At 39.4% G+C, this 266,453-nt stretch overlaps 3 protein-coding genes and 1 long non-coding RNA gene across 4 annotated transcripts; 2 read left to right on the top strand and 2 right to left on the bottom strand.

The window, feature by feature from the left end:
• Window positions 1–30,364: 30,364 nt before the first annotated feature.
• On the bottom strand, window positions 30,365–31,357 carry GPR6 (G protein-coupled receptor 6). The gene has a single exon (XM_032214815.1). The coding sequence runs from the start codon at window positions 31,346–31,348 to the stop codon at window positions 30,365–30,367; it is 984 nt and encodes a 327-aa protein (XP_032070706.1). The 5' UTR covers window positions 31,349–31,357.
• Window positions 31,358–93,342: 61,985 nt separating this feature from the next.
• LOC116507296 lies at window positions 93,343–99,960 on the top strand. The gene is made up of 2 exons (XR_004255182.1): window positions 93,343–93,419; window positions 99,116–99,960. It is a non-coding gene; the product is annotated as an uncharacterized LOC116507296 (long non-coding RNA).
• Window positions 99,961–108,847: 8,887 nt separating this feature from the next.
• FIG4 (FIG4 phosphoinositide 5-phosphatase) lies at window positions 108,848–198,861 on the bottom strand. The gene is made up of 23 exons (XM_032215332.1): window positions 198,536–198,861; window positions 194,676–194,774; window positions 192,534–192,657; window positions 177,469–177,625; window positions 173,436–173,486; window positions 170,731–170,879; window positions 168,831–168,959; window positions 165,907–166,007; window positions 164,486–164,648; window positions 161,401–161,498; window positions 148,213–148,346; window positions 146,618–146,734; window positions 136,552–136,597; window positions 135,876–136,024; window positions 134,689–134,855; window positions 133,411–133,549; window positions 129,705–129,763; window positions 127,919–128,066; window positions 127,203–127,286; window positions 122,634–122,832; window positions 115,136–115,218; window positions 113,613–113,699; window positions 108,848–111,449 (listed from the first exon to the last, which is right to left on the bottom strand). Exons 1-23 carry the CDS (start codon window positions 198,596–198,598, stop codon window positions 111,272–111,274), a joined length of 2,724 nt encoding a protein of 907 aa, XP_032071223.1. The 5' UTR covers window positions 198,599–198,861; the 3' UTR covers window positions 108,848–111,271.
• Window positions 198,862–199,574: 713 nt separating this feature from the next.
• On the top strand, window positions 199,575–264,824 carry AK9 (adenylate kinase 9). The gene is made up of 41 exons (XM_032215294.1): window positions 199,575–199,666; window positions 200,414–200,538; window positions 202,796–202,859; window positions 208,427–208,479; window positions 208,977–209,073; window positions 210,349–210,461; window positions 210,936–211,124; window positions 211,983–212,102; window positions 215,909–215,983; window positions 216,352–216,450; window positions 217,317–217,456; window positions 217,535–217,715; window positions 218,724–218,868; window positions 220,602–220,721; window positions 223,527–223,631; window positions 224,644–224,795; window positions 227,017–227,173; window positions 227,734–227,848; window positions 229,504–229,559; window positions 230,535–230,630; window positions 231,543–231,611; window positions 232,079–232,156; window positions 232,833–233,039; window positions 237,726–237,862; window positions 238,743–238,955; window positions 241,068–241,343; window positions 242,611–242,732; window positions 244,446–244,669; window positions 245,122–245,180; window positions 248,794–248,997; window positions 249,631–249,849; window positions 251,512–251,725; window positions 252,586–252,787; window positions 253,799–253,945; window positions 255,073–255,293; window positions 257,114–257,310; window positions 258,719–258,888; window positions 261,478–261,576; window positions 261,665–261,767; window positions 263,141–263,255; window positions 264,247–264,824. Exons 2-41 carry the CDS (start codon window positions 200,419–200,421, stop codon window positions 264,444–264,446), a joined length of 5,673 nt encoding a protein of 1,890 aa, XP_032071185.1. The 5' UTR covers window positions 199,575–199,666; window positions 200,414–200,418; the 3' UTR covers window positions 264,447–264,824.
• Window positions 264,825–266,453: the final 1,629 nt, after the last annotated feature.

The following is a 266,453-nucleotide window of genomic DNA, read 5'->3' as shown; positions in this document are numbered from 1 at the left end:
AACTGATCACGTTACCTTTATATAACCTTAGGAGAACAACGTATTAATTAACAGAAGATCTTCCAGTTTGTTAAGTCCTATATTTTTCAGTGTCTAAGATGCACTTTTGCCCCCCACCGAAAGTGAGTGGAAATGTCTGTGCAGCTTATAAAGTGATTGTTGCTGAAGCCCTGCCCACCTGCTGGCCCTCACCTTTTGGCCTCTGCCTCCCAGCAATTTGCCTCCTTGCAGCAAACAGCAAACAGCCTGGTCAGCTTCAGCACAGTCTGATTTAATACCAGCAGCTGATTGGCAGTTGGATCTACGTCCTGGAATACCACCTATTAGCTGTTCCAGACTGTGGGAATCACCACTGCCCATCGCTGCCATTGCTACCCATTGCCACTGTTGCCTATCTCCGCCTCCATGTACCCCATTTTCGGCCTCCACGTGCCCAATTTTTTGCCTCTACGCACCCCATTTTCAGCCTGTTCTATGCGGCAGGGATAGCGATCCCCAGCAGTGGTAGCGATCCCTGGCAGAGATAGATTTTTTTTCTTGTTTTCATCCCCCAAAGTTAGGTGAGTCTTATAATCCAAAAATATGGTAAGTGTCTACAGATGCTATTCATTGTGCAACTGTCTCATTTAGTGATCATTCACAGTTATGATGATGGTGATGATGATGATGCAAATGTAACTTTGCAACCTGTCCTCAAATTTATGAAATTTGCATGTCTGTAAAGCTAAGAAAACTGAAGTAAGATCATAAGCACACTTGTAGTTTCACTTAGTAACCATATCACTTAATGACTATGTTGCTGGTCCCAAGTGTGGCCACTAAATGAGGACCACCTGTATTGACATTGGCCAAACACAATATTTTGGAAAATGAAGACCCCAGCCTGAAAAGAATGTGCAAATTTATTCGAGAAAAGAATAATCTTCATTCCTTGCTCAGTTTTCTACTGACTACAACCTGGTTTGTTTTGATGAAACTACGATTTGTATGCTGTCATCAAATATGAAGCCACAAGACTCGAGCAAGGAGGAGAAAAGAAGGACGACGAGGATGCAGATGAGGATGATGAGGATGACGAAGACGATGTGATGATGACGTTCTCCCTCTCTGGGTCTGAAATACTCAATCAAATCGTTGGCCTATATGTAAAAAAAAAAAAAGAGGCACGACTTCAGCCATTGGTGGGATTCAAAAAAAAAATACATGGTCTGTGGGCAATGACTTGCTGGGCATGGCTTATGGGTGTGGCAAGGGAAAGATACTGCAAAACCCCCATTCCCTCCCGATCAGCTGGGACTCAGGAGGCAGAGAATAGATGGGGTGGGGCCAGTCAGAGGTGGTATTTACCGGTTCACTGAACTACTCAAAATTTCTGCTACCAGTTCCCCTGAACTGGTCAGAACATGCTGAATACCACCTCTGGCTTCAACCCTATGTTTTCTGTCACCATTTTGACTTGTACATTTAAATGACACCCCCCTCTTTTTTTTTTTACTGTAGGAGTAAAATCTTGCTGTGACCTGCTCACTTCCACTTCCTTTGGGATCTTCTCATCTAATGTCAAAGAAGCTAACCCAAAGAAAGAAGTATTGACCTCAGCCAATAATTTAATGCACCACTCTCATTTTTCCAGGCTTAAGCTCCAAATAATTCGTTGATTTCTCACAATATGTGTACACCTCTCCATCCCAAGACTGCCAATCAGTAAAAAAAGAAAGAAAAAGCAAAAGAAAATACACCATGCTTTAAATTGAATTCGAGATTGCCATTAGTCATCTTCACACACTTCCTAACGGCAGTGAGTTACAGTAAATTAGCTTGTTCCAAGCATTCTTTTAAGCAGGGTTGGCAATCTGCAGCCCTCAGGCCACACACAGCCCTTGATCTAATTTCATGCTGCTTCTGTCCTAAATTCAAAGGCCCTTTGCAAACCAGCAATTCAGATCTCTAGCAAAAGTGATCTACGTTTTTTTCCACAAATTAGCCTGCAGTGTGAGGATAAAAGAGTCAGAAGGGCTCTGAATAGAGGTCAGAAAGGGAGAAAACATTCACCTTCTCTTGACTTTGATCATACAGCATCCTTTTTGAATAGAATAGAATAGAATTCTGTATTGGCCAAGTGTGATTGGACACACAAGGAATTTGTCTTTGGTACATACGCTCTCAGTGTATATGAAATAATCCTGTGGATTATTCCTGTGGGAATACTGTCCAACACAGGAAAGAAAAGGTTTTATCCCACCCACTGTCACAAAGGGAAAGTTTTATTGTATTGTATTGTATTGTATTTGGTTTATTTGTATGCCGCCCTTCTCCAGGAGGGACTCAGGGCGGCGAACAACTCAGGGGGGAAAGGGAACATAAACACAATACACATAATTAAAATACACGAAAATCACACAGCCATATCAGTCGAGAGGGGAGGGGAACTCATCAACCCCAGGCCTGCCGGCACAGCCAGGTTTTGACGGCTTTCCGGAAGGCCTGGAGAGAGGTGAGGGTCCGGATCTCCGCGAGGAAATTCCCCCCCCCCGATTTTCTTCATACAACAAACAAGAAATCCTAGGAAGAACATAAAAAATGAAAACCTTGCACCCCATATAAAAGGCTAGGATTCATCTAGTGTTACAAACATGATACCTATCCCCCCCCCGCCCTACCCTTAGAAAAAAGTAAAGAAAAAATTAGCAATGGTGGAATTCAAATAATTTAACAACCAGTTCTCTGCCCTAGTGACCAGCTGGGTAGGTGTTGCTCAGACATCATGTGACCATGTGGGCGTGGCCAACTCAACATCACTCAGGTTGATGGGCGCTTCACCTTAGCTGTTACAATGTAATAAGGGTTAACCAGAGAGGCAATTTCTGTAAGCAGAGCAATAAAGATTAGGCTAGAAACAACACCAGAATGTTTCCTTCCTAGCTTCCTTACAGGATTAGCCCTGTAAAGTGAAGAAGAACAAAATAAGATTTCTTCCAACAACCGGTTCCCTCCCTCCCTCCCTCCGTGTGTGTGTGTGTGTGTGTGTGTTGCAAATGAGCCATAGAGATAGGTTTACATATTACAGTAAAACATTATCTTATCTGTTTGATTTCAGCTTAATTTGTGATTTAAGCCATAGTGGGAACACCACTGCTATGGTTTATTCAACAAACCATAGTGAACAAGACCTACATTATTATAGTGCTCCCAACTTGTTTGGTGCCAGGGACCAATTCAATGGAGAGAGGTTTTTCCATGGACTGTGTGAGAGTGTGTGTGTGCGTGTGGGTAGTTTTTGCATGCTTCCTGCATCCCGCGCAGATGTGACTTTTGCATGGCCAGATTGTTGATGGTCCACAGCAGTGGTGGGACTCAAATAATTTAAGAACTGGTTCTCTACCCTAATGATTTCTTCCAATGACCAATTCACCCAACTGCTCAGAAAGTTAACAACCGGTTCTCCCAAAGTGGTGCAAACTGCCTGAATCCCACCACTGGTCCACAGCCTGGGGTGGGGGTGGGGGTTGGGACCCCTGCATTATAATACAGGGAGAGTGACTGAGAAAGCATGGGTAGGTCCCTAGAAAGAGTTCCTAAGGAGATTAGGGTGTTGTCGAGAAAAAAATTAAATAAGTGGGGAAACAGGATTAAAATACACAGCAGGATAAAAGCGAATGTCATTGGAACACTTGGAGTACCGGAGTGGAATGCTGGGAGTGAATATAAACTGGTAGATATATTGTGATTAGACATTGGGGAGTGGAAGCACAGTATAGAAAGATATTAGGACAGATTAAGGGACCGGGAACAGAAAAGCTGTGAAGAACAAGCGATTACCTTTTTCATTGCGAAGAGGGACAGCATGGAACAGAACTGATCTGTTCTTAATCTTAATGCCCAAGCAATACGTGGGAAAACACATGCAGTCAGCAAGCAGACTAAATTATCTAGACATTCATCATGAAAGAATGCCATTCTGTAAAGTGGTTTATTAAAGGCAAATGGTTATCTTTTTATTTCCAAAAAGTATTTAAGTGTTTGCCAGGATTTCAAACTTTCTTCTGAGCCTGAGTGATGGTTTACCAGTTACCTGCCAAATAGAATTTTAAACAGCTAATGAGAAATTTTTTATAACTTTTCTAATGTGTATGTGCTCTAATAATCCTTTCTCTTCCATAAACCGATGTTACTTCATGTGGAGCAAGAAAAACTGTCTTCATTCTGCTGAGATTAAAAAAAATATCTGGTTGATCAAACTGCCGGAATCATTTGCAGAACATATGCATCATTCCATAGACAAAAAAAGAGTAATTGTACTTGTTAAACTGATCAGACACAGCTGACTTTTCACCTTTTTCTCAACTATCATGACTTCAACCTTTTAACATATTTCCTTCCCCGTTCTCTGTTACTCTTTTTTTACTCCACTATTCTATCTTACTTCTTTGTTCTATTTCTTTACCTGATCTCATGCAGTATTTTCCTATCTCTCTTCTGTGTCTTTTTCTGTTTACTGAGCTGTCATCAGGGGTCAGCTGCTACAGGTTCACCCAGGTTCAGGAGAACCCATAGCTAATGTTATGGCTGGTTTGGAGAACCTCCAAATCCCACCCTTGGCTGCTCCCGCCCACCATGCCCCGCCCCTGCTACCCCACCATGCTCCCCCCAGGGTCTCCATGCGGCCGGTTTTGGATGCGAGGTAAGTGAAGGGCCCATGTGGAGGCTCGGGGGAAAAACTGGCTTCTCGGAAGTCCTCCAAAGCCTGGGGGAGGCCATTTCTGCCCTCCTAGAGGCTCGAGGAAAGCTTCTGGAACCTGCAGAAGGCAAAAATGCCCCCCCCCCACTGTGGGGCAGAAGGCTGACTAGGCATGCCCACCATGGCCACGCCCACCCAGCAACCGAGCAGAGAACCCGTTGCTGAAATTTTTGAAGCCCATCCCTGGTTGTCACCCACAACAACCATCATTGATGAAGTAAAGAAGTTAACTTGATGCTGTGTAGTTATCTTTCCTGGATATTGATCTGCTTGCACTTTGAGATATAACTCTATTAGTTACATTTTGGTTCCATTGAAAAACATCATAGGCTAATAGCACTAGAGGGCTATTTAGGCTGTACACATTCAAATGGTAGAATTCTCCAAGAATTGGACAAATTGAACTGAATATATTTCTTCAGTTCAATCTGTCCAATTCTCAGAGACTGACTGGACACGTCCCTGCAGATTTCTTGGCAAGATTTTTCAGGAGAGGTTTGCCATTGCCTCCTTCCTAGGGCTGAGAGAAAGTGACTGGCCTAAGGTCACCCAGATGGCTTTGTGTCCAAAGCAGGACTAGAACTCACAGTCTCTTAATTTCAAACATGATGCTTTAACTACTACACCAAACTGGCTCAAACTATAACTAGCCAGAGCCATGGAAATTGAACATTGTGTTGCATAAGATTTTTTTTTAAAGAGTAGATGTAATTGGATAAAGCTTTATAACTGGATGCTTAATGTTGTTATTTTTTTCTTGGAACAGCTGATTTCATGATACATCAAATTTATTTCTAGATTTTTCTTAGCTTCAAGAACATTTAATATTTGACATTTAATCCAGCGTGTCAAAAGTCCTATTGGATATTACAAATAGCTCCATATTTCCTTCGACTGTAGTCAGAATATTTTGCCCTGGATTTTACAATTTACAATCAAGCATAAACTGAAAGTGTTAGATACACAAAAATTGTTCTTTCTGGTCAGCCTGATTAACAGATACTAATTTAATTTTCTTACTTCTCAGATCCTATGAAGAAAGACCTGGGAGGAAATGGGATAGAGCATTAAATTGTAAGCACATTCAGTTTTTGTTCCACACTAAATAACATTAACTAAACGTGACATAGTATGTCAGCCCACAGGTATGAACCTTACATTATATGTTTCCTTCAGATGTCAAGTATTACTACTGTGTTTCCCCGAAAATAAGACAGGGTTTTTTATTTTTTGCTCCATGAAATATGGCCTTGGGCTTATTACAGGGGCGGGGCTTATTATTTTATGGGGGAGGTGAGAAGTGAGGTGCGCCTTTTACCTTTCCACCTCCGTCGTGTTCCTCGCCATTGTGTCCAGGAAAGCTGCTGGTAAAAAAACCCCCTTCTTGCGAGTTCAATCAAACTTCTTGAAGTCGCAAGAAGGGTTGTCTTTTTTTACCAGGGGCTTCCCTGGACACAATGGCGAGGAATGTGATGGGCCTGGAAAGGTAAGAAGCGCGCCTTGCGGCCCAATACCACCCACCTCGCCCCAATGGTAAAGGCAGCTTGCCTAGTTCCCTTCCCCACCATCCTTTAGCGAGGGGTGGCAGGTGGGGGGGAGAAGTGAGGCAGTTCCGTTGCGTTCCTCGCCCTTTCGTCCAGTTCAACTCGTGAGGTTTTTTTACGTTGCTTCACTGGACAAAAGGGTGAAGAACGCAGCAGAACTGTCAGTCTCTAGTAGCGCTAGGACGTGCATCTCGCTTCTCCCTCCCTCACACCTGCCACCCCTCGCTAAAGGGATGGTGGGGAAGAGAACCAGGCAGGCTGCCTTTACCATTGGGTCGAGGTGGGTGGTGTTGGGCCACGAGGTGTGTATCTTACCTTTCCAGGTCCATTGCATTCCTCGCCCTTTTGTCCAGTTTTTTACAAGGGGATTCACTGGACGAAAGGGCAAGGAATGCAATGGACCTGGAAAGGTAAGAGGCGCACCTCACCTCTCCCCCCCCCACCTGCCACCCCTCGCTAAAGGGACGGCGGGGAAGGGAACCAGGCAGGCTGCTTTTACTATTGGGGTGGGGTGGGCAGTGTTTTTTTGTGCGAGAAGGAACAGGCAGGAGGGGGTAATCGCATTACTGGCCTGCTGCTCTTTTTGCGGCTGGCTCTTTTTGCGTGGGAGGGAAGGACGGGAGGTGGAAGCACTTTGCTTCCCCTTCCACTGTTTTTGCGGCAGGCCCTCTTTTTGCCCCACAAACTGTACTGGTAGATGGTACAGTGGTAATGGCGGTTGCGCATGCACTTAAATAGTTGGGGGTGGGCTTATTTTCAGGGGAGGGGTTATTATGGTGCATGCTCTGAAAAGCCTGATTGGGCTTATTAGCAAGGCATGTCTTATTTTCGGGAAAACACGGTAGTTACAATTAAAACTCTGACAAATATTAATCATTTTAAATATGTTCACACATGTTATCAGAACAGAACCTACAAGTGTATTCATGTAGGATTTCATATGCATTTCCTTTTACTTCCAGCTCCTTTCCTGCATGATTCACTTTGAATATTTGCTGCAGTATATAATCAACATGAAACATGACAATTATATTTCAAAACAAGCAAAAAAAAAAAAAAGGTTGCGAGCTTATTAGAAAAGAAGCTAGTTTCAATTCTTGGAAGTTGATGAATGTACTGTCCAGGATTATTCAATGTTTCCTTAAAAAGAGGCAATTCTAGGAGCAAGTAAAAGTAAGGTATCATCTGAGGATAAGTTTCCTGGGAAAATGTTAAGTTTCAGTCATTAAAATACTTTACTATTACTTAAGCTATTATTATGGTTGGTTGCATAGTCAGCCAGTTGTTTAGACTGGATTTGACATTTTTATTCACCTATCAAATCTTTCTTAAGGACCTGTTGTGCGATAGTGTCAAAGGTATTATTATTATTATTATTATTATTATTATTATTATTATTATTATTATTGGTTATCAAAAATTATAATATTATAATGAGCAATATATACAGTATATAAAGCAGGGGTGGGTTTCTCGCCCCGTTCCAACCGGTTCGGTTGGAACGCGGCCGGCGGTGTCCTCGTGCACATGCGCAGTGCACGCATGCGTACTAGCGTCTGTGCGATGCTCCAGCTGCTCCTGGAGGATCACGCAGGCGCTGCATGCGTCCTGCGCATGCATGGAAGCGCAGAACTCATCAAAACCGGGTAAGAAACGCGGGCGGGCGGGTGGACCTTTGGCGTTCCCGGAAGTTACTTACTTCCAGGTTCGCCGACCAACCAGTTCGTGGGGACCGCCGCGAACCACCTGAAACCCACCCCTGATATAAAGCCTGCAGATCAATTCCGGGCAGTACGGTCTCATACGGGCGTACTGGTAGTAGCTGGGAGCAGCAGCCACTGTACTGGTACGGTGGCTTGTTTGGTCCACCCACCCTCCTGCATTCCATAGTTGTTTATAACAGGACCAGCAAATTGCATACGCGTGTACAGCGTGCAGCGCCTGTGTGACCACCACTGAGCAGCTGGGTGTTGCAGGATAGTGGTGCGTGCAGTGTACCAGATGTGACGGGATAGGAACCCACCACTGCTGCAGATACTTCCCTCAGTATCATCCAGGTCTTTGTCTCAACTGATTTTATTTTGTAATTTTCAGTTTCTTTTAATTAAAAATAAATTAAATGGGAAGCAAGCATGTTGCAAAACAAAGCATATAATAGGTATTTTCGAGACTGCTGCTGGGCTATGCTCTTAGGTTTTTGTTAGTATGGTAGAAAATAAAATAACAGAGAAATGTGCCCTACTCTTCAGAAGTAAAAAGCAGAAATAAGCTAATAGCATCTTCCGGAAGTCAAAGAGATAATAGGGAGGGCTTTTGGTAAATGCCATTTTTGTGTGTATCTTGCCTGGTCCTTTGCAGTATCCCCTCTGCGAGAATGTCCATTACAATGCTTTCACATCCCAAATATAACAATCAGCCCAAAAGCTTTTTGGACCCCTGATGGAGAAGAAAGGCATAATAACACACACTTTTATCTTTGAATTTTTTAAAAAAAAACCTATTGACAGATCCGGGGAGGGGGGAGAATGCTTAAAGTTACAGGGAGGATTTGAGTCCAGGCAAGTTGAGAGAGAAAGGCATTTGAATATAAAAGAGGTTTTTAAATTCAGAATTACAATCGTATAAGGCAGTGTTTCTCAACCTTGGCAACTTGAAGATGTCCGGACTTCAACTCCCAGAATTCCCCAGCCAGCATTCGAGACCAATGGGCAGCCAGTGCAGCTCGCGGAGGATAGGTGTAATGTGGGTGTACCTTGGCACACCCAGTATCGCTCGTGCGGCTGCATTCTGGACTAGTTGCAGTCTCCTAACACTTTTCAGGGGCAGCCTGAAAAGCAGTTTGACACTCATATGTCTTAATTGTTGCAGAGTTAAGCAACAGCTACAACCCCCATCCCCCCACTGAAATAATGCTTACATCACATTCACATAATAACTCTTCTGTCAGACTTGCAAGCCATCTTTTCTTTTTGGGTTTCAGGCCTGCCACACTTTCTACCAGGGATGTGCAGTCATGGGAGGCATGGGAGGCAAAGCCTCACCACTGTCATCATGAAAAGAAAAAAAATGTAAAAGGAAAAAGGCAAAAGCTGAGATCAGGCTGAGCTAGTTGCTGCCAGAGTCACCATGGATGACTCTGCTTAGTGCTTAACTGTTTAAAAAAGCCTCTAAAAAAGCGCCCTCTACAGGAGGCGGCAGGAGAATGACGTACCTCATCTAGTCTGACTTTATGATCACTCGAGCAGAGTTAAGCAAGGGTTAAAAGCCGAAAAATTCCTGACGTAGATGAGGCACGTCGTTCTCCTGCCTCCTCCTGTAGAGGGTGCTTTTTTAGAGGCTTTTTTAAACAGTTAAGCAGAGTCATCCACGCTGACTCTGGCAGCAACTAGCTCAGCCTGACCTCAGTTCTTGCCTTTTTCCTTTTACATTTTTTTTTCATGATGACAGGCAAGAGCAGAGTTGAAATCCTCTCTGAAACAGCTGGAAAAGCTATGTGTGGGTCGGAGGGAGGGGGAGGAATTCAAACTTTATCCTCCTGGTACAACTTTGTGTGTGTGTGTGTGTGTGTGTTTGAGAGAGGGGGGAGGGAGGGAGAGAGGGAGGAAGGGGGGGAAGGGAGAAGAAAAAGAAAAAGAAAGAAGGAAACTTGTTTAGCAAAGGAGAAAAACAAATGCTGTCACTTTAAATCGGAAGTGAGCATGCCTGGCTGTGGAATTCTGGGAGTTGAAGTCCACAAGTCTAAAAAAATTGCTGCCTCACCAGCCATAAACCTCGCCACACATCACTGCTTTCTATTGTGGGAAAATGGGAGTGGGGAATTATACGGAGTTGGGTGATGTGTAGCCATAATTACATTCTTCTTAGAAAGTCAAGGGCACTTTTGTCTCTGCACCTGACCGGATGTGGATGGAAGCAATCTGTCTTCGTGGCAGTGAAAGATTGTGATGGACCTGTGGGTGTTGTGGCAGGATCTTGAACTTTCAACTGGGTGGGAAAACCTGGAAGCTTTCAGTTTCGGGTTTTCCCAGATGTTCCAACCTGACAGCTCTAATAAAGTGGAACTTTGAGGAAACCCAAGCCTTGGAGTTTTATTTCATTGGGGGTGTTTTTTGGAACCCTCAAACCCTATGTTGGAAACGATGAGATTCAAATGTATTTAATTTAGAATGGACTGTACACTTGCATTTCAATATATAATTTCAGAAGGTCAGTACATCCAAAACATAAATATGTTTATTTCCTGGATGTTTCCCTTAGTAGTTTTGCACATGAGTGAGATTAACAACATAAGCTTTAACAGCGCATCCTCCTTCTGTGGGCCCTTTGGTTTTATCCCCAGGCAAAACTCCTGCTGTATATGGATTGAATAAGGTCTGGATAAAGGCTCTGGTATTTAACCTATTGGTATAGCTCATCTAATAAAAAGCTTGGCTTTGGAGTGCTGTCAATTTATTCATTTACTTATATATTTGTGAACATTTTATGACATAAATTGATGCAGAGCAGATGTAGACATTTGCCAGCTTCATCCATTTAAGTCTGAAAGCCTTGCTTTATTGATGTGTGTGTAGGGCACTGCAATTTAGAGGTTTCTCTTTCTTTGCACGACACTCTACCAATCATTAGAATCACTTTGGGTGCCAGCAACATGCACATCACAGGCTGGAAGGATCGCTCCTGCAGTGACAATTTTGAATCTTCCCAATTTCCAAAGGAGAAGATAAATACTGTCACTTTTCTCCTCTTCCTCCTCCTCTTCCTGATCTTCCTCCTGCTACTCTTCCTCCTTCTCCTCCACTTCCTCCTCTTTCTGCTCTTCCTTCTCCTCCTTTGTTATTTACACACAATCCACCAAATAGAACTGCCTGGATTTGTATTTTTTTTTATTGGAGAATTTTATTCTTCTCAAGGTCTTAGAATGGTTACAATTATTATTATTAAATCAGCATAATTATCAAGGTACAGCCACCGAAGAGACTCAGCAACTAGACTTGACCCTCTTCCTTCTCCTTTTCCATATGGATGCAAAGGGGGGAGCAGGGGGTGGGGGGAAAGGAGGAATACTGATTGGTGTTCTAGAGATATTGTATTTGGTTTTTTGAATCCTCTCTAGGATATCAACTCACTGCTGGAAGTGAGTTGATTCCACCAATTGCCCAGTACTTACTTCATAGCTCATTTCTGTCTGGAATAAAATATAATATGCTTCCAGTTAGTGAAATAAGTTGGCATGCATTGTTAGATGTATTGTAAGATCTTTAATAAAAACATTTAGAAAGCATTTTCATCCCCCCCCCCCCAAATATCTGTACAAATAGATTATTGCCATTCAATTTTTAAAAAGCCTACAATTAAGCAACAAAGTATTTTCAGAATTATTACAATAACAATTATTATCAGTGGTGGGATTCAAATAATTGAACAACCGGTTCTCTGTCCTAATGACCAGCTGGGTAGGCGGGACTTGGTGGTCATGTGTCTGGGTGGGCGTGGCCAACTCAATGTCACTCACGTCGATGGGCGCTTCGCCTTAGCTGTTACAATGTCATAAGGGTTAACCGGAGAGGCAGTTTCTGTAAGCAGGGCAATAAAGATTAGGCTAGAAACAGCACCAGAATATTTCCTTCCCTGCCTTCCTTACAGGATTAGCCCTGTGAAATGGGGGGAAAAAGATTTCTTCCAACAAACGGTTCTCCGAACTGGTTAGAAAGTTAACAACCGGTTCTCCCGAATATGTGCGAACTGGCTGAATCCCACCACTGGCTGTTATATACAGTTGTATATAAAGTTATTATGCTAAATTGTTTTTCTGTAATTGTTGGATATAGTCAAACCGAAATTAAGTCTGGTAAAGTCCAAGTGATTTAAAAGGGTAAAAATTGTGCTGAATTTTGATGACAAATGAAAATGAGCATTTCAGAAGCTTCAGAACCTACAGCAAAGCATGATGAAGCCTACATGGGGCCCCTAAGTTTTGCCCTGCTCAGAGTCCAGTGGAAAAGGTAAGAAACATTGAAATCTAAGAGAAATAAATGTAAACTGCCTGTGGACTGGATTGTGGCCACATTCCTATTCTAATTTCAAAATAATTGTCCTGACCTAGGCTTCCTTAAAAACCTTGAAGCAAAGTCTTGGTCCTGGCAAAACCTCTTTTATTTACATGACTGTGAATTCTTTTCATTCACAGTCAGCAAGGCTTGGCAAACAGTCTTTCGGGGGAATATTTATCAACATGAACCTTATCTTGCTCGGAGAGCTGCTAGATAATTAGTTTTAGGGTAAGAATCAAATGCAAGGCAAGGCAACACTTGACACAGAGTCTCTTATAGTCACAAACAGAATTTCTACTTTCAAAATGGAACAAATTGTTTCCTGCAAAAGCCCACTCCCTGTTCGCTGCTGCTTTGTTTCCTATGGGAGGGGCCAATCACCTCCAAGGTGTGGCTTTACTCCCAAGTTGACCTTGCTTTCTTAGTTGTTCTTGTCTTCTGGCAGCTCTGCACATGCACACAACTGGGAACAGGCTCCAGCTGTTCCTCTGCCTCGCTGATGTGTAGCTCCCTCTCTGCCTCCAATGCAGAGCCCTCATCTGAGCTTTCTTCAGCCCCCAGGACTGGCCCATGTTCCTCCCCAACCTCTTCACTGTCCGATTCTGCTGCCAGCTGTGCTGGCTGCCAGTAGGCCACAACAATAATAAACTTTTTCTTTAAACAGTTAAGGAACAAGCAAATAGTTTTACAATTTCTTCTTTTTCCTTCTGGAATAGTGAGACTCAAATATGTTTAGTTGGTTTATACACTTGAATTTCAACTCTACTGTTCTCCCAGCATCTTCGCCCATGGTATTAAATTAATGTTTCAAAATGATGGAGTTTGAAAATAGTTTTGGAAAGATACATTTTCTGTAATATTATTGAATGAAGATTAATTGATTTTAAATTCATTACTAGATGAATGAATATGTAAAAATCCTCACAGGTCATCAGACATAGGAAGTGTTATTATTTATTAGTAATACCATTCTTGGATTTATATGTACATACCCAGACATGCACGCACACACCTGATACAATTAAAAAATATCTCTTTTTATCACCTATAATCCCTTAATCTGGGGTAAAGTCGGAGCGACTGAATGGAACTGAGCATTTATTGGCCAGATGCCCTTCCTGATGCCATGTGGAATTTGCAGCAGATATTTTTTCTTTGTGCCCTAGGAGAAAAATTTCTGCTGCTACCTGGCATTGAACTCTTAACCTTCTGAGTGGGAAGAGAGTGTCTTTACCACTAGGTCACCACACCACTCACATAGACATGATACAATGGACCTAGAGAACATAATCAAGGTCTGAGTATGTAAAACAGGGGTGTCAAACTCAAGGTACATGGACCGCACCAGCCCACAGAGTGCTTAGATCTGGCTCTCTGGGCCACCCTGGAAACAGCGAAGGACCGGACCACAGTGCCTCTACAACTTGGTGGCAGCTGGTAGTGTGTTAGAGGAAGCCGTGGTAGGTGGAAACAAAGCTTTGGAGGGCTGCACACGGCTGTCCCAAGCTTCGATTTTGCTGGCAGCATGCTGGAGGAGGCTGTGGCCATCAAAAATGGAGCTTTGGAGGGCTGCGTGCAGCTGTCCCGAGCTCCATTTTTACTGGCATAATGCAGGAGGAGGCTGTGGTTCCTGGAAATGGAGCTTGAGAAGACCACACACAGCCGTCCTGAGCTCTGTTTTTGCTAGCAGAGTGCTGGAGGAGACCATGGCAGTGGCCCTCCCGAGCTTCATTTTCACTGGCAGAGTGCTAGCAAAATAAACTACTAGCAAAAGTGACATTTGATCACAAGACAAAGAGGCATCAAGAAATGCCTTTTGCATTTGATCATCCAAGAAGGGACAGGAAGGGAGGAAAGGAAGGAGGAGAGAAAAAGAAAAGAAGGAAAGATGGAAAGAGAGCAAGTAAGGAAAAGGAAGGAAAGAGGGGAAGGAAGAACGGAAAATGAAGAGGGAAGAAAAATATCAAAGAAAAAGGCAGGCAGGCAGGAAGGAAGGAGATTATAATGACCAAGTCCTGCACTTGGCCACCAGCAGCTCGGCTGCCATTTCTCCATCCCCTTGTCTCCTCCTCCTGACCTCTCCTGGTGGTCCACCATCCAATCGCTGAGAATGCTTTGGTTACAAAGCCAGGTCTCCTTGCGTGGGGAGGGAGTGGTCCACACACTTTGCGCTCCCACCCACACCATGAACAACTTGGCCAAGGAGACTGAGCCCAGCAGCAGCAGTCTCGAAGAGGAGGTAAGTGCAGCCGGACACCTCCTTGGAGAAGCGGAACTGGGCTGGGCTATGGGGTCCCAGTGCCCTGGGAGCTTGCCCTCCACTGACTAATGCTCTGGACAGCCTACACTGCTGTCCAGGGGTCCTCCGCATGGCCTGCGAGGGATGGTGAACCCCCTCTGGAAGACAAGGGTTTGGCCCTCTCCGCTGGAGACAATCCCCCTGGCACACCCGGGACACCACAGGCACCTCTGACATGAGTGACATCAAGCTGGCCTCTCCAGCCACGCCCACCGTAGCCATGCCCACCCGGCCCCCTGCCGTCAAACACAACCTTGATGCATCCCTCAATGAAATCGAGTCTGACACTCCTAATCTAAAAGGAATACTGTAGAACAGTGGCTAATTCACATCAGGAATCATTTATAAAGAATCAATATTAACTTTATAGTCAGGTTATGCTAATTTAACCTCTGTATTTAAATCATGAAAATGATTAAGCCTAAATTTATCTGTAAAATAAATTCTGCTTCAATTATTTCATACTGAGCGTTCTTGCCATGTAAGCAATCATTACATGCTTCTGAATTTTAAATAGCTCCCCAAACAGGGTGAAGAGAGTTTAAAAATGACATATATACAATTACACAGTGCACATCATTTCTTCCTGAAAACGCTTTCAGCATTTGCATATAACCCAAGGCTTTTCTAATCTGGAAAAGCAGAAATGTTGTTGCTGGTAATAATGGTATTCTGCTCAGGTATCCCTGCAGATCAGAATTGTGCCTGATGAAAAGCCACCTTTTTACTGCAACTAGACTGACGTCAATTCTAGTCTAAGAGTTAACCAGAATAAAACTGATCTATCCTCTATTTAGGATGATTTCTTCCCAGAAATCATTAGAAGCAGAGAGTGATTTCTTGCAATTGTCTCTATACCAGATCATTTACATTATTATTCATTTGACTGTTAGAAGCATTCAGAGACCTGGGTTGCTATGATCTCAAGGGGAGCTTCTGTTAAAAATTAACAATAGTTTACACATTTTTTTGAGAACAGCAATGGCTATTTTACTTATACATTGTTCAGAAATGGGTTAAAGCTGAACAGTGTTGATGCTGGAAACCATGGAGTATTCTGCTCAAGATATGTAACCCCACCTTGTTCTTCTCTCTGTGTCCTCTCATGTTCCCCAGTCTGTTCTGAGAGAGAGCACTTCATTCTTTAGAGCAGGGGTGTCAAACTGAAGGCCCGCGGGCCACATCCGGCCCACATGGTGCTTAGATCTGGCCTGTGAGCCACCCTGGAAATAGCAAAGGACCGGCCCGCAGTGCCTCAGCCCGGCCCAGGCCAACAAGGCACTGATCAACAACCTGATGGCAGCTGTTTTATTGGCAGCAAAGTGCTGGAGGAGGCCATTACAGCTGGAAAGAAGGAAGGAAGGAAGGAAGGAAGGAAGGAAGGAAGGAAGGAAGGAAGGAAGGAAGGAAGGAAGGAAGGAGGGGGGAGGAAGGAAGGAGATTATAATGAGAGGGGGGTCCTGCCCAGGGGTGGGTTTCAGCCAGTGTGCACCGGTACGGGTGTACCAGTTGGTGAAATTTAGCGTGCCTTCCTGTACCTGATCTTCCGGAGGCTCCGTACTGGAATGCTCCCTCCCCTGGCCTGCCCCTCCCTGCTTGCTCACCCCACCTGCCCAGTCACTGCTTGCTCGTTCGCCCCACCCATACAAACCATGCTTGTCCCACCCATCCACTTCTTTTGTCCGCCCAGCTGAGGCTCTGAGGCTGCAGGCAGCCAGGGAGGTGGGGGGGAATGCTGCCCTTCTGCCTGCCCCCTCCAAAAGCAACCGGGCAGGCCCTGGCATGGTCAGAAGCCCACGCACCACTGCCATGTGACCTCTCTGGGGGCGCAACACCTGCCTGGATGCGGCTGCAGCCAGCAACAGGACGCCAACATGACTGGAGGAGGAATTCTGGGAGTTGAAGTCCACAAGTCTTAAAGCTGCCAAGTTTGAACACCACTGGGTTTTTTTTGTAAAGGGTTAGGGGTGCAAAGGTCTTGTAACTTGACAGCTTTAAGACTTGCATGCTTCAAATGCCAGAGTTCCTGAACCAACATTTTGGTTGCTAAGCAAGAGCATTGTTAAATGAGTTTCACCACATTTCACAAATTGGCCATGCCCACCCGGTCACATGGCTGGCAAGCCCACCAGTCACATGACCACTGAGTCACTCTCAAAAAACAGGCCACATCTACAGAATAGGTTCTAAAAATTTTTGAAACCCACCACTGGTCCGGCCTTAGCATTTGGCCACCAGCAGCCCTGCTGTACTTTCGCCATCTCCTTGTCTCCTCCTTCTGACCTCTCCTGATGGTCTTCCATCCTATCACTGAGGATGCTTTTGTTACAAAGCCAGATCTCCTTGCGTGGGAGGGAGTGGGCCTCCCTTTGATCCACACACTTTGCCCTCCTGCATACACCATGAGCAACCTAGCCAAGGAGAGTGAGCACAGCAGCAGCTGCCTTGAGGAGGACGTAAGCACAGCTAGACACCCCCTTGGGGAAACAGGGCTGGGTTGGGCTGTGGGGTCCCAGTGCTCTGGGAGCTTGCTCTCCACTGGCTAGTGCTCTAGAGAGTCTATGCTACTATCCAGGCTTCCTCCACATGGCCTCAGAGGGATGACAAGGCTCCTCTAGAGGACAAAGCTTTGGCCCTGTCCCTGATCTCGCCTTCCTCTGCTGGAGACAAGGGATTGCCCCAGCCCCACCTAGGCCACCACAGGCACCTCTGACATGAGTGACATTGAGCTGGCCATTTGAGGTCAAAATTCTGAATTTTGCCTAATGCAATATTTACCCTGAAGGAGCAAGCACTTGTATTAAAACATAGAGAATTGCTTGTATGACTTGTTATGCCAGTATCTGACTTGCTGAGTAAACATTACATATAAAATTAGTAAGGGAATACTCCCCACTGGTTGAGGTCATTAATCACATTCTCCAACAGGACGTTATGGCAGGGTTCTGGACATGCGCATTCACATCCCAGTACAGAAATATGAGACTTTTACTCTGGCCAAAAGTATGCATGGCATTCCCCCCCCCTCCTTAAGTTGATAGTAGTCATGGAAACACTTTAGACCTTGACATCCGGCTTCCCTCACTTCCTGAAAGCGACTTGTGTAAAACAAAGCAGTTTGAGTACAGGTGTATAATTTAGGGATGTGTCCCTCCCCCAGGCTTGCTTGGATTTTCTGCATGGAATTTTGCTATAAGGCAATCAGCCTGGATATTTCTACTTTTCACCCAAGATGCCTCTGATAAGGGGTAGCCCTTCCACTTGATTAAGTATTGGAGTTGTCTCCTGTGCCACCTTGAATCAAGGATACGCTGAACTTTATAATGGGTTTGGCCTCCTATGACCATAGGGCCCGGGGGCTCCTGGGGTAGTGGTCTCAGAATGGATCCAATCACGGGTATTAAGAAGCTGCTATGAAATGCTGGGTGTATCTTCCCCAACAATCGAGGCAGTTTCAATTGCACTCTGACTGGGTTGATGATTTTTACTGTGGGGAATGGTCCCATAAATGTCGGCCCCAGTTTCTTGCTAGGCAGTTTTAATCTCAAATATTTTGTGGAGAGGTAAACCTCTCCCACCCGGAATGGCTGTTGCGGAGCTCAGTGTTTGTCTGCCTGTTTCTTATAGGTTTGTGCCGCTTTAGTCAGTGCCTTTTTAACATTTTCCCAGGTCGCTTTCAGCATCGACATCCAGTCAACCAAGCTGACTGAGGAGGGGGGATCCCTTGGATACTCAGGCATTGGGACAAAGTCCACACTGCTCACTATTTTGAATGGCATGAGTTCTGTGCTACTGTGAACAGCATTATTGTCACCCCCTCAGCAAAAGATAAAAGGTCTGCCCAATTGGACTGCTGATAGTTCATGTAGCATCTCAGGTACTGTTACACCATGGCGTTCAGTCTCTCTGCTGCCCCATTGGTGCTCGGATGAAAAGCTGAACTAAGACCCTGAGATGATCCAATGGACCATCTAAGTCCCTCCAGAACTTAGCCGTGAACTGGACCCCTCTGTCTGAGATAATTCTTTGAGGTACTCCATGCAGTCGGTAGATACGCTTCATGAACAGTTTAGCCAGCTTGTGAGCCGAGGGCAGTCCACTACAGAGTATGAAGTGTGCCTGTTTGGAGAACAGGTCTATTACAGTCCAAATCATCGTGTTTCCCCCACTTTTTGGTAACTCTACTATAAAGTCCATTGCAATCTCCTCCCACGGCCTCGTTGGCTCTGCTACTATTTGCAGTAATCCAGGAGGTTTTCCTGGTCGTCTCTTCATTGTGGCACAGATGGTACAACTTTTCACGTAACTATTTACATCTTTCTTCATGCCAGGCCACCAGAATTGCCTCCGGGCTAAGTGTAAAGTCTTTAGGAACCCAAAGTGGCCTGCTGGTTTGGCATCATGACTCCTCTGGAGAATTAGGGTATGTAAGGATTCTGGGACGTAGAGTTTTGTCCCCTTCCATGCAAGGTCATCTCTCTTTGTCAAGTCTCGTGGTTAGGTCGCTTGCATGTTGGTCTTGCCAATCACGGCATTGCTGTCTGGTGGTCACTTGGACAGCGGTTTGGGTAGAGGGAATGATGGCGTCCACCACGTGCTCCTGTTCGCATTTGTACTGAGGCATGCGGGAGAGGGAGTCAGCTAGAAAGTCGTCCCCCCCCCGGAATATGCTTTAAAACAAAATCAAAATGGTTGAAGTATTGAGCCCATCGGACTTGTTTGGGTGATAGCTTTCATGGGGTCCTAAGCACCTCTAGATTTTTGTAGTTGGTCCAGACTTCAAATGGTTTCTGACCCCCTTCCAACAGGTGTCTCCAGGTTAGCAGTGCCCATCCCACTGCGAAAGCCTCCTTTTCCCACGCAGCCCATCGTCTCTCTGTGTCTGTGAGCGTGCAAGAGGTGTAGGTGCAGGGTTGTACGTTTCCTTGGTTGTTTCTTTAGAGTAGCACTGCTCCCATTGCCATGTCACTGGCATCTGTCTGGATCACCAAAGGTTGCTCAGGGTCAGGATGCTTCAGCACCGGTTCCTTTGCAAACATTTCTTTTAGTGTTTCGAACGCCTCTTGGCAGGTTAGGTCCCACTGTAGGGGTTGTCCCAGATGGGATTTTGTTCCTGGGCTCCCTGTCTTCAGGAGATCTGTTAGGGGTTTGGCAATTTTCGCAAAGGAGGGGATGAATTGCCTGTAGAAATTCACAAAACCTAGGAAACTTTGTAGTTGTCTGCGAGTGCGAGGGGGTTGCCAGCCTAAGACAGCTTGCACTTTGGCTGGGTTCATCTCTATTCCCTCATTTGACACTCAGTAACCCAGGTAGACTCACCGTGCATGGTGGAATTCACATTTTGATACCTTGATGTACAGGTTGGCTGCCAGAAGTTTTTCCAGCACTTGGTGGACCAAGGGTAGGTTGTCATTCATGGTTTCAGTGTAGATAAGGATGTCATCTAGGTAGACGAGGACCCCTGGGGTGGGCTGCTACGAGAACCCATAGCTAATGTTATGGCCAGTTCAGAGAACCTCCAAATCCCAAACCTGGCTGGCCCTGCCCACCTCTCCCCTCCCAGGAGTCTCCACATGGCCCGTTTTGGATGTGAGGTAAGTGCAGGGCCCATGCAGAAGCTTGGGGAGGGGGGAAAACAGGCCTTCCAGAAGTTCCAGAAGGCTGGAAATGGGCCTGTTTCCGGCCTCTGGAGGGCCACCAGAGCCCCCAGGAGGCAGTTTTTGCCCTGCCAGAGGCTTGAGGAAAGCCTCCGGAGCCTGGAGGTGAAAATGCCCCCCCTGCCAGAGGTGGGTTCCTACCTATTCGGTCCGGTTTGGCCGAATAGGTAGTAACTCTGGTGGACACATTACTGTACTGGTTCTATGATCAGCGGCGCCATCTTGATTTTCTGTTCTGCACATGCACAGAACAATCTTCATTTTAAAAATGTAATTTTTATTCGTTTTTTAAAATGTTGTGCGCATGTGCAGATTGGTTTAAATGAAAATGCTCATAGCACGCATCTGACATGCATGAGAACGAAGCGAGATATTTTTACTACTGAACCGGTAGTAATTGCAGCAAGAACCCACCCCTGGCCCCCACCATGGTGCTGCAGGCTGATTAGGCCATGACCACCATGGCCACGCCCACCCAGCAACCGGGCAGAGAACCCGTTGCTGAAATTTTTAAAGCCAACCCTTGCATTCATGAAATGTAAATAGATTTAAATATCTGACTCTAGTAAAGCAAAGAAAGTAAAAAATGAAGAACAACCCCCTGATGGTGTTTGCTGTGACATGAGGACTAAGGGAATGTAGTAGAGTTGTGTAGGTAGTGTGGAGGACATTGATGTTATTATAACTACACTGGTTCATTCAACAGCATGCCCCTCATTGCTGCACCAGATCCTCATGAGAAGGAAGGCTGGTAGAATTTCCAGGGCTACTGAGGGCTTTACAATAGTATTGACCTCATTTTTATCTTATCTATAATTTCTAGTGCTCTGTTTTTCTCCAATGCGGAATCCATGTTGGATATGGTGGCTTACTTGGTAATACACAGATAATCCTTGATTTATGTAATTGAGCCCAGAATTATGGAGACAAGTTATTGTAGTCATAAAGCAAGACATCATGGGACCATATTCAAAGTTACAACCATTTTTTACGATGGCCATTAAGTGAAAGCCATAGGTGTTAAGTGAATGTTGTGGTTGTTAAGTAAATCCATTTTCCCCCAATGGATTTTATTTTTGTCAGAAACCGAAAGTGAATGGAAACCATAAAAAAACATTGTAAATTGCAGTCACATGACTGCGGGGTGCTATAAATGGTCATAGAGGTGAACCTGTTGTCAAGCACCCAAAATACAGTCACATGATCACAAGTATGTTTGTGTGTGGGCATTGTAACTCCAAAACTGGGTTGTAAATAGCTCTGGGAAAGTCTCCTGCAACTTCAAATGGTCATTTACTGGTTGTAAATCCAGGACTATCTGTAGTAATATACAGTACCTCCAATCCATGGGTCTAATCTACCAGTTCGGACCGGTTCAGGTGAACCAGTAGCTCCAACAATCAGCTGGGAGCGATCAGTTGGGCCCACCACCCACCCGCCCACCTGTGTAATTTTCCTACCTTTATGTTTTCAGTTGATTCGTGCAGCAAAGCAGATTGTGTTACTCCTTCGAAGAAACCCGGAAGATTGGAACAAACTGCGCACTTCCATGCGGCAAATCACACAATCACCGAACCAGTTGTTAAAGTCCCAGCTGGGACTTAATTTTAGATGAGAGGGCAGACCTGGCATGTATTACTGAAACCTGGCTGGGCCCAGAGGGAGGAGTCCCCCTTGTAGAACTGTGCCCAGAAGGATTTCAGGTGCTACATCAGCCGAGAGCCCAGGGAAGGGGTGGGGGTGTGGCCGCTGTTATCCGAGAGTCGTTAGTTCCTCGTAGGGTCCCTGCTCCGGAGATTGTCGGGTGTGAGTCTTTGCTGTTAAAGTTGGACCTCAAGGGTCAAGTGGGTCTGCTGTTAACGTACCTGCCTCCCAACAGCGTTGCAGCAGCCCTCCCCTCGCTCCTCGAGTCGGTAGCCGAGCTGGCAGTTGAGTTCCCTAGGCTGATGGTCCTGGGGGACTTTAATTTGCCGTCGCTCGGTGAAAACTCGGAGGGGGCGCAGGAGTTCATGGCTTCCATGACAGCCATGGGCTTGACCCAAGTAATTCGAGGCCCAACCCATTCGGCGGGACACATGCTTGACCTTGTATTTCTCTCGGAGCAGTGGATTTGTGATCTTGGTCTGAGGGGGAACGACATCATACCCCTGTCGTGGTCAGACCACTGCCTACTGAGGCTCGACTTTCGGAGACCAAACCCCCACTGTAGGGAGGAGGAACCGACCAGGTGGTTCCGCCCCAGGCGTCTTATGGAACCGTCAAGGTTCCAGACAGAGCTTGGGGCTATTCCTGACACTTTCGCCCACAGTCCGGTGGAGACTCTGGTTGCTGCGTGGCACTCGGCAGCATCGGAGACCCTCGACCGGATTGCGCCACTGCGGCCCCTCCGAGGCGGCGGATCCCGGAGACCTCCTTGGTTCACCGAGGAACTCCGGGAGATGAAGCGCCGGAGGAGATGCCTAGAGCACCGTTGGAGGTCCGATAAGTCCGAAGCGAACCGAGCAATGGTAACCACCTGCACCAAGGAATACACCAGGGCACTTAGGGCTGCAAAAAGATCCCATATAGCCACCTTGGTTGCGTCCGCTGAGTCCCGCCCGGCCGCCCTGTTTAGGATAACCCGCTCCCTACTGAACAAAAGGGAAGCGGGGGAACCCTTGCAGGGCAGAGCCGAAGAGTATGCCCAATTCTTAGCGGACAAAATTGCTCGGTTTCGGTCGGACTTGGACTCCACCCCTGCAGCTCCAGCCGAGGCACAGGAGGATCAATTTGAACAACTCTGGGTTGAGTTTCAAGACGTTACCCCCGGGGATGTGGACAAGGCCATGAGGGCTGTAAGTACCTCCACCTGTGTACTGGATCCGTGTCCCTCATGGTTAGTTACTAACTGCAGTGAGGTGACACGAGGCTGGATCCAGGCGGTTGTCACCGCCTCACTTCGGGAGGGGAACTTCCCCGCCGCACTGAAAGCGGCGGTGGTGAGACCCCTCCTGAAGAAGCCATCTTTGGATCCAGCTATCCTTAATAATTATCGTCCAGTCTCCAACCTCCCCTTTCTGGGGAAGGTTGTTGAGAAGGTGGTGGCCTTCCAGCTCCAGCGGTCCTTGGAGGAAGCAAACTATCTAGACCCCTTCCAGTCAGGCTTCAGACCCGGTTACAGCACAGAAACCGCTTTGGTCGCATTGACCGATGATCTCTGGAGGGCCAGAGATGGAGGACATTCCTCCATCCTGGTTCTCCTCGACCTCTCAGCGGCTTTCGATACCATCGACCATGGTATCCTTCTGCGACGACTGCGGGAGGTGGGAGTGGGAGGCGCCGTGTTGCGGTGGTTCTCCTCCTACCTCTCGGACAGGTCGCAGTCGGTGTTAGTGGGGGGGCAGAGATCGTCCCCTAGGCCCCTAACTTATGGGGTGCCTCAGGGCTCGGTCTTATCCCCCCTACTATTCAACATCTACATGAAACCGCTGGGTGAGATCATTCGCAGGCACGGGATTAGATACCATCAATATGTGGACGATACTCAACTGTATCTGTCCGCCCCGTGCCAACTCAATGAAGCGGCAGACGTGATGAACCGCGGCCTCGAAGCTGTTATGGACTGGATGAGGGTTAACAAGCTCGTGCTCAACCCAGAAAAGACCGAGTGGCTGTTGTGTTTCCCTCCCAGAGATTCGACCAATATTCCATCACTCAGGCTGGGGGGTCAAATTCTACACCCCTCAGAGAGGGTTCGCAACTTGGGAGTCCTCCTGGACTCACAGCTATCGTTTGACCACCATTTAATGGCTGTGACCAGGGGGGCATTCGCCCAGGTTCGCCTGGTGCGCCAGTTGCGACCCTACCTGAATCGGGAGGCTCTCACAACAGTCACCCGGGCCCTTGTGACCTCTAGGCTGGAATACTGCAACGTGCTCTACATGGGGCTGCCCTTGAAGAGCATCCGGCGACTTCAGCTAGTACAGAATGCGGCCGCGCGAGTGATTGTGGGTGCACCTCGGTTCACCCGCATAACACCTATCCTCCGCGAGCTGCGCTGGCTACCTGTCGATCTCCGGATGCGCTTCAAGGTGCTATTAGTCACCCATAAAGCCCTACATGGCAGTGGATCTGGATACTTGAGAGACCGCCTTCTGCCAATTACATCCCTGCGACCAATAAGATCACATAGATTAGGCCTCCTCCGTATACCATCGGCCAGCCAGTGTCGGCTGGCAACTACAAGGAGGAGGGCCTTCTCAGTAGTAGCCCCGACCCTTTGGAACGAGCTCCCCGTAGAGATTCGCACCCTCGCCACCGTCCAGGCCTTCCGCACAGCCTTGAAGAACTGGCTCGCCCGTCAGGCCTGGGGACAAGGATAATTCCCCTCCCGAATGATGAATGTATGTTGTTTATTATTTTATTATATGTCTTATCTTAATGTCTGTATCTCCCCTTCCCCTATTTTATGTGAGCCGCCCTGAGTCCCCTCAGGGAAAAGGGCGGCCTACAAATATTAATAAATCTCTAAATCTCTAAATCTCTAAACTGGCAGGATACCACCATTGCTCCAATCTCAGAATAATATTTTGCACTTAAGAAACTTTTTAAATATTTGGTCTGTCATGTTTCCAGAAAGTTTACAATGTAATGAAAAATAGTATATGAAAAACAGATACTAAGAAGTAAAACTACAGCTTTTTCTTTATTTATGTGTAATTTGTTCATCGAATCACAGAGTTGGAATGGTCCTTAAAAGTTATCTAGTTCTAGCTCCTATTTGATCCATTTGTTGCTCCCTAAATGTTGATACAATCAAGCAATCATAGATTGGATAGGTCCTTGGAAGTCTTCTACTCAACCATATCCTCAAGGCAGGAATCCTCTGACTACCCCAGACAAATGGTTTGTTCAAACTTTGTTTGAAAACCTTCAGGGATGGAGCACCCTCAGCTTCAGGAGGCAGGCTGTTCCACTGCTTAATAACCCTCATGGTCAGTAAATTTGTCTTCCATGTGACTGCCTTTCATGTATTTGAAGACTGCTATCATGTCTCTTCTTCACTTTCTCTTCTTTGGCCAAACCTATCCAATTGCTTAACTGTTCTTCATGGGGTTTAACTTCCAAATCCTTCACCATCTTTATTGCCCCTTTCTGGTGTTTTTCATAGCACTCCAGGTATGGTCAGATCAGTGTAGCTAGAGTGGAACTATCACTTCCCATGATGTTGCCATTTTATCTGTCTTGGTGGAACCCAAGATTGCATTAGCTCTTTTGGCAACTGCAACTTACTACTGGTTAATGTTTTATCAGTGATCTGTCTATCAGGACACCAGATCTGTCTCACAAGTAATACCATCTCCCTTGTATCTGAGCTTCTGTTTTTTTTCCTACCTAAGTACAGAATCTACATTTCTCCAATTGAGCTGCAACACTGGTCTACAAGGAGAAAAGTAGCTTAATGTTATCAGAATTAGGTCACTAATAAAGGAAAATTAAGTCCTCAATTTTAATTGGCTCCAGTTTCCAAGATATAGCTCAGGTCAAAATTGCATCAAATAGTTCAAAATTAAGAATGGGATGCACGATTATGCTCCATAACTTCTCTGAAAAATGCGATATAGCAATGAGAATGGTGCCACACCAATCATTATAAATTTATCTTTTTATTGATACCAATAACATAAATTTCCATTCATTTATTGGTTTTTCATATAACATTTTCATGTTTTTTGCATGAAAAACTGACAAACTAACATCAGATTAAATGACAAGGTTCCATCTAAATTTGGTATCTAAACTGCACTTTTTGGCTTTGGTCTTGTGAACTGCAGTAGGATCATCCCTGGGGAGATTCCAGCAATAATTAGCATGGATGGACTCCATTTCCCTTGGTATCTTTTCTTCATGCCCGCGATATCCTGGTGGAATCTCTCCCCATGCTCATCACTCATTGCCTCACAGTTCAAAGGGAAATAGCCTAAATGCAAGTATGAAAAGGGAATTTTCAGTGACATGTTTGCACCAAGTGTTGTTCTGACTCAGTTCCCAAACACGACAAACCCTCTGTAGTTGAATCAATGATTCCTTTATTAGGAGCCCCAGCAGCCCCACTCTCTCAACAGTTGTCTGCCACACCTATTCATCTCTGCCCCCTGCCGTTTATCCCCAGAGCTAGGGTGGGGCTTCGCTAGCACAGGTGGCTCTTCCGTCCCAAGCATAAATCTCCACTGCTCTCTTCTCCTCTGCCTTCTGCACATCCACACATCAGGCACTGGACCCAACTGTTCCTCCTGTTCCTCATTGGCCAACTCCAGACCGGGGGCTGTGTACTCTCCATCTGAGGGCTGACCAATGGCCCAAGCTCTGCTTCCGTCTCTATCTCTATCTCTGACAGCTCCATTCTCTCTTCCCTCTTGGAGCTCTTAAGTTGCCTTGATGCTGGCCAACTCCCACGCAGCCTCCTCATCTGATTTGGCTGTTGGAGAGCCACTACAAATGCATTATCATGGCACGACAAAACCACGGTCCACTAAAGCGCGCCTGATTAAAGCGTGTCGCTGACATCATCAGCAGCGCGACAACAACGACTGTGGAGAAAAAAGGGCGCTTTAAAAAGCGCTTTTAAAGCAAGCCGATTCATGTAAAGGTAAGGGTTAGGTTTAGGTTTAGGGTTAGGGTTAGGTTAAGCATTAGGGTTAGGTTTAGGGTTAGGTTAAGGGTTAGCGTTAGGTTTAGCGTTAGGTTAAGGGTTAGGTTTAGGGTTAGGTTTAGGGTTAGGTTAAGGGTTAGGTTTAGGGTTAGATTTAGGGTTAGGTTTGGGGGGGTTAGGTTTAGGTTTACGCGTTAATTTTAGCTTTACCGCTCACAGCGTGCTTTTTTCGTTGCGCTGTGATGACGTCAGGTTTCGTCGAGCGCGCTTTAGTTGACCGCGGTTTTGTGGTGGAACCATGCATTATAGGGCCTAAGCAAGTTTTCCACATGTTTTTCATAGTCATCTGCCTTAGTGTTCTCAAAGTGAAGATAAATTTATACACATCCATGTGATACTATTTTCATTGTTCCACTATACTTTGTCGAGGCATCATGATCATTAGACACCCCCTCCCTTATAGGCAGATATATTCGCCTGTGTATAAATCTTTATTGTGAAATATGTCAAAAACTTTAGCCAACCTGCACCTTTATCACCTGTTTTCTAAGTCATCTAATCAAAAAATGTAGAATTAACACATTTTATTTTGGAGATTGATAATTTCCCAAAATCTGTAGACTAGTGCAATTTGTTAGATAGGGTCTGATGTTCACATCTATCAAAATCCTTCTGAATCTTGAGCCTGTCTTCTTAATAAATCCTTCATCCGCTACTTTGTGTCATTTGTAAATTTGTTGAGCATCCCTGGTATCCCCTCAGCTAAGTCATCTGTGGAAATGTTGAAGAGCTCTGGATCCAGGGCAGAACAGGAGATAAACGGTAACCAAAGACATTATATATGGTGGTGGATACAGTGGTTAGAATGCAGTATTGCAGGCTATTTCTGCTGACTGCTGATTGCCAGCAGTTTGGCAGTTCGATCCATACTGGTTCAAGGTTGATTCAGCCTTCCATCCTTCCAAGGTCAGTAAAATGAGGACCCAGATTGTTGGGGGTAATATGCTGACTCTGTAAACCATTTAGAGAGTGCTGCAAAGCACTATGAAGAGGTATATAAGTAAGGTCTATAAGTCTAAGTGCTATTATATATCCATCATAAGCAGCCATAATTATGAAATTACCAACATTTTGCAGAAGAGGCTACAAAAGTTCTCATCAGAAGGAAGTTGGAATTGTGACTATTAGTGCAACTGATAGGCCTGTGATAAGGCTATATGATGTGGTGGTTTCTTTAAATGAAACTGTTTTCCCAGCTTCTATATCACTTCACATGCTAGACTTTATTATTGAAACATTTCATAGCAAGCTACCAAGGGCAGAGAATAGAACTGCAATCAAGCAATGAGAAATATTTTGGAGGCTTAGATGTCTGCCGTGCTTCTTTGTTTCCTGTTTTACAGACCTAGATTTATAATCAGATAATCCTCAAAGCTTCTGAATTTTACGTTCTTTATTGTCAAACAGTAAAGTACAACTGCAGCTAGTAAACATTATTCACATTCCATTACTACTAAACTCAAGCTCCCTGTAATAGTCCTTCATACCAAGCTAGAAAACTCCAGAGGACTCATTTTTCTGTGTTAGTTGGTTTAGTACTGCTGACAAATTTTGTTCATTTGTTCAGCAGTTACAGGTGGGGAGGTTACATGAGCCACAGAGACCTTTCAGTAAGACAGAGTGCTCCATTATCCCTTCAAAAATGACAAGGGTATGCTATAATATATACACCATACATGCACATGCATGCACATTACAAGGCTATTACTTGTTACTTAATGAAACTCTGATCGTTCAAACTGTAGTTCAAGGTACAGAAAATCTAAGTATGAAAACTCATCTCATCTTTGTATGCAGATTGAAATGGGGCATTTAATGTTTGTGTCCATGTACTGTTAGCAATAGCATTACAGTTATCAGGCAGGAATTATATTCTGTTTCATTTTTTCTGTTATTGTATCATAATGTCAATAGAGTTAGCTCTAGCTTGCGCCTTCCTTCCTTCCTTCCTTCCTTCCTTCCTTCCTTCCTTCCTTCCTTCCTTTCCCCTTCCTTCCTTCCCCCTTGTTTAGAATATGCTATTGCAGAATGCAAATATTAGCCAGTGTGATTACAATTCTAGATTTTAGAAAACATCTAAGATTGGGAAGGGGCTGGGGGAAATATTATATAGCAATTAGCCTTAATACATGCTGCAGTGTTCAACTGCAAAATTGATTCTACAGCAATTAGCCTTAATTTATGTTGCAATATTGGAATACAAAACTGATAAATGATCATTTGACTTGCAGTTGCAGAATAAACTGCCCAGTCTGAAGTATGTTGCAAGAGTTAAAATGTTATATTCAGAGAATCATAAAGTTTGAAAGGTACCTTAAATGTCTGCTAGTTCAGCCCTTTTTCTGGGGCAGGAAACTGTCCAGCCTTTGCTTGAACACTTCCAGTTATTGCACATTCACAACTCCAGGAGGCAGCCTGCTCCCTGCATGAAGCTCTCACGGCCAGGAAATTCCTTCTTTTGAATTTGGGTCTCCTTCTGTGATGCTTCCACACAGTATTTCTTGTCTTACCCCCAGGAGCTATGAAGACTAAATTGACACATTTCTTCTTGTGACAGGCTTTCAAGTATTTGAGGATTGGTATTTTATCTCTCCTTACCCTTCTAGGAAATTATGTTTATTATGAATTATATTTTATATAAACAAAGGTTAAAGCTGAGAATTTCTAGCAAGCAAAGTTAACGAGTATTCTAAAGCTTGCTTTGCTGGTGATTTTTTTTTTAATGGAAAATAAATTATGACTTATCAGAAAGTAAACAAACAAAACAGTTTTATTTTGTTTCCCTGTTTTATAATATGATTTCTCTTTGTGAAGAATTTATGCGAAGGTACCCAATGAATGTTTCTTATAAATAAAGGTGAGGTAGTGTGAAAACATTGATCGTGGTTTTAAAACCATTAAAACAGTTCAACACAGAAGAAAAAATGTAATGAATTTGTTTATTTGTGTACAAAATGTCATAATTTATCAATACTGTGCAGCAAAATATATTATCACTCACATCCCAAACCAGACAATATTTCACTTATTTTCATTCTCTCTTTGCCCTTTGAAAATGGCAATACTGTTTTGGCAGTTCAGCAGCTAAAAATAAAGTGCTATAATTATGCAGTCTTGGAATGCCTTCACTTCACAAATACAATGTACAATCTTGTATACATCCATGGGTTTTTGTTTGTTTGTTTGTTTTTTTAGTTTAGTTTCACATAATCAGAAACTCCAGACCTGTCACATTCTCAAGAATACACATACATAAAGTGCTACTGTTTAAACATGTCCCCCCAAAACAATTTCACAACATGGAGCTGGTTCATACCAGGCACTGTAATTCACAAAAAGTTGAAAACTGTCACTTTGTGCAAACCTACACAGAGGGAGAAGTCACTTAAACATCACTGGGGGATCTTGAACGAAAGGACACTTTGGATTGAAAGCAGCCACAGAAGAGAACCCACATGGATCTCTGAATCTCTTGGTTTCTGTAGGCATAAATTATGGGGTTGATCATGGAGTTGTAGGTAGCAGGTAAAAGTGTGGCATAAGTATACACCGCAGGGTAGTTTGAATCTCCAATGACACAGTAGATAGCAAAAGGTAGCCAACTGGCTCCAAAGGTCCCAAGGATGATAGCAAGTGTAGAGACCCCCTTTTTGGTTGCAACATAGTGAGATGCGGTTAAGAAGTGCTGTTGGAGTGCAATTTGATGTGCATGCCTGCAAACTATTTTGCAGATTTTGATGTAGAGGTGGAGCATAAGGGTAAAAATGAAAAAGAAGGAGGCAGACAACAAAGTCACATTGCTTTTGGTCAAAGGTCTGACAATACTGCAGGATGAATAATCTTCCATACAATTCCAGCCTAGGACAGGCAATAGTCCTAAGCAGAGTGAAACCCCCCAGGTGATGATTAGCATCATATGAATACAAAAAACAGTCTTCTCTGAGTAATAAGTCAGTGCATTGTATAGAGAAAGATAACGATCGACTGTGATAGCTAATAAGCTACTCACAGAAGCAGTGAAAGAGGCAACTAGGAAACCAACGGTAATAAGGCTGATGGTTTCTGACTGGATCACATATTGGAATACAAAATTAAGGATCAGGCCAACTCCAGCCAGGAGGTCTGCCGTGGCCAAACTCCCGATCAGCACAAACATTGGAGTTCTCAGATTGGGAGTGTAGAATATAATGGCCACCACGATGGCATTTTCGCAGGCAATGATGGTTCCAGAGATGCAGAGCATAATATCCCAAGGATTGAGGATAAAGATGGGGAGCTTGGAGGAAAATTCCAGCGAAGAATTGCCACCGTTGCTCTGAATCCAAGGTGCCGGAGCCCCAGTCTCATTCAAGGGGACGCTTTCGTTCATTTCTGCCACCGCCGGCAAAAGCCACCTGTGCAAGGAGAAAAGACGAGAAAGATGAAGAAAAAAAGGGGGGGAGCGGTTAAAATCAGGCAAAGTCCGTTTCCCTGCAGCCTCTGAAAATAAATAAGAAGTGAAAGAGGAGGGAGAGAGAGAGAGAGAGAGAGAGAGAGAAAGAGAGAGAGAGAGAGAGAGTATGAGGAAGAAAGAGTGAAATCCAGCAGGAAGATGAAGATAGTGTATGAAGAAGGGAGAATTTTTTCTAAGTCTAATCGGAGCAGAAGGAAGAAACAAATGAATGGAAGCCGGTTCGCATCGGTTACAGAGCCCAGCTTGCAGAAGGCGCGGAGTGCTGTCCGTGGTGCTGAACCCCGAGTTTTCTTTCCCCATCTTCCTCTTGACAGCAGAGCTGTCGGGCGCCTTCCAAACCTAAGATCCCAGTCCTTTAAAAAAAAAAAAGCCTCTATTTGCTACCAGGAGCAGCGCGCCGAACCCTTTCTTCTCCTTACGGCTACAATTCTCCCACCTTACACGCCCCCGAACCGGCAGACTGGCTTTCTTACTCGAATTCGATCTCAAAGCCGACGACTGCTTCTCATGGGTCTCGCTGCTTTCGCTGCTGACCGCTGCAAATCTGCTCCCGTCGCGTGGCTGCAAACCCCGGCGGTCTCCGCTTTGCCTTTGGCGGGCAGGAGCCGAGGAGGCGGAGAATTGGCTGCCGCTGCTGTTCACCCGCCGTAGCTCAAGAGTGAGGGAGAAAGAGCGGGAGCCTTGAGACCGCGCTGAGTCTGACGTAAATGAGAGAGAGCGGGGCGAGAGGGCAGGGCGAAACTCCCCGCGCGCTCACATGGAGCTCTGGCCTCGGAGCGCCAGCCCAGCGAGGGGGGGGGCGGAGAAAGGGGAAAAAACTTCCCCAGACGGTGGCATAAAACTAGGGAAAGGGAAAGAGCTGCCAAGCTCCCGGGAGGGGAGGAGAAACAAAAAGAGGGAGGGGGCATACAGTAACTGGGAGAAAGAGAAGAGTGGGGAGGATGTATGGAGGAAACCCGAACCTAGCGGAGGAAAGTGCTGTGGTGTGGAAGTGAGCCATCGTAAACCTGGGGGAGAGGGGACGGGGGAATGGGGAGAAGGGTATCCCGTAAGGAGTGCTCAGCGTTGAGGGCAGAGCAAAGGGACTGACGAGAAAGGGCCCCCAGACAGAATTATATGGACCCTTTGATGCCGACCATAACTACTTTCTGAAGATTAGAGATTCCCCGAAGCCTGAGCCGTTTGAGGGAAAGTAGGGTGATCCACGATTAGTATAAAGTGAATACCACTGGCAGCTCATCTTCCAGCTCCTTCATAGTCTCTATTTCCTGTGCTGTGTTGCACTTCTTTGCCATTTTAAAAGCGATCCTTGCATACAAGTAGCTCAATAGGTGGCAGCATGTAGCCAACCTTGTTTTTATCAAGGAAGCTAAGCAGGATAAAATGTGGGTTTTAATTTAGATGGGAAACCAACCGAGATTCCCAGAGTGTAGGTTAGATTGGAAATGGGAAAACACATCCTGGGATTTTCGTGCGCACCGAACCGTCAGTATGCCGGCAGCAACCCACCCCTGACCAGTGCGTATAGTCAAGTCTATGGTTTTCCCAGTTGCAATGTATGGCTATGAAAGTTGGACCATAAGGAAGGCTGAGTGCCAAAAAACTGAGGCCTTTGAACTATGGTGCTGGAGAAGACTCCTGGAAGTCCCTTGGATTGCAAGGCGATTAAACCGGTCAGTCCTAGAGGAGATCATCCCTGACTGCTCTTTAGAGGCCAGATCCTGAAGATGAAACTCAAATACTTTGGCCACCTAATGAGAAGGAGAAGAGCCTAACGCTGGGAAAGATTGAGGGCAAAAGAAGAAGGGGATGGCAGAGAATGAGGTGGCTGGATGGAATCACTGAAGCAGTCAGCATGAGCTTAAATGGGCTCCGGGGGATGGTAGAGGATAGGAAGGCCTGGAGGAACGTTGTCAAATGGGATCGTGATGGGTCGGACACGACTTTACAACTAACAACAACAACAAATAAGTACCACTTTCATGGGAAGGCAACACCTTCTGTGCACCTTGATGTATAGTTATGCTGGCCATATGGCCATGGAAATGTCTCATTGCAGATATTACATACACACTGGCTCCCTCAGCTAACAAAAAGAGAGGTGAGCACACTGCCCCCTAAAGTTGGACATGAATAGGACACTTCACCTTTATAACCTGTAACCTTGTTGGATTTAGGGTTCTTCTGCATTCTTTTGGTGAGAAGCCCAGTAATTATAATAGTTGTGAATGCAAATAAAAGATTCTTTGTTGCATCTGTCCCCAAACACTTTGTTTCTTTACTTAAGTGGGCATTTTTTCACAACAGTTCCTTCAGTAGCAGAATTTTAAAAGGCCAAAACCGTATATTTTAATAATATACATGCTGCTGTTTATTAGTATTTTATTGCTGAAGTTCTGGAAAGAGTGCTTTATAGTTTATGCATTCATTTAATATTGTTTTCTTAATGTTAGAGCTTCATTAATATGCTGCTGCATTTTTAATATCTGTATTTTGCTCATTGCCCTTTGGTCAAAGGTGCAAAAAATACTTTATAAATATTTAAACGAATGGGCATGAAACTGCTCTCAAACAACCCACTGCTATGCCCTGTGTTAACCCCAACAGATTTTTATGGAACTGATTTTCAAATAACTTTACAAATGTCAAAATAAATAACCATACTTAAATTGTGGTCCTATCTCAGAATCATCCATTGCGGTCATAAGCAGTTCTCTTATATTTTTATGACATTTATATTCAATATATGTTCCCATCCCAAAGAAAATTTAGGCTTTGTTAAAACAAAGGTGACAATTAAAGTACCTTCTCACATTCATCTGAGAACATAAAAAAGCTACTTTACAAGAATTTAATCTGGTGAGCCCCCACAAGCTCCAAAGTACCTTTGTCCTTTTGCATCCAAGCACTGCACAGCCCTAATGAGTTCTGTTGGTGGAACTGAGAATGCAAATGACCAGCTGTCTTCAAGGAGTATAAATCCTTCCATTCCCCACCATCCAGTCAGAGTTGAAGAAGCTTCTTGGATGAGAAATGAAATGTCTTCAAAGAAAAACCAGAAAGTCCATTTGCCTCTTGAAAAAGCACCTTTGGGTCAACCATGACCTGGATGGGTGAGAATCTCTATAGATGTTGGTAGGACATCTTTTTTTCTAAACCAATCTGATGATATTTTCAGTCCCTAAACCTTTGGAAACCTTTTGAAAACAGCTTATTAGATATTGATCACTCACAACACTCACCATTCTTCAGAAGAAGGCCAGTGTGCCTTCCAGTCAAATAATGGGGTAGTTCAAAACTTGGTCTCTAGTCAGTTTCACCTTCAGGGTTCTCTAGTTGCATTTGTTTTCCCAGCAAAGGGGGGGGGGGACCACAATGCCTGAAAAAAGGTAAAGGCTTCCCTGTCCAGTCATGTCCAGCTCTAGGGCTCATCTCTGTTGGCTGAGGGAACCAGTGTTATCCAAAGACAATTTCTGTGGCCATGTGGCCAGCATGGCTATTTGCCAAAGGCACACAAAATGCTATTATTTCCCACCAAAATGGTACCTATTAATCTACTCGCATTTCCATGCTTTCCAATTGCTAGGTGGGCAGAAGCTGGAGCAAGGAATTGGAGCTTACCTGATTGTGAGGTACTCAAGTCCCAAATCCAGGCTGTTCAACTAAAAGCTCAGCATCTTTAACCGTACCCCTATACAATACCTGCACCTTAACCAAAATGTTTTTATAGCTTGATGTAAAACACTGAAAGCCTTACATGGCTTGATGTAAAGCTTTGACTTTAGCAGGGTGGGAAAATAGCCAAGAAGTTGGGGGTGGGGAGGAGGCAAGAGAGTTTTCACTAATCGGAATCAATTAACTTTTACCAATAATGCTGAAAGTTAGCTTCACAATATTTCTTCCTGCACCATAGCTGAGCCATCATAGGAGCATGGAGTTGGTAGGAACCATTTAGGTCATTAAGATCAACCCTATGTTGACTGCAGGAATGTTAATGGACTCATCCGAAGAAGTATCACAACTCAGGACAACAGAACCAATTCCAAATGATAAAATGTTATGTGTGAAGGAGCCATGTCTTAATCACAGTTCATAGTGTTTTAGAAGATGCAGAGATAATTTGCATTAATGTGCAATCAATCAATCAATCAATCAATCCATACATGTTAAATATTGCAAATTGTTAAGCATTGTACACATAGTTTTATACACAAAATATCTTAATATACCTACCCACAAAAATCATATAAGGTATATGTGGCACTGGAAATGCTACTGTGTCATACAAAGTTAAGAGATAATTTTCTTTAGCTAAAAGCAAAATAGACTATTTTAACATTTGATTCCTGGCAAATGTTTCTTAAACAACATTAGGCCCATGAAGGCTGATGGCTACTTGCTAAATAAAATACTCACTCATTCAGGTTAAAGGATAAGATTAAACCATTTTAAATTTCAAGGTAGCCGTGAAGTGGAAATGAAGTAAAAATAGAAATACTGTATAGTTTTTTACAGTTGACTGAGAAGGTGGCATTATAAGGGCTTCAGTGATGTTTTCTTTGAGGGAAACTGATACCAGTTGTATTAATGCACTGCCATGTAAATCTAAAGGAATAAACAAATGCATGTTCATGCTTTCTTGATAAGTGTAAATAGAAAGTTTTCCCTCATACAATAATTTTTGAAATGGGTGAGAAAAGGGCACATTCCACTAAAAAGAAGCAGAATCTGATGGAAGGGAAACTTCACTTCTGCATCACTGTATCATCTGCTGTTCCATTGCAGATATTACATACAAGTATATATTTGTGGTGGGTTGCTAACCGGTTTACTACTGTTTTGCTGATGCTCCTGTGCATGCTCGCGCATGCACAGAAGTGTCCGGGCGGGGAAGAGAGCTGATGTAGAGACGGCACGATGTGTGATCTTGATGCTCTGAGATCACAATCGAATTTCTGCCACTGGATGGTCCATTCCGACCTAAACTGTCCCGCAGAGATGGTGATTGAGAAGGGCACCTCCTGCTGATCTCAGGGACACCGCTAAGTCCCTGAAAGATCCAGGAATAGGCTTTTTTTCCGGCGACAGAAATGCAGCTAATGAAGCTGCTGAAGTTGGGACAGCTACGGAATGGGAAGAAAGCAGAAAGAGAAAGTGTGTTGAATTGCTGAGGAAATTTTATTATTAGAGGAAGAGACTACCCAAGAAAAAAAAATTAAGTTAAGTTAAGATTGAAGACAAAAGACTGTAGGCGGTAAGATTGATCTGCATTGAACTTAGTATGTTATCCAGTTTCTAATTTATTTTTTTTCACAGATGGAACTTTTGCAGGGGCTTCCTATTTTTTAAACTGAATGGATTAATTACTTCTTCTTTTTTGGTTCCACCACAAAACCATGATGCCCTTATCCGTGCCGACATAAGCGCGGAGGCAAATCCTCGGCGTCTGAAGTGCTAAGAAAAAAACGACCCTACCGCCGCGACAACAGCGCGGTGACAGAAGGGCGTTCTACATGCTTCGTTCTTTGCCTCCAAAGGTAGCCCTCCTCCTCCAGTTGACAGCGGCAGCGGGCACGGGGCAAAGCGGGCTGCCCAGCAGCAGCAGCCCGCGGGAAGGGTCCAGCTCAGCCACGGGGGGCAGCAGGAAGCTCGAGCGGGGCTGCCGATGCTGGCGGTGGAGGAGGACGCGGCAGCGGCGGCGGCTGAGGCTCTCCCGGGGCCGGCGAAGCGGGCTTGCCCGGCGGAGGCAGGCCGCCCTCTTCTTCCTCAACAACATCTCCTTGGATGGGCGGCCTCCGCCGGCAGCGCCTCCCCCGGAGGAAGAGGCAGGGCGGGCGGCGGCGGTGGCTGAGGCTCTCCCGGGGCCGGTGAAGCGGGCTTGCCTGGCAGTGGCCGCCGCCCGTCCAAGGAGATGTTGTTGAGGAAGAAAAGGGCGGCCTGCCTCCGCTGGGCAAGCCCGCTTCGCCGGCCCTGGGAGAGCCTCAGCCGCCGCCGCTGCTGTGTCCTTTTCCGCCACCGGCATCGGCGGCCCCACTCAGCCCCCCCGCAGGCTTCCTGCTGCCCCCCGCGGCTGTGCTGGACCCTTCCCTCCCGCTTTGCCCCGTGCCCACTGCCGCTGTCAGCTGGAGGAGGAGGGCTACCTTTGGAAGCAAAGAACGAAGCATGTAGAATGCCCTTCTGTCACCGCGCTATTGTCGCGGCGGTGATGACGCGCGGTGATGACATCGCGGCTTTAGCGACACGATTTAATCTCCGCTATTTTGCGTAGTGCGGTTTTGTCGTGCCATGTCTTTTTTCACTTTTGCTTATATCTATGGATTCAAATTCTCCTTTTTTATAATGCTTGATTTGATTGATTGGTTTGTTTTTGATTTCCATTTAAGGGTTTTTTCTTTCTTAAGCTTGGAATATAAAGAAGAAAATAAGAAGGATTATAAAGAGGGTTGTAACAACAGGAGGAAAAGCAGTTACACTGCCACTTAGAGGCTGGAGGCTGGATACATTGGTTTTTCTTCTTTCTCTTTGATCACTTGAGATTCAAGGTTCTTTCAGCTTGTTTACTGACAGTGATAGTAGGAAGAGCACAAATTGTTTATACAGGTGCCTTTTGGAAGTTCTATCACTAGCTATTGGAGGGAAGACAACATTTTGACTTGAAATATAATAAATGAACCTGTTTGAAGTTTATTAAAATAGCCTTGAACCCTATAGTGGCAGAATCTACAAAATTGAAAGAATGGCCAAGCAGGAAAAAGAAACTGTAAGATTGCAAATGATTATGTTTGAAATTCAAAATCTATTAGTTGTGACAGAGAAATAAATAATTGATAATGATGACAATGTATTCATTTGTATTGATTTGATAGGGGAAAATTTGGTATAAATTTTAAATGGGGAAAAAGTGGGGAAAGTAAGTTAAACTTAGTCAAAATATTTTTAAATAAATGACTAATAATGATAATAATGTAATAATTTGTATTGACATGATAAAAGGTAAATTGGATATAAATTGTAAACAATAATGAAGAAAAGAGGTTTAAAATTTTGTTATTAAACATAATTAATTTTTATTTTGAATGTGTTATAAAGATATAGTGTGGCTGGATGATATTGAAAATAGATAAGAGAATGCCATTATGTGGTTTTATTTTAACTTTTGGAATGTTTGCTATAAAGGGACATTAAAACAACTATAGTCATATGAAGGATGAGGTATGATGATAGCAATATATATAAATATATTTGATGTAAAATATATAACGATATGAATCATAGGTGATGACTGTGGAAAGGATGCACAAAAGTTCTTTGTAACCAATTGACACACTTTCTACAATTTGTAATGGAAGATGATTTTAAGGTGTTTGTGTTTATTCAAAAAAATAAATATATATATATTAAAAAAAAGAAAGTAACTAGAACATTAATGCTACAAATGGCAAGAGATATAAGACCGTACTATTGCTGGAGGGATACAGGTTGATGCAATGTATAATAAAAATTAATCTAAATTTAGTTTACTAGTAGTATGTATAAAATGAAGCAACAACAGCCATAATTAAATAATGATTAATAATGATAACAATACATATAGATATATTAGTTTGATAATATGAAATTTTATATAAACAACATATGGAGATTATGAGAGGAGGTTTAAAAGCTTTATCTAGAATATGTTATAAAGATGTATTGTGATTGGATGACTTTAGAATGATTTAATGGAATGTTATCATATAATCCTATTCTAGATTTTGAATATTATATATAAAAGGACGTAAAAACAATTATAGTCAAATTAAGGTTGAGATATAATAATCGTGATATACATGAATATAGGTGAATTTAAAATATGCAATTTGATATGAAAAGCAGCTGGTGACTATGGAAGAGATGGATGGAAATACTGTAACCAACTGACACACTTTCTACAATTTGTAATGGAAGATGGGTTTTTTTAATGTTTGTTTGTCCTTGTTTAAAAACAAATAAAAATTGTTTAAAAAAAAGAAGTGTACAGGCAGGTGGGCAGAGCCTCCCACTGCTGACTTGTACTTTATTGCTCTGATTTTTTAAAATATTATTTCCAATTTATTTAGACATTTTTATGTATTTTCATTCAAGCTCTCTAAATACTATGTCATAACTGATCAGTGACAGTAACAAAAATGTTCTGTTTCATTCTTGTACAATTATATTTTTTTTCCTGATTTGTTGAGCAGCTAATGATAATGACAGGGTGCTGGAGAGTTTTGAGATAGAAAGAACCAACCTAAAAGACATACTCCTATACCACTTGACATTTTAATATTTTATTCCTTTCTCAGCTTCCAAATGACCATGCTGCACTTACTTTATTTATATTAATAAATATCTGTACTCAAGGTTCATGTTAATACAAATGCAAGTCTTCTGGGGAGAGAGGGAGAGGGAGGGAGGGAGGGAGAGAAAGAGAGAGAGAGATTGAGAGAGAGAGAGAGACCATTACAGAGTATTTCAGGGGAAGATTTCATACCATCAAAAATAGTATCTATATCTTGAATTTCTTTTTCTCCATAAGATACAGGTATGTATATATGTATGTATGTATATATATACACACACACACATATGTATACATATCTACTGTATATATATACAGCATATACAGTGTGTGTACATACAAACACAGAATGTGATATATTTTTCTCTTTTAATTGTCAACATTCTGTAAGAGATAGATACGCATACTGTGATGCTATCATGACACAAAGAAGAATTGAGGTTGAATTTTCAGTGAAATCCTTGTATAATCTGAAACCAACAGATCCACTCTGAAACTGTTTGTTCTGCTATTTCTAGTTGTGATAATAGAAAACCCCATCTTTCTTTCATTATAACATTTTATAGGTGTCATAGATGTCCTCACAAGTATACACAGTTCTTTTTCTTTTCAACTTTCTTGAGTTGTTTAATAACTTGCTGTTTTAATACACATTTTCTTTGAATCATCTTTACATTAGTAGCTAGTTTTTTTTACTTTTGAAAAAGTTCAGAATATGGTTCTTTGCCTTCTCTATTATGACTCTTGCCCTATAGAACATTCTCCCTCCTCGTCTTTCCTTAGGGGCTGGGGTGGGATGTTAGGTGAGCACAATAAAATGTACCTGGGTTGTGAATTTATTATGGTGTCTCATCTACTATTATGTAAGCAAGATGAGCAACCATATACGTTCTACCAAGAAATAAATTTATTAAGGACCAAAGGTTATACATCTCAGAACCTGCAAATACATTATGATTGGTTAATATACAGGTTCACCCCAACCTATCAGTCTTTCCCCCCCAAAAAGTGAGAGTAGAAGTTCATTAACAGAAAGCAGATGAAAAATTGAGTTTCCACTATTCCAGCAGCCTCTAATTAAAGTTAGAAATTATTAAAAAGCTTTAATGACACTGAAAGTTAAAGCAAAGAGCCAAGTGATTTAAGGTTTCTGTTTTTGTAGAAATAGATAAATGAAGTAGATAGGCTCATGCATTTGAGCTAGGCTTTTTACTTCTATTTTCTATGTTTGAACGAACCTTTCATAAGTCTTTCAGGCTATATTCATGAAGTATATAGTTTCTTTGGAATCACCTTGGGGATCTATAATATTTCTGAAGTGTCTCATTATGATATTGTATTTGGGGCAGTTTATAGTAGACAAGCACCATCTTTGTTCAAAGTACTGTTGTTTCTTTTTGATTTTTCTTTTTTAACCACTTAGCTTGTTTGACTGTCACCTGTAATTTATCTTCTTCTACACCAAATGTTTGCACTTAAGAACTTAAAATTGAAAAGGTGGCTTATATTTTCTTTTTTTAAAGGTTGACTTTGTTTTTCTTATGTGAGATTGGTTTATCAAAGGACTGAATCCCTTAGTCATAACACTTCTGCTCTGTATAATCAGGAGGTACCACTATCAAATTGTTTCCATTTTTGTATTTTGACTTTTTATCATCAGAAAGGCAACAGAGGTATGAAGCCTTATATATGACCCAGACCTCATTCACCTCATTGCTATGTGTGAACCAGTTCTAGCATCTCAGTGTGACAGCATCCACACAGGTTTAAGTCTTGGTTGCACAACTCAGCATCAGGCAGATTAGACACAAACACAATTTCTTGAATCTGGTCCCAATATCTGACGGGAAATAAATGTATCTGTGGGAACCTGATGCTCAAATAGACTTGACACTTTCTTCCTACAATGGCAATAAGGACAGAGTATACCCCTAGAACTAAAAGTCAAAGAGCTCAGTGAAAAGTGACTGAGATTAAACATAAAGAAGATCAAACTAATGACAACAGAGAGAACAATCAGTAGAACTGTCAAAGAAGAAATCAAAATGGTGGACAGCTTCTGCTTTGTATGATCAACTATGAACAGTAAAGGAACAAGCAGTCAAGAAATATGCTGCAGATCCACTTGGTAGAGTAGCCATGAATGCCTTTGAAAATGTTCAGGAAGGTGAAAAGAAAGAGGAAAGGACAACTAGCAGCAAGATGGAAAGACTCGGTTACTGTGGTCATGAGGGCACTGTTGGGAGACTTGAAATAACAAGTTATGGTTAGATCATGAATTAAATCTATCTGACTGTTTCCTAGAAACTTGGAAAGAAACCTGTCTTTTTTCCTAATATGCTATTCCCTGCCCAAATTCCACCAGGAGGCTTTCCCAGTACTGGAGAAACTCACCCTCAAACACTCCAGTTGCAAATTAATGTTAAAATATTTGTCATACTATTACCCTATTGTGTAATTGTGTTTAATGGTCTTTTATATTTAGTTTACCCAGTAGAAGCTCAATTTAAAAGCCATTGTGTCAGCATTCCAAATATCATCCAAAATTAAATCAGAGTTCAAGGCAGAACTTTCCTCAAACTCCCAAGGTCATTCTTCGTCTCTTCCAAGGTCATTCTTTGTCTCTGCACCTCGGCACCTGACCGGAAGTGGACGGGTGGAATTGCCAGTGTGGCAGTGGAAGATTGGACCATGTGATGGACTTGTGGGTGTGGGGGCAAGATCATGAACTTTCAACTGGGTGGGAAACCCAGGAAGCTTTCAGATTCGGTTTTCCATAGATGTGCCAACATCTCTCTCTTAACAAATTGGAAGTTTGAGGAAAGTTCTGCCTTGAATTCTGATTTAATTTTGGATGATATTTGGAACACTGACAGATAGTTTCAATTAAAATCCACTTAAAAACGTTTCAACTCTGTGTATTAAATTTATTTACATACTATTTAATTGATGTTTCTCTCACTTACAGGATTATAATGCTTCATTTCCTCAGTTCCCACAATTAGTGATCTAAACTGAATAAAACATCATTCTCAAAGTTTTTATTTTATTTTATTTCAGCAGTGAAAAAAACCAATTAACTAAGTCAAAGAAGTCTTTACCAATGTAGAATAGAACCAGGTATACTGGCACTATGCTCTAGAACAGGGGTCCCCAAACTTGGCAACTTTAAGACTTGTGGACTTCACTCCCAGAATTCTCCAGCCAGAATGCTGGCTGGAGAATTCTAGGAGTTGAAGTTCACAAGTCTTAAAGTTGCCAAGTTTGAAGACCTCTGCTCTAGAATAGTGGTACTTAATCTTCTATTGCCATGGAGCCGTCTGATAATCTGCTGAAACCTGTGGACATTTTTTCACAAAAATGTATTTACATGCATAAAATAAATACATTGAAATGAAGTGTATTACAAAGGAAATCAATTGTGCGCAAACAAAATTAAAAATATATTAAAAAGAACAAATATGTAATATAGTAATATGTGCTTCTTTATTAATTTGTTAAATCAGTAACAAGATAATAAATGAATTTAAAAGATAGACAAGTTAAAGTTTTTTGAATATGTTCAACATATAATCAATTTCAATTTTTTATTATGGTGGTTACTGGTGTTGAAAATAATCTTGATTAAGAGTTATTTTTTTCTCATTCTCATTCTTGGACTCCAAAGGGTGAGCAGCACTGTTCCCTCTAAGGTGCACGGCTGCGCGGCCGCGCACGTGGCAAGAAACCCCCGCGCAGAGGTTTCTAACTGCCGCGCAGAGGTTTCTATCAAAGCAAACGTGGGGAAGTCCTTTGCAGGCGGCTAGAACTGGCCGCCCGCAAAGGACTTCCCCAGACTGGGAGAGATATTAAAAAAAAACGGCAGTCCTTCTAGCTCGCTTTGTTGCTTGATTTGCTGCAGCCCTGGGGAGCCATGGAAAGGGCGAGTCAGAGGCAGCCCAGCACCTGGCGTCCCCCCCCCCGCCTCGGCAGCACCGAGATGGCTCTCCTGGACGCCTGACCTGCCGGTATCTCCCCCCTCCCGCTTTCCGCCTTCCGGAAGCCCATCGCTTCGGGCGCTTCAGGCTCTTTCCTTTCCTCCCATCCCTTGCCCTGCTTTCTGCTCGAACGGAATATCTGCTGCTGCCTCCTCCTCCCCCAACAGCACTGCCGGATTTGCCGCCAAACGCTGTGGCTGAGGTGAAGCCGCCAAAGCTCCCGCCAGCACCCCTGCTTAGGTGAGGTGTTCCGAGCGGAGGGGGAGGCAGGCACCGCCGCCGCTGCCATGGGCGGGGGCGCCTGCGGGAGCTTTGGCGGCTTCACCTCGACTGCAGCGCTGGGCAGCAAATGTGGTGGTCCTCTTGGAGGAGGAGGGGGAGGCGGCAGGAGTTATTCTGGTGGGGGGGAGGCTCGTCGGCATCTTCAGCGGCAGCCCTGCCCCCTGTGAAAAAACCCGAAGATGGAGCAGATCCACGCAGATGACGTCGCCGCCACATGACTGGAGGAGGAATTCTGGGAGTTGAAGTCCACAGTCTTAAGCTGTCAGGTTTGAAGATCCCTGTGTTTTTTTTCCCTAAAGGGTTATGGGTGCAAGGATCTTGTAACTTGACAGCTTTAAGACTTGCATGCTTCACTGCCAGAGTTTCTGAGCCAATATGACTGGAGGAGGAATTCTGGGAGTTGAAGTCCATAAGTCTTACAGCTGTCAGGTTTGAAGACCCCAGAGGTTTTTTTTCTAAAGGGTTAGGGGTGCGAGGGTGTTGTAACAATAGCTTTAAGATTTGTGTGCTTCAAAAGCTAGACTTTCTAAGCCAACATTTTGGTTGCTAAGCAGGACCGTTGTTAAGTGATACTGATATTATATAACACTTTTAATTAAGCGGGTACCTTGAATAAACATAACTTTGAGTTTCAAATAATACTGATTTTGTTGTTGTCTTATGTGACATCTGTTTAAAAAATTCAGGTGCTCAGGCATGAAAATGTACCGCTCAAACACTATACTTTTCCGCTCACACTGAAAAAAAATTAGAGGGAACATTGGTGAGCAGACCTTAGATTAAGATCTCCTGATTTAGAAAATCTGTGTTACTCAACTACATTCACCCAATGATTAGAGAAGGACTAATAGCATCAACAAAATATATGTAAAAAGTAATAGCCTTAATTAAAAAATACCATCAATAAAACATATATGCAATGGTTTTCAAGAGATCTGTATTTCATGATTTATCATTTATCACATTAAAATTATTGAGTACAAAACTTAGATCCTGAAATAGTTTTTCTAATGATATTCATGGGTGACCTTTTAGTGCAACAAAGAAGATGAGTAAGATGTTTTCTTTCCAATTACTTTTTCTGCCTCCAGAAATGGCTTGGATTCAATCCAATGGGCCATTGCTAACATAATTCCTAAGAGCTTTTTCAAGAAAAAAAATTCAGCTGATGTCAATCACATGAAAAAAAAAACCACATGTAATATGTTTTGATAGGCACTAAAACCTGGCTGTAAAAAGTTAATACATGATCAAAATTAGGATCAAGTAGAGATAGGATCAAGTTGTAGAAAGAACTAATAGAGGTTAGAGATGAGCAGTTGTTGCAAGTGAAAAAAATTAGATTGCTTGTGGCCAAGGGAAAAAATTGGAATTGGGCTTTCGGAGAAGGAAGGGGATTTGCTCCAAGTTGTAGAGACTAAAAAAATTGTCATGAGTTTAAAAAAGTGAGCTGTGGATTTGGGATGAGAGGGAGACAGACAGACAGACAGACAGGCAGACAGACAGTCCAGACAGATGGAAGAGAATGGAGAAGTTTAGCTTTGTATCATACAGTAGCTAAGGGAAAGATGAGACTACTTAAAAGTTGGGCACCCTTTATGGATAACGATGAAAGACTACTCTTGAATATGCAAGAATTAATAGGAAGAAGAGAATAACAGAGTTGGAAGGGACCATGGAGGACTTCTAGTCCAATCCCCTGCTGCAGGAAACTCTATACCAAGGGTGTTGAATTGGTGGCCCGTGGGCTGGATGCATCATGCACAGGCCAACCCACCCCAGGTCCACAAATGGGAAAAACATCGTGAAACATCACATGATGCAACCTGACTCAGCAAGTTTGACATTTCAATAGGCAAAGTTATTATTCCCCAGCACTACCTCCACACAAGATTCTACTTCTTACAGAAGATGAGGAGCTTAGCGATGCAAAGGAATAAGAAGTATTTGGTTGGCAATGCTCAATCAAGTCTGGAGAGAATATCTGCTTGCTTTGCCAGTAAAGAAAAGGCCCCATGAATTGACTGGGGGTGGGGAAAACCCCAAGATTTAAAGAGGCAAAGGAAGAAGTGGATTGGATCAGATGGACCAGGATGGAGAAGATTTAACATTCAAAAAAGGAATCAAGCAGAGAGCGGGAAAATTGCTACATGACCCAGCTGTTCTGCTGAGCATTTTGCAAGAGAGGGAGGGAGGAAAGATTTAATATATGATGGCCCTTTGAAACACATGCATCTCTAAGGCATCTATTCAATCTGTTACGTGTTAAGTGTGAGAGAGAATGGAAGGACTGATAATTTCTCAGCAAGCCCTCTCTGAAGGACTCCCGCTGAGTTTAATAGCTTAGTTTGTTTATAGTTATTGTTGTATCTGAGTGATCCTGTTTATATATGTATGGTTGTTGCTTCTTTTATGCAAATAAACTGTTCTTGTTTATTCATAACATTGGGATTGTTTGATGGAGGGAGTAAAGAAACTGCCTCCCCACTCCACAAGTCCTCCCACACCATACTTATTTAAAGTGAAGCAGGAGCCACTTTCTCCAAGCCAGGACAGTTTCTGTAATAAAATAGTACCTATGTACATTATAAAAAGTGTGAAGAATATTACTCCATGCTTTTATGATATTTGACTTAGCAACAATTAACTACAGTAACCAATATGAAAAAGATATTAGACAAAATGTTGTCTATATGAAGATCCATAAAGAGGACCTTTATAATACTTGCAGTATTACTTGTTATTCTTATTTAGCCAGATACTTGGGATAAGGTAAAGGTTCCCCTGCACATGTGTGCTAGTCATTCTCAACTCTAGAGGGCAGTGCTCATCTCCGTTTCTAAGCCGAAGAGCCAGCACTGTCTGAAGATGTCTCTGTGGTCATGTGGCTGGCATAACTGAATGCCGAAGGCGCACGGAACACTATTACCTTCCCACCAAAGGTGGTCCCTATTTTTCTTCTTGCATTTTTAGATGCTTTCAAACTGCTAAGTTGGCAGAAGCTGGGACAAGTAACGGGCTCACTCCATTACGCGGCACTAGGAATTTGAACTGCTGAACTGCTGATCTGATCCACAAGCTCAGCATCTTAGCCACTGAGCCACAGCCTTCTCATACTTGGGCTACATAGAAACAAATATTGAGAAATTGATTATGCCAAATCCAAAAATGCCATGGACTTTCTAGAAGTCTGGCACTCTGACAAATCAGCCATCAATAGTCACATAGACATTAACAACATCTCTAGACTATGCAAAAGAGACCATCAACCAGCCCCAAAGAGAAAAAGACCCCATCACCTCTGCACCAGTAATCAACACTCAGATCAGCATAGATTAACTCCAAGGTCAACTTCAGACCAACAATCAAGTAAGCAATATCCCAATCAAGAAACTGCCAAAGAGCCATCAGTAAACAGCCCAACCAAAGAATCTCTAAGACCCACCCACACAGACAGGCAAGACACAAGAATATAAACTGACAGCAAACAGCACTCCTTACTACTGTAACACTGATGATGTTGCCTAGTTAGGGTAATGAAAACAAAGCAAGCTTAGAGAGCACCAAGGACCCTTCATCTCAACCCTAAGCTACAAATATTCTCCTTTATTAGAAACAAATATATGTTATAACAAATAAATGCAACTTTATTTTTTTCTTTCTGAAGTAAACATATCAGTCTCTTTTATAAACACCCCTGCCTCCTTACCCAACTCAAAGTCTAGGTGGCTGTGCCAGAAGAATCAAACTCAATGCCCATTGAGCACAGTATCTCATTCTATCTAATCATTCAACAGACAACAGTTCCTATCAACAGAATTAGTTAAAGATTGTATGATAAAATGGGCTCAAAATATTGAAGAACCAATAATGTTGGATACATGGGAAAGAATCTGGGTAAGAAATGTGAAATTTACACAAGCTCAAAATCTGAGAGAAAATTTTTACAAGATGTTCTATAGATGGCATTTAGATCCTAAAAAGTTGGCTTCTATGTACAGCCTAAATGTTGGAGGTGTGGTTCTCTCGATGCTACATATTATCATATATGGTGGACCTGCCAAAAGGTTAAGGCATTCTGGATAAAAATATGATGGGTTATGCAAAATATTTTTAAAAGAAGGATAAAGTTTATTCCTCAGTTATTTTTACTAGGTATATGTACTGACTTTACAGTGGTAGAGACTAACTTGATTCTGCACCTAATAACTGCAGCAAGACAGTTGGTGGCGCAATACTGGAAGAAGGAAGACTTGCCTACAATCGAAGAATGGACATTGAAAGTCACAAACTTAGCTGAGATGGCTAAAATATCGGCATATCTTAAAGATCACTCAAATGAGAGATATAAACAAGACTGGAAAAAATGGATTGACTATATACAAAATAAATACGGGACCAAGAAATTCCAGTTAGCCTATGCTTAAGATCAGAAATGATTTAAACTGTTTAAAGTTAGTTCAGTAAGAAGAAGCTAAGGTCAATGTAGAATGTCATTAATTTCTTTATTTCTTTTTTCTCAATAGATTTTAGACTGTGTTAGTTAAAAATCCATACCGTGTACGGGTTCTGGGAAGTCGGGGGGGGGGGAGGAGGAGGGGGGGTGGGGGGGTGGAGGGAGGGAGGGGCATACAAAAAAATTGTACTTCAATGTTTTAATGATTGACGAATGATGAAATATTTGTGTTTTTTAAAAGAAATAAAAAGTATTCTGAAGAAAAAAAACAGTTCCTATCACCCTGTGTAATGTTTAAGCAGGTTTCACTAGTCCCAGCTTTGTGTCCGTTTCAAACCCCTGATGCTTGAGTGACAGCACCTCATCCAGTTTTCATGGAAACCACCACTGTCCCCATTTATTTGGCACTTTAAGAACCACTTCATATTTTCAGAACCATTTTTATTGAATCTTGGAAATATTCATTCTGCTATATCTGCACACTGCAGAAGGTGAAAATTGTTAGAAGAAAACTTTCTGTTTCTATGACCTGCTTTGTATTCTGTCTTTCACATTTTTTCCATAATCTCTTTCATACTTTTATGTGACTAGATGGCATAGGAAACTAGATGGCAGACAAAAGATGGCATACCTTGAAACCAAACAGCTGAAAATCAGAATATGATACAATTCTTTAGTGACAATCAATATGCTAACACTGGAACTGATATGCTAACACAAACAGAGAACTAACTGTGTGTTCCTCCTTTTCCCAAACATATACAGGACCTTTTCTGCTCAGTGTGCTATGAGAAGCAGCCATGTACAGTGGGATGCCTTCTACTAACTCAATTACAACATAAATCATAGGGCAAGGTTGATTTTTTAAGAAATGCTTCCTTCAGTGAAGGTTCAAGTGAAGCACCCCTTCACTTTAAAGTTGCTTCATGAATTCATGAAATCTGCTTGCTTCCAACAGTGAAGTTAAGTGTGCTGCTTAACTTTCCTCCGACCGCAAACACAATAGCTGACTTTCAATTAGTTTAGTGCATTTGTCCATTGAGGTGGCTATTTTGTAATGTGGTATCAATGGGAGGGAAAGGGATGCAGTGGCTCAGTGGCTAAGATGCTGAGCTTGTCAATCAGAAAGGTTGGCAGTTTGGTGGTTTGAATCCCTAGCGCCATGTAACAGAGTGAGCTCCCGTTACTTGTCCCAGCTTCTGCCAACCTAGCAGTTCGAAAGAATGTAAAAATGCAAGTAGAAAAATAGGACCCACCTTTGGTGGGAAGGTAACAGTGTTCCGTGTGCCTTCAGCATTTAGTCATGCTGGCCACATGACCACAGAGACATCGGACAGCGCTGGCTCTTCGGCTTTGAAACAGACATGAACACTGGCCCCTAGAGTAGGGAATGACTAGCACATATGTGTGAAGGGAACCTTTACCTTTACCTATCAATGGGAGAGACAAGCTGTCACCTATGTCCCAAGCTTTTGTTTCATCCTTATTCATCTTGGCCTTTAATGTCAGTTGAGCCACTGTGCAACACGCATGCACAGGTTTATATCCCTCCTGCCATATTTTGCTTTAAAAATGTTGAAATCATGTGGTCATATTGTGAAGTCTGATTTGTGTGTTTTGGCTTATGTTGTATGGGGATGGTGAAGGTTCTAATCAAAGATCATGGACGAAGGCTATCTTAGCTAGCTACTGAAACCAGTCCATCCAACAATTGCTCTCATGCCAAAGTTATGTTAGTGATGACATTTATACTTCAGCAGCTGTAGCAAAAAGAAAAACCCCTGACTTGATTTGGAGGCATAGTAATTGAACAAACTATTGCAGCCAAATTTGAAATGAATTCGTTGAACAAACTTGCCCTCCTTACCCCATGGGACTCAGCAGCTGGGCCCAGCATATTTTCACTGAGCATCTGAAACACAGAACTGCCACATTGCTCATGCAAGTAGGCAACATTTCCATGACAACTCCTCCTCCTCCTCCAGCTATCGTAAAGCACAGATGAGGGTTCATCATATAGAATAGTACTTTTTTAAACAATTAAAATGGGATGAAGGTAAAAGTCCTGGGAAAGCAAGTTACAGTAAGTTACATGGAATATTGTCAGAGCCAGATGATCTCTTGGCTTTGGAATGTATTTTCATTTGCCTTCTATCTGGGGTTCTTTTTCCCTGCCTTTTCTGGGCGCATTAGAGAGTTCATTAGTTAAAGTAAGTCATTTGTTTGATCTCATATGTTCTAGCAAGGGAGCTGGAGTAATGAGTTTTGCTTCATCCTTAGGATTTAAATGATTGTAACCAGTGGGATAGAAAAGTTATGCCTGTCTCTTGAGCAGGTGTATTAGCAATCTTGCTTCCCTCCCACATATTTGCTTCTACCTCCAAATTCAGAAATTAATTTTTCTTACTTGCTGAATCACTTGTTTTAACTGCTCCTGCTTTTGCTTTGTGATATCCCGTAAAGGAGTTTTATGTGGGCAGAATGCGGTGGAGTTGAGGGTACTGGCTGAACAATCCTACTCTGGAGAGATAACTTTATGGACTTCATCATCTAAACCATAAGTCCTCTCCTGTCACAACTTTATTTCTTTCTAAGCATGATCTGCAATATTTTGAATCACTACCATTAGCTAAAATGCAAATAGGCTTGCTATCTTTTTGCTCCTCTTTGTACAAATAATTCCAGCTCAGATTCAGGTATTAGCATTATAAAGGTTGGTCTGAGAGAGAATAACACACTCAGTTGGTCCTCCTGAACCTGGTTTCCTCCATCTTCATCCCACATCTTGACAACTACATGTTCGTTCTGTAGAATCCAGATATGCTTCGATTAAATAGAAATAAATGAAAGGGGACCTGCAAACAGAAACATCGGCAAAGGCTCAAAAACTCAGGGTGTTGATTGCAACTGTGTGATTAATACCCCATTGCTTTCTCCTTCAAGGAAAGACATGCATTGGCCACCATCTTGAGCTTTCAGAATGCTCCTGCCTGAGCAGGAGGCAAATTGTTGCAGCATAGAGTAGTCTCTGTTCAGCTATCAACCACTCAACTCCATTTCCTCTCCTTTCCTCCAATTTTCAATTATCCATCATTTCTATGGCTACTCACAACGCACAGTCGTTAGGTATCTCATGTTTCTGCACGTGTCAGGGATCTCCCAAACTTGCCATTAAATTTCTCTTAGGTATCACAGTTGTGTTTAGCCACATAAGAAGGAACCTGTGGACAAATTTTGCTCAGTTAGGGTAGCCAATAGTGAGGTTCTGAAAATTATTTATTCAGATATAAACAGCACAGGTTCTTCACCCCTGATTTAAAGCAACCGGGGCCACAATATAAGGTAATATAAAAAATTGTTGTAGTTTAGACAGCTTGGATAGTAATATCTTTTCTTCATTTTACAAAATCCCCATTTTGGAGCAGGATAAGCAAAACACAATCCTTTAACTCAGTGTTTATCAACCTTGGCAACTTGAAGATGTCCAGACTTCAACTCCCAGAATTCCCCAGCCAGCATTCGCTGGCTGGGGAATTCTGGGAGTTGAAGTCCGGACATCTTCAAGTTGCCAAGGTTGAGAAACATTGCTTTAACTACATATCTCCCAGGACCTATTTATTCCCCTCAAAGCCCAAGACTGAACGAATGCAGCAGCAAATCACTGAAAAGCAGTGATCCCATTTCGAGAGCTTGTTTCATTGAAAGTGAAAATAAACAGGAGTGTGAGCCGCTAGTAAACTTAATATATAGTATCTCTGAACTGTACCCAGTGCAGGATGTAGGTAAAGAAAAATGCCAAATCCTACCTGGCCCCTGTAGTGATATTACTATGCCACTCCATCAAACACTATGGCTCTCGGAAAGTAGGAAGATAATACCACCATCCTCATTCTCATCGCTATAGGTCCCACCACAAATGCGCGAACAACAAAAGCGCGCCTGACTAAACCGCGGTGACAAAACCGCGCCGACAAAATGTCTTGCGCAACGAATGAGCGACGAATGAGTCCTGAAGCGCGCCGACAACAGCGCGCCGACAGAAGCGCGCTATAACCTAATCCTAAACCTAACCCTAAACCTAACCCTAACCCTAGCCCTAAACCTAACCTTAAACCTAACCCTAAACCTAACCCTAAACCTTACCTTAACTTAAATCACGCTTCTGTCGTCGCGCTGTTGTCGTCGCGCTGTTGTCGTCGCGCTTTTGACATTGTGGTTTTAGCGCCGCGGTTTTGTCGGCGCGCTTATGACGTTCGTGCTTTTGTCGGGTCACGATCGCTATAATCCTCAGCCACAAAAAGTTTGCCTTCTTTATTTTAGAGGATCGTTAGTTGAAGCAAGTAAGTCATGTTTGCATCCCAGACAATTCCTATCTCTCATCCTGGTTTTTCGGAGCTCAGTGTTCCAGCACTGCCTTTTAAGTGCCAAGCAGTACCGGCAATAACAATAACAATTATTCTTTGTGATTCTCTAAGGGGCACAGGAGACAGTGATTTCACTAGTTCGTGGACAGAAACTTGGCCAAACAGAGTACTAAGCAGACTTTTAGCATGGGTGTTATTGATTCAGTCATTTGAAAACAATTCAGAAAATTCCTTTGGGATGGAGTTGATCTGAGCCACCTTTCTTTTCAGCACCTTTTGCTTTACATAAGTAATGAAAAGGTGGAGAAAGGGGCCCTCAAGTCCTTTTCATTTACTTCTCAGCTTAAGGGACAGTTGTCTTAATTAGAGAAAATGAATTAAAATACATGGCTCCCTTGACAATTGTACCATTATGCTACTAATATGCTTTTTGATCAAGAGTTGCTCCATTATGGGCATTTGAATATATATCAAAAGAGTGGCGTAGTGGTTAGAATGCAGTACTGCAGCCTACTTCTGCTGACTGTGGCTGCCTGAAATTTGACAGATTGAATCTCACCAGGTTTAAGATTGACTCAGCCTTCCATCTTTCTGAGGTGGCTAAAATGAGGACCCAGATTGTTGGGGGCAATATGCTGGCTCTGTAAACCACTTAGAGAGGTTTGTAAAGCACTGTGAAGTGGTATATAAGTCTAAGTGCTATTGCTAAAAACAAGTTTTCCTCCATGAGTCGATTTTGATAAAAGGGGAGTGCTGAGCTAACACTAGAAATTGCATATAAACTGCCATGATTGTGTGCTTCTAAAGAAGATGCTATAAAGAAGAACAATTCTTGATCAGTTGCTCTGCCTGTGTATAAACCTCCACAAAGCTGGCTCAGCCTTGCACAGTTCCCACTGTTTTCTTTCTTTTTTTTTCTCTTTAAACAACCCCTGAGACTTTCAGGCAGAAATTCAGCATACAGAGCTTGCCCCATGTTTATCAATGAAATGCTCCATCTTCCTTTTATCCAGTGGTGTTAAACGGTATTTTAAGAGTTTCATTTGATGGTTAGAAGATCTGTGGCTCACAAGCCTCTAGAATTCACCCTGAGTTTAGAATATTATTTCCACTGATTCAAAAGCAGACATGAGAGCAAGAAAAGGAAGGGAAGAGTCCGCATTTCTTTTAATAACTCATTGGCAAATCAAAATGATATATTTTGATCTAGTTCTTTGCCGGCATCTCTTAATGCAATTTATATCTCTCTAATTCCTAGATCAGATAATGATCATTAACTTTGTGCAAATTATAGGTCTGTTCCACTTATAAATGTAGTTGTTAAAATGTTATTTAGCATTCTTGCTAATTGACTGCAAAAGATCCTAATTAGTAGTAAAATACTCTGCATTTTTTAATCTGAGCCAGAGGAACACAACTTTGACCTTTGGATGGCATGCTAAAAGATGTACTTCCCAAATTATTTGACTCAATTTGATCAAATTGGATCATTCCCATTAAGCAGAATTTATTTGTTGTAGCCAAGGGACTAAGAATTTCAGATTCTTCAGTCAATTGTTGCTGATATACTTAAAATGCACTTCTGCTCTGTGTTTTGTATTGTGATTGCTGACTTTTGGGGGAAAATAAGTACATATTAATTTTGTTCTAGGTGGTTCATTGATTTTTATTTTTCAGAAGCTTGTGTTCTTTTGAGTTCAATCCCAAGAATTTGGAAGCTAATAGGGGGACAGCGGAAATGAATAGTGTGCCTTTATAGTTACAGAACAACTGATATTACAATGCTAAAGAATACCCATTCTTCCTCCGTTACACAACTCACTGTTGTTATTCTGGAAAAATTGTGTTTGATCACCATTGTGATCAAGCTGCGAGGTCTGTTTAGAAATACAGCCCTCATCGGCACATATTAAATTCCTTTATATTTCTGTTAAATGAACAAACCAAACTGCTAATATTGCATAATACTGCATGAACATACAGTATGCATTTGTAGGACAATTTCCTTGTTTAATTTAAGCAATTGTGGGCTATTTTCCCTTATTTTCTTTCCTCACTGTCATAAATTCTAGTGCTTTCTATGCACAATCCTAAGATAACTCTAATTTGTAGGAGCAACAATTAATTTATTTTAATTTCTTTTTTTCCTCATTATACACTGAATCACTATACAACAGTGTCTTTATACAGTTCCAAAGAAACTCTTGTCTATTATTATTATTATTGGTGATGGTGCTATTGTTATTATTGTTATTATTATTATATACTTTATTCATTAAACATGAAACTTAGCCAACTGAACATTCAAAAATGCATCACAAATACCATTGACTAGGTATCCTAGGTATCAACCAAGTACCTTCTTAAAATATATGCTGTTCCTAGTAGCACAGTTTTTTGCAGTTCCGCTGGTGTTATTGCAGGAAGCTGCAATTTGTTGATGTATCTTGTAAAGTTCTTGGACATGGTGCCAAGTGCCCCGATGACAATGGGTATCACTGTTACATGCTTCATCCATAGTCGTGTGATTTCAAAGGCCAAGTCGTGATATTTCATTATTTTTTCTAGTTCTTTTTCTTCGACTCTGGCATCTCCGGGAACAGCGATATCAATAAACTGTATACTTCGGCCCTCTACAACTGTGATATCTGACATGTTGTGCTCCAAATGATGAACTGTTTGTATTCAAAAGTCACACAAGATCTTCACCTTCTCATTTTTGATAACTTTTTCGACTTTATGTTCCCATGACTTTCTGGATTCTTTTATTTTATTATATATTATTGTTATTGTTGTTTTTGGTGGTGTTGTTGTTATTGTTGTTATTATATGCACAATAATGTGAAATCAAAACTGCCAGTTCTTTAGCTGATGTTGGCCTCCTTATGTATTGAATTCTTCCCAAGAAGCTAGGATATCTCAGTGTATCTGCATAGTATATCACTGGATCCAAGCCATGTGACCTTTTGCAACTAACTGATGAAAATTTTGTCAAGGCCCAGATTTTTTAAGTGCCATTCAAGTTTTTCTTTGTATGGCACTCAGTTAGCTTGAAACCACTGGGACCACCACAACTGATTTATGCCAATCATCCTTCAATTTTGTTTTTCAGATCTTGATACTTGGTGGTCTTCTCCAATTCTCTGCCTTCTGTTCTATTATCCCCTAGTGCTGCTTATTGTATGTATTTAGTTATCCCTTGTGAATATTTACAAAAAATTTCAAAAGCATGCTATGTGCAAATCCCCAAACAGGGTATGTGAAAAGGAGCTATAGAATCATTAAAAACAGACTGAGTGATGACCTAGAAAAACTGGTTACTGGTCAGAGTCACAGTGACAAACAGCCTGGGCTTCTGCTCTGTCACTGCTATTTGATTGCTACTGTCAACAAAAACATCTGATTATAACGAGAAAGAGAGATGGAGTCATTTCTTTCATCACTCCAATGAATGTAAAAACAGGAACAAAAATTAAAGAGACGCTTTAGAGGTAAAAGGCAATTTGGATTCTTCCTGAGTAGCAGAGCTGTAGCAATTCTTTGAAGACTATTCCATTGTAGGAAGTTATCAACCAGCCCTCTCCCAGAAAAATGAAATATCCTAGGAAATATTGAAAAGGCAGAATATTTCTCTGGATGTGAAAAGAAAGAAACATGTTTTAAAAGACAGAATAGCTGCCTGTAGCTTCCTGCCCATCCCCACTTTGTCAATGGGCCATTAAGAAGGCCATGCTAGTCCCTTTAGATAATAAAGACTTCTCCACTGGGAGAAGGGGAGGATTAAGGAACTTTACTCAACTGACCACATGGCATCTGAGAACTCAACCAAACCTGGATTCAAAACACAGCCCAGAGAGTTGCCCCTGCATGGCCCCATGAGAGTCTGACAACCAATCAGAATACATTTCTTACACAGGAACAGGAAACAGAGAGGTGGGACTGAACAGGTTATAAAAAGCCTAGCAAGCCCCTTCCTCAGCCCTTCTCTTCTTCTCCACCAACATTGAAGCATGTGATCACCTTTTCTCTTCAGGACTCAAGCCATGTGGTCCTGTCCACCAATAAACCATCTTTCCAAGCAGCCTCCACGTCTCCAGTGTCTTTTTCCCCACTTGGAGCCGAACCCAGAAGGACATTTCTTTCATCACCATGAAAGTATTATTATAAATGGATACGTAAGTGGGTGGATGGATAGTGAAAGGAAGAAAGAGAGATCCCAGAAAACAAAACAATACCTGTTTTTCTTCTTTTTTAAATACCCAATGTTTAATATGAATATTCATATGATACATCCTAGATCCATGATGGCAAACTTATGGCAGAGGTGGCACATAGAACCCTCTCTGTGGACACCCATGATGTCACCAGTTGCTCTTCTGGCTTCTGGTGTGCATCTCAGCTTGTTCTCGAAGGTGCCAGAACACCAGGAAACAGCCCAAAAATTGGCCAAAAAACAGTTTTATGGGTCTTTTTCCGAGCTGTTTTCAGGCTGTTTTTTGGACCATTTTGGGCCTGAAAATGGCCCGAAAAACAGTCTGTAACGCCCACAAAATACCCTAAAAACGCTCCGAAAAATGCTCTGAAAATGGCCTGCAAAACTGCCTGAAAACAGGCATGCATGCGCCAACCAACTGGTCTTCAGGTTTCTAGTGCATGCATGCGCACGGACACATGTTTTGGTTTGGGCACTCAGAGCCGAAAAGGTTCTCCATCACTGTCCTAGATGGATTATCTGTATTTTCTATAGAATTAGATTTTCTGATTTGATTGGAAATATCTGCTGCCTCACTTAATGACGACAGTCAAGATTTGTGCTGGGGTCAATAAGACCATGGTAGGAAATCCCTACCGATACTTATTAGTAAAGATTATTATGATATTTTAAATATAGTACTGTCACAATGATTACATTTTTCAAGATTGGCAAATGGCACAGGTTTTCTATTGTCTGATATAAAGTATTGAATTCCTTATATGACTAAGTCATTCATTATGCTTCCAGATGAAAACTCCTAAGAGATTAATGCAGGAATCAGCCTGCATTCAGCCAAGCAAGTAAATGGTTAAGGCACCACTGTTTCTTATGAGCGAGGCAGATTTTAAAAAAAACCTATGAGAAATTGGAGGGATGAATTTAGCAACCAGGCAATTTGTCATTGAATAGGATAAAAGAAAAGAAGAGGTGAATGACAAATGGTAATACTGTATGTACAGAAAAGAGGGAGAGGGCGAAAGAGAACGAGAGAGAGAATCTATTAGGTCTTATTGTAAATATTTCTCAGACTAGGCGCTGTAGGAAAACAGAAAAGTTTGTGCTTGCTTAGTTAGGGTTAAGCCTCATAATGGACACAGCACAGCAGCACACAGCATAATCTGGCACATAGCATAGTAGAGATAAGAAATTACTTAGTGCGTATTTTTCTCAAATATAAAACACATGCTTCTCTTATCATGGCTTCACTTGTATCCAGAGAGGGGGCTGCTTGACAGCTGCCTTATAACCAATAATCTATTTGCAATTTCAGTCTCTTTCTTTCTATAAAGTAGATGCCGCCTGCATTTTGTGGTGGGAGGGAGGTCTTTCTCCTTAGGAGCATCACTAATGTCTCCTTATTGTGACTGACCCAATTCTGCAGATCCTTACAGCTGAATTATTTTGGTGACAGAGTATTGAGGTCCTGGGTTTGGCTTAGACAAATGGACCGGGTCATCATTGTAAAAATAGCTGAGAAGGAGCTGTGGTCTACTTATGAGTTTCTCTCCAACAGCATTGGGGGAGAGATTGCTTCAGTTGTTTAAAGAGAAACAGCTTACATCCTAAGATAACTGGTCATGCAAAATTATTTTAAATAAAGTTTTAGTTCATTTAAACTAAATAAACTAAATTTATGTAGGTAAATAGGAAGCAGGAGTATAAAGTATATTCACCACCTTGAGGTCTACAAAGAAAGGTGGAATAGAAACCTAATAATAACATAATACCAACAATGACTCTTTGCTATATATATTTGCTATTTATAGTGTGTATATTCCAGCATAACTCTGGATCGCCTCGAGCACTTTCAACCAAACTTAGTACACAAATGACTTACTAATTTGATGAGACAAATACAGTGGGAGTAAGACATCTCTGACACCCCTTGGTGTGTGTGTGTGTTCTGTTAAGATGCAGCCTGTTGTGCCTTTAAATGGCTTCTACTGTACTGCCATAAAATAGCTTCTACTGTACAGCGCAGTGGAGTTGCCATGGTAACAACTTCACAGTACTCCACAAGAGGGGTCCCTCTGGTAAGGGGGAAAATCCAACATTAGAAATTATATTTGGTCTGGGACATTTTCCCCTATAAACAAATACCCAGACAATGCTGGGTTATTTGCTAATCACTGTATATTTGTGATGGGTAAGCATCTTTCCTTCCAGTAGTTCTACAGCTGCTGGTCCTAGTTGCTGAGCTAATAGTCCCGAGTCCTGTAGCCCATTTCTCACTAGATGTCCAGGAATTCCAACATCTAGTGTGGTCCTTGTTGACTAGGGAGACAACAGAGTCAGTATGGCTTTCTGTAAGTTATGTCTCACTGTATTTTTATGAGAGAGACACTCTTTGTCTGTCTCCTCTGATGGCGACCAGTCCAGTATGGTTGAACATTTGGCATAGCTCCAGTGGTGGGTTTCAAATTTTTTTAGAACCTCTTCTGTAAGTGTGGCCTGCTTTGTGGGAGTGGCTTGCTGGCTATGTGACCATGTGGGAGTGGCTTGCTGGCCATTGACTGGGTGTGAGTGGCTTGCCAGCCATGTGACTGGGTGGACGACGTGGCCAACTTGTAAAATGTGGTGAAACTCACTTAACAATGCTCTTGCTTAGCAACCAAAATGTTGGCTCAGAAACTGGCATTTGAAGCATTCAAGTCTTAAAGCTGTCAAGTTACAAGACCCTTGCACCCCTAAGCCTTTAGAAAAAAAAACCCAAGGGGTATTCAAACTTGACAGCTTTAAGACTTGTGGACTTCAACTCCCAGAATTCCTCCTCTCGCTCTTCATCTTGATGATGTGCGGTCGGGCGGGGGAAGGGAGGGAGCTGGAACCGGTTCTAAATGGCACTGTAGATTTGTGGAACCTCTTCTATAGAAGAGGTTTGAACCCTACATAGCTCTCATCTTTCTCAGAGCACACACACACAACCACATCAAGGTAGTGCCACATAATACTAGTAATAGGTACCTTGGGTCCCAAAACAACTGGAGCACCACTTGAACATCATCAGCACTGACAAATTCACCATCAGTCAATTGCAAAGGCAGTTTTATTTGAATAGCTTACATCCTGTGGTGATATCTATAACACTCTCAAACATCTGCCTATACCAGATCCTTGGGAAAAACTGGCTAGATGAACAAACAATGCCAAATCCAGTCTGAATATCTGGCTGAATATCCATCAACCATCAATAATAACATGATTATTGTTAATAATAATAATCAACTGATCTTCAAAATAAATGAGAAGCAAATTTTAATGCCCCTCCCCATTCAGCCATTAAAGTTAATGTTACTTTAAAGCAGTGGTGTATTTTTCCCTATGTTCATGGAAAAGTCTGAAGGGCTTTTAAAAGGATCAAAGTATTACTTCTAAATCACTTTGGAAGTATGCTTACCTCTGAGATCTTGGCCACTAGATCAGGGCTGTCAAACTCCTGGCGCATGGGCTGGATGTGTCACATGCTGGCCACATCCATGCCTGGTTTAGCAAAGGGGGGGAGTCCCGATATGTCACGTGATTACTCTGTGGTGTCGTGAGTTTGATATCCCTGCACTAGATGACCAGTATCCTTACCTTGCAATATATGTTAACTCTTAATACCATGAAACCACACTTACAAAACTAATGCAATAATACAATAGCAGAGTTGGAAGGGACTTTGGAGGTCTTCTAGTCCAACCCTCTGCCTAGGCAGAAAACCCTATACAGTTCCAGATAAATGGCTATCCAACATCTTCTTAAAGACTTCCAATGTTGGGGCATTCACAACTTCTGGAGGCAAGCTGTTCCACTGATTAATTGTTCTAACTGTCAGGAAATTTCTCCTCAGTTCTATGTTGCTTCTCTCCTTGATTAGTTTCCACCCATTGCTTCTTGTTCTACCCTCAGGTGCCTTGGAGAATAGTTTGACTCCCTCTTCCTTGTGGCAACCCCTGAGATATTGGAAAACTGCTATCATGTCTCCCCTAGTCCTTCTTTTCTTTAAACTAGACATTCCTGCAACCTTTCTTCATATTTTAGTCTCCAGTCCCCTAATCATCTTTGTTGCTCTTCTCTGCACTCTTTCCAGAGTCTCCACATCTTTTCTACATCATGGCGACCAAAACTGAATGCAGTATTCCAAGTGTGGCCTTACCAAGGCATTATAAAGTGGTATTAACACTTCACATGGTCTTGATTCTATCCCTCTGTTTATGTAGCCTAGAACTGTGTTGGCTTTTTTGGCAGCTTCTGCAAACAGCTGGCTCATATTTAACTGGTTGCTCACTAGGACTCCAAGATCCCTCTCACAGTTACTGTCAAGCCGGCCTTCCTCGGCAACCAAGAATGAGACCACTTACCGTATTTTCACCCATATAACCCGCGAAAAGTCATTTAAACCGCTTTGAGTCCAGTCGTCGCAGCAGTTCCAGCTCGGGGTTAAAAAAAAAGGCGGAGAAACCAGCCTCGGACGTCGACGATTACAAATGTTGATCATTAAGCTCGTCTCTGTGGAGTTTCCACTGCTCCACAAATCGGGTTACCGTAATAAGAGGGTCGCCTGACAAGCACCCTTTCCTTATGCCTTCCCACCCCTCAATCTATTCCATTTGCCAAAAGCTGGAGAGAAATTGCTGTATGCGTAAAAACGCACCGGTGCGAAATCCGCCCAGCAGAACGCAGAGCGGGAGGGACCGAGAGGGATCCCCTTTTGCCAATAGCTCCATAAACAGAGGGGGAAATGTGTAAAGGGCCCTGATGGGGAGGAGGGGGAAAGGTCCAGCATATAATTTTTCCCTTTTGAGCTGCCAACCTGAGCAGTTAAGGAGTTTTACTTCTCTGTGGGAAGTAGGAAGAATGAGGCAAAAAGCTTGACAATTGGAAAGGGCCAGGAATGAAAACGAAGGGAGAAGAAAAACCAACCAACCCCCCCAAAAGAGAAACCTACGCTTCCAAAGGGGCAACGTCTCTTCCCCTCGCTCTTTGCCCAACCTTGTTGAGGAGGCTTTTAAGGCGCCTCCGCCCTCTTCAACTCCCCCCGCTCCCTCATACACACACACACATCACCTCTCCTTAAAAAAAAAAAAGAAGAAACCCTGGGTCCTAAACCAAAATTATGCAGCTGGAACAGAGTTGAGGCATGTGAAGCTGAAGCAGCAGACACGTTTGGGGGCGGGGGGGAAAGAAAGGCAAAGCGGGACACCCTCGACAATTCTAAAGCATTCTTTATTGGTCAAAATATTCAATAACTAGAGTTAACAGGGCACCTCTTCAGCTGACTTCTTTGGGGAAAAGGAATGCTTTAGAATTGTCGAGGGTGTCCCGCTTTGCCTTCCTTCCCCCCCCCGCCCCCAAACGTGTCTGCTGCTTCAGCTAACCCTCCCTTCCCTTTGGCAGCCGCTCGGCAGAACGGGGAGATTTCTGACATTTTGCGGGCAAGCGGGGGGAAAGGCAGTCTCCTCACCTTAGTGGCCATGGTGGGCTTTTGGCGGCGTGTCTCCCCGCCTCGGGAGGGAGCAACTAGGAAGAAGCAGGAAGCAAATGCCAGCCAGCATCCCTGCCTTCTTCCTCCGAGAGCCGCTTCTTTGCCAGCCTCTCAGCTGATCGGTGCCAGGCAGCCCCCGTGACACATGGACCCTTTGCTGCCGCGCGGGGCGAGCGCTGCCGGGGAGAGATCCGGGGGAGAGGAGGGAAAAGGCGTCCCGAGCAGAAGTTTCCCTTCTCCTCCCCCTCCCGCTGACTTCTCCCCAGCAGCGCTCCTCTCCAGCCGTAGCAACCCTGGTGGCTCCCAGGGAGACTGAAAGGGGCGCAGCGGTCTCCCACCCACCGAGGAAGGAAGAGGAGCCGGCCCTGGGCTGTTGGGAGAAGTGCCCTAACCCTCCCTTCCCTTTGGCAGCCGCTCGGCAGCCCGGATTCTGCCCAGTTCAGCAGCTCCTCGCCTTCTCTGGCTTGGAAGTCCGGCAGGAAGGGAAGTGGAGGCGGCGGGAGAGCTTTTCCTCCCACGGAGTTCAATAAAGTAGATGGAAAGGAGGGAGGAAGGGTCCCTCCCTCTTACTTTCCACCCATTGAGATGAACCAGAACCCTTCTTGAACCAGAGCCGCTTGCTTTGATATACTGTCCATCTATCCGTCCATCCATCCACCCTTCCTAAATAACACCGAAACCTTTTACAAGAAAATCCGCTCAAATCCTCTTACAAATATCTGGGGATATGGATTTTTTCTTCTTTGGGGAGAAACGGCAGGAAGGGAGAATCGAAACGAACCTTTAAGCTCCATAAACCTCAGAAACGTTTCCTACGATGAAGGAGCCGGATTCTCCCTTCCTGCCGTTTGTTCTTTGCCAGGGAATTCAACGCTTTGCCTGCAAGGATCATGGGAGAAAAGGGGGATTTTACGGGGAGAGAAAACCGCCCTAAGTCCTAAGAATCCAAACTCCGAGATCAGCTCCGTTCTTCTGGAGGGGAGTGGAAGGAAATATTTTTCCCCAAAGAAGTCAGCTGAAGAGGTGCCCTGTTAACTCTAGTTATTGAATATTTTGACCAATAAAGAATGCTTTAGAATTGTCGAGGGTGTCCCGCTTTGCCTTCCTCCCCCCCCGCCCCCAAACGTGTCTGCTGCTTCAGCTTCACATGCCTCAACTCTGTTCCAGCTGCATAATTTTGGTTTAGGACCCAGGGTTTCTTCTTTTTTTTTTTTAAGGAGAGGTGATGTGTGTGTGTGTATGAGGGAGCGGGGGGAGTTGAAGAGGGCGGAGGCGCCTTAAAAGCCTCCTCAACAAGGTTGGGCAAAGAGCGAGGGGAAGAGACGTTGCCCCTTTGGAAGCGTAGGTTTCTCTTTTGGGGGGGTTGGTTGGTTTTTCTTCTCTCTTCGTTTTCATTCCTGGCCCTTTCCAATTGTCAAGCTTTTTGCCTCATTCTTCCTACTTCCCACGGAGAAGTAAAACTCCTTAACTGCTCAGGTTGGCAGCTCAAAAGGGAAAAATTATATGCTGGACCTTTCCCCCTCCTCCCCATCAGGGCCCTTTACACATTTCCCCCTCTGTTTATGGAGCTATTGGCAAAAGGGGATCCCTCTCGGTCCCTCCCGCTCTGCGTTCTGCTGGGCGGATTTCGCACCGGTGCGTTTTTACGCATACAGCAATTTCTCTCCAGCTTTTGGCAAATGGAATAGATTGAGGGGTGGGAAGGCATAAGGAAAGGGTGCTTGTCAGGCGACCCTCTTATTACGGTAACCCGATTTGTGGAGCAGTGGAAACTCCACAGAGACGAGCTTAATGATCAACATTTGTAATCGTTGACGTCCGAGGCTGGTTTCTCCGCCTTTTTTTTTTTAACCCCGAGCTGGAACTGCTGCGACGACTGGACTCGAAGCGGTTTAAATGACTTTTCGAGGGAGATTTCCTTCCTGCGGGGCTGACTTGCTGCTCTTTGTATCTTTTGCTGCTATTTGGCACGAGGGAGCGGAGACGCGGTTCGGATCAAAGGGGCATCGCCTGTGGGCGGAACTGCACAGCCCGAACAGTCAGCTGAAGAGGTGATCAGAAGGAAGAAGGAGAGCCCAACCGTGCCAATCTCCCCCCCTCCAAAAAAGACCCCAAAAGACAATTGCTCACCCTTCTCCATACCAACCGGAGCCCAACGCCTCACCCTCCGCTTCTTCACCTCTCAACCACCCCTCTCTCGCCCCGAAAACCCCCCTACCTGCCCACGCCTGCTAAACGAGAGCGCTCCGCCCTTCGCTAGCAAGGCAGATGGGCAGCGCGCGTGCCTGTGTGTTTTGTGTGTGTGTGTGCGTGTGTGCTTGTGTGTGTGTGTGTGTTTGAACGAGCATGTGTATTACAGCTCGGGGGGGGAGGACGACAAGAAGAAGTCCTGCGGAAGTCAAGAACGGCACCCCCCCTCTCTCTTTCATTTTTTCTTTCCCGTTTTCTTGCACTTGAACCTTTAAGCTCCATAAACCTCAGAAACGTTTCCTACGATAAAGGAGCCAGATTCTCCCTTCCTGCCGTTTGTTCTTTGCCAGGGAATTCAACGCTTTGCCTGCAAGGATCGTGGGAGAAAAGGGGGATTTTAGGGGGAGAGAAAACCGCCCTAAGTCCTAAGAATCCAAACTCCGAGATCAGCTCCGTTCTTCTGGAGGGGAGTGGAAGGAAATATTTTTCCCCAAAGAAGAAAAAATCCATATCCCCAGATATTTGTAAGAGGATTTGAGCGGATTTTCTCAATGGGCGGAAAGTAAGAGGGAGGGACCCTTCCTCCCTCCCTTCCATCTACTTTATTGAACTCCATGGGAGGAAAAGCTCTCCTAGCCCCGCTCTGAAGTGAAGGAGTATAAACTATGCCATAAGGAAGTATCTTTAATGTCATCGTCACCCAGCTGACTGTACCCCAGTCCTCCTTCTGGGGGTCGCGGGCTTGTGCCTCGTTTCACACGCTTCGCTTTTGGCTGGCCACGTTGGAAACATGGAGGGGTCAATGGGCTGTGGGGTCTCACGTTCCTTCCCCCCCCCATCTCAGCAGTTTCCTTCTCCTCCGTTCCTCCAACCCTTTCCCAGCTCGCACAGGCTTTCGTCTCACGTTCCTTCCCCCCCATCTCAGCAGTTTCCTTCTCCTCCGTTCCTCCAACCTTTCCGCAGCTCGCACAGGCTTTCGTCTCACGTTCCTTCCCCTGATCTCAGCAGTTTCCCTTCTCCCTTACTCGTTGCGGGTTATATGAGTGGGCGGGGTATACGGAAAATATTTTACACGATCTTGAAAACCTGCGGGTTATTCGCGTGGGCGGGTTATTTGCGTGGGCGGGTTATATGGGTGAAAATACGGTAATTCCATTTTGCAGAATTAAGAGTACTTTTACTGGTTATGAAAAGATAGCAGCTAAGCACAGTGAGATCTGAAGAAAAGCGTGCAAAATCATACATATCAATATGTGACCAACCCCCTCACCCTGGTAACCCTCATCCCACTGTCCAATCTGCAAATCCCTTAGGTGTCATGTGAGTTCCATCTTCAAGGAGCATCACCAGGTTGGTATGCAGGACGGTTGGCCTTGACCAACACCAAACATTAGTCTCCAGCATGCGCAGTAGACGGTGAGACCAAAACTCCCTTTTCACAATCTTTCCTGTACTTAAACTTCCCCTCCCAAATACCAGGCCCCCCTCCCCGTTTCAATGGCAGCTGAAAGCAAATAGTGAAACAGAGGTTGACAGTTACTACTACTGAGCAAGGTACCACCTATACTGTACCTGTGCATTTCATTTTTCTTGCCTAAATGTAGAACCTTACTCTTTTCACCATTGAATTTCATTTTATTAGATAGTGCCCAATGTTCAAGTTTGTCAAGATCCTTCTTCTAAGTAGGATCTACAACTAGATGTTGCATTGTCCAAGATCCAATCAGTGTACCATCCATAGCATGCCAGTTGTCCTCTAAGATGCTCTATTTAATTTCCTCTGTGGTCGGGGTATTGTCACTCAGCGCTGCCCAACCATTAAGCTTGGTTGGTTCTTAGTAAGCCTGGTTTCCCCCCCCCCCACAAGGGATGGTAAATATTTTGTGTCATTTCTTAAGTTTATTTGTATTTTTCTTTCATTCAAGTTAGCAGTGTCATTTTCACTCTGCTGTCAAAGTCTGGGTTCACCTCATAAACAGGGGAATAACAAGAAGCTTTGTATTTGTAACCAATTTCATTGTATTTATTTTGTACAATGACAATAAAGATTATATTTATACTTATTGTAACTTGAGGTGACTCTCCTGCCTTCAGGCACAGGACTTTTCCTCCTGCTACTATTTTCTTCTGAATGGAGATGTCAGATGTTCAAGGATGCTGATAAATATCTAAGGTCAGAGAGCATCCTACCATGTAAGGAGAAAGCCACTGGCATTGTTCATCGGTTATCATATTTGTCTCCACCCACACTTACACCATGCGGTTCTTAGCCCCTTCTTCGATTTATTCATTCAATAAAGTAAGATATAAGATTTAAAGCTGCACAAATGAAAGCTACTTATGAACATGGCTGCCATTCGTTTAAATGACAGAAAGTGTTTTTTCCCCCCAGTGAGGAATAATTGCAATGGTAGAAATGAATGAATGCCATTTGCAACCCACAATTCTTGTGCAGGCAAACAGAGAAGCAAGAGATGGTTTTGACAACAAATCAAACAATGTGTGGGAGATCAGCTGGACCAGATCTGACATTCGTTGATAGAATGCAATTGCCTGAGTGATGGTGTTAATCAATAGGTGGGCCATCAGCTGCAAATTGACCATCCCTATGAAATGACAGTATGCAGCACACTAAAAGCAAACCCCAAGATCCTTTTTACCCAGCATAAAATAAATTTTATTCACTGAATTGTTAGTGACTGGGTATTTTTGATGAATCATTGTTAGCAAGATGTATTCAAAGGACACATTCCTCAAAATGAGCCAATGTTATCACCCAGTAAACCGATCATTGGTCACCAAGGAAACAAGCCTTAGGTGCAAGTTTGCAAGCTCTGTGGGAGTTTCTAATATTAGAAGCTGAATACTAGTTAGTTTACAAGCTGAACAAAGCAAGATTCATCTGAGCCTGCTTTAAAACTGCTTGCTGCACAAAGGGTAGAATCTTTTTGCCTTTATTGAGCTCTGAACAAATTGAAAAGCAAACCTTTTTGTTTGAGAGGTTCTAAATAAAACAAGCATCTTTGAGCATTGTGACTAGAAAATCTGCAAAGACATGTTTCTACAGCAACAAGGGGAATTCATTTTATTATACTGGTATTGTATGTGATGTGCATTCAGTTGCAAACTTCAGACGAGAATACACATTTGCAAGCATGATATTCTTAACCAGAGGTGGTATTCACTTACTTTCCCTACCAGTTTGCAAATGTGAGGGTGTGCTTGAAAACGTGCCTAAATAGGTCCATGCATGTGCTTGTCCTTCTGCGCATGCGCTTTGATAGTGTGTGTAGCTTGCACGCATGCACGCAGCGTGAAACCGTGCCTAAATAGGACAGTATAGAGCCGGGGCGGGTGGGCGGGCTCTCTGGCAATTTTCACTACTGGTTCAGGTGAAGCGGTCCAAAACGGCTGAATACCACCTCTCCTCTTAACTTTGTGGCAAACTCTGCTTGCTTCTCAAAGGATGATTTCTCTCCTTTGAAATAACTAAGTCAAAAGAACATGATTACAGGTTGGGCAAAGAACAGGATATTAATTTCCTAGATGCATTCAGTAAATAAAAAAAAAGTCTGTATCAGAATCTGCTACTGGTGAAACAATATTTTTACAAAATATTTGCAAAAGAATCTTTCCAATTTCCAGAATTGAATTTTGATCTCAGTTTTGGAATTTGGAATAAAAACTAAGAATAAATGTTTAAAATAAGGTACTGTCTTTAAATTTATGAGTAACATCAATATACAGTCATCTGATTCTGATATTTACAATCTCATATAGACTATTACTAATTCAATATGGCAAAATATCAGCATTTCTTGCACATTAAATGTCAAACATGGTTTATTGACTAGACTTTACATACTAGATTTCATCAGATATTGCTTCCACCTGCAAGTTCTTTGCTCTGTTATCAAAGGTAATAAACCTACTCCAAACAAGCCAAGATTCAACCAATACTGACATTCTATTTCCGTAATACTATCTTACTTGGAAACATTATGCTTATGATTTGGATATATTATAGTTGTATAAATCAATGCCCATTAATATGAAGTTCACTCATGTAATATTGGGACTCACCAGCAATCCTGACTTAGTCGTATGAGTAACTGGTGCTAGTGCTACTGGCTTCTTCTTTGGCTGTGAAATGCTGATAAGATTCAAAGAGTATCAGAATGATCAAAACAATGTTTACATAATTAACTTTTCTTTGCCCACATCAGCCAGCCAAATGTCCATCTCATTCCACAAGTTAATCCTTCACTAGTAGTTCCTTTTCATTAAGTAGGATTTTCAAAACAGTTACATATACACTTCAGCCACATCATCTAATCCCCATTTAACCAGCTTGGGAAAGTAGCTTGTGGATACCATACTGTATATTTTGCTATAACGTCCCTAAAATCTATTTTTTTAAGTTTCTTTCACTTTATTTCATCATCTGTGCACCACACTTGATTTTAAAGTAAAGGTTACCATCCTACCATGCTGCTTAATAGCAGCCATATTGTAAACTACTGAATATTTCAAAAATAAAAAGTGACCCCCTGGAAATGTTCATTGAGAAAGGATGAGAAGCCCCTCTTCCTAGGAGGAATGCATAAAACTTGAAAGAAGACAAAGCCCAATGGTATCTTCAGTACAGGTGAGTTCAGCAGGCATCTCTTCAGCAGGTCAAGAACTTCTAATGAAGAGAGCATTGTGGTTTATGTTTGGTGGCTCTTTCTGAGTAAAAACCTGTGAAGAAGTTATCTATCCGAGTTAAATTGAATAGAGTGAGCTACAATTAGTCTGTTCAGGCGTGTATTTCACAAATCCATGTTGACTTCTGGTAATTGCAGTACCGCATTGTTTTCAGGATACTTGAAGATTTGCTTTAACATAAACATAAACTAACATCCCTGGTCAAAACGACTGGTCATAGTTTGCTTCTTTTTCCACCTTTTTGTAGATATGGTCAATATTTGCCCTCCTCCAGTCATTCGGCACTTTAATAGTTCTCCAGCAATTCTCATATATAATGCAAGAAGGTTTGGCCAGACCATCAGCAAGTTCCTTCAGTATCTTAGCTGCAACTCATTTGCTCCTTCAAAGTTATGAGGGTAATAATTGGATAAAATCCACCAGTAGCCATTGACAGCCTTATTTTCTACATTGTGTCTAATTTTCTTTGGAAGGCCAAATTCTACCACAGCTGGTAATGGCAAATTCCATAATTTAACCAGGTGCTGTTTTTTGCTTGCTTGTTGTGATTGTTTTAGAGAACAAGGGCCTTTTATCTGTCGGTGTCTCAAATCTCCCCCCACAGCAATAATTTCCCTCATAGTTTTCTCTGGACTGTAAATAATTATATACATTTTTGTCTTGCCTGTCCTCCATTCGCTTTTTATTTCCTAAGCCAAAAAGAGTTGTACACTTTCTTCTACAGGTAGTCCTCGATTTACAACAGTCCACTTAGTGACCATTCAAAGTTACAATTGATTTGATTTTATTGATTTGATTGATTTGGCTTGTATGCTGCCCTATTCCCGGAAGACTCAGGGCGGCTAACAATCAGAAGGGGAGGGGGTACAAATTTAAAATACAACAACAGTCATAACCATGGAGGGGGCTGGATAGTTCAACAGCCCCAGGCCTGCCGGAACAGCCAGGTCTTAATTACTTTGCGGAAGGCCGGAAGGGTGGTAAGGGTCCGGATCTCAACGGGGAGATCGTTCCAGAGGGCCGGAGCAGCCACAGAGAAGGCCCTCCCCCGAGGAGTTGCCAGCAGATGGAATTCGGAGGAGGCATAGTCTGTGGGATCTAATAGGTCTTTGGGAGGTGAATGGCAGGAGGCGGTCTCTCAATGGCACGGAAAAAGTGACTTATGACCATTTGTCACACTTATGACCATTGCAACATGCCCGTGGTCACATGATCAAAATTCAGATGCTTGGCAATGGTCTCACGTTTATGATGGTTGCAGTGTCCCAGGGTCATGTGATCCCCTTTTGTGACCTTCTGACAAACAAGGTCAATGGGAAAGCCAAATTCACTTGACAATCGTGTTACTAATTTAAAAAGGGCAGTGATTCACTTAACACCTGTGGTAAGAAAAATCGTAAAATGGGGCAAAATTCACTTAACAAATGTCTCACTTAGCCACAGAAATTTTGGGCTCAATGGGGCAGAAACTTTGGGCTCTATCTGTACTGAATGCAAAGGCTGGGAATTTAGCACCAAGGACAGCTCAGCCACTGAGCCACTTGGATGTGGCTGAAGGGATATTTTCTTTCTTTCTTTCTTTTCTCCCAGGAGAAAAGGGAAAATTAAATATGTGCTTTTATCACACTTTCATTTCAGTCAATAAATCTTTGGAAACTTTTGTACTGTTTTAAAGATTTTTGAACTTGGTTAACATGAGACACAAGGAGATAAAATCTATAAACCGTCAGAAAGTAGCATATCAAAAGATCCATTTTCAATTATTTTAATACTCTTTTAATGATTTTCAATTCTTTTAATTGCAAATCTCCAGGATATATTGGCTGAAAAAATGTCTGAGCTGCTTATTGCTTATTTTCCTTCAAAAGGCAGAGCCTGCTTAACAAAATGTATTGTACCCTTATCTTTTCTTTCATTTTTCCACTATAAAGAAATATGTTGCAAAGAAACTCCTAATACAATTTTACTCTTGTGTCTGTTCAGGCTAGTGTCAGGAAAATGTCAGAAAAAAATTTCTAGTTGAGGCCTGATGAATTTTATTTAGATCAACAGAATGTTCTGATTCTCAGTTATTTAATGATAGTAACACAACCCAAAAGACTTTTGTCCTCAACCCAGATTGAGAATGACAACCTCAGAGAGGATTTTCACATGGCAAAATTTAAGAATTCAAGTTTTGATACGGGTCACTACTCCCTGACAAGAAACTTCCTATATACCATCTTGCCTAAATTATTTTTGTCACCTGCTAAAGTACATCCTTAGATATGTTTACCCCTGCATTAGATCATTATTGTCATCTGGAAAAATATTTTTCTATATATGATTTTAAATCCTTGCTTATTTATTGGAAGCATTAGAGAATCTGTAAATTTGTGAGAGAATAGAAATTGAAGGCCATTATAAGACCTGGAAATTGGACAGAACCTGCTCTCCAGAGATATCCACTTTTTTGTCAGATGACAAAACTGCATTCCACTTTGAGATATTGATAAAGTGGTGGAAATCTGCAAGAAAAAATGGACAAAACCTCTTCAAAGACATATCTTTACAAACACTGTAATATATTTGGATTCCTGGCGAATCTTTGCAACTGATCACACAACCAAAATGGAACATGTTGTAGTTGTTCTGAAAATTATCTAGATTTCAATTTTGATTAATCTCTCAGGTAATATCACTTAATTATGAAACCTCTTGCATACAGTTTCTCTTTTTTCTAAGTCGGATGCATGGAAAGCATCTCCAAGAAGACATTCATAATTTACATTAATAATAGTAACTGGACAAAGAGTAAAAGGCAGGTTCAAGGATGCAGAATCAAGCTGCTAAGAGTTTTGCATATCAGTTCTGTCACATTGAAATGTATCCATTGAGAACTAGCAGAGATACCAAAGCATTCATGCAGTATATAACTCACCACAACCTGATCTATTGAGTTTGGCATCAGCTGAGCTTCCACAAAAATCATGAAAAGCAGCGTACGGCAGAATGCAGCAGCAATGTTACGGAATCTTGAGATAATGAAGACTTGTTACCAAGTCTTCATTTCTGCTTAGATCAAATTTGAGACATTGACCGAGGCACAGACTACCAGAAAAAGGTGGACATTATTTATCTTGGCAATTGTCTAAAAGACATTAGGAGGACCATGGCAAACCCCACTGTCAGAAAAGTAGGAACTGTTTGTCAGCACTCCTCCATTAGATAATTAGGAAAGGAAACCCACGAGACTCCATTGATAGAAATCAAGTGTACTTTTACTAATTATAAATGATCAGAAGCGTAGCAAAGCGAAGACTGATTATTTAGGCGCGAAATCAAATGATATATAGAATAACCCATTCCCCACCCCTTGGCATCCCAATTACAGTCCAATCATAATTCTCCCAAGTGTCAGGTGTGAGATAACTTCGAAAGGCCTCACCAAGATGGAATGTCGGTGCCGTTGGCCTTGGTGGGAAACCTCCTCCGCATGCACAGTAAGACAGGCAGCAGAACTCCAGAATCATCCTCCAGCACAATTAGTAATCCCCTCCCAAATACCATGCCCCCCTCCCCGTTTCAATGGCAGCCGAAGCAGCAGCAAAGCAGAGGCTGACATCCGGCCATCCTCCGGAAAAAGGCGGTCAGGCCTGGAAAATGACAAAACACAAACAGACGAACAACAAAAAACAGAAAAAGAAAAAGGGGGGGGAGAGAAAGTCAGGAAGGTGAGTCAACTAGGGCTTGTCAGGATAAGCAGAATAGAACTGGCGGAGCAGTTGGGGGGCCCGGAGATGGGACTTGTCCACCCACTCGGCATGAGACGGAGGAAAATGCTTCCAAGCCACCAGGTACTGAAGTCGATTCCGCCTTCACCGAGAGTCCAATATTTCCCGGACCTCGAAATGCTGTTCACCATCAATCAATAGGGGGGCAGGTGGCGGATCCACTGGCGGACGTAAAGATGAAAAACGAACAGGTTTAATGAGATTAATGTGGAAAACAGGATAGACACGGTGGAGGTGCTTGGGTAGCTGTAAGCGAACTGAAACAGGATGATGACCTTGATAATGGGAAACGGGCCCACATACTTAGGCCTCAACTTTTTTGACTTTTGCGTAGTTTGAAGGAACTTCGTGGATAGATAAACTTGGTCACCCACCTTGTACTGATAAGGTTGAGCACGTTTCTTATCAGCCTGTTTCTTATGCGCGCAATGCGCAGCATCCAAAGTACGAAGTGCCAAAGGCCAAATATTCTGCAACCGCTCACTCCACTCGGAGATGGATGAAACCCGTGGCTGCTCAAGAGGAACTTCAGGAATAGGAACAAAGTCCTGGCCAAACACAACTCGAAAAGGGGTGAATCCAGTGCTGCTATGTACAGAATTATTATAGGCCACTTCCGCATGCGGCAACAAGTCCACCCAATCATCTTGCTGGTAATTGATGAAACAACGTAAATATTGCTCTAGATCAGAATTAGTCCTCTCGCAAGCCCCATTAGTCTGAGGGTGGTGGGCGGAGCTTAGACCCTGGGCGGAGCCAATGCGCTTTAGAAACTCTTTCCAGAAGACGGAAGTGAATTGCATGCCCCTATCAGAAATAATGCGATCAGGCACACCATGCAAACGGTAAACGTGAGAAATGAAAAGTTTAGCGAGTGCCTTCGCAGAAGGAATCTTAGGGCAAGGTATAAAATGAACTTGCTTGGAAAACAAATCAGTAACCACCCATATGACAGTGTGCCCCTGGCTCTCAAGAAGTTCAACAATGAAGTCAATAGAAATCTCCTTCCAGGGGGCGACAGGGCGAGCTACAGTCTGGAGCAAACCCTGTGGTTTTCCCAGCGGGCGTTTAGCGGCCACACAAACAGGGCAGCTGGCAACATAAAGTTCAATGTCCTTCTTCAAAGAGGGCCACCAAAACTGCCGTTTCACCAGATGCAGCGTCTTTACAAATTCAAAGTGCCCCGCCAACTTGGAATCATGAGCCTGTTGGAGAACAACGAGACGAAGAGAGGCAGGGACGTAAAGTTTCGCTCCAATCCATGGCAAATTGTCTCTCATTGTGCATTCAGCTTGATGCTGCTGGAACCAATCATCCTGAGGAAGGGCCTTCTTGAGATCGGAAAGAAAATCTTGAGACACGTCTACCTTAGAGCGTGTCTGTTGCCTAGTAACAACAGGAGCAGCAAGGCTGGACGTGGGAACCACGGGCTGGATAATGCTGAGCTTAGAGCAGTTGTATTGAGGGAGTCTGGATAAAGCATCAGCCATGAAATTCTTCCCTCCCGGGATGTACTTAAGTGTGAAATTAAAACGATTGAAATGCTGAGCCCAGCGCATTTGCTTAGGGGAGAGCCGCCTGGGAGTCCTCAAAGCTTCCAAGCTCTTATGGTCAGTCCACACCTCAAACGGGTGCTTAGCGCCCTCCAGGAAATGGCGTCATGTGGCCAAAGCCCAACGTACAGCAAATGCTTCTTTCTCCCAGATCGCCCAACATCTCTCTGTGTCCATGAGTTTACGGGAGGTATAGGCACAAGGCTGTAAATTACCTTGGTCGTTAGTCTGAAGCAAGACTGCCCCCACCGCCACGTCGCTGGCATCAGCTTGAACGACAAAGGGCTTGTCCATCTCCGGATGCTTCAGAACTGGCTCCTCGGCAAAAAGTCGTTTCAACTTTTCAAAAGCAGCTTGACACTCCATGGTCCAATTCAACGGCTTGCTAGGTTTAGGTTTCGGCCCACCTTTGGACTTCAACAAATTAGTGATGGGAAGTGCAATTTTGGCAAAAGAAGGGATGAACTGACGATAGAAATTGGCAAAACCTAAAAATTTCTGTAATTGTCTACGTGTACGGGGCGCCTCCCACTCAGTGACCGCCTTGACCTTAGCAGGGTCCATCTCCACACCTGCAGGGGAGATACGATACCCAAGGTAGTCTATCTTCTCCTGGTGAAATTCACATTTGGATAACTTGGCATAAAGTTCCGCGGCTCGGAGTTTCTTTAGGACAGTGCGGACCAACTTGACGTGTTCTTCATATGTTTGTGTGTAAATAAGGATATCATCTAAATATACGATAACGCCTTTGTAAAGGTGGTCATGCAAAATCTCATTAATTAATTGCATGAAAACTGCAGGCGCCCCCTGCAGGCCAAAGGGCATTACACGGAACTGGAAGCAACCCAGGGGGCAGTTGAAAGCAGTCTTCCACTCCTCCTCCTCCTTTATTCGGACCCTATAGTATGCCTCCCGTAAGTCCAGTTTAGTAAAAATGCGACCTTTTCCCAGTTGGGCCAGCATGTCCTTCATCAGAGGCAAAGGGTAGAGATTATGAGAAGAGATTCAATTAAGGTCCTTAAAGTTAACACACAAACAAAGAGAGCCATCTTTTTTCTCCCTGAATAGTACAGGGGCTGCTACCTTGGGTCTGGCAGGTTCAATGAAACCCCTTTGCAAGTTCTTGTCAATAAACTTCCTCATTTCCTCCATCTCTCTGGGTGACATAGAATATATTTGGGGTTTTGGAAGCGGCACTCCAGGCAAAATTTCGATGGAGCAATCAGTGGGTCTTTGGGGTGGAAGTTTATCTGAAGATTTTTCACTAAAAAACCCCTTTAGGTCCCAATACTCTTTCGGAATCTTTTCTTCCCCCTCAATTCTTTCCTGGCCCCTGGTGGCCAATGCGGGGCTGGAGCCAGCAGGCTCAGGGGTGTCGGCATCCCCGTCTGGGACTGTGCTGGTCCGAATACGCAGCCACCCCTCTCTCCAGTTAATGCGAGGGTTCCATTTACGAAGCCAGGGGAGTCCCAAAATAAGGGGTCTGTCCATCCCAGGTGCCACAATAAAAGAGATCAATTCTACATGGGTGCCCATTTTCATCTCAAGAGATTCAGTGTAGAAATGGGCTGGCCCCCCTGCAATGGATCCATCGATTTGGCAAAAAACAATAGGGGTTTTCAAAGTCATCAATTTCAAGCCCAGTTTCTCAACCATTGCTGGATTAATCATACATCTAGAACAGCCCAAATCGAGGAGAGCAGAAAACCACTCTGCCTCCCCAGCAGGTGGCACCCTTAACTCAATTGGGATCAACATGGGGCCTTTATTTGAACTAGTCGTTCAAATAAAGAGTCAGGAACAACTAGCACATATTTGAATGAGGTGAGCCATCGTCATCGGAGTCATCAGAGGAGCTGGTGGTCACGTCCGCTTCCTCCTCCACCTCCGGCTGGAAATGCTGGGGGGTATTTTCAGCAGCGAACGCAGCCTCCTTTTTCTTCCCCGGGGCCATTGCTTGCCTTCCCTTTCCTCTTGGCAGGGGGTAGGGCAGTTGGAGGAAGTTTAATGCGGCAATCCATGGCTCGATGGCCTCCTTTCCTACAACGGAGGCACATGAAAGGCTGGGCCTTGCTGGCGCAGTTTCCCTTCCCTTCACCCCTGATGCGGAATGGGGCCCTTTGAGCTGGGGGGGATCTCTCTGCTTTTTCCTCTTTCACACATTGAAGTCTAATCAAGTCTAGCTCAACATCTGCTGTATTTTCATAGCAAGCAACAACTCGCTTAGGAAGGTGTCTGCTAACGCATTGTTGGTAAATGTCCTCATTTAATCCCAATGCAAACTGATCCAGGAGCGCCTCTCCAGAGCAACCCCTCATATACGATGAAAGCTGTTGAAACTCCTGAACATATTCAGCCACTGGCTTGTTTCCCTGTTTTAGGGCCATAAAATTCACCTTCCCTCATTTCTCAATCAGCGGGTCATCGAACCTCCTCTTAAGTGCAGCCATAAAGTCATCAAAATTCCTCAGGAGAGGGGAATTACATTGGTGTAAGCTCACCATCCAAACGGCCACTTTTTCTTCCAAAGAAAGTGAAACTATTCGCACCTTCATCTCATCTGATTCTAAAACTGGGCCATATTTTTCCATGTAGTTGCAAATCTGAATGACGAAAAGACCCAACCTTTTCGTATCACCATTATATTTTACTGGTAAGGGAGGGACTTTTGCCATTCTGCATCTTCTGGGGGACCCCCCTACTCTGGCAGTAGCCCTGGCTGGGGGGAGGCTGTTTCTGGGTTTGCTTGCTCCCCTCGGCCTCTTCACCCTCCCTAAATTTATGCATGGAGTACCTTTGTTCAAATTCTTCCGTTTGCTCCATTTCCATCGCTCTCCCTCAGGTCTTTCGCTCGAACATAGCTTCTTCCCAGTCCGCTGGTTTTTTCTTTTGGTTTCTTCCGGTAACTCCTGCATCCAAATTCTCAGAATCCTCTTTTTGCACCACACCCAAAGTCCATTGGGGCCGAACCGCAGGCTCCTCTACCCTTAGGCCAGATAGCCTTTCAGGTAAAGTTGGTTCTGCAGTTTCTCTTTCAATCTCCTCATCATCGCTCGCTTGCATTGACATTCTCTCTCTTCCTTCTTTTGAGTACACTCCCCATGGTAGGTTGAAAACTCCTGGTGGGGTGTGAGTGAGTCTTCGCTTACTGTCAGCACTCCTCCATTAGACAATTAGGAAAGGAAACCCATGAGACTCCATTGATAGAAATCAAGTGTACTTTTACTAATTATAAATGATCAGAAGCGTAGCAAAGTGAAGACTGATTATTTAGGCGCGAAAGCAAATGATATATAGAATAATCCATTCCCCACCCCTTGGCATCCCAATTACAGTCCAATCATAATTCTCCCAAGTGTCAGGTGTGAGATAACTTCGAAAGGCATCACCAAGATGGAATGTCGGTGCCGTTGGCCTTGGCAGGAAACCTCCTCCGCATGCACAGTAAGACAGGCAGCAGAACTCCAGAATCATCCTCCAGCACAATTAGTAATCCCCTCCCAAATACCCTGCCCCCCCTCCCCGTTTCAATGGCAGCCGAAGCAGCAGCAAAGCAGAGGCTGACACTGTTGCTGCTACTGTGCCATCAAGTTGATTTAGACTCTTAAGGATCAAATAAGGTTTTTTCCCATCTATCTGTCCCTATGATAGACTTTTGGGTCTTCCAACAGTGCATTCATTGCTCCTGTAATTGAGTCCATCCACTTTGAGGCTGGCTAATCTGTTCTCTTTCCTTCTACACTTCCTATCATCAGAGTGTTTCCCAGAGAGCTGGGTCTTTGCATAAGACTTGAACTATCTGAGCCAGGATAATTTGAGCCTGCTCACATGTGTCTCAAGTGAGAACTTTATGTTAAGTAGTTTGTGGTCCATTTGTTTGTTTTCTTGGCTATTCTTAGAAGACTTCCCCAACATCAATAGCTCAATACTCTTCCTATCCTGCTTCTTCAAAATCCAATTTTCACAGGGAATGTCATTGCTTGCACTATTCTGATCTTTGTAGGTGCAGATACACTCCATTGGGACTAGCTAAGCTTTATTTTACTGACTGCCAATTCCGCAATCCTTCCTAATATTAATACCAATCTAATCTAGTAGCTAGGATACTTATGAAGTTGAAGATGATGATAACATTATGTTTGTTATTTGATTTTTATGCTGCTGCTAACAATAACAATACTGAATTGGCAAGTTCCAGTAAATTGAATCTATGTCTAAAAATGCAAAGCATGAGTTGATTGAAACAATATTGCCAAAAAGGGAAGCTTGAAGCAGACTGAGGGATATCTTCATAATTTTTAAATTGAGTTGTCGTTATTAAGCCAGGTACAAATGAAGCAATAATGTTTGGCAATCTGTTTTCTCTGAACGATGCGTTGATGATTCCTAATGTCATTGCGTGCAGCCGATTTTGATTGCCTTTCATTCACACAGTTTAAATGATATGCCTTGGAACATCTGTTTGGAGAAACGGATTGAAAATAAACAGAGCGATAACTATCTTCTGAGGTTTCTTTCACTGCACTTGAAATGAATGCAGATGGGCATTTTTTTAAAAATGCCAGAGATGAATAGAATAATTGAGATAAACCATGTTGGTATAGGAGTGGGACAGAGGATCTTAGGCATAGCTGCTGGATTTAAAAGCAAACTGATAGCACTTACTTCATTGCATTTTGATGTTTCCCATTTCTGTTAAAAGACCTCTTGAGTAGAATGCAGATAAATTTAATACCTAAACAACCTCAGAGACTCTCTGATACTGTGGTAGTCAGCCAAATTTCCCCAATAGCTTTTATTTCCCCCCAAAACAAACATGTCAAAAATTAAGGAAACCTGACCTTTTTTAACTTGTAAAATTTTTCCCACATATATGGAAAGTAATTTCACCAGTAATAGCTGCCAAGGCTGGTATAGCATCAAGTATTTCTTATTAGTGATTACTGGCTTTAGGTCTTGGTTGGAGTTGAGTATGGGGAAGGGTTGTAGTAAGAGGAAAGAGCCAAAAAAAACCCTTGTCTGAATGAACTCTGTTTCAGTCATTTCTGGATTCAGGCAATAGTATAGATGTACATGATAGATGCACATGAATGTAGTTGTGATTGACAGGATTTATATTCAGAATGGAAATGTCCCCAGATCAGCATCTGTTCTGTAGGCAGCCTGCACAATCTTGAGAGTGGGCTACAAATGCCAAGATGGGCAACTGGCCACTTCCCATGGATTTCAGAAACTTCTGCTTTGACTGATGAATATATTTGCAGCAGAATAAGAGGTAGGATTTCTACTCTATTTTTTATGAAAAGATATCTAGGTTTTTTTTCACCAAATAATTTGCCTTTAAAATAAGAGATGCTCTGAATTTCTTGTAGAGAGAATTTTTGCTTGAGCTTGATCTTCTTTTCCTTTATTATAGGCAGGGTCAAGTGAAACATCAGGATAGCCTTCTTTTTCCACAAATACAGCCATTTCCTCCTGATATATTTTTTAAAAAATCTCCTCCAAGACAAAAGAGATTCAGCCTGTAATGGCACTCCTCTCTGCACTTTTATTTTTACAGCTTCTCGAGTCAGTCACTTACTAGAGAAGTTCTCAGCCCTCCTTTCACATTAGTATCTCTTGAAGTCGAAAAGCACAATTGGTGCCAAAGGACTCTCTGTTTCTACAGATCCCAGAAATAACTACAAGGCCACTTGTAACTGTTTGTTCTGTGGATGAAGTGATCTGTAGTAATGTTCCTGTCAGGAACGTGCCAAGAAAGGGGGCTTTATGTCAAATAGGTAACCCACAAAGTTCTTGCATATAAATCTCCCTCTTTCTCATTCCCTCCCTCCCTCTCTCCCTCCCTCCCCCCCCCCCCGTTGTCTCTCTCTTTCTCACATACACATCAGTATTTCTTAATAGCTTTTTTGACTTTGATTTTGATCAAATATAGCCAAAAGATTCCTAAGAGCCATTTGGTACAGTGATTCAAAAACTGACTCTGAGTCCCATTCCACCCCTCAATTCTATCTAGATTGAATGGCTCTGGATTACTTGGTGATTTTTATTCTTTCATCTTAGATAGGATTGTACTTCCCTATTGAAGAGTAGTGCACAATCTGGGGGTCTTCACAGCTTCTGCTCAAAGAGTAGGTGGCAGCAGTGGCCAAGAAGGTATTTGCATGGCTTCATCTTGTGTGCCAGTTGTGTCATTTCCTGGGAATGGGAAGCCCTTCAGGCAGTCACTCATGCTCTAGTCACTTCACAGCTGAACTATTTCAATGCCCTCTACACGGAGTCGCCCTTGAAGATCACTTGGAAGCTTCAATGGTCTGGAATGTAGTGATACAGGTAATGGTGGGCATGCCTCAGTATGTCCATGCTGTGTCTCTGTTTTGCCAGCTGCATCTGGTGCAATTATGCATCCAAGTGTAATTCAAGGTGCTTGTTATGACCTATAAACCTCTACGTGACATGGGATCAAGCAATCTGAGGGGCTGCCAATCTCCCATGTTTTCTGCCAGTATGAGCTGTCAGCATTGTCATGCTCTGAATCACTTTGATTAAACAATGGCATTCATTGGGCCCCAGGAAACATAACTTCTCTATTGTGGCATCTGCCTTCTGTAATAATGTCTCCCTGGGACTGTATGATTGGGGGAGAAGAGAAGATGGAACCACCAGCATTGGCTATGTAGCTCAGAAAAAAAGCATTCTTCCCCCATCAAAGGCTTTCCACACAGCTTCAGTGTTTCCTCTGTGAAGAGAGACAGCTGGAGATGTCACCATTATTATTTTTTATCTAAGCACAGACAGCATAATTGAAGCCAATTGTCAGGTGCTCCTTCATTTAATAATCAAGAAAGAAACCACTCAACTCCATGCTTTAGAATTAAGTGTACTTTTACTAATTACAAACGATGAGTAGCAAAGCAAAGCTGAGTCTGAATAAAAAGGCGCGAAAGCAATAGATATCATGTATAATTCAATCCCCTCCCCTTGGCACCCCATTTCATAGTCCAATAATAATTCACCCAACCGTCAGGTGGGAGATGTCTTCAAAAAGCATCATCAGGCTGGAATGCTGGACAGTTGGCCTTGGCGGGAAACTCCCTTCTTCCACATGCGCAGATAGATGGTCAGGACAGCTCCTAATAACAATCCTCTAGTACATAATGATTCCCCTCCCAAATACCATGCCCCCCTCTCTGTTTCAATGGCAGCCGAAAAGCAGAAGCGAAGCAGAGGCTGACACCACCAAAGCATTAACTTTTACAAAAAGAAGCAGTCCTGGGAAAAATTGTCAGTATTATTCATTTTTTTTAAAAAAAATGTTTATTACAAATTTTAACAACAATAGTAAAAAGCAAATGCAGTTAAACCCAGAAATAAGGTTAAACTAAAGAAACAAGCATCATTAGGTATACAGGAAAAAAGAAAAGAAAAAGAAATGCAAAGAAGTAGCTTATGATCTTTATCATAAGTACAAACCGAATAATTTACTACCCCCATAATATTAAATGCAAGTATCTCTTATTAACCATATCTTACCCACATGTAGATCCATAAATCATTAACATTTAACTGGTAGTGTCAGCAAAATATTTTTATAATCTCTAATGTCCTTAGAAAGAAATAATTTCTGAAAGTGATTAGAAAGGAAATGAGAAAGCTCAGTGTCCTTTAAAAGGCTTGGTTAAAATTGTGATTGCTCCCTTCGACTCATAGCCTAAAACCAATGTGGAAAACCAATGTCCTATAATCTCACTAGATGTAGCATCTACAGTACAAATGGGTAATCTCCCATCCTCTCCTTATCCAGAGAGGTTTCGTGGGACCAGTCTACTAGACAATCCTTTGATCTTAGCTGCAGAAGTCATTTCTACTCATTCAGAAACATTTTAATTTACCATTACTCACCCAGAAGATCAGAGTGAAAAATTGTCAATATTTTTTTTCAGAATGATTTTTATCTGTGCAGGAACCAAAAAAGGGAAAAAAGTAACCCACGCTCCAATGAATAAGCAGTTTTTAATATTAGTCGTTGCTTTTTCTGCATACCTCTCTCGGTTTGTAGACACCTACAGGGACTTTAGCCCAAAGCAGGAAATGAACCATGCGATTCCAGTGCCATAGGTTACAAAAAAGGTAACTTTTAAACTTTCTTATTTCTCCTATACCTTTAGTTTTCTGTCTTAGAAAATTCGTTGCACTCAATTTGTTAAAAAAAATTGTAATTCTGCTGAATTGATAATTATTTTCTTATGGCTGGAGAAGCTGTAAGGCACATTCCACACAGAACTGAAGCAGTGGTGGGTTTCAAAAATTGTTCGAACCTACTCTGTGGGTGTGGCCTCCTTTGTGGGAGTGGTTTGCCACCCATGTGACCCGATGGGAGTGGCTTTCCGCCCATGTGACCGGATATGAAGTTGCCGACGACACTTGTCAGAACCACCTTAAATTACCTCGCACACAGCACTGGCATGCATAAGAATAGGATGTAAACTTGTTTTTTAAAAGGCATCTTTGGTTTGCGTTAAAACAACTTCAACACACGCAATGTTCTGATTGCACCACAAACGCAGTAGTCATCCTTACCTTTCACAGAGGCACTGAGTTTTATAAATATGAGCATGACAGTGTAGAATAATCATATCCAAGGACCAGTGGTGGGTTTCAAAAAAGTTTGGAACCTCTTCTGTAGGTGTGGCCTGCTTTCTGGGCCCACTGGTGGAACCTCTTCTAACCGGTTCGGTAGATTTGACGAACCGGTTCTACCGAATAGGTGCGAACTGGTAGGAACCCACCTCTGAACTGAAGTTACCTACAATTCCTTACAATGTTTAATGATTTTCCATGCAGGAGAAAAAAAATTATCTCAGAACATACCAGATACCCATAAAAAACAATATTTGGAACAGTTATTTTGGTTTTCTCAGAGGGGTTTTCTAGCTATCTTATCAAGGCTGAAAGGATTCCAGGATTGAACTTGGAAACTTCTGACACTATACTATATCACAGGTGAGGGATTCCTCCAGAAACAAAAAAAAAGTAATATTTTATGTAAACTGTTACCAAGTAACATGGTTTTCCCACAGTTGGAGACCTATGGTATAGCACTTAGGGTGGCAATAATAATTAAAAATGAATTAATTTTCCCTCATGGTTACATTCTAGTGATACTCCTGAGTTTTTTGGAGTTCAGGGAATGGAAGATCCTTCAATGTGGCCATCTCTCTTGTTGCTTGGATACTGCACTGATTCACTTTCATAGATGTTTGAAAACAGAGGCTGACAAGTCAAAGATTGGCTCAATACTAAGGTGGAAATTTCAAAAGCCCTGCCAGCACTGTGCAGATTAAACCAAGTGCAAGAACAAAGATTTAAAAAGTGGCAGGAGGTGTCATTTGGAAATAGACACTTTTTCAGGGGTGTGAGGAAAATGTTGCACTATTACTTCTGAGAACAAGGTGACAGATCTGAGAAGCACAGACAAACTCAAAAAAGGACAGGAGGAGAGAGACGGTGAAAGCGAACACTGGTTGTGCACGGCTTCAGAACAAAGGGAGTCTATTTCTTCTCTTGTTGTGCGTTTTGCAGCATGTAAGCTAGCATCAGTCGGCCTATTAGCAGCCCCATTTTCCATGGAAAATTAGTGTGAAAGCTGCCAGACTGACTATGATCTTGGAAAGTGGAAAGTGAAAATAATGAACCCAAACGAGATGTTTCAGGTATGGGGAAATATGGATTCTACAATACATTTCATGCATTACAGAGAAGAGGGTGAACAAAAACCAGAGAAGAGAGTGAACAAAAACCTGAAGGGCTATCAGCTAATACAACACACTGGACTTACCGGTATACTTTGTGCTAAGTCATAATCATGGTTATTGATTAAGCCACAATTGATGGGGTTAATTAAACCACAAACTAACTCACAAACCACAGCATTTGCTTGTAACATTGCACTAAGTCAAAAACAAATATTACATGAAGGCTGGCTGGCTTTTACTTTCGCTTTTAAGATATTTTTTCTGCATGTAAATAATACTTATTTCCAGTCTTTTCATCATTCAGAATCCAAGACTTTATGTAGAAATGACTGAATGAAATTAAGGGAATAAATTATTATTAGGAAATCAATGGAAGAAATTAATTTCTATCTTTTTCCTCCACATAATGAGGGTTGGGGAGTCATGGGTACTGAATACTGAGGACAGAGAGAAGAGGATGGGAAAGTTTTTTTGATGGACATCCTTAGTAATAAAGATATTCTCCATGGATATGGGACCACATACCGTTGTTTTTTAAGAGTATGTTCCATGCTAAGCAAACAAACTGCCAATACTGTATTGATAGTTTTACACACTGACATTTGTGTTCCAAGAAGAAGATCCATTTCTAAATTCCCTTTCCCTGAAATTCATAATAAGACCTACATGATACATCATGGCAGTCATAATAGATGTGTTAACTGAAATCTTACCAACTACTAGACTGTAAACTGTCCCTGATTTCTTCAGGTTGCATTCAATCTTAAATATACAGATTGGATCCAGCCTGTAATAGTCTTTACTTGCTTGAAAATATCCAGTCACTCTCTGCCTGCCATTTTCAATGCTATCCTGCAAGACATTATCTACTCTACTGGAAAGGAGACAGTGTTGGGTTTCAATTTTTTTTAGAACCTATTCTGTAGGTGTTGCCTGTTTTGTGGGAGTGGCTTGGTCATCGTGTGACCAGGTGGGAGTGGCTTGGCAGTCATGTGACCAGGTGGGAGTGGCCAACTTGGAAAATGTGGTGAAACTCACTTAACGATGCTCTTGCTTAGCAACCAAAATTTTGGCCTCAATTGTTGTCATACGTTTCCTTCCTTCCTTCCTTCCTTCCTTCCTTCCCTTTATTTCTTTCTTTCTCTTTCCTTCTTTCTTTCTCTTGCTTTCTCTCTCTTTCTCTTTCTATCTTTGTCTCTTTCTCTTTTTTCTCTCATTCTACCTCCTCCCTCCCTCCCTCCCTCCCTCCCTCTCTCTCTCTCTCTCTCTCTTTCTAAATCACTCTATGGTTTGATGAAAGCAGTCACAAGTTTAGGGTGAATTAAGTCTTTCTCCAAAACTTAAGCCAGGATTCCAACAAAAACCTCTAGGTCAGCATCAAACTCAGGTTTTGACTTTTATCCAGAGTCCACCCCACCAGTTTCAAAAGTTCGGAACAGACCAGGTCTTTCCAGCCGTCTCTCAACAGAGGGGGAGGAATAAGACACCACCTATGTCTAGTCTACAATGCATCCCTTGTAGCAGTTCCAAGAAGATTCCACAATTTGATCTAGGAGATCCTGAGGACATAGATCAACCCCCAATGGCTTCAACAGCTCTCAGAGAGAGAGAGAGTGAACAACCAGATAACTGCAAAAAAATAATAATACAATCCTTCCATTCCCCTCCCGTCCTCCCCCCCAAAATCTTTCCCCCACTATTCAGCCTCAACCAGTATCTCTCCTTCCTCCCCACCTCACTCACTCACACACACACACACACCGCCATCACAACTGATGAAGCTTCTTGGATGAGAAGTGAAACATTTTGTTCTTCTTCTTCCTCAAGGAAAAAACAATCCAGTTGCCTTTTGGAAAAAGCACCTTTGAGACATAAAGGTTCCCCTCACGTATGTGCTAGTCATTCCTGCCTCATTCTTTTCTCCTAAAAGGGTCCTGGACTGGGCAAACACAACTGGATGGGAAAGACCACCTGATGTAAGGATGTTTAAGGGGAAAAAGGGCCGAACTGGCAGTGCCAGAGGTAGAGATGGCTGGGAAAGGGAGCACTGGAGAGGAGCTGTCACAGGGCGAAGAGCTTCCCGCTACAGGCACAGTCTACCTGCAGCCGTGAATGCCTGCAAGCAGCAGCTTCAGGCACCTGCTCATGGCTGACAGTTCCGTTTGGGAGCGGAGGTGGTGGCAGCGGCAGAGGGTGCAGCGTGGGATGCGCCGGAGCCCAGGCACTTTCGGGAGCTTCGCAGGACCAGGAACTGGCTGGAAAACAAGCTGGCCACTGCTTCTGAGTGTTGCATCTTTGCTCCGCAAGTGGCAGATGTGCCTGTTGTGAGGCCATCCCATGCTCCAGCCTGGCCGGGAAGATAGGCACCCTTCACACCTGCCAAGACCCCTCAAGATGTGCCCCCTCAGTCGCTCCAGCGGCCAGTCAGGCCAGAGCAACCCTCCGCCTGCCTGCCCACCCATCGAGTGGTGGCTGGGTGGGCACCGGGCAAGCCCTGCTACCCCGGCCTAGTGGCGCCCGTGCCCACCGCTCACCTTGAAGACAACATCATGGAACTCATTGGCTACCCCATCCTGCGCCGCGCCCATGCCCCTGCCCAGCCTGCCTGCTGAGGAGGAGGCGTTGCTGGGTGGTGGGCAGGGTGGAGCAGGGCGTGGCGCTGCCGCCCTTGCCCTTGAGGCTCTTCTTGCGGAACATGCTGGCTGGTGCTGCCCCCGGTCGCTGGCTCCTCTCTGCGCAGCCCAGCTCTCAGCACTGCCAGCATCCTGTCCTCAGCAGCGCGGTCCATCCCCGCCCCCCAAAAAAGACCGAGCATGCAGCAACTTGCACAGTAAAGGCAATTAAGAACTTCTCAAACTCTCGAGAAGATTTTATTTATTGTGCAAAGGCTTGCTTTAAGGCTGCAGGCTCTGAGGCTGCAGGGACCCAGGGATTTGGGGGGGGGATGCTGCCCAACTGCCCCCTCCCAAAGCAATCTCACAGGTTTTCAAGACCATTTGGAGAGGCGGTTTGTTTTAAAGAAAACCCCCCAAAAGCCGTAAGATCTGGAGAGATGGGCGGTTGGTCTTTTTGGGGGGCAATCCCCAGAACCAGGCTGTCCAGTACCCTGAAGAGGTCCGTGTGGGGCTCTGGCGGCTGCAAAGCATGGCATGAGGGGCAGAAGGGCAAAAGTCCCCAACCCAGCGGGGCAATGTAGCTGCAGCAGTAGCAGCACGGCTTCTTGAAGCAGCACGCCGCCCTGATCAACCTACCTTATGGCACCCTCTGCAGCCCGCTCTGCGTGGAGTCGAGTTAGCGGCAAGCAGCACTCACTAGGGTTTCCCCCTTCCTCCACCCAGTTCTCCACCTCCTCCTTTGCTTCGGCTCCCCGCTGGATTCAGGGGCTTCTGCCCCTCGTGCCACACTTTGCAAGCATGGTGCAGACAGGTGGGAAGAGAGATAGAGAGAGAGATCAAGTGGCGACCAGGGGGCGGGGGGATCAAGCAGGGGGGCAGGCCAGGGGAGGGAGCATTCCAGTATGGGGCCTCTGGAACAATGGGTATGGGAAGGCATGCTAAATTTCACCATCCGGTACGACTGTACCGGTCCGTACTGGTTGAAACCCACCCCTGAAAGGGGGAAACTGAGGTTGAAGGAGAGAAAATAGGTTATGTTTAATTGAATGAATGTATGGCTGAGGCCAGATTCTAATCTAGGGTGTTTCAGTTCTAGCTCAATCCCTATAGCTGTCTTGGATGCACTGTATCTGTGGAGCAATGTCACATATAGGAAAACATTATTGTAATAACAGATATTGAGGAATATGATTGTGATGGTATTCAATTGCACAGTTTGTTTAAGAATGGCCATCACCTGCAACAAGAATAGATAGGTAGGTAGGTAGGTAGGTAGGTAGGTAGGTAGGAAGGTAGGAAGGAAGGAAGGAAGGAAGGAAGGAAGGAAGGAAAGAGGCAGGCAGGCAGGCAGGCAAGAAGGCAGATAATAGTGTTACTGTGGGTATGATTGAATCTATAGATTGAAACATATACCTTAGAAGCTTTAGACATATCAGTATAATTTTAAAAAATAACCAGGTACTATTTCCTTTTCCAAAGTAATAAACTTTTGCTTCTTCCAGTCCCTGACAAGCATATCTGCAGAAGACAAGTGCATCCTTTAAGATGTACATTAGGAGCCCACTGTAAGTGGTTTAGTTTTGCAGACTCAAAAGACAGGTTGTTAATAGCAGCAGCAGGAAGAAGAAGCTCCAATAGAATTGAAAGAGAATGCAGATACATTTTTAAAAAAAGCAGATTTAGCCATGCTTCTCATTGCTATTCTAGCTGTCTTTGAAATGTACAACAGATCTGTTGGTTTTTGGATCACATTCAAGTGAATAATTTACTGTGGTTATTAATCTTTAATAATTTCACATTATGCCTTGTGCCTTCAGCCTGCATTTGTACAATTGTTTTCAACAGTGGCTTCTACAGTATTTGCTAAATGAATTCCTGCTGTCAGTATTTTGGCTGCCTGCATTTCTAGGAAATAGCTGCTGAACTTCCCATCAGCCTATGTTGTTGTAGGATACCAGCTGAGCCAAGAAATTAATCTATTCTAATTATTAAGTATTAATTAATCTAAATACACCAGCATTTCACTCTCTTGCAGCCTACAATGGAACATACTTATAAGTTAGTGATACCCTTGCCCCTTACAAGATTAATGCTGAGAGTTGTTTTATGGTTTCTTAGCTCTCCCTCCTCTTATTTTGCATTTGATTTGAAGGTGCTCACTGCATAATACAATCAGTTTAGCTTTACCAAAGCATGGCATATTTTAATCATGAACCATACATACTGAACTTTCAATTGTGTTAGTGTCTTACAATCTTCTGTCCTTTATCCTACATCAGGGATGTGGGTGTCCCCCCCTGCCAATGTAATTTATAATTAGACAGAAGGGGGAATTATGAAAAAAATAAACATGTCAACCTATTAATTTAATAGTAATTAATTCTGAACAAATTTGGCTGTGACATCTCCAGTCTGCCACTCAAAAACCAACCATAGTCTTCAACCAGAACAAACAAACAAACAGAAAACCAACAATGTGCATTCTGGTTTCATGGGATTTTGCAAGTAAGAGAAGGCAGATGCTTAAAAAGAGCATGCACAGAATAAGATTAAGGTTGTGTGATGCTTATTTATCCTACTGGGAGAAAGTGCTGTGCAATAAAGCAGATTTTCAGTTTCCCTGCTGTAATAGATCCATTCCTGATGGGTGTTTAGGGAAAGAATTGCAGCACTCTGGTAGAGCACATGGTGTTGCAGGCAGATGGGCTTAGAGGAAGTTCTTAGATCTTTTTTTAATAAAGATTTATTAATTTTCTACTGGGTTATTTTGTTTGCTTAACAATACAAATTCTTAGATCTTCTATCATCCTTTTCTTCATTATCAGCTGACATAGAAGTGGCATTCAGTATAGTTCAAGATGCAAATTCTGTGGATTGTAGAGCCTGCCCAGAATAGATGGGGTTAAAAACATTGCCTCTTGTCTTTCTCCTCCCCATCCCAATTTCTTTGGGAGTTGAACGTCTGCAAAGTATTGAGTGTTAGAAGTTGCTTGTTTCTTTTATTGGCAATACTGGGCTAAATGTATAAATTGACTGATCCGATCAAAAATAATTTCCTTTGTGACTAAAACATTGCCCAATAATAATCTGCATTTGCCCTTGATCTAAAAGTTTCAGAAATAACTTTGTCATTGCAATTACAGCTACAAAGATCTCTGGATTGAAAAATATGAAGGCCAGACTTTCACTAGTCCCAGAGAACACCCATATTTATCCTTAGCAGTTTAAACACATGTTGAGGCAAAGGCTGGACATTTGTAGGATGGAACCTAAAGGTAGGAATCTTAATGTTGCCACTGCCCTCTCCGTCCCAGGAGGGAGGGCAGCCAGGAGTTCTCTGGGAGTAACCAAAGCAAGTTGTCCTGCCTCCCTCCTGTAGTATTTATATTGTCAAGTCCATATTTCCAAGGGATAGAAATGTTATGGTCCAACATCCTCTTTTTAACACTGGTTTTGAAACAAATGACAAACTCACATTTCAGTGATTTTGTTGTTGTTAGTTGCGAAGTCGTTTCTGACCCATCATGGCCCCATGGGCAACACTCCTCCAGGCCTTCATGTCCTCTACCATCCCCCAGAGCCCATTTAAGCTTACGCTGACTGCTTCAATGACTCCATCCAGCCACCTCATTCTCTCTCGTCTCTTCTTCTTTTGCCCTCAATCTTTCCCAGCATTAGGCTCTTCTCCAGTGAGTCCTTCCTTCTCATTAGGTGGCCAAAGTATTTGAGTTTCCTCTTCAGGATCTCCAGAGATTTACTTGGCAGTAAATTGAAGGCTGCTGCTGCTGCTGATCTTGATGCTGATGAGGATGATAGCTGACTATTGTAGTTCTACTGCTGACACATTTTAAGCTGTGAAATCTGAGAACAATGCTATATTTTAAAAATCAAATGGATTAAACATAGGAAAGGGAAAAGTTCCTTTTAATTTTAGATGGCCAAATGCCCAAAACAATTACAAGTGGGTAAAATAAGGACTAGGTTGCTGCCAAAAAAAAATCACAATCAGTGGCTTAATCATTAATCTGCGATAAAATGCTACAGGGATCCTGGGCATAGATCCACCATGAGCAGAAGGACCCAAAGTTTATGATGGAACAAAGTATACAAGAACCGAGTTTACATTTCACAAGTTCAGCAAACTTCATTAGAACAGTTATGAGAGGCAATTACCAGACACAACGAAGCAAACCCAGCTCCAGGAAAAGAAAGCATCAAACATGACAGTGCATTCTAGTTATGGATTTCTGATACTCTGATTTAGTGGTTACCTAGATAAATTCTCCTTGTATCAGATTTCCTAGAAAAAGACCTAGTGGTCCATGAAGTCTGCCCTTTGAGGTTTTTTCTTGTTGTTTTTATTTTATTTTTAGTTTGTTTATTATTTTTAATTACTATTATTTATTTATTTTTAATTTTTCTTGGATGATGAGCATGTGATTATCCCAAGCATGTTTAAACTCAGTTACTGATGGTTGACCCATTACCTCTGCTGGAAGTTGGTTCCAGGTTTCCACTACTCCTTTCTGGGAAATAATATTTTCTACTTCCACTTTTCATCTGGAGTCTTAGGGGCAGTGGTAAAATTCATCAGGTTCTAACAGGTTCTGGAGAACTGGTAGTGGATATTTTGAGTAGTTTGGAGAACCGGCAAATACCACCTCTGGCTGGCCCCAGAGTGGGGTGGAAATGGAGATTTTGCAGTATCCTTCCCCTGGAGTGGGGAGGGATTGGGGAATGTGCAGTATCCTTCCCCTGGAGTGGGGAGGGAATGGAGAATTTGCAGTATCCTTCCCCTGGAGTGAGGTGGGAATGGAGATTTTGCAGTATCCTTCCCCTGGAGTGAGGTGGAAATGGAGATTTTGCAGTAGCCTTCCCCTGGAGTGGGGAGGGAATGGAGAATTTGCAGTATCCTTCCCGCGGAGTGAGGTGGAAATTGAGATTTTGCAGTATCCTTCCCCTGGAGTGAGGAGGGAATGGAGAATTTGCAGTATCCTTTCCCTGGAGTGAGGTAAGAATGGAGAATTTGCAGTATCCTTCTCCTGGAGTGGGGAGGGAATGGGGAATTTGCAGTATCCTTTCCCTGGAGTGAGGAAGGAATGGGGAATTTGCAGTATCCTTCCCCTGCCATGCCGACCAAGCCATGCCCACAGAACTGGTAATAAAAAAACATTGAATTTCACCACTGCTTAGGAGCAATTTAACTTTTCTCCCTTTTCCTCTTGGATCCCAATTCAGGACTCACACCCTTATTTCCATCTTTCAGAGAAACCAGCACAGGTCTTTACTACAGATCCAGGCAGTTTACACTCTTGTCGACCTGTATACTGCAATCTGCCTTCCAAGCATTATCCCCACAAGGTCAGTGCACCATGGGTCTTTAGTCAACCTTTATAGTGATCTTCTGCCTGTCGAGGCTGCTCCGCTTCCTTGCTTGAATACAGCAGATTCTGCAGGGAATGAGTGCTAGCCATTCACCACAATCTGAGAACAGGATAGACTTGAAACTGTAAACAAAACCTCAGAGAATCTCTGTGGAGTAAAGGCATTTGTAAGTCTTGTGGAAAAGGCAAGGACCAAAGCCAAAGACCAATTAATTGACTTTCTTGGAAGGAAGATTTCATTCCAGGATAAATCTCATTTCTCAAATGTTGCTTCTGGAGGGACTAATGGAACTGCTGGGACAGATATGAAATTTCAGCGGTTATATAAAAATGACATGTCGCTGCTGGCTGGCAATTTATTCTTCTTGTTGATCTCCTCAAGCTTGACTTTTGAATTAGTTTTGGACAATTGTTAGAGCCTGTCTGCTGCTACAACTTGCTCAGCTCTTTCAATCAGCAAGTGAAGCTTTCCGGACTGGTTCCTGGACAGCGTCTTGCTCTTAGGGTTGGACAGAATCCAGGAGAAAAATGGAGCACTGGGTTTTTAAAAATGTCACATTATGGATCTGTCAAGGAAAAGGTGTCCACCAGAATACTCAGGATTTAATTGGGTTGCATTTCATGTTTCTTGCCTTAGATGGAGCAGACTGCTGGTATTTAGCTCATGGACAGAAAACAAATTTTTGGCTGGATGAACTTTGTTAGTTTTGGAAGGCCTAAGAGCCTCTGACAGTAATATCAACAGTCTTGTCCTCTTGTAGGGGGCTAATATTTGACTAGCAGGCTTTTTCCCAAAGGCAAAAATGGTACAGTAAGAGTACTGAAAGGATCATCTTTTGCATCAGTATTGATGCTGTGTATCTGAGGGCTCCCGAGGCCTCAGGTAAGATTTTTTTTTTCTTTACAACTTGCTGCATGTTTGTTTAATCTTCTATTCTGATAGAATAGTTGAAGAAACTCTTTTCATTTTATCTCAGTAGCAACTCTCTGAGGCAGGCTGGCTTGAGACAGGGCAAGTGACCTCAAGTCACCCAGTGAATTTCCAAGCAGCAGCCAACCAGCCAGACATGAATCTGCCTGAAGCCTGGGAGATACTGATGACTATTAAGGCTCTCTGCTATTTCAAATAGAGATGTTTCCAGCTCTATCTTGAGATTTATTTGTTAAATTTGTTTGCTGCCCATCTTGCCTTGGGGCGACTCTGGGCAGCTTACAACATTGAAAGCTATAAAAGCATAACACATAACTATTTCTAAAAATAAGAAAATGGCATTATAATCAGGAAAAGATTACAGTTGGAAGACGAGGAGCGAGAGAGCGGGATCCATCAACAGCCTCTAGTGTGACACTCTCCCACTGGGGCCCCAAGCTAGCTGGCAGAGCCAGGTCTTCAGGTCTTTGTGGAAGGTAAGATGGAAGGGAGTAGATCTCACTTTGGGGGTAAGATGTTCCAAAGGGGAGAAGCCACAGCAAAAAAAGGCTGTCTTCCTAAACCCTGCCAGCTGGAATTCCTTGGCTGAAAGGGTCCGTGACATGCCTTTTCTGTCAGCCCAAGTGGAGCGGGTCAGTCCCAGATGCCCCAGTTGAGACCTGGGGTGAAGTTTACATGTCTGAATTGTGCTCTATCACCGAGCGATTGCCTCTTTTTAACTGGAGCCCAAATTTCATATTGGTACGTATTCCTGTGAATTACACAGGCCAAGATTGGATTGGTCCTGAAACTCTGAAGAGGAACAATTGAGTGAAATTGATTTCGGTTGCTGTATTTTTCTAGTGATTGGACAAATAAATGAAAGGCAGACTTTGCAGCAGATTGCCTGTTCCAGGGTGTGAATTAGTGTTTCCATTGCCAGAAGAAGGTTAAAAAAAGATAGATATTTTTTTTGTATGCTCTGAAAAGATGTCTTGTTAAACAATTACTCATGCAACAGCCTTGCCAGCAGGGCAGCACAGGTAATGAAAAACTCACAGCAATGTGATCCTGCCAACATCTGCAGCCTCTTCCTTCCTTCATTTAAAAACCCAGGAAAACTTCCTAAAGGGTCCTGGTCCTACCAGAGTGTGGCCTCCATATGCCAAGCAGAGTGTTCTGCAGCCCTTGAGCCATTAGGCTGTCTTTCATATAAGGAGATGTCACAAAACCAGCAAAATTCTTCTCTGTAGCTGCTCCGACCCTCTGGAACGAACTCCCCGTGGAGATTCGTACCCTCACCACCCCCCAGGCCTTCCGCATAGCCCTTAAAACCTGGCTGTTCCGACAGGCCTGGGGCTAAAGATTCGCTGCCCCTATCTCGAATGGTATGATTGTTGTGCTTTTAACTATGTATAGTTTTGTGTTCTTGTTAAACTGTTTGTATCCCCCCTTCCCTTTTTGAGTTGTGAGCCGCCCTGAGTCCCCTTAGGGAAAAGGGCAGCATACAAATGAAATAAAACTCTAAACTCTAAACTCTAAAATAGTTTAGGAACACCTGGCCTTACTTATGAGTAAAAGCATCAATCCATCCACACAAGGATTGTAAAGTTCTTGGGACTGAAAGGTAAACAGGTGCTTCTATGACTCTTTAAAGCAGCTGCAACTTTTCTTAAGATCACACGACTGTCCTCTGTAAGGAATTGCAAAAGGACATCCCTTTGTATCTGTCAACCGTCCCATTAGCAAGTACAGCAAAAGAAACTCCTGGGACATTTTTTTGTTTGTTACCATGAGTAAAACTTTACTGATAGATCCATACAGGCACAGAAGAAGCAAAGCCAGTTCTCAGGTTTTGGCATGAAGGGCAGCATAGTAAAAACAACAACACCTTTTCCCTACTCTGGGCCACCCACTGTCCACCAACCTAGGTTAAGCATTTTATTTTGGGAAAACAGTCTACACATCTTTCAAAAGGCTTCAGTCCCTGACCTTATGAGATTTTCTCAGGCTGCAAACCCTCATGTAAATTCATTTTCTCCCCTCCCACTTTCCCACACATTCCAATCATACCCATGCCCCTCTCTCTTAGCTTGTCAAGCGGGAAGAAGCACCTTGTGAGTCAACCTTGACAGTATCTCTGCATATTCTAAAGCAGGGCTGTCAAACTCTCAGCTTGCGGACTGGATGCATCACGTGCTGGCCATGACCATGCCCAGTTTAGCAAAACAGGGGGAAAGAGCCGAGGTGGCGCAGTGGGTAGAGTGCAGTACTGCAGGCCACTTCAGCTGACTGCTAGTTCAGCAGTTCAGCAGTTCAAATCTCACTGGCTCAGGGTTGACTCAGCCTTCCATCCTTCCGAGGTGGGTAAAATGAGGACCCAGATTGTGAGGGGGGGCAATATGCTGACTCTGTAAACCGCTTAGAGAGGCCTGAAAGGCCTATGAAGCGGTATATAAGTCTAACTGCTATTGCTATTGCTAAGTCCCAATACGTCACATGACACCACTGTGACAATGCGAGTTTGATGCCCCTGTTCAAAAGCATCCTTCAGATCTAATATGCTGCCCTGACCTAGATCTTATCCCCATCATCCTAATCAGTTTTACACCAACGAAAGGTTGCCCCCTATGCTGCATTAACCCTGAACAAGCCACATATGCTACTCTCAGTCTGCAGGGAACTAGAGGTGGGTTCATGCCGGTTCGGTTGAATAGGTAGTAACTCGGCTGCCCACGCCTCCAAACTAGTTCTATCGGCGGCGCATAGGCGGCACCATTGTGTTTTTTGCTTCTGCACATGCGCAGAAGTGATTTTTTCACTACTGTGCATGCGCATGTAGTGCACACGTCCAAAGCACATCCCTGAGCGAACCGGCAGTAAAAGAATCCGGAACCCACCACTGCAGGGAACATACAGATGATGAACATCATGATGATGATGATGATGATGATGATGATGAAGAAGAAGAAGAAGAATTAAGAAATCCCATAGGCATGTTAAGCTTTTGATAAACTTACAATGCCTATTTGGAACATGCAGCCTGGTAATCCAAAGCCAAGTCCTTTTCATTAACAACACCCCATCATCATCATGACCTTCAAAAGGCAAATGAAAAAAATTAAATAAAAAAATGTGGTCTGGTGACCAGACAAAATTACCCACATTCCCTTCATATGAAACAACCTTTTTCTTTTTAGATGCAAGCTAAGAAAAAGCTACAAGCAGAGTGGTTTGTCTTTATTTTACCAGTAGCCTTCTGATGTTAAAGCCATGCTGTTTTTAACTCTCGATAGAGAAATAAAAGAATAAAAATCTAATCAGTGTTTGCCTTCTGTGGCATAATTTTGAATGAAGCATGTTCTGTCAAGCACAAACTATGAAAATCCTTTTCAACTATACTAGAGCTGACAGTATGTGTCAGAATGTCCTTTGAGATTGTTTTAAAAATTCAGCAGGATTCATATAGTGTGAAATGTCAATATATAGAAGGCCAGCAGTGCGGGATTTCAGTGGATAAATGTAGGGGGGGGAAAAATCAAAAGTCTGGATCTGGGATTGAAAGACTAGACACATTTATAATGTCACCAGATATGAAAAATGACCAGCAAAATGGAGGAAACTGAAAAATCAATGATGACATAAGATTTTGTCTGCACATTACAATATCTTTTTGCCTATTTAAAATGAGAAAGCTCACTTTCACTTTCTCATGTACCCTTTGCTAATGTAAATATTTTGACTATTACATTCCCTATTACAAATACTTTTAAATATGTATATACAGCATATTTTAACTCAGAATTATATCATAAAATCTGGAATATAAAAAAAACCCAAAGTACCCATTTTCTAATCTAGTTAATAGTTTCATTTAAAAATGGATACCAAGCAAAATATTTTGCTGTCTATTAAGGTGTGTGTGTGTGTGTCTGTGTGTGTGTGTGTGTGTGTTCTAAATATTGTCTTTCTGGCCATACCAAGATTTATTTATTATTTACGTATCATATTGACGCCAAGATTTCCTATATATTTATAATCCAGGTAGCTATCCAAAACAATAGTATTAAGGTTGCAGTCCTAAATATTTCAAGAGAGCACCTTAGTACCTAGAGGCTCTTCAGATCTCCACTTTTAGGTGAAAAGACATAGCCTTTGAGTGATTCCTGGCAACTATGTGGTCAATTCCCTGCAATTTTCCTGACAAGATTTCAGAATCACTTTGCCATTGCTTCCTTCTAAGGGCTGAGAGTGAGTGAGTGACCCAAGGGCACCCAGCTGGCTCTGTACCTAAGACAGAACTAGAACCTGGTGTCTGGCACCAGGTTCTATGGCAGTGATTCAGTACAAGACATGTACCAAATCCTTGAGATAGCTAAGATTGAATCTGGGACTTCTGCCTGCAAAATATATATTTCCCATAGAACTATGGTATTGCAAGTTGATAATGGGAAACAATGAGAACTCAAGCTACTATGGTTTACCAACCAACGTTTTATGGTCTTAGTTGCACCTGGATGATTGGGTTTAGTTATCAAGCCAGGCTTCACATAATATGTGAAGCAGACCAGCATTCATAGGGATGTTGCCGAAGAGAAAATTGATTTTACCACTATTTTTTCTACCAATAGCATTTGATAATATTTCCTCATTTATCGTAATTGTATCCTGTTCCAATAAAAGAGAATATATATGTAGCTCATGGTTGAACTGCAGTCCTTGTTTTTTTCTGAGCTTGGTTGTTTGTTCGCAACACTTCAACGCTTGATTATGTACTAGAGCACTGATGAGGTTACTAATCAGGTAAGAAAACTTCTGCAAGTCCAGAGAACATCAAGGACACCACTGAATGCTGTTCCAAAGCAAGTTTTTCTAAATTATTTGTTTTAGAATAAACTAACATACACATAATTTAAATACGAAGAACCAGCTACATCCAGGCTCTCCAAAGCAGCTTAAAGTACAGCACAATGCAACTTCTCTTGATAATTGAAACTTGAATAATTTCTGCTTAAGTGACATCCAGTTTTGTCACATGGAAGGAAAGAGGAAGTAGCAATTTGTGACAATAAACCAACTTAAAAAGCACATCTTAAGGTCACAGATGTGTTCCTGAATATTTTAACAGGATTTGTGATTAACCAGTGTGAGGTTAAAAACCAACACTTTAATTGAAAACACAAATGTTGGAAAAGGTTAAAAATAGAATTTAAACACTTGGGGGGGGGGTTTATGTGAAGAGCCAATGGATGGAAGATGTCCTGGCAGATTGACATGGAATGCTTGAGCATTTGTTAAGTGTCCTGTTTCTGTAGAGGTCTTCAATTCCAAGCTCATGACTTTATTCTTCTCACTGAGAATAACTCTATACCAAAAGAAAACCAATAAATTGTAGCAATTGTTAGGATGAGAAGATGGAATCCCTTTGTAGTTGTTGCATTCTTTCCTGTTACCTTTCCATTTAATGGAAGAGATCAATAACAACATTCTTCTGGTTGTCAAAATCAGATGCAAAGGAACCACTCATGTTATGCAAGTGACAGAGCCACATCATGAGCAAATCGCTTCCCTATTTTATTGTTTTTCTTCTGACACCATCTACAGTTTCACCCTTACCATTTTCAGCATTTTCATAGCACTTACGACTTCCTTTTCATCCATTTTTTTAGGAGGGATACAAAAGCTACAAATAGTGAAAAGAGCCATGGAAAGATACATGCTTGGCATTACAAGACAAGGTAGAAAGACCTGCACATGGATTAGAGAACAAACAAAAGTATACAATATCATCAAAAGTATAAAAGAATTGACACAGAAATGGGCTGGTCACATAGCAAGAACAACTTGTGGCAGGTGGACCAAGGAAATCAAAGAATGGATCCCACTTGATAAAAAAAGCATCCACGAAAGAGACCTAAAACACAATGGATCGATGACATCAGCAAATATTGTTGGCAAAGGGGAGCTCAGGACCATATTCGTTGGAAACATGCAGAAGAGGCCTTCATCCTGCAGTGGATAGTCAATGGCTAAATGATGATAACCTAACATTTATAACACAGATTTCAATTCCACATTATCATCTTCCTTTAACAATCTGAAAAAAAGCTACACCTTCATTCCCCTGCATGTAATATATATCAACTCTATTTTACAAACTTAACCCACCAGTTTAGAGTTGTTAAGAGTTGGAAAATGTGCACATTTAATAAATCATAATCAGGCTACTTAATCCATATCCTTCCTTTTACTTTCACAAATATGCAATATATTCATGCAATGTTAGAAGGACTATATAATTAAATGAGGAATATGGATCTGAATATTAATGTATTAAAGACCAAGGATTTGACAGGGAAAATGGAATGAACAATTTCAAGTTACATATAAATGGTGAAAAACTAAAGGAAGTAGATAAATCTTTGTACATTAGTAGAATGTTTATTAAAGGTGGAGAAATGGGAAGAGAATTATTAAACTATACAAATGCTAATTAAAAGTTATATGGTCTGTTGATTAAAAAAAGGAGTAAAAATGGTTGAATAGGATTTGAGAGCCAGAGCCAGTTTGGTATAGTTATTAAGACCCTGGACTAAAAACATGGAGATTATGAGTTCTAGTTTCACCTTAGACCCAAAGTCAGCTGGCCACTCATTCCCTCTCAGCCCTAAAAAGTAGAGTCTTGTCTGTTATCTGCATCTCATCAATACTAGCCTAGGCCCTAAAATGATTCCTTCCTGACAGATGAAAGCATCTCCAGGCTTAGACTCTGAGCTTCTCTCAAATCTGTACTCAGGGGTGGGCATCAAAAATTTCAGCAACGGGCTCTCTGCCCGGTTGCTGGGTGGGTGTGGCCATGGTGGGCATGGCCTAGTCGGCCTCCTGCACCACAGCAGGGGGTTCACCATCCCCAGGCTCTGGAAGCTTTCCTTGAGCCTCTGGGAGGGCAAAAATGTTCTCCCCTGGGCTCCGGAGGCCCTCTGGAGGCAGGAAACAGGCCTGTTTCGGGCCATCTGGAACTTCCAGGAGGCCTGTTTTCCCTCCTTCCCGAGCCTCCATGTACTTACCTCGCATCCAAAACAGGCTGCGTGGAAACTCCTGGGAGGGGAGGGATGGGGCCACGAGGGGTAGGATTTGGAGGTTGTCTGAACCAGCCATAACATTAGCTACGTGTTCTCCTGAACCTGGGCGAACCCATAGCAGCCCACCCGTCTACACTGTTAGGAATGTAAGCTAACAGTTGGGTTAGCAATATATAACCCATGATAGTAGTACTGTATCTTTAAGTACTGCTGTAAATGTGATTGGTTGCTGTTACCTCAAGCGGCCATAAGATGGAGCCAGAATGACTGTTAGCTCTCTGTTTGTTAGATGCTGATAGTTGGATACAGCTTGTAGATTTGTTGTGTATTGCTCAGCATGAATTACTTTGAGTTTTGCTACTGTCAGTGACTTTGTGTGCTGAACTGATTATATGATACTGGACTGTGTTTGATGGATCACCCCTTAACTGAGAACGTTGATGACTAACTGTCTTAACCGTGTATGAATTGGACTCTGCATACCTCTATTGTTCACAGAAGTAAAATACTATCTGTTTTACAATTCAGTGTCTCCGTATGCTGGTTTATCTGTTTCTTCTACACCACTCTCACTACGCTTCTCTGCACACACTCGTTCTCCTAACGGGGAGCTTACCTAACATGAATATTTCCCATTGTTGTGCTCCTAGTCCTGTCATCTTGCTGGAATGATACATTTGGTTGGAGGAACCCAATATTGATTGCCACTTTCTTTTGATTCTTCTACTTTCTTCTATTACTGCTTCAACAAAGTCACACAGGAACTTCATTACTAGTATGTTGAGAAATCAACTAACACAAGAGAATAATGGTTCTCTATTTCCAACAAGGTTTGCCACAGTTAGAGGTGGTCTTTGGAGTAGCTTAGAAAATTAAGTCTACAAAAGGACTATGATGGAAAAGTTTATACTAGAGCCGTAATGGCGAACCTATGGCACACGTGCCACAGGTGGCACGCAGGGCCATTTGTTAGGGCACGTGAGGCATTGCCCTGTCAGCTCCAGGGTGCATACATATGCTGGTCAGCTGACTTCTGCCTTCTTTTAAGTCCATTTTTTTGCTCATAAGAGGCTTCCCTGAAGGCTCCGGAGGGTGAAAAATGGCCATACCAGCAAACCGGAAGTCCATTCCCAAACTGCTTGTTTGCCCATAGGGCCATTTTTTTTTGCGCTCCAGAGCCTTCAGGGAAGCTCCTGAAGCCTCCAAAAGGCCTCTGTGAGGGGCAGGGGAGGCTGTTTTCACCCTCCCCAGGGTCCTAGAAAGCCTCTGGAGCCTGGGGAGGGTGAAAAAAGCACGCCAAAAACAGGGGGGAGCGCTGGTCACGCACACATGCATGCTGGGGTTGCGTGCATAGCATTATAGGGGTGGGCACACCCACACACAACCCCACTGCACCCTCCCCCGCTTTTGGCGCGTGATCCAAAAAAGGTTAGCCATCCCTATACTAGAGCAAGAAATGATAGTGAACAGATGACAGGTGACCTAATTAGAATCAAATTAGTTATATAGTAAATAATCCCAGAAAAACACAACACTATATTGCATTTTTTTTCATAGGGAACAGAAAAATGTTCTCTAAAAGGTGTGGAAATTTGTCATATATACAGACAAATTATTCTTTTGAGCCCTAACTATTACTGGATTACTAAAGCTTGGCACATGGAGTTTTTGTTCTGGCTTTATTATATTATATCTTCAAGCTTACCCTGACAAATTGTGAAAATGAAATTTAAATGTTATTTTTAAATTTTGGGTCAGGTAAGGCAATGACGATCATATGCTCCTTTATGAGTGCCCAATCAAAATGTCATTGGGTTGCATAGCTTTTCTGAATATTCTGTCTGATTCTAAGAGGCAGATTATTGAGTTTAATCTCTTTCTCAATCAGAGAATAAAAGTCTCTACAATCTCTGCAACTCCAATATGAGATATCTATAACCAGAACAGAAATGTTTTGTTTATGCCATATTTGTTACCTAATCTGTTCTTCAAACTTGCCCTGAATAACATGCCAAAATGAACTGAATGGACTAATTTAGGCCAGTTGTTAAGGGACCAGGGTAAAAAACAGGAGATTGTGAGTTCTAATCCTGACTTGGGCAACCCACTTCAGACAATTGTTGCTGTGGGGAAAATAGAAGGAAAGTAAAATAAAATAAGTAATAAAAGTCAATTCCTTTAGTTTGTCTTAACATGAAGTGGCATTTTTTTTTGAGAAATTTTTTTATTGTTTTAGTTAAACAGAAAAAAAAAGCATCTTTCGTTACATCTTGTTGAAAGCGTATCGTTTGGTTACAAATATATTCCGTGCGTTTCTTCCACAGTCCTTACATATATTTCATTCAAATCATGTTGTACATTTTAAATCAAGAAAGAAAAGTTATATATTTTACTACCCCTGTACGATAATTCTCATTTGGTTACCATTGTTTAAACGTATTTTTTATATAGAATCATTTATATTAGAAGACACAACCACCTACTAGCGTTCATTTCAATTTCAATAGATCTCCAATACCATTACACTTTTATGACATGTTCTAAAATTAATTCGGTTAAGTTAAGATATCTGAGCATTCCCCCCCCCCCGTAACACACCTGTATGTATCATTAAATATTGTCCATTAACATTTCATTGTTATTATTATAGTTAACTAAAGGTTATTTATTAATTATTTCATCTCTCCTCTCCATGCCCACACAATATTATAACTTTATAACCGTCTTTAAACAATAATTTATTAATAAGATTTATAGGACTTTTCCCTCAATCCCAAATTAATTACATGCTAGGAAATAAACATTAGACATCTAAGACAATCAAAGAAATATTAACATATCTACTTGACAATCACCCAGAATGTATATTAGCATTTCTATGGTCTGGTTATTTATCCTAACTAGGGTTATTATTTCTCTATTAGTGTCATAGTAAATTTATGTTAATGGATAAACATTCAGTGGTAATTTAAAACAGTCTACAAGGTATTATAATCTCTACTTAATAATCATCAAAAATTAACTAGCTTTTTTCCATCAATTGTCATTATTAAGCAGTATCTTTCCAGTAACAAAATAGTCTTTCATCTCTCGCCAGTTGTTGTGTCAATTCTATATCCATAACCTTTCCAGGGTTTGAGACTTCTCTCCACACATTGAAGTTTAAACGATCTCTCATGTAGTTTTGTTGCCCTTGAGTTGTTATTAATGTAAGCTTAACATTAGTTGTCAGGTTTGTTTCTAAATATATTTGTCTTATTACCTCCATCTTTTTCGCTCTTTCTTTTTCTCCTACATCTTGAAGTTTGGGGTGGAGCACCAAATTATCAAAGTCACTTTTCCAGCTTCCCTTCTTTCCACTTTCACTCATGTTTACTCCATTTATAAGTTCATCTAAGTTCTTATCTTTGTTTTCTGTATTTCCATTCACTTCCTTAATTTCGGGGGCTATAACCCCATCATCTTTTTTTGTAATATCCCATAGTATATCCCATTTCTTGTAGAATCTCTCAAATCCTTCTGAGATGTTTTGAAGTCCAGCCAAAATGTTTTGAATTAACAAGTTTTCTTCATCTGAGTATTGCTCCATTTTTTAGAATAAGGAATAATATAGAGAAAGAGCAAGAAGGGGAATTTGGTACAATCTGCCACTCTAGCCTGTCACAGATTTTGAAGAAATATATATATATATATGAATGTTCTTTTATGGTTTTCAAAGAAGAAGAGTTCTAAAGTTTTTCTCTCCTTTTCCAATTCTTATCAAAATATTTTCCACACACCACTATTTGTGACCTTGAGTCTTTATCAGGTTTTAAAAAGACGTTCCAAACCCTTTTGTTGCGCAGTCACAGGCAGTATAGTCAGATAAGAGTGAACAAAGAAAACATTGTTAAAGCAGCAAAGGAAAAAAGATTCCGATTTGGGCTTCTAGGTGGCAGATTCGATTCTTTTAAAACCTCTTTCCTTAAGTATCTCCAATATAATATTGCAACAGGTAGAAGAAGAAATTAGTTAAAGTAGTAAAGGAGAATAGGGAAAAAAGAGATCCCTTTACCTCAAGCGGAAAAAACGGGAGTGTTGCAATCACTCAATCCACAAAATATTACAAGCAAGAGCAAAAAACTTTCTAAGGCAGTCCAATGGGGATTAAGTTCTTGCTTAATGGACTAATTAAGCTTAAGAAAAGAGTTTTTTAGGGCAATCTACTAAAAGAAAAGAAAAAAAAAACCCTCACCAGGTAGAAACACTTTCATTCTCTCTTCTTGGAGACTATATCTCCAACTATATCAGCTGGGGGGGGGGGCTGCCTGTTTGCCACCGGTTGGAAGCACTCCCCTTGGGTCAATCAGGGACTTTGTGATGTCCCTGCGACCAGCAAGGTCTTGTCTTCCCAGTCACCGTCTCTTCGGGACGGATTAGGTTCTGCCGGACCGTCCAGGAGCAAAAGTGTCATTGGCAGATTTGGACAGCCGAATCCACACAATGTATCGTTGCGACATTGGCTCCTCCCCTTCCATAAAGTGGCATTTTTGAAGGAGGCTCATGTACATATCACAGAAACGCTTTCTAGGAGGCAATCAAGGGACATCACCTCTTTGCTTACATGTCAGCATGGCATAACTATTTAATGTGTTCAAGTGTCAATAAGTATTTAATGTGTCCAAGTGTCATTTAGTACAAGATTGTTAGGATATGAATAACAATGCAGTTAGTCATAAGATAAATTTTAAACAATTTCTCAAAAAAGTAAAGTTATCACTATAATGTTCAGTGGTTTGCAAGTTAAAATGTGGAATACATTAATCTGGATGTTTGATACTAATGATGGGGGAATATACTGTTTAGACAGTAAATTTAAATGTAGGCAAAGACGAAAATTAATCGATTTATAGCAAACTTAGTGTAAGAACAACCTCTGGGGATTTATGGAATAACCATCACTTCTGTAGTGCATAATTAAACCTTTTATGACTTTTATGACAAGGTACTAGCAGTTACTTCACAAAACTCAAAAGTAATGTTAAACTAAGAATTTATTGATGCTAGAAAAGTAAGTATTCTTTGAGCAGGAGTGAAAAAAAAGCAAATATAATCTATAATGCATTAGAGATCACTGTAATCAGAGTAATTTCAAATAGAGGCAAGCAGAGTGGGGACAATGAATACAAGAATGTTGTATTCAATTTTTCTGGGGGAGGGCTGAAATATAAAAATGTTCAAGGTGGCCAGACTTTATATAGCAAATGGAATAAAATTGCTGGTAATTAATAATGGTTAACATAAATTCTCATGGATTTTTGCTGATGTACAATGAACTCGATATTTCAAGAGAGTTTCAAATCTCAAATTTTATTGCATACTTCTTTCTATCATTTTCATATTATAAAAAAGAGCACCTTATTCAGTGGTAGAACCTAGCTGATCTTAGCTAATCTTGAAAAGCAAATCTTATTGGATCTGGTCAGAATTTGGATGTGAGATTACAGAAAATGCAGCTGGAATACAATATTGATGCATTCATTGGGATTGGAGCGTCATTTAAAGCAGGGGTGTCAAACTCAAGGCCCAAAGGTTGCTTAGATCTGGCCCGCAGGGCCACGCTGGAAACAGCAAAGAACTGGCCCATAGTGCCTCTGCCAGCGAAAACAAGCTTGGAAGGGCTAGACTTTCCCTGGAAGAGGGTTGCAGGCGGCCATCATGGTGGAAAACAAGAGCTCGGGAGCCCGCTTTCTCTGGATGCTCAGGATGCCACAGGCAACCCCAATAGGAATGTCAAGCTGGCCACGGCCCCTGGCACGCCCAACCCCCCTTCCCGAGGTCAAAACCAACCCTGATGTGGCACTCAATGAAATCGAGTTTGACACCCCTGATTTAAACGAGCCTTTATTTCATTTTATTATATTACAAATTCCCTTAACAACAATTCCAATGTAGGAAAAGCTCATAAAGAAATAACTAAATTGATAATATCACCAGTACAATTAATAAGCCATTGCAAGAAAGGTGGTAGGTAAAACAAGTTTTTTTATTTGAGTTTTTTTTTTAAGAACATGGAAATTGTAATTTTCTAAAAAAACAAAACAAGAACTTAAAAATAATTCAGAAAAAGAAATTGGACTGTTTTTCTTTTCTTTCTTCTTTCTTTCTTTCATTAACAAATGTATTTAGCTGTGTGTCTCTGGATGGCATACAATACATAAAATAAACATAAAACATTGAGTTATTTTTGACATAAGAATTTATTAAAGTTTATGAATAAAAAGATAAAAAAAACTAATAAAAACTACTTAAGATATGAAAATTGGAGAGATACAAAAAGATTGAGAGAGGAGACAAAAGACAACTTTGAAGGAATTTTCAGCTAAATTGGAAGGTCAAGCAAGGATCAAATTTGGAGTTTGATCATTATTATAAATGCCAAAAGCATGACCTCCGATAGAATCCATGAAATCTTATCTGGACGTTCGCATGGGAAGTCAAACGGTTTGGTAAGATTCTTGTAACATAGGTGATAAATAATAAAATTTCAGCTTGAGGCTATTCACAAGTGGTTCTTGCTGCTTGTGCCTGATATGACTCCCTTCACCCTCCAAATAAGTATACGCAATTTCAGTAACTTAACATCTTTTTTTGGTAGTTCAATAATAATGAAAAAATGATATCCTTCCCATATCTCATCACTTATCAATATTAAATTATACTTTAAAAAAATCTTTCAGTGCTAATCAGCAAAATAGCTATCAGGAATAGTAACTATATATTTTAATCTTAAATCAATAAATCTATTTTTATCCAATTTATCACTTTCTCTAAATCATTAAGCAAAAAAATTATCTCCCCATTTATAAATCATTCTTTAAAACTTTATCATTCAATTTTGGTGAAAAAGAAATCCAACTAATATCTACCAGAAACCACAGTGAATATATTTCAATCCTGATCAGATAAATTCACTTTATTAATGTTCTGTTTTCGTTTTAAAGGGTAATCTTTAATCCCATCAAATAACATCCAGAAGTTGATTTAACATCATTTTTTTAAAATTTGTCTTCTTTTAGGAATAGCTTGAATAATTTCTCTTTGTCTACTCTTAGGAACAGTTTGATGAGTTGAACAATTTCTTTAAAAAAAAACCTAATAGGAAAGGGCCTTCCAAGTCTTTCTTCTGATTTATTATTGGCATGACTTTTTATTTCCAAAACTAAAATACAAAATTCAACAGAAAAAAGGGAAACAACAAAGCAAAAACTAAACAAGACAAAAAATGCATTAAAAAAACCATACACATATATTGTCCCCCACAGTTGAATATTGAGATACATTTCAACAATAATCATTTCCCTCCTTGCAAAACAGGTCTACAATTTATGAGATTCTACAGCTGTTTGCCAAGCTAATTTGACCTATCATCTACTTACTTAAAAAAAAAACAGGTAAAGTCAACAACAACACTAAATTTCAAAACCCTTTGTTAACTATCTATGGTGGCGCAATGTTTAGAATGCAATACTGCATTTTAATTCTGCAGACTGCCAGCAGTTCGCAGTTCAATTCTCATCGGCTCAAGGTTGATTCAGTCTTCCATCCTTCCAAGATAGATAAAATAAGAACCCAGATTGTTGGGGGCAATATCCTGACTGTGTAAACTGCTTAACAAGGGCTGTAAAGCACTGTGAAGCAGTATATAAGTCTAAGTGCTATTGTATTTCACATGCAGAAAGTCCATGATGGCTTCTCATCTACCATAAACCACTGCAATTATTATTTTTGATCAGTCCAGGATCAGGTATCTTCAATTGATTCTTAATAATAAAAGTTTTTTCTTAAAATTATAATTGGGATCTTTTCCAACAATTGCATCTCATTCCCCAAAGTCATAATTCTCTGTAGTAGCTCCACAGCAACAATTCAATCTTCTGATTGAATATAATAAATCTATTCCACAATCTCCATCAGTTTTCGTAAGAAAGTCAAATTCATTGCTGATCCACTCTGCCAGCTTTAAAGCCTCTTAAATTCAGATCCCTTTCAGCCGTTCTCCAGCAAACCTGCAATTCTTAAACAAAGCTCCTTCTCCTTTAATTCTGCCAGCAACAGACTTCCAATCCACCCAAATGCAAGTGTGGTTTAGCTGCTATTACCTGTATCTGAGTATCATCCTTAGGTCGATTTATGATTGTTGTTAAATCATCACACCTTTTATCTAAATTTTAAGTCAGAGCTTGTAAGTTTAAAAGCATTTTTTTTTTTTTTTGGCTTCCAAGACGACTTTGACAATAAATTGATCTGCCTCTTGTCTTTCTTTTTGTGGGCATTGTAAAGAATACATAATGTATAATGTTAATCCTTCATTTATTGTTTTCATTTTTAATATAATCCAAACAAAATATAGGCAATTCCTCTCAAAAATAAAAAAGATGTTCCATAACAAAATGTCTGCAGAAAGATTTAAGGTAATATTTCCCATGACAAGAGAGTAAATAAAGAGAAAGTTCCCATCTCTTCAGAGAGAAAAAAAGAGAACAAAGATATATTCCAAAGTAAAATAAAGCAGCAAAGTTATTTTAAAAACTAGTAAAATATAAAATCCTTGCAGTAGACTGGTGCGGATGTAAATCAAATCAGATCACTATCAAAGAGAAAGTCTTTGTGCTGTCGCCTTCCATGCAGCAAAAATGAAAATGTTTCCTGACTCCAGAGCAAAGCAATAAAAAAGGTAAAAATTTCACAGTCCAGCAAGGAGGTATAAAATACATCAGCATTCAACCAGACAATTAAAAATGTAGGTCGAAAGCAAAAAAGACACAAAAATGTTCAAAACATGGTATTTAAAACCGAGACAGACCTAAAAATAAATAAAATGCTGACAGGAAAGATGGAGACCCAACCCTCTGGTTGCTCTTATTGATAATTGCAATCATTTGGCTTCCTCTTCCCAGGCATACACAATCATCAGAGAGTCGTCATAGGTCATTCCTAGTTGCTCCAGTTCAAATCTGGGGAGCAGGCTCCCAGAGTCGACTTTGGCAGCAAAATCAGTTGTTCGTTGGCAGGAGAAAAAAATTCATCCTCTTGCTCAGTATGTCATTTTCTGGAGAATCCTGACACTTAATCCCCTTTAATTACTAAAACATCAACTGGTTTTGTTTGTAAATCAATGTTGCCAGATCTAGAGCATCTTTTTCCTTATTGCTTTTGTAATGCAGCATTTTAAAAAAATCAAATTGGTCAGTCTCTGTTTTATCCTATAACAGGTGTTGCTTTCTATATCTTCTGCTTTAATATCATACAATTTTGTAAGCAACCTCTTGGTAAATTGTTTCCAAGCTGCATTAATTTCTTCTATAGCCAAATAGTATTGTTTCATTGTATTAGTGGGTCTGATAAAGGAGAATATTTGTAACTTAGGGTTTACCTAAACTAAGTAACATCATCCATCAGTGCCAGTAAGAAGTGGGGTTTGTTCTCCATTTATATTCTAGTGCCTTGCTCTGTCAGTGTTAGTAGGCGTGGTCTTAGTGGTTCTTTGATTGGGCTGTTTACTGTAAGCTTGTATGGCAATTCCTTGATTGAGAGATTGCTTACTTTTTCATTTTTGGTTTGATGTTAGTATTAGTGTTAATTATTGTTGGTATTATTACTGTAGGTTGGTATTATTCCTAGGGAACAGAGGTTTCATAGATTATCTCAGAAATATATCACACTCTATTTTAGAAAACAATGTAGAGTGAACCATCATAAGTGGTGCACAATCCTGTAAAGATTCATATTGATACAAGTAAGCCTCAGATGATGACCATGCATTCAGGTGACCATTCAAACTTTAATGAATGAGAGGACTTACAGTGGCCCCATGGTCATATGATTGCAATTAAGATGCAATAGAAACTGACATCCATCTCTGAAGCTTGTGCAACAATTCCAAGGCCTTCATAATAGATGGCAATAAAATTGTCTTCTGCCATGCCTACTGGGCTTGTTTCAATGAAGACCATGGGGTTGGATCTGCAAGAGGTGCTGTCACAGAAATGCAAATGGTAGAATCTCCTGTTTGCAATGCACAAAAATGCTAAGCATTCCTTTTATTTTATAATCAATTGGGCCTAATGAAGATGAGGACAGTAAATTAGAAACTATGAAGTTCTTGGTGCTCTCTGAGCTGATTGTATGTTTGCAGACATTTCATTATCCAATTTTCTTGATATAAAACCCCTCTCTCCTTTATCAAATAAAAATTTCCTTCCCCTGACCTCTAATAGAAAAGTATTAGAAATTACTTTATTGTGGGCATGTTTTTAGATTGTTTTAGGTACGTTGCTGGGACTTTGGCCATATATAAAAGTTGAAGTAGAGTTTAATTTGATGGCAACTTTTCACTCTCTAACTATTCCAAACTGTGCATATGAATTTACTTATCTATGTCTATATATGTGTATACATATACAGTATATGTATGTGCTTACATCTGTACACAATACTGCTTATCAAAATCTTTAATATTTTCAATCCTTCTCAAAGGTTATATTCAATTCTTTTTTAAACTAATTATTCACACTTGAAGTTACTTGTATTAGTACCCCAAAGCCATTAAAAATAAGTCATCTGTCCTCCTTAGAGTTATGGGTGAAAAGAAATACATACAAGAGGCATTCAAGGTACTTTCCTTCTAATTTTCCTTGCAAGCACTATCTAAGATTTCAGCGGAGTTACATTCAGAAGAGAAGAGTACTGGCATTTTTTTTTTCATAGGTATCTATTCCTAATATACTCTCGGTATAGGAAGATGTCCTCTTTTCCCAAAGGTTGCATAATACCTTTGCTTGCTTGGATGTGTGCATGAAAAATCTCAATAGATTTCCTGTCCACTTTAGGTGGCTGGACTTCATAAATGTTGTCTTGGGAGAAACCAGAGATGGGTGTTCTGTGAAAAGCAAATGAAATAAAATGAATGTTAAACTCAGGAGAAATTTCAAGAGGTAAGAGAGAAACTCTGATCAAAGATTTCCTTCAATAGACATCAACAATACCATTCATAACCTTCTCTTTCTTGATTACTCACATGGCAATCTAAAAAGAGTGAGTGGCATATGCCATACATGTTTTACTGTCCATTATGGTGGAGTTTTTTGTGACATTATTACATATTTTTCCAAAACTTCTGCTATTGAACTGAAGTTCACAAAACTTCAGCATGCAAAAAAGAAGGAAAGGATGCAGTCACACAACCTGAAAAAAAATGCCTATTCCTAATGAAATGGAAGGACACGCACCAATACTTTTCAGGAGTCTTCTAGCTGCTACAGCCTCTCATGGCCCTGGAACATGATATGCTGGTTGGTTGGTTGGTCAGTCAGTCTACTATTGGTTATTAATTTAGTTAGTTAATAATCAGAGGGAAACATTATCGTGTGATCTGTTTAATGATAGCAAGTCTGGCAGAACCTCACTAATAATCTAATTTGATTAAACTTCCTCAAAATTAAGCAATAATATTAGCTGCTAACTTTTCTGTTTCCCATTTATGATGGTCTCTTAAGGAACTTGTATCTGTGCTGGATATGTTTATTTTATTTTATTTATCTTAATTTTATTTTTAATTCTACCCTATTTCCATGTCACCTGATATTACTGAAGTCTGACAAATGATCAATGCAATTTCATTTCGCTGTTCAGTAGAAGTTCGTGTTGGAATGAGACTGTAGAGACTAGTTCATATCTTTACATGGCACTCATGAGGCAACTTTGGAGCAAGAATTAACTCTCACCCCAATCAACTTAAGTGTTATTATGTAGTTAAAATAAACAGAAACTTCTATGCACAGTAGTGAACTGTAGAAGGAAGGTAGGGCATATAAAAGACAAACAATGTCATAATAATTAGTAATGGTATAAAATCTAATTGGGCACCTATTCTTCTGCTTATGCAACTACTTTAGTCAATAGAAGAGGGACAGGTAAACAGTCCTTCTTTGTCGCTCCTGCAATAACTAAAAATTGACTCTGAAGGCTTAGGGACTAGTTAAAACCAATTTTGGTGAAAGGCTTATGCGTAGGAAGAGAAACTTATCTTGTGTAAGTTGAGCAAAGATATTTCTCATCTTTTTTTTAAAAAAAAACATGTTCCTCTTCTTTCATGATTGATTGTCAGTGTTAACATGGCAGACATCTCTTTTCTGCTTTTCAATCAATCTACTCTGCGGCTTTCACTTCTATGCAGCATTCTCCTATGATAGTATTTCATCTGTTTCAGTACTGTGATCATGTAATGTCCTACCCTGTTTCTTTCTGTAATGGCTTTGCTGTGATCCCACATGTAGGCCAAACACTCTTTAATAGTCTGGTTTCCTATGAGGTTTCTATTCTTACATGTAAGTACACAATATGTTATTAATTTTATTCTTCTGATCCCACCATTCAAAAGTCTTCAAAAGATTCTGTTTTTCATCCTTGGCATTCTGAACATTAGGAACTGCCTAGTGACACCACCTATTACTTTACTGTTCCATAGGTCCATTTCATGAAAACACTACGAACTCTTAATGTTTAACATAAACTGGAAGATGGTAACTTAGATTTGTGCAGTCTCTCTCTCTATTGTCTTACAAAATAAAAAATGTAAATTATAATTCTGTTCCGAAAGACAGTGTTACTTTTTTAAAAGTATCATTTTAATGTTTACTAGTTATTTTGTTAAATACAAAAAAGACCAGGATCCAACCTGGGTCTGTCACTGGGACCAGAGGTTTTGTCTTTCGAGCTTTCGAACTGATGCTGGAGCTCATTTTCAGGGAACTTCTCTCTAGCCTAGACAAACGTTGGCTACAGAGAAGTTTTCTGAAGATGGGCTCCAGTATGAGTCCAAAAGCTCGGAAGAGAAAACCTCTGGCCCCAGTGACTGACCCAGATGGAATCCTGCAACATTATCCTGGGACATGTATATTCACCTTTATTTATGGCAAAAAGGACCATGATAATTGAAATGATGATGGTGGTACAAAGATCATCCTTAATTATGAATGACAAAAAGATTGGTAAAGAACTTTTGAAACATTTTAAGTAGACAGATTGAGTGCTCCATACTTACAAATTTATAATTCCGTCTAAGTTTTTAGGAGAGAAAGTTTGGGAACTTTTTTCTTGCTTCTGTTGACTTTGTCCCAACTGAACAAACCTATGAACAGAGACAGAACAAGCACACTGGGAAACATACTGTCTGAAATAATGAAAATAATATGTTTCCTGCAGACTTTGTAAGAGTCATACATCAGTAAGGGACATCAAGTTCCATTAAAGGCAGCTTGAAAATACAATATCCTTTCCTCGAAGTTAATTTGTGAGTGAGTAATGCAGGAGTTGAAATACTTTTAGGCTAGTGTAGTTACATTTGAGGGTCTTCATAGCTTTCTTTTCACTAAAAGCGAAATAAAAAGTTGGCTTTTCCAGCAAGCCAGCCTGGCCTGAACAATAAATTATTGATCATTGTTAATTTTAATTTGATTTTTTAAAAAAAATGTTATTGTCAATTCTAATTGGGTTTGTTTGGGATATTCTATTTAATTTTTTTTAACTTTTGTATTATGTGTTTCTTTTAATGTTGTATGCCACCCTGAGTCCTTGGGAGAAGGGCGGTATATAAATCTAATAACCAAACTAAACCAAATACATTTTATTCAAAGGCTGACAGAGTAAATAAAGAACCTTTTACTATTAACATGCTAATGTACAAAGGCAAGACTTTATTTATTAGACCTATAACCCATGCATGTAGCATGTATCTTACATGCAGAAATATATGCGTTCTTTCCCTAGAAAGAACATTCCTAGTGAAAATGAATGGAGAAGTTTTTATGTGAACACCATCTAGTTAATTCATTTGTGGAATTAGACTTAATGCCCAAAAGCTTAGATATTGTCCAGTAATTGGTTCCAATGAGGCCTATTATCAAGCTGGTTAAAGAATACCATACTCTAGCTCCATGCTGTAACAGCACCAGGCTTAAAAATAACAGCATTAGCAGAAAAGAGCAATATATATTGGAAGTCTTCCTTACTCTCTTCCATACATTACTGTGAAATCCACAGACAATGGAAATTTGCTCTTAATAACAAGAAACAAGGTGAGTGATGTGCCATGCAATAGATGGCAGAGCTTAGTATCACTTGGCAGGCTTTTTAAGTCAGAGCTAGAGTGGCTAGCATCTTCGATTTAAGACTGTGGAAATCTAGATTTAAAATGACATTTAGCAACACAGCTAATTGTGTGATCTATCTTGTTTTATATTGCTGTTTTAAATAAAAAACGATTAAGCATGATGGTGATAACGACCACCCGTACTTTTTACTTCCAGATTTTCTTAGAGATAAAGGGATTTTTTTTAAAAAAAAAAGAAGATATATGAATTTATTTTAGAGATACACAATTAAACAACCTCTTAATGATCTATACCCAGTAACCTAAACAAAATAAGCAATCTGTGAATTCTCTCACTAAGATGAGTACAATGTAAGTGTGCATATTTCGGGTTGAAACATCTCCATTTTTCTTTCTTTTTCAAATATTTAGGTTTGCGTTCTTTCAGCACCAGCAAGATAATAAAAAAAACCTACCTCGTATATATGCTGAGATCATCCTCTGAAGGAGACTCTGAAAGATTAATTCCATAGACATCTTTGGTAGGCTGCACTACATTCTGAAACAAAGCAAGATAAAATCTTTGTCTTTGATTGTAAATTTATTCAAATATTTCAAGAAATACAATTTAAAAAGCAGCAATAGCCAACCCTCTCCTCCAAGAAAACAATGAAATGCAATAAACCCAATAGCAAAGGAGAGGCACAATTGCTTCCCAAAGAAGTAATCATTAAACACAGAAAATTTGAAAGGACATGTATTGCATTGTGTTCAAATTAGTCAACTATTATTGTATAATACACCTGAGAACCAAACACAAATATAGAATTCAATAATTATTAAATATAATTCATATCATAGAAGGACTGGTTTAAAACTACCAATACAACAATTCCCTAATACTGTTGTGGTCCACTGGCGGCCTGTGGAGCTGGCAGCAGAGTTGGACAGTGAGGAGGTTGGGGAGGAACATGGGCCGATCTTGGAGTCTGGGAAAGGCTCGGATGAGGCCTCTGTGTCAGAGGCAGAGAGGGGATCAGGGCCTTCTGGTAGTTACATGCTATCTCTGGAACCTCCGGAGTCTGATATTAGCGATGCAGAAGAACAGTGAGTGCTTGTCCCCAGATGTGCAGAGCTGCCAGAAGGCAAGAACAGTTAAGACAAAAAGGGCGACTCAGGAGTAAGGCTTGGAGCTAATTGGCTACTCCCATAAGACATAAAAGAGGAGCAAATGGACATGAGCTTTGCAGGAAGCAATTAGTTCATTCTGGTCGGTTCAAGCTCTGAGAAGTCCTGTTTGACTCTGTGTTACATTTGGCCTTGTAAAACTAATTGGCAATTAGGTCTCTGGCAGCGGTTCAAGGGAGATGAAGATGAGTGCTTATCAACATTATCCTGAAAGACTTTGGCAACTCAAGCAGACATCTGTCGGACTCTTTACAGACTGTTCGTGAAACATTATGGGCTGTGAATGACAATAATTCACAGCTGTTTAAATACAAGAGGGTTTTCAGGATTAAGATTGTAATTTATGTTTCTCAGGAAGCCTAAGTCAGAACATTTACAATTTTTGGGTGTAACTGTATTGATTACAGTATACAATTGGGGCTACTGTTTCAACAATGATACCAGGGAGGTAGGAGATATGTCAAAAAAATGACCATGTTATTATGGAAATAGTTTTAGAGGCTTAGAACATATCCCCCCTAAGAGGAAATGTGATAACTTAAACCATTTTTAGCATTTAAAAGAGAAGTATCTGGTTATACATACACATTTGTGTTTATGTACTGTATATATGAGTCTGTGTGCATATATGTTCACATGTTATTCGTACATGATGTAATATAATATTCTTAACCATAACATCAGCAGTATCAGAATTCGGTCTCCGATGAAGCTACATGCAAGGAAAACCAAAGCTAATAAGATGTTTTTGTAACAAACCCCTCTGTACAGTATATAGAATCACTTTTTACCCAGTATAATACATTAAGCTGTTATCATTAGTTATCAGTTTTATGATTTAATTCTGAAGTTCTGGGTTCAGATGCTAGTACTTTCCAGATTTTGCTGTCCAGACATTTGAATAGAATATCTTACTTGACCAGGCAAAAGAATTCATCTGACCTAATTATCAGCTTTCACTTATCTCTGCAAAGCTTGTGAGAAAGTTGCTACAAAATATATCCTGTTGAATCCTTTGCTCTTCTTATTTATCCCTTGTAGTAACATGGTTGATAGGCTAAAAGCGGGAGCCAACCTTCCTCTCCTAGAAGGACTCTGTATTTTTATATGTTCTAGCTACCTTCTTGCTGTAGCATTGCTGAAGGTAGCTACTGCTAACATCATCTATTTTCCAAAGAGGAAGACTGCCTTTACCTAGAATCCCTCTCACTTAACCTTCCTCACAGCCAGATGCTTTACTGTCAAATAATAAAAACAATAAGCTGATAAAAAAGAAATACAATTTCTAATGCTACCTCCTGGTAACATATCAAGAGGATTGTGACTAGGGATAATCAGTCTCCCACCTTCTTTAGAGACAGAGCAATCTCACAAGCAATAAATGACGCCAATTTCTTTAGCTTCTTTTTAAAAAGGAGTGGAAGTAAATACAAACATTTAAGACATAAGTACAACTTTCAATAGCAAATATGGAGCCAATTTAGAACAAACAGAACATCAGAAAAGGATTTTTCATAACCCCATAAAAGTCTATTAAAGTTTTGGGTAATTACAAGACATTGTTAGTCTGAACTCTGATGCATAAAGGTTCCACGTTGCATAAAAGAAGACAATTTATTGACCTTGAATCAAGAGCTTAAATTCTTCAGAGGTACTAAATTAAGCTTAAACACCACACAGAAAAAGGAATTCTTAGCTAATCTTTTCTTAGCATGTTTAATATTTCTGGGTTTTGATCAGATTGGCCTCACAGAGTAGGCTCTTCTTATATTCTTATCCTGTTTTTCTGTTTTAGTCACTCTCTAAATGCTTTCCACCTCCTGTAAGATATAGTTAAATAGCTTCCATCCTACAACGTCAATCCATTTAGTTCCTGATCTCAAGACCTCTCAACCTCTTCTCAACTCTCCATCCCCACTTCATTTATTATATTACAAATATACTTGCTCCAACTAAAGAACTTACAAGCATGGTTGCCTTGGCTATCCTATGCTTCTCCAAAGTAGTTGTTGTGTGAATGAAACTGTAGGTCTGCTTTCACCAAGTACCACAAGATGGATTGCTTGATGCACAGCTACTATATCTGAATCTCCAGCTTCCTCACAAAAGAAAGGCAAGGTTCAATGAAGACTGAGGAAAGCTGCAAACATGGCTGTGATAAGTGCAATTTATAGGCACTTCTGTCATTTTAAAGTGATTTCAGAGCTAGGCAATGTCATCAGGACAAAAGCATAAATCTGGCTCTAGTGATATTTACTACCCTATATAAAGGGAGTGAAAAAGAATTAGGCTATTGGGTTTGAGTTACAGAATGCAGAATAACAGAGTTGGAAAAGATTTTGGAAGTCTTCTAGTCCAACTCCCTGCTCAAGCAGGAAACCTCATACCATTTCAGACAAATGGCTGTCCAATCTCTTCTTAAAAATCTCAAGTGATGGAGCACCCACAACTTATGAAGGCAAGCTGTTCTATTGATTAATTGTTCTCACTGTCAAGAAATTATTTTCTTAGTTCTAGGTTGGATTTCTCTTTGATAAGTTTTGATCTGTTACTTTTTGTCTTGCCTCAGGTGCTTTGGAGAACAGCTTGTTCCCCTCTTCTCTGTGACAATCCTTCAAATATTGGAAGACTGTCACTCTAGTCCTTCTTTTCATTAGACTAGACATACCGGTTCCTGCAATCGTTCATCATGTTTTAGTCTCTAACCACATAATCTTTTTTGTTGCTCTTCTCTTACACCCTTTCTAGTGACTCAATATCTTTTTTGTATCACGGTGACCAAAATTGGAAGCAATATTCCAAGTGTGGTCTTACCAAAGCAGTATATAGTGGTATTAATACTTCACATGATTTTTATACTATTTCTCTGTTGATGCAGCCTAGACTGCATTGGCTTTTTTTGGCAGCTGTGACACACTACTGGCTAATACTTAAATGGTTGTCCACTAGGAGTCTTAGATCCCTCTCAGTTACTGTTCTTTCTTTACCGTAGAAGAAGCTACTAATTAGAATGCATGTGCTTGCATGAGACAGGTTATCTAGACATTGGTACTAAACTATATCTTATACCCTATGGAGAGACGGTATTTGAATATTTTGATGTCAGAGAACAAAAACAAAAGCTTCTTTACTCCATTTACTCCACACAGACTTATTTCTATCTTTGCAACGGGGCAACATCTTCCAACACACCTGAAATGTAACTTTTACAGGGAGAACTCCAAATACTTCTGAAAAACCCTAAGAAGTCTGAGACCATCACAAACAAGCAAATGAGTACAGAACATGTCCAAATAAGCAGGTAATTCTGAAATGCATTGGAAGAGAAGAAAATTAATAGAATCTTGGGTATTGGAGAATTGCCATATTGAATCATACATGATTAGCTATCTAAAACCCTTCATAAGTACATTGCATTTCAACATTCTGATGCCAGTTGTTCTTTTTTTAAAAGAGGGATTTTTTTCCCACATGCTAGAAGCAAAATAGGCTAGGCTACTTGGGAATTGTAGCATCGCTGAACAGAGATAAACGATCTGGAGTTAAAATGTTGTAGACATCTGCTTTTAGGGAGAGACACAAGTGTCTCTGAATATTATACAGGAAAATTAGATGCTACCTCTGAGATGTCTAATACCTTTATTAATTTTCAAAAGAAATTGTCATTTTTTAAAATAAGTATAAATTGGTTGCAATATTACAGTATAGTGCATGTGTCAACACTACTAGTGTTAACATTACCCAAATTATTTGGTGGGACTTTTTTGCATTTTTAAATTACTGGAACAATTATTTTCATTACCTTCATTGTCTCTTGCATGTTCCCTTAAGCTCCCTGTGACTCATTTTTTCTCCATATACAAGTGTGAAGGGCAGGGAAGATGAGCCAGCCAGGCAATGGAGCAAGGTTAATTTTGTGCCATGCTGTTAAGAACAGATAGGTGCTTAAGTGAGAAAGAAATGGCCACAGACAAGCAGGCAAGGGAACAAAGATCTGAGTTCAAGATGTAACATTTTAGGATTATATAGGGAAAATTGTAGTGAAATAAGTGTATCTTATGCCTTTTCTTAATAGTGTCTTCAGGCCATAAGATCTGTGGTGACATGCAAAACAGCCTTCACAAAGAGAAGGAGAAAAGGAAACAGAAATATGAAAACAGGAAACTGAAATGAAATTAGAAATAACTAGAAGGGAAAAAAGAGTAAATATAAGAATACAAAGAACAGCAGAGAAGAGTAAATAATATCCAAAACCGTATTTCAGAGGTATAATGTTATAGTGAATGAAAAGGAATAGGAATGGATAAACAGAAACGGGACATGTAATGTATGAATTTATAAAAAAAACCTTTTCTTCATTTATATGTGTAAATAATGCTTCAATCCACAAGAGACTGGTAATAAATAACATATTAGTGCTATTCCTTTTCCTCCCTTTTTTCTGATCCAGTACTATTCATTAGATATCTAGAGTCAGTTTTGTTCATATTGGAAAAATCTGTAGGACATATTTAATAAATGCTAGTTAGCACTCATGAACAATCAGCTTAATTCTAATTCTTCATGGGTTTTTTTTTTCAGTGGAGTGTGTAATTTATAAAACTGGATGAAGGATGGTTTACCAAACTACAGCTGTGTTCTCTAGACAACTCCAGCCAAAAACATCTTCATTTTGCTTCTCACCAACACATGTAATTTTAAACAAACCATGGTCAGTTAATTTGTTAGCCCTGCTGCTAGGGGTGAGGAAAGAGTGGCATTAAGAGCATTAGGGGTCCTTAAGCATGACATGATATATTTCTATCAATGATCAGGATTCCAGAAAAGGGGGGGGGAATGATTATCACAAAACATGTGCTCAACACAAAGCATTTACTATTACTCAACTTAGAGCATTTCCAGTAATTAGCAATGTATCAAGACTAGTGACACAAAAGAACCTTGCAACCTTCTTTATAGTCTCAGAGTACTGGCCTCAGAGCAAAAGAATAAAATCCTCCTCTAGTTTATCTAGGCATCTACCTAGAAGCAAAGTAGAGATTTGGGGACAAAGTTTGGAGCGAAAGGAATTAAGAGGTGCAGCTCATTAACACTCATGTTGCCATCTAATTTCCCCAACTTCAGTAAGGCATAGCAATTCAGCTTTGGAGATACTATTATACTTCCTCTTCGAAAGCTCTTAGGGTAAAGAACTAAAAATGGGCCAACATTTCAGATAATTTTTGATGTTGTGAATTTGAAGGATCCCACAAATAATCTGTAATAATGAAGATTTTCCCATTAATTCCCAATTTATGCAACTATAGCCATGCAAAATCAAAGCAGGTAAAAGATCAGCAGTGAGAAATAGTCTATATGTGCATATTCAAATGCACACCTCCAAAGAGATCATACGGCTTTTCCAGATGAAGGGACTAAAATATTTAATATTCCATGGATATCAGAATATTATGTTACATATCCCACCAAACCTCTTCTTTGGCATCTAAAAGTGAGAATGAACTTTCAAATTTAAATGTATTCAAATTGATTTATAAATAAATAAAGTAAATAACATAACAAATATACTAAATGTAAATATTTAGACATTAGATGAAAACCATACTTGAGGGCAATCTGCTTAGTATAAGAGCATTATTTGGCCCTGACTTGTTCTCACTAACTACAATTTGAACATATTACAATTCTCCAAATGTGGGAATAACAGTATGAATTCCTGTTAATCTGATTAATACAAAATTAAAAACAAAAATGTTTGGACCTGGAGGCTAACAAGCAAGCAGTGCATCTGATGCAGCAGAGGTTACATGCACAGCTTGCAGCTTCCAAATACTCTTCAAAGGTAGTCCCGTGTACAGCACATTGTAGTAGTCCATGCAGGAGATGACCAGGGGATGAGTGACTGAGACAAGGGCTCCCAATCTAGGAAAGGCGTATAATTCAAGTTGTGCAAAGGCCCTCCTATTATGACTGCCATCTGCTCCTCAAGCACAAATCATGAGTACAGGAGGATTCCCAGCTTGTACACTAGGTCCATCTAGGGCAGAGCAAACCTGTCCAAGATCAGAGATGGTAAACCCCCAGATATATAGGAAATCCCCTCCCTCACCCACAGCCTCAACTATGGCTTGTAATCCCAATCTGGCCAGAAGTATACAATTCTTATTGCATATCATGTTTTGAAAGACAAGGCACATTTTGATCTTTGATTGTCCATACAGTTGTGCTCTGAACTTTTCCTTGTACAATCATAAATGTCTAAGTTGTGCTGAAACAAAATTGCCAAGATGCCTCATCTTATTGTGTTTACATATCTTCATTAACATCACCAGATATTGAAGCATTATAATGGTAGTGAATCAGTCTGCACAAGGGTATCATCTGGTTAAATTAGTATTCCTATTCGAAAATGTAGTATTAAGCTATATTTCTATGTTAAGCCAATATTCTATTAATCCATTTTTCACTCCTGACTGAATTACCTAGTTTAATTTAAAACACTAATACATATCAAGTACTTCACGGTATATTTTCTGCATGAAATCTAATCAGTTGCACAATCCCTTTTAAAATTGCTTTTTAAGTACTCCATCTGCTTTCTGAAGTCCCTCCTCAGTGTTTTTATTTTGGTTTTATCTTCTTGTGATTGCCTTTGTATTTTAATGGGGAAAAATGTCTCTAATGCAGAGAGAAAATCAGATGTGTAAGCCTTCGGTAGATATTGAATACAAAGCAAAATAGCAGATATAAAATCATGCCTGTCTTTGTGGCACCCCAATTGCTTACTTCTGTTATTTTGGTATTGTCTCCAGTATCTGATATTTTCACAGGTGTTGAACGCTGAGAGGTAGCGCCCTCGTCTTCTTTATCAGTTCCGGAATCATCTTCAGAACTGCTGGACACGGCCTCCTCGCTGGGTGGCGGAGGAGCACTAGCAGCCGTTTTACGTTGCAGTACTGTTTCTTCTCCTCGGTTGCTTTTGTTCCTGAGGAAGGACAGAATTGTAAATTCAAGAAACAGAAACAGAACAAAAGAATTCTTCTTCTTTTCCTTATGTTAATTGGTGCTAGGTTTTTCCCTCTTGATATTTCATCCGAGTCAAAGATGCACTTAACCTTTGATTAATATGCCAGAAGTCACACATTTAAAAATAATAGATGGACAAGAACTATTCCAAATTTTGACTTAATTTCATGTAAACTTCATTAAAATTCAGTAGTTAATGAACTGAAATTAACAGTAGCTTGTTTCTTAACTTGTCTTATGTTATGATTAACAACAAAACATGTTTCCAAGTTTATCAAATGTTAAATTTTAAAATTTAGAATCATGTTTTATCAATTCACCCAAGGATTGTTTTGCGGTGGGGGGCTGGGCGGGGAGTGGTGACTGTCATCCAGATTCTGCACACTTTTGACATGTAGAGGAGTAATAGGGGGATAGACACATTGGGGGATAGGAGTAAAAATATTCAATTTCTTCTTAAGGAAGTAGTATTTCCCTAACAACATCAATATGAGCCTGAGGATATCCTAAGTAGGAAAGACCTGTGATTTATGTTAATTGTTAAAGTAAACATAAATGGTGGCTGTGGGAAAACATTCATTTAAAATGGAGGTTCTGGTAAAGGAACATGTGAAGCCCTGGGACTGCTCTCAATTTCTCATCAATACTTTTTTTTACAATGAGAATATCGTTAATAAAATATCCAATTTGATCTAACAGTGTCGGCTGACGGGGCTCAGAAGACAGCCCTGTTTTGTGGAATATTTGCCCCTAAGAGATTAGAAAGGCCCAACCAGTGGTAAAATTCAATTTTTTTTTACTATCGATTCTGTGGGCATGGCTTGATGGGCGTGGCAGGGGAAGGATACTGCAAAATCTCCATTACCGCCCCACTTCTGGGAGAAGGATATTGCAAAATCTCCATTCCCACCCCCCTCTGGGGCCAACCAGAGGTGGTATTTGCCGAGCTACTCAAAATTTCTGCAAGTCAGAACTTGCTGAATTTTACCCCTGGCCCCAACCCTGCTGGCCTTTTGTAATGCTTTATAAACTTAGTTCTGTACTAGAACTAAGGGTTCTGAAAGTGTTGAGGGTTCCATTTCTTGACTATACTATCATTTCTACTATTATACTATTTATTAATTAATTATTTTGGCTGTTGTGTATATTTATTTTGGATGTCTGGGGATGATTTGGGTTTCCTCTTTCTTTGAACAGCATTTTCTGCAGAGCTTGTAGAAGTGGAAGAATAAGATAAAGAATACAAAGATAAAAAGGGCCAGAGGAGAAGGAAGGGAAAGATCAAAATCATCCTGCTTTGACTCTGGTTGGTTTAAGAGGTGGAAATGGGATATTCTTGCAAGTCTTTAAATTTATTTTAACACACTTTACAATAGTAAAATAGTTCTGTTTCCTGACCTGATTAACCTCAAAGAGCTGACAATGACATATAATGTTTGTATCTGAACTTTTTCAATGTCTTGCATTTCAATGTTTTTCTAGTAAATTGCTAAAATACTGATAGTTAGTAATATTCTAGGTTAAATAAATAAACCAGTCAAACTTGAAAAGTAGGGAGAAGAGACACCATTATGCCTGATATGCCTCCAGATTAAGAGATCTTGGAACACTGTAGCTGCAGTAAGATATTGCACAAAGTGCCCCTTCAACAGAAGCTTCATGGATTTTTCCATAAAATATCATACTATGCTTTCATTCTTTTCATTTGCTAGAATCCTTGATCCTCTGAGGCTAAATTCTGTTAGACTTTCTGTTCCAGCTACAACTACAGTTTGTTCTGCCTCAGGGCCATTTGGCTCTTCATGTCACCTATGGCTTTGACTACACATTTTAATCTGAGGTGCAAAAACATTAGGAAAGAAGTATCCAATCAAAATGGCTTTTAATGTTTAGAGTATCAAGTAAAACTCTACAAACAAAGGTAAAAGCAAAGGATGACTTTGTTAGCCGAACTGAGTCATTTGCCAACAGCCCAGCCTAGAAAACAGTACATTGCAAAGTAGTGAAGTGGTTAAAAGGCTCCAGATCAAGATCAGAACATTTTGACACTGGTATCGTTGAAAGAGTAATGATTTAAAGCCTCTGGACTATTTCAAGAGCAAAAAATGCAATTGATCTATTCTCTATGAGGCATGATATATTAAGAACAAAATATGACTTTAGGTTTTCAGTACAGATAGCCTTATTGATCGCTTGCATACAATTATAGTATTTACCTCCTTAAAGACATATAAGAATGTTGCTTTCAGCAAATTGATTCTAAGAGACTGAGGACAGAGATGAAGAAATGAAATTACCCTTATGTTCTTTTTTTAAAACGGGATCATTAAAAATAAAAACAAGAACAGAATGTAAAAATTTAAGAAAAAAATTCTTGGGGGTACTCAAATGAAGTAGTAGTTAGTCCTGATTCAATAGTTATAATATTAAAAGGCACATTACAAAATATTTGAGCAAAACTAGGATAATCAACAGAGTTTGAAGGTCTCTCAACACAGAAAACTCTGTACCTTCAGCTGTCACAAGACCATTAACTGATTGTTATCACTGCAATTTTTGAAGGTAGCGTTCTAGAACTGTTGTGAATTCTTAAGACTGCTTAAAGCACTATGGGAACAGATGGATATATGTTAAATCAGTGTTGCAACAGTAACTTTTAGTAGGGAAACCTATCTGTAGAAGTCATGCTTCTCAACGGCACCTATTAAGTGAAGGTAGCTCAAAAGATTTCTTTGCAAAAGGCAAAGATACGTGGAACTGGACTTTTCCTGCAATCCAGCATAGAGCCAAGAGGTATGCAGACTACATAAACTTATCTCAACCTACAGGCCTTCACATGTATTGAATTGTAATTACCAAAATTCCATTCCCAATTCAGGTTAAAGAATAAAAATTAAATCAAAATGGACACAATGTTCTTACTCATCTCGTTTCAGCTGAATCTGATAATAATAAATGAGTTATTTTATTAAAACATAACAGAACCAGTATCTCATAGCAACATTGGTAGCAAAATAAGATCTTAAATACACGGAACTAAAGAGAGAAATATTGTCTGCAGAGTAGATCAGCAAATAGGAGTATGTCATTAAAAATGCAGAAGACTGGAAAATAATCAGAAAAACCAGAGGTACAGTAACTGTGATTAATACTGTCAATTTATAATTACCTGAATAAGATTCTGCTTTTTTTTTTATTTTAGAAACTAAACATACTTTGATAAAAATATTTTATTTATTTTGTATGTGTGGAAGGTATTAAGTAGTAAGACTAGCATACATTTCTATTTTTTTCCCTGGGAAAAAAGATCTATTGCTTTAAAATGAGCGGATAACTTGCCGTTTGTGAGTTGTAAGCAACCAGAAAGCCTTCTGCAGCTTGCTAGCTGAATTATACTCTATAATAAAGGACGTTATCTATCCCACATTAAAAATTCCTGCAATGATACTGTAAATCTTTCTATATAATTCTTCCTTTACCAGCTGCTGCACTGCCAAGGTCTTTAGTCAGTAATTGTCTATCTTGAGGTGCGGGGATAAGCCTAGTTAAAGAAATAGGAATGACTTTTTGCTAAAATATAACCCAAATAACCTGGCTGATGAAGTATAAAAAAGAAAGAAGAAAATAAAAGAAGAGTGCTTATCTCATATTTGATTTGAATTCTGCCCCAATAACTGAAATGTCGCTAAACAAGCAACCTTGTAAGGTAGACACTAGATAGATCAGCAAAAACACTTATAACTTTAAATGTAAAGGAAGTAACAGTAGAAATACTAAAAATAAATTTCATGCATCAAATGGCAATAAAACATTGGAGTAGTTCTGTAATTGTTAGATTATTTTTGTTTTTTATTACCACATTAGAAGAGAGCATTTACTTGGGGTGAAGGGGGGATGTGAGGGGACAACATTGAATGCACTGCTACCTGGTACTCTGGCAGCTAGTTATACTACCATTAGTTGGTATTATCTTAGTTTGGTTTATGTAGGTGTCCAGCTACCAGAGGAGTCCAGAGGAAAAGGGAATAGCATAAATCTCTCTGACAGAAGCAGACAGATGCTGATCTCCTTTTGTGGGTTCTGCAGGCAGAAATATGGTTTACTGTAAATCTATTAAATACTTAAGATTTAGAAGCTGAAATTCAAACCCCAGCCTTGTGCATACATTTGCCTCTGTGCCTAATTTGCATATATCCTTTTGACATGAAAAATAGTCATTGGTCCAATTCACACTGCATTCTATCCATTAGCAGAGCAATAGCATATTAACGTGAAGATAGCTAAATAAATAAAGCAATATTATGCTTTTTACAGCAGTTCTTTCCTTACCCCAAAACAGATTTTGCAGTTTCATCTGGTTTACGTACAGTAAATGGGCTGGGATCAGTGGGAACATTCTTAGGCATAAAATCTCTGAAGAAATGTAAAGGAGAAAGAAAAATCAATAATCAAATGAAAAGCTATATTACTTTTCAGGAGTAATATTTTTTCTGGACAATAGAGTATTTCAGACATAATTGCCATAAAATGTGTGCGCACATATATACATATACTGTACATACAAACACACACACACATTCAAGTTAGGAAGTGATTTATTTGTATTACTGGTTGGACTATCCATTTCCAACATCACAATGACATTCCTCTTGTTAAATAATCAAAACCATGTCAAATTCACTTCTTGATAACTGATTCACACAGCCAAGTATCCTACACACTTATCAGCAAAATGCAAATATTTCAGAACATCTTATATTGGTGAATTCAGGCAAAACTAGGTTGGTTATAAATGCCTTATGATGGATACCAGACAGAACTAAATTTCTTTTGAAACTGGAAACACACAGTACAGAGTTTTATGGAATTTAGCACATTATTTATTGAATTAAAACAGAAACAGCATGTAATTTCTAACAATCCAGTGCTGCTTCTGTCTTACGGTATATTTTCTATTATATACTTTTTAAAGAAAATTGAATAAGAGTTTGGAGAAAAACAGGAAGTTCAAAATGCAGCATCAAATAAAAATGAAATAAACATACCGCATTGAATTTGTCATTGCCAAGCAAAAGATGTCATCAAAACTGCTGAGTTCATATGGTCGAAAAAAATCATTATGAATATCAACCTCATCATCAAACTTATGAAATCTCTTCACTATTAACTTCCTCTGGTTTTCAGCACATGTCACTAAAACAAGTAAATCATACTTCTAAGTCAAAAGGAAAAATACAGCTTGCATTAACTTGTGAGTTTGTGGATGCATTAAATCGAAATACTTAAATTTTGCTTTTTTTGTCATTTTATTAATACTTTTATTATTAGCATATTGAGGATTATGCACTTTCCATGTTAGAATATATGGCCTCTCTACTCCTCCTTTTTTTTAAAAATAATAGCAAATAAGTCCCTCTCCATGTTTCCCCAACCAATTTCCCCAGCCAACTAACGTCTGTTAATTACTTTAGATAAGTGACAATACATATATTACAAAAACAAATCAGATTTTTGGTCTGAAGGACCATCACAACACAGAATAGTGGTCTATAGCTAGCTAAATCCACCTAGAATCATAGGGTTAAAAGGGATCTTCAAGGTCTTTTAGTTCAACCCTCTGCCCAAAGCAGGAATCTTTATACCATTCCAGACAAATGGTTGCCCAAACTTCTTGAAAACCTCTAGTGATAGAGCACCCAAAACACCAGGAAGCAAATTGTTCCATTGATGAATCATTCTTAATGTCAGGAAATTCCTCCTTATTTCTCTTTGGTGAGCTTCCACCCATTGCTTCTTGTCCTAACTTTAGGTGCTATGATTGAAACCATCTTCTCTGTGACAGCTTCAAATATTGGAAGATCTCTCCCAGGTTTTTTCTTCGTTAGGCTTAACATACATAATTCCCTTACCTATTAATCATGTGATTTGGCCTCCAGACCCCTTATTATCTACCAATTTGATAAATGCCCCTTCAGCCCCCTCATTTAGCTCATTTATGAGGATTTTGAAGAACATTGAACCCTAGACAGAACCTTAAGGTACCCCACTGCATGCTTCCCCCCACATAGATGTAGTTCCATTGAGAACCGCATTCCAAGTGTGGCTGGAACTCGGAAATTTTGAACTTGTCCAAAGCAGGTAAGTATTATCTTACCAAATCCTTCCCTATTTTGACTTGCATTCCTGTTCTGTCTCCCACAGTGATGCTTTTGATAAGATGAACTATATTTCGTTTTTGCTTGAAGACAGATGCAAAGAAGAAATCTTGCACTTTCTTCCTACTGCCCATCATCTTATTATCATTGTCTTCCATTAGTTACGAATCATTTCCTCGATTTTTTTTTTTCTCCTTACATTTTCACAGAACCCTTTTTGTTATTTTTGGTGTTTGTTGCAAGTCTTAATTCATTATGACTGTCCTGGCAGACTCAGGCTATTTGCTAGTATTCTGTTTCAGTTACCTGCCCCTCTTTCAATTTTTTTGTAATTCTCCTTTTTGTCCCTGTTTACCAAATAGCTCTTCATGCAATCCATTAAAACAGGAGGAAGCCAAGCAAAATATCCCTCAAATCCCAAGTTTCCTTGGTTATATTAATGGATGAAGTTGAAAAATGAGGGAAACATAATATATTAAGATGGATAACTGAGATAATCAGAGTATTATATACTGCTAAATCCATATTTCATATATCTTCATAAAGGGATAAAAGCCTTATTAACAACATTGAAGCTTAATTCACCACTATGTTAGGGAATGATTTTATTATGCCCATTTTATGTTGTATATTATACAGATTATACAGTTTTAATTATTATACAAGTATAATTTACCTTCATCGAAAGGCAGTGGCAAATATTTTAAAACACCAGGAGTCCACCAAAAAGTATAGCTTTAAACAAAAAACAACAAACATAAAATGAGAAAAACATTTATTCATCCTTCACATATCTTATATTTGCAATTGCCTCTTGTCACATAATGCTTCTCCTCTACCCAAACCCTCACCCTATTCCTCATGGCCTATAGTTGCTAAGCCCACATATACTGTATGTATACACAATTACACATTTCGTATTATCCAAGCTTTCTTTTCCAATAGTCTTAATGTCGAATTTTAGATTATAAATTCTTTATGATATGATGCAGCAAATTAGAACCATTATAAAAATAAATGAGAAATTAGCTGTGAGGTTGAAGTTAAATAATTATCTAGCTTAATAACCATCTTTTACATATAATACATTCATTATTTCAGTCAAGACTGCATATCATTCTTAACAGAACAGCCCACTAAAGTAAAATACATAACATTCTTAAGAAATCATTCATATCCAGACCACTTTTTATTATAGGTAATTAGTCCTAAAGTAACAGAAATATACATCTTCCCCTTCCATTATAAAATGTGACATAGAACAATTACAATGTTGCTTGTTTATATTAAAAACTATATATTAACATTGATGATTGATTGATTTTTCAAAAAGTATTTGTAAAAGTTTAAACTATCTTACTTCTGAATAACAGAAATCGAGCACAGCACTACTCATATATTTAGCTTCTGACTGCTGCAGAACTGTACTGCTGCATAGTTCCTCCCAAGCATTAACTTAGCATTAATGAACTTGTCCCAACCTCCATCTCTTTCAGCTTTTGGCAGTTGTGAAATAGAGCCAATTGTTGAAGACACTCCTATGCTAGATTAGTTTGCTATACCTGGTATTAAAATCATATTAATCATTCACAGAACTTGAGGTTCAGAACGTGAGGTTATGTCATTCTCTTTCAAATGTCTTTTTTGCATCAGTATCTTACCTATTAATATGTCAACAAAGTGAAATCATACGTCTGGATATGATACTGTTGTCCTTTCCAATTGCCAACCTAATGCTCTTACCATGCACATTGAATCTCATGATTTAAAAAACTCATAATTTATCCAACTATGATAGTAAGTATGCTTTCTTACTCCATAGGTCTCATAACAGCTTCTTGGATGAGAAGTGAAATGTTTTCAAAAGAAAAAAAAACTTAACAAAGTCCAGTTCTCTTTTGAAAAAAAGCACCTTTGGGACTATTTGTATATATATATTAGGATGGAAAGGTGTCTTTAAAAGAGGGCGTACAAATAAGTTGCTGGGAAATATTCCAAGCCAATCAACTGTGTATTCTGAAAATGTAATAAAACTAACCAGACATTTTCTCTTGCTGTTTTAATGTTAATTGAATTGTTTGGATTGTTCAATCCAGTCACCTAGGATTAATTTTACTCCCCTAAATCCTGCAAAAAGTTTCATTTTCTCTGCTGGAAAATGGAAATGATCATACTGTAGAGTACCGTATCTGCAATATGTAATTTTTGTGAATAACCTTTTGAGCCCTTGTAAAGCAATATATTAGAAGCAAATATGTGTACCTGCTAACTTTGAAACTAGAAAGTATTTCCCACCAGTTTAAAAGCTTCATTGTCTTCTACTCTTGACAAATCCTTACACTGTTCCACTTCTGTATGTGTGTGTCATTTTGGCCATCAACCATGTTCTTGCTTTGTTTTTGTTCTCTGAGTGGCATTATGAAATCTCTGAAGGTGACTGAACATTTCTCTCCTCATATTGCTATGGATAATAATCTTATCCTTAGTCATAAAGAAGCCATTTTCTACAAAGACTGTACATTTTACAAACCAATATAATCAAAGAATAAGTTCTAGCTGCTTTCTCCATCATGGTCACTCTGACTGAACAAATTGAGATAAAGCTGTAATTCTGAATCATATCTCAAAGGCATCAACTAAACTGACAGTAAGGTCGCGAGTTTACAGTGTAAACTATCTTCATATTGTAACTATATCATGATAATACAACATATAGTAATATTGCTTTAGGTAGTGTCCAATGGGATACTTTTACATGCAGAACATAAATGCAATAACCCTTCCTCATGTTGTTCTACAATAACTAATATTGAAGTGCAGGCTGTAGTTGATCCTGGAAGCAGTAATAAGCATTTATGAGTGGTAGCTGTTCACTGTCATATCATCCACAAATTTACCTAGTTCTCTTAAAATTATATCTTATACTACCTGATGATGATTTTCTAATTTATTGTAATTTTCTATTCTACATTCTGAAGCTCACACTATTTTCTCTCTCTTTACAAATGTAACATATTATAAGAAGAGAGTTGGAAGAGACAATGGAGGTTTTCTAGTCCAACCCCCTGCTTAGGCAGGAAACCCTACACCACTTCAGACAAATGTTTATTCAACATTTTCTTAAAAACTTCCAGTGTTGGAGCATTCAAAACTTCTGGAGGCAAGTTGTTCCATTGATTAATTGTTCTAACTGTCAGGAAAGTTCTCCTTCGTTCTAAGCTGCTTCTCTCCTTGATTAGGTTTCACCCATTGCTTCTTGTCCTACCCTGAGGTGCTTTGGAGAATAGCTTTGTTTCCTCTTGTTTGTGGCAGCCCCTGAGATATTGGCACACTGCTACCATGTCTCCCCTAGTCATTTCAACAAGAAATGTTGAAATTCTTCCTCATAGTACAGCTGCTCAATACTCCTAATCATTTTGATTTAAGTATCTTCCAAGCCAATCAACTGTGTATTCTGAAAATGTAATAAAACTAACCAGACATTTTCTCTTGCTGTTTTAATATTAATTGGATTGTTTGGATTGTTCAATCCAGTCACCTAGGATTAATTTTACTCCCCTAAATGAAAAAAGTTTCATTTTTCCAATTCTAAAATATATATTTTGTCCTAGTGTACATTACATTAAACTTCTACTTCAATATAGCTTTTCATTTCAATCTTTATTTAATTTGGAGAACAATTTTGGAACTCTTGGTATTTCTTTTGTTTTTAGCACCCTGAATTAACTGCCACCAGCCATGCTGTTAAGTCCAGTTTATTTATAACATACTTGACATACTTTCGTTCTGAAAAAAGATCTTTGAGGGATCCCTTGCCAATTCCTTTCATTGTGATATCTGTCTACTGCTTGATAATTTAAACATTACTTATTTCAGTTATATAGATAGAAAGATATTGCTGACAGCAGTCAGGAAAATAACGCCTAATGCATTTGTTTGAGACAGATCAGGGCAGAATTGCATGCAGAGATTCCTTTGCCTTGCTAGGGGATGGAAAGAGCCTTGCATGCAATCTTTGTTTTTATATCACCTTTTAAGGTGGATTTTTATACAGCATCTCCATATCTGATGTTTTTATGTTTGTTGTGTTATTCTATTGTTGTATGCCACCCAGAGTCAATTTTGGGTGAAATGGTGACTATACAAATTTGATAACTAAATAAATAACTCTATGAATGGAAAAAGTTTTGAAAAAGTAAATTTTATTAATGGAAGTTTCTGCTTGCAATTCAAAACTCTTCCACAGGTTCCCGTTAGTAAAAGTGGCATACGCTCTTTCTCTTGAAGCTCCCTCCAACCCACTAAAATATAGGATGGAGGTAGGAGGAAATGGAATGGAACAATTTGATTTTCTGTACTTCGGGAATATTGAAATGAAATACCTTCGCCTTGTCTGGAGAAGATTCATTGTGTCCTTTTGATGCAAATAACAATCAGTAGGAAGTTCCCAGAGATGAGACTTTCCTTCTTCAGGCTGAAATACTCCTAGAAACAGGTTAATAGAATCTTGCCGGTCAGCATCTAAAAGATACAAGGAAAGGGATTTATTTTTTAAAAAATTTAAATTTTTAAAATTAAAATTATTATTTTTTTTAAAATATATGCTCACTCAAAATATATCATTAGTTTTACTGCCAGAAAGCTTAAAATTGGAATGGGAATAGACGATTAACATTATAGGAAACCTACAGCTGCAAACAGAATTGTTGTTTCAAATTATTTCTTAACATAGTTGCAAAAGTACACCAAAAGTCATAATTATATTCTTGCATATCTTCCTGCCTGCAGCCGCCAAATCACTATGGATAAGTCCACACATATCTCATGTCCCTCCTTACAAAGAGAACAGAATACAGTGGCAATTTGCATGCATTTATGCATATATCTGTTTTCTATAGCCTTTCCATATTTTTTTCTACTATGCCGTTCCATGATGCCTAACACAACAAGTTCCATTTTCCTTTCTCCTTAAAATCAATTTTATTTTATTTCAATCTCAGTTTAATTACAGATTTATCTTCTAGATAACTTATTCTCCAATTATTTCTTTCACATTAAACTTGGAAGCTAGGTTCTTCCTTGAATGCTTCCATATTATACTTTTTGGGAGTTTTCTCAATCTCTGCTCTATAAATGATCCCTTCATTAACTAATATATTTTTCTTTAGCAAAACAGGAATCGTGTGAAGAGTCAATTCAACAGCTCACAGTTTATGTGTAACAAATCTATTATCCATGATTTATCACATATATTTTATGTACACTGAGAGCTTATGCACCGAAGACAAATTCCTTGTGCTCCAATCACACCTGGTCAATAAGGAATTCTGTTCTATTCTATAACCTTGGCTATTATGTGTAAATCAATTTCCAATATAGCAGTACATGGAAAATTAAATTTGGATACACCATGAACATATTATACAATTGTACATATGTACAAGAACTTAATTTGAGAATACTTTTATTTTCATAAAACAAAATTTCTTGTGTATATACATATCCATGTTTTTATTTGATAAACCTCTTTTTAATCAGAACAATATTCTCAGTCAAACCTGATTGCTATTAATTATTATTAATTAGAAAAATTACCTCTAAAAGTGCCTCTTAAATGATATGGGGGGAAAAATCTTCAAACACAGAATTCAATTTGATACCTGAAAAAGCATTGCTATAGTATCTCGAAAGAGTTTGCATAATATCTTTAGAATGCTGGGTCCAGGGTGCTATTTTCCTGTAGGTTTTTACTCTATGAACCAGTTGAGAGCCACCATACTGGAGTGACAATGTATCCCCATGATCTTCATATAATTCTTCAAATAATCTAAATCAGGAAAAGCAACATAGTTTAGAATTGCATCTTAGTGGAACAGATGCAAATGGGAAACCATTAGCTATTTCTTGAGAAGGCAGAAATATATTGCCATGCGATAAATTTAGGGCTTTATCACTAACATAGATAATAGATAGAGTGCAAGTTAAAAACTTCCATTATATCCACACAATACAGATTTGAAACTATGACTCAAAGCAAAGCAAGGAAAATTGATATTGACCTCATATGGCCAGTAGCAAAGCTCCCACACAGACATTTGCTTTGTCTGTTGTTCCTGCTCGGCAATTATCAGCTAAAATAAAATGTTGAAAAGATGCATCTAGCTCGACTGAAATCCTTACTAAAAAGGACACGTTCATGGACATCGCTATAACACGAACTTTGTAAATGCACACGTTACTGTCTCATATCCCCTGCTCCATATGGGCAGCTGATCTTTGAATCTGTAAGCATCCCTCCTCCCAAAAAAGAAGCATAGAGGAGAGCAAACATTTAAAAGCCAAACATAAAAATATTCTTCTTAGATATTAAATTAGAGAATTTATTATTATTTATTATTTATTTCTCTACTAAAAAGAATAATAATCAACTGGCATTTTAATTTAATCTTTCTCATAACCAATATCCATTAGCATTTGTCATTCAACCCCCTAGGAACTGAAGAACCTCTCCAATTTCATAAGGCTTACTATAATTTTTACCAAAAAGGTTTGAGAAAGGTTAAATGCCAATTTAAAGTCAACTAGAACCATACAAAAGCTGCTTTAGAATTAATTAAATTGGAACAGCAAAAATGTTTCCGCAATAAATAAAAAAATCCATCTATCCATCCATGCTTTGGGGAATAGAAAAAGATTTTTCAGCTGTCAGATAAACGAATCCGTATTTCAATATGCTAAAATATTCAAGTTAATGTGAAATGAGGTGCAGAAATAGAGCTTTAGAAAAGAATTAGTAGTGTAAAACAAATGGCTGTATTTACTAAATCTTGCAAAAGCAAAGTCTTACCTAACGGCATCTGTGTCAAACAGAAGATTAGGTTTGTCAATCAATCCCAAGGAATAAAGTTGGTAGGCTAAAGCACATTTCCCAACCATAAATTGGGCTGTATTTGTACGATCCAAACAGTCCACACAATTGGTTCGAAGAACTCCTGTCTGAAAAATCATTTTCATAAATGCAGAATCTCTAATTAGCTCAAAACACATCAGTAAATGCCAAAGTCTCCTTCAGGGTAGGGGTTGTTTTTTTTTTATTTGCCCTCAATCCACAGAACATAATCTTCAAGGCTACACATTTGTCTATGAGCATCTGTTCATGGGAGGAAAGTTGTGCCTATGGATATGCTGGGCTTTCTTTTTCTGATCCAAGATTAATTATATTGGCTGTAACCAAGTAAGATTGTTCATACTATTTTTTCCAGATTTCCAAATTCCTTCACATTGAGCAGATAATCAAATATTTGTATTATGAGCTTCCTTGTTATGAGATGTGCTGTATTTCTACTTATAGTATAACATTTCTAAAATGCTTTTATGAACATAAAGTAGAAGCATCACTTTTATGTAAATTCACAATAATTCTCCAAAAGACTGCTTTCTCTAGTGATAAATATAGCTTGCCTATCTGAGAATATTGATCTATAGTATTTAATAACAATTTTTTAAAAGTTCATTTCATTTACCTGCAAACGGCCACTGGGAACTACATATCCTCCTAGTTCATTCCATCTGTAGTATAAAAATACAAGTGCTTTATAAGATACAGCTTTCTATATATAAAAATCTTGTTCAAACTTTAGAAAAATCTTAAGAAGGAATTCTTTTGAAAGAAGTATTCTCCTTGTACAGCAGAATAACTCTATGTCCACAGAGCAGAAAGAGACAAAATTTGGGGAAATTCTTTGGGAACTGGGATATTTAAGGGGCCAAGTTATCAGTGAACATATTCAAAATCTGAAAAAGTGGACTAAGTATGTGTTAAGGGATAATAATATGCACTTTTGGAAGACTTAAGACACATATTTTGCTTCTTATTCTTTAATCCCACCCACAAAATGGGCCAAAACATTTGCCCCACCCTCTTCACAGGGCTCTCTAGGCTCCCATGTCTATCATATCATGGACATCAGATTTTCTCTGTAAAAATTTTGAGAATTCATTCACTCAAATGACCCTGTCCCGTTTGTATTGGAGGCACTTTCTACGGTGCTTTCAGGTCAAAAGGATTAGCTGATGACATCACCATTGACCAAGGGACATTCCTTCATGACCCTGTCAAGGAGCTGGAGTGAGTAACGGGAGCTCACTCCGCCATGCAATAGCACTCAGGTCTGGAACATGGACTTGGTAACCTAGTGTCCTTAACCACATGAACCACTGTACTCCTACTCACGATATGATCTTGTGAATTGTTGACATTTTGGGGAACAGTATTTTACTGTATGCAAATAGATATCCAGGGAAATGTTTAAATGCTAAAGAAATTAATGTAAGTTAATTATATGTCAAAACTCTGATAACTAACTAGGAAAAATTATGGTAGTCCTGTGTGAGATAGGATGGGGAGGCGAAAGGAGTCGGTAAAAAGAATACTTTTGAGAAATTGGAAATGTGACATTATTTTAAATATTAAGGAGTGGCTTTAGGAAATAAGGAATTTATCAGTCTGAAAAAGGCATTGTTTTCTACTAATCAAAGGGTGACATAATACATTCTTTGTTGACATAGATTTCATATTTTACAATATCATTTTGTACCTAATTATTCTATTCTATTATATTTTTATGAACCAATAAATAACTATAAGTTTGATGTATAAAGTAGAATTCCTTTCTTTCTTTTTTGTCTACTTTATTTTGTTAAAATTCATTTTTCATTTTTGGATGTTTTTGGTTTAATTTTATTATTGCTGAATATCTTAGTGCTCTTATTATATGTTATAATTAAAATAATACTTAAAAACTTTTAACTGTAGTTCCTTATTCAATCCAGCAACAATGTTATAGCAATAGCAATAGCAATAGCAGTAGACTTATATACCGCTTCATAGGGCTTTCAGCCCTCTCTAAGCAGTTTACAGAGAGTCAGCATATTGCCCCCAACAATCCGGGTCCTCATTTTACCCACCTCGGAAGGATGGAAGGCTGAGTCAACCCTGAGCCGGTGAGATTTGAACCGCTGAACTGCTGATCTAGCAGTAGCGTGCAGTGCTGCATTTAACCACTGCGCCACCTCGGCTCTTGTTATGATTTACTTAACATTCTTCTCTGGCCTAATAGACTATGCTAGATTCTAACTTTCAAAATATATGAAGGTTCATGAATATTCTACAATTCTATTTAAAATACTGGGCTGCCGGAAAACCAACAATTATTAGCTAATATGTTGCACAATTAAGAAAATATTAAAACCATAATAAAGACAGATTTAATATAAACAATGATTGGGCATAGAGTGTAGAAGCATTTTTTATAACTACACATCATCCATAAACCCAGTACAAGAGGATAGTCTTCAACTCTTTCTGAAATGATATGGGCGGGGATATTAATCTGAATAGTATTCCGTAGAGTTGGGGCAACAAACCATAGAAAAACCCTTTCCAGGACCTGGTCCTTCTCCTGAACTCTTGGAAAAGGAATCACAGGCATATCATTTCATGTAGAACATAAAAGGATAGGAATTTTGAAAGATTGATTCTATTATTTAAAAAAAAATATTTTTTTGCAAACTCCAAGAGCTGAGACTTCTTATCACACTTCCATAGGGAAAACACTTTTTGCATAGTTACTGGGAAATGGCATTAACATATAGATGATGCAGTAAGTTTTGCAGGGAATAGAAAGCTTAAACCTTAAGATAAATTGTTCCTAAGAGCATCTCATAATACATCCCTTAATAAATGAAGTGACTGTTAATATTAAATAATATGCTTTAATATTAATAACTTACTGTTGAATAATGCATGAAGATATATTAACTGTATTAAGGAATTATATGCAATTGATCAATAACTGTGTAACATTCCCAAATTAATTCATGAATTGTAATGAAGAATCAATAGTCCTTTTGATAAATTTGATAAAATAAACTAAAGATTTTATTTTGTTTTAAAGATTCCTACAATGTCTGCTGCATATAAAATGAACAATGTATACTATTCTGAACCAATTAAAAAAAGACATGACCAAAAGCATACTAGTGTTCAGGCCCAAAACACTGTATTCTATAATATCTTCTCCAGTCTAGTGTCATCTAAATGTATTTGGATTTCATCTCTTTTAATTGCTATTCAACTAGGAAAAAAGGTACGTACTCTACATATGTTTAATTAAATGAATAGGTTTCTATCACTTAAGAGTAGGGCAAGTAAACATTTCATATAAAATCCTGCATTAAAATTTGGCTCTAAAATTGATTCCGAAATGAGATTGCTATGATCTGGCTGACCCCACCATCCTGCTGGTGTTTCAATGGGCCTTGAAAACCTGCTTCTTCACCCAGGCCTTTGATGAGAGTTGACTGAAACTCCCTTTGGACTGTATGGATGAATAGCTAAAGCTATTCTCCAAAGCACGTGAGGGCAGGACAAGAAGCAATGGATGGAAACTAATCAAGGAGAGAAGCAACTTAAAACTAAGAAGACATTTCCTGACAATTAGAACAATTAATCAGTTGCCTCCAGAAGTTGTGAATGCTCCAATTTGGAAGTTTATAAGAAGAGATTGGACAACCATTTGTCTGAAATGGCATAGGGTTTCCTGCCTGAGCAGGGGGTTGAGCTAGAAGACCTCAAGGTCCCTTCCAACTCTGCATTCTATTCTATTCATTTGCAACTACCCAGAGTTGTTTGAGTTACGCAATATATAAATAATAATAATAATAATAATAATAATAATAATAATAATACTCCGCCGTTGCCGGTCCCAAGCCCGGATGAGAAAGGAGGAGGGTTGGGGTCAGGTTGGCATCTGGTCCCGTAAAAAAAACAACCACCAACCCATACAATATGGTGAAAAAAAACAAATAAGAATTCCATACCGCATCGGTCATCGCGCGGGTTAACAAGGGCCGCGGCGGATGTTGGGGTCCCTGGACATCCGTCGACAAGTGGGCTACAAGTGGACCAGCCAACAAAACGACAAAAATATAGTGCAGATGAAAACCGTGCCATAATGGCCTGTTACTACAACTCAGAGCCAGAAAAAAGAGGCTATTTAAAGCGAATGTATGAATTATGGAAAGAACAATATCCAGATTCAAATGTTAGTGAACAACGACTAGCAGATCAAAGGCGATTTATTATACGGAATAAAGTGTTTAGTGAAGTTGAACATGAGGAAATTCAGGCAAATTGCAAAACCCAAAAACAATATCACAAGCGGAAATAACTGATATTCAAGACACAACTAAAGACATTATAGTAGAACTCCCAGAAGAAGCTCTCGGGGAGGAAATAACATCACCACCACTAGAACCAGTTATTACTGAACCAACTGATGAACTAACTCAAAAACAAAAAGAATTGAAGGATAAGATCATGGAGCATTTTCTGCTTAATGAGGAAAGGCAATGTTTGCCATCACTAAAAACTGTGCCTAAGAAAATTTTGGCCCCTATCATGAAAATGGTTAATGCAGTGTTTTCAACAATTGAATCGGGATCCATCTTGGAAACGAACCAGTTAATGTACAGTGCTGCTGTAATAGTCACCAATGAACTAAGCATTAAAATCAAAGTACCTAGTCACACAACGGAAAAAGGATCAAAGCCAAAGTGGAAAATCCTATTAGAACAAAAAGTCAAAAAATTAAGAGCAAATGCTAGCAACTTAAAGAACATGCATGAGCAATGGCTTAAAAACAGCAAAATCATAGATCGGCTAATCAGAATATATAGATTGGATACAAGAAACATCAATAAAGCTGTAGAGATTGTAAAACAGCAGATAACAGCAACAGCTAGAAAAATTGAAAGATATGAGGCACGAATCATCCAATATAAACAAAATCAGCAATTTCTATCAGACCAACGGCGTTTTTATCAGAGTCTTAATGTGAATGGTGACACCAAAAGTAAAAAACCAGAAAAGCAGGCCACAGTTGAATTCTGGAAAGAATTGTGGGAAAATGCAAAGGACTACAATAAGGAAGCAAAGTGGATACATGACTTTGAGAAAAGCATTGGCAACAAACAAATGCAAGTATTAGAAATAACAACTGAGATGGTCAAAAATCGAGTAAAAAAGGTAAAGAATTGGACATCACCTGGAAAGGACCAATTACATGGTTTCTGGCTCAAATATCTGACCAGTTTACATGCAATATTGGCCAGGCAACTGAATGAAATTTTACAAAAGGGCCAAATTGATGAATGGTTGACAACTGGAAAAACATACTTGATTCAGAAAGATGCAACTAAAGGAACAACACCTGAAAACTACAGACCAATAACGTGCTTGCCAACAACCTTCAAATTACTCACAGGCATTATTGCAGATAACATGATGGATTATTTGAAAACAAACAACATCTTGCCAGTAGAGCAAAAAGGCAACAAAAGAAGGAGCAGGGGCACAAAAGATCAACTCCTAATTGATAAAATGATATTAGAAAATTGTAAGAACAGAAAAACGAACTTGAATATGGTCTGGATTGATTACAAAAAGGCATTTGACTCACTGCCATATAGTTGGATCATAAAATGCTTAAAAACAACTGGCATTAGCAAAAATATTACATCCTTTACTGAAAAGATGATGAAACAATGGAGAACTGAGTTGGCAGTAAGGAATGAGAACTACAGAATGGTTAATATCAAGCGAGGAATTTTCCAGGGTGATTCACTTTCACCTCTTCTCTTCATCATCGCGATGATCCCACTATCAGTAATCTTTTAAAAAAATGAAATTAGGCTACCAAACAGCCAAAGAAACTGAAAAAAAATTGCATTTATTATATATGGATGATTTGAAACTCTATGGAAAGTCAGAAATAGAAATCCAATCACTGACAAACACAGTCCGAGTATTCAGCACTGATATTTCAATGCAGTTTGGCATGGAAAAATGCACCACTGTATCCATAAAAAGGGGCAAAATCACTACATCTGAGAGAATTGAAATGCCCCACGGCCAACTAATTAAATGCAATGAAAATGAAGCCTACAAATACTTAGGCATTCTGCAGTTGGATAACATCAAGCATGGAGAAGTAAAAACTATTGTCAGGGGAGAGTACACCAACAGAGTTAGGAAAATTTTGAAATCTAAATTGAATGGTGGAAATACAATCAAGGCCATAAATACCTGGGCAATACCAGTTATAAGATACACAGCTGGTATAGTTAACTGGACACAAGCTGATTTGGACAGTTTGGACCGAAAAACCAGGAAACTAATGACAATGCACTACAGTTTACATCCACGTGGTGACACTGATAGACTTTACCTGCCCCGAAAATCAGGTGGCAGAGGATTATTACAAGTGAAGCAAATAGTTGAAGAAGAAAAACATGCACTGGCTGATTATTTAAAAGAAAGTCAAGAACATCTATTAATCGAAGTAAAGAACAAAAATCTATTGAAGGTCCAACAGACGAAACAAGAATACAGAAAAGATGTGATAAAATCAAGAATGGAGAGTTGGCAGAACAAAGCATTGCATGGCCAATTTCTGGAAAAAATAAAAGATAAAGTGGACAGTGAAAAAACTTGGTTATGGTTAACAGCAGGTACATTAAAGAAAGAAACAGAGTCACTAATCCTGGCTGCGCAAGAACAAGCTATCCACACAAATGCCATTAAGGCCAAAATCGAAAAATCCTATGATGATGCCAAATGCAGACTTTGCAAAGAAGCTGATGAAACTGTTGATCACATACTCAGCTGCTGTAAAAAAACTGCGCAGACTGATTATAAATTGCGGCACAATTCAGTAGCGCAAATGATCCATTGGAATTTGTGCAAAAATTATAATATTAAAACAGCAACAAACTGGTGGGAACATCAGCCTGAAAAAGTCACCGAAAATCAGATGGTCAAGATCTTGTGGGATTTTCGCATACAAACGGACAAAATACTGGCGCATAATACACCAGACATCACACTGGTTGAGAAAAATAAGGTTACAATCATAGACATTGCAATACCAGGTGATAGCAGGGTCGATGAGAAGGAATATGAAAAAACCACGAAATACCAGGACTTAAAAATCAAAATTCAACGATTATGGCACAAACCAGCAGTGGTAATTCCAGTGGGAATCGGCACACTGGGTGCTATTCCAAAAGCACTGGAATTACATTTAAAACAGTTAAAAATTGACAAAATCACCCTCAGTCAAATGCAAAAAGCCGCATTGCTTGGATCTGCACGCATATTACGAAAATACGTTACGATGTCCTAGGCCCCTGGGTGGGGCCCGACTAGTAATCAATGCCAAATCCGGCGAAACAACTAGCCGCTGTGATACAATTGTATAATAATAACAATAACAATAACAACAACTGGAAAAAGTCACAAAATACTGCGACCTGGCCATCGAAACTACTTGATTATGGATGAAACATGCAACAGTGATATCCATTGTCATCATGGCACTTGGTACCATATCTGAGAATTTTATAAGATACATCAACAAATTGCAGCTTCCTGCAATAACACCAGCGAAACTGCAAAAAAATGAGCTACTCAGAACATCATATATTTTAAGAAGGTACTTGGTTGATACCTAGGACCCTGGCAGCAACCCGTATCAACCATTAGCACCAGTCATTGGTATTTGTAATGCATTTTTGAATATTCAGTTGACTGAATTTCATGTTTAATGAATAAAGTATAATAATAATATCATCACTACTGTTTGTCATTGCACTGATTCCTCTGTCAACAATACTGAGCAAATCAGGCCATGGCTTTCAAACATCAAAAACATTTGCTAAACTATGTCACCTGCCTTACATGGACTATCTGAAGCTGTATGGAAAAACATCATCTGAAATAGAATCGCTCAACGTTGTTCATAAAAACAGCCAAGCTATTGCAATGAAGTTTGAACTGGAAAAATGTGCCACCCTCATTATCAACTGAGGAAAAACAGTGTAAACTGAGTGAATCAAGATCCTCTATAAAAATATCATCAAGAGTCTGGATGAAGAAGGTCACTATATATACCTAGACATTCTTCAGACTGAAAACAAGAATAAAACTGAAGTCAAAAATAAGGTTAGAAGTCACAAGAGTGAAAAAGATCTCAAAGTCCAAATTCTCTGGAGGAAATACCATCAAGGCAATTAACAACAAGGCAATCCCAGTCATTAGATACACAGCTGAAATAGTGAACTCGATTCAAGTAGAACTAAAAGCCCTGGATAGGAAGATTAGACAAATAATGACAATGAATCATGTCCATCATCCATCCAGTGATGTTGGCAGACTCTACTTCCTAAGGAAAATCAGGGGGTGAGGAATGTTGCAAGTACACCAGATGGTTAAAGAAGGAAAAAGGGCATTAGAAGAAGATCTGAAGAATAGTGTTCATACAACATTGGAAGGGTGGGAAGATCCTCACAGAAGAAACGATAATAACAAAAATTTTAGAATGTGCAGAAATGAATACACTAACATTTGAAATTAAAGAAAATGAAGACACTGAATATTTCGAGGTATGGGATCTGTTCTATCAATGGTTAAATAAGAGAAACAGGATTTAGAATTTCGAAAATTACAAGAGAAAGATTAATTTTATTATTAGGGTTGTTTACTGTAACTTATTAATTTTGATTAGTATTAACAATTAATATGTATTAATATTATGAGGGAAGAGCACTGTTATTATGAGATTACTATTAGAGAATATTATGATGATGATGATGATAAATATTACTCAAAAGAATTGTAATCAGACAATACACTGTTTATATGAATTTTGAACATGTTCTTTTTATTTATATTAATAATTAAAAAAAATAGAAGATCTGAAGTTGCACTGAAGCTAATACAGTATATCACAAACACTTACTAAGTACTGGAGTGTGGTGAAATGTAATCCAGAGTGCCAGGAGGAAAGCAATACATTCTAAACGACGAATAAGTTTATGTGGAAAAAGAGAGTCCTTCCTAGTTCTCAGAGTGTATGTTTAATGATGCACGAGGTCTGCTTTAGGTTGGCAAGATTTCTATCTAGAGGTGAGGAATAATAAAGAAAACTGCTCAGAAGAACCTCAACGTATCTTTCTTAGTTTTTGGAGCTGGAAATTGAGAGACCAAACTGGCCTACAAGAAAGATAAAGAATAGAAAAAAGACATGGCAAATCAAAGTATTACATGCCACAACATTAAAAAAAAATAAAAGCAGGCAAAGCAGATAACAACAGTCTTTGTAATCTTGGCTAAGATGGCTAAGGGCAAGAAAATTGAAGAAAAAGGCAGAGGGGCTAATTATGGCTGCACAAGAACAAATGCATACAAAGCCAGAATTGAGAAGACAGCCACAGACAGTAAAAGCCACCTCCGCAAGGAAGTTGAAGAAACAGTGCACCATCTAGTTAGCTGCTGCAAGATTACAAAGACTGACTACAAACAACAGCATGACAAAGTAGCAACAATGCTGTATTGGAATATCTGCAAGAAATACCATTTGCCTACAAGCAAAAACTGGGGCCAGGGGGAGGGGGGACAATTGAATAAAGAAAGTAATAAAAATGAAGAAACTAAAGTACTTTTCAGAATTCAAACCAGTGGTGGGTTCAGGATGCCCTTCCCACCGGTATGGTTGGAATGGGCCTGCTGTCATCCACAAGGACGCGCGCAGCATGCGCATGTGTCGTACCTCCCAGCAACACCTCCGCAAGCCTACGTGACGCGCCAGCTGCTCGGCGGAGCATCGCGCAGACGCTGTACGTGCCATGCACATGTGTGGAAGTGCAGAGGCTTTAAAGGACAGGTAAGGAGCTCAGGCGGGACGGTGGGCCCTCCAGAGCACCGTACCGGAACGGTACCCAGTGCTCCGGGCAGGCTCAGGTACACCCGTACCAGGGCGTACCGCCTGCAACCCACCAGTGATTCAAACACATAAGCACCTACTGCCTAAAACCCTAGACTTAACAATTGTTGATAAGAAAGACAAACAAGTTGGGATAGTGGATGTTGCAAAACCTGGTGTCAGCAGAAGAGAAGAGAAACAACTTGTGAAAAATACAAAGTTCTGCAAACAGAAGTAAAATGGCTAAAGCAAAAGAAAGCAAAAATGGGACAAATAGTAATAGGCAGATGCAATTTCAAGACGTCATTTAAATACCATTGGCATTGACAAAACCACCATCAGTCAATTGCAAACAGAAGTTTTACTTGAAAAAGCTTACACCCAGTGAAAATGCCTTTAACACCATCAAACAACAATACCGACGTATCCCAGGTCTTTGGGAAGGATTCGCTAGGTGGATAAAAATGCCAAATTGCACCATAATGATAATAATTTCAACTATGCATCAATATATTGATATGTCTTATTTTTTATGTCAGGTTATACACTATTTTGAGATTTACTCACCATTGCATACAACCCTGGAATATGATGAATAAAGTTATAAGTCTTCTCTAATTGGTATGAAAACACATGAACCATAATTTTGTATTTGAGGCACATCTTGATATTAATGTACTATTAGTGTACTAAACAATAGAGATTTTTAGAAATGTATTTACAGAGCAATTACAAATGATATCTAGCACTCTGGCCTAATACATACTTTTCATCTGGTCGCAAAACATTGCAGAAGGAATCAGGTCGATTTACAAAGAAGCCAGTTTTCTTCACGACGTTTTCAGCAATCACATTCAATCGATCAAGGACATTGCACAGTTTGCTAAGTGGGAATAAAAATAAAACATACTTTTTTCCCCTCTTTTGTTGAAAGTATCATTGGTGAATCAAAAGTAAAGAACTTTCAAAATGCAAGAATAACTTTGGTTTCATTGTCTGATTTAAATGAAAATGCAGAAGTCCACCTACAGTCCTATCATACATGAAACGAAATGTGGTAAAACTAAATGTCAGTGACACTGGTCTGAAAAAAGTTGGAAGAGGTTAAAAACCACCAGGATCCCTTTAAATAAAACTGATGCAGTTTTATAGATTTCTATGTTTGGTTCCTGATCTCATAAGTTTTTAAAAGGCTTTTAATCTGCTTCTTTTTTCAGATCCTTTATAAAGCACTAAATGGGTAAACAAGTCAATGCAGTTATGAACACAGTGTGCATCCATTGTAAAAAAAGGCCAATACCATATTATCAATAATAAAAAACAGTATTGAAAACAGAGGTGCCAATATCACAATGCCCTTACATAAATCACTGATGTGACTGCAACACTGGAACACTGTGTACAATTCTAGATATGGTGGAGCTAGAGAAGATACACAGGAAGGCTACTAAGATGATTGAAGGACTGGAGAGCTTCCCTATGAGGAAAGATTTTGACATTTGGGGCTTTGATGAGATGAATGAGAAGGGACACAATTGAGAAGTACAAAACTGTGCCTGGTATGGATAAAATGGCTAAAGACAAGCTATTTTTTCCTTCTCAAAATATTGAATCCAGACTTCATCCAATGAAATTGAATCCCCCAAAAAGCATAGACGAACGAAATAATTTTTTGCACAATGCGTAAGTCAGCTTTGGAATTTGCTACCACAAGATGTGATATAGGCTAATAGCTTGGCTATTATTTCAAAAAAGGCTTGACTCAACTGATGCAGGTTCTGGGGATCAACAGCTATTGATGGCAGTGTGATTGTATTTGAAGGACATCTGTGACTAGACAGGCCAGGGGTTAGATTAGCAGTGCACTGCTAGTGTTCTTTTTTATGTTCCAAAGCTAGAAGATATTTTTTTTCAGTTACACTGGCCAGCATCTGTTAAATTACAGCAGTTTTTAAGGAATCATCTTAAAGAGGTGATCCAAAAAGGTAACATTACCAAATGGGCTAATTCTATTTTACTGTAAGGTTAATACAAGAATCTTACAAGTCTAAAAGTATATTTCTGCCTGTTGCCTTTACAATCCAAGAAAGTAGGGAAGGACCCTTCTGAGAGCTTTACCACATCCACATTCTTTTTGTGGCTGTGGCTCTTGTCTGATTTTTCCCTTGGCTGTGGCTCTTCCCCTTGTCTTCCGAGATATTTCCTTAAACCTTAAAATTAGACAGTGGTTAATTTTTTATGTATATAGTGTACTATAGTTAGCCTAAGTACACAGTTGCTCAAGACATGCTCAATACATGCATATGTGTGTAAGCTATATTTGCTCATATGCTCTATAAACATACTCACAACCTCACGCACCTCTTTGTGTACTTGGCCATATCCCAAGGGATGTATACAATAGCATGTTCAGGAGGTAAAAACTGATTGAGGTAAGTTACAGCAGCAACAAGCTCGTCGCTTAGTATCCTTTCGTGTTTTCTTTTTTCACGTTCCTTTAAAAAAAGCATTAAATGAAAGGGCATATATACTGTACATTAAATAATTTAAGCTCTTAGAGAGGAAAAAAAACGGGACTAAAGCAAACTATATATTAGTAAATACAATGAAGCACTGAAGGATACAAGCAGTTTTTGCATTTTCAAAATGTGGCCAATCTTTAGTCAGGACACTCTTTCAGAAATCTATACCGACACAGAACTAGCAACAAACCTAACTAAACTTTAAAAAGTGAACCTTTGGAGCAAGGATGGGTTCTGGCAGCCACTACTGCTAGTTTGTGGGTACACACATGCGCTATACAATAAAAATTATTCTGCACATGCGCAGAAGCCAAAAACGATGGCGGCACCTATGGCACTACTAGGAGAACAGGTTTGGGATATAGGAGGCCTGGGTCGCTGCCGGTTCCAGCAACCCAGACCGCCAAACCACTACTGGGTCAGCTGAACTGGTCCGAACCAGTAGGAACTGCTTTGGAGCTTTATAAACATGCATCAGATGTATCTGCCCAAACAGGGTATAGCATATGGTACACCACATAACAGCATCCTCAGTTGGGAGCACAGCAGTTCTATTATACTATGGGTTTCTTTTGCCCCCAGTAATTGTCTTTTGTTTCTGTTTTTGTATTGTACTAGATAATACGAGACCCCCATAAGGTAATTTACAGATATTTCCTTTCCTAACTGGAAACACAGAATGACCAAGGGCAAAAAAGCAATGGGAACAGTAGCAACCTCTGACTTTCTGCTGACTTGGCTGCATCTGACCACACTCTGACAGTCAAAAGTGCAGGGGTCCCTAACCCCTGGGCCATGGCCCACTACCAGGCTATTTGGAACCCGAGTGCGTGAGAGGTGGGCCAGGGCATACAGCTTTACTTGGAACTGTGTCACATGAGTTCAGGCCCACCACTTGCACAGTACAGTTCCCCGGCCTCCAGTAGTCTAGGGAAGGACTGGTTGGCTGAATCTCTAGGCATGGCAGTGTAATATCATTGAAGTAATCACAAATTTGCCAAATTACAATCCCATGGGAACCATAGGTCTTAGATTTTGGATGCATATGTTAGCATATTTGCAGTAACTTGTTTCAAAAAGTGATGCCTAAAACTACACAAAGATACGTCCAATTGAATGTTGCAAAATACGCAATATAAAAGCAATCTAACAGTCTAGCTTTCTTTGGGTCTGTTTGAACAAAGGTTAAATAGCCATTTGTCTAGAATGCTTTAATTTGGATTCCTTCATTGCACTTGGATGTTGAACTCAAAAGTTTAAATGAACCTTCTATGATTCTTTAAAACACATTGCCATGTGGCAATGGTGCTGAATAGAAAAAGCATCCTCATATAAGTTGACCAAAGTCTACTTTTCTCCTTAAAACAACATTTATAACAAACTATTCTTTAGTTCTATATTCTAAATGCAAACTCAAAAAACATTTATAAGCAATTAATATAAAAGAATCTAACTAAATTATGGTATATTATAAACTTTAGTTATTATTAATCATAAAACATGGAAAATGTTTTGCCAGGAATATTTTATTATCAGATTTTTAAAAAAATCAGATTTATATTTGTATTTGTCCAATAAAAATGTTCTAGATACTAACTCCTAAAGCTCATGTTGCTCTAATCCTGAAGTTTCATAATAGTGTTAAATTCTTTCCTATGAAAATGATAAATATGCAAATAACAGAAAAAGCTCTTTACTGTTCCCTATTTCCATATCATACTAAATACCAAATCATTGTTTAGAAACCATTTATCTTAAATGATGTCTCTGAGTAAAGCTACATATGCTCTACATCTGATTAAGCAAGTGATTCAAGGTTGGCTCAGATGTCTAGGATAATATCCTCTTCTCCCCACACATAAATGACAAGAAAGTGTTAATGGGGTGTTCTAGTATAGAGCATCTTCAGAAAAGTGCATTTTGAGCCATATTCCAGAAGCCCTGTGAATAACAGCATGCAATGATTCACCTGGCAGTGTCACGTGAGCTTAGATACACATGCCAGCTCTAATTAAATCTAAAAATTTAACAGCCAACAACATTTTGTTACTAGCTGCATCCAATATTTGTTTACCAGTCTCCATCTTAGCTTCTGAAACTGTTATCTCCAACTGGGTGGGGGAGGGGGGAATCTGTTTACATTTTAGCTGATTGATTTACAAAGTCTCAGTCTGCACAATTTTAGAAACACAGAGATACATTCAGAGGTTGACAATGTGGAACAAGGGCCTGGGGCTAAAGACCTTAACCCCACCCGAATTGTATGAATGTTGTGCTTTTAACAATGTATTGTCTTATGTGTTTAACTTGGTTTGTCCTCCCTCCCTTTGAACTGTGAGCCGCCCTGAGTCCCCCCAGGGAAAAGGGCGGCATACAAATAAAATACCTATACCTATACCTATAAATCTTTTTTTTTTAAGTAAAGGTTTCTCCTGTCTAGTCATATCCAATTCTACAGTACTGTTCATCTCCCTTTCCCAGCCAAAGGAGCCAGAGTTCTCTGAAGATGCTTCTGTGGTCACGTGGCCGGCATGACTATACATTGAGATACACGGAATACCATTACCACTTCCCACAGAAGTGGTACCTATTTATTTACTTGCATTTGCATGCTTTTGAACTGCTAGGTTGGCAGAAGCAAGAACGGGAGCTCACCCCCTCACATGGTGCTTGGGCCGCAAATTGCTAACCTTCTTTCTTCCCCTCAGTTAATCTGAAATCTATTACACAGATAATAAAGAAAAATATTGTTATCTGTTTTGTATACTTTAACAACATAAATGGTATAAGTTAGGGTAGAATTGTATGGAGGGGTATCATTTGGATCTGCTCAGTTCTGCTTGCTGAGTGCCCCCCCACCCAACATAGTGAACCAGGTTCTCTTCCTCAGCGCTTTCAATTAATGGAGGCACTCAATTCCTCTGCTTCAATAGACATAACTTCTATGCACACACGTAATGTGCATAGACATTTACTGAATGCCAAGAAAATAGCTATGCTAACACACTGCAGCATCACTGCTTCAGTAGCATTTAGTGGAGTTTCATTGAAGGAGTGCTTCAAATACTGAATGAAAGCAAACATTTGCTTGAAATTTTGTATCTCCTTCTTTACAACACAGAACATTGTTGTTGGACGTACAATTCAGGAATTGAAACAGTATTTTGTATGGTTTGGTTTTGTCCTATTATTGTCACATTTGGCTGACATCAACAGGATTATTATTATGAGTGGATCAACTGCTGTGTGTTAGTGTGTTAACAAAACAAGACAGATGGAAATTATCCCTTGCGCCCAAGAGAGAGTGGGTTTAAAGTAATTGCACTGCATGGGCAGGAAATAAAGGCATAAGAATTTAAAGCTTGATTTCATAATAATAGAACCTATAACCGAGACACAGTTGCAGTTGTCTGGATTGTTTTGTAATAACTTTATTAACTTTTCTACAATAAAGTAGTTCTTACATCCTTGTATGTGTATTGTTCTGTTCACTTACAGAACAAGAGTAATTAAGTGATATGGCAACATTGCAAGACCAGTTAGAATGGCAGATGGAACCGTTGAAGAAGTCCCCATGTCTTTGCTGCTTCCCAGAGTGTGTGTTCCTCTGTTCATATCTTCCAATGAACCAGATATTTCAGTCTGGCCCTCCAATCTCAAGAACCCAAGAGTTTTCATCGCAAATTCACTCTCCCTATAATTGATACTGAGAAGATTGGACAGAGTGTAAGGGGAAAAGAATATATTAAAAATCAGGAAGTTATGAAAGGGTGAAAACGGGGTTGATTTGTGCTAATCAAGGGAACAGGCCGATAAATTTGGTTTCTTGGAAAAGCATCTGTAAGGTAAGAACTAAGTAGAAAGCCCTAATAGCAATGAGAACTGTTCTTGATTGTGATGATCAGCAGTACATTTCTTTGAAGTTTTCGGGGAAAATCCAACTGATTGCCTGAAATTCCTAGAGAAAATGTAAGGCATCAGATACAAAAAGGATAAGGCACAAGATGCCAACATGTTGTTGGTAACTAAATAAGGTTTGAATGGTCATTTGTGAACTTAGTCATCTGCAATACATCAGGCCATTCATCTTGCTGGTAATTTTCATAGAAATGAAGCAATTGCTTTAAGGCAACATGAATCCAACCTGTACTATTGCCAGATTTGGGGCAGAATGTGGTACAATGTTTAAAGTTTTAGTTATAGGAGATAGATTTTCCACCTGCCTCTTGGTTTAGTAACAGACGCATTCAGTTTTAGGCTGGTTTTTTTCTGAGTGTGTTAGAATTAGTCTGCACAACTTAGCAATGCAACATATAAAGACTGCTGTGTCAAAAAAAAACCTTAAATTTATATGTGATAAACTATGAATCAAAGAACCTTTTTGCCAAAGAGAATACTTAAAAATCAAAAAGCTTTACAGATCTTTGATCCTGGCACACAACCACCAAAGTTATGACAAGACAGCTCTGACAGCTCTGACAGCTCTTTTATTCTATGTTTTACAGAACAACCAAATGTTGTTACTCAGATAGACAATCTGAATCATAGCACCATATTGTGGTGGCCAAAACCTGGCTCACCTAAAGCAACCACATTACCTTAAAGCAGGGGTGTAAAACTCAAGGCCTGCAGGCCGGATTAAAACTGCTTAAATCCGGCCCGCAGGGCTGGCCTGGAAATATCAAAGGCCTCTGCCGGCCAAAACGGGCCACAGGCCCCACGCAGCCCGTTTTCGGCTGGCAGAGTGCTGGAGGAGGACTGGATTACAATTATGTGGCTTCAAGTAAGTGCCTGATCTGGATAGAAAGCAAGAAACATCCTATGTTAATACTACAGTTTAATGCCAGATTTTACATGCTGTAGGTCCATTTTACAATCAACAATCTATAATTGACAGCCATTTCTATTTACTATCCTGGATATTTATCTCTGCTGTTAGATCTTGTATTATCATGTCATTTATGCTATAGCATTTTTATTATTACTTGAATAATAAAAATACAATAGTATAAATAGTTTTTCTGCATGGAAAAGCAATTTAATATTAAACAATGGCGTATAAATTTAGAAACAAAAAGTTTAGTGGAGTATGAAGAATAAATAATAAACATTCCCAGTAACATCTGGTGAAAGAGATAGGAAAATGGTTATAGTAAAGAACTGTGGAAAGAAAGAAGAGAAGGGGAGAAAATGCTTCTTGAGCCTGTGTCAAACAGTCACCATGGCCCCGGCCACTATGACCACGCCTAACCCTGACCACCACCACACCGGCCCTCTGAGGTCAAACATAACCCTGATGCGGTTCTCAATGAAATCAACTTTAACATCCCTACTTTAAAGATATAACATAATTTGATTAAGTATGCAAATAACTACAACGTACGCCAGGCTCCCAACAAAACACTGGCAGCTTGCTGAGTAGACCTGAGCAAAAGCAGAACCATAGCTTATATACCTTCAACCCACTACATTTCAAAGACAAGACCCCCACCCCAAAAAAAGGCAGACACTGTTCAAATGATACTGCATGACAGTGGAATGGTTTTAATAAACCCAACTGAGTGTCATTATTTATCCCTCTCTAGGTTAGCATACTAACTATACTATCTTTGAGACATAGTCAGGGAATATAAACCATTTGATTTACTGAGCCCCTTGTTCCTGCCTGATTCCTCCCTCTGTTGCCTAACTCAGGGTCAATGCGGCTTGCTGTGAATGTTTCCTTATAAGAGCACTTTAAGCAATTCATATGACTTAGAGGGAGAGGAGCTCATGGATTTGGTACTGAATGTAGCTCACATGTGTATGCTGGATAATATCTTACAGATACTCTTCAATTTACAACAGTTCATCTAGTCACCGTTTAAAGTTACAATGGCACTGAAAAAAGTGACTTATGACAGTTTTTCACTTACAACCATTGCAGTATCCCCATGGTCATGTGATTAAAAATCGGCCGGTTGGCAACTGACTCATATTTATGACATTCGCAGTATCCTGGGATCACATGATCACCTTTTCCAAAATTCTGACAAGCAAGTCAAAGTGGAAGCCAGAATTACTTAACATCTGTGGTACAAATTTACAACTGTGTTACAACTGCAGTGATTCACTTAACAACTGAGGCTAAAAAGGTCATAACATGGGGCACAATTACAACTGTCTAGCTTAGCAACAGAAATGTTGGGCTCAATTGTAATAGTAATTGTAATTCAAGGATTACCTGTACTGGCCCAGCTCAGCCTACAACTCTGGCATTCTCTGGAGAGTTGTTCCTAAATATTAAGGAGATCTCTTTCTGTTTAGCCTCTGTGAACAAAACAAGCCATATAGCTACTATATGCTGAGTTTTACAGAGGCTATCATCACTAGTTATGTTTTACCACAAACAACAGACTCTTAACTAACATTTTTATTGTAGATGGAAATTTTGTTGTTTTTCTTAAAGTGTTTTTTATTTGACTTTTTCCAAACATTAAAATCACAATTACACTTTTACAGCTTTCCGTTATCGGTATTTCTTTTTTCTGATTTCGGATTTTCCATTTTCCATTCTATTATCTTATATTCTTCTTTGTTTCATACTTTCTCATTTTTACAGTATATACATCTATATACAATATTTCCATCTCTATTGCTTTCCAAGTATATGCCATCTCTCTTCATTGTGTTTACTATGTGCTCCTTATGCATTGATTTTACATCTCTTTTCAAGCCAGTTATACTGGCTCAAAAATTTTGTTTCATTTGCTACTTTCTGATTTCCCAGCAATTCTCCAGAACGAGTTTTTGATTATTTTACTCTTATTTGGCATGTCCTTCCTTTCTTCTCTGTTTCTAAAAAGCTACAATAGAAAGCACTTTGGGCTGAATCCAAGCTTTCCTCTACCAATAATAGGGACATTTGAAGTCATATGTGAATTACTACTCAGATGTGCTGAGGGGGAGTGAAGTTGGGATGTGACCTACTTTTGTGAAGGACCTGCTGATATCCAGAGGCAGCTTCACCTCACCCAGGTTCTTAGCTAAGAAAAGCACACACTAACAGAAAGTGAAGAGGAGTGTAGGAGAAAAGGAGATAAGCAAATGTACAGATAGGGAAGTGGAGGTAACCTCTGGAGATTGGCAGCTATTATAAGCAAGCAAGAAGGCTACTGGTCAACTGCCAGGACCACTAACTATGGTGACGAGGATATTCTAGTGGGAGTCCAACATGGAGCTTTATCTGGAGCTGAGCAGCAACTAGAAAAGGAGTAACCACACTGAAATAGTACCCCATTTTAAGTAATATAAAAACTTTTTGGGGGGAAAACCCAAAGGTTGATGCTACTTTAAAGACTTTGAGACTTTTGTTTGAACTGAGTATTAATAGACTGAATATAAAGAGCCTGAGTATTAAAGACATAGTTACGTGTCAACATCACTTTGCAAAGTCCTAGAAGGATGGAATTGACTCAGAGCACTGGCCTATTATTAGGGAAGGTGTGGGCTGGAATAAAATATTTGGTATGCTGTGTTGTGCTCAGTCCTTGGAGAGCAAAGAACCCTCATAGATATCTTAACATCTCTTACTTTCAATGTTGGCTTTAAGCATGCTCTGCCTACCCATGACTATATTACCTAGAAAACATGTTTATCTAGTTAGCTATTAATATAAGCAATGATATACTAAGTAAAGCTGCACATATGCTGTGTACTCAGTAATTTTATCTGTAATATCAACAATCCCATGAGGGATTCTAGGATACCAAAAAAGCAACAATTGACACAGATCATAAAATCACTTCACATCTTCTCCACTTCTGTCCTCTCAGAGGAGAACTTCTCTTCGTAATAAATAGCTGATACACTCCCTTCAATTCCCCAAGCTTCTATAGGAAGCTTGGATATCTGCTTGAGGTTTTTTAGACATCCTTTAGATACTTCAGAACACTTCACTATTAAAGTATTTTTGTCTACATGCTTTCTTTGCCCCCTCAAAATGTACAAAGGAAGATAATGATGATTATCACTTATATGTACACAGAGAGTTTATGCACTTGAGACAAATACCTTGTGTGTATCCACTTGGCCAATAAAGAATTCTAATTCTAATAATAATTTGGAAAATTGGGGATTATTAGAAAGTGCAGGTTATTTAACAGTATTAAGTATTTAGTATTTAAGTATTTAATAAATTTATAGACTGCCCAATCCCGAAGGACTCCAGGCGGCTTACAGAAATACATTTCCAAAAATAAAGAATTAAAAATAACAGAATGACTTGTTACTAGGGTGGTATCTTACGAAGTTAGTCTCTTTTCTATATCACAATTTTTATGTCACTGGGTTTGATCTTAAGGCCTATGAACAACGGCAGCTAAAATATTTGCCTCAATTCAGATTATAAGCTTTTTGGCTCTGAAGGACCTCACATCATGTACCTGTGTAACTTGGTAGTACAGTGTTTAGACATAACAACACCAATCTTTTTCCCTGGCTCAGCCACTAGTAAGGCTGACAGGGTGTAAGCAAGAATAGCATTCAAATACTCCTACGGGATATGTATATTCTGTCAGATAAATGGCTTTTTGGAATGTCAAATAAGATCTTGAGCAGCTGTTCTGTAAGAAACTTGCAACAAAGCAAGTGAAAATAAATTAACTATTTACTTCATTTTTCCCCACTGTGTCATTCTCACTGAGTAATTTATGTTCTAAAGTGATCAAAGGGACAGCCTGTTAATTAATGTGGGTGAGAAAAAAAATAAAAAAAATTGCATGCCTAAGTTTTCTCTTCAGTGGTTGCTGACGAAGAGTTAGGAGAGTTACTTACTAATGAAACAGTTTTAGATACAGTTTTGCTTCAAGTGTTGACAGAGTTAGAATAGACTGCAATTCTTGCTCTATAACATTATTTTTGATATTAAAATTATGTCAATTCAGTTCTAGTACGTTTATAAAATGTAATATATAGAAATGTAAAATATTGCCATAATACAGTGGTTTAAAATAAGTTACATTAATAATGTATTAATGCTAATTCTATTAGAATGAAAGTTTAAGGCATGGCAGTTGAAAGTTGAATGGTGCAACATTCTTATAGTGGTAACTTGCAAAAGATCTCCCTAAGGACAGAGGAGCCACAAGTTTGGACCAGAGCAAACTCTCTGAGTAGAATCTCACCTGACATCTCCAGATAGGGCTCAGAAAAACACCTAGCCAATCAACATAGACAATATTGAACTTTGGATTGATGATTCATTGATATCATGTCACAATGTACACTCAACACCACTGTTATCATTCCCTCATCCTTCAGTATAGAATAGCAGTTTAGCCTCATGTTAAAATCATAAACTAAGATCAACCTTTACAAACTAAGATTTGGAACTGGGCAAGTAAATCAACTATGAAAATTATGATTTTATAATACAACTAGCTGATAACCTGGTGTTGTCCAGGTATTGATTTATAAGGGAGAAATGTCCAGACCAAATGTAATTTCTAATGTTGGATTTTCTCCCTTACCAGAGTGAGCCCACTTATGGAGTACTGGGAAGCCATTACCATGGCAACTCCACTGTGCTGTACAGTAGAAGCCATTTTGCGGCAGTACAGTAGAAGCCATTTGAAGGCACAACAAGTTGTATCCTAACAGAACACACATCCCGAGGAGTGTTAGGGGTGTCTTACCCTCACGGTATTTGTTTCCAGAGAGTAAGCCATCTGTGTACCAAGTTTGGTTGAAATTGCTTGAGTCGCTCCAGAGTTATGCTGGAGAACACACACACACATACACAGGTGAAATTCGAAAAATTAGAACACTGTGCAAAAGTTCATTTATTTCAGTAATGCAACTTAAAAGGTGAAACTAATATATGAGATAGACTCATTATATGCAAAGCAAGATAGTTCAAGCCATGATTTGTCATAATTGTGATGATTATGCCTTACAGCTCATAAAACCCCAAATCCACAATCTCAGAAAATTAGAATATTACATGCAATCAATAAAACAAGGATTGTACATATAACAATATCGGACCTCTGAAAAGTATAAGTGTGCATATGTACTCAATACTTGGTTTGGGCCCCTTTTTCAGCAATTACTGCCTCAATGCGGCGTGGCATGGAAGCTATCAGCCTGTGGCACTGCTGGGGTGTTACGGAAGACCAGGATGCTTTAATAGCGGCCTTCAGTTCTTCTGCATTGTTCGGTCTCATGTCTCTCATCTTTGTCTTGGCAATGCCCCATAGATTCTCTATGGGGTTCAGGTCAGGCGAGGTTGCTGGCCAATCAAGCACAGTAATCTCACGGTCATTGAACCAGGTTTTGATGCTTTTGGCAGTGTGGGCAGGTGCCAAGTCCTGCTGGAAAATGAAGTCAGCATCCCCATAAAGCTGGTCTGTGGAAGGAAGCATGAAGTGCTCCAAAATCTCCTGGTAGATGGCTGCATTGATCCTGGACTTAATGAAGCAAAGTGGGCCAAAGTGGACCAGCAGATGACATGGCTCCCCAAATCAACACAGACTGTGGAAACTTCACACTGGACTTCATGCATCTTGCAGTGTGTGCCTCTCCATTCTTCCTCCATACTCTGGGTCCTTTGTTTCCAAATGAGATGCAAAAGTTGCTCTCATCAGAAAAGAGAACTTTGGACTTCTGAGCAACAGACCAGGTCTATTTTTCTTTAGCCCAGGTAAGACGCTTCTGACGTTGTTTGTTGTTCAGGAGCGGCTTGACAAGAGGAATACGACATTTGAAGCCCATGTCCAGGATCCGTCTGTGTGTGGTGGTTCTTGATGCACTGACTCCAGCCTCAGTCCACTGCTTGTGAAAGTCCCCAACACTTTTGAATGGCCTTTTCCTGACAATCCTCTCCAGGCTGCGGTCATCCCTGCTGCTTGTGCACCTTTTTCTTCCACCTTTTCCCCTTCCACATAACTTTCTATTAATGTGCTTTGATACAGCACTTTGGGAACATCAAACTTCTTTTGCAATTACCTTTTGAGGCTTTCCCTCCTTATGGAGGGTGTCAATTATGGTTTTCTGCACAACTGTCCAGTCAGCAGTCTTTCCCATGATTGTGATTCCTACTGAACCAGACGGAGAGACCATTTAAAGGCTCAGGAACCCTTTGCAGGTGTTATGGCTTAATTAGCTGATTAGAGTGGGACACTTTGAGCCTAGAATATTGCACCTTTTCACAATATTCTAATTTTCTGAGATTATGGATTTGGAATTTTCATGAGCTATAAGCCATAATCATCACAATTATGACAAATCACGGCTTGAACTATCTTGCTTTACATATAATGAGTCTATCTCATGTATTAGTTTCACCTTTTAAGTTGCATTACTGAAATAAATGAACTTTTGCACGATATTCTAATTTTTTGAGTTGCACCTGTATATGGATATGTGTGTGTGTGTGTGTGTGTGTGTGCCTGTGTGTGTGTCTCTGTGTGTGTACCTTCTTTTGATCACTAGTGAAAACTTTCAATTTTCTCTTCTAACATAGAAGAAATAAAAGAAGCATTCCAACTTGAGAACCTCTATAGATTTTTCCCTTAATGAGAAATTATTGCTTATTATCAAGTTCAATTTTAACGAGTTCATGGCAACTTTTAAAAACTTTGCTTGGTGTTAATATTTTTTTCTCTACTCAATTCATACTGAAGAACTAAAAATGTTTCTTCCCTTAATCTATATCTCCAAAGAGTGGGATAATAAGGGTTAATCTCAAAACTGATTTTGTCATTGGTTTTTTCACTCTAACTCTGCATGCTTCCTCTGAGATATCTCCTTTCCTCACAGCAGTACCTAGAAAGATATACATCCATGTATCATTTGCTAAACTCTTCTGAAATTGGTATGTAGGATACAGAGGTGGGTTCATACTGGTTCGGGCAAACAGGTAGTGGTATGGGGGCCTGGGTTGCTGGAACTGGCAGCGACCCAAGCCTGCCACGCCTCCAAACCACCTTGTTTTGAGTTCTGTGCATGAGCAGAATGATTTTAATTGAACTGCACATGCGTGTGCAGTGCGCATCCAGCGTGCAAACAAGCAAACCAGCAGTAAATCCAGCCACAAACCACCCCTGGTAGGATATATACAGAAGTGAGTATACTCCCTCACATTTTTGTTGTCAACAGTTTAGACATTAATGAGTTATTTTGAGGGGACAGCATATTTACACTGTTATACAAGCTGTATACTCACTACTTTACATTATAGCCAAGTGTTATTTCTTCAGTGTTGTCACATGAAAAAATATACTTAAATATTTACAAAATATGAGAGGTGTACTCACCTCTGTGATATACTGTACATATGCTAACTGTAGATTCTTAAGAAATCTATTCCTTGCAAAGTATTTAGAAGAAACAAAATTTATTATAAGAACAGATTCTATCCTCTGGCACATTTAGAAACATTCAGGAATTACATTTTAAAATGTATTAATGTTCTCAGTTTCCACATATGCAAAGACATAGCAGAAATCATTAAGATGACAGAAATTCTTGATCACATAAAACACACTGCACTAAATAATTTAAAACTCTTTATCAAAAGGAATAATTGATTTTACTCACTGACAAGTTACAATTTAAAAAATAGCACTGTGAAACAGCTCTGAGGACTTGTCTCTGAAATGCCAAATAATTTTTGTAGCAGCTTTCCACGGAAATGCTACATGGATTGGAAAATAAAAGTAAATACAAGTCTCCCTACACAGGGTAGTAACAATAATATCTTCATTAAATACAGCTTATAGTCAGCATTAAAAATGTTCAAAGAGATTAATATAGTGACTAATTAGAATGTACTAAAAATATTAGTCATAAAGCAAAAATGTTTCACAAAATCATCAAGACTTACCCAAAAATAAAACAGGAAAATGATCCCAAGTACATTATCTCTGAATGGTTTAATAAGATATTTAATTTATCTTGATTTTTCCGAATGACAAGATCTTGGTCTTTATGGTCTCTCTCCAAGAGCTGACAACATTTAGGAATCAACACAAGCAAAAATGTTTACCTTGACAAGGTTCAAAATGATGATCGGAGAGCCAAATCTCTGAAGCATTTGATCAAAGTGAAGAGCAGCTACATGAGCAAATGGGTCTGCCTGATCCACTAGAAAAACAGCAATTCATATTAAATGAACAGAGTCCTAGGCTCTTATTTGGTTTTAATATGCTATACTTTTCATATTTAGCAATCCTCATTGAAACTACAAAGTAGATGGAAAGCCATGGGGATCTATGACAATTTACCATGGCCAACTCGCCATAGTCTACTTGCCATGGCCAACTCACAGCAGGACAACTTGCCATGGCCATCTCACCACAGGACGATTCACTGCCAGACAAGAGTTACACTAATACAAAGAAAAGGTGAAATAGAATCATGAAAAAGGATGCAAAAGGAGGGACAGAATGAAATGTAAATGGCAAAAATTAAAATATTTTTTATTTATTTTAAATAATTAAATAGAATTGTTAAATTGTTCTGCAGCAAGTTGACCCATGGTGAGTTGGCCATGGTGAATTGTCCTGAAGCGAGTTCGCCATGATGAGTTGACTGCAGCGAGTTGGCCATGGTGAGTTGGCCCATTCCCAAGCCAGGGAGCTTATTTTTAGAAGAGATGATATTGTTTTCGTCTTATGTATTTTTTAATAAAATTTCCCCCCACGCACACGAACTGCTTATATTATTATGCAAAGTACTCTTATGAAATGATAACATACACATACAAAATAATAAGATGAACAATAATCTTAAAAAAGGGTACTGAGATGCATATTGAACAAATACTTCCAACAACTCACTTGGCTCTCAGTGATGGAATACAATATTTGAAAGAATTCAGTGTAGAAGGGCACCAGGGGTGGGTTGCTACTGGCATTACTGCCGGTTTGGCGTGCAAAAAATGTTGCTCCGTGCGTGTGCACATTTGCAGCTAAAAATGTCTATGCATGTGCACATTAGAATAGGAAACAAAAATTACAATTTTGCAATGAAGATTGTTATGCGCATGCGCAGAACCGAAAATTAAGATGGTGACGACAACAATAGAACCTGTTTGGGGGCATGGCAGGCCGAGTTACTACCTATTCGGCCGAACCAGTCCAAACCAGTAGGAACCTACCTCTGAAGGGCACTCTGGTTTCATATCTATTTTGGCCACACAGAAGTATATATAAAATCATAGGTTCTGAATTAGCTCTAATTAGATGAATGAGCATGACCTTGTAACAGAAACAGAATTTCCACAACACCATGATTTTATCTGCTGCATTTATATTTTGTTGTTTCTCCTGGAGTTCAGAATGGTATGTATGCAGTACTGACCCTTTCAATTTTACCTAATAACTTAATGATCTTATCAAGAAAAAATCTGAACAAATAATGGATTGCAGTTATTATCGCTTTGATGGTAGAACAGCTTGATCCACTCTCATATCAAAGTGCAACCAGCAGAGGTACAATTTCCAATGATTTTTTCTTCTTTCTGCAGCTTCCTATACCACTTATGTTGTTCAAAAAGCTTAAACAACTGGGCAGTGTAGATGGGATAAAAGGAAAAAAGAGGTTTTTTTTTCTTATTTTCAGTATCTGAAGTTTTACTGGATCAATGAAGGGAGACTGCTTGTATACAATTGCCTTTTTACTTTCTTTTTTGATGAATTTTAAAACACACAACGTGTCATATATTTTATTCCCTGGCTCCATCTTACATAACTAGTTGAAATAGGCGAAACAAATCCATAATTCAATAACACAATATTACTTATCTTTTCTATTTGTGAGTCAAAAAAGACAACAAAGCAGCAATAGTTTCATGTCTTTTAAGTGTCCAATATGTCTTTTTAAGTTCTTTTTCTGTTAACAAGCAGCATACAGGAAGAAGCAGGAAACACTATTTTTTCTATGTAATAGGTAATAAAAATAAGTATATGCTTTTTAATAGCTAGTTAACTAAATAATATACTATTGAATTTCTTAAAAAAACCTGTCATAGCTCTGTTGATCAAACATTACACCCAGCCCTGCAGTGGGTAATATTTATTACAGGTAGTCCTCAATTTACAATTGTAATGAAGCCTGCCCATTATAGTTAAGTGAAGCATCACACCTAATGACCCCTCCAATTCAATTATTAAATGAGCATGTGGGTTGTTAAGTGTAGCACCAGGGGTGGGAGAGGCCCTTAGAAGCAGGGGGGCAGGATTGCCTGCCAAGGGCCTCTCAATGACTCCTCCATCCCTGAGGCACCCAGTGCTCTATTTCTTGTACCTCAGGGCTCCCCAGGCTTTGACCTGCTTGCATGTGATGCAATGCAATGTGAAGCTCAGCTTTCTTGTAGAAGCTACCAAACTCAGGGCAACTGTGTGCCATTCTCCTACTAAGAAGTAGTTCTTTTGAGATTGTAGAGGGCCGTATTTTAAGGAGGCTCCACGCACTCCACAAACAAACAGAACTTCCTTAAAAATCAGAGCCCCTCTTGTGAGAGGTACTACTTGCTAGGAGAATAGCACAAGGATGCTATGAGGCCAACAGCCATTTTAAGAAAGATGAGTCTCATATTGCATCTAATTCATATATTTATTTTGAAAGAATAACCTTTCCCTCACTATCTACCTACACAAGCTCTGTCCCTTGCCTCCAGAAATTGTGAATGACCCAACACTGGAAGTCTTTAAAAAGATGTTGGATAGCCATTTGTCTGAAACGGTATAGGGTTTCCTGCCTAGGCAGGGGGTTGGACTAGAAGACCTCCAAGGTCCCTTCCAACTCTGCTATTGTATTGTAAAGAAGAAAGAGGTATGATAAAAGTGTGGGTATGAGGAAGAAAATTTGTCTATGTATTGAAATTCCTTAACTATAAAATATTAACAGGATTCATGGCCACTATCCCAGTATGTGGTAGTATTGATTGCACAACCAGAGTATATATTAATGCTATCACTTAGAAAACTTTTACCAGTACAATTGTCAATTAACTATGACTGGACAAAATATTATTTCTCCATCCTGAAACTACAGCTGGAAGCACAAGAATCAGTAATTTACCAGCACATAATCTGCACACAATCTACAAATCAATATTTTGTACGTACGTGTAATTGGTGGCTTAGGCATCATAGTCGATATGTCTTGAGACCAATACAGAGGGACTGAACCTCGCACTTGGACGTAAGATGAATAGCTTCCGGCAGAAAATGACATTACTGAAGCATCATAAAGTATTTGCTCAGTTTCTACTTCATTGGCTACATCTCCCTGCATGAAAAAAGCAGTAACTTTATACTTCACATTATCAACAAACGTCCTCTTCAAACATCTCATCACTCAATTGTCAGCGTAGTTTTCATTTTAGCATAGCAAAAGCAATGATTGATTACGATTCGTGGCAATAAATAAGATTATTTGGAAAAATGTCTCACTAATTTCATTTTGCTCTCATCTACACTGAAATTGTAGTTTTTCCTTCTGTTCCTAAATCTACAATTACTCCAAACCAGATATCATGGCTACAGGAGAACACTGTGCTTCAGAAGTATCTAACTATGCATCCCCCAGTGTGGTCTCCTGAAAAGAATTCTGTTGTGCAACTAGAAATAAAAAATCACTTCGCTATACAATAAACTAATATTGATGGAGTGAAGCAGATGATCATGATATTAAATATAGCTCTACTTAAATTCTATATTCATATGGTTGATTCAGAAGTACCATTGTACTGATGGATACATTATCCCAAATAACATACATTCTTAATATCTACAATTCTTAGATATTATTCACATTTGCTTGGCATTCGATTATCTGAAGTGTCCATGGGCAGAAGAGAGAAGAAAAGACTGAAGGGTGTTACCATTAGAACAGAGATAGCCCCACAGGAGATAAAAAATACCATACTATAATTACAGATCTCCAAAACTTGGTGGGGGGAGAGCCCTTGCATCTTAATGCATATTTAAGAAATCTGCTTGTGTAAATGAGTATCAATATATTCCCAGACATTACAAAAAAAGGTCAAGGAGTTTTGAATAAATTCCTAGATTTGCAACCCAATTAAACAGTTTGACTTTGATGTTCCTGTGGATTTATGATAAAAATATAAATTCTACTAACTTGTCAGTGTTTTGCCAGAGAAATTTTAAATCTGAAACGCATAAATGAACATTTCTCTGGGCACACAAAAACTGAAATCATAAAATTGCAACACACATAAGTATATTGAAAAGCCTGGAATCCCTGCATCTAACAATAACAGAAGCAGAGATTTTGTAATTTTATTTAAGGTGATTGATCATATTAACAAAACAAGTGAAGTATAAACTAGAGCTTGTCTTGGCCCTCATGATATACACTTTCCCAAAATAAGAAAAAATATGTTTTAGAATTTTTTTTAAAAAATTGCCTAAATGGCAAAACACAATTACCACCAACACCAAGCCTGCAGAGTGGGAGCAAAGTACATTTCATGCAACATTTTCATACAACAATGAAAAAAAATCTCTATTGTATGTATTACCTCACAGTTTGCTCCTCTCTTTAAAAACCGTGTTCCAGCAAATTTACTTGATCTTCTAGCTATCAAAGTGACATACACTGGACGACCATAAATAAGCAGTTCTTGGAATCCAAGATAAGGTTTATAAATATATGTCATTCACTATCCCACATTCTTTTTTTAACTTCCTTTTAGTCCTGGCATATACATAAATGCAGAGCAAGCACGTCGTTCCCATTTTTTAAAAAAAGAATGTTCCTTTAGTCTAGCAACATGACATTTTAATCTTTCAAACTACCCTAAACAAAATACAAGAAAGGCAGAAATTCTATTTTAGAATTGAATGCAAAAATATCAGGCACTGCTGTTCAAATTGTATGTTTTGTGCATCCCTTGGTGAACATAGGTTAAGATAATCTCGGCATGATACAAAATTAAATGTTGTATCTTTTGGGAAATCTGAAGTACATTCAACCATTTCAAGATTCAAAATAAGAAAGCAGTGAATACAGCAGGTGCAGAAGCTTGGACACCTTTCCAATTGATTCAGTGTAGCTTTTGAAAAACATAGTAAATATCAATAAGGCCTCCAAATCTGTTACTCATTACTCCTATGGCACAGTCAGACTTTCAGAGCAGTGGTGGGTTCCAGCTCTGGTGCAACCGGTACGGTGCAACGGGGCCAGGCATCCACTACATGCATATGCACAGCATGCACGTAGCGCATGCATGCATACTTACCGCCTGTGATGCTCCAGCTGCTTGGCGGAGCGTCGTGCAGGCGCCGTACGTTTCATGTGTGTGCGCAGAAGCCCCAATCGGCTCAAATACAGGTAAGGAGGGCGGACAGGTGGGCCCTCCGGAGCACAGTACCGGAACGGTACCTGATACTCCAATCAGGCACTGGTACACCTGTACCGGGGCATACTGGTTGTATCCCACCACTGTTTCAGAGATAAATACATACTCTGACTCTTCTAAATCTCTTCTTGTGATTGTTGCTTTTTCTATTTTAATAACCATGGATTCCTTTAAGCAACAATCCAAATATTTGAAAATGAAGGCAATTCACTTGCAAATCAGGTTAAGATTTATTTTAAAAAATGCTAACTATTTTCAATTGGCAATTTCAACTGTGAGAAACACTACTTAAAAAGACCAAATTTTTAAGCTGTTGAATTCAGGACAAGATAATAAACAAATCCCTACTAGAATATCATCTTGCCAACTATTAATCATGAAATGGCTTTATTATGCTGTGAGCTTGTGCAACAGCCACTAGTACAGTAAATATTATGTGGCCAAATAAAAGAAAAGATTGTCCCAAAGGTGCTTTTTCGAAAGGCAACTGGACTTTGTCCTTCCTTGAAGATGTTTCAAGGAAAAACAAAGAACTGAAGAGGCTTCTTGGATGACAAGCAAAACGTCTTCAAGGAAAAACAACATCCAGTGACCTTTCGAAAAAGCACCTTTGGGACAACCATGACCTGGATACCTAAGAATCTCTACAGACAAAAAGAACAGATTCAATTAAATATTAACATGATGGCATTTTTCCTAGTTTTCTGAGCTAGACAATTTTTGTAAGGAAGAGTGGGGAAATGCCAAAAATCAGGATAGAAAGACTAAAAAAGTATAAAATGATGTAGCATTGGTAGTTGATGTCAGCAATACTATCTAAAATATATTCAGGTATTTCTAAGTGTCTGTTGTAAATATAAGCAACATGATGAAATATTTATCATGCTTGGTAAATATGTAAAAAAAAATTAAAATGAACACATTGATCCAAAGGATTTTAAAGAATAATATTCAATTAAAGGCAGACCTTTTTCCTTTAGAATTAATGGACCCAGAGTTAGAAACGAGTCTTGGAAGATTATTTCAATTTATGATCACTGGGCAAAAGCTATTATATGCACAAAGATGGAAATATTTGGCACTATCAGCATGAATAGTTGGTAAAATTGACTGAACCTGCTGAGATATCCAATTTGAATACTTTGATTAGAGAAAGGTCATTATTGACATTCATCAATGACTGCAAACTCTTTACAGACTTTTTATATTAAAAAAGAAAATGATTTTCTGACTTTGGGTTTTGTTGATTAGAAAAAAATAGTCTATAGAAAGAGAAATATGATGTAAGAGAAGGATTGATTAAAACTGTATGCATAACTATCAAGAGAAAGATCAGAAACCATTTCTTATATTTCTGTTCATGTTTGCTGCTCTGTTTTTTTATACCTTTTTTCTTTTTTTCTTTTTTCTCTCTTTCACATTTACTGTCTTTTTCTTTGAATATACTTATTGTATAGGTTAAATCTTTTAATAAAAACAATTTTTTAAAAAAGAAAAGGAAATGCACAAAAATCACACTGCTCCTTCAACTGATTTACAAGTAGAGGAAAATGTATATATGTACTCTGAAATAATAAATAAGGTCTCAATTACTTTGGTATATCCATTTCCATTTTTCGGTTGTATTAAAAATGCATTTAATCATAATTAAGTTTTGTTAGCTATTCTGCTATCTGCTCCAAAAGGAGTATGCTCAATTATTCCATTGCAAGCTAATTTCACAGTGAAGTCCAACACAGTCATTGTGGTAGGAAATGAAGTCTTTATTTGGTCTTTTGTTTCTTCACTGGCAACACTAACCCCATTCATGATTTCTCGTAATAGGCATGCTTAGAATAAGAATTTTCCTTCATTGTGCTTCATTATCTACATGTAGATGAACACTGAAAATTTGTTTTCCAGCTCTTAAGATCTAAGAGGTTCTTTTACAAACTGCTAATTAATTTGTGGGTGAGTTTAATAGCCACATACAAAAGACCTAAGGTAGGACTTTATTGTATGTTACCATGATTCAGTTTTCTTTCTAGAATAGCAATTTGCTGTTACTGTAACAAACATTAATAGAACTAACAGAAGAAGGATACTCGACTGCCCACAAAATCCATGAATAACATACAAAAGCCAGTCTCGATGAACTGCAGTTTTGACAACATCAAGCAATTTCCCATTCCATACATATTTTCGGTAAGGGTCACTGCAAATTCCAAATACACCTGAAAAATTATTGCAAAAACAATAAGAACATTATTTTGAACCTTACATTACATTGATTATTGTCAATTTATACCACACACATGCAGGACCTATTTAGATAAGTATCTGTGTTTATTAACTTGCAATATAACTGGTGAATAAACAAAGGCCAGAGGTTCTGGCCATGCTAAGGATATTATGGAACAGAAACAGAATTTTCATTGTGTTCTCATTGCATAAGATTAGACAGATCAGAACTCCAGAAACATTTTGTTCACTGCTAGTGGAAACAAGATATTTATCTATATTACTTTTTGAACCGATACAGTAGAGTTCTTCCCTTCACACTACAATGCCAAGCAAGGCCTGTACATTTTTAAAGGAAAAAAAGGTGAAAAGGATATATGCCATGGTTGGAGAGCATGTTCCTTGACACAAAAAGGCATGCAAGAGAAAGTTCTCACTCTTCTCCAGTTCAAATTCAAGGATTCAAATTCAAATTGAATTCCTTTAAGGAATTCAAACTGTATTGCTCTGTTGACAGGTTTTCAGCAACAGCATTGGAAAAGTGACTACTCTTCCTAATTCTACACCAACCCAAATGCTTTATGAGACCTTACAATCTTCTATTGGACAGAATAGGAAGGCACTATTTGAGAGACCGCCTTCTGCCAATTACCTCCCTGCGTCCCATCAGATCGCATAGAGTTGGCCTCCTCCGTATTCCATCCGCCAGTCAGTGCCGACTGGCGACTACTCAGAGGAGAGCCTTCTCTGTTGCGGCTCCGACACTATGGAACAATCTCCCCGTGGAGATTCGTACCCTCACCACCGTCCAGGCCTTCCGCACAGCCCTCAAGAACTGGTTAACCCGTCAGGCCTGGGGATAATCTTATTTCGCCCCTCCCGAATGCTGAGTGAATGCTGAGTTTTATTGTCTAATTTACTTTGTGCACATTTCTTTTTTCGTATTGTCCTACACTCCCCTTTTTGATTGTAAGCCGCCCTGAGTCCCCTCAGGGAAAAGGGCGGCCTATAAATAAATAAATCCAAATCCAAATCCAAATCCACCACATGCACCCTTTTCTACTACATTTAGGGATGCAATCAGTAGTAAAAGGGCTTCCATTTGTTTTCTTTATAGAATGAAATCAGTATGCAATCTTCCTCACAACTATGTAATACTTGCCTACTGCCTAGATGAGACTATAGGGCCATAAAATGTTTCCAGGCTTATGTTCTACAGATCTAATGAACTGTAACTTGTAAAAAATTCTCAAGTTCAAGAGAATTTTTCACACATTTACAGCAGTAACTTGTGAGAAGAGATATCTGGTATAAATAATTATGCATGATTTAATTTTAATTACTTCACACAGTTGAAGTCAATTATCATTGTTTATAACCCAAAGGTATCAGAGAACTATACTTTTTTCCCCATTGGTACTGGTCATTAGTATCTATTGATATTAGTTATATATCATAGGAGATAGGTTTCTTTATAAATAAATCCATAATCACTGATCCTTTATATAAAGGAATTTTCACAAAATAGTAACAATCACTTATTTAAATTATTCTCTTAACTTATATGCTAACTTAACCAAAATAAGAGATCAATAATTTATACAAATTGTTTTGCTTTCAAAGTAAAACTAGGTATAATGCCTTATGTAATCCTTTGTTAACTCTGAACACTTTTAGTGTAATACTGATTAATTTAAAGAAGTTCATGTCTCTGCATTAAAAGCATTACAAAATTAGATTTAGCTGTATGAAAAGGATACTTACAATTTCCATTTTGAGTAGCAAGTCCCTCATCTTCAAATATGTCAAAACACTCTTGACGAGTTCGTGTTGTTTCTGTTTTAAGTACATCTAGAGGCATTCTCAAAACTGTAAGGTTATATTGAAGGGAGTGGGACAGATCATAGCTATAGCTAAAATTTGGAGGAAAAAAAATTAAAAATCTGAAAAGAATTACTGGCCATCATACTGAAAAATTTCAGTTATCCAAAACAAGTTGCTTTAATTTACAGTACTGTATCTTCTAATTGTACAGTTCCTTAGAAATAAAATACCAATTAATCCAACGACAGTGAACTATCAGTATGCTTTATGGGCTGAATTTCAAATGTGTGACAAATTGAGTGAATTATGAGAGTCACAATTCTAGATTATCCAGTCTGAGAAATCAAAATGATGGAATCTATTCACAAAATATAATTTTCTAGTGTATTACAAACACTAGATCATAAAAAGGAAGGTTTTTTATTATGATAGACAAGATTGAATCCATCCATATATGCATTCCAATCCATCACATTATTCTTTTGGGGGGTAAGCAACTGAACAAAAAGACAGAAAAATAGCAAACTAAAGATAGCAATAGCACTTAGGCTTATATATTGCTTCACAGTGCTTTTACACCCCTCTCTAAGCAGTTTACAGAGTCAGCATATTGCCCTCAACAATCTGGGTCCTCAATTTATTCACCTCAGAAGGATTGCAAACCATAATTTTTTCTATCATATAATAATTCATACATACACTAATTCATACATTTGCTCTTTAAACTTCTCATCACTCCGTTTTGGAGGATTTTATTAATTCCATCCACTTGACAGTTCATCACTGTATTTACACACTTACTTAAGTATCTCCATTCTCACTGTATTCAATTTACAAACAGTCCTTGGGTTACAATAACAATTGGAACTGGAACTGCCATTGCTAAGTGGTAAGATCATAAAGTGTGAAGTCATGTGACCACGTTGCTTAGGAATGGCACCTCTTGACAGTCCCGGTTGTCATAGTTAAGTGATGACTACATAGATTGTTAAGTAAGAGCCTCATGTGACTGAAACTTTCAACTTCCTGCTGGCTTTCCCACTGATTTTGCTTGTGGGAAACCGGCATGAAGCATCAGAAATTACAATCATGTGATTATAGCTTGCTGCAACATTGTAATTGTGAGCCGGGCACCATGCACTCAGATCACAATCATGTGACTGTGGGGATGCTGTGGCAATTGGAAATAAGAACCTGTTGTAAGTCCCTCTCTTTTAGCACTGTTGCACATTTGACCAGTCATTGAAGGTCATAGCATGAGGATGAACTCTACTATTATGTTTTCCCTGACTACCCAAGTCCTATTTCATATAATAAAGTAGACACAAACAACTGTTGTACACAGCTTTTTTAGTTTCTTATGACCAAAAAAAAAAAAAATCCTAGCAACAAGCTAGGAACTTCCCTCAGTACTCTTCCACTGGCAACTTGCACATCTAAAAATGTCTAATGGTAGTATCTTCTAATTTCGTTCCACTGAGATAGGTGGTTTCCTTTAAGTTGTATTATTTTTCTATACTACATTCAAAGCCTTCTAAATACTGCCAATCTCCTACTTAAATAACGCTACATAATCCTTCAGATCTTTCCTATATCGAATGAAAATAGGTGCAAAGGATTTGGAATATATATGAGTTGCATTGAAGGAGAGCAAAATGAAGACTGAGAACAGTTTCTCTTAAGAGTGGATGTCTTATGTGTTGAATGGAGGTTTTTAATTCTTCAGTTACTTTTCCTATGAAATACCACAGGACTCAATTCTCCTGTCAAAATTATTTTGAAAAGATGTAATGATAGCTGACAGAATGTGAATGTGACAGCAAATGAGAATACAGGAGCTTAAAGACATTTTTTACAATGAATCTGGAGAATACACCGTAAAAAAGTTACATTCCAAGTCCTTAAAACCTGGGATACTGAAACATCTAAGTTGTAGTCATTCAGGATTACAGAATACTTGATATGGTACACTCCAGAGGAAGATCAGGTTATGCAAATTGGTAAAGAGGTAAGCAAGAAAGAGAGAGCTGAGTAACTTCTTCACAGAGATGCTGTATTTCAGTCATTTGGAATGGCATGGCATGGCATGGCATGGCATAGCATAGCATAGAATACAATAGGTTTATATGCCGTGTGACTATTTTAAGTATACAATTCTAAGACAATAAGAGAAAGAAATATGAAAATTCTAGGTTATCCTCAATAATAAATCAAGGAGCCTTGTTGGCGCAGTGGTTAAAATGCAGTATTGCAGGCTAACTCTGCCCACAGTCTGGAGTTCGATCCTGACTAACTCAAGGTTCACTCAGCCTTTCATCCTTTTGAAGTCAGTAAATGAGGATCCAGATTGTTGGGGGAAGTATGTTGACATTATAAATTGCTCAGAGAGTGCTGTAAAGCAAGGGGTCCCCAACCTCTGGTCCTTGGCCCATTGGAAAGTGGGAAGTGGCAGGCGATTGGGCAAATGTGTGGGCGCATGAAGCTCCATTTCAGCAAGCAGTGGGCACGCATGCAAAATCATCTCCCCTTCCCACTGCTGTTGCTGGTCCATGGAATTGGAATGGTTGGGACAACTCCTAAGTGCTATTGCTAGTGTTATTGTTAATGATTCCAATAAATACTTCAAAATGCAGTTAGAAACATACCTGAAATAAAAATTACTGGATAGATCCACATTCTGAAAAATTCGTAGGTATCTACAGACAAAACCCAAAAGATAATAAAAGGTATTTTATGCAGAAAGAGTATGCTGTCTTTGACACTCTATCAAAACCTTTTGTACTAGCTTTATCAAATAAAAACCTTTATTATGGTCAGTGATCAAATGTAAATACCGTTCAGTAACAATATTACAGGGGGCACAGGGATTGAGAGCAAAATGGGTGAATAAATTATACACACAAAAGGAGAGGAAAAGTGAAAACTGTACACAAGAGTAGCAGACCATATTTAAAGAAGGCAGCAAAAATTGGAAATAATTCTTCACTATTAAGTGCAAACTATATTTCTATATGATGGTCTATTAGGTATTAAATAACAATATATTAAAATTTAGATAAACAATGGGATGATAAAATGTAGAAGCATACACTAAACTAATAAAATTCTATCTGGAATACATTAAGCACAATTGATGTTTACTTAATACCTGATTAATTGTTTATCATTAGCACAATTTTGGGTTATATAAGATGAGAAGAAAGTGAAAGAGAAAGAAAAGAAAAATAAAGTGATTCAAGGAGACTGAGTTATCAGGTTAAGTCGGACGATAATTTTTGCCTTATTTCAACTGTTGCAGATATAAATTCAGCTACTACCTTAGTGATATCAGGATCTGAGACTGAATATAGAGATAATGGATATAGAACTTGTCCATTCTCCTCGGCACTCACAGTAAAATGGGAGTTGTCATCATACAGAAGTTACAGTAAACGAGGACATACAGGATTGTTTCAATTTCCCTGGCAACGTAAGAGCATGTGCACTGGGATACAGGGTTGCTGGCATGTATTAACTAAAACTTTAGTTTTTATTCATTAAGTTGTCGATGCCTTAATTTAGATTTCTGCTTTCTGAATTCAAAGTCTTCCTCTCTTCTATAAGAATGAAAATGCCAGGTAAACACACAACAATAACTTTCTTTAGCAAGAAAATATTATAAGAATAGCAGTTGCATTAAAGTAGACCGTTATCTCTTATTAAGGTCTTTCACAAAACTTCTATTTAGCATCACACTTTGCCAAGTAGACAATCTATGGTAGCTCTGTTCCTAAATCCTAATCCTCTACTTCTATATAATTTGGGGGTTATTTAAGATGAGAAGTTCACTCCATTATCCATAAAACAAAATACCTTTTGTTACAAGAACCAAGTTCTTAATCCATACATACTTCCATAACAGAATGGCTATTAATTAACATAAAAGTCTCATTATGAATGCATACAAAATACCAATGAATTACACAAAAGCCATATACTGGGGCCATTTAGGTCCCTGAAGGAAAACCTCTGCATAATTCAGAAATCCAAATTAAAGCATCTTAAACAGATTTCTGTATCCTTCCATTTAAGTACATATAGTGAATGGCAGCTTTCTAAGTAATACTGTAGATGACATCTTCCACGTGACACTGCTTCATGTAGTTGAAGAGCACTATCATCTTACTTCTCTTTTCAAAATTTATCATGCTAACATAGCCCAGCAGCAAGAATCCAGAAGCAGGTCCAAATTTTGAATTGTACATATTAATTCAAGCCAAAGGGAGCAAATTTGGAGCTATTATAGGCTGTATTGGTTATGTGAATCCTCTTCAAATCACACTGCAGAAATATTTCATTTATTTCTTATGATATTGAACATGTCACTGGAAAGAAAGGGAAGCAATAAACCATGCAACCTACAACAAACCTAGTTGCTAGGCACAGTTTTTCTCAAAAGGTTTTTCCCTTTCTTTTCCAATGTTCTTGCTCAGGTTTGCTGGTTTTTTGCTGTCATGAACTACAGGAAAAGTGTTACTCATTCCCCAAAAGCCATTTGTTCAGGCTGATCAACTCAGTATGAAAATTAGAACCAACACTCTGCATCTATTTTTTTTACATGAACAATCATGTAGCTCAAAATTCTAATCCTACAAGTAAAGACTCTCTTGATGCAAGCTTCTGTGGATATATCTAAGTTGGTTTCTTGGCAATAATATGGAAGTGGATTACATTGCTTTCTTTTTCCAGCCCAGCTGATAGCTTTTTAAGATCAGCTAAAGCCATGATTGCGAACCTATGGCATATACTTTTTACTTTTTTTTTTTTTTACTTTTATTAATAGCAATAGCAATAGCAGTAGACTTATATACCGCTTCATAGGCCTTTCAGGCCTCTCTAAGCGGTTTACAGAGAGTCAGCATATTGCCCCCAACAATCTGGGTCCTCATTTTACCCACCTCGGAAGGATGGAAGGCTGAGTCAACCCTGAGCCGGTGAGATTTGAACCGCTGACCTGCTGATCTAGCAGTAGCCTGCAGTGCTGCATTTAACCACTGCGCCACCTTGGCTCTTATAAATTAAACATTTATAGGCCGCCCTTTTCCCTGAGGGGATTCAGGGCGGCTTACAATAATAGGGGAGGGGAGTGCAGGACAAAACACAAAAAGAAAATGTGAGTAAAAATAATTAGCGGTAAAACACAACATTCATTCAACATTCGGGAGGGGCGAGAGTAAAGTCTTATCCCCAGGCCTGACGGGATAGCCAGATCTTGAGGGCTGTGCGGAAGGCCTGGACGGTGGTGAGGGTGCGGATCTCCACAGGGAGATTGTTCCATAGCGTCGGAGCTGCAACTGAGAAGGCTCTCCTCCGCGTAGTCGCCAGTCGGCACTGACTGGCGGATGGAATTCGGAGGAGGCCTACTCTATGCGATCTGATGGGACGAAGGGAGGTAATTGGCAGAAGGCGGTCTCTCAAATAGCCAGATCCACTACCATGGAGCGCTTTATGAATGGTAAGTAGGACCTTGAAGTGCACCCGGAGATCAACAGGTAGCCAGCGCAGCTCACGGAGGATCGGTGTTATGTGGGCGAACCGTGGTGCGCCCACAATCACTCGCGCGGCTGCATTCTGGACTAGCTGAAGTCGCCGGATGCTCTTCAAGGGCAGCCCCATGTAGAGCACATTGCAGTATTCCAGCCTAGAGATCACAAGGGCTCGAGTGACTGTTGTGAGGGCCTCCTGGTTCAGGTAGGGCCGCAACTGGCGCACCAGGCGAACCTGGGCAAATGCCCCCCTGGTCACAGCTGACAAGTGATGGTCGAAACTCAGCTGTGGGTCCAGGAGGACTCCCAAGTTGCGGACCCTGTCTGAGGTGTATAAATTTTGACCCCCCAGCCTGAGTGATGGAACGTTAGCCAAATTGTTGGGAGGAAAACACAACAGCCACTCAGTCTTGTCTGGGTTGAGTACCAGTTTGTTAGCTCTCATCCAGTCTTTAACAGCCTGAAGACCCCACAGGCGACATGCAGAACCATATTTGCTGGCATGCCAGCCAGCTGATTTTCCAGAGGGCCAGGGGAGGCCGTTTTCGCCCTCCCCAGGCTTCAGGAAAGCCTCCGAAAACTGGGAGGCTGAAAAACGGCACCAATGGGACAACTGGAAGTTCAGAAATGAACTTCTGGTTGGCCCGTTAGGCCTGTTTTTCACCCTCCCCAGCCTCCGGAGGCTTTCCTAAAGCCTGGGGAGGGCAAAAACAACCTCCCCCGCACACCCTAAAGCCGGAAACAGATCATTTCCGAACTTCCAGTTGGCCCGTTGGGGCCGTTTTTCACCCTCTGCAGCTTCCGGAGACTTTTCAGAAGCCTGGGAAGGGCATAAAACAGCCCCAATGGGCCAACCGGAAGTTCAGAAAGGATCAGTTTCTGGCTTCTGGAGGGCCTCTGGAGGGCTGGAGGAGGCCGTTTTTGCCCTCCCCCAGGCTTCAGGAAAGCGTCTGGAAGCTGGGGAGGGGTCATGCATGCATGTGTGGGTGGGCTTGCACACGCATGCACAGGTGGGCAGGGAGGATTGAATTGGTGCGTGCGCACACAATTTTCGTACGCCATAAGAAAAAGGTTCGCCATCACTGAGCTAAGGTAAGCAGAATATGGTATCACATGTTCGTCCCTGTTATCCAAAAAGGAGACTGAAAATTACCTTGCTTCATCGGGATGACTCACTCGTACAGAGTCATTTGGAATGTAGATCATATTTGTATCTTCTATTTTATATACTGCATGTCCTCCAATATCTGCCATCTTTCGTCTCTTTGTAATTAGCACAATGTAATAACCTTCTAAGAATCTGACAAATCCTGCAAGAAAGAGAACAAATTACCTGTTATTTGTATCTGTCACTTGATTCACTATACTACAAGAAGGCTAAAAAAACAAGCACAAATTCTGTCACGGTTGCAATAATTATATTGTATTCCAGGCACCTTATAATACCAGAGATTGGGGGGGGGGGCCTGTCATTCCTGAATAAATATTTAATCTACAGAATTTTGCTAAAGTAACCTCTTTTTCCTGTTAAATTATACATGAAATAATTAATGAATATAAATTGAAAAGTATTTTTCAACATGGCTGTTCACTTCAACTCTTTTGAAAAATTATGTATTGCGTTCTCAAAGCATATTTCATCAAACCAATGCCTGGGGTGAACTGAGGAAAATGGAATGTCCCATTGAGATGAAATCTAAGTAATGAGTTAACTGAACGTTTCTGTATAAGGAAGACAAGGCAGAAAGATAAAAGAGCTGGAAATGAGAGAAAGGAAAGAGGCAGTTAACAAAAGGGGAAAGGAAAGGAAAAGAAAAAAATGATCATTCTGCAAATGAGGATAGTGCTCTACTTCTTTAAACCTATGTTTTATACATATTGTGTGTGTGAGATATATGTACAATACATATAATGTATTAAATACATTTTAGTTGCCCAGCTAAGTAAATGAGAAAGCATAATTAAACTATTAGGAAGACTTGATGCAAGAGCAGATAACTGCAGTATAACAACACTTGATTTATCATTTTAAATTATATATTACCTATCAGCCCTCATCCCCACCCACCATATAAACTCAGAAGTATACCACTTCTAACCAGGCAAATCTAATTTAAATCGAATTTAATTAAATTCTAATTTAATTTAATTAATGCTTCCATTAATATCTGACACTACAATGTCAGATATACTTTGTTCTTCTTAGCTTCCATCTGAATCAGCTGTTCAGCATTGCAATGTATGGTAGATTTCCTAGCAAATCCAGACTGTTAGCCTTTCCCATAATGAAAATTTTCATTAATCTACAATATTTGACACATCAGATTAACTTTTCACTCCTTTAATCTATCGCAGATATCAATCAAGAATTTTGACAAACGACCTTTTATTATGATTCTACAAAGAAGGAGTTATAGCTACTTGTCTATTCAGAGAGTCATTCTGTACACTGTAATAATTGAAAATAGTATGATGCTCAACTTCAACAGCAAATGTTGCAGCCAAGTACTTCAATATGAAATTGTGTGCATTCTAAAAGAGGACGTTTTCCCCATCAGCCTGTTTCAAATGCTTCTAATAAAGGAACACCAGAAAATTGGACTTTTTCCAATGGTGGCACTACTTTCAATGGAACATTCTTCTTATGTTCTCAAATAAATAATGCTGCATGCAAAGAAATCAAATAGCTGCAACACATTTTATCCTGTCATCTCCCTACAGTTTCATCACTCCTACTGCCATCCCAAAAATATCCCTTGAGGATTAGGAGTACTTCCACATAGTGTGAACTGTTTTCTCCTGGTTGCAGGACAATACATTTCAAATGTGAGGAGTCTATTATCAAAGTTACACACAGAAATATTGCAGAACATTATGCAAAATGCAAAAAAATATAATAACAATGATGTACAGTTGGCCATGAAGGCCTATGAGATGGTAGACAAGCACACTCAGTGGTCGGCTGCTGACCTGGCCCAATCTGAAGATGATATAAAACAGATTCTGGCCATTTTCAGCTTCTGGAAGTTTAAGTCTGCTAGGTTGCAAAACATTGATCTAAAGTATGGGTGTCAAACTCAATTTCATTAAGGGCCACATCAGGGTTTTGTTTGACCTCAGGGGGGCTGGGGTGGGGTATACGTAGGTGGGGTGGGTTTGGCCAGGGGCATGGCCAGATCGACATCACTCGTGTCAGGGGCACTTTTGGTGGCCAAGTGCTAAGGCGAGACTTCCTTCAGACCTTCCCTTCCTCTCATTATAATCTCCTTCCTTCCTTCCTTCCTCCCCCCCACCCCCCACTGAGCTCCGCTTTCACTGACAGAGACACTACAGGCTGGATCTTTGCTATTTCCAGAGTGGCTCCGCAGACCAGATCTAAGCCTTGAGTTTGACACCCCTGATATAAAGAATAATTTGAAAGACAGAGACTTTGAAAGTTCTGTTTTTTTTAAAAAAAAATTGAAAAAGGGAAGAATTTCAAAGGATAAGAAAAACACTCAAGGTATTTGGTATTTATTTGGTATTTATTAATACTTATAGGCCGCCCTTTTCCCTGAGGGGACTCAGGGCGGCTTACATAAAATAAAGGGGGGGGGGTATACAGACAATAGACACAACAATACATAGAAGTAAAATAGTAAGCAACATTCATTCATCATTCAGGTGGGGACAGTTATCTTTGTCCCCAGGCCTGACGGGCTAGCCAGGTCTTAAGGGCTGTGCGGAAGGTCTGGATGGTGGTGAGGGTACGAATCTCCACGGGGAGATCGTTCCAAAGGGTCGGAGCTACTACTGAAAAGGCTCTCCTCCGTGTAGTTGCCAGTCGGCACTGACTGGCAGATGGAACTCGGAGGAGGCCTAATCTATGTGATCTTATTGGTCGCAGGGAGGTAATTGGCAGGAGGCGGTCTCTCAAGTACGCAGACCCACTACCATGGAGGGCTTTATGAGTGATAAATAGCACCTTGAAGCGCACCCAGAGATCAACAGGTAGCCAGCGCAGCTCGCGGAGGATAGGTGTTATGTGGGTGAACCGAGGTGCACCCACAATCACTCGCGCGGCTGCGTTCTGGACTAGCTGAAGTCGCCGGATGCTCTTCAAGGGCAGCCCCATGTAGAGCACGTTGCAGTATTCCAGCCTAGAGGTCACAAGGGCCCGAGTGACTGTTGTGAGGGCCTCCCGGTTCAGGTAGGGTCGCAACTGGCGCACCAGGCGAACCTGGGCAAATGCCCCCCTGGTCACAGCCGTCAAATGGTGGTCAAAAGTCAGCTGTGGGTCCAGGAGGACTCCCAAGTTGCGAACCCTCTCTGAGGGGTATAAAGTTTGACCCCCCAGCCTGAGCGATGGAACACTGATCGAATTATTGGGAGGAAAGCACAACAGCCACTCGGTCTTCTCCGGGTTGAGTACAAGCTTGTTAGCCCTCATCCAGTCCATAACGGCCTCAAGACCCCGGTTCATCACGTCCACCGCTTCATTGAGTTGGCACGGGGCGGACAGATACAATTGAGTATCGTCCGCATATTGATGGTATCTTATCCCGTGCCTCCGAATGATCTCACCCAGCGGTTTCATGTAGATGTTGAATAGTAGGGGGGATAAGACCGAACCCTGCGGCACCCCATATGTTAGGGGCCTAGGGGTCGATCTCTGCCCCCCCACTAACACCGACTGCGACCTGTCCGAGAGGTAGGAGGAGAACCACCGTAACACAGTGCCTCCCACCCCCACCTCCCGCAGTCGTCGCAGAAGGATACCATGATCGATGGTATCGAAAGCCGCCGAGAGGTCAAGGAGAACCAGGATGGAGGCATGGCCTCCATCTCTGGCTCTCCACAGATCATCGGTCAATGCGACCAAAGCGGTTTCTGTGCTGTAACCAGGTCTGAAGCCTGACTGGAAGGGGTCGAGATAGCTTGCTTCCTCCAAGGACCGCTGGAGCTGGAAGGCCACCACCTTCTCAACAACCTTCCCAACAAATGGGAGGTTGGAGACTGGACGGTAGTTGTTAAGGACAGCTGGATCCAAAGATGGCTTCTTCAGGAGGGGTCTCACCACCGCCGCTTTAAGTGCGGCGGGGAAGTGCCCCTCCCGAAGAGAGGCGGTAACAACCACCTGGATCCAGCCTCGTGTCACCTCACTGCTGTTAGCAACCAGCCATGAGGGACACGGGTCCAGTACACAGGTGGAGGCACTCACAGCTCTCATGGCCTTGTCCACATCCCCAGGGGCAACATCCTGAAACTCAACCCAGAGGTGGTCTACCAATTCATCCTCTTGTGCCTCGGCTGGAACTGCAGGGATGGAGTCCAAATCTGACCGAAACCGAGCAATTTTGTCCGCTAAGAATTGGGCATAATCCTCAGCTCTACCCTGCAAGGGTTCCCCCGTATCCCTCCTATTTAGGAGGGAACGGGTTATCCTAAACAGGGCGGCTGGGCGGGACTCAGCGGACGCAACCAAGGTGGCAATGTGAGATCTTTTTGCTGCCCTAAGTGCCCTGATGTACTCCTTGGTGCTAGTTGTTAGGATTGCTCGGTTCGACTCGGATTTATCGGACCTCCATAGGTGCTCTAGGCGTCTCCTCTGGCGCTTCATCTCCCGGAGCTCCTCGGTGAACCAAGGAGGCCTCCGGGATCCGCCGCCTCGGAGGGGCCGTAGTGGCGCAATCTGGTCGAGGGTCTCCGATGCTGCCGAGTGCCAGGCAGCAACCAGAGTCTCCACCGGACTGTGGGCGAGAGTATCAGGAATAACCCCAAGCTCCGTCTGGAACCTCAGAGGCTCCATAAGTCGCCTGGGGCGGAACCACCTGGTCGGTTCCTCCTCCCTACAGTGGGGATTTGGTCTCCGGAAGTCGAGCCTCAGTAGGCAGTGGTCTGACCATGACAGGGGTATGATCTCATTACCCCTCAGACCAAGATCACAAGTCCACTGCTCCGAGAGAAATACGAGGTCGAGCATGTGACCCGCTGAATGGGTTGGGCCCCGAATTACCTGGGTCAAGCCCATGGTTGAGACCAGAGATCATCTGAGGAAGATGTTGCAATAAACAAAGATGTGACCAGTTGATATTACCCTATCAGTTCATTCTTCCAATGTCTTGAGTCTTGACCATGCCTGTACATCCCAAGAATTCCACAAAATACTTGTTCTGCCAAGTGTTTTTATGGAGGAATGATTGGCTGTGGCAAATGTGATTGTCCAAAATTGAGCAGTTCTACTTGGGAGAATCTGACATCAAACTCAAAGGTAAATATTACTGGGCTTTGTGTAAAGTAGAAATTATTTACAATGTGAAATAAGTTGAACATACTTGTATAGTACAATATTTTTAATAGCTATGCATTCCAGCTGTGTACTGGCATTTCTGCTAACAAATGGAGCGCTGTGAAAATTGTCTATGGTCTTTTATGTGAAGATGACAGCATTTGCCATAAAAAATGTAATCACCTTGGGAAGCATCCAACATCATTTTTCTAGTGGAGTGATATTTTTTTCTCCTCCATTTCACAGTGTACCCTCTAAAGTTACTTTAGAGATTTGGGAATGAGTATAAAGCAATGGAGGTCAGAGTGAAGGTAAAGCCTTATTGTTTGAACAGATAAAGAACTGAATAATTTTGGATGCAGCCTTTTGAGCTGCATGTGGAATCGCATAAGTCACTTTGAAGCTGATATTTCCATTTGCACAACACTGCATTATACTCAAGAAGGAGGTTCTGGTTTTGAATGTGCAATTTTTCTCCTATGAAAGTGAGCTTGTAAAATAATTAATACTTTAAAAGAATAAATCTATATTGGATTAGGACAGTGATGGCTAACCGTTTCTGGACCAAGTGCCCAAAACACCCCCAAAATGGAATGCGTATGCCCGCCCGCCCCACGCATGTATGTGTGATCTGCCCTCCTGCCCCTGCACATGCATGGGCAAAGCCCACATACACACACATACACTCTGCCCCCTGCGCATGCACAACAGAAACCCCAAAACCAGCTGGCTGGCAGGAGGTGCATGTGCATACGTGGTGGAACTGAACTGGGGCGTCGGCTCACGTGCCCTCAGAGAGTGCACTAAATTATCCTAATCACGAGATTAGGGTAATTCACATGTAAAGTTGTTTCTATGAAGAGCTGTTTTTGAGCTTCATGCTGGCCTCACTGAAATTGCATACTCATTCCTAGTAATAAGCAATACTTGCTTATTGTTAGATGTTAATCAGAAGATGGATATCAGTCCAATTTCATCATCATATGTAAGCTTTAATATTGTAAAATACTTTAAAAAACAGACTAGGAAAACTAGCTTTTAGAAAGTAAAAGTCTTAAAATATAAATTCCTATAATGATACAACAATCAGTTATTTGATATAATATTAATCTGAGATTTGTCTGATAGAAAATTCATGTTCTGATTTCATTGCAACATTAGCATACTCTTCTAAACTTCTCAGGGAGGAGATTGGCATTTTCTCCCAGAAGGTGAAAGTGCTTACTATTGCCCACCTGTCAATTATCACAGTGCGTCAGGGTATGCAAACTTTTATATTATTTATAACCTGACAATTTTGTTCCGGGAGATTTTTTTAAAATACATCTATAATCAACAAGTACTTTACCACACAGTCACCAGCTCTTAAATCTTGCCTTTCAATTAAAAAGTAAAAACATAAAAGCAGTTTAAGGGGAAGAATACATATTAATATTTGAAGTTCCTTAATTTGTCTCAACTAGTTGCATGTAAAGCAAAAATAAAAATAAAAAGTGATTCACACAATGAATAAGAACAACCAAAATTATAGCACACAGCGGTATACTAACTATTGCAAAGATTTTCTATGTTTCTCCAAGTAGTTAATTAGTAGCCAACATAGTTTGAATAATTGTCACCATTATATCTGCAGGATCAGAAAAAACCCACCTGGAAAAACAAAACCTGACCCACATATTAAAATATATAATCATTATTTTTAGTTTCATATTTAGAAAATACTATGTAACTGCAAGCGTTTGATTATGAAAAAATGCAATTTTTAATCATGTGCTTTATATATAGGCAGAAATGCAGTTCATTACATTCTTGATATTATTTTTGATATTGTGTTACTGTGCCTGCTTTTTAAAAGTGCATGTTTTCATAAGAATTATAGAGGAAAATAACCCTGTAGTATTGGTGCCATAGTATCATTATTTACTTTTAGAAAATTGCATTAATGTTGTTATACTTTTCTGCTAATGAAAACATAAAGACGCTGTTCTCCTGTGTGCTGCTTGGAGAGTCCAAGCATGGGTTAAATTCTGCCTAATTGCGCAGGACTGTATTGGAAATCTTTAGCCATGCCTCTGATTCTGTGCTAGTTAGTTTGCCAAGGCCCAGCATAGGGCTGGCTCTACCTCAGTACCTCAGGGGTCTGTAAACCACCCCATTTCAGAAAGTGAGGAAGAAGGACATGATTTATCCTCTGACATCACTCTGGGTAATGGGGGATCTCCAGCTCCATCCATAGCAGAGGCTGCAGGGCTCTTTGATTGTCCTTCAGACATGGAGGCTGAGTCCATTCAACAGAGGCCTCTGACTCCAGACCCGGTCAGTGCTCCTGCTGAGACGGGGACCCGTCCAGCGGAGGATAGGGGCCCTAACCTTTTTGCAAAAATGCAAGAAGTAATTGCAAAGGCCATTTCTCAGGGCATTGCTGAGGGCCTGAAGCAAAAAGACAACCGTCCACCCAGATTGGTACTCTTCCCACCCCTAGTGGCAGTGACAAGAGGTTGTATACCTTGGAGCCCAGCTTGGAGGATCTATTAAAGCTGCCTCCCGTAGATGCCCCGGTGCAGGCCTTTACGTCTTCCTCAGTCCTTCCCCCCGAACTTCTTGAGGGGTGGAAGTCAGAAGACAAAAGGGCTGAAAAGGCTTGTCATAAAATGCACCAGCTGCCTGCCTGGACATTTAGGCGTCTAGCTCAGCCTTTTTCTTTTCTAGAGTGTTTCTGTTCTGGCTCAGGCAGCTCTTGGCCAAGCTTCCTGCAGGGGATACCAGATTGAGAAAGGACATTAATAAAATTGTTGCATCAGTTGAATACACTGCTGATGCCACCCTGAACGCCACAAAATTTGCATCCAGAGCCCTGGCATCCAATGTCACCTCTCACCGCCTTCTGTGGCTCCGACATTGGAATGCAGACATGCATTCCAAATGGAAGCTGGCCTCTGCTCCCTTCAAGGGAGGCAAACTATTTGGGGAGGCCCTAGATCCAGTCGTTATCGAAAATAAGGACAAGAAAAAGGTCTTGCCTTCGGTCCCTAGGAAAACGGATCACAGCCCCCCCTCCTTTTGGAGACAGCCTTTTCAGGTACCTGAGGCTGCCGTTAGGCCCCCTGCCTTTTAGCATCTCTATCCTCAAGGGGCAGACCGGTTCCAGGACAGGCAGTCCTTTTGGGACAAGGGCAGGCAGCAATATTTCTCCAAGCGTCCCTTTGCGGCGGAGCTGGCTCCAAGCACTTCCGCTGTTATAAGTGACCACCAACAGGCGGCTCCCATAGGCGACCAGCTACAGCTGTTTCTGGCCCAATGGGAGCGAACCACCTCAGACATATGGGTATTACAGACAATACGCCTAAGTCTGACTCTGGAATTCATATTCCCCCCCCCCACCCATATCATTTCATTCATTGCCCCACTCCCGCTTGCCCAGTCAAAACATCTCTCATGGAGAAGGAAATTTCGGGCCCTTCCATTCGGGCTATCATCGGCCCTAAAAACCTTCACAAAGCTGTTGGCAGCGGTAGCAGCCTCCTTCAGATCTCGTCCAGTGCGGCTCCAATGCTACATGGATGACATCCTCATACAGTCGTCCTCCCATGTACAAGCGACACGAGACCTCCAGATCACAATGAGAACCCTTCAAGAGCAAGGGTTCTCCGTCAATCTGGAGAAGAGCCATATTGTTCTCACGACAAGGCTACTGCATCTCGGAGCCATGATCGACACCATGAGCTGTCAAGTGCTCCTGTCGCCAGACTGTCTTGCCAGCATCAGGGAACTAGTGCACCAGGTTCGAACATCACGCCAAACCTCAGTAGTGCTCCTGTCTCAAATTCTCGGCAAAATGATTTCATGCCTCTCCATAGTGCTTTGGGTGAGACTCCACTCTCGACAACTGCAATGGCTCCTCCTACCTCATCAGAGGGCCAAAGCCAGCAACTCGTTGTCCCGGATACCAGTGCCTCAAAGGGTTCAGAACTATCTTTGATTGTGGCAGTCACCAGCCATGTCAAAGGGCAGCTTCTTCAAAGAACCAGATCACCTCATCATCACGACCGACGCCAGGTTTTTATTCAGGTTCCACTCACTCACTGTTCTGTTGGTGAGCTCACCTGCACAACAAGGTAGCACAGGACAGGTGGTTCCTGGAGGACTTGATACATAGTATCAACTGGCTAAAGCTGAAGGTAGCATGTCTCGCCCTTCTACACTTCAGTCAGAACATTTGAAGTCACCGCGTCAGGATTCTCACCAACAATGTGGCAACGAAGGCATATATAAACGGTCAGGGGGGCACCCGCTCCAGATCTCTGATGGCAGAGGCCCTGGCCCTGAAAGCCAACATTCCCTCACGGTGATTTGCTGGCTGGGAGGAAAGCATGGCAAGCAGAAAACAGCCAGTGAAGAAAAGCGCGTGAAACGTCTTCCAAAATGGCGCTTTTTGGAAGATGAGGGAGCTATCAGGTGCAAACTGGAGCCTCCGACGAGGACTCCAGGCAGCTGGGAGGAAAAGGAAGCCTGCTACCTCCCCCGTGCCCATCAGCAACCGCTGGACAAGCACCCCTCAGTCACAAGCTCCATCAACGACGTGGAGCCAGAAAGCCCCGAAAGTCCTCACCAGCGATTTTAAAGCAAAGAAGGTAAAAGAAATTCAGCTAACAGCTAAGACAAAAATAAAAAAAATCCTTATGCCAACTGAGGGAGAGTCCCAGTCTATTCACACAAGCACTGAGAAGCTCCCCAAACATGTGTCCGAACTTGGCTGGACTGAGTTTTTAAACTGGCCCTCAATGAGGAGGGGAGGCGTGGCTAAGAAAATTAACTCAGTCCTTGGGCAAATAGACTGAATTTAACCCATGCTTGGACTCTCCCGCAGTGCACAGGAGAAGCATCTCTGCTCCCTTCCAGCAGAGCACATCTCCGGGGTAGATAACACACGAGCAGACTGGTTGAGTAGGGAAACCACTGATCAGTCAGAATGGCAACTACACCCAGACCTCTTCTTCCAAATCTCTGATAGGTTCGGGACCCCAGTAGTAGATCTATTCACCACCCCGGAGAACACGCACCATCCCAGGTTTTTATTCACATTCCACTCACCGCAGGCAGAAGAGGTCAATGTTCTTCATTGTTGTGGCCTCCCGGTCTCCTCTACACCTTCCTGCCACTCCCTCTCATCCCCAGAGTGATCTGAAAGATTCTGACAGAAGGCACAGAAGTTCTCCTAGTGCACCCTTCTGGCCGAGATGAACCTGGTTTGCCGATCTCGTCAGCCTGTCTGGCACATTCCTCAGAGTGAGGTCTCTCTCAGCCAGGGGTCCTTCCACCAGCCAGAGCCCCACTGGCTCCAGTTGGCCGCCTGGCACTTGAGAGGGATCTCCTGAAGAGGGACAGGCTCTCCAACAAAGTCATCTAAACTATACAAACTGCCAGACAACCTTCTTCAGCCAGGATCTACGATGCCACCTGGGCTGCTTCCTCTAGGTGGTGTGCAAAGAACCAGATACCGTTTGCTTCCATTCCGCAGATCTTAGAATTCTTGCAGGAAGGACTGGAACAGGGGTTGGACCCCAACACGCTGAGGCGCCAGGTGGTGGCATTATCTACGATTTTAGCTCCCAACAAGCATCTATCACTTGGGCGCTACTCCAGGATCTGCAGCTTCCTCAAGGGAGCTTCAAATCTTCGACCCCCAAGGTTTTCCGTCGCTACCCGACCTGGAAGTTGGAGATAGTTCTGAGGGTCTTTACCGGTCCTCCCTTTGAACCCTCAAGAGACATCAGCATCAGACATTTGGCACTCAAAACAGCTTTTCTCATCATCAGTCAGGGAGGACTTATGTATCATTCACTCTGACCAGGTTGTACTCCGCATGGACCCTTCCTTTTTGCCAAAAGTCAACTCCTAGTTCCACAGGGCCCAGGAGGTCATCCTCCCGGACTTTTGTCTGCACCCTCAACACCCAAGAGAGAAACGCTGGCACATGCTTGATATCTGCAGGGCCTTGAGAAGGTATGTCAAGCGCACTGCTTCTTTTGGACGCACTGAATCTCTCTTTATATCATTCCAGCTGGCATATATGGGCCATAAAGTCACCTCATCGACCATTGGATGCTGGTTACGTGCTTGTACAGCCCTCACCAATGAACTTCAGGGCAAGACAGTTCCACGACTTATCACTGCCCACTCCACAAGGAGCGCCGCAACCATCGCAGCTTGGATGACCCAAGAGCCCATTGAACAGATCTGCAAGGTGGCGACCTGGGCATCACCATCTCCATTTGTTCAAAATTATAAGATGGACAAGTTTCCATCAGCTGAGGCAGCATTTTGGAGAAGAGTTCTTCAGGGTATTCACTCCAGCGCAGAGACCCATGACTCTACTACTCCCCACCCTAGTGACATTTAGCTTGGGTATGTCTCATGCTTCGACTATCCAAGCAGCGCACAGGAGAAGGAGCATTGGCTTACCGGAACTGTCTTTCCTGTGCACTGCGGGAAAGTCCAAACCCGCCCCCAGGGTCTCTTTCAGCTGACAACATCTTATTTGTGGACTCAATTTTTGAAGATATCAGAGGAAATCACTACCGAACATTTGACAGGTCCACGCCTTTATTGAAAAACTGACTTTAGTACAGAACCAGAGGCATGGCTACAGATTTCCAATTCAGTCCTGGGCACTTAGGCAGAATTTAACCTATGCTTGGACTCTCCCGCAGCAAACAGAGAAGACAGTTCAGGTAAGCCAACTTATTTTTAGAAGCCACAGCTATTATTTTGAGTCATATTTCTTAAGTGTTTCTGCAAAGCCATGGAAATAATGCAAAAGTAATAGTTTGTAAAAATGAGGAGACATTGGAGACTTTAGATCAAAAATAAGCAGTCTAAAACTGTACATGTATTGGATAACTCCCATCTTTGCTCACATTAAAGCTGACAAATATTGTTGTCTTAACCATTCAGTCATGTTCGACTCTGAGTGACTTTATAGGTAAATTCTTCATGCTACTGTGTCAAGCACAGCTTCTTTCAGTTATGATAGACATTAGGGGTTCAGCATTGTACCTATTCCCACTCTAAGTCACGTAAATTGCACACAAAAAAACAAAATATACAGTACAAGCGAAATTGGGTACAGATTGATCTTTCAATACATATTATCCCTGCCTATATAATGATGCATCAAGCAGAGTAGTTTACTGGTCATCTATTACGGTCTGTCAAATGCACAATTATTTCTTTGTTTCACAGTCCCAGTTGAACAATAAACATTTCATTGAGTATCTGATGGGATTCTTAAGCAACAATATGTAATTGCATAACAGCTACTTTTCCAGTTGCCACTAAAATTTTAATAGTAAATTTGCACTCTTGTTGACAGCAGTTCTTGTGAGAATTCACAAATCAGTAGTTCAGTAATAAGCAAGTGATACTCATGGCTTTTAGCCCTCCATTCCAGACTATAGAAGAAGGTGCCATTAATTTATAATAGCAGTTACTGTGCACTCAGAGAGTATTCAGACCCCCTTCACTTTTGTCAATTTTGTTATACTGCAGCCTGATTCTACAGTTGTTAATATTTGGGGGGTTTTCTCATTAATCTACATTCATTATCCCATAATGACAAAGTGAAAACAGAATTGTCTATAAATTTATTAAAAAGAAAAAACTAAAACATCTCATAGGCATAAGGATTCAGATCCTTTCCAACAACATGTGAAATTCAGCTCTGGTGCCACCCATTTCTCTTGATCGTTGCTGACATGTTTCTATCTACAACTTGAATGGAATCAACCTGTGGTAAATAAAATTGATTGGACATGATTTGGAAAGGCATGCACCTCTCTATAGAAGGCGTCACAGCTGTAGCAAAGCAAAAGGCATGAGGTTAAAAAAACTGCCTGTAGAGTTCAGAGACAGGATTACTGCAAAGCACAGATCTGGAGAAAACTATAATAAAATTTCTGCTGCGCTTCAGGTTCCTAAGAGCACAGTGGCCTCCATAATTCTCAAATGAAAGACATTTGGCGCAATCAGGATTCTTCCAAGAGCTGGTTGTCCAGTCAAACTGAGCAATCAGGGGAGAAGGGTCTTAGAAAAAGACATGACTAAGAACCCAATGGTCACTCTGACTGAGCTTCAGAGATCCTGTGTGGAGATGGGACAGAATTCCAGAAGGACAACCATCACTACAGCCCTCGACAATCTGGGCTTTAAGACAGTGACCAGATAGAAGCCTCTCTTCAGTGCATAACACATGAAAACACACTTGTTTTTGCAAAAAAGTACCTGAAGGACAGTCAGATAGTGAGAAACAAATGCTAAGCGGGCTTTCATGTGTTTTGCACTGAGGAGAGGCTTTCATAAAGTCCAGATCGGTGGAGGTCTGCAGTGATGGTTTAGCCATCCCATGTCTACACAGGATACCTGGAGCTCAGTCAGAGTGACCATGGGGTTCTTGGTCACCTCTCTTACAGTTCAACAACTGTAGAATCAGGCTGCAGCATAAAATTGAGAAAAGTGAAGGCGGTCTGAATACTTTCTGAATGCACTGTATTTTCAGACCTCTACTCCTGACAGTGAAGGAGGATATAAATTGACATGAACATATGGAAAAGATGTTTTTAGGTGTTCTTGACAATTAGTGCTACTTTGTAGTTCTAGAAGAAAGTAAGACTGTTAATTTTATCAAAAACAAATATATCATGCATCAGTCCCAAGAAATTAGTCATTGTATAAGCGTATGTATGTAACATTTTTCACCATCCAACTTCTGAAAAACAGTATTGGACTGAGCAATAAATTCTTTCATAAGAGCATGTGTATTCTGAAAAGAGGCAATGAGTTGAAATCAACTACTGTGGTTCACATTTCAAATGTTAGTATCCATACTGATTCTGAGCTTATCATCTTAATTCTTGTCTTTGGGGAAAATATTTTCTTGAACATTGTTTGCATCTTTTTTTTAGATTTAAGACTTTTAATTCTGAAGAGTTGAGCATAGGATTTAAAAAATAAAATAAAAAGAATCCTTCTGTTGTTTTTTTTAAAAAATAACTATAAATGTTATCTTTTTTTCACTGTTTCTCAACAATACACAGCCTAAACTCTCTAATCAAAGTTGTAGCTTTTGTTTCCATTATAAATGAAGGTTTATATTTAGCATTATGTTTTCTTCATAAATGATATGGATATTAGAAGTATTTTTATTAAAGTGGAAATATATTTTTGTGTTATAGATGTATTAAGTGATAATTCATTATCACTTAATGGATTCAGCAGGGTCCAAGAAGAAAAATAAAAGTCTGCTGTGTATATTTGCTTTTTGATCACACACTGCTGAGTATCACTAGTAACCTTTAGGTACAATAAAGTCTGCTCTAGTTTACTGAGAATATAAATATTTTGCATCTGCTTAGATCAGTGGTTCTCAACCTGTGGGTCGGGACCCCTTTGGGGGTTGAACGAACCTTTCACAGGAGTCGCCTAAGACCATCGGAAAACACATATTTTTGATGGTCTTAGGAACTGAGACACCAATTTTATGGTTGGGAGTTAGCCGCTCCGAGTCTCTCGGGAATAGGGCGGCATACAAATTGAATAAACATCAAACACAATATGAGGAACTGTATTAAAGGGTCACGGCATTGGGAAGGTTGAGAACCACTGGCTTAGATGGTATTCTGTCTATAAACTTAAAAAAAAAAAATCTACATGTTTTCTACCATTGATATAGATATCATATATTTTTAGGCTGAAAAGCAAACTAAAAATGTATTTATGTATTTATTTAAACAAACACACGAACACAATTATTATCCAAATTATTACTATATCTTTATTTCCAGAGTTCTTGTTTGAATTTTGCTTCATATGTGTGTTTTGTGCTTATGTCCAAAATAATAATTGCAGTGGCTTGGCCGTTATCAAAACAAACTAATAAAAATAAAACAACTTACCTACTATCCCAAAAGCAGAGACAGCACGTAATAATCCAGATGAGCCCTTTTGTCCAATTTTTGTCCTATTGCCCAGATCTAAACGGCCTAGTAGCTCTCTCACTTCTTGCTGGGTATATATATGCTTGAAAATGAAAATGTAGTCATTTAAGTATTTCTGACTGTATTAAAAAACTTCAATTATAACGTCTACAAAACAGTTTCAGTCACCTTCCTAGGTCAGAAGTACCTATTTTGCATGAGCTCAAGGACAGCATAAACTTTGTTTGATATGATTCGCTAATGAAGGCATAACAATACTGAGAATCTTTCTAGTACAGGTAGTCTTCGAATTACAACTTCAAAGTTACAATGACACTGAAAAATGTGACATGACCATTTTTCACAGGTGCGTCTTTTGCAGGATCCCTATGTGAACATGTGATCAAAATTCATATGCTTTGGAACTGGTTCATGTTTATGACCATTGCTGTGTCCCAAGGTCATGTGATCACCATTTGTGACCTTCTGACAAGCAAAGTCGGTAAGAAAGCCAGATTCAATTAAGGTCATAAAATGGGGCAAAACTCATTTAACAAATCTCTCACTTAACAGAAATTTTGGGTTCAACTGTGGTCATAAATGGAGTACTACCTGTATTATATGTAGACAGGTTATAATCGCAATAGCACTTAGACTTATATATCACTTCACAGTGCTTTACAGCCCTCTCTGAGCAGTTTACAGAGTCAGCTTATTGCCTCCAACAATCTGGCTCCTCATTTTACCGACCTCGGAAGGATGGAAGGCTAACCTTGAGCCAGTTTTCCATCATGTTTGTAGATACCCAACAATTCTTGTCTCATAGCATTTTTATACATTTTATTTTTTTAAGTAATATTTTAATGGGATGTTCCTATACTTAAAATCAAAAGTACCAGTTTATATCATTATCTTTTTTTCAAAGAATCTCTCTGACCCCAAGTGGGATTGATAAGTATTGGTAAAAAAAGTAAAATGGAAGGGCCAATACTAGGTGATTTATCTGAAACACTGATTTGACAGAAAAGAGATAAAGGGATGCAGGGATGTCAGACAACATCCTGAGAAGTAGGCTAGTGCAAGTGATGGGGATTTGGAAAAACCAATACTCTATGGTTAATTATTTTGCCCGTAGTGACTACTTTATGAATGAGCAAAGTATTTCATCACGTCAGACATTTTCTGAGAATATCTATGACTCTCAAAATTTCAAATACATACAAAAATATATGCATGTTTAATTACCATTAACAGTTTAAGGATTATTTTATTTGAATCTTATTACTACTTTCTCCCGTTTCTATTTTGCTCCTTTATCTTATAATGTTCACCACATATATATTTAGTCCCAAGCACAAATACATGGAATATTGGGGGTGGGGGAGGGGGAGAAAAATTAACAAAAGGAAGAAGCATTCCTTTTTAGCATATATCTTTGGAGAGGAAATCTAGAATTTTATCTTTAGAGTAAAGTAAAGAAAAATGCTGCCTAAAATTCAAAATGTGTTATATTTCCTCCCAAAGTTCCAAATGCCCCCACAAACACCGTTGTCATATTCTTTGGGGGAGTAAATTATTAAGAACAACTGGGAGTTTATTGTGAATAATACAACTCAGGTAAAATTAACTCAAAATCAAGGTTCTTACACCCAAAATCTAAGAAAAATAAGAATCCCTTCCACCATAAATACTGGTTTGTTATTATTACATAAAATATGAAATTCATGAATTTCCCAGAATAAACCTCAGAAGTTCCAATTTTCCTTTTAGAGTCAAAAAATAAATCTAAGACATGGTTTCTAATTGAGCTTTATCCAAAGATGTCCTTCCTTCACCTGAAGCAGCTCTTTCAATAAACCCTGTCAGGGAAGTTAATGTCATAATTCTTTTTATTCAGAAATTGTTCTTCCTTAGAACCAAGCCTTCTCTCCAAGCAATTTATTTACTGTTGCTTAACCCATTTATTAGGAAACTATGTAAAACAAAACAGTGTTATGAAAATAAATAATAAAAAGAAAGAAAATACTGAGAATTTAAATGTAGCTTAAATCCAATATAGTGTTATATTGGATTCTTATATTTTCTTTTGAATAGCAACATCTCAAATGCTGAAGTACTCACTCTGTCATCAATAACAACTAAATCCTTAGGTTCTGTGCGATCGATTTTCAAAACACGATATTTGGTTTCTGCCTGGTTACTTCCAACAAGAAAATATCGCTGGGGATGTAAAAAAAAGTGCAAATAAAATATTAAAGCAATAGTTATGGACGTTTTATACTTACTGCAAGTCGTGCAATTATATTGACATGAGCTTTCATTTGCAAGAATGAAGTTCATCCAATTTACAGTAATTCAATCAGTTCGTCTATTAACAATACTCTTCAAATATAATTTATCATCCTGATATTTTTGAAATATACATTTTACATTTTTTTTAAAAACTGTCCTGACACCCTCATTCTATTTTAATTTCTGACTTCAACCTTGTTACATTAATAGCATTATTTCCTTATTTTGACCCACTGAACAATCAGTTAATACCATTTGCGATGCTTTCTAATACTTCTAAAATTTTTGAGGTAAAAGATGACATCCTATCAATTGTACTAGATGTACAATTTGACAAGAATATTGGGAGAAAGTAAATTGTGTTTATACAAAGAGCACTAGAGTCAGGAGTTAAGTGAATTGTGCTCTGTTTTATGATCTTTTGGGCTCAGTTGTTAAGTGAATCATTGCAGTTAAGTAAATCATTGAATCGTTAAACGAATCTGGCTTGGTCCATTGACTCTACTTATTGGAAACTAGCTGGGAAGATTACAAATGATGATCACATGACCCCAGGACAGTGCAACTGTCATAAGTACATGCCAGTTGCCAAGCTCCTGAATTTTGATCCTGTGTCTATGGAGATACTACAACAATTGTAAGTGTGAAAGCCTGTCATAAATCACTGTTCAGGGCTGTTGTAACTTCAAATGGCTACTAAACTAATGGTTGTAAGTCAAGGACTATATGTAATGCAATGGTTAACTGTAGTAATTACATTACATTATTCTTACAAACCACCCTCCCCAAATTTAAAAGCAAAATCTTCTGTTTCTTTGCCTTTGGCCCTATTTTACTTTTTGAAATACAGCATTTCCGTTAATTTATTGTTACACTATATTAGTGCTACTAGCTGCTGGATTTTATTTAATGTGCCATGATAGCAGTTGGCGTGCCATTTTGCTGTTATAAAGCATGGATTGTGTGCATTATAAGTGAACTGAAGTTTTCATACTTTTTTTTTTTTTTGCAATTTTCTCAGGGAATTATTTCTCAGCATTGAGTTATTTTATTATATCTACAACTTACTGACCATACAACACATCATAAGCCATATATATAATTTTTATGCAGGGGTATCCTGTGATATGAAAACTATTTCAAGGTTTAGACTAAGCCATAAACCACACTGAATAACACTGCCAGAGATAAACTCTGAAAGCCACTGAAAGGCTAACAGAATCCTCATAGCGTCTATGGAGATTCTCAGTATTCCAAGTCATGATTGTTCCAAAGGTGCTTTTTTTGCAAGGAATATAAACCAGTTTCCATCATTCAGTCAGAACTTGGATGAGAAACAAACTATCTTCAAGAAAAAACAAAGAAAGTCCACCTGCCTTTTGAAAAAGCACCTTTGGGACAAATCTTCATAGTTTAAACCAGAGGTTATCAACATTGCAATATTGCCATTCCTAGAATAAACAATTGTTTGACTCTCTTCAGGGAAAGTGCACATTAGCAATGTGTTAACAGTCATCTCCCAAAGCTCATTTTGGTCTTTAATCCCCATTTATTGTGCAGAACCCTTCTCCAGGCAAACCACAAATGAGTTTTGACAGTATCAAATTTTGCCTAGTCCTCCCCACCTCCACACACACACACACATTTTGTAATGCTTATTGCAGTCATGACCAACAGTTTGAGAATCCTTGGGCAAAGTATAATTTTTAACTTTAACAATATGATCATCTGTATGAAATAAACAGATGATGCAACAATCCCTTTTCTCACTGTTTCCAATATGGTCCATTTCCAAATATATTTATTACATCCTTCAATCTGCACTAATTTAGCAATAATTTATAAAATAAAGCCAAAGCCAAACAACCGACCATTGCTTATATTAATTTGTTCCTGAAAGCTTTTTGCACAGTACTAATTGAACAGATGTATGACCCAAGATCACCTTAACCTTTTTTAAAAAGGATAACAGAAAAACATTTTAAAGTGGGTTTCAATATTATCAGGGTAAGCAAAAGGGAACTTTAAAAAATATAGGAAAAGTCAACAAATTATAAAAATGTATACAGATGCTTATTTCTGCCGTATTTTCTTCAAATGTATTGGTTACAGAATTACCATTATCTATTGCAAACCATAGGCAACATTCTGATTACAAAAATCACATGAAAAGTACAGCTATATTTTAAAGACTTGCACAATCCTTGCTGGGTTAGACTCTTGCAAAATCTAGGGGGATGTTGTTTCAGAGGGCAAATCAGATTTCAGATATTCAGTATAAATACTACAAACATTTTAACAACCATAGATTAACTTTGCTAAATAATGGAATTAGTGTTTTTAGATATTACTCAGCTAGTATCCAACATATAATCTGCTGTCAGACTTCAACACATATAAATAACTTCCTGATATTGAAAAGGGGGATTAATGTATCCATTACATCAACCATTATTCAAAAAAACTTCCAAGCAGGTTTCAGGAACTGCACACTTCCATTATTCAAAGTACTGCATAGGATAGACATCTTACTCAAGTTAATTCAACATCACACTTTTTCCTAGGTAACAATAACACAGCCAATACTGGGCATTCAGATACCAGAACTATTCTGCATTCAAGAAAAATGCTCCCTAGGAGGATGAAATAGATAGACTTCACAGTCTGCAGATATGTTCTCAATGGATACCGAAACATTCACTCTAGAGTTCACTTTTCTTACAACATAAGTTTCAAAGTATAGTACTGATCAGTATCTCCACCTGGAATGTGTTGCATTCTGGCCAGCTGTTCTGGATAAAAACAGCTGTGGTGCAGACTTCCATCATTTTTCTACACTGAGGGGGAAAATAGATTTAAAGAAAAGTTTGTCTACTTCAGATCCAAGGATTTAATTTAGTCAGGAAACATATTTTGGGGGCTTTCTGTGCATGACTCACTAAAAAATGTTCAGTGAATGGAATGCATCGGCATCTTATTCCCTGCCTTCACTGAGATTGCATTTCAATAAAAAATTAAGACTTAGTATATTGTCTAAATTTGAATTGGCTCCAATTTTGTGATGATAGATTTACCTTGGTTAAAAATATAGTAAACAAGTTCTAAAAAGAGAGAAGCTGCTAGCTCTCTTGTGCTCATTAACCAAGTATGTTGGCTTAACACATCAAAACACATTGCAAAGAGTTATGTTTCTAAGAAAGCTGCACCTAGGTATGACAACAGCCAAGATCCTACCACTAGTATTGACATATCTACTAGCTCTGAATGTATAGATTCCAGTTAGCTACCAGATCACTTTACTAGGCCTTGAAGTCCAATACAACTTCAAGTCAATGCAACTCATCCCAGTATTCTTTCTTGTTTGCTCTTCTATAGTTCCAAAAGTGGTTCCAAGTTAGCCTCTCATAATAAAGAAAATATAATAGGTGTTCATTGGAAAATGAGAGATTAGAACATAACTGCTCCTATTACTCCAGCCATGGGCTGCACTCCTTGCAAGGCAGAAAACAAAATTTCTACCCTGGCCAGTGTAGAAATCCACCAGTCAGACTAAAATCTGCACCTAGGGGACTTCCTCTTTTCAATGGGAATAACTAGGATCCTTCCACTCTCCTCAGTCCAAAACCTATAGGACCCCGATCAATGGTAAAAATAGTAGGGAAGCAGCAGGCGTTGTGGGGGTTACTTACAGCTCTAGTTTCGTACAGCACCAGTTTTTGCACAGAGCTGATGATCGGAGCCGCCGCAGGCATAGTGACACAGCGGAGGGGATTACACTCAAGGTACCTGCGAAAGCTCCCACCCGCCCCTTCCACCTTTTTGAAGGATAGGCTTGGCCTTGGCTAAGCTATGGCTCGCGAGAAATGCGGGCCGCATGAACCCATTTTCTTCTCCCTTTTATTCGATCGTCGGGGGACCCTATGAGGAAGGGTCGATCGGGAGCCGAAGAAACAGGGGAGACACGCAACCCCGTCTCCCCATCGAGAGTAGGCGGCTGTTCCGTCAACACCGAGCAAGGTCGCGAGAGAGTGACAGCTAAGGGAAGCGCAAAATCACGTGATTGAATTTGCCGGCGCCATTTTTGGTTTGGGAATGATACCGATTCTTGCCCGGAATAAAGGAAATTTTGAAGAAGGGACTGTAAAGCCAAATAACTTTTTCCTCCTCTGCCCACGCTACTGGCGAGTGGAATCTAGGAAATCTACCACGGGGATAGTAACTTGCAGGACACCAGCTTTGGGAAGACGACTCCCTTAACTTTTTTTTCCGTTAAAGAACTTCGGTTTTCGTGGATGAAAATCCATGCCATCGTTTGCATAAAGTTGCGTCTCTCTGTTCCTAGGAGCATCCCACGCGGGTGTGAATAACATTCCTGCCCACTGAGGCTAATATTCTGTTGAGGCAGAATTCAAGTCACCGGCATTGAATAGCGATAGAACTTAGACTTATATGCCGTTTCCTTGTGCTCCACAGTTCTCTCTAAAGCAGTGTTTCTCAACCTTGGCAACTTGAAGATGTCCGGACTTCAACTCCCAGAGTTCCCCAGCCAGCATTCGCTGGCTGGGGAATTCTGGGAGTTGAAGTCCGGACATCTTCAAGTTGCCAAGGTTGAGAAACATTGCTCTAAAGCATTTAGTCAGCATACTGCCCCCAACAATCTGATTGGGTGAAGCGAGCAGGGGGGGGGGGATTCCGAGGGAAAGAGAGAGGAGGCGGGGCGTTATCTCCACGGTTACGGGGGAACACAAATTGCTGCGGAGCTTTCATGCCGCGCTGTTGCCAAAACGAAGTAGCGAAACCCCGCTTGGCGTCGTCCTGCTGTAAGTCTTCCTTGGGCGACCTTTCTATCCGTTTTCTCCGCCGGCAACACTCGTGGAAAATGATTTCATCAAGTTCATTGTGCCCCCCCCCCCCAGCGCCTTAGCCAAGATTGTCGAGAGGGGATGAAGCACCACTCTGTGATCGTTGGCTTTTGTTTTGTTTTTCATTCATTTACCATATTTTTAATTCGCTTTTTTGGTCCGTTCTCTCAAAAAGGACTTTTACTTGAAGGGAGGGGGGGGGACCCAGCCCAAATTTATTATTAGTCATCATATCCCAGGGGACGATAAAACAGCCTCTAGGAAGAGGCTGTTGGCAAATTTGGCTGCACAGGAAAACTTTTACCGAGCTGCTTTTATGCTGCAATTCATATATGAGGCTCACAGATTATAGGTGGGCGTCTTGTTAGTTGAACTGATGCCTGTTGCCTGCATGGACACATCCATAGGTTTTCTTGTCAGCATCACAGAAACTACAGGATCAGAAAAAATGATTTTTTATTGCAGAAGTAGTGTGCCACTGCCTTCTTTCAGGATTTTTATTTTTGCTTTACTATTATTTGGGGGTTCTCAATATAGTCTGTAGTCATAGAATTTTCTGATTGCCTCCCATTCAAAATCCAGGTTCAACCCTCTTCCCCTCCCCCCCCCCCCCCTCATCAGCCAAGATCAGCTACTTGCTGCTATAGCTGCAGAGGTAAAAAAGTAGTAAGGGTCTTAACAAATAATTCTATCTTTTAAATGTAGATTGAATGATGGCATCTCCAGAAGATGAGCAACCTTACCCTTTTGTAGATATATATGATGAAGATGAAGCTGACAGAGTCTTCCTTTTGTCCAAGCCTACTTGCTTCATCATCCTTGGAAAACCAGTAAGAAAAAGTTCAACATGATTAAATTGACACCTTCAACAGACTTAATTCAAAATACAGCCACATATATATCTTTATTTAGAAATCCAATGAAATCCCATAGGTTTTATTGCTAGAAGAATGTACATGTAAGTAATAAAGTAATAACATCTGTGGAACATATGAACTCCTGAATAAGTAATAAATCAGCATATTACCCCCAACAATCAGGGTCCTCATTTTGCCGACCTCGGAAGGATAATTTATTTGCTACTGGGAAAGTTCATCAGAAAATTTCAAGTTTTGTATCATCAATGTGCTGATGGGACTCAGATTTATATCACTACCCCAAATCAGACTGATGATGCCATTGAGGTGCCTTAAGAGTCTAGAGGGAACAGAAAAGGCTTAAACTGAATCGTAGGAAGAAAGAATTGCTGTTTTACCATTGGGTTTGCTGTCTGTTTTGGTATCCTGTCTTGATAGGATAATATTGTACTATCCCTGAAACAGCATGTCCATGATTTGGTGGTTCTTCTAGACCCATGATGGCGAACAGGTGGCACGCAGATCCATTTGTTAGGGCACGTGTGGTGTTGCCCTGTCAGCTCCAGCATGCATGCGCGCACTGGCCATCTGACTTTGGCCTTTATTTTCAGCCGGTTTTCGCCCTCCAGAGGCTTCCTTGAAGCCTCCGGAGGGCGAAAAACAACCCAACGCGCAAACCGGAAGTTCAGATTTCTGGTTTGTATGTTGGACCATTTTTCTCCCTCCAGAGGGCAAAAAACGGCCCTACAGACAACCCAGAAGTCTGTTCCCGAACTTCTGAGTTGCCCATAGGGCTGTTTTTTACCCTCTGGAGGCTTCAGGAAAGGCTGGGGGGTCATGCAAAAAGAATTATGGGTGTAGGCACACCCACGCATGACCCCCCCTGCACTCCCCCCGCTTTGGGAATGGGAAATGGGAAAAAGGTTAGCCATCACTGTTCTAGGCTCTCAGATTGTCTAGAAGAGAAAGGGAGTGTTATGGCCATGGATGTTCCTAACTCTGGCTGTTGTACAAGTTGGACTGGGAAGATCTTCCTTTAGTGACTCATGTCATCATCACCATGATGTTTAGACTATTGCAACAGATTCTATATTACAACAATTTTGCTTAATTGCAAAACTGCATTCTCCATTTGGAATTGACCTGGCCAGTGCAACCTACCCAAGAAAAACTGCAAGTAGTATTTCACTTTAGGGGTGAAGAGGTGCTCCTTTTTAGTGGCAGGATTGGTCCTTTATTGCAGCCTCTTAATGGACTTCTGGTTGGTTCCCATGCTGGCTGCCTTCTGAAGGCTGTTCTTAACAGATGTCTATGAAGATTCTCAGTCATCCAGGTAATGGTTGTCCCAACGGTACTTTTCCAAAAGGCAACTGAACTTTCTTGGTTTTTTTTTTTCTCTAAAAATGTTTCTGATCTCAGAACTGAAGAAGATTATTGGATGAGAAGCAAAATGTTTTCAAGGGTGGGGGGGAAACCATATGTCGTTGCCTTTTGGAAAAGCACTTTTATTTTAGACAGAGCTCTTTCAGAAGATATTTAGGCCTTGATTTCAACTTTTTTTAATTACAGTTTTATTTTGGTTTATTTAATTTTATTTCACATTTTCATTAGTTTTTGGAACTTAATACTTACTGTTTATTGTATGTTGTTTCTTGTGTATGTTATGTAATAAGCTGCTCCGAATCCTCAGAATGTAGCACTTTATGAATATGATTAATTGATTAATTTAAAAAATCAGCAATAGGACCAACTCCTAATGTAGCTCTATCAATTTTGCTTTGTAAAATAGAATCGTTTGCTAATATACTAAGTATATCATATATTTAGTAGAAGCAAGCAAATGCGTGATCATAGCCCTAATTTTTTTTGTTTCTTTTTATCTCTAACATGAAACCTTACAAGCAGATACATAGCACAGAACGTAGAATCACATTGATTTAACTTCCAGAGCTAATGACTTAGAAGTGTCATATATATCTTTGTTTTGAAAGGTAGCAAGGCAAGAAGGAGACCATTTTTCAAATTTAAAAAAGGGAAAATAGAATATATTTCATACACAATTAGAGCCATATATAAAATTTCTGACATTTAATAATGTGGATGGAAATTCTAGTCACTCATTATAATAAATGTTTCAATTTTCATTGTTTCATTTTAATTTATTACATTTGAAGCACTTCAATTCCTTCTAGTTTTAATAATCATTTTCTTCTTGTTTTCTCATTTTAAGGGTGTTGGGAAGAAAACATTAGCTAAAAAAATAGCCCAGTTTTGGAAGTGCACACTTGTAGATGGTAAATATAAAAACTATATTCATTATAGTATATTTCATTCTATGCATGTTTGTATAATTTCTAACATTCCAGAGACCTATTTAATTTTTTTAAAAAGTCTGCAACATTTTCATGAACTAACATAAATTCAGAAGAGTTTGACAATGTATAGTTTTATTCTGTTGGAGTGATTTTGAATTTTTAACAGATACCACTGGGAATATTACCATATTTCTATTAAAATAAGGTGGAAAAAAATGGGGAAATGGAATCTAATACTTGGAAACTTGATTTCTAATAGTGAAATAAGATATTCTCCTCCCACCCCTCTTCGAAAAAATTCTTTTAAAGATACTGATATTAAAGCTAACTTTTTTCTGCTTATTTTAGATAGTATCAGTGACAACATAGATAATATCCCTATTATACATAAAGTGTGTAATTGTGTAATATAGAGGCTTACTTAAAACAACAAGAAAAAACTACCCCACTCTATAAACTTAATATTTGTACAATCAGTCTCTAAATTAAAAAATATAGTATTCTATCTATGATTTTTGTGTGATTTAACCTGTATCCTACTTTCCATATTCCAATGTTGTCTCCCATTTCATTATGGTCATACAAATATAACAGATACAAATATAAGACCACCAGTTGCAATATGCATTTTTGAAATGAACCCTAATAAAGTCAATAATAGTGACTTTGGTGAGAAAAGGAAAGGAAAAAATATTGTAATGACATGCAATTTTTTATTAAGGGGTTAATAAATTGTTTCTGCTAATCTCTGGACTAGTCATAAATCTTCATTGTACGAAAATGAAAAATGAAATAGTTGGATCAGAGGTTTTTTTAAAAGTCCATATGGGACCAGTAGAAAGAGGACATAAAAAGTCCTCTGTATATTTATGCAACATAAGGATTCCCTTAGTCTAATGGAAGTTCCACCTTTAAATCTTATAAAAGATTTAAAGATTTAAATTAAGGCAGCTAGGAGAAGAGTTTCTCCTAGCTGCCTTAATTTCTTTAATAACCTTAAGATTTTCTTCAAGATCTTTTACCAACAATTTATGACTAAAACATGCACGAGTCCAGCCTTTCCCCTTCCACTTAAACTTCCCTTGCCATGATTAATTCACCTAGGGAGTATGGAATAACTGAAGTGATTAGAGGGAAATATATATTCTCTCTCAGGTACAGCTATTAGAAATTTATTTTTGGTTTTTAAATTAAGTTCTCCTCAGGGATTTTCTGGCCCACAGAGAGACTACCTTATCTTTGGAAGCAGTAGTTTTTACATTAAATTTGCAAGCGTGAATAAAGAATGTAACACAGCAAGCTAGTGATTGGATTCTGGCTTGATCCTTTAGGATTAATTTGGCATCAGCAGGTTTCTGAGTAAAAAACGAAAACTATGAGGCAGCATGTACCTGATGTTTCCAGTTTGTTCTCAGAAGCATCATTTCTTTGAAGTGCTATCATTAGAACATAATTACAGTGATTTCTAAAGAATCCTGTGGCAAGACTAAAATTTCTCAATTTTTAAAATTGCAATATAATTTTATTTAAGTTCTGAAAGGGAAATTGTTTATATGAGCCTGTTCTTGTTACCTGCTACTTTAAAGTTAGAGCAGGCAACAATTAGAACAACATGGGAGCCCTCTGGTGGCTAAAAGTGTCTTGTATTTTGTGGTCAAAGTAAATGGTGGTCAACTACTAGATTATAAAGTACACAGAGCTATAATTAGACTTTTCTATTTAAATAGGAGTTTTAATGACAATGATAGTTATCAGTCCATGGAGGGTACTTTGGAGATCTAGAATTGGCTTTAGAGAAAAAAAATATTGATTCCTTCAATAGTTGAAGAGAAAAAAGAAATTAAAATATTTAATGTTGTTTTAGAATATTTCGGTAACATTTGGATTCTGATCAAATTATAATAGGAAGATATAATACAACTATTGTACAGGTAATTCTTGAGTTACAACAGGTCGTTTAGTGATCATTTAAAGTTACAATGGCACTGAAAAAAGTGACTTATGGCCGTTTTTAACACTTAAGACCATTGCAGCCGCCTCATGGTGACATGATAAAAATTCAGATTTTTGGCAACTAACTCATATTTACAGCTGCGTGAAAAAGTCCTGCACACTTTCAGTTGTAAGCTATATTTACATATTTAATCAATTTTTCACTCATAGAAACTATGCAAAATTAGTACTTTGATGAAAATTTCTGTAATCGGATTGGGATGCATAATGTTTATTAATATAACCAACGTCTTTTTACGGTTTTGAGTACGTTTATGTGCTAAAACAAACACAAGTTGAATTTTTGAGAATGTTAGGATCGAAAGTAGCCAATCAACAGCGAGCTTTGGCTGACCAATCAAAATGCACAGAGGCTATATCTATGAGCCAATCAATATTGTCATACTCTCTGACTATAAATAGGCATGAAAAGCATCGAGAAATTTAATCTAGCTCTGGCTGCAGGCAAGGATGAAGGCCTTTGCTTTCACCAGTACTGAACAGCAGCATTACATCATTGTGCTTCATGAAGAGGGTTACTCCTGTACAGAAATAGCCAAGAGAGTGAAATACCATCGCACCACAGTGAGCAGAGTGGTTGAAAAGTATCAAATAACTGGTTCAGTTGATGAGAGGCTCTGCTCTGGAAAACCAAAAAGTTGACAAAACGGCAAGATCGGGCTCTGCAACGCTTTTCGGTGGCTGACAGGAAGCTCACCTCACCTCAGATTACAAGAATTTGGGGTGAAACATGATGTAAAAGTGTGCACAAGCACAGTGCATTGCAGACTGCTTGCCAGAGGGCTCAAAGATTGCAGTGTTCGAAGTAAACCTTTCCTCACAGACGCTCACCACTCTCGTTGATGTGCGTGGGCCAAGAAGTATGCCAAGTGGAAAACAAACAGTGGGCCAAGGTCATCTTCAATGGCGAGAGCAATTTCTACTTGACTGTGAATCAGTGCAATAAGTATGTCAGAAGATTTCCAGCTGAAGAACTTAGGGCGTACTGCCTGAATCTATCTGAGAAGCATCCATTGCACGTGATGATCTGGGGCTGTATCACTGCTTCTGGTATTGGTCGGATACAAACCGTGTAGGGAATCATGAATTCCAAACAGTATGTTGAAGTCCTGGAAAAGACCATGCTTCCTTCAGCTCAGCAACTTGTAGGGAAGGACTTTTACTTCCAGGATGACAATGCTCCTTGTCATCAAGCCAAGTCCATCCAGCAGTGGATGAAGAAGCATGGTGTTCAATTCCTGGATTGGCCAGGAGCCCGGATTTGAACCCAGTTGAGAACTTGTGGGCCAAGATTGGTTATGAAATAAGCAAGAAGCATCCGAAGACCAAGTAGGAGCTGATTGAATCCATTATTTTAGCCTGGCACCACATTGTCACCAAAAATCATGTGCAAAGGCTTATACAGTCTATGCTGAAGCGATGCCACCTGGTGATAAGCAATAAGGGCTTGCCAATTTCATATTAGTAACCATGTTTGGTTACCTAAACGGTCCTTTTCAGGGCCACAAACAATAAAAATGTTAACAAAACATTAGCATCAGCTTTAATAATTGCAACACGTATGCCACTGGGTATGCATCAGTTAATCTATTTTCATAGTCATTGAAAGTATGCATTGTAAGCATGCAAGAAAATTCACAATCCTCCTCCAAACAGCACCAAATTGCAAAAAGCTTATGCTTTTCACTTAAAATCCACCAGTATTTATTTAAATATAACAATATTTGCATAGCAGTTAGCATAAAATATCATAAAATCAATGGCCTATCCAAAAAGTGTCATAAACTGTAAATAGTAAATTGTAAAGCGTGCAGGACTTTTTCACACAGCTGTATGATGATTGCAATGTCCCAAGGTGATGTAATCACCTTTTACAACCACTTGAGAAGCAAAGTCAACAGGGAGGCAAGATTTGCTTAACAACCATGTTACTAACTTAACAACTGCGGTGATTTCACATAAATGTGGCAAGAAAGGGCAAAATTCACTTAACAACTGTCTTGCATAGCAAGAGAAATTTTGGGCTCAACTGTATTCATAGGTCCAGGGCTACCTGTACTATACATGCAGTTGTGCTGGAGTCATTATAAAGAACATTAGTAGTGTATTAGTCATTTGGAAACACATTTTGATTTTTGGCCAATTAGTGCGCATTTAAAGCATATTTCCAAACTCTGCTTAACAGGGATCAAAAAGGTTAACATGTAAAAGAAGAAACCAGATGAAAGGCCCCCTGAGCAACCTTGCCTGTACTTTTCCTTCTAACTTCCCTCCATTGGATATCATGCATCAATGTATGAAATCATAATTTATTTGAAGAATTCACACCTACACAGTGAAAGTATTGGAGAGTGAGATGAGACAGCCGCCAACCACAATTTTTGATTAATCTCCATAAATGACATTTTAAAATATAAAAAGTAAAAAAGCAAACAAAGCCCATTCTTCAAAAAACAAATTTACAAAAAAAAACATAAGTACTTTTGTTTTCACATGGAAATCGCTTTTGAATTTCGTGCTTGATGTGGAAAAGAATGTAACTTTGACTTTGGGTTTTATAGATTAGATTGATAGATCTTTATAGAGATGACTTGTTCATATTATTATGGAAAAACAAAAAGCTGTGATTTGATGCTAATACCTTATTCTATTAAAACAGAGAGAGTCGGAAGTCAATGCTTCTTTTTCTTTTCTTTTCCCTATCTTTCCTCACTTCTCTTTCCCCTTTCCCTCCCTCCTCACTGCCCTTTTATTTACTTTTGTATTTTGTATTTTATAATACTGTATAACTTAATTTAAAAATGTTCACAGTTAAAAAAATTAAAACAGCAAGAGAGATGGTGGATGAAATAAACAAATCTGTTTTTCTAATCTTTCTTCCCTGTGAGGAATTATTGAAGACACATTTTTGTTTACTTACGTTCACATATCCTATAAATCCACATTGTGATCTGTTTGATTTGATGCTAACATGATCCGTTTATGTTTCACTTTGTGCAAAGCTATTTTATTTTGTATACCACTTAACATTTACAAGCGAGCTTAGCATTATGGTTTCTTTTACAATACCGGGCAGATTAGTTGTACATGTGGATCCAACTCAATGAGTCATGCATTGTGCAACTTCTCTAGACATTTCAGGCTATTTAGAAGTAGTGTTAAGTGTCTTGGGTCATTTTCAAGGGAAAACTTAGCTACAGCACAGAAAACTAAATGTTCCTTAAAAGAATTCACAGGCGATCAGATGTTACCTAATTAGAGCAACACAAAATATGGCCACTTCATGGTTTCTGCACTTATTATCTGCATTGCATTTATTATCCCTTTGTAGGGAGAGATGTACAGGAAACCATCACTGCAGATGGATTTTTATGGAAAAGGGATGCATGAACTTCAATATTAAAAATGTTGTTTTCAGTTGCCAGTCATGTAAATTCTGTTTTGCATTATATAGTACTGCATATATGCTGTACATGCACACAGCACCATCTAAACAATTTCTTTATTTTTTTCTATGTGATATATCCTTTTAGCTTTTGAACTTATAAATGAAAACATAACCGCCGAAACAGAATATGGACTGAAGGTAAAACCTGTACTTATTTATTTACCTGGATCTTGAGGTATAGTTTTGTATTTTATTCCTTACTGAATTTATAATTCTTTTGACGGGCACTATTAGTTAAAGCTCACTTCAGCTCACAACTTTGAATTGTATTGCAATTTGATTGGATTTGAACTAAAGGCAATGTACCAAGCTCAGTGGTAGACCACATGTTTTCCATATACCGGTAGGTTCATTTTTTAGCATCTCTAGCGTAAGACGATGCAGCAGATAATATAAAGTAAAAGAATTTATCCTTAAGGAGGTGCTATAAAAGAAAATAGAAAAAAGGAGAGGGAGGGAGGGGAGGGAGAGAGGGAGAGAGAGAAGCAAAGATTTGTGGGATCATAAAAGAAGCAATATTGAGAGCATCTGGATAATTTTTTTTAGTATAGTCTAAGGCAGCTTTGCATATTAATTATATATCCCCTATTATATATTCTCAATGCAATTCAATATTTTACATTGTTCTCCCTAAGTGTAAGGACCTGCTTTACCAAGGTCAAGATGTGCCAGAAGAGTTGGTGATAAAGATGCTTATGATCAAGCTGGAATCACCAGAGATTAATCACTTCGGTATGGGTTGCTGCATCTTCTTTTTTCCATTATCTATTAAGTAAGATCATCAAACCCCTAGAAATATATACCTCTGACTTATTTATTTGTTTGTTTGTTTCGTGGATTGTATGGGATTTAGAAAGCCAGTTAATATAGTGGCTAAGGCATTAGGCTAGAAACCAGGAGCTACTGAGTTCTGATCCTGCCTTGGACACAAAGTCATCTGGATGACCTTGGGCCAGTTTCTTTCTATCTGCCATAGAAAGGAGGTAATTGCTAGCCACTTCTGAAACATTTTGCCAAGACAACTTCAGGGACTTTATCCAGGCAGACTCCAAAAATTGGATTAATTTTAACAGAAGAAATAAAAAAGGCAATGTCGTGTAGTGGTTAAGGCATCAGGCTAGAATCCAGGAAACCTGAAGATCTAGTCTCGCTTTAGGCATGAAGCCTGCTGGATGACCTTGGGCCAGTCACTTTCTCTCAACTCTAGGAAGGAGGAAATGGCAAACAACTTCTGAAAAACCTTGCCAAGTAAATAGCAGGAACTTGTCTCGGAGAATTGCAAATGATTGAAAAGGGGAGGGGAGAGGGATTTAGAGGCCACCCAATTCCCACACAAGTCTGGGTGGCTCTGTAAGGCAGTGGGGGGGTTATATTTTTCTGTTAGCTACAGTATTTGCTAACTTGAGCGTACATAGTACACAAAAGAAAACAACCTGGTAAAAATGAAATTAGAGAAGAAAGTGGAAGTTTTTAAAGTTGTAGAAGAAAACTGTAGATTCTCTGGTTTTACAGGAGAACGTTGCTCTTTCAAAATTGGGCACCTCTTCAGACCTCTCCTCTTCCTTTAGGAAGAAAAATAAGAAGTGTAGTAAAGCATATATGGAGACCAGAGGAGAGAGTGTACTTTCATTCCTATTTCAAGGGGCCAGTAGGTGCAGGCTGATTCTACTGTCCCAACTTATCAGATGGACTTCCAATAGCATAGGCATGGAAATACTGTACATCAGATTTGACATACCTTGAAACTGCTGCTGGACTAGAACTTCCAACTTTGTTACTCTATTATTTTGATCTAAGGGGAAAACACTCTTTTCATACATAAAGCTATTTGTTGGTTGAAGACAACATGAAGACATAGCAGTGTAAAATGTTTCCAGGAATTGGTTGTACAGTGACTAGATACAAATGAAGAAAGACCCAGAGTCATTCTATAATTATTGTAGAATAAATGGTAAGCATTGAATCTTTAAGTACTGTATAAAAATATTTGCATTTCCCCCCTTGCAGGTTATGTTCTCTCTGATTTCCCTTCTCTTTCTGAGGATTTCATGTCTATACCAGAACAAATAGATGTGATTAAAAATTTAAAATTAAAACCAGATTTTCTGATTAATATTAAGGTAAGCACAAGAGACAGCCCTTCTCCCATCTCCAGGTGTCTAGAAAGACAGAACTTCTAGCCCTTGCTGGATTAGCTGCAGTCAAGGGGCCGAGCAGCCGCGAGATGTTCGCACTCGCCACCTCCTGCACTCCAAAAAAATAAGACCTCCTGTAAAAGCCCTAGCTGTTTTTTGGGGGGGTCCAAAGAAAATAAGATGCCATCTTATTTTGGGGAAACACGGTAGTAAATCTTCTATTTATTTTATATATGGGTTTCATACCTTTACAAATTATGCTTCATAAAGTTATCCTTGTCTCCTTTAAACCCGTTGTCATAAAAATAGTTGCCAACTGTCTTCTAATCGTTTTAAAAGAAACTACCAGGACATGAGCAATAAAAGCTCTCTTCTAAGATCTTAGAAAGAAGAGTTACGAAGTTATCTTACTGGATTTGGAACAATTTCCATCTCATAATGATCTGTTTCTCCCACTAGTGTCCTAACAATGACTTGTGCCAAAGAATCACTGGTCAAAGACAGCAGCCTGACACAGGACATGTATTTAAAAGAGATGAATGGGATCCTGATATTATTGAAAAGCGTAAGAAAAAGAAGAAAGAACCACGTAAAGGTGACGAAGAGGAGGAAGCAGAAGAGGAAGAAGACGAAGAGGAGTCAAATGAGGTAGCTTTCCCATATTTTCTAAAAAGCCAATTATTTGTTTCAAATAAAAGATCATTCATAAAGATCATTCACAAAGACATTGTTTAATATTTGTTAAACAATGTAACATTCTTCTTTAATAAAGTTTGTCAAATTAAGTTGTACAACACTTATACATAATATCCTAATTCTACATGCTGCATTTTTGAAAACAAATCCATTGCCATTTGTACATGTTAAAGCTATGTCTTTAATTAACAGCATTACTAACCCTGTATATTTATCAATTTAGATTTGAACTTTGTAGTCTTACTTTGAAGACCCAGACCTAATGCATTTGGCTGGGCTGCTGAAGCAAAGAACTGTTTGGGGTCTTCTCCCATTCCAAGTATAAAATTGTCTGCACTAGCAGTTTTCAATTTTAGCATTGGGAACAGCATTCTTCAGAAGTAGCAGCCTTGTTTAGGTTATGCTCTCCCTCCTTTCCATCTTGCTCTCCCTCCGTCCCTCCATCCCATCCATCCATCCATCCATTCTATCTATTTATCTATTCTATCTATCTCAGAATTCCTCAACAGGACTCCAGCAGGAAAAAATATATATTTTTTAAAAAGCTTCCAAATTACTTCAATTTTAGTAACTGGAATTGAATATTTGTTCAGGAATAAAGTTTTATTAAAGGTTCATTTCCACCGGTAACTAAGCCAACCACAATTTCATTTTAGACATTTGAAAATTGTATTCAGCAATTTTGTTCTGCTGAGCATACAGCTAATATTTATCATTGCTGATTTTATACATTCAGAGTGGGAGGTAGAATCAAGCTTTCTATATGTATTTACTGTATTTTAAAAAAGGAGTTTTTTTCCTTCCTCCTAGGCTGATCAAATTATGTTGTCAGAAATTTTGCCAACTTTAGTGCAAAGGCCAGAAGATTTTATAGAAAATGCACAAAAGAGAATTGAACTCTATAAAGATATTATGCTCCGTCCTCTAGAGGTAAGATAAGGATAATACCTTTTGTACTTCTTAGCCATAACATCCAGAAGTAAGAAAAGAAGCAATGAAAAAATACCAGATATCAATGTTGTAACTTTTATTATTGCTAGTAAGCTTAGATAACTGTCTCCTGAATCCATGAGATACATTATATTGATAGTACAAATGTTCATCTTTAGCACATTGTACTAAACTTCTTATTATGATCCATAAACGTTTAAGACCTAGTTTTACATATTACAACAAGGCATGGTTTTACTAATAATAGTGTATTGAATAAATCCCAGTTGGCTGAATTTATAAGGTACTTTAAGCATGGAATTTATTCATTTATAAAATTTATATACTGTATAACTCACTATCCAAATGGACTCTTGTTGATTGTGGCCCAACCTAATATTTTTGGAGGAGTTAAGACCAACCTGGGTGACATAAGACTGTATTATGTATGTGGATTTGGGAAAGAATGCCATTAAAAAAATTAAAACAATATTTACTCTTTTGGGAAGAGTAAAGTATGGTTTCCTCAAAGTAGCAAGAAACAATATTTCAGAGGAGGAGCCAACGCTGCAATGATATGGACGTGCGGTCTCGATGCTCCAAGACTGCAGCCGCTACTTTTGCCACTGGGTGGTCCAACCGGACCTAAACCGTCCCACAGAGATGGTGAACAGGAAGAATATGTCTTGCTGATCTCAGGGACATCACAAAGTCCCTGATCGATGCAAGAGAAGTTCTTCAAGCTGGCGACAAAAAATCCAGCCAAGGCTGATGAAGTTGGGGCGGCTCCAAAACGGAAGGATACGGAAAGAAAAAGTGTTTCCAGTTGGTGAGGAATTTTTACCGTTTTAAAAGAGACTGCCTATAAAAAACTTAAAATTAATTTAAATTGGAGAACAGAAGAAATAAGCAGCGGAATTAAGTTTGGAATGATTGTGGACAGTAGGTTATCTTACTTTTTAAATGCTATGTTCATAGATGGAATTTATGCAAGCCTTTTAAAATGAATGGATTAAGTTTTCTTCTTCTATTTTTTTATTATTCTTTGTAACCTATGGACTAAAATTCTCCTCTTTCATTACTCTGGGTGTTTTTCTAACTCATTCAAGAATTGGACCTTTTTTTAACTTGAAATACAAAAAAAATACAAAAAGAAACAAAGAAAATTGCAACAATAACACTGCTACTCAGAGGCTGGAAGTTTGCGTAATGGAAATGAAACACTTTTACTTTTCTTACTGACTATCCTGGCTTGGCACTCCAAGGTCTCACTGCTTGTTTATAGAGAGTGATAAGAAGAAAAGCATACAGATGTCCCTTTGAAGTATATCTTCAACCAGAGAAAAGTGAAAAAAAAACTTTATTGTGAATCTATGCTTAATCTTGTAAAAACCTTCCAAGCTAGAGCAGCAGTGTTTGTTAGCTGGAGATAATGGCACAATTTCAACATCAGAAAGAAACTTTAAGCCTGCAAAAGATATTCTTAAAAATTCAGAAATTATCAAACACATTTGAGAGGGCAGAGAAGAAGTTGGAAGACTTAGAGCATCTAACAGTAAAATATGATGAAGAAGTTGGAGATGTTTATCAAGTGGAAAAAGTGGAGGTTAGAATCTTAAAAACCGAAGAGGAAAATGACCATAAAGAAATTAAATTTGCTGATATTTATGGTGATTGGTTTGTTTTTGGAAATGGAAAGTGTGGAATATTGAAAGAGGAATTAAATGGAGGGGAACTCTACCCCAGATGGCAAGACATAGAAGAAGAAAAAACAAAAGAATTTATGGATTTAAAGAGAGAAATTTTATTAGCAACATCATTGATAACACTACTGACAATTAAAGATAAGCTGATTTAGGAAACACAAAGAGGGCATCGAAATTACATGAGAGATTTTATAAGCACGGAGTTGCTAAGAGGAGCCCATACAAACTTGATTAAGGAGATGATTAGAGGACTGACACCACAAATGGCAGAAGACATGAGACTGTTTTGCTACTGGAAAGATACAGGTTGATAAATGGAAGTGTATAATTTAAAACTAGTTAAATTTAGTGAAATTTAGTGACAATAGATATTGTTAAATAAATAATAGATAATGATAATAATGTATACAATGTGTAGTGTTATGATAAGTAATAATTGGATATGAATATTGAATGGTACCCATGAAAGGAAGGTTAGAAATTCTTTTGGATTATATATATAAAGGTTAATTAAAAAAGAACTAAGTTAGATTCAGTTAAGTCTTGATTATTAGGGGGGGAAATGTTATGATACAGGATATAGTCAAATAAAGGAGGGATAATGATAACGTGTATGTATGTATGTATGTATGTATGTATGTATGTATGTATTTATGTATGTATGTGTATAACATAAGGAAACTGGATGTAAATTGTAAACAGTGATTTGGAAAAGAGAATTAGAAAAATTTGTTACTAAATATTATGGATGTTTAGCTAGAATAGGACATAAGGATTCAGTGTTATTGGAGGATTTTAGAAATAGTAAATGAAATGCCAGTATGTGGTTATGTATTAAATCTTGGTATATTTTATGATGAGTGGGGTTTAAACAATTATAGTCAAATGAAAATGGAGGTATGATGATGGTAACATGTATAAATATCTGAGTCAAAATACTTGAGTTAATAGGAATTGTGCTTGATGTTGGTGGAAGAGATGCACGAAAGCCTTTTGTAACCAACTGATACACTTTTTACAGTATGTAAAGAAGGAAGATTTTATGTGTTGTGTTTGTTTTGAAAATAAAAAATAAAAAAAATATTAAAAAAAAACAATATTACAGATTTTTTTCAATCTTGACTAGAGGATTGTTTGAAACTGCAATGTTGGGGCAAGGGTAGAAAACCATACTAAACCATAAAATGTGACATAGAGCCCAAAAGCTAGGTCGACATATTGTGTTTTCTCCTCTACATTTTCCATTTTTTCTTATTTTTTTATTTTTTTTATTAGGTTTTTATCTTTGTAATCTCAATTTTCAGTGATAGTACTACTGTATTAAAAAAGGTTTTTTTCCTCATCTGATACTGCTATATAGAGGACAGGGATCCTTATTTAGGCATCTGCTTTAAAAACAAAAGGAGGACGAAAGCAATCATGGTTTCATCTAATCCATAATATTAGTACTACGGGAACCAACATATAAAATATTTTTAAAAAATCAATTATATTCTAAAATGCCTTGAATCTCTTTTATACATTTGGGAAGGAATCTCATTTTTTCTTCATATGTCCATGTGCATTTATCAAAAAAATAGGGAGGCACGGATAGTGGTTCTGTACCGGAAGCTTGTGTTTGGAGCCATACCGTAGAGCTGTTGCTTGCCAAGTCTTTGCATTTGGTTCTAGAGCGGTTTTGCTGGCTACAGGGACTGGTTGTTGAATGGATCCATAAATTCAATATTGTCCTCAGTCAAGAAATATAATATGGACAATGTGGATAAGGTAGAATATGGCTCCTCTGCCAGCCCGACATCTCTTCTTTGTCAAATTCTAAACTGTCTTTACTCACAAGTGCAATTGAACTTCTGCAATTCTGGCCTGTGGATTGCATTAAGTTCAATTGTATTTATGAGTGATGTTATGTTTGTCCTCACATTCCTTGCCAAGTAAGCATTACAGTTACAATAATGTTAGATATTAAGAAAAAGGTATGTCAAAAAAATAGCAGCACAGATTTTTTTCCCCCCAGACATGTCAGTGCAATCATATGAAGCCATGGGATCCGGATCAAATCCAATCTATATATTCAGTCATATTTCTGTTTTAAAATTTCAGGAATTAATGGCTGAGCAGGACTCTCAGTATCTTTTTGAATTGGATGGAAACAAGAATGCAGATGAACTTTTTAAAGTAAGCAAGCAACACACACTTACTTTCAGTGCCAATTATACAACCCTATTCCAGTTTCAACCCTGCCTCCTTTAAGGCAACAGGGTTTCTACAACTTGGCGATGAGTTCTCTGTTTCTATCCTATATGTTCAAGACAGTTCAATATGTTGATAATACTGGTATTATTATGATATTAATGTATCTATTAATAACCTTTTAGAAATTGCAGATAATTACATTTCCCACCTGCTATCTTTTATTGATCAAATTGTTTATTTAAAAAAATTGTACTGAAATACTCTTTCAAACTGGCTTTATATTTCAAAACCAAATGCCCAATATTAACTAAAGATACTTTATGCACAAACTGTTATGTGGTTTTGCTCAGTCAGTAATAGCCCGCCTTGAATCCATGGGTCAACGGAATGGAGCTCTTATAACCAAGCTTCAGAGTGGAGACGAAGAATTGTTAGATGGTCTGGAAAATGTAAGTGTAACATTTGTATGTGTTGCCAGTAGAAATAGCATACAATCATATTAAAAAGAATGTTGCTATAAATGTTGATAATAGATTTTTCTTACTCATAGCAGATTAACGCATATTGCACAAGTCCAAAGAATGCCCTAGATACAGATGACAAGCAGTTTATTGGGATTGCTCATTCCTCTATTGTTATTGTTTATTGTGTGCTATTTGTTTTTATATTATTTTATCCTGCCTTTATTTATTTTTTTAAATCAGGCAGTAAACATGTCTAATACTCTCTCCTCATATTTTCCCCACAAGCGTAATCCTATGAGATGGGTTGGACTGAGAGGGAGACTGGCCCAGTCACCCAGCTGATTTTCATTTCTAAGGCAGAAGGACTCATGGTCTCCTGGCTTCTAGGCCAATGCCTTAACCATTACACCAAACTGGCTATATAAGTAAAATATGCCCACATTTCATTTTTAAGAAAAATCCTAAAATTATCACGGTATCTTCTGATAAGAGCTTATGTGTAAACCTTTCGTCTCAACACTGAGACGTGGTGGCGCAGTGGTTACAATGCAGTAAGGCAGGCTACTTCTGCTGCCTGCTGGCTGGCTGCAGCTTGGCAGTTCGATTCTGACCGGGTCTAGGATGACTCAGCCTTCCATTCTTCAGAGGTCAGTAAAATGAAGGCCCAGATTGTTGGGGGCAATATGCTGACTCTGTAAATCAAGTAGAGAAGGCTTTTATTTTAACCTTCAGTAGCATGGTTAAAATTAGTGACATAATGTTTGAAAATATGGGATGATAAAATACTCATCACTTTTCAGTACAATATGTTTTTCAAGGGCTTCCATTGTTTTCTTTATTTTGGCCCTCAGGGTGAACTTTTTCGGGTGCTTTCATCCTATAAACTTGTAGGACCTAGACATCGATGGCGTCGCAGCAAATGGGGCCGAGCATGTCCTGTGGCTTTAAAAGATGGTGAGATTATCACGGGAACTGCAGACAATGCTGTTAGGTAAGTAGACCTTTGTTGCCCTTAATACAAAATCCATTTTTCTAAGGCTGTAGTTCTGTATTTTTGCTTTCTTTGTAGCTTCTTAGGTAAGATGTACCTGTTTTCTACAGAAGAGGCATTGAAACAATTCATGCTGAATCCACGTTCCTACCTGCTTCCACCTATGCCTCTTCCACCTTGTAAAGTACTGATATTGGGCCCTCCATTATCTGGGAAAACAACCCTGTGTGAGTTGCTTGCCAACCATTATCAAGGAAAGGTGGGTCACTTTACTAATTCACTTTAGTATCAAAATCTCAAAGTGCCTGTTTATAGAATATCTTATTTAAATAGAAGACTCTTAAACACAGTGACTTTAACAACCAAGAGCTTAGTACAGAACCACAAAGAATATACATATCACTGAAACTTGGAATTGTATTCCTAATTATTCTGGGAGACCAATTATTAAAGGCCAGGTAAATTTTCCTTGGATTATTTTGTCTCTTGATTCTGTTGAGCCATATAAATGGCAATTCAAAGTTTCTTGCTTTAAAAGTGGCACCAGACAAAAGCAATAGTGGTGAAAGATTTTAGAAAACCTTTAATTAATTTTTCTATTATGTTTCTATATCAACTCTTTTCTAGGGATCAAGGAAGTTTACATGGGTATCTGCTATCATACTATTTATTTATTACATTTTTATGCCACCCATTTCCCCTACAAGGGGACTCTGGGAATGTGCACACACAAAATTAAGCATACAGGGCACGGGTGGATTTCTTCTGGCATTACTGCCGGTTCAGTACACGCACAATTTTGCGCATACGCAGTTTCCTATAAATACACTATATTGCCAAAAGTATTCTCTCACAATTGATTCTGATTATGTGGATAGGTGAGTAGGTCTGCTCATGCGCAGAACATTTTAAAATATGAAAAAAAAGATGTCACGGCGACCAGAGAACAGTTCAGGGCATGGCGAGCATGCCATCCCTACCAGTTCAGAGACCCAGTCGCCATTTCCACTACCGGTTCCACTGAACCGGTGCGAACCGATAGGAACCCACCTCTGATACAGGGAAAAAATGACATTCTATAATGTCTTCATATTCAAATATAACAAGGTTAATTTTTTTAAAAAATGAAATATTCTTTTTCACTATAAAATTTGGAAAATGAAACGTGTGTGTGTATGAGAGAGCGAGACGAAGAAAGAAACTGGACAAACTAGCAATGTATCTGCCTCATCCGCCCTAAGACACCATGTTCAATGGTTTTTTGCAGGTTCTTGACATGGAAGGTCTTCTAAAAACGCATTATGAACAAGCAAGACTAGAACTCATTGAGCAGACCCGAACTGAAGCAATCCTGGTAGGCATTGCCAGAGTGAAAGAGAAAATGGAAATTGAGCAGCAAATGAAGGAACAAGGTGAGACGGTTCCATGTCAAAGCTAAGAGACTCAGTAGTTCAGATATATTTGTTTCAATTCAATTATGTAAGAATGTTTCTGCAAGGACTTGCTGAATGAAAGAATGAACACTGCAGTGATTGACTACAAGCAGTGAATTGCTATTTAAAATGAGAAGAATTAGGTCATTTTTTTTTCTCTCCTCCATTGGGATGTGTTGTTTTTTTAACATTTAAATATTTTCTTGGTAAGGTAAAATAATGAAGAGATGAGGAAGTACAACCAAAATTATAACATTTTCTAAAATTATCAAAACAAATATAGTACTTAATGTCTTTTGAAGAAAGGGATATATCCATAAAATATTAATGCAAAACTAGCTCAATCCTTCATTATATTAGTATTATTAGTCACGGACACCACATATTACTCTATCAGTATTAATACAGTATGTTATTTCAGTACAAAGTATTTATTGAATATTTTTGAGAAAAATATATTTTTGAGCTGGTTATTTATTCTGGTTTTATATTTAAATCTTATTTATCATTTTTATATACTGACAACCAGGAGTTTCTCTGGAGCTTGGCTGTATAAAAATCTATCCATCCATCCAACCAACCAACCAACCATATGTTTTTTATTGCCAAACAACTTTTAGCTCAGTTTTTCTGCCAACAGTTTTTACTCTGTTAGAACATGTTTGACTCTAATGGCAGATAGATGGAAGGGGGATGGTTTCGCATGTGTGCCCAGCTCCATTTACATGAGCAACAGCGTGCATGGGCACCCCCCACTTGCACAAATGGAGCTGCATGCACCTGTGTGCTCACCTGCCATTTCCGCAGCCCGGTTCTAAATGGGCCGCAGCCCAGTGGTTGGGGACCCCTGTTCTCTATATATTCTCTTCTGTTGGAACCAAACATAATCTTCACTAATCTTTCTTTAGAGGAAAGATTGAACAGTAATTTTGTAAGGCTAGGGTGGCATATACTTCATAAATTGATTAAACCAGGGACATTTCCACATAGGGTTTGTATCATGGTGGGATTCCAAAACTTTTACTACCAGTTCTGTGGATGTGGCTTGGTGGGCATGGCATGGCTTGGTGGGCATGACTTGGTGCACCTATTGTAAAATCTCCATTCCCGCCCCAATCCCGGGGAAGGATACTGTAAAATCTCCATTCCCACTCCAGCTGAAGGTTACTGCAAAATCCCAATTTCCTCACAATCAGCTAGGACTCAGGAGGCAGAGAATAGATGTGGGCGGGGCCAGTCAGAGGTGGTATTTACCCGTTCTCTGAACTACTCAAAATTTCCTCTGCCAGTTCTCCAGAACTGGTCAGACCTGCTGATTCCCACCTCTGGTTTCTATCACTTCCAAATCATGAACATTTCCTTTCCATTATTTGTGTTCGGCATCTAAAACAACTGCAAATTCAACTAGCAAAAAAATAATAATCAAAAAGTGTCTGTTAGCACATTTTCTAGCTGACAAATGTTATTAAAAGGCATAAGATTTCACAAGATGCAGTTCATGTCATCAGAGTCATCGAGTGGCTAGATTTAAAACGAGGTGAACTGGAGGTAGGGAAGACAAGTTTATTATGCAGATGCAGGTTACAAATAACTTATCAATTAACAAATGTAATTTGTTAAATGCCCATCATGTAAAGACCTTCTGAAATTGTCTGAAATCTTTATTTAATATAAGAAGTACTTCATGTTAATTATGTTAATTTTTTTTATAGTTGAACTATTTAACCGAGAGTTTGGTGACAGCCAACTGGGAAATGAGGAAGAGGAGGACATTCTCACAGAGGAAAAAAGTTCAATGCTGACCAGTATTTCAACAGTTACTAGCCCAAAAGGTAATCTAAGGATTTGATTTTTCATACATTCTATAGAAGAATAGGCTATACCTGCAGAGCTCTCCCTGCATAGTGAAATAAGCCCCATCCTTGGTATCCAGTTGTTTAGGTTGTCAGAAAAGTTGTGATACATTTTGTTTTGATATGGCTATAAACCTGGCATTATTTCTTCATTGCTGTAAAGTGATAAAATGGGGAATGGGGGGAGATATTTTCATTTGTTAAAGAATCTGCCTGCATGTTCAAAATGAACTGATCAAACAAGACAGAATCTTTTTTTTTTCTGATACAGAAGCATTATGTGTACATGTAGATTTGTAAGTAGATTTTTTTACACTCAATATGGTCCCAATCCTGAAGCTGAGATTTTACCGTACTGCAATGAATGATTAATTGATCTAATTAAAAAATAATAGGAGACCATTTACTGCTATTTGAAGTAACAGTTCAGACTTTTCACAAACATCCTTTCTTACCTTATTTTATGAAAATAAGATGAAAAATGGAAGATTTATTTCCACTTTTACTTTTGCCACGGTTCCCTATGATGCTAGAGGCCAAGGAGTTATTTATTTATTTAAATCATCCAAGCCCTGAGATTATGATTTATAGTTGATTTGTTCTCACTTAATTGAAATTTAAATAAATTACAGGTAAAGTGCACAGGTACAGTATAGGTGGTACCTTGCTCAATAGTAGTAACTGTGAGTGGGATCTTGGAATCCTAGTGGACAACCATTTAAATATGAGTCACTTCCAGTTTGCTCGGAGGGTCGTTTTGAGCGCTCCGAAGGCTTCAGGGAAGCCTCCTGAAGGTCCCTGAAGCCTTCGGAGCACTCAAAACGACCCTCGAGCAAACTGGAAGTGACTTCCGGTTTGCTCGGAGGGTTGTTTTGACTGCTCTGGAGGCTTCTCTGAAGGTCCCTGAAGCCTCCAGAGGGCCTCCGGGATGGGTGGGGGGCTCTTTTCGCACTCCCCAGGCTCCTATAAAGCTTCTGGAGCCTGGGGAGGGCAAAAAAAAACATGCAAAAAATGGGGGGAGTGCCTGTAGTGCGTGCATGCGCACTGGAGGGGTCACACATTGTATTATGGGTGTGGCACGCCCACACATGACCCCCCCTGCACTCCCCCCACTTATGGCACACGAGCCAAAAAAGGTTCCCCATCGCTGCTTTAGGGTTTCTTGCCTAGGCAGGGGGTTGGACTAGAAGACCTCCAAGATCCCTTCCAACTCTGCTATTGTATTGTATTGTAAGTGATTTTTCACTTGGCCAGTCTTTTCCTCTAGTATATGAAGGAAGAAGGAGAAAATATATGCCATGCTTAAATTATTTTAGCTTATATCAAAGGAGGATAGTCATAATTATGAAAAATTATGATGTAACAGTAAATAAAATACAATAGATAATAGAATTCTTTTTATTTTATCTGAAATTTGAAAGCAGATCCGATAGCAATAGCAGTTAGACTTATATACCGCTTCATAGGGCTTTCAGCCCTCTCTAAGCAGTTTACAGAGTCAGCATATTGCCCCCAACAACAATACGGGTCCTCATTTTACCCACCTCGGAAGGATGGAAGGCTGAGTCAACCCTGAGCCGGTGAGATTTGAACAGCCGAATTGCAGAATTGCAGTCAGCTGAAGTAGCCTGCAGTGCTGCATTTAACCACTGCGCCACCTCGGCTCCATGCAAGTCCATTTTGAGGGCACAATTACATATGCTGTAATGTATTTTATGATTTATGATTATGCCCAACTGGTTCAAGCAGTCAGATATGAGTTTAAGTCTGCAATCCCATTCCAATTCTCTAGGATTAAATTCCACTGAATTCAATGAGACTTACTTCTGGGTAATCACCTGTTGTAGTGTGGTGTAAATCAACATTCCTTAAACTTTTGCTAGCTAAAATTCATTTGTTTTGTTTTGTGTAAAATTTTCTCTCAAATTCTCTCCCATTTTTTATTTCTCAGCTGCAAATATTTAAGGACCAGGCATGTCTTACCATATATATTATAAAAGCATGTTACCCATCTCTTTAGAAAAATCTAATAAACAGTGGAGAAAAAAGGATTCTGTAGTATATGCAAGCTATGGCACAGGAGGAAAAAAAATAACCCTCTCCTCCTGCATTATTCTCTTGATAAAAGCTTTTCTACCAAAATTGGGAATGTTGTTCCTTTGAAGTAGATACAAGTAGTTGACTTCCAACAGTTCATTTAGTGACTGTTCGAAGTTACATTACTAATAAAAATGACTTATGACTTTTTTTCCACACTTACAGCTATTACAGCATCCCCATGGTCATGTGACACTTGGCAACTGACTCATATTTATGATGGTTGTAGTGTTCTGGGGTCATGTGGTCACCTTTTGTAACCTTCTGATGAGCAAAGTCAATGGGGAAACTAGATTCACCTAACAACTGTGTTTCTAACTTAACAAGATAGTGATATCATAGCCAGAAAAGGAAAACTTAAAGTTCTATTGCATATGTCCTGCAGTAACAATTGTTAAGCTTTGCTGCTACATACCAAATTTTAAAGATCCATCAGTGTGTTTTTTAATTACACCAGAATAATCAAATGGAACTATAACCTGTTTTTACCCCATGCGGATTCTTGGCATAAGTATTCCTTACTGTGTTGGTGTCAATCCCGAGAAATTCTTTTCAGTGGCAGGTCTAAGCAAAATCAAAGAAACCACATTCTGGTTTAGAGTACAATGTGAACCAACCATGTAAGTCAACAGAAACATGTTGTCTGCATAACTTAATGTATTCTATTTCTCTTTATTCCTGATCTAGAGGGCAGTGTCCTCAAACAAGGGAGCGCAATAAAAGAAGAAGAAGAAGAAGAAGAAGAAGAAGACACTGAAGAAATGTCTGTATCTCAGTCTGCAGAACAAATAGGTATTACAGAAATTAGGCAGAAATAGTGATGGTTATGTGAACAAAAGCATACATTAAGTCACAAAACAATGTAACATGCAAGAAAAACGCTGATTGACTCTGCCCTAATTCACTAGAGTGGGTGTCGGTAACCTGCAACTCCAGAGCCACATGTGGCTCTTTCACCCCTCTGCTGCAGCTCCCTGTGGCTCATGAGTAATAGGAGAAGACAGACGTGTTCTTGTTTTGGACCAGGTTCCTTCTCACTAACAAGCTACCGTATTTTTCAGAGTATAAGACGCACCTTTTTTCCTCAAAAAAGAGGCTGAAAATCTGGATGCATCTTATACACTGAATACAGAATTTTTTCCTCCCGAAACCCCACCCCCTTCACCAAAATGGTCATGTATAGCCTCTAGGAAGCTTTCAGAGAGCTCCTAGGGTTGGGGAGAGCAGAAATGAGCACAAAATGGCCCATTTTTTGCTCAATTTTATCCCCCACCCCCCAGGAGCACTCTATAAGCTTCCTAAAGGCTATGCATGTCCTTTTTTAATGAAAAACGGGCCAATTTTTGCAAAAAATGGGCCATTTTGGGGAGGTTTGCAGAGTGCAAAAACTTTTTTAAAAAATTTTCCTCTTCAAAACCTTGCTGCGTCTTATGCTCAGAAAAATACGGTACATTTCTATGTTTTTTTAAATATGAAATCTATATGTTCTAATACATTCTTTCAATCCATAACAAAACCAGTATGGTATTTAAAAAAAACTTTCCAAAAGAACATCTAGAACATTATCAAACATTGAATGAGTAGAATTTTGCTTAAGCAATGCCATTTCCCCTTTTCTTTTTCCCTCTGCTCCCATCAAATTTATTCAGAAGTTCATGCAATCCTTCAGTTTAGATTTGGAAAAAGGGCCCTTTTATTCCACTAATGGAAGCTTCCATTCCTCATAGTAATATTAACAGGGTTTTTTAGAGTTCATTTCATTTTGGGATATTTACGCCTGGGTTTTTTTCTATGTAATAAGCAGATATCTCAACAGTACAAACAGAATCGGAGATCCCTCTTGACCATCCAGATATCCAAGAAGCAGTCCAGAGCGCTATAGAAGCTGCAATACTATCTCCAATTATTCTGCCACCAGAAACATATGCAGACGTATTAGAAGAAGCCATTGAAGAGGTAAAAGCACCAGGATCAAATGAAAGGCACAATAGAAAGATCTTTCTATTAACCAACATGGTATTTAATGCATTTAAAATTATGAAAATCATTACCAATTTGGTAACATTATAAGGAAGATCACAGATTAGTTTAAATCTAAATTCTAGTGTTTGCATGGAGAGAATAATTTCACTAAGGCATAGAAACAATCAATCTGCCATTAAAAAATTAGACCTGTTAAGATGCCCCAAACTACTACTTTCTCATAGCTTGAGAATATCCTTTAAAAATTCGTTGTTTATTTGTTCCCCATTGCTCATTTTTAGAATGCTCCTGTCTCATTTTATATATGATATATTTTATGTCCCACAGACATTTTGAATTTTGTAATGTCCTTTTCTTACAAGGGATTTTTTGGGGGCTGATATAGAAGAATGTTGTTAATTAAAAATTTTGGACTTTTCTAGGACTTCTAAAGAGAACCAGTTTGGTATAGTGGATAAAGCATTAGATTTGAAAACAGGAGACTGTGTTGTATAATCATGCCCTAGGCATAAAGACAGCTGGGTAATTTTGGTCCAGTCACTTTCTCTTGGTTCCAGGAAGGAGGCAAACCATTTTTGAAAAATCCTGCCAAGAAAACTATGGGACATGTCCAGGCAGTCTCCAAGAATCAGACAAGATTAAACAATTTCTAAACAAAATCTCTAATTTAAAAAATGTTGAAATGTCCTGTAATCACTATACTAGGGACCTGCAATTTTCATTGTAAATCTGATGCATTTCACTGCCTACTTTCTGTTTTTAAATCTCTATGAAATCCGCTTTTCATTTGCAACACTTCTCGAAATGAATGCAATTCTCATTCCAGTGTTTCCAGTTATGCTGGTCTCTAAATGTCACTTCCTTAACATGCAATTGACCACAAAGAAAAAAAGTCTATGTGGATGTGTAGGTCTATAGGCATTCCTTTTGCAACTTATAAAAGTATTGTTGGCCAGAAAGATGAAATGGTTTGAGTGTTCCAAACATAAGACATATGATTCATACAGTGTTCCAAGAAGAATTCAACATAATGCTGTATTATTTACCAATGTTTTTCTTCATCTTCTTTATTCGCAAAAATATAATCTTCACATGAAATATTATATTTTAATTAATTAAAGGGTTTGTGCTTGTAAACCATATTTATTTTATTGCTTTGGAGTGATTCTGGTAGGCAGTGAGGATGAGAGTTGTGTGCAAGTAAGCCTGAATAAACATGACAAATAGTATTCTTGAACAAACTAATACAGGTTTTCACTGTTAATTGCCCACTCTGGATTTCTGCTTCTTCTACTCCCGGCACAAGAAGCAAAAATGGATTTCTACTGGTTCGGCCCAGATTGTGTGAACTGGTGGTAGCGGTGGCGGGAGCCTCCACCCACCCGCCTGGACACTTCTGTGCAGAAGCGTCACCCGAACTGGTAGTAAAAAAATGGATAACTCACCACTGGCAAGAAGGGTACTTGATATTAGCTTAATTAAAAAGAATCATCCAAAGAAAAATGAAAAAGCCATTTATTTAAATGTTCCAATTTTAATAATCAGAAAGCAAAAAGAGAAAGTGTGATGAGGGAGGGGGGATTAAGTATTGCAAAGCTTGTAAACTCTAAACATCTTCTTGGAACAGTCCCAAGCAAAACGTAAGGCTACAACTATTTGATAATTATTTAACAGAATAATAGAATAATAGAGTTAGAAGGAACGTTGGAAGTCCTTTACTCCTACTCCCTGCTCAGGCAAGGAACCCTATTTACAACTTCTATTCCAACACTGGAATTTTTGAAGAAGAGATTGGATAACCATTTGTCTGAAATGATATAGGTTTTCCTGCCTGAGTAGGGGGTTGGACTAGAAGACCTCCAGGGTCCCTTCCAACTCTGTTATTCTGTTATCTGAATTATATGACTGAACAAAAAAATGAGTCTTTAGAATAACAGAGTTATTCTAGAGTTCAAGGAAAAGGTTTGATCTAGCAAATGCAAATTGTCATAGCTTTGTAACTGTCTCTCTCCGATATGTAACATACTTTTTAATGAATTAACTTGTTGCAATAGTTGATGAAAATTCTATTATTGAGGAAAAATTAATGCAAGTCAGTCAACTGAACTCAAAAATGTATCTTTATCCTAAAGAATGCACTTATCATTCTGCATGTTTAACCATTTAAAATGCTCATTGCACTCTTTTATTTCAGTTACAGAAGATAAATCCAAGCAGATATCCTGGAGCTGCATGTAAAGGAGGATGGGTACTGGATAATTTCCCTCCACTAATGGACCACTGGATTGCTTTGTTAGAAAAAGGACTCCTACCTGATATTGTGATATGTTTGAAGAATGTTGAACGAAATGGTTAGTGAATATTTAGACATGAATATATAAAATGAATGTCACTTAAGTATTAATCATCGCTGAAGTGGTTAAGTTTTCAACATGTTCTTTCGCCCAGTTGTGGAATTCGATCTCTAAAAATGTGGAGGCTGTTGTTGGATTCCAATTCCCATCAGCCTCATCCAGTATCGCCAATCAGAAGTTAGGGAACCTGAAGCCTGAACATAGCTAGAGATTCAATCTCTGCTTTTGAGATTTTTCAGTTTCAACTTGCAAATAACATAGAAAAGAACTATATCCTACTTTACCACCAGTTTAATTCCTTGTTTAATGCATACTTTCATTAAAGTGAAGCATAAATAGTGATATACTATTTATTTCCTTCAGCTGCTCAATTAATTTTATTCAGCTATTGAAAGACCTTTGATTTCTTAAAACATTTAAAGCAATTGCCTAAAGAATGTTTCTAATACACTTAATTATTATTATTATATATCTTTTTTTTAAAGTTGTAGAGTTTCTGAGATGTGGTACTTTGATGTGAGCCCTTTTCTGTTGTATTGTTTTCTGTTGTATTATAGGACAGCTGGTAGTGCATAGACTGTATGAAGCAAATAAAGAAGAAATTGATGCTCAGATTATGCAAAGTCTAATAGACGATGCTTTGAAAAAGAAACAAGAGGAAGAAGAAGCAAAGCAAGTATTTGGAGAGTGGGGGTGGGGGGGAGATAGAGGTTTAATTAAAACAGACTACAATGAAGGTTGGTCTACAACCCCCCCCCCCCCACACACACACACACCATTGGTATTCTTTTGCGCCATGGCTTACCTTTACAGAGAGTAAACTAATTGTTAAGAATCCCAGTCCAGATTTAGTTGTTTTATTTTTACTGAGATGGGTATAACCTGCTAGACTGAATATGGGCAGACCAATATAGATTTTCCCCCCAAATAATTTATATACAGGACTATTGCAGTTCATTTTCATGCATTTATATTATCATTTGAATTGTTTGAATTCTACTTCAAAAAAATGCTGCCTCCAACCAAGCTTTACAAAAATAGAAGTAGCCACATTCCACCTCAGCAATAGCCAAGCAAATTACCTGCCTTCAGTAAAGTTCTGGAACTGTATTTTACAATGTAATAACTCTCCGAAGTACTTGGGAGTAACATTGGGCAAGATCATTAACCTTCCAGCAACAGGAAAAAATGGCTTCAAAATTGAAAAGCCACAATAATTTATTAAACAGACTGGCTGGAACATCCTGCGATGCTGATGCTAACGTCCTACGAACAACAGCCTTGGCTTTGTCTATGGAGATTCTCAGTCATTCAGGTCATGGTTTCTTGGATGAGAAGCAAAACGTCTTCAAAGAAAAACCAGAAAGTCCAGTTGTCTCTTGAAAAAAGTACCTTTGGGATGGGCTTGGCTTTGGTTTATTCCACAGCTAAATATTATGCTAGCATGCTGGCTTAACAGCGCCCACATCCAAATGGTTAATGTCCAACTCCGCAAAACAATGCGTATCATCCCTGGCACATTGCATCCCACTCCTGTGCACTGGTTATCAGTACTTAGCAATATCATACCACCCAGCAACGGGTTTCATTTACCTTCCCTACTGGTTTACAAATGTGAGCGCACATATGGTGCTGGTGCATTACATCGGGGTGGATAGGCAAAGCCTCCCACAGCTACCACTACTGGTTTGCCCAAACCAGAGAGAACCAGCTGAATACCACTTCTGATACCACCCCACATTAGAAGACAACAAGCTCTCATTCGGCTATGGTTAAGGATGCTGAATTACAAGTTCCTCCCTATTCACCAGGACAATGCACAGCCTGCCATAGCCCAGTTTGGAAAACAACTATTCAATTAACATCTACCCAGTTTAAACCTAAGAATGACTGGAGAGAGGAATGGTCCAAGGTACCTTCTTGTGGCCTGACCATTAGTGATCCCTCTAGCAAATCACCTGTTTTTGACTTGCCTCACTTGTCTGAACAGAATTAGGTGTGATACTGGAAGAATTGCCTCTGCCCTGTAGCAGTGGGGATAATAAGATTCCCCTTGCTGCAATTGTGATGCTGATATGCAAACTATTATATGGGGCAAGATTGCCTACAATTTGTGTTCTCTTGTTTCCTAGAAGATCTGAATGAAGCAACACCAGTAGTGATGAACTGGATAGCTGAATTGGACACCCAGTTATGAGGCTACTGCCATATCCCCATAGAAGTTTTACTTATAATTAGATGAACTGTGTATATATCTTTACTTCTCATCTGTTATGTTATCATCTTATGGTAAATAGATAATAAATTGTTTGAACTTCTAATTGCAGAAGAGAACTGCAAGAAATGTTAAAACTGCAAGCTGAGGAATCTGCTGAAGACAGAGGTAAGAAATATAATTGTGTATTTAGAATTATTACAGTGATGAAGTTAATATGCATATTAATCATGTTGTTAAACTCACAAGCACTACTAAACAAGGAAGAATTTAAATCTGGGGCATGACCTTGTCCCTATCATTCAACATGCCTACCGTACTCATACAGTATATGAATAAAGGTAAAGGTTCCCCTCGCACATATGCTAGTTGTTCCTGACTCTGGGGGCATATGTGCTTATCTCCATTTCAAAGCCAAAGAGACAGCGCTGTCTGAAGAAGTCTCCATGGTCATGTGGCCAGCATAACTAAACGCCGAAGGCGCATGGAATGCTGTTACCTTCCCACCAAAGGTGGTCCCTATTTTTCTACTTGCATTTTTACATGCTTTCAAACTGCTAGATTGGCAGAAGCTGGGACAAGTAACGGCAGCTCACTCCATTACGCAGCACTAGGGATTCGAACAGCTGAACTGCCAACCTTTCTTATCGACAAGCTCAGCATCTTAGCCACTGAGCCACCATGTCCCACAGTATATGAATAGGGCTTGCCAAAACATAAAAAATGGAACTGGAAGACATCTGATGTACATCATAAGGGTATTAGGAGAAATCAAACAAAAGAATGGCTTGGGCAAGAGCCTCATAGCAGTATCAGGAAATAAATTCCATAGATGTGAGGCCACCAATTTCTAACGGCTAACCCAAGCATTTATTCCAAGTTCTGAAAATGGATGACTTCTCATTGATATTCAAGTACTCCTTATAACTCTGAACTGTGGAACTCTGATTTTATTTGTAATTTTAGGATTCTTGTCTGATTGTATTATATGTTTTTCTAAAGCTTAAATTGGGATCCAATTTTGGGTTGTCTCATGACTTTCTAAACTGTTTATATTGTTTATAGTACAGTAAAGTCTCACCTTAGCATTCCAAAATTGCTTTATACATGTTTCCATAAAATATATTTTTCTTGCATTTCTAGAATCTGCAGAGTTTATGGAAGGTAGCTTCGGGATTGAAAGAGGCCAACCAGAACGAGATGATTCTTCTGAATCTAAACGGAAAGAATCATCCGGAGGTTAGGATATCATAGATATTTATCTTTGTTTTCTGACAACCATCAAGTTGTTTTATTACATTATTGTGTCTGTAACTCTTACAGAAAATCTGAGGGCAGCAAAGTGTCTTCTTTTTCAAATTTCTTTGACAAAGTTCTTGCTACAAATAGTATTCTTCTGTCTGTTAAGACGTTCTTAAAGTATAATTCTCATGTGGAAACATCCATTTATGTACTTACGGAACTAAGATGTCATTTGAATCATACTAGCACACTAACATCTAAAACACTAATATGTGAGTTATTCCTGCTGAGAGTCACATCTGGCCTGTAGAATTACATATCCAAAGGACATGAATTAAGTATGTATTGGGCAGAATGATCACAAAGAAATTAAAATTTCACAGAAAGTACATATTACTAATATTATAATATTACTCTCCATAGTTACTCTCCAATGATGTATTAATAATTTCCCTCTTTATTCACATTTAAAATTGTAATTTTGTGATACAGTATGGAACCTGTGGGGATAATGCCAAGGCTTTTGAAGAGCTAAAACTTGCTCTGGGGCCATGTTGTAAAGTCTGACAGTAGCCAACCTAAAGAATAAAAAATTTTATAAAGTTTTTTTTCCATTACATAATGGAAAAATTGACTGTGAAAATCAGCTTATCTCCTTCGGTACCAGCTATTAAACTTCAAATCCAATTTGCATCAGAGCAATTATACATCACAAATAATAACATAATTAGCCCATCTCCCTTATTTGTACACTGCATTAACTTTTATTCAATAGCTTTATTTTAATAATCTTCAATTCTCTATAACTTTATGGTTTCTTAGCATACTTTTCAGCTTTACCATGATTATATGGATCAGGGGAAATCCATTTAATAAGAAACCTCAGTGTTTTTATATACCTGTTTACAGAAACAATGAAGTTTGTAGTGAAGAGTGATGACTCCAAAGAACCTGAAGGATCTGAAGAATCTAAGACAGGTTAGATTTATATGTATGTATATATCAGTAATAGTTCATTATAGGAGGCAACTATTTTATTCCTTTAATCCTGTGTCACTATTAGTGTTTTGTTTTTACTGTATTTTTAATGTAAAAATACAATGAGCATTTGTGATTTGATGGCCTTCTAAATCTATCATCATCATCACCAATGGTGATATATCACCAATGGTGATACATCACCAATGGTGATACATCACCAATGTATCTATTAAATATCACCATTTATATTTAATTTTTTATGACCATCAAATTAATATATTTGTTAGTTAGTTTAAAACTTCTTTTTACTGGCATAATTTGATAAACTTTCAGAATCAAAGCCTACAAAGTGAAAATACTGAGAACATCAAAACTGCTAATTTCTTAAATATTTTGAAAGCTCTTAATGTTCCAAATACACTATGCAAAATTAAGTAATAATGTTTCTCTCCTGGTCTCCACAGAATCAACAGAACCCCTTGAAAGTGAAAAAAAATCTGTATCACAATACGAACACCTGAAAAGTATGGCATCTGAACTAGGTTAGTGGTTGACTGGGTCAAGGGGTACCACAGGGTGGTCTGCATTGAATAACCCATTACAAATGGTTTTGTATAATCATTCAAATTCTTTTTTCTTAAAAACGCAGAGTTGAAACAAACTTTGGTTGTGTGCCCTGTCCCAGTTTAATGTTTAATGAGCCAAGGTGGCGCAGTGGTTAAATGCAGCACTGCAGGCTACTGCTAGATCAGCAGTTCAGCGGTTCAAATCTCACCGGCTCAGGGTTGACTCAGCCTTCCATCCTTCCGAGGTGGGTAAAATGAGGACCCAGATTGTTGGGGGCAATATGCTGACTCTCTGTAAACCGCTTAGAGAGGGCTGAAAGCCCTATGAAGCGGTATATAAGTCTACTGCTATTAATGTTGCAGTTATGTCCTCCTTAGAATACTTCATTCTTCATCCAATTTTTCACTTTTTCTTCATTGAGCTGCTAGAGGAATTTCACTTGTTTCTCCCTCCCCCTTTCAGATTTCTGAACTTCTGCAGAAGTCCTCTCAGGTCTATTTAGTTTTTCAGTCCTCCTCCTTGTGAAGTCTTCCATTGTGGCTCCATAAGAACTGGACAGAGTATCAAGAAGAAAGTCCTGCCAGCACACATAAGAGAGCATCTTATTGTTAATGCATAATTGTTTCCTAAAATGCAACTTGATTTGTTTAGGAGTCACGATGCCTGAGTATCCTGAAGATGGTTTTCCAGATGCAGTAGAAATTGAACCACTTAGAAACAAGCTCACCCAGTTCCAGAATAACTGGCAAAAATTAGAACAACATATTACAGAATCACTTTTGGTCCAGAGTACTGAATTGGAGATTGATGGGCAGACTCCAGAAATGCTGCTTAATAAGACTGTGCAAGCTATGCAACGTACGTAATTCACATCCATTGTTCTTCAAAATTATTTTTTCCTCAGGAGATTTGGGTGGTTTTTGGCTTCATTTTATTAACAATTTCTTCAAATTATAAATAAAGTTGGCTAAAACAAGCTTGTACAAATTATGAGCTACTTCTGAAGAAGCAAATAATGTCTTATAATTGTGGTGAACATCATAGTACCGTGTTTTCCCAAAAGTATGACCTGTCCTAAAACTAATGTCTTGCCAAAAATATAAGCCCACCCCCAAAAATAAGCCCCCAGACAACCCCCCACTCCGGCGAGGCACAGAACTGCTTACCAACCTAGCAGTATCCTGAAGGCACCAAGCCACGGGAGCCGGGGTAAAAGGCGCTCAAGTTGCTTGCTGCCTTCGGGATACCGCTAGGTTGGGGAGTAGTGTTCTGCCTGGCTGGAAGGGGGAGTTGCCGAGCAGCTGCTCCCTTGCGAGTGGCTTCCCAAAGAGCCGGGCACAGCCTCAGGGGCAAAGCAGCCATGAGGTGACCATGCTCACGAGCAGCCGCCTGGCAAACCCCCTCTCCAGCCAGGCAGAGCACCATTCACTGACTTAGGGGGTATCCCTAAGGTGCCAAGGGACATGGCGCTCTGCCCGCCCCCCCAGCTCCCACGGCTTGGCACATTAGGGATACCCCCTAGGTCAGTGCATGGAGCTCTGCCCAGCTGGAGAAGGAGGTTGCGTAAGCGCCTGTTCCACCCCCAGCAAGCATGCCTCCCAGCCTCACCATGCCCTGGCCCAGCTCTCCCTGCAGAGCCAGGGCGCCACCGCCACCACCGCACTCCGAGCATAACTTCTTCTCCGGCTTCCAAACTCCAAAACTCGGCTGCCGAGTCTTCCAGCAGCGGCCGCTCTAGGAGTGCACTGTATGGTGGGCTGGCTGCTGGAAGACTCTGTCTGGAAGACTCTCTGTCCAGCAGCCGGCCCACTATCATACAGCGCACTCCTACAACGGCCGCTGCTGGAAGACTCGGCAGCCAAGTTTTGGAATTTGGAAGCCAGAGAAGAAGTTATGCTCGGAGTGCTGCGGCACCCTGGCTCTGCAAGGAGAGCTTGGCCAGGGCATGGTGAGGCTGGGAAGCATGCTTGCTGTGGGCAGAACAGGCGCTCGTGCAACCCCCTTCTCCAGCCAGGCAGAGCTCCATGGACTGTCCTAGGGGGTATCCCTAAAGTGCCAAGCTGCGGGAGCTGGGGGGCCGGCAAAGCGCCACCTGCCTTGGCGCCTTAGGGATAACCCCTAGGTCAGTGCATGGAACTCTGCCTGGCTGGAGAGGGGGTTTGCCGGGTGGTTGCTCGTGAGCGTGGTCACCTCATGGCTGCTTCACTCCTGAGGCTGTGCCCGGCTCTTCAAGAGCCCGCTCGCAAGGGAGCAGCTGCCCAGCAACCCCAAAACAATAAGCCCTCCCCCTATAATAAGCCCAAGGCCATATTTCGTGGGGCAAACACGGTATTGTATGTACACATGCTTCTACTACTTAGAAAACAAACAATAAGAGCAAGCGAAATCATTAGAAGTTAATATTTAACATTCTATAAACCTTTAATTGGTTTAATAAAAGGCTGTTTTAATATGAATGCACTATCCTGAATAATCAACATGACTTCTTTTACTCATATCTGAAAAAAGTATTCATGTATTAAAATAGAACATTTTATATACTTTTTTTTAATGGCCTGCCAGCAGAAGAAGGAAAAAGTGTTCTTGCCATTTGATTATGAAATTGAAGGCAATGTTGACAAGCTGGTTTGGCTTCATCCAGAGATAAATGAACAAAACAGGACTTAATCATAGTAAATCAGAGGATACTATTAACTATAGTCTATTTGAAGAGAATGAATGAATGGATGAAAGCCATATTTGATGGCTTTTCTACTGAATTGTCTCTTAGAATCAGGTACTACCTGTTAATATGAATATGGATTCACAGGTCCTACTTAAAGAGTCGATGTCCACTGTAGGCAGGAACTTTGCACAAAAGGATACACCAGATGCATCCTTCCTGAACCACGGGAGTCTTCAGACAGCCACCTACGCTCTAGTTCCATGATGGCGAACCTATGGCACAGGTGCCACAGGTGGCACGCGGAGCCATTTGTTAGGGCACATGAGGCATTGGACTGTCAGCTCCAGTGCACATATGCGCACTGGTCAACTGACTTTGGCCTTCTTTTAGGGCTGTTTTTCACCCTCTGGGAATGAACTTCTGGTTTGCTCATAGGGCCGCTTCTGGGAAGCTCATGAAGCCTCTGGAGAGCCTCGGGGGGGGGGGCACAGGGTGACTGTTTTCACACTCCCCAGGTTTCTAGAAAACCCCTGGAGCCTGGGGAGGGCAAATAAAAGTGCGGCAAATGCGGGGGGATCACACGCACATGTGCGCTACGGTCATGCATATAGCATTATGGATGTGAGCACACCCACGCACAACCCCACTGCGGTCCCCCCACTTTTGGCATGTGATCTAAAAAAAGGTTAGCCCTCACTGCCCTAGTTACTTCTTCTCTATTGCAATGCGGTCTTGCTTTCAGATGTAATTCAGGATTCTGTTTGTTACCTATAAGGTCCTACAAGGCATAGGGCCATGATGGCGAACCTATGGCAACACATGCCACAGGTGGCAGGCAGAGCCCTCTCTGTGGGCACGTGAGCTGTCACCCAGCTCAACTCCACCATGCATGTGCATGCACCTCCCGCTGGCCAGCTGATTTTTGAGTCTCTGCCACACATGCGGAAGATGCATGTGCATGCACGGGGGGGGGGTCTCGCAGGAGCATGGGAGCAGGGGGGTGCGGCGTGTCCCCACACACACTTCATTTTTGGTCCCAAAAGGATTCAGGATGCCAGATAAGTGCAGGCCCGCACGGAAGCTCTGGGAGGGTGAAAAATGGGCCTCCTGGAAGTCCAGAAATGGGCCTGTTTCCAGCCTCCGGAGGACCTCCGGATCCCAGGGAAGGCTGTTTCCACCCTCCCGGAGGCTCAACAAAAACCTCCGGAGCTTGGGGATGGTGAAAAAGTGCCCCCCGCCATGTTTCAGGAGGTCGACTAGGCTACAAAGGGGGGAGGTGGGGTCATGCACATGTGCAGAGGGGCACATTGCATTATGTGTGTGGACAAACACACATGCTATCACCCCCCCGTGTGCACGATTTTGGCACACGAGGACAAAAAAGTTAGCCATCACTGGCATAGGGCCTGGTTAACTGAGGGGCCACCTGTCTCACATAACATTGGTCCAGTCAATTCAATCCTGTAGGGTACTCTGATTAAACATTGTCATCTCTAAGAGCTCTAGAAGTGCACCTTCTTTATAGCAATGGTGGCCCTCTGGAATGAGGTTACCCCCAATATCCAGTTGACCCCAGATTGAACAATAATCTGTTGTTATTTAGAAACCCGGTGAAGACCTTAACGAATCACACAGAACGTTGGTGGGGGAGATTGAGATCCCCCACTTCATCACATCTGCCATAACTTCATTTTTTATTGTTATTGATATTATTATTTCTTTCTTTGAATGTTGTGAGTCACCCAGATTCATGAGAGTTGAGTTGCATACAAATTTAATAATAACAATAATACCATCAAACAATATCTGCTATCCTAGGTCCTTGGGAAGGACTCAATAGGTTGATAAAAATGCCAAATCCAATCTAAATATCTGGCTGACTGTGCAACCAAACATTAATTATTATCTTAAATGTCAGGGATCATAGATATTGATTGATGCATTCTCCTGAATATTGAAAGTTATCAGAGCTAGTAGTTATAATATTGCTATACTTTATGGCAGTGACTTACATGTTTTTATATAAAAAAGTTGATGTATACAGGAAATATGGTATGCTATTAGAAGGGACAGAGGGAATCAGTTCATAGCTACACATATCGAATTGGAGGTGGTGATTTTTAACAGGAGGTTCTGGTTCAGAGCTTTCATGATTTATAATGATGATAAACAGAAACTATCCACACTGCTTTTATTCTGCACAGTATTGATTCATAATAAATTATGTGCTGTAATAAATGAATAATATCACGAACCTTCATTTCCTGAATATGTATTTCTTTGAGCTTTTTGTTTTAAATCTTAGGACTCAAAGGCTGATACCTAATGTACAAGAATATGGAACTACAATGGGTGATGGTGACAGTTGATAGAAGATTGTGCCTTACATACCTGTAAAGGGTGGGATGATGTCACCAGATTATTTTTTTCATTATAGCATCACTTTGGTTAGGACAGTGTTTCTCAACCTTGGCAATTTTAAGATAGGTGGACTTCAACTACCAGAATTCCTCAGCCAGCATGCTGGCCACAGAATTCTGGGAGTTGGAGTCCACCATCTTAAAGTTACCCAGGTTGAGAAACACTGGGTTAGGAGCATATAGTTATGGGCACTATTATTCCTTATGAATCACTGATTTCAACAATCCTGTATTTGTACACTTACACATCAATCTGATATGTTAGAACTCTAGTTTTTAGCATGCTCCACCAACTTTTCATGATGGTTAGGAATTTGTGAATTAGAATCCTAATACCTTTCTGGAATACCAGATCAATCTTCGTTGTCATATAGAATTCCATGCAAATTTCTGTTTTATCTCTGGTCCTGCATGTACAGTATTTTTTTTAATGGCCTGAAAACTTACTATTTCCGACAGAAACTTTTAAATATCATGGCTGGGAATTATTACCTGAAGATGAAGATGAAGAACAAGAAGATTTGCAGGCTGAAGCAGAGGCACAGGCAGAAGAAGAAGAAGAGGGTGATGAAGAGGAAGAAGAAGAAGAGGAAGAAGTAAGCTCTAGCTTTCAACTCAATAGGTTATAGATTAGTAATTAGATTATTTTAAACTGTAATTTACTGAATGACATGTTGTACAAGATAAAAAGTTATACAAGTTCATCTTTATAAAAAGAGTATAACTTCAAGAATGCAATGTTTGCTTATGAACGAAAGGCCAGCTAGCTTTTTGCATATATGCAAACATGATGGCCGAAGAAGTCTATCCACAATGCCTCATTTGTGGAGTCCTGTGGGGTTCAGTACTCTCTCTGCTCTTGTTTAACATCTATATGAAGCCTTAGGGGGAAGTCATCTATTGCCATGGGACAAGGCTGCTGATATGTTGTTTTGGTATTTGGCAGCTTTGGGAGTTTGGATGGGAAACAATAGACTTCAGCCCAATTTAGCAAGACTAGGTAGGCTTGGGTGAGGTGGAACTGCCACAAACAAACCTCGTGCATGACTTGGGAGTCTTTCTGGATACATGGTTCCTTCTTTCTCCCACCTCCTTATCTCCTATCTACACTATCAAATTGGTTATGTCCTAAGCAATGGAAGTTTTCTTCAAATTATTTGTTCATTAGATTTAAATCTAACCTTAGATCCAGGCATCTTGAATGTGAATTTCCCTTTATTTTATCCCCTAGCAACCACCCTATAAGAGAGATGGGGTTAAGAGACAGAGTGATTGACCAAAGTCACCCAATAGGTTTCCACACCTGCAGGTGGAATTGAATCTGGAGTCCTCATTCCTTGTTCAACACCTTAACCAAGTATAGAATGGATCTACAGTTCTGAATTATCTAGTTCTGGGCCAATATGTTAGAATAAATTCAGATTTTTTAAAGTGTTAATATAAATAATCTTATCAGAAATATTTTGCTGTTTTAAGGACGAAGAAAAAATTATTGAGAGGAAGAGACACATGGGAGATACAAAGAATTTCTGTCCAGTGATTCTGAAGGAAAACTTTATCCTTTATCCAGGAAATTCTGAAAATGCAGCTAAATATCGAGAAAAACACTATTATTTTTCAACTCCAGAAAACAGAGATAAATTTCTAGAAAATCCTGAGGAGTATGTTTCTCACAATGAGCCATTAAAAGTATGTAGATCTTACATACCGGAGCTACATGAATGAACACTGATTGAGTTTCCAATATTTTCAAATATGTACCTGCATGTGCGCATCTGTATTTATTTGTGTTTAACATGTAATATTTTGATACATTGACAGAATGACAATGGTGATGATAATAGGTAATGATATTCAGGTCTCCCCATGAAACAATGGATTCATCGACTGTGTATCTACAGTCATATAGCAAAAATTGGTTCAGCACGTTTTTCTGGATTGATTTGTTTTGTGCAAAAACAACTTCCATTCAGAGCACCTGGGAAATACTGCAATATCATTCACAAATTGGTGCTCAATTAAATGAACAGCTCTCTAGTGCAAAGCAAAATCTTGAAGATATCAGACCTACCGGTACTATCTTCTAGAAACTATTGGAGAATAGTCTTTCTGGCAAAACATTTTAAGACCTAGGCTCCTTACCTCTTAAGTAGTCCAACTAATAAGTTGTACTTGGGTCTGAATATTACTGTATATGTTGAATTAGAGGTTATTTCTGAGCAAGAGAAGGTTCAGAACTCAATACTGAAGTGAAGCTGTTACAAGATGCTGTTGGCTCTGATGGCTAAGGAAGGGAAAAAATGTTCGTCCATATATTAATAACAGAGTTGGAAGGGACCTTGGAGGTCTTCAACCTGCTCAGGCAAGAAACCCTATACCATTTCAGACAAATGGTTAACCATTCTCTTCTTAAAAACTGTCAGTATTGAAGCACCTGTAACTTCTAGAGGCAAGTTGCAAATCAAGCTTAGTTAAACAGAGGTTTCATATAGTTTACCTGCCAGAGGATCAACATAGTCTTCTTTGTTTGAAAATGGCTCTGGGATATACAATACAATACAATACCAATACCAATACTAATACAAATAATACAAATACAAATATAATACAATACCAGAATTGGAAAGGACCTGGAGGTCTTCTAGTCCAACCCCCTGCCTAGGCAGGAAACCCTATACCATTTCAGACAAATGGCTATCCAACATCTTCTTAAAGACTTCCAGCGTTGGGGCATTCACAACTTCTGGAGGCAAGCTGTTCCACTGATTAATTGTTCTGTCAGGAAATTTCTCCTCAGTTCTAAGTTGCTTCTCTCCTTGATTAGTTTCCATCCATTGCTTCTTGTTTTACCCTCAGGTGCCTTGGAAAATAGTTTGACTCCCTCTTCTTTGTGGCAACCCCTGAGAAATTGGAACACTGCTATCATGTCTCCCCTAGTCCTTCTTTCTATTAAACTAGACATCCCCAGTTCCTGCAACCGTTCTTCATATGTTTTAGTCTCCAGTCCCCTAATCATCTTTGTTGCTCTTCTCTGCACTCTTTCTAGAGTCTCCACATCTTTTTTTTTCTATACTATACTTCCATCTCTGTATTACTTAAATGAATAGCAATTCAGTATATCAATAAAACCATTGTTGAACTCCAGTTCCAAACACTCCTTGCTAGCATGATTGGTAATACTGGGGATTGTAATTTTACAATATTTGATAGCTAACAGTTTTCATCGTTCCTTTAAAATACAGATCACATTTTCATTTTGTAAGTTAGGAAAGGTCTTCTCTGAGACACATCTATGTAGTATTTTTACAGAAATAGTTTATCACTACCATCTTCTGGGATCTGTTCAATTTCAGAGTTTTGACTCCAGCTCTGGAAATTTATGGTGGTCTCTCATCTAATGACAAACTTCATCTGCTCCTGCTTAGATTTTTAAGATTATCCAAAGTTAGCTAGCTCTTTCCACATAGTATAGCTGGGTTGCTTACTTATTTATTGTTTCTTTTAACTGCTAAGGCTATGCAGTGCTACAGGTTTGATTCCAAAGAGATGCTTTGAAATGTGCAGACGTATGAATGCAGCATCTGAATAGAACCACTATCATGCAACATAACTTTCTATATGTAATTCTGTTACTCATGCTGAAGTATTTACTATTAATCAATAATACGTTTGAAAATATGGATCTCCTGCCTGATGTTTATCAAAAGGTTTTTCTTAGAAATATTAATTTGATAATCTTATTGATCAAGACCTTCTCTTTTAAAAAACCTATATAATGATATTCACATATTTCCTTTTCAGGCTCCTCCTATAAGAATATGTCTGTTAGGGCCACATGGAGTGGGTAAAACAATCTGTGCCCGGTGGTTAGCAGATAAGCTAAATATTTTTCATATTCAATTTGAAGAACGCTTGCAAGAATTGGTCATGATCAAAACAGGAAAAAGAGTTGGACTTGAAGAAGAGGAGGAGGAAGAGGAAGGTGAGGGAACACAGGAGTTGGGAGAATCCACTATTCCTGAAAATGCACCTGAATTTGAATTTGGGAGTGAAGAGGAAAGTAAGCCCATTCATGAGGTAATTGAGCTACTATATATATATATTCCTTGATAGCTTCCTCCAAAGTGGAAGATGAGTTTCCATCAAAGAAAGTTATGATTACAATATTGTTAATGGAAAGAAGATTACAATATTGTTAATGGAAAAAAGACAAGCTGTAATTCTAATTCTTACTTTTTAAGCTCATCTTTAGCCATCCTATTGCGCCAGTTGTGCTACAGGAAATCAGTCATTTCTGATTCTTATTTTAACAATGTTAAATTAGCATCTGTTCACTTAATATTCCAATTGACTCCATATTACAGCAGGTTAAACAGGTTTAGAGGAGAGATGTTGCAATAACATCAGTCTATAAGAACTAAGTTTCATTAGACCAATAGTCTCACCAAACCCAGTGTATGGAATGCATGCTATTTTGGTTGAATGTCCACAACAGTGTAGGAATGGTGCTGATATAATGTCTACTTTACAATACAGATAGTCCTCAACTTATGCCATAATTGAGCCCGTAATTACCATCATTAATTGGGTGATCATGGACCTGCATCCAATTTTATGGCCTTTTTTGCAGGGGCTGATAAGCAAACCCAGCAATCATTAACTCATTGTTCACTCTGGAACATTTTTCCCCCCAGAAAGTAGAAGTAGATTCTGGTTTCTGGCAAAAATGTTGTAAACCATGGTCACGTGACCATGGGATGCTGCAAATAGCCATAAATGCAGGCCAGTTGCTGATGTCCAAAATGCAGTTCACGCTTATGATCATTGCAGCATCCCCATGGTCACGTGATCGAAGTTCAGACACTTCTCAACTGTCTCATATTTATGAAGGTTGCAGTGTCTTGGGGTCATGTGATCACCTTTTGCAAGTTTCTGACAAGCAAAGTCAATGGAAAAGCCAGATTCACTTAACAACCATGTTACTTGCTTAAGAACTATAGTGATTCACTGTCTTGCTTAGCAACATAAATTTTGGACTCAGTTGTGGTAGTAAATTGAGGACTATCTATTTTTTAATAGATGGTTATATTATTAGAACAGCCTAAATATGCACTTGTTCCATGGATGCATTTCTGGGAAATGAAATAAGTATATTCAATTCAAATTATCTAGTTTTATGGTACATAGAATATTATGTTCTATAACTATATACTGTAACTATGTAATTATGAAAGGATTGTTAAGTGAAACCTTTCATTATACAAAATTATTAATCACAGTCTTTAATTAAATTACCACATATTAAATAATTATTTTTCATGAAGTATTTTGATCATTTTAACAGAAAGATACGCTATTAACTGATGAGGAAGAAGCAATCAAGGCCAATATATTAGAAAATGAACCAATTCCCGTGGAAGTGCTTGATAATATTGTTCCTGACTGGTGGATGAAGGAGCCATTTTGGTAACCATTGTTTTTTTTTTAATAATCTCACTTTTCCCCCTTTATATAGCATGTAGATTCCAGCTGAAAATATCAATCATATTATTTGTACAATATTTCACATGGAGTATTTCTCCATATTTAATCCTACAATTCTTATTTTTATAAGGAAGCAACTAGCTATTTTCACAATTGAATAATAGTTAATAAGCTCTGTAAGACAAGAGGAAATCTAGATTTATTTTAACCCTGACTTTTTTTTTTAACAACTCAGAAGTTTCCTGAAAACCAGCAAGGTCATTACAGCTTGGGTAGCCAATTCATGGTTTGTACCTTGCTTTCTTCTTCCAATGCAGGACTTTTTAAAGAAGCATTAAAAAAAACCCACTAAGCCTTGATTCTGCCTCAGAGATTACAAGATATGGATGAAATAAGAATACATACGCTAACAAGTCAATCTTTCTGTTTTATTGCCAAAAATAACCCATAGTGTATTTCTTGTGATGGGTTCAGTGTACAGACATCATCTTAAAACAAAAATAAATTGCTTTTATATTGATTGCAGAATGCTGAATATGATTTTTTGCCCAAGCACTTTCACTTCTAACCAGTGCTATGGCATTTCTCAGCCCTCTGATATTTGACAATAGAAAAATTCTAGGGAAAAAGAAAAATCAATTATGTCCTCCTCTTTTGAAAAAAAAAAACCTTTCAGACATCTGAGGAGAGCTGACCCCTAAGTGTTTCTTTGCAAACAAAGCTAATCATATCCATTTCCCTCGGGCTCCTTTCACAGGAAATGTCTGCGCCCCCTATTATTCTTGTCTCTCTCTCAGAAACTTTTGTACAGTGTGATGCCTCAAAATGGACAGAGTTTCTGAAATGATTTTGAAACAAAGCTTTATTTGATGCAGCTAAAATTGTTACCAATTCTGAGACTTTAAACCAAGCTATGATAATGCATGTTATCTCATTCATTGTCATAAACCATTGTTTTGCATGGTCTTTTAAACATTCTAACCTATTCCAAAGCAACAAACAAATTAATTTCTGCCTTTATTACTAATATAATTTTAATTGAACTTTTGCTTTTCCAAATGGGACACAAATTCATCAAATTAAATAAAATTGTCCTCTACATCCCTGATGTGTTCTCCAATTAGCTTTACCCACAAAACAGTATGCTACAAAGCCCTTCATGGTATTGGATCTGGGTACTTGAGAGACCATCTACTGCCAATTACCTCCACTAGACCAATTAGATCCCACAGACTAGGCCTCCTCCGAATTTCATCAGCCGGCCAGTGTCGACTGGCGACTACCCGGAGGAGGGCCTTCTCTGTGGCTGCTCCAACCCTCTGGAACGAACTCCCCGTGGAGATTCGTACCCTCACCACCCTCCAGGCCTTCCGCATAGCCCTTAAAACCTGGCTGTTCCGACAGGCCTGGGGCTAAAGACTCGCTGCCCCACTTCGAATGGTATGATTGTTGTGTTTCTTTTAACTATGTATGGTTTCTATGTTTTTTGTAACTTGTTTGTTTTTTTCCCTCCCTTTGAGTTGTGAGCCGCCCTGAGTCCCTTTCAGGGAAAAGGGCGGCATACAAATAAAATTAAAATCAAATCAAAAAATCAAAATGATATTTTTCTCATCGTTTGATTAAAAAAAAACAAGTAAACTAATCTCCCAAGGAATAGTGATAACTTTTTTTTCTCCAAATATTGTTTCCATTTAGTTCTACTGGGTTTATACTTGATGGTTTTCCACGAATAGTAGAAGAGGTCCAGTACTTAGCAGAACATTCACTTCTTCCGGATATTATAGTTAGTTTTGAAGCTGAAGAAGAGGACATTTCTGACAGACTTCTCATGAAACAAGTACTAAAATGGAAAGAGAAACAAACTAAGAAAATGGAAAAGAAGCAGCAGATTAAAGAAATGAAGGCAAAAGTGAGGGTAAGTATTACTACTATTGATTATATAATTCAAGGATAGATAACCTTTTTAATGATAGGGACTACCTTTTTTTTAACTAGCCAAGAGCTACCGTAAATTGGCTATTTGGAGCAGACTGGATTAAAACTAGAATGATAGGCATTCTGCTTGGATAGTACCCTGTCCAAATATTTTACCAGATTCAGCCCTGAGGATTGGGTTGGTTGAGCTAAATGATTTCTGAGGTTACTTTCCAATCTATGATTTAAGATTAATCTGTCATATCATCTTTATATATCATATTGGATTTACTACGTTATTTTTGGCTCAATGTTTTTTATGAATTGAGGAAGACTCATTTAACAAATTGTGTTTGCTTTATTATCAGGGGTTAATTGAAAAAAAATGAGGCTTAATATAGTAGATTGGTTAGAAACAATGAAAATATGTACATTAGAATATTTTATTAACAGGAAGAGCAAATTCTCAGAAGACGGGCAGAGCTTCTAAATGAACAAACAAGAAGGAAATTAGAGGTAAGAAGACTCGACTCATAAGGCAAAATTAAATTTCAAGTCCTATTTTTAAACATTGTTTTGAATTAATTTTATAGGAATTTATAAAATGACTAGTATTTGGACCCTGCTGCAATTGAACAGAAAAGAAATTGCTAAATGATCACAGATTATAATTATGGCACATTTTTCTTTAAATTGGTTGGAATGGAATAAAGTACTTAAATGTTTTGCTTTGAGAAAATAATCATTGACTAAGAAGCCTTTGTGTTCATTTCGCTCATAGACATCAACTGTTTCTTGATCCCTGTCGTCTTCCATCAATTGATTATTTTCACAAAATACAATAAAAATGCCATCTAGCATCATCACTATCTTAATATCTATATACTTCAAAAGCAATATTGTTGTAAAGTTTTAAAAGGAATCTTCTTAAATTCTCTTCTGACCACTAGCATTTTCCACATACCTTAAAGGTGGTCATAAGATTTTAAAAAAGGATTTTATGGATTTGGGGTAGATTCCAACCCTAAATGAAGAGGAAATGTTAACAGATTCCTTCTCAGATTTTACTCTGAAACAACTGAAAAATGTGTGAATGAACTTAGTTTTAATGTGAAAACTTACTGAGAGCCCTAATTCCTTTTCTTTAAAATATTAATGTGAAAGTGAATTTTCAGCACTCACTATAACCTAATATAAAAGGAAGATGTATGCTAGGATAATTTTAATATTTTACTTAATAAATCTCACTTCACTCAGTGAAGAATTGTCAAATTCATTCCGTCTGATTTATTATCAATATTATTAAATATTTAAAAAAGTAAAGAGCATTATTAAACCACATTTTACTTTAATATTCCTTTCATTCATCCACTTCTTTTAAAGAAACAGTCATAAATGTGTTTCATTTTATATATAAGAACACAACATACGCATGTTTGTTGTGTTGTTACTTGACAAGTTTAATACTTTTCTGAGGCACTTCTCCTACAATGAATTCCAGTACTATAAATGATGGTACTGGAATTTCAGGAGTCTGATGATGGTTTTGTGAAAGTTTGCATTTTGGTTCCATGTTCAATACTCTAATGTCATGCAGCCTGTAAACGGAGAGCCTTTTGAAGGATCCATTCCAGTCCTAAGGTTTAATTCTGTCCCCCTATCTATCACATATATTGCCTTATTTGTAGAAATAATGAAGTGACCGAAATATGAGCTTCAAGATGCCAAAACCTTTACATTGTGTTCACACTCTTAGTTTCAAAAGAGGTAGCTGGCTTGTTTTTTAATTTCACTAATAGCAGTTCAGCCCACTATTTCTAGTCCATGAATGTGTATAGGCAGCAAAGCCAGTTTGTATACTAATACCAATTATTACTCTTTGAAGATCATTTATGAATTATCCACTCATCCCACAATGGAATCAGTCAGTTGCTTAGGGACTTGTACCTGTCCATCTGAAGCATTTTACATAGCCACTGCTGTTGGAAAAGAGATTTTATTTGTATTTTATGATTACTATGGCCTTTCCCCCCCCCCCTTTTTTTTCCACTAAAGACTGTACAAAGTTTTAAATTCAGTTGTTGCTTCCCTAAGAACAAATTGTATGTAGGAAAGCAATCTGTCATGAGTATAAAATAAAATAAAATTAGCTCAATTTATTTATCCGGTGATAAAACTGAACTGGATAAATATTTCAAGTCAGCACATAAATTGGCCCATTCGATTCACAATATTTGTTCATGGAATGTTTTTACAGAAGGATTGTGGGGTAAGATAGAAAGAGAATTTTCCCTGATTTCTCAAACTGCCTACAATCCCTCCCAGAAAATTAGGATTCCATCCAAAATAATGAAGGATGTGGCAAGGGAGAAGGAAAAATGAATAAAATTCACTTTCTCCACTTCTTTAGGTAGAACTCCTGACAATTTCTATTTACATACTCTAGAGCTAACCCATGGATTCTTGGAGGGATAAATTAGACAGTACCAAAATTTTGTTTTTATCTTGCTTCAGCTTGATTTTATTAGAATTCCAATTTGGAGGATTTAGTATTTCCTCAAGTATTGGGAGGAGAAAAGTTATGTTTCTTTTTCCCCTTGTGCAAAAATCATAATCCAGATTACTGTAATTTCTGTGTTCAGCTTGCATGTAATGTAAATAACATCACAAACACAGATTCAGTTGTGCTACATATTTGGATAAAGAATCAATTGCTTGAAAATGGTTTTTTTAAATATTGATTGTTTTAATATGTGCTGTTGTATTGGATTCTTGTGTTTTGCCCAGAATGACTTTTTGTGAGGTGGGTTGCTATACAATTTGATAAATTAATAAATAAATGAAACAAAACAAAATAAAATAAACTGTATATGGAAAAGAATCAGCTTATTTTGGCTTTATCTGTGTTGGCGATAATAAGCAAGCAAAAATGAGTATGACATCATTCCAAAATTATTTTTGTCCAGAGGAGAAAAATCAGATGATTAGTAGGTTGGTCTAGACCCAGATTTCAAAAATTAGGGATGTTGGAGCATAATTCTCTCCTTCCTTCCTCTGGTATTCTTCTATCCCCCCTCCCCCATTGTTACATAGTACCTTTGATTCCCCCCTCCCCAAATTATATACTTAGCAATAGCAATAGCAATAGCAGTTAGACTTATATACCGCTTCATAGGGCTTTCAGCCCTCTCTAAGCAGTTTACAGAGTCAGTATATTGCCCCCAACAACAATCCGGGTTCTCATTTTACCCACCTCGGAAGGATGGAAGGCTGAGTCAACCCTGAGCTGGTGAGATTTGAACAGCCGAACTGCAGAACTGCAGTCAGCTGAAGTAGCCTGCAGTACTGCATTTAACCACTGTGCCACCTCGGCTCTACTTAATAGAAGCAATTTCTCTGATTTTTAAGGTTCATCCCTTCTACTTCAACCCCACCACATATAACAAAAAAAAAAACTCATCTGAGGCTTTAGGTTCTTGAAAATCTTGGGAGCAAGATTTTGGGAGTGGTCTCCCAAATTATTATTAAACTATAATATTTAATAATACAGAAGGAGGGTTATTAAATATTGAACTATAGGATAATTATATTAACAATGAATGAAGGTGAATATACGTGTCCCAGGATAATGTTGCAAGATCCAATCTGGGTTCGTCACCAGGACCAAGTGTTTTGTCTTCTGAGCTTTCGGACTCATGCTGGACTTCATCTTAGGGAACTTCTCATACTTTATATAATGGTGATCGACCCAGATTGGATCCTGCTACTATATTTAATTTTAATTAAATATCAAGATTAGGAAATGAAGTCAAATATATATTTTTGCCCTGCTGTGTTGTATTGACACTATATAGTGCCCATCGTGCCCAAAAGAGCAAATGTGAATTCAATCCATTAAAAAGTTGAGTATCCTTGTCCTATGCTGTTCCTCAACATATTATGTGGCATCAACATCTTACATAAACTCAAAATGAGTTCAATAACATGGGAATTAAATTTCACTGGCTCTTGAGTTCCATGTCTATCGATATTGCAGCATTTCAGCAAGCTATTGTTGCTGCTGTTAATTTGACAACACTTATTTCATTGGTCTTCAAAAATCATTTTACAACAACATGCTTAATTTTAGTATGAGGCGAGGAAGCTTGAAGCCGAAGGTGAAGAAGAAGATGAAGAAGAAGAAGAAGATATTGAAGCTATGATAGAAGATGAGTTTCCGAAAGAAGAAGAGGAGGAAGAGGAGGAAGAGAAAGAGACTGAAGCTATTGAGCGGTTAAAGATTGAGATTGCAGAGAGATATGAAGTAGATACTGCAAATGTGCAAGCTATGCAGGTATTTTCAGCATATCTAATTTATCTCTATTCTGTTTTAACATTTGCCTAAACAGTTTACAAATTTGCATAACTTAATGCCTCAGAAGAATTGGTTAGTAATATGTTACTTTGGAACATCAATATAGCTGTCCAGCAAAGTGAAGAAAATTAATTAAAATTCGGTTTTCTCGCAGGGAGCTTCTGTTAAAAGCATTTGTGAGCAATCTTATGCCTCTCCTTAATCCAGTGAGGAATTCGGGGAGTCAGTCCATTCATCAGCTACTCTTTCCACCATGATCATGTGATGTCCTCAGTCCACTATGAATATTTTAATGAATCTTAAAAAACAATGAATATAACTGTACATACTTAAGATGAAAGAAAATATTAAACCAATTGAAAATGCAGGTTGTCAATAACTTATTAATTTTATGTATCAGGTGCCATTAGTGGATTTTGCAGTGGTATCCTTTTAATACCTTTGCCATCTGCTACTCTTCTGAAAAGTAGTTTCCCAATTCCATAACTCTAGTTAACATTTGATATGCCTACAGTGGTGATTTAGCTGTTGAGGCTTTATGAAAGATACTTATTTAAAATAGCTCTTAACCATCTTTTTAATTTTTTTTCCTTTCCTATTTTTTGTTCCCAGGAAGAAATTGAAAAACTATTCATACCTATAATAACTCTCTCTTGCAAAAGAAAACCTCACATTGTACGCTACCAGCTATATAAAAAGATAAAAGACCTTGTAGAAAATCGTGAGAGCATTTTTGAGAAATGTTATCCACTAAGCTTTTCACTTGCACGGAAAATGATTGTTCTCTCTTATAAACATCCAAGCAATTTTGGCCAATGGGATCCTGTCAAGGTAACCAAACAGTCAGCTTGCTAGCTTTCTAAAACCATTTCTCAATTCAATATACCTTTTGCTATTTATAATTATAAACAAGGACGTTTCATCATGGGTTATATTCATTAAATGTTAATTAGTAAAACAAAAGTTCATTATAAAAATGAGTCAACAAATGGGGCTTCAAGTCCATTTTGGATATATAGAAATGCATCACTCCTTTTTTCCTTGTTTTTCCAGCTACTTATCAGACAAAATGCCTCCTGCTATTGACCATTAGTTACTGTCTTTTCTATAGTAAGATATCTAGAAAGCCAGTTCTGTGTTTCATTTGCCACCACAGAATCCCTATCAGAACATTGGTAGAAGAGATGCTTATGTCATGTCTTGCAACTGGAAGGAGAAAAACTCTAAGAAATACAATGCAAAGATTTTTGGGTTACAAATATGTTCTTCTCAGTTGCAGTTCTGCCTACTGGCTGAGGAAATAGGTGCAAGTTTCTAATTGGTTCTTATTTTGTGCATAATTCTGATTGTTCATTTTGGTGGAGAGACCAGCCCTCACCAATCTGTGCCAAATGGAAACCAGCTCAGCTAAACACCAATCAAAAGTCGTGGCAGCTGAGCTAGCTATAAAGATAGGAGTCAGTTCCTGTTCAGTTTCCAGTGATCTGCAGAATAGACCACTTTAACTATGAAAATACTGTCCACAATTTTATTTTTTATTTACTTATTTACCGTGTTTATATATGTTAACCCATATGTTAATAATTTTACCGTGTTTATATATGTTAACCCATATGTTAATAATTTTAAAATTAATATTGTAATTTTAAAAGGCAAGGAAAGAGCGACTGCTATTAATAACTGTGGAAATAACTCTCACTATTCCCTTGGGGGCTCCAAACCTGATAACATAGCCATGTCTTGATGGACTTGCCTAAATTAACAGGGATGGAACCTGCCAGGAGAAAAGAGAGAAAAGGTCCACAATGTATTTTGCTACTATCAAACTGTTCTGGCAACAGGCAAAGATTGCCTTCAACTCAAGGTTCCAGGAGCCTTTGATGAGAAATTTGTCTCAAGGGAAAAGTTTGGGATGACAGAGGCTCCCAAAAGTGAAGCATTTTAATTTTAGATAGCTTTTTTGTTTTTCTTTCAGGTATACTTCCAAAAGACCTAGCTTTGTTGGTCTTTTGAGGAGGACTACGTTGGTAGTAATGATTCTTAAATATAGATTTAATAGTCAATGCCTTTCAGCCAGTATTGGTATTAGCCAGAGGTGGGTTGCTGCTGGTTTGGCCCAGATTGGCCGAACCAGTAGTAGCAGTGGTGGGATACTCTGCCCACCCGCCCAGAAGTTTCTGTGCATGTGCAGAAGCGTGCGCGCGAGCGGGAACATGCCCAAAGTGGCAGTGAAGAAATTGGCAACCCACCTCTAGTACTAGCATAAATTATTTAAATTGCAGGATGGAGAAGCTTAGCTTCCTTCTCAAAAAGAAAAAATTACTAATTGTCAAAATCTATTTAACATAATAAAAAATTATCATATAAGTTACAAATAATACATTGTTTATTTATTATTTAAATTTATCAACCATCTGAATTGGCTGTTCAACTCCAAAGGGCTCTGTAATTTTAAGGTAATTTTGAACATCAATAATTCTGTATTTATTGCAGCTAAGTGAAGGAGATGCTATCAAGCCCTTTCGAAATGATGACACGCCGATTTTCCCAGTTATTCATCGAAACTGTATATATTTCTTTACAAGTAAAGAAAATAGAGAAAAATTTATGAAAAATCCCCTCAAATATCTCCGCCAGCCTAAACCTAAGCCAACTGTACCAGTTAAAATTGCAATTGTTGGGCCTCCAAGGTCTGGAAAGACAACAGGTAGGTTTTAACTGTGATAATATTGGTGTTTGTGTTTTTTATTGCGGGGAAGCAAAACAAAACACAACCCACCTCCTCATGGTTCAGAACCATGCAACAAAATTCAGTCAATGTACCATCAAACTTTGGTGGCAGAACTGCAAGCCGCTTTTGGAGGGTTGGGAGATTTTTAAGGGTAGAAATGAGAAAGATTTTTTCCCCTGCCCACTCTTAAAAAAAAACAGTCCTGCCCTTTTCAGTAATATCAATATCCTTCTAATATTGTCACTTGCAGCCTTTTATTTAGCTGCAGTTTTAAACCCCCAATCCTGGAAACTTACATCCCCATTATATAAGGTTTGGGGTTTTTGTACTTTTTAATTTTTTTAAAAAATTAAATGTACATTTACATTAAATTTAAATTAAATTAAACTAAATTAAATTCATTACAATTTAAATTAAAATATATTTTCATGTGAGGTATCTTTCTTTCTTTCTTTCAGTCATATATATATATATGTAAAATCTCTTTTCTACTATATATGTACTGCTGTAAGACATAATGCAAAATAACTGTAATATAACCAAGGGAGAGATGCACATGTAGCTGCTGATATGAATGTTTTCGTGTAATTGGTCCCCCAGAGAATCATGGGCAAAGCTGTTTTTAAATAAACTGCTATTCTTATTTAGCCTAGTGATGGTAATTAAACTTTAAAAATATCTTGGACTATGTATTTCTTCCCATCAACGTTAGTCATCATACTTGTTTTTATTTTAACTATCTCTGTTGATCATAATTGTTTATTCATTACAATACAATCAGTATATTTTGCTGATATAATGAAAAATGTATTAAGAATCAGCAACATGTTTTGCAGTTGCCAAAAAATTTGCAGAAACATATGGATTAATGCGCCTTTCCATGGGAGATGCTATCCGTTCAATATTAAACAATCAGCCAGAAACTGAATTGGCCCTTGTGCTAAAGTGGCATCTTCACAAAGGACTGACTGCACCTGATGAACTTGCCCTAAGGGCCTTAGATATTGCCTTGATGGATACTGTGTGTAACACTTCAGGGTGAGCAATTTCTATTTCAGGTATTGCATTATTTCTGTATGGTTTAGCAAAATATTAAGAAGCTATTTCCAGTCTATGCCACAGACTATTGTGGACTGTCTACCACATAATTTTAATAATTCTCATAGCAGTTTACTACTGGGAAGTCACATCTCTGTATTTCAAAACAAAACAAAACAGAACAGAAAAAGAGTGATATAGCTTCTTAAAGCATTGCTATAATCATACTTTTTACTACTTTTACTACTTTTTACTACTTTTTTACTAAGAACTCAGTGGATTTATTTTCTCATGGATTCTAATATGTATGTATGTATGTATGTGTGTGTGTGTGTGTGTGTGTGTATATATATAAACTGATAAACGGATAAGAGCCTGTGGCCTAATGGTTAAGATCTTTGCCTAGTGTGCCTAGTATGCCATATAGCCCAGGTTCAAATCCCAGTAAGGGTATGGCTAGCTGATGAGAGCTAAATAGCTTGAAATAGATCTATACTAGTCTCCCTTTATTTATTTATCAGCACAAATAAAAAAAAAACATATATATATATATATATATATATATATATATATATATATATATATATATATATACACACATACATATACATATATACATACATACATACATATATATACACACATACATACACACTGTATATAGGACAACGGATAACTTTTCAGTATTTGCTAGTTTTAAAATACTATATCAGATATTTATACATATATTGCTGTACAGTATATACACACACACATTCAAATGTACATACAGGTATATACATATGAAATCTCTGATTATAAGTTTCAGAATTCTTTTTAATCTCTCTCTCTATATATATGTGTGTTTGTGTGTGTGTGTGTGTTTGTGTGTGTGTGTACACACATTTTTGTTGTTTCCTTCTGGTTTGTGTTCTCTACTTTGTTAGCAGAATTCAGGAATTACAAGAACTGTTACTGTTGCAAAATAAATCTGAATTCAGATCTGAATTCTATTCATTTTCTCTCCCACAGAGTTGTCATTGATGGATACCCAGTTACAATAAAACAGGTAGACCTCTTGGAAGAAATGAAAATCATTCCAATAAAAATCTTTGAGTTAGACATTGATATAAAGGAGGTTTTAAGAAGAGCACTTCTGGATAAACAAAGTCCTAACAGGTAGCAATGCTGGGGACATGGAAAGGAATAACCCCCATAAATTGATTCTATTAGTAAAACACTTTTTTAGACAGACATTACAGGGTTTTTCTAAAAATAATAAAATAACATGTAAACAAGGCATATCATAGTTGTCATTTTCAGTTCCATTATTGTGGACAGAACATAGAAAGATCAATAACTAACTAAATGTGCCCCTTAAATGTTATTTCAATTGTCTGCCTTTGTGCCTCATGATACAGGATGCATGAATATCTTTAGTATTTGTCTGTACAATAAAACTGGCAAAGAACATATACCAACCTAACAATCAAAAGAACAAAAAGTTCTGTAACAGCTTCAGGACAAATTTATTGTGGCATAAACTTTCATAGTGAGAAATCTTCAATATCTTGTTTTAGACATATTTATGTTCCATGAAAGATGATTATAAATAGGTCATAGGGTAAAGATTACACACACACACACACACACACACACATACACACACACACACACAATGAATGGTATTTAAAACTAATTCAATTACTAATAACACCTTGGGTAACTTTTTGATAGTCACTCTAAAAGTATCAGCTGAGAAAGACAGTTCTATGTGAAACAGTGACCTAACCAGAAGGCATGATATGAGATTTTTCATCCAATGTTTATTTTTTCCCAGGGGTGGTGGTGGTAGTGGATTACATTTTTTAACAAAAATATTTCTTTAAAAAAAGCATGCTTTTACAGTATAATTTTTTTGCCTCCAAAAATCAGTTATAAATTGAGCCATTGAAATTGGTTACTGAATTCTCTCAGCAAAATCTCAAGAGGTTATGGGGTTTGGGAGCTACATACAGTCCTTGCATCATAATGGAAGAGCTTCTGTGGTCAACACCCTCCCCCCCTCCCAAAAAAAAAGTATCCTGGACTTCTGGAGAGCTTTCCCAAAAAACCTGAAATGGGGAAGGTGGCAAAGAGGAAGCATAGTGAGGAGAACTTAAGTAAAAGAGGAAATCATGTTATGCTCATTACCATTATTACTGCAACAATCAACAATCTTTATCAATATAACCTACAACAGAACATTTTTTAGGAGGCCAAAGTTTGAAGTTTTGCATTAATATTTCTTCAAATTGTTTTCTCAGACCTCCCTACCCACTGCATGACAGCTCTCACATCATTTCCCTCAAGAATTCCTGTTACAAAACGCAAACTGAAGAAATCAGGCCATTCTATGAGGAACAGCACCAGAACTGGTATGTACTTGATGGATCTCACAGCAAATGGTGGATCTGGGACAAAATCCTAAAGGACACACAAGCAGTTACTAAACAAATCCAGTTATACCTGGAAAGAATACGGCAAGGTAAGCTGAAAGCCTTGTTTTAAATGAATAATACTTTTTCAAGAAAATTAGTGTTTAAATCTACAATATTATACTTGAAATTTAATTCACCTTAAAATAAAAATCAAGATATCTGAAATACACACACACCCCTATATGATGTGTGCAATTCATGCAGCAATAGGAAATCATATATTTTATATGATATAGTTATCATTAAGCATGTTTTTATTTTCTACCCTATAGGCAGGACAATTGAATTAAAAGCTCTAGCTTCTTACTATTTGAATTATATCTGATTAATTACTAATGGTTATTAATGTTATGTTAATTTGAAGATGGAGTGGTATTTTCAATTTCTAAAAAATGATATTGGATAATGTTTAAAAAGCATAATAGGAGTTCTTTGCCTACTGCACAATTGAAGTAGTCTCCATCCACTCATAAATTGACCAAAAATCAAATGGCATGAGACTTGCTATACCCATTTCCAATCTCTATTCCACCTCTGTCTTCTCTGTTCTTAGCCGCTGCAAGTCACCAACTTCTTTGCAAGAAAATGGATGAGTAAGCCTAACAGATTTTGCCCACTCTGAGATTGCCCTGGGGTGGTATGGGAGTGGGAAAGTACTTTTAACACCAGTAAGAACTGCTTAACTTTGCTTCATTCATGTGCAGAAGATGAGATGAAAGCAATGTCACAGGGTTACATCACAATATAGATGTTAGTGAGGAATCTTTGTTAATAGCAAACGTTGAGCAACTAAACTTTCCTGGATCTTGAGGCCCTGCACTCAGGCACTCATGCTCTAGTCATCTTGTCCTTGGACTTCTGCAATGCAGTCTACCTTGAAGAGTATTTACATCTGTTACAAAATGCTTGCACTGCTGCATTTTGTATCAGATGTAAATGCTCTTCAAGGTAGACTGCATTGCAGCGACTAAGAACAGAGAAGATAAGAGGTCCAGGCTACCTGAGGAACCATCTCACCCCTCTGAGATTGACCTATTTAATCGCTGCAGCAGAAGGAGCATGCTGCAGGAATTCTGACTGTGGGGTCCAGGAGACAAGCCTTTTCTGCCATGGCTCCTGTCCTCTGGACCAATGTGCCCCTCAAGTTTGTCAGTGTTCCTGAAAACCCCAAATCAATGAAACTCCGAGACAGGCATTTTCTCAAAGCTCCCATTTATTAGAATAGGTATACAGACACATCTGGGAAAACCCGAATCTGAGAATTCTGGGTTTTCCCTCAGTAAGTTAAAAGTCCAAACCCATCTCATGCACCCATCAGTCCATCATATGGTCCAATTCTAATCCATTCCAACTCAAGACATCACTCCAACTACTCCTTCTCCAGATGCAGGAGTACCCTGACTTTGACCGATAAGGAGAATGCTATTTTATCTAACTACACTTCTACTACTAAATCCAGTCCCCTGCTTTCCCAGGCACGAGAATGTAGCCGCCTGGAAGCATCCGGTGTTAATATGGCTTCCAAAGCTGACAGGGGCAAGAACAATCTGTACGCACCCTCTTGTCTTCTGAAAGAGCCCTAAAATCTGTCTCTGTCAATTGGCTTGGGGTGTCCCATTATGGAAGTGACTTGTAGATTAGATAATATTCCATCTCCACCCTGTTTAGGCATTGGATCTTTTTATCTAATTTGTTGTTAATGATGTTTTAATTTTAATGCTTCATGTTTTACTACCGCATTTCTAACATTTTCATTGTCCAAATTGTTATTTATGATGCTGTAAAAGTCTCTTGATGGTGAGGTGGGTGGCTTATAAATGTAATAAATAAAATAAGATAGTACTGTAGTGTATTCAATTGTTAACAGGAAAAGCTGCCAGCATTGCTGACATGTGTATCACTCCAAATGAATTGCTCTCTCGGCTGGGAGAGTTTGGGCAATATTGTCCTGTGAGCCTTGCGGAAAGAGAAGAACTTATTGATTGCTCTGATTCCCCTTCTCTGAAGTTTGCTGCAGAATTTCGAGGACATTACTACAAAATGGCTGGACAAAAGGAGTTAGATGTAAGTATTATAATATTAAACAGGAAAACAGATGCTGATGCAAAGAGTTGTGAGAGATTGCAGGGCTTGTTAGGCATATACAAATTGAAATTTGCTTGCATTGTGGTGTGGCAAAGACCCTTGTAGAGAAAGAGGTAGAGGCAGGAAACTGACTAGCAAGTGAGAGCAAGTACTGGACTCTCCAAAGATGTAGAGAACCTTCTGAAGACATTCTTCCCAATCTCTTGACCATTTGCGGAAGGGTTTGGAAATGAAAACAGATTCTAGGAGCACAAGCTCTGCTGCTGTGGCTTATATCAAAACAGTTGATGGGCTTTCACCACACATGGCATACACAATAAAGTGAGTGGGGAAGCCTATGGTATGTCAGCATCCACCCAGCATTCTGGGGTTGTCTTAGGCAAATTACTGTCCCTTAAGCTTAGTGTTCGATTCTTCCTATGATATTGCAATTAATGTATTGGGATGTTGTTTGAATGCTCAGGAGTAATATTATACATAATGGTTATACATAATGCTTATTCACTCAATTGTGCTGTTCTTTTTTTCCTGAGCTATAAGAATACAATGCTGTTAATTAAAATGTAGCAGCAGTTGTACTTTTAAGATGTATTTTCATTTTTTGACTTAATAAAAGTAGTAAATGATTTCCGGGACAGTGATAATGAAGTACTTCCTTTTGCATACAGGTAGTCCTTGACTTACAACCATCTGTTTAGTGACCAAAGTTACAACGCCATTGAAAAAAGTGACATACGACTGTTCCCCACCATTTACGACAGTTGCAATATCCCCCATGGTCATGTGATAAAAAATTTGGATCTTGGCAACTTGTTCATATTTGACAGTTGCAGTATCCTGAAATCATGTGATCACCTTTTGCAACCTTCTTACAAGCAAACTAACTGAAGAAGCCAGATTCACTTAACAACTATATTACTAATTTAGTAACTGCAGTGATTCACTTAACCAGGCAAAAAAGCTCATAAAATGGGGCAAATCTTAACCATTGTCTCGCTTAGCAACAGAAATCTGGGGCTCAATTGTGATTTTAATTCGAGGACTACCTGCAGCCTGGCCCCTACCAATACCATCTCACTGTCCTCAAAGCTTCCTTTCAGAACAATTATTATATTGTTGTTATATTGTTATTATATTGTTGTACATTTTAGTACCGGTAATTCTTGAATCTTTTCCTCCCTCTTCTAATTTGATTTTAGCTTCTTAAACTATTACTGCATTAGATTGTTGTTCTATAGAGCACTTATCAAAGGACAGATGCTAAATGTTATGTAGTACTAAGTAGACAGTAGTTTTAAAAAGCATCCATTTTTTTCATAGATTCATAGAGAATTTTGTTTCTTATCTTAAAGTATGTTTCTTCTTGTAAAATATTTTTTCAATGCAGAAATTCCTGAAAACTCCGGAATTATATGTTCCTCCGTTAGCACCTTATCCTCTTCCTTTATTAAATAATTTACCCAAAAGGTTAACTATAGCAGATGTGAAAGCTTTATTTCCTATGCAAGCTGAACTGCAAGGCTTCTGCCCAGTCACTTTTCTTGATGGAAAGCAAAGGTAAACATTTGCATTTTCATTTCCATTAAATGTAATGTCAAAAAACAATGCTTTGAAATATTTTTTATCAAATTTATACACAATGCCATCAACTGGACTGTCAGTATTTTATAATAATGAAGAGTATCAACTTGAAGCAAAAATAAACAGAATAAAATATCCAAGGCAAACCTAGGAGACTATAAAACTGTAAATAGCTTAGAAAATTAAATGATAAAATGCTTTATTAAGCAAAAGTCTTTTGATTTTCTTTTGCAATTTTTATAGCCATTTTCTTAATCTTGCATTGAAGGATTTGTTTTTAAAGAAATGTTAAGTATTTGTATGCCTCATAAAATATATTATGCAGGTGTATCTGTTTACTTTATAGACAGAAGATCCAAAATTCCATTTTCGCTTTGAGATGCATTTTAAACTGTGATGCATTCTAAACTGTTTCTTTCTGTAGACTTAAAGTAGCTTCCATTCACAGCTTTTTATATTTCACCAAATATTACAAACATGTTGGCCAAACACATATCCCAAAGATTATCAAACTAATGCCTGGTATCTAGAATATATACCATACTGTACATTACATTGTATGATATCTGTAATGCACAGTACAGCAATACACTCAATATAAATCTTTCTGGATAATTTTAGGGTTAAGGAAGGATGTGAGATCTTATAGATTAATTCTTGAAAAATCAGTGTCTACACATGCTTCTAGATTCCCATACAGCTGCTAACTTGAGAAATGTTTGTTTGTTTGTTTGTTGGATTTATATGCCACTGTTCTCCCAAAGGACTCAGGGCGGCGTACAACATTAAAAATAAAAACACATATTACAAAACTAGATAGAGTATCCAAAAAACAAACCCAATTAAGATTAACAATAACATTTTAAAAATTTGATTAAAATTATCAATAATCAATCATTTATTTTATTTTGTTCAGGCCAGGCCAGCTTGCTGGAAAAGCCAACTTTTTAGGGCGTGTCAGAAGGACTGGAGGTTGGGGATTAAACGAAGCTCTGGGGGCAGCTCATTCCAGAGGGAAGGCGCTCCCACAGAGAAGGCTCCCCCCCCCAGGGGTCACTAGCCGACACTGTCTGGCCGACGGCACCCTGAGGAGGCCAACTCTGTGGGATCACACTGGACAGTGGGAGGCTACGGGTGGCAGTAGGTGGTCTCGCAGGTATCCTGGGTCTAAGCCATGGAGCTTTTTAAAGGTCATAATTAGTACCTTGAATCGCACCCAGAAGACAACCGGCAATCAGTGCAGGCTGCCTAAAAGGGCCGTAATATGGGAGTACCTAGGTACCCCCATGATAACCCGCACAGCCGCATTCTGGACCAGTTGAAGCCTCCGGGTGCTCTTCAAGGGCAGCCCCATGTAGAGAGTGTTACAGTAGTCCAGGCGAGAAAGGACGAGGACATGAGTTACTGTGCACAGAGCATCCCAATCCAGGAAGGGGTGCAACTGATCTACCAGGAGAACCTGGTAAAAGGCCCCCCTAATCACGGCCGTCAGGTGTTCTTCTAAACTAAGCCGCATATCCAGGAGGACTCCCAGATTGCAGGCCCTCTCTGAGGGGGCTAAAATTTCACCCCCTATCATCAAAGATGGAACAAGATGCACAAATTGGGATGACAGAAATCACAGCCACTCAGTCTTGGAGGGATTGAGCTTGAGCCTGTTCCTCCCCATCCAGATCCGCACAGCCTCCAGGCATTGGGACATCACGTCGAGGGCATCATTTGGGTGGTTTGGGGTAGAGATGAAAAGTTGGGTATCATCAGCATATTGATGATACCATACCCCAAAACCATGGATGATCTCACCCAGCGGTTTCATATATATGTTGAACAGGAGGGGTGAGAGAATCGACCCGTGGGGCACCCCACAAGTGACGCGCCTCGGGGTCAATCCCTGCCCTCCAGTCAACACAAACTGCAACCGATCTGACAGATAGGAGAACCACCATAAAACGGTGCCCCCCACTCCCAACCCCCCGAGTCGTCGCAGTAGGATACCATGGTCAATGGTATCGAAAGCCGCCGAGAGGTCTAATAGGACCAGGACAGAGGAGCAGCCCCTGTCCTCGGCCCGCCAGAGATCATCAACCAACATGACCAATGCCGTCTCCGTGCTGTATCCGGGCCTGAAACTCGACTGAAATGCTTTTGTTCTGTTCGTGCTGGTTCTTTGTTCCCCAAAAAAGATGAAGTTACGTATAGCCCAGGACTGATTTCAGAGCTGACAGATACAGGACTGCAAAGTCATGTACAGAAATGTTGAATACTTGCAGTACAATTAATTGGGCAATTTTTGAAAAGGGTTTGAAAAGCAGTGCTGGTTGAAAAGATTAAACCCTTTTGAAAAACATTCGCTGGCTGAAATTTTGATCAAAACCAATTACTTGAAGCATGTGACCTTTTATCTTAGCTCACTAGTTTCTACACTCAACTCAATTCAAAGGCTAATCATTATCTTTAAAGTAATTTTAAGGGCTTTATATTATAAGGATTAAGGATAATTTCCTGACACAATCTGACACAGACAGGGTGCAAATTAATATATATATATGTTGCTCTTCTTTTGAGATATGAAGCTCTGGTACCTGGGGACATTGAATATGCTGTACTTTATCGCAAAAAGCTATATATTTTTGAAAATGAAGAAAAACTTCAGAGGTTTATGAGGTATGGAATGCATTAAGTATCTTCATATCTATATATTTTTATCTATATAGGTTTACATTTTGCTGACTTCTCATTTCTGTATTCTTAGAAAACCAGAAAAATATTGGAAACTGACACTTCCACATAAGCTTCCCCCCTTAAAGGAACCTATAATGTTGACATCTCTTCCTCTGGTTGGATATCTTGAGCAGGTTTTTTCTTCTTGTGGTTATTTATAGTCAAACTGAAATATTTATTTAGATTCTAATCAGTGTTAGCTATATTTCAAAACTCTAGAATGACTTTTCTAAAACAAAATGGATCATTTTCATTAAAATGCTCCCTATCCATTGGTACACCTTTTTTATAATTTTGATTTTGAGACTAGATTTGATTTGTGATGCACAGAAATGTGGCATATGTCCCAGAAGCTAAAACTCTGTGATCAAATCAAATCTGCATATTTATAATGGCTAATAAGTTAATTATACATAATTATTTCCTAAGTCACCTAGGACCTAAATTGGCATATACTAGGGCAGTGATGGCTAACTTTTTTGGCTCCCGTGCCAAAAGCAGGGGGTTGCATGGGGGGGGGGGGGGTTGTGCATGGGTGTACCACATCTGTTATGTGCGGGGGGGCTGCCTGTGCATGTGCGCGCAACCAGGGCCCCCTCCCCATTTTTTGCTTGGTTTTTTCACCCTTCCCAGGCTCCAGAAGCTTTCTAGGAACCTGGGGAGGGCAAAAACAGCCCCCCCCCCCAGAGGCCCTCCGGAGGCTTCAGGAGCTCCTAAAGGCACTGGAGGGTGAAAAACGGTCCTAAGAGCAAACTGAAAGTCCGTTCCTGAACTTCTGGTTTGCCCATAGAGCCGGGTTTTTTGCGCTCTGGAGGCTTCAAGAAAGCCTCCAGACAGCGAAAAACATCCTCAAAAGAAGGCCGAAGTCAGTTGGCCAGCACGCACATGTGCGCTGGCCAGCTGACAGGACAATGCCTCACGTGCCCTAACAAATGGCTCCATGTGCCACCTGGGCATGCGTGCCATAGGTTCGCCATCACGGCACTAGGGACACTGCTGCTTGGCAATCCTTTTTGATCTCCCATGCAAATTAGTCCAAATCCAAATTTCTGACCTCTCAACAAATACATATTCACCTCTTTATGATGATGATGATGATGATAGTGATGGTGATATTATCCATTAAGTTGTGTACAACTCTTGGTGATTCCAGGTCTCTCTACATCATTTGATCTTGTACCACCACTCTGGCTGGTGTCAGCTTTAATGGTGCCCAGCCACTTGTGTTCTTAGATGGCCTGGTTTCCTTTTACCACTAACTCTTCGAAATGTAATTTCTTTCTGCAGTGAATTTCCCCGCATGACACGGCCAAAGTAAATGAGATATATACTATATCTTTAACATACATCTAAAAGTAATTTTTTTAAAAAATCAAATTTCAAGGTGCTTCAGAAACTGTATTCAATTCCTCCGTGAAGCTCAGTATAAAGCCATGTACATTATAAAGCATACCTATGAAATGACATCATACTAAAGAATTAACATTAAAAATATTTTATCCCAAAGGGTGTGGCTACATCTTTAATAAAAGCAATGAATGCAGTTGGTTGCTTAAAGCCAAAATTTCCATTCCTGAGTGTGAAAAGGACCGCTTTGCTATTCATAGCCTTTCATTTAAAAGGTAAAGAAAGGAAAAGAGCACTATTGTTATAAAAAATTAGTTTTTTCTATATAGTTAACTCTAAAAACATTCAGATTGAGTACTAACATTAGAATTAATCCACCAAAAACCAGTTAATAATTTTCCTGATAGATAGAAAAAGAACATTCCTTTCAAATAGTTATGCTCCTTTTCCAGATATAATTTTTAATTTTAGTATATTTTTTACTATATGAAGGAGAGTAGAAAATGATTTGTAAACATATATATGGAAACAAATGGTTACATTAATTATGTCAGTGTAAATGCTGACTTCTAAATAGAGATATGCATAATAAAAGCATCATATCCATACAGGAATAATGAAACAAAAGAACATTTTGGCAATGCCAAATCCATAACATGAATGCTAGGAAGCAGACCATTAAGGGGGGGAAATAATGCAAGAGGTGATCTAATGCAGAATTCCCCAACTTTTCCAGCTTTGCGAACTGGAGGAGGGGGAGTGGATGTTTCCGTGTGAGTGGCTAGTATGTAAATGGACTGCCATGCACACGCTCGCCCGCTGCTCGCACAAGTAGGGATGCACATCTGCGCTTGCCTGCTGTTTCTGTGGCTTGGTTGAAACAGCTCATTGTCAGCAGAAGTATCATGCCTTTAAAGATGAATTTTAGCCTGTTAATGTCTGTAAGGTGGTATGGAGAAAATATCTGAAAAAACAAGCAAGTGCTGAACTACTTTTTTATTCCTTATACTCATTATCCATTTTTCTTTACTTCCCAGCACTTTTCTTGCAAGACCTCAATATTAGAAGTTACCACTACAGTAACTACTGTTGTAAATTGCCAGAGTTTTCCTAGGAGTATATGGATGCAAATTTAAAAAATAGTTAAATAAACATCTAGTGAGATGTTCAGTGGGAACCACTGAAACATAGTATGTGGATATTGGAATAAGAGTAATGTGAATTCTGAAGTATGATGGATAATTAATGGTATTTAATTTCTTGCAGCATATAACCCTAACAGCCCTCACTATGTACGAAAGAAATATAAAATGAAGTTGGAACGGTTCATAGACCATTGTGAACTTATCCCATATCTAGGCAGCAAAATGACAAAGAAGTACAAGGAGCCTCAAAATCGACCTATTGATTTTGATCACAAGTTACAGACTTTCTTGTCTCTCAAAGATGTGGATCCATTAGCGTAAAATATTGCAAAAACTACTAGAAAGTGATATATTCATATTTGACTGTTAAATTATACAAATATGGTTGTTTTTAGATCCTGCCTAACTACACAATGGATCAAGATAAGCTCATGTCACTGGCTTGTTGCAAGTCTAAATAAGGCAATACTGTAGTTTCCTATAAGAGGGTTTGCAAAATGCAGTTTGTAAAACTGGTAGTGTACAAACATATTTGTAAATTGCCCTATAGTCCTAATTTTGCAAGGAATTTAGTAAAGATTGTTTTTCATAAGTCTACTTCTAAGAAAATATGTTTATAATTGTGGTTATATTAATATTCTTCAGTTAAGGATAGAACTTGAACTGTTATAAGCTATTTGGTAAATCATTATTGTTTGACATTACTGTACTTAAATATTTAGTGTGTTTATTTAAATATAAAGACCTGAGACAATTTGAGATACTATGAAGTATTTCATAAATTTGAGATAATATCTTGACTTTCAGTTGTTACTGTAGTGGTTTAAATTTGTTACTTCTGTTAACTAGTGAAATATTAACCTACATGTAGTTATTTGAAAGAATCCACATTCAGGTCATTGCTATTGTTTCTTCCCCACCCAGTTCTAAATAAATATAAGTAATTGCTTCATTTTATGCTTCTGAACAGTTTGAGAATAATATCATTCTACTGTGTATATCTTAGTTTGAGCATCTCATCATTCTACTGTGTATATCCTTTCAGCAACTCTATAATACTGAACACAATGGAGCAATAGTCAGTTGCATATTTTTGCCCTATTTACACTTGATAGAATGGAAAACTGGAAAAAATCTGAATGTATTTATTATAAACAATGCCTTTAAAAGCAGTGGTTTTTCAAATGGCTTGTCTTTATACCATGTTTTTCTCACTTCAGTGGCTAGTCAGATTAGAAGTTGGTACAGACTTGTCTTCACTGAGATTGGTGAATTAGGTCTGTACCATTTCATCAAGCAGAAGCTCATATAGTTGAATGCTCTTCAATTCAAAAATAAATCTTCCATAGGAAAAACCAGACGACATAAAGAAAACATTATCAGATATTTCTATTTGAATCCTGAATATTAGCAATTATATGACTGCCCCTCCAATCTGAAATAGCAGGCTCAACACAGTCACAGAGCTCTATTAATTAGTACTAAGCAGACTTAGGGGGTCAGTCAACTGAATAAACCATTATGACTGTGTCGTAGTTCATTTAATCATAGTTTACTCAATAAAATCAGTACCAATAAATGAGAATATCTGTAGCTCATGGTTGAAATGAAGTGCTCTCTGAGCTTGGTTGTTTTCTTGCAGACATTTCATTACCCAAACTAGGTAACATCCTCAGTGCTAGTGGCACTGATGAAGTTAACTAGCTTGGATAATGAAACATCTATAAAAAAAAACAACCAAGCTCAGAAAGCACCAAGGATGAGTTTACAATCCTTCAATTAGATTAATTTATGTGTTTGTCCAATATACCGAGCCATAAGCTAACAATGTAGACAGATTTGTGTAACATATTAAGCTACAATGTCAAGAGCTAGTTTAATAAATTGCTAATTAGCAAATGGCTCAGTGCTGTTTGGTTGTTGCAGCACTAGCTGAACTGGAAGTGGAAATGCAGAGCAATTTGATGAACTTTCTCAGCCATACAGAACCATTCTGGAATGGAGCCACATATAAACAGCAATAAAATAAAACCCATCTGAAGATACTTGGCAAAAAGTAGTCAACAGTTCAAATGTATTTTAGGAAACTAAATTTTAAGTGCAACTCAGATACCAAACAGAATTTTTCCAAAGATCTTTGTGTCAACAGTCAGGAAGCAGTTTGCAATTATCTTGTGCATCTATTCATTTGTTTTCCTCAGTTAAAAAGTAAAATGTCCTGAATGGGCATGGTGTCAATCTGGAAACCCTTTTAAGAGGAGGAAATCTTCCCCCTAAAATGGGAAAATTTGAAGTGTCTACTGCTACCATTTTGGTTTAAATGCCCCC

This window comes from Thamnophis elegans, chromosome 4, assembly GCF_009769535.1.
Source record: "Thamnophis elegans isolate rThaEle1 chromosome 4, rThaEle1.pri, whole genome shotgun sequence".
Taxonomy (NCBI): domain Eukaryota; kingdom Metazoa; phylum Chordata; class Lepidosauria; order Squamata; family Colubridae; genus Thamnophis; species Thamnophis elegans.
This window is presented reverse-complemented; position numbering and strand designations above follow the sequence as displayed.

Excerpts from the sequence above, each read along its gene's own strand:
- GPR6 (XM_032214815.1), bottom strand. The coding sequence starts at position 31,348 with ATGAACGAAAGCGTCCCCTTGAATGAGACTGGGGCTCCGGCACCTTGG.
- FIG4 (XM_032215332.1), bottom strand. The coding sequence starts at position 198,598 with ATGCCTGCGGCGGCTCCGATCATCAGCTCTGTGCAAAAACTGGTGCTG. Across the intron at positions 192,658-194,675 it reads TAGTTGTTATTGATGACAGA|CATATATATACCCAGCAAGA; the intron begins GTGAGTACTTCA and ends TTCATTTTCAAG. Across the intron at positions 133,550-134,688 it reads CTATAGCAATGCTTTTTCAG|ATGCTGACCGGCAAGATTCT; the intron begins GTATCAAATTGA and ends TGTATCTTTTAG.
- AK9 (XM_032215294.1), top strand. The coding sequence starts at position 200,419 with ATGATGGCATCTCCAGAAGATGAGCAACCTTACCCTTTTGTAGATATA. Across the intron at positions 227,849-229,503 it reads CAAGAGGAAGAAGAAGCAAA|AAGAGAACTGCAAGAAATGT; the intron begins GCAAGTATTTGG and ends TTCTAATTGCAG. Across the intron at positions 252,788-253,798 it reads ACTGTGTGTAACACTTCAGG|AGTTGTCATTGATGGATACC; the intron begins GTGAGCAATTTC and ends TCTCTCCCACAG.